Source organism: Convolutriloba macropyga, chromosome 10, assembly GCF_964194025.1.
Source record: "Convolutriloba macropyga chromosome 10, txConMacr16.3, whole genome shotgun sequence".
Taxonomy (NCBI): Eukaryota; Metazoa; Xenacoelomorpha; order Acoela; family Convolutidae; genus Convolutriloba; species Convolutriloba macropyga.
The window spans coordinates 25,038,778-25,327,135 of record NC_134477.1 but is presented as its reverse complement, the minus strand read 5'-3'; the positions used below and the strand labels follow the sequence as shown (position 1 = coordinate 25,327,135).

The 288,358-nt window shown below is 34.7% G+C and overlaps 2 protein-coding genes across 4 annotated transcripts; both read left to right on the top strand.

Annotated features, from left to right (window-relative positions):
- Positions 1–67,122: 67,122 nt before the first annotated feature.
- LOC142348836 (uncharacterized) lies at positions 67,123–80,863 on the top strand. Of its 2 annotated transcripts, none has more exons than XM_075400370.1 (2): positions 67,123–68,082; positions 77,551–80,863. In XM_075400370.1, exon 2 carries the CDS (start codon positions 77,970–77,972, stop codon positions 80,334–80,336), a length of 2,367 nt encoding a protein of 788 aa, XP_075256485.1. In that variant the 5' UTR covers positions 67,123–68,082; positions 77,551–77,969; the 3' UTR covers positions 80,337–80,863. The 2 variants fall into 2 exon arrangements, with proteins under 2 accessions (XP_075256485.1, XP_075256486.1); XM_075400371.1 differs by having other exon boundaries at positions 67,124–68,082; positions 77,970–80,863.
- A 2,709-nt stretch (positions 80,864–83,572) lies between these two features.
- Positions 83,573–282,711, top strand: LOC142348835 (uncharacterized). Of its 2 annotated transcripts, XM_075400368.1 has the most exons (30): positions 83,573–83,753; positions 89,706–89,885; positions 92,922–93,127; positions 121,566–121,654; positions 157,716–157,817; positions 162,547–162,713; positions 183,470–183,609; positions 183,889–184,013; positions 194,997–195,151; positions 221,493–221,687; positions 223,929–224,118; positions 230,537–230,649; positions 230,881–231,042; positions 255,824–256,060; positions 256,336–256,466; positions 256,906–257,072; positions 258,591–258,745; positions 259,012–259,193; positions 259,702–259,855; positions 269,882–270,079; positions 270,630–270,811; positions 271,578–271,691; positions 272,409–272,633; positions 275,860–275,901; positions 276,215–276,411; positions 276,809–276,936; positions 277,153–277,275; positions 277,625–277,705; positions 277,941–278,070; positions 282,245–282,711. In XM_075400368.1, exons 1-30 carry the CDS (start codon positions 83,603–83,605, stop codon positions 282,414–282,416), a joined length of 4,593 nt encoding a protein of 1,530 aa, XP_075256483.1. In that variant the 5' UTR covers positions 83,573–83,602; the 3' UTR covers positions 282,417–282,711. The 2 variants fall into 2 exon arrangements, with proteins under 2 accessions (XP_075256483.1, XP_075256484.1); XM_075400369.1 differs by lacking the exon at positions 275,860–275,901.
- Positions 282,712–288,358: the final 5,647 nt, after the last annotated feature.

Genomic DNA, 288,358 nt, shown 5'->3' with positions numbered 1-288,358 from the left:
CGAAACCACAAATTTTACATACAGTCTGAACAATTACTATACATCCAAATCTACAAGAAATTATTGAATGTGAACTGATTAACCCAGAAAGTTTATGAATACGCTTCAGGACTGATAAAACGTTCAATTCATTTTGAAAGTAAGTCAGGCATTTTCATAATGCCTTCTATTAGTAAACTGGATGGAAATTGCCGAACTCACATTGGAATCCTGAATCTCAATCCAAACAAAATCACAATTACAGCAAAAACAAGAGTAGAGAAATTTGAAGTTTTAACATCAAAACAAGCGTCATTTATCAAGCCAATTCACCCCTCACTTTGTAGTCTGATTAAAAATCATGAACACGATAAAAGCTATCCTAAATCAACACAATACTTGCGTCAACAAGCATTTCACGAAAGATCTGATGGCTTTTGGTTTCCAACACCCGAAAATTGCAAAGACGCCTCGAAGCTTATCGGAGTAGGAAAGAAAGTTTATGAGTCTCTAATAAAATTTAAGGAAGAAGAAAAGCTTGATCCATCCCTTAATGACACCAAGCAAAAACAATTTCTAAGCAAATTTAATTGGGATAATTCAATATTCTATACCACTCAAAAGAAAAATATGCTAGAACTGTTGGTGCGCTTTCATAAAATTTTTGCTCGACATCGATTAGATTTAGGGCAAAATACCGACAGTCCAGTTAGTTTGACACCTGAGCATAACCGTCCGGTATATTCTCCAAATGCGATAACTCCGATACACTTACGTGACGAACTAATATTGACCTCGCACTTATGCAGTATTATGATATCATAACAACGTTACCTTTTTCGAAGTATTCGTCACCGATCTTCGACTAACGAAAGTCAAGTGGAAAACTACGAACTCTGATTGACCTTAGAAAAAAACCACTTACTTAGACATGAGTACTCGAATCATAATTTTTCTGTTCCGACAATGGCTGATGCCAGTGCTCACTTAGCAGGTAAATCAATTTTTGCAAAAATTTGATTGCAGCCAAGCGTACTTTTTGATGCAAATGGCGGATGAGCTGAGTATTCAACTACTCGCATTTAATTTTGGAGGGCGTACAATCGCTTTCAAGCGACTTGCGCAAGGCTTAAACAGATCGCCTACGGCCTTCAGTGCTGGTGTAAAAAAACACCTTCATACATGCGTTGAAAGCGATAGATGCTTTGATTATTTCGATGACTTAGGATCAGGAGCAATTGATGGAAATGCACTTATTGAAAATTTGCAACACATTTTTGTTAAAATAGAAAGACTGGGATTCAAATAGTCAATAGAAAAATGCGAATTCTGAGTACCTGAAATTAATTTTCTTGGTCATACAATTACAGGAGACGGTATCAAACCTAATGAAGATTAGCTAGAAAAATTTCTGAGAACAGTAAAATTTCCAAAATCTGTAAAACAAACAAGATTTTTGGATTTCTTCAGTACTTTCAGAAATTTATTCCAAACTTGGCTGAAAAACTGCAACCATTCTTTAAGCTACTACGAAAAGAAAGCACATTCATTTTAATTTCTGAACATCACATAAGTCTTGAAAAGCTGAAAGATGACCTAGAAAAAGCATGTTCATTGTCACTAAAGATGGCAAAACCAAACTGCCATTTCTTCATCATGTGTGATGCAAGTTTCTATGCAGCAGGCTTTGTATTACTCCTTGAAGATTACTCTATTCCGAATAATACCACCTCAAAATCTTACGCACCAGGAGCCTTTGGTTCTCATTTACTCTCTCCAGCACAGTTGAAACACTCAATCTATGTCAAGGAATTTCTTAGTGCACAATATGCCTTTGAAACATTTGAACATTACATATGGGGAGTGTCAAACAAACCAATTATTGTGTTAACAGACAACAAAAGTGTAACACGTTTCTTTCAAGCAAAACGTCTACCGGGCAAATTTTGGAACGCTGTTGATTACGTACTCTCATTCAATTTTGTGTTAGGCCATATTCCAGGCAAAGAAATTGCAGCTGCGGATTACTTGTCTCGAGTACATATTAATTCGGCAACAAAAATGAAAATGAAGTTAGAAGACCAAATACCACTACATAAAATCCAAATTGACGTTTTATCAAATACACCAGATAATTCAATAATGTCAGTATATGCTACCAAAGAAATTGCCTCACAAGTTACTCACCGCAAAAATCCAGAAATCATAGTTACAAATGCGGATAATGAAATAGAAGCAGAAATTACATAGCTGAGTTCACTGCATTATAATCAAATATGTGCAGTTTTGGAAGAAAACCCGCCGGATAAACTAGATTTGAAAGAAAGCCTGTTACCACTGAATGTTGAGAAAGAACAACGCAATGACCCAGACATAGTGAAAGTAAACGGAACCTGATACTCAACGTTTCACTTGAAGAAATACCATAAGCACCTTAGCCGACTAACAATAGAACATGGTATACTGTATAGAAAGTTCTTTGATCATACAGGACAAATTTAACATAACTTGTTGGTTGTTCATAAACGTTTACGAACAGAGTTACTGTACCGTATTCACAACAGTAAAATGAAGGGACATTTGGGAATACAAAAAACAGTACGTGAATTCCGCAGAAAGTACTATTTTACTGGTTTCATTGATTTTCTAGTAGTATATATTAATAATTGTTTAACGCGCTCACAAGCAAAATCTCCACAGCACAAATACTTAACACCTCCACTAAATCCAGTCACTTCCAACACCAGCCTATCCGCTCACATGCTCCAAATAGACATTGTAGGAAAATTACCCCATAGTGGTGGGTATTCCTATATATTGACCGGAATGGACGTTTTTACACTGAAGTTACATAAATATTGTGTCATGAAAATACATGGCGCCACTGAAATTACATGAATTTTGTGTCATGTTGAGACCAAAACTGTCTAACGAGCGCGAGAAAATTAGCAACCTACAATGTAAGTGGATTGGGCTATATCGAATTGAGAAAGTTCCCTCCAGAAGCAATTACGGAGTCAGAAAATTTAATACAATCCATACTCAAGTAGTCCACAGAGTTCGATTAAAACCCATCATACCACAGTAAACAATTCACTCCAGATCCTTTAGTGCCTGAAGCTCTACGAGGACCCGAAATTTTCGACAGTAGTTTAGCAGAAATGCTTTACAATCCATGGGATTTAAATAGAGTAACAAAAGTAGAAACAAGAATAACAAAACCGAAACCGAATGATCAACCAACAGACACTACTCCGGAAAGGAAAACGGCGGATTCAAGCTTCTCTAATAGCCAAACACAATCAAGTGCTGACTCATCAAATTCGATCTTTAAAACTCCGGAATCAATTAGAAATGATCCAGTACATTCCACATCAAGTTCAGAAGTTTTAAGTCCAAAACCCGCCAATACCAGAAAAGCGACCCCACCACCTGAACCAAAAGCACCAGTATGAAATTTAGCAGAAATATTAGCAGATAGAAAGGCTGAAAGAGCGGCACAATCAAGTAGTAATAATTCAATTTCACTTTCATTGGCTCAAAAACCAGTTCAACAAACTCCAACAGTGCCAGCAAAACAACAATCTCCACAAGTTTCCAACACGGTTTCACGATATGGTCGAGGTAGGAAGCACTTCCAATCTTGTTAGAGATTTTTTTGCCGAAAAATTAATCTATGTTAATTACCACAACATTATTTTTTCTATAAAACAACGCATTGATATTAGAGTGTGTTTATGTTCATATAGATTACTTTCCTAACTTAATTGCATTACACGCTGAATGAACACCAACCACTCAAAACTTGCCTCTGGCAAAACTGTAAAATGCACAAATTGAAAGAGAAGAAATGAAAATCTTTATCCCAGATTATTTATGTGTATAACAAAATAATGATTAGAAAAACCCACAAAAATGCAATTATTTCAAGTTACAAAAAAAAAATGAAAAATCCGTCTGCATACGATTGTAGCTTAGGTTCTTGTGCATTGAATGAACCCATAATCATTATCAAAACTCTTATGTGCTAGCAGCGTAAATTACAATACTTCATAAAAACGTTCTTTTTTTGGGCAATTTGGACTTTTGGCCGCCGTTGAATTTCAACTCCAGCCCGATATGTTTGATACGCATTCCAGAGAATGGTTATGCTGTAGAAATTAATTGAATGCAGTTCATTCACTGCTGTACACTCTCTGCCAACATCACAGCGCAATCTCAGCTGAAGGCTTTCTAAATAATACAAACGAATTCTTTAATTATATTCCTATAATCCCTAACTTAATTCCCTAAAATATTTATAGCTATATCCTTATTTCGCTTTTCCTCATATTTTGCTTTCTGGCCAGGCAAAAAGAAACTCTACTTGGACCAGCAGGGCGAGCGCGTTTACTTGTACTAGTGGTAATAACTATATTTTTCCCAGAAGAAGCAAAATATTGTAAATGCTCCGTTATTCCACTGACTCTTCCAAGTTCATTATCATGAAAACTACCCCATTCAGCAGCTCCCTTTATGCCATGAATGTTAATCAGACTTTTGAACGCATTGTTTTGTAAACCATTGCCATAGTTGCTGAGTGTTTTTTGTGCGCGACTAATATCATTTATTTTATTCGCTTCCCAAACCAAGACAAGTGACGGACCGGTAGTGAAGGTTAAAACTGAACGCGCGCACAAAGCAGGCCGGCGGAGGAAATGAGATTTGTTTGGAATGTATTAGTACATGGAATGTTTGTATTTACCCGGGCCATTCTTTGCAAATTGAATGAAATTTTTAACACTTCTAAGTTGCCTTTCCAGTAAAAACTCAAATAGAGTATATGAAATTGAATCTTTACCACCAGTTTCAACGTGTCCATCTGTATAATATGGATTAAATTGAAATAAAGCATCAAAATTAGTAAAAGTTAACGACTCAGGTATAGAAAACGTAAATAAATTTAACAAAGAAAAACTTGCAGAAAATGAAAATTCGTTTAAATCAGAATCAGGACAGGAATGAGTTTGGTAAATTCGTGATTCACGACAATTGCTTGTTACAGTTGAAGGCAGGGTAAAATAATTATCAACAATTTCACTAAACTGATTCGAATTACTAATATTTTCAACATCGTTTAAAAAGCTATTATCACTTTTGAACAAATTATGGTTTATTTTTGCAACGGGTACCTTCATCCAGCTGTTATTTAATATATAAATAAAACTTTGATTGTTGAACTCCGCCATAACATCAGCCCAATTTGAAGCGCCTTGAACATTGATAATTAGCACAGGTTTGCAGCCAATGGATTTTAAAGTCGAGTCATTACAGAAGCTGTTCTTAAATAATTCAATTTCTTCATATAATGATAACGAAAAATTTCGTGTATTTGGCATGTTTTATCTTAAATAAAAATTACCTCTTATTACATTACGAATAAAGAATGTTTTACTTGTTTACCTTTGAATCTTTAAAAATTGGGTTAAACTGAAAGATTAAATTTCAGAGGTACTTAGCAAAAGTAAAACAAAAGAGCAGCAATTAAACACTGCCAGCAGCATACACACAATACACAGGCCAGAGAGAACAACCACCAATACTGAATAACAGAAGACACCGCATCCTCTGAAACGCAGGGATACTCCACACTATCCGAGGTGAAGACAACCACCCCAGACCTCAAGAATATCTTTGCAACACAAGACTATACTATTGTTTCAAAGTCTACATTGATCTCATTACAGGCCGAAGCCAACATAAAGAGAAACACAAAGAAGCGAAACATGTTTCAACTGAAAACATACTTACCATTAGTGATGAGTTAAATTGTTTCATAAATTAAGTTACAACAGAAGACACTGAAGACAAACATTTCACTTCAGTTATCAGAACATTGCTAAAATTATGACAAATTTAAATAAAAACTGCATGTTGAAAGGTGAGGTCTATTCTAGACCCCCATTATTTTTAGAAATTTGCAAAAACAAATGATGAAAATCAGCTATCATACATTTACGACGAAACAGCAAAATTACACGCTACAGTTAAACAAGACGGCTTTCGGCATGAGAAATGCAACAAATCAATGCTAGAGTTATTTTGAAAACAAAATTATTACTGCAGGATATTTTGTTGAATAACCTAGTTACCTATAAACGCTCTTAGCAGAGCCTGCAGATAATTTCTTGTGAGTCTCAATGCTTGAAGTTACTATATTTAATTACGATGGCTTGATGAAAACTCAGTAGGTACAAATAATTCATAGCTTGGCCACCTAAGGATAAAAATCAAATCGTACCAAAAATCTGTCATATTCTAACAAAATAGTTTTTCTACCATATCTGAGTCCAATGGTTACAGTAACTATTTCATCAAGTTATTGTGAATATTAAAACAATGGCATAGAATCTGTTTACCAATCTGTTTACCATAGAATCTGTTTACCAGGTATGCTGAAAAATTTATCAACGTGCAATTTTGGTTCCTTTACCAAAACTTAATGAAACAATTGACGAGCAAATCAAACATCTGACAACTATGTTATCAACAGCATGGAGGAAATACGAGTTCGGTTGCGACTTGTCAAACATGTCAACGAATGAAACATCGCTGAATTTAAAATTGATTTCAAAACACGTTGAAAAACAACTACAAATAGCCAAAATCGACATAAGAGAACTTCAAGAAGAACTTATTGAAACAATGTGATCAAAAACATCAGTGAGTAATTACTCATCTTATAGAAGCAAAATAGGAGCTGGCTGAATAGCGTTTGGAGCAAATACGAGTTTGGTTGCGACTTGTCAAACATGTCAACGGATGAATCATCGCTGAATTTTGAATTGATTTCAAAACACTTTGAAAAACAACTACAAATAGCCAAAATCGACATAAGAGAACTTCAAGAAGAACTTACTGAAACAATGTGATCAAAAACATCAGTGAGTAATTACTCATCTTATAGAAGCAAAATAGGAGCTGGCTTAATAGCGTTCGGAGCATTAACTGCTTTATCAGTAGGGGCACGCAAACTGCGGAGGACCAAGTCACAGTCAAGAGGACATTGACTATGCATTACAAGAACTAGAAGAAAATAAATATCGCTGGACCGATGTCAACTCGAAACTGAACGAAAAATTTTTCATAATTGCATCGAAAATGAAAGATATTCAAAAAACGCAATCACTTCTCACTGAAACGCCGAAAAACCACAGTATAATTTTAAAGAATGCTATTAAATTGCTAAATGAAAATACGAGACGCTTAATGGCATGTAATCAGTACTTCTACGCACGAGACGAGCTGCTACAAGTGCAAACATACCTAGCAGCTTCACTGCTCGCATTTAATAATGAGATTAAAGCCTACAGAGTTGCTGTTTACTCCTACAAACTCAATTTTCTGAATTCTGTCATGTCAATGGTTAACAAAGTGATACCGATGTCTCTACTACCGCAATCAATGCTATTTGAAATTCTTCAAAAAGTAGCCATAACTCAAGTTCACCAGACAGATAGATTAACACTTGCTATCGCAACGAACCAAATTCTTACATATTACGAGACAAAGACAAATGTAGTTGTAGTCAATTGAGGAATGACTTTCACCCTGGCAGTGCCCTTTGCATCTGAATCAACAGCTCTCAATTTATATAGAGCAACTCGAGTACCAATGCCAAATGAAGGAGAAGATGGTTACGCCTCTCAATATGAATTGGAATCAATTTATATTGCAATAGCTGAATCTACAAACCGCATATTATTACTCACTATCACAAATTGACAACTCTGTGGGCTCCAGTAGCTTTTCTCTATGCATAAATGGATTCTCATTGGAAACTGCAGAAAATACGTGTCTTGGTTCACTACTAATTGGTAATCAGTTCTCAGCATTACAGAATTGTAATATCTTGACATTCAAACTTGCGATTAAGGAAAAAGCGAAAAATCTTGGTAATGGTAAATGGCTGATAACATCATCCAGAAAAAATTTTGATCTTTTTCTCAGTGATTGGAAAAATACGGACCATCTTAAACGAACAAAACTTCCTGGGTGTCAGGTATGTGTATTAGAATTAAAAAGCGGAACGAAATTAGAGACTAGCTCAATGGAATTGAGAGCGGCATTGTTTTCTTGCAAAAATGACAGCGCAATAAAGATCGACAACAAACTAGTTTATCCATTACAGCATCTCTTTAGTAAGCTACCAGATTAAGCTACCAGATTTAACTACCACACATCTCATCAATGTCTGAAGCTCGCAGAAAAATTGTCAAAAAACCAGTTGAAAATGTTAACGGTGCCTGAATTTCACAGAAAATCACTCGATAAATTAGACGAGATTGCAGAATCTATTATTCTCAACATGAAAAACTTGAGACCAATCATTCAGAACAAATTTCGAGAAGCTGGAACTTGAAAAATGTCAGTAACGATTGGATTTAGTTCTTTCTGTATTTCCTTATTATTGGATTCTGGACTAACATATGTTCTCCAATGTTGTCGTCAACGATATGCTAGGGTTATTACATCAGTGGTTGGTGAAAAAAGAATTAAATCAAAGCCGATGCTGGTTGTGTCCGCAACAGGTTATCAGTATCTACAACTACATCCTATTGGTAAACTTGCAAACAATAATATTGTTTTGAGTGAGCAACAGTTGATACAACACGTCAACCTGACGAATCAAGAGAGTGCACCAGCAGATATAGACAACATGCAACTTGTTTGCAAACAAATTGCGCGAAACCTGAACACCCCATTTTAATTTATTTATATCTTAAAATTAGATACTCATTGCATGCAAAACTGCAGTATGCCAACTATAACACCAAAAGCCGTCCTGGTGATGTGGTTTTTAAAAGCTTCAAAGAATCAATGCTTTATGAATGAATGCTAAGCAGTATAATATTTAATATTAACGAAGCGCAGAGTAATGTCTAAACTTTGATTGGATTTAAAGTTAAGCCGTTTCTATTTAGATTTAGTTAAATATTTTTGGTGGAAAAAATGCATAAATTGTTGAATGAATTAGTTGTAGATAACATGCGATTAGAAGGAATTGAAGGATAACATGGATTTAGAAGGAATGAAGAAGAGAATTGATTGTTAGAATTAATATTGTTTAGGGATAACTGCTAGACCCACATCCGAAGACCTAGAATATATTTTAATTATCATCAGATACTCGATAAAACAACCAGAGATAATCAATATGAGTCAGGAGGAGTTCTCTGCTTTCGAAAGAAGTAAAGTCCTGGAAGAACTCTCAGAAACTCGTGATACATTGGATAAGCTTTATCTTTTTTATCTCCTCTAAATTTTTTTCAAAATGCCAAAATTGCTCTACTTTCTCACAACAGCCCTTGTATCTTGAATCAAGATATGTGTGACGAATAAAAGATGACTTTGAAATCATGATTGACTACGTTAACAAATGTGAATTTGGATGAAAATGCGATTCTCAAAGCAGTCTTGTCACCCTTAAGGGATGATTTTGTTGTCTCATCTGCCCAAATACTAGTTCTTCCAGCTTCTTTTTCGCTAAAGCAGTGGTCCCACACGGGACACTAGCTTGCTTTTTCAGCAAGGAAGTCAGTTCGGAACAATAGAAGGAAAGCTTTTTTACATATAATTTTACAAAAATTTCTGGGAGAAGATTCGTTTGAGGTCCCAGTAGCCTCTTTTACCTCAAAAGCTGGATTTGAGAACTAATAGCCTTTTTGTGAAAATTCTCTACATTTCTGTATTTTAGTTTTTGGCTTTTGCGGCTGTTGCGCCTGGGTTGGCGACCAATCCAATCTCAAGACAATTCGGGCAAGTGTGTCAACTACAAAAAGAAAAGCTGCTTAACCGTCTTACAGGGTACAAGTGTAAGACCAATGGTTCTCTTGTTGTCTGTTCTGTAGAGTTTTTGGATCTATTGGTTATATGAACTGAAGCCATTGTTTGCTGAATCAAAGAATATCTTTGCAACTCAAGACTATTGTTTCAAAGTCTACATTGATCTCATTACAGGCCGAAGCCAACATAAAGAGAAACACAAAGAAGCGAAACATGTTTCAACTGAAAACATACTTACCATTAGTGATGAGTTAAATTGTTTCATAAATTAAATTACAAAAGAAGACACTGAAGACAAACATTTCACTTCAGTTATCAGAACATTGCTAAAATTATGACAAATTTAAATAAAAACTACATGTTGAAAGGTGAGGTCTATTCTAGACCCCCATTATTTTTAGAAAATTGCAAAAACAAATGATAAAAATCAGCTATCATACATTTACGACGAAACAGCAAAATTACACGCTACAGTTAAACAAGACGGCTTTCGGCATGAGAAATGCAACAAATCAATCCTAGAGTTATTTTGAAAACAAAATTATTACTGCAGGATATTTTTTTGAAAAACCTAGTTACCTAAAAACGCTCTTAGCAGAGCCCGCAGATAATTTCTTGTGAGTCTCAATGCGTGAAGTTATTATTTTTAATTACGATGGCTTGATGAAAACTCAGTAGGTACAAATAATTCTTAGCTTGGCCACCTAAGGATAAAAATCAAATCGTACCAAAAATCTGTCATATTCTAACAAAATAGTTTTGCTACCATATCTGAGTCCAATGGTTACAGTAACGATTTCATCAAGTTATTGCGAATATCAAAACAATGGCATAGAATCTGTTTATCAACAAAAATTTTGTTAGCTGAAAAACTTATCAACGTTCAATTTTGGTTCCTTTACCAAAACTTAATGAAACAATTGACGAGCAAATCAAACATCTGACAACTATGTTATCAACAGCATGGAGCAAATACGAGTTCGGTTGCGACTTGTCAAACATGTCAACGAATGAATCATCGCTGAATTTAAAATTGATTTCAAAACACGTTGAAAAACAACTACAAATAGTCAAAATCGACATAAGAGAACTTCAAGAAGAACTTATTGAAACAATGTGATCAAAAACATCAGTGAGTAATTACTCATCTTATAGAAGCAAAATAGGAGCTGGCTGAATAGCGTTTGGAGCAAATACGAGTTTGGTTGCGACTTGTCAAACATGTCAACGAATGAATCATCGCTGAATTTTGAATTGATTTCAAAACACTTTGAAAAACAACTACAAATAGCCAAAATCGACATAAGAGAACTTCAAGAAGAACTTACTGAAACAATGTGATCAAAAACATTAGTGAGTAATTACTCATCTTATAGAAGCAAAATATGAGCTGGCTTAATAGCGTTCGGAGCTTTAACTGCTTTATCAGTAGGGGCACGCAAACTGCGGAGGACCAAGTCACAGTCAAGAGGACATTGACTATGCATTGCAAGAACTAGAAGAAAATAAATATCGCTGGACCGAAGTCAACTCGAAACTGAACGAAAAATTTTTCATAATTGCATCGCAAATGAAAGATATACAAAAAACGCAATCACTTCTCACTGAAACGCCGAAAAACCACAGTATAATTTTAAAGAATGCTATTAAATTGCTAAATGAAAATACGAGACGCTTAATGGCATGTAATCAGTACTTCTACGCACGAGACAAGCTGCTACAAGTGCAAACATACCTAGCAGCTTCACTGCTCGCAATTAATAATGAGATTAAAGCCTACAGAGTTGCTGTTTACTCCTACAAACTCAATTTACTGAATTCTGTCATGTCAATGGTTAACAAAGTGATACCGATGTATCTACTACCGCAATCAATGCTATTTGAAATTCTTCAAAGGTAGCCATAACTCAAGTTCACCAGACAGATAGATTAACACTTGCTATCGCAACGAACCAAATTCTTACATATTACGAGACAAAGACAAATGTAGTTGTAGTCAATTGAGGAATGATTTTCACCCTGGCAGGTTACGCCCTTTGCATCTGAATCAACAACTCTCAATTTATACAGAGCAACTCGAGTACCAATGCCAAATGAAGGAGAAGATGGTTACGCCTCTCAATATGAATTGGAATCAATTTATATTGCAATAGCTGAATCTACAAACCGCATAGCATTACTCTCACTATCACAAATTGACAACTGTGTGGGCTCCAGTAGCTTTTCTCTATGCATAAATGGATTCTCATTGGAAACTGCAGAAAATACGTGTCTTGGTTCACTACTAATTGGTAATCAGTCCTCAGCATTACAGAATTGTAATATCTTGACATTCAAACTTGCGATTAAGGAAAAAGCGAAAAATCTTGGTAATGGTAAATGGCTGATAACATCATCCAGAAAAAAATTTTGATCTTTTTCTCAGTGATTTGAAAAATACGGACCATCTTAAACGAACAAAACTTCCTGGGTGTCAGGTATGTGTATTAGAATTAAAAAGCGGACCGAAATTAGAGACTAGCTCAATGGAATTGAGAGCGGCATTGTTTTCTTGCAAAAATGACAGCGCAATAAAGATCGACCACAAACTAGTTGATCCATTACAGCATCTCTTTAGTAAGCTACCAGATTAAGCTACTAGATTTAACTCCCACACATCTCATCAATGTCTGAAGCTCGCAGAAAAATTGTCAAAAAACCAATTGAAAATGTTAACGGTGCCTGAATTTCACAGAAAATCACTCGATAAATTAGACGAGATTGCAGAATCTATTATTCTCAACAAGAAAAACTTGAGACCAAGCATTCAGAACAAATTTCGAGAGGCTGGAACTTGGAAAATGTCAGTAACGATTGGATTTTTTTCTTTCTGTATTTCCTTATTATTGCATTCTGGACTAACATATGTTCTCCAATGTTGTCGTCAACGATATGCTAGGGTTATTACATCAGTGGTTGGTGAAAAAAGAATTAAATCAAAGCCGATGCTGGTTGTGTCCGCAACAGGTTATCAGTATCTACAACTACATCCTATTGGTAAACTTGCAAACAATAATATTGTTTTGAGTGAGCAACAGTTGATACAACGCGTCAACCTGACGAATCAAGAGAGTGCACCAGCAGATATAGACAACATGCAACTTGTTTGCAAACAAATTGCGCGAAACCTGAACACCCCATTTTAATTAATTTATATCTTAAAATTAGATACTCATTGCATGCAAAACTGCAGTATGTCAACTATAACACCAAAAGCCGTCCTGTTGATGTGGTTTTTAAAAGCTTCAAAGAATCAATGCTTTATGAATGAATGCTAAGTAGTATAATTTTTAATATTAACGAAGCGCAGAGTAATGTCTAAACTTTGATTGGATTTATAGTTAAGCCGTTTCTATTTAGATTTATTTAACTCTTTTTGGTGGAAAAAATGCATGAATTGTTGAATGAATTAGTTGTAGATAACATGCCATCAGAAGGATTGGATTTGTATAACTGAAGCAGTAGAAAGATGTTGAATAGTTGAAGGAGAAGATTTAGAAGGAATGAAGAAGAGAATTGATTGTTAGAATTAATATTGTTTAGGGATAATTGCTAGACCCACATCCGAAGACCTAGAATATATTTTAATTATCATCAGATACTCGATAAAACAACCAGAGATAATCAATATGAGTCAGGAGGAGTTCTCTGCTTTCGAAAGAAGTAAAGTCCTGGAAGAACTCTCAGAAACTTGTGATACATTGGATAAGCTTTATCTTTTTTATCTCCTCTAGATTTTTTTCAAAATGCCAAAATTGCTCTACTTTCTCACAACAGCCCTTGTATCTTGAATCAAGATATGTGTGACGAATAAAAGATGACTTTGAAATCATGATTGACTACGTTAACAAATGTGAATTTGGATGAAAATGCGATTCTCAAAGCAGTCTTGTCACCCTTAAGGGATGATTTTGTTGTCTCATCTGCCCAAATACTAGTTCTTCCAGCTTCTTTTTCGCTAAAGCAGTGGTCCCACACGGGACACTAGCTTGCTTTTTTAGCAAGGAAGTCAGTTCGGAACAATAGAAGGAAAGCTTTTTTACATATAATTTTACAAAAATTTCTGGGAGAAGATTCGTTTGAGGTCCCAGTAGCCTCTTTTACCTCAAAAGCTGTATTTGAGAACTAATAGCCTTTCTGTGCAAATTCTCTACATTTCTGTATTTTAGTTTTTGGCTTTTGCGGCTGTTGCGCCTGGGTTGGCGACCAATCCAATCTCAAGACGATTCGGGCAAGTGTGTCAACTACAAAAAGAAAAGCTGCTTAACCGTCTTACAGGGTACAAGTGTAAGACCAATGGTTCTCTTGTTGTCTGTTCTGTAGAGTTTTTGGATCTATTGGTTATATGAGCTGAAGCCATTGTTTGCTGAATGAAAGGGATGATATTAGGAAGGCCGGAGAAATTTATTGCGCTCCTGTGACACGAAAAACCGTGCCAGGTTTCCGAAAGTACCATTTCTTACATACACAGTTGTTAAGCTCACAGACCCTGGCTTCCAGGCAAAGACCTGTTAAAATTCTTAGTTGTCGTTTATTCGAGCGTCGCATTTTGGTTTTGGAAGGTATTGCATTAAACTATTGGTCAGCAAATATTTCCTGATTGTAATTAAACCGTTTGACTCCAAAAGGACAAGTTCTGAAATTGAGGTCAAGGACGAGTTTCTCTTAAATTGATTTGACCGATCTTTTTGATGTGATGTCCTTATTGTGACTGAGCCTTACCATACCAGCTGTCTAAGTTACGTTTGAATGTCAAATCCCCGACTTCCTGGCTAAATAAGCAAGCTAGTGTCCCGTGTGGGACCACTGCTTTAGCGAAAAAGAAGCTGGAGGAACTAATATTTGGGCAGATGAGACAACACATTCATCCCTTAAGGGTGACAAGACTGCTTTGAGAGTCGCATTTTCATCCGAATTCACATTTGTTAACGTAGTCAGTCATGACTTCAAAGTCATCTTTCATTCGTCAAACATATCTTGATTCAAGATACAAGGGCTGTTGTGAGAAAGTAGAGCAATTTTGGCATTTTGAAATAAATCTGGAGGAGATAAAAACATAAAGCTTATCCAGTGTATCACGATTTTCTGATAGTTCTTCCAGGACTTTACTTCTTTCGAAAGCTGAGAACTCCTCCTGACTCATATTGATTATCTCTCTTTATATTATCGAGTATCTGATGATAATTAAAATATATTCTAGGTCTTCGGATGTGGGTCTAGCAGTTGTCCCTAAACAATCTTAATTCTAACAATCAATTCTCTTCTTCATTCCTTCTAAATCTTCTCCTTCAACTATTCAAAATCTTTCTACTTCTTCAGTTCTACAAATCCAATCCTTCTAATGGCAAGTTATCTACAACTAAGTCATTCAACAATTCATGCATTTTTTCCACCAAAAAGATTTAACTAAATCTAAATAGAAACGGCTTAACTTTCAATTCAATCAAAGTTTAGACATTACTCTGCGCTTCGTTAATATTAAATATTATACTACTTAGCATTCATTCATAAAGCATTGATTCTTTGAAGCTTTTAAAAACCACATCAACAGGACGGCTTTTGGTGTTATAGTTGGCATACTGCAGTTTTGCATGCAATGAGTATCTAATTTTAAGATTTAAATTAATTAAAATGGGGTGTTCAGGTTTCGCGCAATTTGTTTGCAAACAAGTTGCATGTTGTCTATATCTGCTGGTGCGCTCTCTTGATTCGTCAGTTTGACGTGTTGTATCAACTGTTGCTCACTCAAAACAATATTATTGTTTGCAAGTTTACCAATAGGATGTAGTTGTAGATACTGAAAACCTGCTGCGGACACAAGCAGCATCGGCTTTTATTTTATTCATTTTTCAACAACCACTGATGTAATAACTCTAGCATATCGGTGACGACAACATTGGAGAACAAATGTTAGTCCAAAATGAAAAAATAAGGAAATACAGAAAGAACAAAATCCAATCGTTACTGATATTTTCCAGGTTCCAGCTTCTCGAAATTTGTTCTGAATGCTTGGTCTCAAGTTTTTCAAGTTGAGAATAATAGGTTCTGCAATCTCGTCTAATTTATCGAGTGATTTTCTGTGAAATTCAGGCACCGTTAACATTTTTAACTGTTTTTTTGACTATTTGTCTGCGAGCTTCAGACATTGATGAGATGTGTGGGAGTTAAATCTGGTAGCTTAATCTGGTAGCTTACTAAAGAGATGCTGTAATGGATCAACTAGTTTGTTGTCGATCTTTATTGCGCTGTCATTTTTGCAAGAAAACAATGCCGCTCTCAATTCCATTGAGCTAGTCTCTAATTTCGGTCCGCTTTTTAATTCTAATACACATACCTGACACCCAGGAAGTTTTGTTCGTTTAAGATGGTCCGTATTTTTCAAATCACTGAGAAAAAGATCAAAATTTTTTTCTGGATGATGTTATCAGCCATTTACCATTACCAAGATTTTTCGCTTTTTCCTTAATCGGAAGTTTGACCGTCAAGATATTACAATTCTGTAATGCTGAGAACTGATTACCAATTAGTAGTGAACCAAGACACGTATTTTCTGCAGTTTCCAATGAGAATTCATTTATGCATAGAGAAAAGCTACTGGAGCCCACACAGTTGTCAATATGTGATGGTGAGAGTAATGCTATGCGGCTATTGCAATATAAATTGCAATGTAGATTCAGCTATTGCAATATAAATTGATTCCAATTCATATTGAGAGGCGTAACCATCTTCTCCTTCATTTGGCATTGGTACTCGAGTTGCTCTATGTAAATTGAGAGCTGTTGACTCAGATGCAAAGGGCACTTCCAGGGAGAAAATTATTCCTCAGTTGACTACAGCTACATTTGTCAAGATCTTTGTCTCGTAAAATGTAAGAATTTGCGTCTTAATAAACGAAGAATAGCAAGTGTTAATCTATCTGTCTGGTGAACTTGAGTTATGGCTACCTTTGAAGAATTTCAAATAGCATTGATTGCGGTAATAGATACATCGGTATCACTTTGTTAACCATTGACATGACAGAATTCAGTAAATTGAGTTTGTAGGAGTAAACAGCAACTCTGTAGGCTTTAATCTCATTATTAATTGCGAGCAGTGAAGCTGCTAGGTATGTTTGCACTTGTAGCAGCTCGTCTCGTGCGTAGAAGTACTGATTACATGCCATTAAGCGTCTCGTATTTTCATTTAGCAATTTAATAGCATTCTTTAAAATTATACTGTGGTTTTTCTGCGTTTCAGTGAGAAGTGATTGCGTTTTTTGTATATATTTCATTTGCGATGCAATTATGAAAAATTTTTCGTTCAACTTCGAGTTGACTTCGGTCCAGCGATGTTTATTTTCTTCCAGTTCTTGCAAGGCATAGTCAATGTCCTCTTCACTGTGACTTGATCCTCCGCAATTTCCAAATATTGACCCTAACGTACATGCAATGCCTGCCCCTACTGATAAAGCAGTTAATGCTGCCCCTATTAAGCCAGCTCCTATTTTTCTTCTATAGGATGAGTAATTACTCACTGATGTTTTTGATCACATTGTTTCAATAAGTTCGCCTTGAAGTTCTCGTATGTCGATTTTGGCTATTTGTAGTTGTTTTTCAACGTGTTTTGAAATCAATTTAAAATTCAGCGATGATTCATTCGTTGACATGTTTGACAAGTCGCAACCGAGCTCGTATTTGCTCCATGCTGTTGATACCATAGTTGTCAGATGTTTGATTTGCTTGTCAATTGTTTCATTAAGTTTTGGTAAAGGAACCAAAATTGAACGTTGATAAATTTTTCAGCAAAAATTTTTGTTGGTATACAAATTCTATAGCGTTGTTTTGATATTCGCAATAACTTGATGAAATAGTTACTGTAACCATTTGACTCAGATATTGTAGCAAAACCATTCTGTTAGAATATGACAGATTTTTGGTAGGATTTGATTTTTATCCTTAGGTGGCCAAGCTAAGAATTATTTGTACCTACTGTGTTTTCATCAAGCCATCGTATATAAAAATATCAACTTCAAGCATTGAGACTCTCAAGAAAATATCTGCGGGCTCTGCTAAGAGCGTTTTTAGGTAACTAGGTTCTTCAAAAAAATATCCTGCAGTAATAATATTGTTTTCAAAACCACTCTAGGATTGATTTGTTGCATTTCTCATGCCGAAAGCCGTCTTGTTTAACTGTAGCGTGTAATTTTGCTGTTTCGTCGTAAATGTTTGATAGCTGATTTTAATTATTTGTTTTTGCAAATTTCTATAAATAATGGTAGTCTAGAATAGACCTCACCTTTCAACATGTAACTTTTTATTTAAATTTTTCATAATTTTGGCAATGTTCTGATAACTGAAGTGAAATGTTTGTCTTCAGTGTCTTCTGTTGTAACTTAATTTATGGAACAATTTAACTCATCACTAATGGTAAGTATGTTTTCAGTTGAAACATGTTTCGCTTCTTTGTGTTTCTCTTTATGTTGGCTTCGGCCTGTAATGAGATCAATGTAGACTTTGAAACAATAGTCTTGTGTTGCAAAGATATTCTTGAGGTCTGGGGTGGTTGTCTTCACCTCGGATAGTGTGGAGTATCCCTGCGTTTCAGAGGATGCGGTGTCTTCTGTTATTCAGTATTGGTGGTTGTTCTCTCTGGCCTGTGTATGCTGCTGGCAGTGTTTAATTGCTGCTCTTTTGTTTTACTTTTGCTAAGTACCTCTGAAATTTAATCTTTTGTTGAAATTTTATTCGTAATGTAATCAGAGGTAATTTTTTTTTCAGATAAAATATGCCAAATACACGAAAATTTTCGTTACCATTATATGAGGAAATTGAATTATTTAAGAACAGCTTCTGTAATGACTCGACTTTAAAATCCATTGGCTGCAAACCTGTGCTAATTATCAATGTTCAAGGCGCTTCAAATTGGGCTGATGTTATGGCGGAGTTCAACAATCAAAATTTTGTTTATATATTAAATAACATCTGGATGAAGGTACCCGTTGCAATAATAAACCATAATTTGTTCAAAAGTGGTAATAGCTTTTTAGACGATGTTGAAAATATTAGTAATTCGAATCAGTTTAATCCATATTATACAGATGGACACGTTGAAACTGGTGGGAAAGATTCAATTTCATATACTCCTGTTATTCATAACTTGTAACCGTGGCAAACAAGGGGTTTTTACTGGAAAGGCAACTTAGAAGTGTTAAAAATTTCATTCAATTTGCAAAGAATGGCCCGGGTAAATACAAACATTCCATGTACTAAAATATTCCAAACAAATCTCAGTTCCTCTGCCAGCCTGCTTTATGCGCGCGTTCAGTTTTAACCTTCACTACCGGTCCGTCACTTGTCTTGGTTTGGGAAGCGAATAAAATAAATGATATTAGTCGCGCACAAGGAACACTCAGCAACTATGGCAATGGTTTACAAAACAATGCGTTCAAAAGTCTGATTAACACTCATGGCATAAAGGGAGCTGCTGAATGGGGTAGTTTTCATGATAATGAACTTGGAAGAGTCAGTGGAATAACGGAGCATTTTCAATCTTTTGCTTCTGGGAAAATTATAGTTATTACCACTAGTAAAAGTAAACGCGCTCGCCCTGATGGTCCAAGTAGAGTTTCTTTTTGCCTGGCCAGAAAGCAAAATATGAAGAAAACCGAAATAAGGATATAGCTATAACTGTTTTAGAGAAATAAGTTAGGGAATATAGAAATAAAATTATAAGAATTCGTTTGTATTATTTAGAAAGCCTTCAGCTGAGATTGCACTGTGGTGTTGGCAGAGACTGTACAGCAGTGAAAGAACTGCATCCAATTAATTTCTACAGCATAACCATTCTCTGGAATGCGTATAAAACATGTCGGGCTGGAGTTGAAATTCAACGGCGGCCAAAAGACCAAATTGCCCAATAGAAGAACGTTTTTATAAAGTGTTGTAATTTACGCTGCTAGCACATAAAAGTTTTGATAATGATTATGGGTTCATTCAATGCACAAGAACCTAAGCTACAATCGTATGCAGACGGATTTTTCAATTTTTTTGTAACCCGAAATAATTGCATTTTTGTGGGTTTTTCTAATCATAATTTTGTTATACACATGAACAATCTGGGATAAAAATTTTAATTTCTTCTCTTTCGATTTGTGCAATTTACAGTTTTGCCAGAGGCAAGTTTTGAGTGGTTGTTGTTGATTCAGCGTGCAATGCAATTAAGTTAGGAAAGTAATCTATATGAACATAAACACACTCTAATATCAATGCGTTGTTTTATAGAAAAAATAATGTTGTGGTAATTAACATAGATTAAGTTTTCGGCAAAAAAAATCTCTAACTAGATTGAAAGTGCTGAGTCTGCTTCCTAACTCGACCATATCGTGAAACCGTGTTGGAAACTTGTGGAGATTGTTGTTTTGCTGGCACTGTTGGAGTTTGTTGAACTGGTTTTTGAGCCGTTGAAAGTGAAATTGAATTATTACTACTTGATTGTGCCGCTCTTTCAGCCTTTCTATCTGCTAATATTTCTGCTAAATTTCATACTGGTGCTTTTGGTTCAGGTGGTGGGGTCGCTTTTCTGGTATTGACGGGTTTTGGACTTAAAACTTCTGAACTTGATGTGGAATGTACTGGATCATTTCTAATTGATTCCGGAGTTTTAAAGATCAAATTTGTTGAGTCAGCACTTGATTGTGTTTGGCTATTAGAGAAGCTTGAATCAGCCGTTCTCTTTTCCGGAGTAGTGTCTGTTGGTTGATCCTTCGGTTTCGATTTTGATATTCGTGTTTCTACTTTTGTTACTCTATTTAAATCCCATGGAATGTAAAGCATTTCTTCTAAACTACTGTCGAAAATTTCGGGTTCTCGTCGAGATTCAGGCACTAAAGGATCTGGAGTGAATTGCTTACTGTGGTATGATAGGTTTTAATCGAACTCTGTGGACTACTTGAGTATGGATTGTATTAACTTTTCTGACTACGTAATTGCTTCTGGAGGGAACCTTCTCAATTCGATATAGCCCATTCCATTTACATTGTAGGTTGCTAATTTTCTCGCGCTCGTTAGGCAGTTTTGGGCTCAACATGACACAATATTCATGTAATTTCAGTGGCGCCATGTATTTTCATGACACTATTCATGTAATTTCAGTGTAAAAACGTCCATTCCGGTCAATATATAGGAATACCCGCCACTATGGTGTAATTTTCCTACAATGTCTATTTGGAGCATGTGAGTGGATAAGCTGTTGTTGGAACTGACTGGATTTAGTGGAGGTGTTAAGTATTTGTGCTGTGGAGATTTTGCTTGTGCGCGCGTTAAACAATTATTACTATATACTACTACAAAATCAATGAAACCAGTAAAATAATACTTTCTGAGGAATTCACGTACTCTTTTTTGTATTCCCAAATGTCCCTTCAATTTACTGTTGTGAATACGGTACAGTAACTTTGTTCGTAAGTGTTTAGGAACAACCAACTGTTTATGATAATTTTGTCCTGTATGATCAAAGAACTTTCTATACATTATACCATGTTCTATTGTTAGTCGGCTAAAGTGCTGATGGTATTTCTTCAAGTCATACGTTGAATACGTCGTATCAGGTTCTGTTTTTTTTCACTATGTCTGGGTCATTGCATTGTTCTTTCTCAACATTCAGTGGTAACAGGCTTTCTTTGAAGTCTAGTTTATCCAGCGGGTTTTCTTCCAAAACTGCACAAATTTGATTATAATGCAGTGAACTGCGCTCTGTAATTTCTGCTTCTATTTCATTATCCTCATTTGTAACTACGATTCCTGGATTTTTGTGGTGAGTAACTTGTGAGGCAATTTGTTTGGTTGCATATTCTGACATTATTGAATTATCTGGTGTATTTGATAAAACGTCAATTTGGATTTTATGTAGTTGTATTTGGTCTTCTAACTTCATTTTCATTTTTGTTGCCGAATTAATATGTACTCGAGACAAGTAATCCGCAGCTGCATTTTCTTTGCCTGGAATTTGGCCTCACACAAAGTTGAATGAGAGTACGTAATCAACAGCGTTCCAAAATTTGCCCGGTAGACGTATTGCTTGAAAGAAACGTGTTACACTTTTGTTGTCTGTTAACACAATAATTGGTTTGTTTGAGACTCGCCATATGAAATGTTCAAATGTTTCAAAGGCATATTGTGCACTAAGAAATTCTTTGACATAGATTGAGTGTTTCAACTGTGCTGGAGAGAATAAATGGGAACCAAAGGCTCCTGGTGCGTAAGGTTTTGAAGTGGTATTATTGGGAATAGAGAAATCTTCAAAGAGTAATACAAAGCCTGCTGCATAGAAACTTGCATCACACATGAGGACGAATTGGCAGTTTGGTTTTGCCATCTTTAGTGACAATGAACATGCTTTTTCTAGGTCATCTTTCAGCTTTTCAAGACTTATGTGATGTTCAGAAATTAAAATGAATGTGCATTCTTATCGTAGTAGCATAACGAATGATTGCAGTTTTTCAGCCAAGTTTGGAATAAATTTCTAAAAGTACTGAAGAAATCCAAAAATCTTGTTTGTTTTACAGATTTTGGTAGTTTTACTGTTCTCAGAAATTTTTCTACCTTATCTTTATTAGGTTTGATACCATCTCCTGTAATTGTATGGCCAAGAAAATTAATTTCAGGTACTCCCAATTTGCATTTTTTATATTGACAGTTTGAATCCCAGTCTTTCTATTTTAACAAAAATGTGTTCCAAATTATCAATAAGAGCATTTCCATCGATTGCTCCTGATCCTAAGTCATCGAAATAAACAAAGCATCTATCGTTTTCAACGCATGCATGAAGGTGTTTGTTTACACAAGCACTGAAGGCCGTAGGCGATCTGTTTAAGCCTTGCGCAAGTCGCTTGAAATCGAATGTACGCTCTCCAAAATTAAAAGCGAGTAATTGAATACTCAGCTCATCCGCCATTTGCATCAAAAAGTACGCTTGGCTGCAATCAAATTTTTGCAAAAATTGATTTACCTGCTAAGTGAGCACTGGCATCAGCCATTGTCGGAATAGGAAAATTATGATTCGAGTACTCATGTCTAAGTAAGTGGTTTTTTTCTAAGGTCAATCAGAATTCGTAGTTTTCCACTTGACTTTCGTTGGTCGAAGATCGGTGACGAATACTTCGAAAAAGGTAACGTTGTTATGATATCATAATACCGCATAAGTGCGAGGTCAATATTAGTTGGTCACGTAAGTGTATCGGAGTTATCGCATTTGGAGAATATTGCGAACGGTTATGCTCAGGTGTCAATTTAACTGGACTGTCGGTATTTTGCCCTATATCTAATCGATGTCGAGCAAAAATTTTATGAAAGCACACCAACAGTTCTTCCATTTATTCTTTTGACTGGTATTGAATATTGAATTATCCCAATTAAATTTGCTGAGAAATTGTTTTTGCTTGGTGTCATTAATGGATGGATCAAGCTTTTCTTCTTCCTTAAATTTTATTAGAGACTCATAATTTTTCTTTTCTTCTCCGATAAGCTTCGAGGCGTCTTTGCAATTTTCAGGTGTTGGAAACCAAAAGCCATCAGATCTTTCGTGAAATGCTTGTTGAGGCAAGTATTAAGCTGATTTAGGATAGCTATCATCGTGTTCATGATTTTTAATCAGACTACAAAGTGAGGGGTGAATTGGCTTGATAAATGACGCTTGTTTTGATGTTAAAACTTCAAATTTCTCTACTCTTGTTTTTGCTGTAATAGTGATTTTGTTTGGATTGAGATTCAGGATTCCAATGTGAGTTCGGCAATTTCCATCCAATTTACTATTAGAAGACATTGTGAAAAGGCTTGACTTACTTTCAAATTGAGTTAAACGTTCTATCAATCCTGAAGCGTATTCATAAGCTTTCTGGGTTAATCAGTTCACATTCAATAATTTCTTGTTGATTCGGATGTATAGTAATTGTTGAGACTGTATGTAAAATTTGTGATTTCGATAATTTTCTATCGTAATTTGTTGATACGGCCAATGAGATAGTCAGTTCCGGTAAACAAAAAAGACCTTTAAAAGGATGTATTACAACATTGTTTTTGCGAAAGAATGGAAGGCCGAGTAACGTTGAAGTCATATTTCTTAAAATTAAGAAATCTTCTGTAAATTGACATTTCCTGATGGTTATTTGAATTTGAACGCACTTTTCAACACCGATAACTCTACCATCTGCCATTTTTACGGATTCGGGAAATACTTCTGGCGATTTGAGGATCTTGCTTGGCTCCTTGTTCAGTATCAAGTTGAAGAGTTTGATTGGCAGTGCGCTTGAAAATGCGCCCGTATTTAATCAAACGTTAATGTGGAAAATATCAAAAATAAGCGGTACATGGAAAAGATTCTCTCCTAAAAAAGAAATTTTCCTAGTTCTACAGGCTGGGACAATAACCATTAGATAATGTGGTTTTTTTCAGTTTTTTGAAGGGTCATATCTGTTGAATGGGATGTTTGTCCCACGTTCTGGTAGCGGTGGAAACCAGCAGTCACTTGTTTTTTGTCCTAGTTGTCCACAGCAGTGGTAAAACAGGGTACCTCTTCCTCGGTAGGAATTTTGAAAGCGTTGTGACGGTTGTCCGCAATTAGTCCAACTTCCTCTATTCTGGTGCGGTCGGTTAGCAACTGAGTTTTGTCCTCGATAGTTGTTGTTGTTGGGATTTCCCCTTAAACGCATGAAGCCCCTATATGGCCTTCTTTAGTTAATGCCCCTCGAGAGTCTCTGCTTATTATTTTCGAGTTCTTTCTGCGTTTTTAATTATTCGCGATTGGTAGCAGCAATCGAATTAAGTGCTTCCGTCATGTCGGGCTGGAGTTGAAATTCAACGGCGGCCAAAAGACCAAATTGCCCAATAAAAGAACGTTTTTATAAAGTATTGTAATTTACGCTGCTAGCACATAAAAGTTTTGATAATGATTATGGGTTCATTCAATGCACAAGAACCTAAGCTACAATCGTATGCAGACGGATTTTTCAATTTTTTTGTAACCCGAAATAATTGCATTTTTGTGGGTTTTTCTAATCATAATTTTGTTATACACATGAATAATCTGGGATAAAAATTTTCATTTCTTCTCTTTCGATTTGTGCAATTTACAGTTTTGCCAGAGGCAAGTTTTGAGTGGTTGTTGTTGATTCAGCGTGCAATGCAATTAAGTTAGGAAAGTAATCTATATGAGCATAAACACACTCTAATATCAATGCGTTGTTTTATAGAAAAAATAATGTTGTGGTAATTAACATAGATTAAATTTTCGGCAAAAAAAATCTCTAACTAGATTGAAAGTGCTGAGTCTGCTTCCTAACTCGACCATATCGTGAAACGGTGTTGGAAACTTGTGGAGATTGTTGTTTTGCTGGCACTGTTGGAGTTTGTTGAACTGGTTTTTGAGCCGTTGAAAGTGAAATTGAATTATTACTACTTGATTGTGCCGCTCTTTCAGCCTTTCTATCTGCTAATATTTCTGCTAAATTTCATACTGGTGCTTTTCGTTCAGGTGGTGGGGTCGCTTTTCTGGTATTGACGGGTTTTGGACTTAAAACTTCTGAACTTGATGTGGAATGGACTGGATCATTTCTAATTGATTCCGGAGTTTTAAAGATCAAATTTGTTGAGTCAGCACTTGATTGTGTTTGGCTATTAGAGAAGCTTGAATCAGCCGTTCTCTTTTCCGGAGTAGTGTCTGTTGGTTGATCCTTCGGTTTCGATTTTGATATTCGTGTTTCTACTTTTGTTACTCTATTTAAATCCCATGGAATGTAAAGCATTTCTTCTAAACTACTTTCGAAAATTTCGGGTTCTCGTAGAGCTTCAGGCACTAAAGGATCTGGAGTGAATTGCTTACTGTGGTATGATAGGTTTTAATCGAACTCTGTGGACTACTTGAGTATGGATTGTATTAACTTTTCTGACTACGTAATTGCTTCTGGAGGGAACCTTCTCAATTCGATATAGCCCATTCCATTTACATTGTAGGTTGCTAATTTTCTCGCGCTCGTTAGACAGTTTTGGGCTCAACATGACACAATATTCATGTAATTTCAGTGGCGCCATGTATTTTCATGACACAATATTCATGTAATTTCAGTGTAAAAACGTCCATTCCGGTCAATATATAGGAATACCCGCCACTATGGTGTAATTTTCCTACAATGTCTATTTGGAGCATGTGAGTGGATAGGCTGTTGTTGGAACTGACTGGATTTAGTGGAGGTGTTAAGTATTTGTGCTGTGGAGATTTTGATTGTGCGCGCGTTAAACAAATTTTAATATATACTACTAGAAAATCAATGAAACCAGTAAAATAATACTTTCTGAGGAATTCACGTACTCTTTTTTGTATTCCCAAATGTCTCTTTATTTTACTGTTGTGAATACGGTACAGTAACTCTGTTCGTAAGTGTTTAGGAACAACCAACTGTTTATGATAATTTTGTCCTGTATGATCAAAGAACTTTCTATACAGTATACCATGTTCTATTGTTAGTCGGCTAAAGTGCTTATGGTAATTCTTCAAGTCATACGTTGAATACGTCGTATCAGGTTCTGTTTTTTTTCACTATGTCTGGGTCATTGCATTGTTCTTTCTCAACATTCAGTGGTAACAGGCTTTCTTTGAAGTCTAGTTTATCCAGCGGGTTTTCTTCCAAAACTGCACAAATTTGATTATAATGCAGTGAACTGCTCTCTGTAATTTCTGCTTCTATTTCATTATCCTCATTTGTAACTACGATTTCTGGATTTTTGTGGTGAGTAACTTGTGAGGCAATTTGTTTGGTTGCATATTCTGACATTATTGAATTATCTGGTGTATTTGATAAAACGTCAATTTGGATTTTATGTAGTGGTATTTGGTCTTCTAACTTCATTTTCATTTTTGTTGCCGAATTAATATGTACTCGAGACAAGTAATCCGCAGCTGCATTTTCTTTGCCTGGAATATGGCCTCACACAAAGTTGAATGAGAGTACGTAATCAACAGCGTTCCAAAATTTGCCCGGTAGACGTATTGCTTGAAAGAAACGTGTTACACTTTTGTTGTCTGTTAACACAATAATTGGTTTGTTTGAGACTCGCCATAAGAAATGTTCAAATGTTTCAAAGGCATATTGTGCACTAAGAAATTCTTTGACATAGATTGAGTGTTTCAACTGTGCTGGAGAGAATAAATGGGAACCAAAGGCTCCTGGTGCGTAAGATTTTGAAGTGGTATTATTGGGAATAGAGAAATCTTCAAAGAGTAATACAAAGCCTGCTGCATAGAAACTTGCATCACACATGAGGACGAATTGGCAGTTTGGTTTTGCCATCTTTAGTGACAATGAACATGCTTTTTCTAGGTCATTTTTCAGCTTTTCAAGACTTATGTGATGTTCAGAAATTAAAATGAATGTGCTTTTTTATCGTAGTAGCATAAAGAATGATTGCAGTTTTTCAGCCAAGTTTGGAATAAATTTCTAAAAGTACTGAAGAAATCCAAAAATCTTGTTTGTTTTACAGATTTTGGTAATTTTACTGTTCTCAGAAATTTTCCTACCTTATCTTTATTAGGTTTGATACCACCTCCTGTAATTGTATGGCCGAGAAATTTAATTTCAGGTACTCCCAATTTGCATTTTTTATATTGACAGTTTGAATCCCAGTCTTTCTATTTTAACAAAAATGTGTTCCAAATTATCAATAAGAGCATTTCTATCGATTGCTCCTGATCCTAAGTCATCGAAATAAACAAAGCATCTATCGTTTTCAACGCATGCATGAAGGTGTTTGTTTACACAAGCACTGAAGGCCGTAGGCGATCTGTTTAAGCCTTGCGCAAGTCGCTTGAAAGCGATTGTACGCCCTCCAAAATTAAATGCGAGTAGTTGAATACTCAGCTCATCCGCCATTTGCATCAAAAAGTACGCTTGGCTGCAATCAAATTTTTGCAAAAATTGATTTACCTGCTAAGTGAGCACTGGCATCAGCCATTGTCGGAACAGAAAAATTATGATTCGAGTACTCATGTCTAAGTAAGTGGTTTTTTTCTAAGGTCAATCAGAGTTCGTAGTTTTCCACTTGACTTTCGTTAGTCGAAGATCGGTGACGAATACTTCGAAAAAGGTAACGTTGTTATGATATCATAATACTGCATAAGTGCGAGGTCAATATTAGTTCGTCAGGTAAGTGTATCGGAGTTATCGCATTTGGAGAATATACCGGACGGTTATGCTCAGGTGTCAAACTAACTGGACTGTCGGTATTTTGCCCTAAATCTAATCGATGTCGAGCAAAAATTTTATGAAAGCGCACCAACAGTTCTAGCATATTTTTCTTTTGAGTGGTATAGAATATTGAATTATCCCAATTAAATTTGCTTAGAAATTGTTTTTGCTTGGTGTCATTAAGGGATGGATCAAGCTTTTCTTCTTCCTTAAATTTTATTAGAGACTCATAAACTTTCTTTCCTACTCCGATAAGCTTCGAGGCGTCTTTGCAATTTTCGGGTGTTGGAAACCAAAAGCCATCAGATCTTTCGTGAAATGCTTGTTGACGCAAGTATTGTGTTGATTTAGGATAGCTTTTATCGTGTTCATGATTTTTAATCAGACTACAAAGTGAGGGGTGAATTGGCTTGATAAATGACGCTTGTTTTGATGTTAAAACTTCAAATTTCTCTACTCTTGTTTTTGCTGTAATTGTGATTTTGTTTGGATTGAGATTCAGGATTCCAATGTGAGTTCGGCAATTTCCATCCAGTTTACTAATAGAAGGCATTATGAAAATGCCTGACTTACTTTCAAATTGAGTTGAACGTTCTATCAATCCTGAAGCGTAATCATAAGCTTTCTGAGTTAATCAGTTCACATTCAATAATTTCTTGTTGATTCGGATGTATAGTAATTGTTGAGACTGTATGTAAAATTTGTGATTTCGATAATTTTCTATCGTAATTTGTTGATACGGCCAATGAGATAGTCAGTTCCGGTAATAAAAGAAGACCTTTAAAAGGATGTATTACAACATTGGTTTTGCGAAAGAATGGAAGGCCGAGTAACGTTGAAGTCATATTTCTTAAAATTAAGAAATCTTCTGTAAATTGACATTTCCTGATGGTTATTTGAACTTGAACGCACTTTTCAACACCGATAACTCTACCATCTGCCACTTTTACTGATTCGGGAAATACTTCTGGCGATTTGAGGATCTTGCTTGGCTCCTTGTTCAGTATCAAGTTGAAGAGTTTGATTGGCAGTGCGCTTGAAAATGCGCCCGTATCTAATCAAGCGTTAATGTGGAAAATATCAAAAATAAGCGGTACATGGAAAAGATTCTCTCCTAAAAAAGAAATTTTCCTAGTTATACAGGCTGGGACAATAACCGTTAGATAATGTGGTTTTTTTCAGTTTTTTGAAGGGTCATATCTGTTGAATGGGATGTTTGTCCCACGTTCTGGTAGCGGTGGAAACCAGCAGTCACTTGTTTTGTGTCCTAGTTGTCCACAGCAGTGGTAAAACAGGTTACCTCTTCCTCGGTAGGAATTTTGAAAGCGTTGTGACGGTTGTCCGCAATTAGTCCAACTTCCTCTATTCTGGTGCGGTCGGTTAGCAACTGAGTTTTGTCCTCGATAGTTGTTGTTGTTGGGATTTCCCCTTAAACGCATGAAGCCCCTATATGGCCTTCTTTAGTTAATGCCCCTCGAGAATCTCTGTTTATTTTTTTCGAGTTCTTTAAGCGTTTTTAATTATTCGCGATTGGTAGCAGCAATCGAATTAAGTGCTTTCGTCATGTCGGGCTGGAGTTGAAATTCAACGGCGGCCAAAAGACCAAATTGCCCAATAAAAGAACGTTTTTATAAAGTATTGTAATTTACGCTGCTAGCACATAAAAGTTTTGATAATGATTATGGGTTCATTCAATGCACAAGAACCTAAGCTACAATCGTATGCAGACGGATTTTTCAATTTTTTTGTAACCCGAAATAATTGCATTTTTGTGGGTTTTTCTAATCATAATTTTGTTATACACATGAATAATCTGGGATAAAAATTTTCATTTCTTCTCTTTCGATTTGTGCAATTTACAGTTTTGCCAGAGGCAAGTTTTGAGTGGTTGTTGTTGATTCAGCGTGCAATGCAATTAAGTTAGGAAAGTAATCTATATGAACATAAACACACTCTAATATCAATGCGTTGTTTTATAGAAAAAATAATGTTGTGGTAATTAACATAGATTAAGTTTTCGGCAAAAAAAATCTCTAACTAGATTGAAAGTGCTGAGTCTGCTTCCTAACTCGACCATATCGTGAAACCGTGTTGGAAACTTGTGGAGATTGTTGTTTTGCTGGCACTGTTGGAGTTTGTTGAACTGGTTTTTGAGCCGTTGAAAGTGAAATTGAATTATTACTACTTGATTGTGCCGCTCTTTCAGCCTTTCTATCTGCTAATATTTCTGCTAAATTTCATACTGGTGCTTTTGGTTCAGGTGGTGGGGTCGCTTTTCTGGTATTGACGGGTTTTGGACTTAAAACTTCTGAACTTGATGTGGAATGTACTGGATCATTTCTAATTGATTCCGGAGTTTTAAAGATCAAATTTGTTGAGTCAGCACTTGATTGTGTTTGGCTATTAGAGAAGCTTGAATCAGCCGTTCTCTTTTCCGGAGTAGTGTCTGTTGGTTGATCCTTCGGTTTCGATTTTGATATTCGTGTTTCTACTTTTGTTACTCTATTTAAATCCCATGGAATGTAAAGCATTTCTTCTAAACTACTTTCGAAAATTTCGGGTTCTCGTAGAGCTTCAGGCACTAAAGGATCTGGAGTGAATTGCTTACTGTGGTATGATAGGTTTTAATCGAACTCTGTGGACTACTTGAGTATGGATTGTATTAACTTTTCTGACTACGTAATTGCTTCTGGAGGGAACCTTCTCAATTCGATATAGCCCATTCCATTTACATTGTAGGTTGCTAATTTTCTCGCGCTCGTTAGACAGTTTTGGGCTCAACATGACACAATATTCATGTAATTTCAGTGGCGCCATGTATTTTCATGACACAATATTCATGTAATTTCAGTGTAAAAACGTCCATTCCGGTCAATATATAGGAATACCCGCCACTATGGTGTAATTTTCCTACAATGTCTATTTGGAGCATGTGAGTGGATAGGCTGTTGTTGGAACTGACTGGATTTAGTGGAGGTGTTAAGTATTTGTGCTGTGGAGATTTTGATTGTGCGCGCGTTAAACAAATTTTAATATATACTACTAGAAAATCAATGAAACCAGTAAAATAATACTTTCTGAGGAATTCACGTACTCTTTTTTGTATTCCCAAATGTCTCTTTATTTTACTGTTGTGAATACGGTACAGTAACTCTGTTCGTAAGTGTTTAGGAACAACCAACTGTTTATGATAATTTTGTCCTGTATGATCAAAGAACTTTCTATACAGTATACCATGTTCTATTGTTAGTCGGCTAAAGTGCTTATGGTATTTCTTCAAGTCATACGTTGAATACGTCGTATCAGGTTCTGTTTTTTTTTCACTATGTCTGGGTCATTGCATTGTTTTTTCTCAACATTCAGTGGTAACAGGCTTTCTTTGAGGTCTAGTTTATCCAGCGGGTTTTCTTCCAAAACTGCACAAATTTGATTATAATGCAGTGAACTGCGCTCTGTAATTTCTGCTTCTATTTCATTATCCTCATTTGTAACTACGATTTCTGGATTTTTGTGGTGAGTAACTTGTGAGGCAATTTGTTTGGTTGCATATTCTGACATTATTGAATTATCTGGTGTATTTGATAAAACGTCAATTTGGATTTTATGTAGTGGTATTTGGTCTTCTAACTTCATTTTCATTTTTGTTGCCGAATTAATATGTACTCGAGACAAGTAATCCGCAGCTGCATTTTCTTTGCCTGGAATATGGCCTCACACAAAGTTGAATGAGAGTACGTAATCAACAGCGTTCCAAAATTTGCCCGGTAGACGTATTACTTGAAAGAAACGTGTTACACTTTTGTTGTCTGTTAACACAATAATTGGTTTGTTTGAGACTCGCCATATGAAATGTTCAAATGTTTCAAAGGCATATTGTGCACTAAGAAGTTCTTTGACATAGATTGAGTGTTTCAACTGTGCTGGAGAGAATAAATGGGAACCAAAGGCTCCTGGTGCGTAAAATTTTGAAGTGGTATTATTGGGAATAGAGAAATCTTCAAAGAGTAATACAAAGCCTGCTGCATAGAAACTTGCATCACACATGAGGACGAATTGGCAGTTTGGTTTTGCCATCTTTAGTGACAATGAACATGCTTTTTCTAGGTCATCTTTCAGCTTTTCAAGACTTATGTGATGTTCAGAAATTAAAATGAATGTGCTTTCTTATCGTAGTAGCATAAGGAATGATTGCAGTTTTTCAGCCAAGTTTGGAATAAATTTCTAAAAGTACTGAAGAAATCCAAAAATCTTGTTTGTTTTACAGATTTTGGTAATTTTACTGTTCTCAGAAATTTTCCTACCTTATCTTTATTAGGTTTGATACCATCTCCTGTAATTGTATGGCCAAGAAAATTAATTTCAAGTACTCCCAATTTGCATTTTTTATATTGACAGTTTGAATCCCAGTCTTTCTATTTTAACAAAAATGTGTTCCAAATTATCAATAAGAGCATTTCCATCGATTGCTCCTGATCCTAAGTCATCGAAATAAACAAAGCATCTATCGTTTTCAACGCATGCATGGAGGTGTTTGTTTACACAAGCACTGAAGGCCGTAGGCGATCTGTTTAAGCCTTGCGCAAGTCGCTTGAAATCGAATGTACGCTCTCCAAAATTAAAAGCGAGTAATTGAATACTCAGCTCATCCGCCATTTGCATCAAAAAGTACGCTTGGCTGCAATCAATTTTTTGCAAAAATTGATTTACCTGCTAAGTGAGCACTGGCATCAGCCATTGTCGGAATAGGAAAATTATGATTCGAGTACTCATGTCTAAGTAAGTGGTTTTTTTTCTAAGGTCAATCAGAATTCGTAGTTTTCCACTTGACTTTCGTTGTTCGAAGATCGGTGACGAATACTTCGAAAAAGGTAACGTTGTTATGATATCATAATACCGCATAAGTGCGAGGTCAATATTAGTTGGTCACGTAAGTGTATCGGAGTTATCGCATTTGGAGAATATTGCGGACGGTTATGCTCAGGTGTCAATTTAACTGGACTGTCGGTATTTTGCCCTATATCTAATCGATGTCGAGCAAAAATTTTATGAAAGCACAGCAACAGTTCTTCCATTTATTCTTTTGACTGGTATTGAATATTGAATTATCCCAATTAAATTTGCTGAGAAATTGTTTTTGCTTGGTGTCATTAATGGATGGATCAAGCTTTTCTTCTTCCTTAAATTTTATTAGAGACTCATAATTTTTCTTTTCTTCTCCGATAAGCTTCGAGGCGTCTTTGCAATTTTCAGGTGTTGGAAACCAAAAGCCATCAGATCTTTCGTGAAATGCTTGTTGATGCAAGTATTAAGCTGATTTAGGATAGCTATCATCGTGTTCATGATTTTTAATCAGACTACAAAGTGAGGGGTGAATTGGCTTGATAAATGACGCTTGTTTTGATGTTAAAACTTCAAATTTCTCTACTCTTGTTTTTGCTGTAATAGTGATTTTGTTTGGATTGAGATTCAGGATTCCAATGTGAGTTCGGCAATTTCCATCCAATTTACTATTAGAAGACATTATGAAAAGGCTTGACTTACTTTCAAATTGAGTTGAACGTTCTATCAATCCTGAAGCGTAATCATAAGCTTTCTGAGTTAATCAGTTCACATTCAATAATTTCTTGTTGATTCGGATGTATAGTAATTGTTGAGACTGTATGTAAAATTTGTGATTTCGATAATTTTCTATCGTAATTTGTTGATACGGCCAATGAGATAGTCAGTTCCGGTAATAAAAGAAGACCTTTAAAAGGATGTATTACAACATTGGTTTTGCGAAAGAATGGAAGGCCGAGTAACGTTGAAGTCATATTTCTTAAAATTAAGAAATCTTCTGTAAATTGACATTTCCTGATGGTTATTTGAACTTGAACGCACTTTTCAACACCGATAACTCTACCATCTGCCATTTTTACTGATTCGGGAAATACTTCTGGCGATTTGAGGATCTTGCTTGGCTCCTTGTTCAGTATCAAGTTGAAGAGTTTGATTGGCAGTGCGCTTGAAAATGCGCCCGTATCTAATCAAGCGTTAATGTGGAAAATATCAAAAATAAGCGGTACATGGAAAAGATTCTCTCCTAAAAAAGAAATTTTCCTAGTTATACAGGCTGGGACAATAACCGTTAGATAATGTGGTTTTTTTCAGTTTTTTGAAGGGTCATATCTGTTGAATGGGATGTTTGTCCCACGTTCTGGTAGCGGTGGAAACCAGCAGTCACTTGTTTTTTGTCCTAGTTGTCCACAGCAGTGGTAAAACAGGGTACCTCTTCCTCGGTAGGAATTTTGAAAGCGTTGTGACGGTTGTCCGCAATTAGTCCAACTTCCTCTATTCTGGTGCGGTCGGTTAGCAACTGAGTTTTGTCCTCGATAGTTGTTGTTGTTGGGATTTCCCCTTAAACGCATGAAGCCCCTATATGGCCTTCTTTAGTTAATGCCCCTCGAGAGTCTCTGCTTATTATTTTCGAGTTCTTTCTGCGTTTTTAATTATTCGCGATTGGTAGCAGCAATCGAATTAAGTGCTTCCGTCATGTCGGGCTGGAGTTGAAATTCAACGGCGGCCAAAAGACCAAATTGCCCAATAAAAGAACGTTTTTATAAAGTATTGTAATTTACGCTGCTAGCACATAAAAGTTTTGATAATGATTATGGGTTCATTCAATGCACAAGAACCTAAGCTACAATCGTATGCAGACGGATTTTTCAATTTTTTTGTAACCCGAAATAATTGCATTTTTGTGGGTTTTTCTAATCATAATTTTGTTATACACATGAATAATCTGGGATAAAAATTTTCATTTCTTCTCTTTCGATTTGTGCAATTTACAGTTTTGCCAGAGGCAAGTTTTGAGTGGTTGTTGTTGATTCAGCGTGCAATGCAATTAAGTTAGGAAAGTAATCTATATGAACATAAACACACTCTAATATCAATGCGTTGTTTTATAGAAAAAATAATGTTGTGGTAATTAACATAGATTAAATTTTCGGCAAAAAAAATCTCTAATTAGATTGAAAGTGCTGAGTCTGCTTCCTAACTCGACCATATCGTGAAACCGTGTTGGAAACTTGTGGAGATTGTTGTTTTGCTGGCACTGTTGGAGTTTGTTGAACTGGTTTTTGAGCCGTTGAAAGTGAAATTGAATTATTACTACTTGATTGTGCCGCTCTTTCAGCCTTTCTATCTGCTAATATTTCTGCTAAATTTCATACTGGTGCTTTTGGTTCAGGTGGTGGGGTCGCTTTTCTGGTATTGACGGGTGTTGCTGGGATTTCCCCTTAAACGCATGAAGCCCCTATATGGCCTTCTTTAGTAAATGCCCCTCGAGAATCTCTGCTTATTATTTTCGAGTTCTTTCTGCGTTTTTAATTATTCGCGATTGGCAGCAGCAATCGAATTAAGTGCTTCCGTCATTGAATTTGTCTCATTAAAAGAAAGTGCGTTAAAGGCTGTACTCGTTGCTTCTTCATCTGGTAGAATGCTTTTCAACGCTAACCTCTTGGAGACAAATGTGCAAACTTCTTGAACTGGTTTTGTTTCTGCCTCCATCAACAATTTAAGCCGTAGTTGGAAAAGCATGCCATTTATGAATGCACCACGTATCCGTCTGGTTCTCTCCCGTGCTCTATTTCCACCTGTTGTATTTGGAAATGCTGCATTCGCCAAATTTATCAGATCTGTTAAATAATCTTCTGGGGTCTCTCTTGATAAATTGAATTTTCGTTCTTGAAGTTTCTGCCTGAACAATTCTATTCTGTTTGCACTTAGATATCTGTTTTCGAGAGCTTGGATTGTTCTGTCAAATGTGTCTCTGTGTGCTGTTGGAATTTCCAAGAAGAAAGCTAGTGCGCCGCCTGTCAAATGCAGTTTTGAGGTAATCCAATTTAGCGTTATTCGGTACTTGCGCAAGTGACACTGAGCTTGTGATCTGTTCCTTGAAAGTTCGAAAATCTTCTGTTTCGCCACCGGAAATTGGGTTGAGAACGACAGTTTGTCCTGAACTTCTTCCTGTGATGTCTGTTTGAATAGCAGTCGCAATGGCTGTAGCTATTGCTGTAACGTCTGTCATTTTGCCATTTGAGTAGCATCAAATTTGTTCAATAATGTCTAAAAGGCAAAATTCATTTGAGTTCGGGGGTGCAAATCAATTATGCAGTTTGAGTTGGTGATGACATTTGATTTAATTTCATTAAAGTCCTTCTCAATTTCAGTAGTGTAAAATATATGAATACCAGGTGGACTGTCGATTTGGTAAAATATGAAAATTGCTGTTTCGAAATTATTTATAGAGTAAGATAAAATGGGACCAGTGTCGTTGTGAACTCCAACTTTGATATTTTTATCAAGAACGTTGAAAATATTGAAATTCGAAGTGTCAAACATGGTTAGATTTCCATCGAAATTTTAGAAGATAAAGAATGTTTTGAGTTCGAAAAATGCAACTTTTATCAATATATCTGACTGCTTTTTCTCCTGTCACCAACTTATTTTGATTATCTCTGGTTATATTCTCGAGTATCTGATGATAAATAAAATATATTGTAGGTCTTCGGATGTGGGCCTAGCAGTTATCCCTAAACAATATTAATTCTATCAATCAGTTCTCTTCTTCATTCCTTCTAAATCTTCTCCTTCTAAATCTTCTCCTTCAACTACTCAAAATCTTTCTTCTACGTCAGTTCTACAAATCCAATCCTTCTAATGACAAGTTATCTACAACTTATTCATTCAACAATTCATACGTTTTTTCCATCAATAGGATGTGACTAAATCTAAATAGAAATGGCTTAACTTTAAATCCAATCCAAGTTTAGACATGACTTCTTGTTCTTTTTTATGGCGTCTCCTAAGGTTACAAGACCGACCTTTGATATAACTTCTTTTGCTTGGCACATTTGCACTTTTGTGATGTATGTTTTTTTCCCAGAGCCTGACTCAAATTTTGCAAAATTAGAGCCGAAGCCGAATTTGTCCTCAGAATATGAACTTTGTTTTTAATCTCAGCACAATTTTATTGTCATGTGCCAGATTGCCATCTTTGAAGTTCAATGTGTTGGTTTTTGACTTCATTTGGTCAAAGAGTACCAGCATTGTTTGGAGTTGCTTCTGGGTCAAACAGTGGAGTTGCTTCTGGGTCTCACTTAAATTTTAACGATGTAGTATCTCCATTTTATAGAAAACTGAATTGACTATAGGCAGCGTTTGTTTAATTGTTTTTTGTCTGGCGTTGCGTGCATGTTTTGTTTTTTTTGCCCTATATAAGGAGTTCATGATTTTTTAAAACCTAGTTGAAATAAAACTTCAGTCAGGGCATTGTAGTGCCATTAAATTTGAAAACATGAGCTGATATTTTGCTAAATTTCTCAAAAGAAAACTGAAACAAAACTTTTGTTAGATTTACAGAAATTAGCTTTTAGGAACTGGGAGCTAGACATTGAGTTCCGGCTCCGATTTGTTGGCAAAACACTATATGTTTTTAAAACATCGTGATTGCTTGTGGTCAAGGAGTCAGGAGATGGAGCCTTAAAATTTGACAACTTTGGTAGATTTTCCTGCAGCTTCTCGTATTTGCTTGGGTTGTACGGTGCACATCTGTCGCCAGAGCATGCAAGATGGATTGCGACTCGTATGCTGCCCTCAAATAGCTTTGCTGAAATCCTTACAACACGTTGTTCGATTTGCTTGATTTGTTGTCGACAATAAATTGGCTACGATTAACCTTCGGGAGAGTGAACTCTTTTCCTCTGATTTAAGACAGAGCTCAAGCTATCCCTTTTATTCCCAGCACTTAGGTTGGCTCTGAAAACCCATAACTGACGCAAAGAAAAAAATCCTTTCCTGATCGGTGAAGGGTTGCAATAAAATAAATCTCCGTGATTCTGTCCGTGAGACAATTCACAAGCTGAACAAGTGTTTTTTGAGAACACGCTCGAGGAAAACGAGCATTGGAAAGCTTAACATTTTTTGAGGCTAAAACTGTTATCTGAGAGATTGGATTGGATTTGCCGACAAGCCTGTGATTTTTTCTTTTTGGAAATTCAAACCATTCACGTTTTTCACAATTGCTTTGATCTAGCTCAACGCGCATAATAAATATACCAGAACTGACAATAAATACAAATGTCTCTGAGTTTGAACTCAAGTGGTGGTAGTTCCTTGGAAAAATTTAACTGAAGATGGCGCCAAACTTGATGTAAACATCTTCCTTTTGGATTTTGATAATGGTTATAGTAGTATAAAATAAAACTAATCACGTCAGTTAAATTCACTGCGACTGTATTTAGTTACCCCTACTTCGACTGATGCCTGAAGCGGACTAATTTGCAATAGATTCGAGCTGCCGCTGGCTAATTGAGAGTAGTTTTTCTGACGGTCGTCGATGATTTTTCAAGTCATGCTAAAAAGCTATGTGTTTTTACAATAGTTTTGAATCATTTCACAGGAGACTTTCTTATACTTGTGCTGAGACTTTTTAAAAGCAACTTCCTATCTGATCAGGTCCACAGAAGTTGTTTGCTTATAGCTGAAAAATTTCTTTTTTTATTTTTCATTAAGTATTTTTAATAGCCGCCCTCATCTTCTCAGCCGGCTATTATAGCGCTCCTATTTTTTTTTTACTTCGTCGAATAAAAAAATGTTTCGCTTTACCTCATTTTGCCGCCTTTTCAACATTTTGCGTGAAATCTTTTTGACTTCTCTAGGCTAGTTTCTCTCTTCTCTCATTCTGCTAAAAGTGATTTTGAACATCAGTTGCTCAGCAAAGCAATTCAAAATGAACAGAGTTAGTACAAAAATGGATGTCAGAAATAGAAACGGGATAAACCCATAAAGCCCAATTTTAGATGCCCGCTATTTGAACGTCGTTCCTATAAGTCTTATTCACCATCTCTAATGCTTGTTGTTATTGATAGGAGCCCCTGTAGCCTCTCTCTAAGAAACAGAAGTATGCTCAACTAAGAAATGCCATCAAAATAAATCGGAATTAAAAAAAATGTTTTTGTACAAAAATCTTTTTTTTTCAATATCTTCTGTTATTTCAATCACAATCATGCTTATTGGAATCAACGGCGGCTATTTTCCGGCAATCTGCCGGGTATGTTTTATTTTTGGTAATATATGTATTGACGTTTATTTTGGACTTTTTCTGTTTGTGCCCCCACCTCGTTATGCATCCCTCAGGCACAGAACACGTGCTTTTACATAGTAATTCATTATGTAAAATTATGGCATGTGCGGGGGATGCAAATAATATGCACTAATCTGGGGGTCACAAACTAAACAAATCTTTTTTTTTGTGTCTGTTTCGTTAACAAGACTAGGGAATAAAAAATCTGCTTGCAATAATCCTAACCAATAGGGACAGAAAGACCTTATTCTCAAAAGGAAATCAATGTTTGGAATATATTTTTTATCAAAACACAATTTCAACAAGTACAGATAAAAAAAGGTACAGATCAAGTCAACATCTATAAAGTTTTTAACGGCAAAATTTTTTAACTGCATGTATAAAATGGCACTCTTACTCTTTTTCAAATCGAAAGGAACAATTGACCGTAATCTTGCTCCGCGTGACGAAAGGCTTTGAGTTATTTGATTGGGGTCAATTTTAAAGCTGCAAAGAGAGGATTTTAGGAATTCAGATTTTAAAAAAACGAACTTTTGAAATTGTTTACAGTTAGAATTTTATCTACATCAATTTTTTCACATTAAGAAACCCAATAAAATATTAGTTTTAGACCTGAATTTTTGCAATCCTCAGATATTTTTGTTTTCATTTCCCGAAAAGGATTTATTATTCTCAGCCCTATCCTTTATTATCCTTCAATTGTTGGGGTTGACGAAATTTAGAATTAATATGTATCAGGATGTTTCTGAATTGCATGAGTCAAATGTGGATAGCATCAACTCATTAGTTTTTTCAAGACCTCAACATGCATAAACTATGTCCCATTCAATATTATGCGCTGTACCACAATATTGAACGAGGCCTTGTCCCACATGAGAATATTTTTTTTCGATGTTCCGGAATTCTTGTGGTAACTTGCCCGCTGGTTTGGCCAACATAGATGGGATTACATCTAGTAAATCTTACTTTATATACTACAAGTGAGTTCAGTATTCTACCAAAATATGAGTTCATGGTGGGCGAGCAGTTTCCTAATTTTTCCGTTGTAAAAATGAGTTGAGTATTTTAGTGTTTTTCCAATCTACTCCCAAAATTTTGAGTGATGTCTCCTCTGTATTAAAAGATTTCCCATCTCTGGTTGCATTAAAAACGCTTAAGTATAGTCCCTTGAATTGCGTTTGCCTATGTTGTAAGGGAGCACGGCTACGGAAATGTGATGCCGGTATCAGTAGACTTTTGATACCAATGATAGCTAATTTGTCGGTCGTCGTTTACGTTGGCCGGGTTCCCATTCCCGTCGGGTACCTGAAGAGTAAATTGGCTTTTTATGAAGAGGTTTTTTGTAGAGATTTCGCAAGCTCAAGGTACTTTTGAACTTTTGAGGATGCACCTTAACATTACACACTATGTCATCCACATACCTCTTGAACAATTTTAATTCCTGTGTGTCCTCTGTTGCGCCTTTTTCCGCAGTATGGGAACCGATCCATACAATTTTCTGCTCGTTCTTATACTCCACGTTAGTAGCACCTTGATTTTTTTGCATGAGACCAGTCTTTACATGGCTCGCACTCCTGTCACTCTGAAAAAGACGCGTCGGTTTTAATCAATGCAGCATCCCTTGGTGTCAGAAGATTTGCTCTTCCCACGCTCATCGGGTTTGTGCAAGGGTTTCTCAAAAGATTTCATTCATTTGCATGTACCACGTTTTGAACATGTTGGAGGAGCAGACACGTTTCTACTGTTTATGTAAAATGTGATAAAATTGTTGTAGTTGAGTTGGTATTTGTCGTTCATATGCTGTGCTGGAAACATAGAGGTTCTTAATTCAATAAGTTGGAATAATGGTAATCTGGAATGATTTTTGAGGAGTTTTTGTTATGGTGGTTTTGAGCCAACAATTTATTTGAAGCATTAATAGGAGTTCGTTAAAACGTTTGCAATTCACCATTTTTCAAAATTCGAATTATCATTTTGTCTACATATCCGTGGTTTCATTTTGTTGTGAGCAGTTCAGTTTTTTCAGATGTGATTTAAACAAAGTGTAAATTAAGTGACAATTTCAGTTGACGTTTGGCATAGCATTAAAACGCGCTAGCTATCGATGGCTGCTTGTAGTATTTGCCTGACAACATTTAAAGCGAACAGAACTGCAGTCGTGCTGGTAAAGTGTGGGCACGTTTTTGACCGTGCTTGCCTTAATGAGTGGTTCAGCTATGTGCCGGGAGCTACTACTTTCAATGGAAGAAAATGTCCAATTTGTCGCGAGGCGACTACTGGAAAATCACAGAGGGTTCTTTATTTGCATTACGATTCAGATGAAACTAGAAATGTCCGCAACAAGATCATGATGGAGCTGCCGGCACAGCCTAAAAATAAGTTTGATGAGAACACGTCTGACGAACGTAGTCAAGTATATGAATGGAATTTCCCGAGAAATTGAAACAATTATTATCATTATTTGTTGATAGCTTATTGGTTTATCATTGGAATTGTTTAAATGTTTATTAAGTAAACAAGCCTCATCATCACAAAAACAGATTGTTGAGTTACAGTTGAGTTGTTAATTTGAATGTATTAGAACTACTTACTTTTATATCTTTAAGTTGCGCCGAGAGAGAGAAAAAACTTGAAGATTGTCGACCCAGCTCCGATTGTTTCATCCGCTTGGAAATCCTGAAACAACTTAGAAAAACTGAGCATGCAAAAGGGACAATACATCTAGTTAAAACAACTTGATTAATTACTACCAAAAAATAAACTATTTTTATACGTTAGTTGGTGACAGAAAGGAAAGACAATCTCACCTCTCTCGAAGCGAAGAAGACGACAGCTGAGACACAAAGGCCTCGTGACCCAACTTCCAGCCGAAATCCTGAAAAAGAATATCGCCGGCAGTATCTGGTTTTTCGAGTCAGCAAGACAAGCAACTTATTCCTAAGACAATGCCAAGCCAGAAGTTCAGTCATCAGGGTCTTGTAAGTTAACGCATTGATTTATTCTGCAGTGAATTAATAAGATGTCTTAAATCTTGATCGATGAACGCTCAATCAAATGAAAGTGTTGACAACCATTGAAATTCATTTCAAAATCTTGATATCATTGTTAAAATGGAGCGCTAAATAGCATATTTGTTGAATTACTCTCTCATCTTTGATTGAAACCATTCCAATTAAATGAAATAGAGAACTTACAAAGATAATAACAACAATACCAAAAAAAAAAAACGAAATTCATGGCTCAACCAAACATTACACTTAGATCATTTGCAGGCACAGAAAATGATAATTTTCGTGAGTTTGAGCGCTTACTCAGAAGTATTATAGGAGTAGCAGCAATTGCAAATAATCAAAGGGCAAACTTTTTACAACTACACCTTAAGGATGCAGCATTACGTTATTTTCAAACTTTGCCAGAGGCAACAAGGGCAGATTTTGAGCTTAGTCTTACTTCCTTGAGAAATCATTTCAATAATCCTCAGTTAGTAGAGCTACACATAATAAAGTTAGAAAGCATTCGATTTGATCCCAAAATAGACACTCCGGAGAATTTTCTAGTAACATTGCAAAATATGGCACAGAAAGCTTACCCTGACCCCACACCAGAAGTCATACCACCAGCTGACCCAGCTCTAGACGCGGACAATGAACGTAATCGTATAGAAGCAGCGGAAGCTCGCAATGAGGAGGCATTAAGATTTGCTCAACAAGAGAGGAATCATCAAATAAAACGATTTTTCAAGAAATGCATGCCAAGCTGGCTTCGAGCAAAACTGCTTGAGCAACCGGATACAGCAACAGTTGATGACTTGTGCTTGCTCGCACGCAGGCAACTGACAATTCACAACTTATGTAAAATTGATGATTTTGGAGAAAATGCTTTCAACGAAGTGTCCGCCACTGTTTCGGATAATTTGGTTAATGCACTGACAAAAATTAACCAATCCCAGGAGAATATGGAGAGTAGAATTAATGAGTTATCAAAGAAAGTTGACAGTCAATTGAGTCCGCAAAATGCTGATCTTAATAGCGGAAACTCTTACAGAGGAAGAGGTGGTCGATATAATTACAGAGGTTTTAGAGGAGGTCAAGGTTTTAGAGGATTTCGAGGACGAGGTAGAGGTAACTACCAAAACTACAACCCTTTCTCTGCTCAGAATTACGCGTTAACTCAAAATATGCGCCAGTAGCACAAGATCCCACCAACGCTACGCCAGATCAAGCTCAAAGCACTGATTTAGCTAACAACACAAATGTTCAAGTCTTCCAACCTCAAAATCACATTCCAGTAACTCAATACGCCCAAATAACATGCCATTTTTGCGGTTATCCAAATCACTTAGCCTCACAGTGCACTTTGAACAAGAATAGACGCAAAGGTGGTGGTAAGTTCCCGTTCAATCGAGCAGGAAAAAACTAGTTGAGCCACAAGTTCCAATAAAGTCCAATTATCATCCTAATCTTAGTTTAGAAAAATTAGAAGATAAAGATATAGAAATTGTTTCATCAAGTTCGAATGACTCCGAATCAGACGTTGAAACGGATATTTGCGCTATTATTCCCTTAGACGGAGAAATCTTGAATTATATTAAACTGAATTTTGGCAAAAACTTCAAAAGAAGAGCCTTAATAGACACAGGTTCATGCGCTAATGCAATTCCCAAAAACTTACTAACTGAATTTGAAAACAGGCAGATAAAAGTTGAATTTGAAACTCCTGATTACAAAGTAGTAAAATTAGCTTCAGGCTCACCAGTTCAAATTAGTCAACAAGCTAAAATAGAGTTCATGTTGGGCAATTTCAAGTTCACAGATTCATTTTTAGTTCTCCCCAAGATGAATAACATTATTTTGGGAAACCAATTCTTCAAAAAACATTCTATTGACATCAGCCCGTCAAATAATCTTCTTAAATTACCAGAAATGACTTATCATTTAAATGAGATAAAACCAAAAAATTCTCCTAGAAAAATTTTGAAAAAAACTGAAAAAGTTCCCAATTTTTCTCAATAAAAAACATACTTTGAAACCTTCATCCCAAACAGTTTTAGAAGGACATCTCCCCAAAAGCGCCAAAAACTTAGAAAACTGTAGCGGAGTAGTTATTCCGAATCAAAGTTTTGAGGACAGTACTGATATCGCCCTAACCTCATCTTTAAGTACAAGTGATGAAAATGGAAAGATTTTCATTTCAGCTATTAACCTAACTGATCATCCAATTACAATTCCTTATAACACAATAATAGCAAATTTTGAAATTCTAAACACTGCACAAGCTGAAAAACTCATAAATATCGATCCACAGCTCATTGCTCTCGCAAAAATGAGAAACCACGAAAATCTTGAAGCCGAAATTAATCAGTTGGTGCAGACCGAAATTATTGGAGGCTCAAAAACTCGCCCCAAACCAGAGTATGATAAACTATGGTTTCCTACCCCAGAGACTTGTTCAGACCCGGAAAATTTATCACCGCTAGAGCGCGAAATCTATGAGCAAATTTCACATTTCAAATCATTAGAAAAAGTTGATCCCAAAATTGATCCGAGTCAAACACAGAAATTTTTAGAAAAATTTAATTGGGAAAATTCTGTCCTTGAACCTAACGAGCGTAAACAAGTAGAAGAATTGCTTTTGGAATTTTCTGACATTTTTGCCAAACATCGTTTTGATGTTGGTTTTAATACTGAGCTAAAGGTCAAGCTCACACCAGAACACGAACTTCCTGTTTACGTACAAAGTCCAATAACTCCCATACATCTGAGAGATGAGCTTCTTGTTGAATTAGCCTTGATGCACTATTATAACTTGATCACAACACTCCCACATTCCAAATACAGTAGTCCAGTGTTTGCACAACGCAAAGAATCAGGCAAACTAAGAATTTTGATTGACCTTAGGCGCATAAACCACCTACTCAGAAACGACTACTTGAATAGTAATTTTCCAATATCAAACATGAGCGATGCCTCTAACCATTTTGCTGGTAAAACATTGATTATCAAATTCGATTGCTCTCAAGCTTATCATTGTGTACAAATGGCGGATGAAAAGTCAATACAACTTTTGGCATTTAATTTTGCATCACGAACTTACGCCTATAAATGCCTTGCTCAAGGACTAAGTAAATCAGTCACAGGTTTTAGCTCATTTATAAGACATTACTTAGATCCCTGCCTAGCAGCAAATATTTGTACACAATATATGGATGATATTGGTAGTGCAGTGAAAAATTTTGATGAACTCATTCCCAATTTGAGAAAAATTTTTGAATGCATTAGAAAATCTGGACTAAAATTGTCCCCCAACAAATGCGAAATTGGAACACAAAAAATAAAATTTTTGGGAAAATATATAACCCCAGCAGGAGTTTCAACTGAGAACTCGAAAATTGAAAAATTTCTGAAGAACTTCAAGATGCCCCAAACCGTGAAACAGGTGAAAAGATTGGTTGATTTTTTGCAATTCTGGAGAGATTTCATTCCAAACCTTGCTCAAAAATTGATGCCGATCTATGAGTTGCTGAAGAAAAATGTTCACCATGTAATAACTGAAAAGCACGAAGAAAACTAAAAAATTTTAAAAAGTGACCTGATCAAAGCAACGAATTTGACGCTCCGATTGGCAAAACCAGGTCTACAGTACGTTCTTTTATGCGATGCAAGTTATTATGGTACAGGATTTGTCCTCATGATAGAAGATTACGTCAAAACACCTAACAAAAAAGATAGAAAAACTTACGCTCCAGTTGCTTTTGGCTCACGATTATTCAGTTTGTCGCAACTGAAGTTTTCAACGTATTACAAAGAGTTCTTAGGCTTGTATTTTGCTCTAGATCACTTTTCCCACTTCATTTGGGGAACTGAAAAACCTGTTATTGTACTAACAGATAATAAAAGCCTGACACAATTTTTTCAAGCCAAGACAATTCCTCCGTCCCTATGGAATTGCCTTGACCGATTGCTCTCGTACAATTTAGTAATTGCTCACATACCAGGCAGAGCAAACTATGCTGCTGATTTTCTATCACGAGTTCAAAATGATCTGTCAACAACTATTGAGCTAAAACTAACAGATAGAATTCCAGTGCGTGAGATAGAAGTTCAAACTATTGCAAAAACACCGGGTGCATCACTAAGTTCAATTGACAGCATTCATAGAATGTTTGATCAACAAACAACAAACAAAAATGACATTTTGATTCATCAGCTGAGAGAAAAAGGCATTAGTGATGATCTTCTAGAACAAATAAAACATCAAACTAAAGTAACACAGGATGTTGATGAAGTTCAAGGCTACATTAAATTCTTAGCCAGAACACAAATAAATGCAGTTTTGATGCCTGATCCGAATGATTACCTGAGTGGTCTTGTAGAGCGAAATGAGCCTTTAGATCTCAAGACAGAACAGGAAAAAGATGAACTTCTTAAAATAGTTGTAAAATGGAAAAAGGAGGATAATGTAGAAGACTTAACTTATGCCTCAAATGAGTTGAAAAAATACGGAAAACAGTTTCGCAGGCTAGTGCTGAGAGATAGCGTACTCTATAGACAATTCTTTGATCACACAGGCAGAGTACAGTACTACCAATACTGCTTACCCAAACATTTATGGAAGAAAGTAGTTTACAGACTCCATAACTCTAGATTAGCAGGACATGTAGGAATTATCAAAACAGCTGAAGAGTTTCGAAAACGTTTCTATTTTCCGAACTTCACGGAATATTTAATATCTGTTAAAAAAAACTGCCTAACATGCCTTCAAACAAAATCAATTTTAAACAGTTCACTCAAACCACTTTTACAACCCATTTCATCACTTCAGTCTTTTCCAGGAGACATGATGCAAATTGACCTTGTAGGGCCATTCAAATCACCTGTCTTTAAATACGTATTAACCGGCATAGATGTGTTTTCAAAGTACTTATTTGCAAAACCATTAACAAGTGTAAACGCACAAAAATTTGCTACTGAATTAGCGGCAATTTTCTTCTCACAAAGTTACATACCTCACACAATTTCAGATTTAGGCTCAATTTTTGTCTCAGACCTAATGCATGAACTGTGCACATTACTCGAAATAAAACTAAAGCACGCCACTCTTAAGCATCCACAAACTGTAGGAGTTGTTGAAAGATCTCACTCAGCATTAAAAAGAATTCTCAAACTTAACACCAATGAGCTATGGTCAAAATGGCATCTTTACGTACCCCTTGCAACTTACATTCATAACACTAGCTACTATTCATCCATAGGATGCACACCAACATCAATATTTCACGGTCGAGAACCTATTAAGCCACTTGATATACGTTTTAATAGAAAAAATAGTCAGAAATTTGATCCAAAATCAGATTTCGTAACAGAACTACAAGATGCAATGCAGGTAAAATTTGCAGAGAACAAAGAGAAAATCATTGAAGCTTATCATAAGTATAGAAAATACTATGACGCAAAAGCAAATGCAGACCCACTCGAAACTCAGAATTTTTGTCTTTTGTTGAACCCTAAACTAACTCACCAAACAAGTTTTGGATTCAAATCAATGCAGGTTTGGCTTCCACTGTATAAAGTAGAAAAAGTCCTCACTAACTCAAATTATTTAGTAAGGAAAGTTGGTACGAACTATACACAATGTGTTCACAGAATTAGACTGCGAAAGTATGAGCCATTGGAGCCGCCAGTAGATTTAGAAAATTTGCACCCAAATAGTTTCACGCCAGATCCTTTTCTTAGCAAGTACAGACAGGAACCAGAATTATTCGACAGCGAAATTCCCAAAGTGCTTAGTCATGCGTTTGCTGATGAAGCAAGCGCCGACAAAACACAACCGACGAATAAAGATGCAGTGAATATCTCTTACAGATACCCGTTGATGAGAGCTGCACCACCATTTGCAGCCCAACCAGTGCCCGAAAGACCGGACGTAGTTCTACCACACGTAATACAGGAACGAATGGAGGAACCAGAGTTCCCTTTCAACGAGTTTCCGATCCTAGATGACGGTGTAATAGAAGAGCAAGCACACCAAGAACAGTTAATTGTGGATTTACTACAAAATGAGCAGCCGGACAACAAACAGGAAAATACACCGGAAAACGCAGATTTATCCAATCAAACAGAAGTTCAAGGCAGAAGCAGTATGAATACAAGCTCACCCGTTTCTGCAAACAGGCAGCAGTCACAGAAAACAGTTCGGTTCAGTCCAGGTACACAAATTCCAAAACCGAGAACAAACGTGAAAGCAAAAGAACGACAGTTTCTAACAACTATTGATGGCAAAGTTTTAGTTCCAATATCCGCCTATACAACAAGACCAGAAGTCAAGAAGCAGAAAATTGTTGAATCATACAGGAAAAACATGGAGCAAGCAATATTCCACCCACAAGCAGGACCTTCACGAGCAACAAAATTGGATTTAAAAAGAAGTGAAGAGCAGCGAGCACAAGGACTTCAAACATCAAAGAAAACTGATAAAAACCAAAAGTAAAGCAGCAAGGTGCTCAGCAGCAGACAACACCAATAACAAGAGAAGTCAAATAAACGCAATTGAAAAACCGAAATTGAGAATTTACTTTAGCCAATCAGATATTGAGAAATCATCATATTCGGTAGTGAAAACAATCTCCTCAAAATCAAAACTAACTGAGTCCGGAAAAACAATTGACATTGGAAACTTAAGCGAGGGAGCAGTGGTTGCCATATTTGATGCACACAGGAATCTGTTTATGTACAATCTAATGCATGAAAACTCATCAAAAGCTCCGAACTTAATTGTCTTGAGGAAAAGTCTTGAAACTCTGAAGTCAATTGTGCTTAAAAATTTTGTTCAAAAGCTAGCATTCTCAAAGTTTGATTGGTCATCACCAACCTGCTTACCTTGGCCAATAATTCAAAGAACTATTTCCAGTGTTTTCTCCAATAGTAATATCGAAATATGCTTTTTTGTTTAAAAAAAATCAAAAAAAAATCTGTACAAAAAAAAACCGCATCTGCTTCGAAATGCGATGCCATCTCTTTGGACAAAGTTTGCTAACCTGAAAGTGATTAGAAAAAAAGTTATGAAAATTTTTTAAAATCCACCATGTTTTAAGATAGGCAATAAACAAAAAAATGGGGACCGCTCAGAGATTATGAAATTTAGTTCAAAAAACGACCCGCCGTGTGAAATGTTAGGCCCAGCTGAGTCCCATATCAATTTTTGCTAACCTGACATTTATTAGTTGTTGAGATGTATTAGTTGTCACCCCATGTATTAAGATTAGGTATAGATATGTAAATTGGGACCGCTCTTATACTATTAACAACAGAAGAAAAATAGTATTGCCAATCAATTCAGTTCGCCAATAGCTTTCTATAGAGGTATTACTCGAACCTAATAACCGCGACATTTCACTAAAAAAAAGTAGTAATTTATTGGTTTAAGCAACTTACCGGTCCCTTCTTTTTTATCTTCTCTGCTACCTTCAACAGTAATAGCAGATGTCATTACTTTCCAAACATCCTCTCTTCTCTTCTTCGGAATCTTGAATCCAACAGATAGAAGAGAGGCACACACGCTATGTATATTTACTGTTATAACACAATGAAGCCATCCGTAGGGCAAATAAACTGTATCCCCAACACACTGTCTACAATAGAGTATCTTATCGCCATATTTTTGTAGACAACCAATAAAGTCATTTTTTCGAGTGTAGCATCTTTCTAGTACACCACACATTTTTGAAGGAGGAAAGAAAAACCAATGTTTCTCCCCCGAACCATAGAGAGTTATGAGGCAGTCGATTGCCTCCATGTAGTCGCTGTGCCAGCGAGTAAAATTTGGTTTATCTACAGTTAACAGATATCCCTTTGAGAGATCAGACACCGCCGAATTCTTTGGTGAATCAAACTCGACAAAATCAGTCCTCTCTAATTCGTCTTTTGGAAAAACACCCAAATAAACGTTTGCTCCACAGTTAGTCACTCTTGTTTCCGTGATATTGAGTCGGTTTTTCAAGTTTCTTATTTGAAGCAACTGATCCACACAATGCTAAATAGAGACCGAAATTTTAGAAGGAATTTTTAAATCAGTATTTGGATGATGATGATTTGAGTGAGTGAAACTTACTTTGTCATTTTTATTAGTGTACCGCACAGACTTCACACCTTTCAGAATGCTTGGAGTAGTCCGTTCTATATCAGTTTCTGCTTCCAACTCTGTGACATAACTAACATACTCCTCAGCAACAGCACAAATATTTAATAAATCATCTCTCCCAGAAACATTACCGTTACGAAACGATCTTTTCATGTTTTGATCTGAAAAAAAAACCGTTTTCACCATTTTTGATTGAGCGTCCATCAGTTAACCAAAAAACAAAACAAACAGTAAGAATTCAATTAAAGAAAGTCACAAAAAAAGCTATTGTTCTAAAACAACAAGTAACCTTTCTAAAACCTACAAGTTAAGTTTCAGTTCAAGTTTCACACTAAATTCTATTTACTCAACTTGTATACAATGTAAGCAGTACAGAATTGCAGCTGTTTTACACAGCAGCAGATACTGACAAGTATCAATATCAATGCAGGCCAGTCAAACCCGTCCTCTGACGGAACAGCAGGACACACAGATGGCCTTGACGAAGACCACACACGTTGATCTTTGATTTGAATATATGTGCCATTTCGGCAACAAAACAGCTCATGGCCGCGCCACGAGAAACTCTCGCAGCACAAAGCCACGGCACACAGAGAAACAAAGATAACAAGTTTCAACATTTTGAACTGAAAACATTATGTTTGCCAATTATATGAACCCAACATTAATTTTATCTGAGTACTCACAAAAGACAAGGCTAAATATTAAATCTGAAAACACAGACAACATACTACTGTTAATTTTAGAGCAACCGAAGCGATGATGAGGCTTATTTTATTCCTAACCCTATTCTCTTCCCCACTGGTCCTTACAACTTTTTACGGAGAACAGAAATACGACGATATCTTAAAAAGGAATTATTTTCAACGAAGAGACAAAAATTTTGCTCGCTGAAAAATTTGTTCCGGTACAGTTTCTTATACCTTTTCCATCATTCAATTTCTCAATGAAAGCTGTTATCGAAAAACTCCTTAACAATCTGAACCAAAAATGGAATCTCGAGTCATCAAATTGTCCACTCGATTTTACATCTCACTTCAATACTAACTCATCTCACTATAATATCAATTGGATCATGAACCAGCTGGAAATTGAAGTAGAGAAATCACGAGCAGAGGTAGAAAAAATGCGAAACGAGACAGCAACATTTCTACATACCGAAAGCGAAAAAGGCAACAGGATCAGAAGAGGAGCGCATGTTGGTGCTCTCGCTATGGCCGGAATTGGATTATTCGGCAGCGGAATAATGATGGGAAATGCAGGAGGATGTGGAGTGACAGGAATTTTTGGAAGCTGTCAAGATCAAGCCAAAGCGAACGCACATAACATTGAACAGCTGACAATGTATACAGAAGCAATTACTCAATATGTTAACCAAATTAAAGAAAAAACCAACGACAAATTTTTCATGGTCAGCAACGAGCTTGCAGAAATTAGAGAAATACAGAGACAAATGAGCGAAACCCAAAATAAAAATTGGGCAGTCGTCGAGGAACAATTTGACATTCTGGAATATAATATTCACATATTACGAGACTGTGACCAAATGCTCTACTCGAACCAGCAAATCAATTTTAATTTCGATAGCGCGGCAGCTCTTCTTACCCTACTCTATTCAGATGTCAAAAGCTATAGAGCAGCACTCTACAGCTACAGACTCAATTTGCTGAATTCTATCCCGACTCTTCTACAGAAACACCTACCGATGTCGCTAGTCCCAAGAGAATCACTGATGGCAATCATGGATCATGTAGGACGTGAACAATACAAAGCTGCTGATAGACTTTCTTTGGCAATACCTACCAGAGACTTGATGTCATATTATGACGCAAAGTTGCTCCGGGACGTGATCACGGTTGAAGAAGGACTTATTGTGACCTTGGCTATACCTTTAGCATCGCGTCAAACCGTTTTTTCAGTATACAGTGCAGAAACAGTTCCAATGCCACAACCTGAACCTCAGATGGCAATTAAATGGAGCATCGAGGCACCATATCTTGCGATATCTGAGGATCAGATGGAGTCGATACCACTATCTGCGGACCAGTTTGAGCAACGTCTGGGATCGTCAAGATACCGAATTTGCCATCAAGCAGTAGCTACGCAGCCAAGCCATGGATCTTGTCTTGACACATTGTTCTTCAAGACAACAATTGAAGCTATCCGAGAATGTGAGACTGAAGTGATCTTTCTACCAAATCAAGTTCAAGCACGAAACTTAGGGTATGGTATATGGCTGATAACTTCAGCAACAGAAGACTATAGTCTTCGAAAAACTTCTATAGATACAGTCGTTCCATCACAAAGCCAAATTGTCCCAGGATGCAAGATTTGCATTATGACCATCGAATGCGGTTACCAACTTTTAGGTCATATGATAAAAATCCGAGCCGATCTCTCAAGCTGCGACCGAATACCAGCAAAAAGAGTCCAAGTGAAACTAGCTGATCCATTAGAATTTCTACTAAGCGAACTACCACCAATTGACAGCTTGCCGTACTTTGAAACGAGAACAACCGCCGGTGTCAATCTATTGAGAAAAGTCAGAGAAAAAATGTTATTGAACCCTGTGGTCACAAAATCAGAACATCTCTCTAATATTGATAAACCTATATCCCATGAAATGACTATGTTCAAACCATCTCTGATGAAAGAATTCAGTTCCTATGTTCCTATTAAACTATCACTCAGCCTGACTGTCATTGTCTTTATCTTAAACTTGATACTTCATGCCCTCTTCCTTTGGCTATATCACAGATTTCGCATAATCCGACAGCTTGTTCCTTCATTCCTAAAGCATGATGATAACACCAAAATTGGTGTCAAACCAGTTATTTGCGTGAAAGACCAATTCAAAGACGACATCAATCCTAAATGGAAACGGAAGTTTCATATTTTATCTGAACAAATCCAATCATTTCGATCCAGTCGAGCATCAAATCTCAACCTGAATGCTGATAACATCGATCCCAATGCCCTCAATCCATCAATGACAAAATCAAGGCAATCGCTTGCCACTTCCCCTTCCATGCATCATATATCAACTGCTGACATCGGTGCAGATGTATTGTAAAATACTAATGCTTTATCCAACGCGTTTTATAAGACCCAAAATATTCCGGATCATCATCTTTTCGATATTCATATGGACTATATTTCGACGTCAATCAATTGGATTGGAACTATGTGGCAGATTTCAAATCAAGTAACAGATCTCAAATCAATTTTCTACTTCAACTACCTGACAGAATGATGGACGAAAACAAAAAGAGTCCGGAAAGTTTTCCCAAAAGAAGGGGAGAGTCAAGTATATGAATGGAATTTCCCGAGAAATTGAAACAATTATTATCATTATTTGTTGATAGCTTATTGGTTTATCATTGGAATTGTTTAAATGTTTATTAAGTAAACAAGCCTCATCATCACAAAAACAGATTGTTGAGTTACAGTTGAGTTGTTAATTTGAATGTATTAAAACTACTTACTTTTATATCTTTAAGTTGCGCCGAGAGAGAGAAAAAACTTGAAGATTGTCGACCCAGCTCCGATTGTTTCATCCGCTTGGAAATCCTGAAACAACTTAGAAAAACTGAGCATGCAAAAGGGACAGTACATCTAGTTAAAACAACTTGATTAATTACTACCAAAAAATAAACTATTTGTATACGTTAGTAACGTCCTCTTAGTGACTTTCAATTTGCATTATTGAAAGCAAAGATAGCGTCTGTTAATAGTGCTCTTCTGGAGTTATCAAATGAGAAAAATAATTTGGAGTCGTTAAACAACGAGCTCAAAAAGCAGTTAACCGATAAAGAATTGGAAAAGCAGAGTGTGCTGAAATCCAAGCAAGAATCAATTCGTCACATTCAGCGACTGGAAACTGTCAATGCTCTTCTGAAACCGGTATCTAGAGCAGATTATACTGCTATGTTAAATGATTTGACTTCAAATCGAGAGAAGTCGAAGGATGAGATAATTGGTGATCTAGTAGCTACCTTAGTTTGTCGTGAAGAGGAGCGAAAACAATTGATTGACTTTGTCGATCAAATGAGCAGCATGAGCAGTAACATGGCTGTGTTGAAAGCTCAACTTATAGAATCTATGAAGAAAATGAATTCCGGTCTTTCACTTGTTGAAAACATTCCCAGAGAGTTTAAAGTGTCTCGCTCATCTGAAGGTGATGAGCCAATAATAAAGCGTCGTCAAACTATCTCATTGGAGTCTGCAAATAATTGTTGTATCTCGCCAATTTCACCCAGACCATCAGATATTACTTTAAATGGTGGTTGTCGTCAAGATTTCGGTATTGGAAGCCGGGCTCAGCAGACTGAGCGAAGCTATAAAATTGCACAAGATGTTAGTACACATGTTTCCAAAAAACGGGCATATAATGCTTGAGGCCAACTATCTTCAGCAATGCATACTAAACTGGAAACGCGAAATTATTGTGGCTGTTCTGTTAAAGCCTCTGAGAGGAGTTTTGATATATTGATGAATGGTATTCAACAGGCAGACGCTTAATTACTTGTAAACATTCATGAATGTATCTTTTCTCACCTAAAGGTTGCCTTGTTTTTTGAGCTCCTTGTTTATGATACAATTGGTATTCTCTAATACAATCTTTGATAGCTTTTTTATTGAGTTAGTAGATAACTTAATGGAAAATTTGAGTAGGTGTAGTGGAATAGGATTTGAAGTTCGTTCTTCAACGTTTAGCACGCGTTCAGTTGCTCAAGTTTGTTAGTGTCTGATTGCTATTGCAGTTTTCTTGTTTGCATATAATGCGCCAGGTGCATATATTTTGCTCTGTGTAGAGATTACAGAAATAATGCCAAAAAATTTAGACACTGTATTTCTACATAAACATTTCCCATATTTTGAATACGCTTTAAGTACTAAGTTCTACTGATTTTTTGTTCGGTGAAATAAAATTTTCGCCAGTCCCGACTAGTCCATCTTTGCTAATGTGTAGTTCTCCTCGGCTATGTTGACGGGTAGTACTTTCTAGAACACATTCTAGTTTCGATAGTTTGACGTCATATGTACCGTCTTTCAAAGCAATAAGGTACAATAAGTCGTGTATTTATAATAATAATAACAGAAGCTTTAGATTTTCGGTCCAATCGGAGCCATTCTCCGATACCAAAATGACAGTCTGTGAATTTATCAAGTTCGGTTTCTTTATAGTTTTACAGTTTGTGCATCCGCAAAGTATTTGCCATTTGCACGGGTCCATTTCGTGGTATTTTAATTCCTTAAAAGTATTTTGCATAGAGTGACAGATGTCTGCTCTTATGATGCTCGTCAAGCAGTATATCCGATTTGAATTGGTCATTACACAAGTTTGTTACCTGGCAAGCGCGTGACCAAAAGTCGGAATCGCATTTTTTAAGGCGACAGTTGACACAGACATAAATCCGGATGCTTTGGCGCTCCGTGTTACCGCTATCAGATGTCGCGACAAAGCTTTGCCAATTTATGAAAAGGCTTGACTTACTTTCAAATTGAGTTGAACGTTCTATCAATCCTGAAGCGTATTCATAAACTTTCTGGGTTAATCAGTTCACATTCAATAATTTCTTGTTGATTCGGATGTATAGTAATTGTTGAGACTGTATGTAAAATTTGTGATTTCGATAATTTTCTATCGTAATTTGTTGATACGGCCAATGAGATAGTCAGTTCCGGTAAAAAAGAAGACCTTTAAAAGGATGTATTACAACATTGTTTTTGCGAAAGAATGGAAGGCCGAGTAACGTTGAAGTCATATTTCTTAAAATTATGAAATCTTCTGTAAATTGACATTTCCTGATGGTTATTTGAATTTGAACGCACTTTTCAACACCGATAACTCTACCATCTGCCACTTTTACTGATTCGGGAAATACTTCTGGCGATTTGAGGATCTTGCTTGGCTCCTTGTTCAGTATCAAGTTGAAGAGTTTGATTGGCAGTGCGCTTGAAAATGCGCCCGTATCTAATCAAGCGTTAGTGTGGAAAATATCAAAAATAAGCGGTACATGGAAAAGATTCTCTCCTAAAAAAGAAATTTTCCTAGTTCTACAGGCTGGGACAATAACCGTTAGATAATGTGATTTTTTTCAGTTTTTTGAAGGGTCATATCTGTTGAATGGGATGTTTGTCCCACGTTCTGGTAGCGGTGGAAACCAGCAGTCACTTGTTTTGTGTCCTAGTTGTCCACAGCAGTGGTAAAACAGGTTACCTCTTCCTCGGTAGGAATTTTGAAAGCGTTGTGACGGTTGTCCGCAATTAGTCCAACTTCCTCTATTCTGGTGCGGTCGGTTAGCAACTGAGTTTTGTCCTCGATAGTTGTTGTTGTTGGGATTTCCCCTTAAATATCAGATGTCGCGACAAAGCTTTGCCAATTTATGTCCACGTTCACTGCTAAGATTTTTGCAAATCTTGTGAATCTCTTGTTAGAGTAGAATCTCGTGAAGCTCTTGGTAAAGTTGATCCAGCTCACGGTGAACTGCAAAGGTAAGGTCTGTAATATTCGCCCAATGTTGGAGAGGGGTGTTTTTTTTTAATTTAACGTTTTTTTTGTAGATGAACGTGCATTTTCTGGATATCTTGTCATTCTCTATTCTTAACTTGCTATGTGCTGTTATTGGGTTTCGACATTGGACGATTGACGTTTTTTGATCCAAGTAACTTAGTTGCTAGCTGTCTGTTCGACTCGTCATTAAAGCCCGGTAGCGCGAAATCTTTTTCTTTGTAATTTTAGATTTCAAGATGCTCGTTTTTAATTCAGTAATAGTCATCATTCTCAATCAGTGATAGTTATCATTCTATTTTTAATTCTTGCATTGTCTAGGAGAGAAGCAAATTGGTATTTCTGAGTTGTCTAGAGAACGTGTAACAGGTGAATGTTAATTGCTTGTGAACCATATTGGAAGCAATAATTGTAAAATTGTGTCTTTTTATGCTATATTTCTGCTTGACAGTTTTCTTTTAGAACGGTTTTTCGATTTCACGTCTCGAAGGATTGAGAGCTTGATTTCTGAGTTAATGCATGATCTAAATCGCCTTTATTCAGAAATAAAGGGCGTTGCTAAAAAATAAAAGCGATGGTAAGATGAGCTTGGAGAAGGGACTGATAGCCGAGTTGTTTATGCTTAACTGTAATGCGCTGGCGGTCAGTGAATCGAAACCCTCCTTCGAAATTTTTTGCACCTATAAAGAATCGAAATTTTTTGCACCTATAAAGAATGATCTCGGCTGCAGCCCCTCTAAATTAAATCGCCCCGCAGGTTGTTCAAGAGCAATTTGTTCAACGTGAGAAGGTTTATGTTCTCAATATGGAAGTTCACTCGTTTAGTACAAGTTCACTCGAATTTCTTACCTTCTCATGAAAACAAGACAAGATACCAAAAGAAACAATTTTTCGATTGGTAATTATCATATTCCCAAGTATATTGCGTAACGGTGTATATCTTGATTGCTTTTTCAAGAAGAATTGAAACACTTTCTATGAAAAATTGTGGCGGGTATAAAAACATTTAAACGTAGCTCTGGCCCGTTCCCTGAGCGGACGAGAGTACTACTTCTGAACGTCTTTGATGATTTACGCTACTCAGGTCTTTTACTGGCCAGTTCCAAAACGGATGCTTCATTACTTTGGAGAAACAAATAAGCTGGGCTGTAAAGACGTGCTTCAACGCAAAAAATAAAGCAGTTTTTCTGATTTGAAACTGCAGCTCCAAATTCTCCCAATAAAGTTTTACTTGGAGTGCAAACTAAATTATATGAAATTTACCAGATACCAACTTCCACTTGCCAACGTGAAATCACACACACTTCACACTTATCAACACCTACCAACATCAAATCTGCCCAAATTACACTACCAACATCAAATCTGCTCTACAGCCAGCGAACCAATTGACACTGCTTCAATCAGAAAATTAAACTCATATCTACTGGAAAACTATACTGAAGATCTATTCTGTTTTAGGAATCTATAACGAGTTGCTTTTAATAAATTTTTTCAAAAAACAATCGAAATCGATACAAAACCATTAGATTTTAAGTAGTTATTCTTTCATTTGTATAAACAAAACTTGAATAATGCGTCGTACGGCAAGTTATCCTGGAAAAACCTTAAGTAGTCGTAGAACTCTAGTCAATTTGATAATAAATTATTCTTCTTTGCTCTGACCTTCGCTGCCTATTAAAGTTGCTTCTGTCAATAACTTGATAGGAAATCATTTTTTTCTGTTTTTGGTTCTAGGCTGTTGGGCAAACATCGTTCAAGTTTTCAATTTCTTTTGAAATGAGAGTAGTATCCTTCGGAATGAAGAATGTATACCGCGACTTTGCGGTTTTTGCAATCTCTATTTTTCTAATTTTGTCAGTGTTTCTGTTTTCTGATGAGCTCACCTTATTGCCCTAAACTACATGGGTAAAATCAATGTCTGTACTTTTTTTAGTTCCTGTTGTAAACTGCATTTGGGCAATGATGTTCAGTTTTAATCCTCTTAAATAGAAATTGGTGCCCTTCGGAAAAAAGTTAGCACCGGGAATCAGTTTTCGAAAATATTTCCCTATTTTTCCAGTCTTCTGTTTTGATATATTAGATATTCTTCTAATTTTTATATTGTTGTCTTAGCAGATTTTCCAGAAAGGTCCATATATAGTTGTCATTGCTAATCTTTTTGTAACGTCATAAAATTCTGTAGTTTTTTACTATAAAAAAATTTCGATGGTAGAAACTCATTTATATAGAGACCATTGCCATTATTTATGGAGAGGAGTTTTGAGTGCGTTTGTCCTTTTTTCTCACCCTTTCGCCTTTTTGAGCTGGGTGTCATTTGTTGCACTCGGTAATCGGTGACTTCAATTGATTTTTATCAGCGATTTTGAATTAACTCTGGTAACTCTAACCTTTTAAGGTTAAGGATAGCTAAGTAGCAGTTGCTGCTCAATAAGCAAACTTATTGAAAAAGTATCGGCCATAATATTAAAACATAGTGTATATTGTATCAAGGTTTCCGTATTAACGTGTTGTGGATTATAATCATGCTTTGGTGTGGATCGAAAGTCTTTTCATGATGTATCTTCATATGCTTTATTGAAATAACGGGAATGTTTTTTTAGTTATGACTAATTAAGTTCTTACAAACTTAAGAATTTTTGGCCAGGATCGACATTGAAATCACAAAAAGCTTTCCCAGATTTTGCCGATCTAGAGGGAGAGCAGTTTCTGACATAGCAGAGCTTATATTTAATGCAAAAATTTTTTTTGCTGTTATTTTACGTGTTTTGATATTGTAGGTGGAACAATTCGAAACATCGGATGGCTGGTAAATTTTAGTTTTAATTGATGTTGTGAATTTAGTAAGGATTGGTTTAGTTTTCTTTATTGTCAGTCCTATGAGCGGAGATTTTGATGCTATTTTTGCTTTCATTCTAGAAGTAATTTTCCTCTAAATCTTTTTGACTTCGTTTTTAATAGCCGCGCAGCGATAGCTGGGGCTATTATTGGCCTTGGTTTGAATTTGAAATGTATTAGGGCGCTTTCTTTTAAGAAAAATTTTAAAGATCTGTTCACACATTTTCATTATTTTTGAAGTGAAATTGGAGTAGTGATTTTGGTCACGCCGAAACAGGAAGTGGAGCGAAAAAGCGAGTAGTTTTGCGTCGTGAAATTTTTCCACACAAAAATTCGCTTTCTCGCTAGTGGTTTTTTATTCACATGTGGCAATTTCACATTGATTTTTACTGTTTTTTTAATTTTTCGGATCAGATTTTTTTCTAAATGGTTTTCCAAATCCATTCAAAAATCATTCTAGGCCAACTTTTTAGTTTGAACTAAATTTTCTTGCCTCGCTTACTGTTTTTTGTTCTAATGCGGCATTTAAACATTGATTTCCTGTTTTTTTTTTATTATCAGTATTAGCAGTAGTAAAAGACTTCAATTACCAAAATAAGAGGTTTCAACGTCTCGTTTAATGAAATTCTTGAATATGGTATTGTAACAAAATAACGTATATTTTACAAAATAAGATCGGCAGAACGTACATCGGCATTTAAAGGACTAAGTGCATGTGCAGTTAAAATCAAACTTAGAGTCACGCAGGTATATGAAGAACTCTCTCAGGAGGCGTTTGTTGTCTGCTGGTGGTTTTAAAATACTGAAAGGACTCGTCTCATTAAAATCATTTACATTGAACCTGTATCTTTTTAAATAGGACTTCGATGTTTTAGTTGCTTTGTTGTGTGACTGATGACAAGTTGATGAGCGTGTTCACTTTGTAGAATCCTGGAATTGATCTTCAGCGTGAAAAATCTTCAAGTTTATAACAAGTTTTCCCATACCTAATAGAAATGAAAAATAGAAGATCTCGCTCAATAAGCTGAAAGCAGATCGGTATGTCTGAATATTGCAGTGCTGGAATGTAATTGCGTTTTCCATAACACGAGCACAATGCTCTCAGTAGTGATTTTCTAATAATCTTGAGTGAGCAATATCGGGAAACTGCGCTACTGAGGCGTAATGGAGAATTGATAAAATGCAGGCTGAGTACAAATTTTGCTTGAATTTTGTTTGGTAGGCTATATGGAACATTGTTTCTGAGACAAATGAAGCTTTCTGAGCTTTCGTTAGCTTATTGTTGATGCGCCTACTCCGTTTTAATTTGTTGCAAATTTCAACGCCTAAATCGGTTGTATTGTAAAGACTTTCTGTAAAGAGTTGTGGTCTATCTTGGAATTGCACTTGTGTGCTTCAGAGATATAAATATAAACACATTTCTCTGCGTTAAATTTCAAAGAGTTTTCTGAATACGAGTCTACAATTTTATTGAGCGAAATTTCGCTTTCTCTGATTGTTCACATGGGGCAATTTCACTTTGAGTTTTACTGTTTTTTCGATTTTTTAGATCTGGTTTTTTATGGTTTCCCCCATCCGTGCATAGTTCATTCTGTGCCTAGTTTTTCGTTTGAACCAAATTTCCATAGCTCGCTAGTGGTTTTTTGTTCATATGCGGCATTTTGACATTGATTTTGTTTTTTTTTTTTCAATTTTTTGACATGATTTTTTCAGAAATGGTTTTACCAATTCACTCATAGCCGTTCTAGGTCAAGAGTTTGGTTAAGTCAATGAAAATTCCTTGAATTGTACGCCAGGACTTGTCCGTCTACGGTTTTTATTTCGTCGTCAAGATTTGTTACGACCATATGACGTCATAGCGACTTCAAATCTGCTTTTTGTTCATTTGTTCAGTCAATTTCAACTGAAGTATGTGCGTGACGTCCTTTCTCACTCTCAGTGGAGTGAGTTTTTTTTTTCATTCGCGTTATTAATTTCTGGTCAGTTGTGACTTACCTCACTCACAAAAATGACTTCCTCACTCTGAAATTGGCTGTTCTTGACTTTAATTCAAAGAGATAAGGTCAAGTGAACGTGTGTAACTCTAAATGAAGGTTATTTGAGGGCAGCTAATAGAGGCAGCTGTAACTAATACCTTATAATCAAAATATAACATCTCAGCGTTTAATGAAAAGGCATTTTTTTGGTCGTGTCTTTTTTTACTGTTTTTTTGGACTGCAGATCTACGAAGCTATTGCGGCTATCTTCTGGCAATCTGCCAGCTGTGTTTCTAGTTGGCGTCATGAACAACTAGCAGTTCCTAATAAATTGGTTAATAACAATTCTTACCTGACCAAAGTGGGGAGAATATAGACGAACATTTCACGCGTGCAAATTTGAAATGGACAGTTGAATTTAGAATTATTGAACTGCTGATCTGTTGAATTAATTACCATAGTTATGATAACCAAGTTAATTATAATTCAAATATACCATTAAAAATATAACAATGCTGTTGCCGACATCAGTGGTCATTTTGGTGGTGGCAAGAATTGATCAGAACTTGCGAAATTCAGTCTCCACTCAATTGAGTAGTTGAGGAGTTTGTCCATGATTGATCTGAGATGAACGTTGAATTGTTTTCTTTAATTCCGGTCCTGAACACAAGAAGTCTGTTTCATAGTAAGACTTAAGATGCATGATTGGTCACGTCTCGATTTAAAACGGTGTGATTATTGTCAAGTATTTTCCATTTTTTCAATCTGCTAACTTCAGATAGATAACTTGAGCGAGGATTCATTGCAAAAGGCAAATGTGTCTTCTGATTTCTCTGGAACAATGAATGACCGAAAAAGGGCCAAAATCTGTTTAAAAATTGGTGGATTGCTGGCGATTAGTCGTGTTAAAATCGCGCGCCTCAAAAATAAGGCAATGGAGTTAGCAAGCATACGACTTAAAACTTCAGGTGGTGGAAAAAGTGAATGAAGGGCTCATGAGTCTCTCTTTTTTTTTCTCTCTCTCTCTCTCTCTCTCTCTCTCTTTCACCAACTGTTTGACATCTTTGTTATTAGACATAACTGGCGTCGAGAGGGGGTTCATTAGACATATATTGCACGCCGAGAGCACAAATGCAGTGTGTGATATTTTGTGACATCGGGCGTGACGATTGCAGTATTATTGCCGAGTATTATAGAGATCTTAGTCACATGGCAATGATAGCATTTTTGTCCTCCAACGCGTTGATTACTGTCTTCCAAGAAAGTCATCAGGTGATTGATTGCTCACAGACAGATGAGCTTTTCTATTGAACAGTTGATCTCTTCTCAGCTATAATGAACTTCTAATTTCATCGTTTTTACTGCATTCATACTCTGACTAAAACATAGCTTATCTCTGATTTATTCTCAAATTCTACCATCGTTTGTTCTATCCATAATCAAATTTAAATCCCATCAAAAATGAAACTCCCTCAAGAAGCCTTCATGAAGCTCAATTGAGAGCAAATGTATGACTTCTACAAGCAAGTTTATGAAAAATTAGAACAGAAAGAAAAGTATATAGAAGATTACATTACTTCTGTCCACCAAAATTTATCCAGCCTCGGGAGTAACGAGGCAAATGGTAAGAACGTTCCAAATAATAGAAACCCCCCGGAGGCAAAAAATATTATTCTAGGGAGTAGCATTATCGGGAAATTAGAAACCGACAAAACTATTCCAACCGATATAATAGTTCATGCATATAGGGGCTCGACAATTGAAAAATTGGAAATGCTGAAAAAATACCCATAGACAAAAATGAAAACATTAATATTGCAAAATGGGACAAACAGCTTTCTCAAATTCGAACGCAAACCCAGAGATGTATTTGAACAATACAAACAGCTGGTCAAATTATGTCGGGAAAAATTCTATCCAGACCAATTTTACCTGATGACAGTAAACCCGATGAAAAATACAAGCGCGAATATGGCACAAAATAAGATGTATGATGAGTTCAATGACCTTATCAAAATTTAATACAAAAATAATCCTGATATCAATATTTTGGATTTCAAGAAATTGGTTCGAGAGATCGGGGCAAAAACAGATAACATTGGTCGTGAAATAGATTTAACGGTCTACGAGAACAGCGAGTACAATGAACTGTATCACGACAATGTTCACCTATTTTTATCGAAGTGGGATTCCTTTTCTAAAAAACCATCTAATGCGAATTCTATTGGACACTTCCGATGGTCTGATCTCGAAAACCCCAGAGGCACATCCTACTTATGCCAATACGACAAACACTTTCATCTCTAACAATTCGAGCTTTAAAAAATGTCGTCGTGAAACCCTCTTGTAAACAGACAGTACTCTAGCACCTCATATGCATATCCATACAACAACAATGCTTTCTATTGATTTTGACCTTACTAACGTGAGCTATGTTGAGGTCAGAAATGAGTAGAAAAGCTTGAAACCCTCCTTATGATAAACAATATTTGTTTATTTTGGTTTCCTTGCTGCTGTTTGAGGCCTTTCGTCCCGCGTCTCTGACAGTAGCGGGGTGACCACTGTGGGCATATCTGAATTGTAAAAAGTTTTTCTATTCATTGAAATTTTACTGCCTTGCTCTACGTCGCAGCGCTTTGATAACGTTTAAGAAATTTTTGAGTATTTATATTCTATTTGGATTATTTGTTTACCTGTTAAATTGTGATGTTGAACGTAATCCTGGGCCACCGCTAACCTATGTAAATTTTCTTTCCGAAAATAAAAAACTTAAAGATCCATTATGCTTCTATCAATTAAATTGCCGGAGTTTAGTCAATAAAAGAGAACAACTGAAAAAGATGCTAAGAGAATGCTCAAACAATACTCTTTTTGCTTTTACGGAAACATGGTTGACCAATGAAGATAATATTAATCTATGGTGCATAGACAGCGATTACTATTCTTGCTTCAGATGTGACCGAATATCTAAAATCTCAAAGTGGGGTGGCGTAATGCTGCTAATCCCTAAAATTTTTAATCCGAAAACCGTAATGATTTTCCAAAAATTAGCAAAGACTTCGACTCTTTGGATTGAGCTCACTCTACCCTACAAAAAGTTTTCTCCACTGCTTGTGAATGTTTCATATAATCCTGAAAAATCTAAAACCGACATCTTTCTCGAAGAATTAGCATTGCAAATAGATTATGAAATAACAAAAAAGCAAAAAAAAAATTATTACTTGGCGATTTCAATATAAATTACCTCAACCCCAACGAAAGAAACAAATGGACACAATTCATGTACCTTGTGGTCTACCAGTGGTCAACAAAACACCTACAAGGGGAAAAATCTAATTGGTTATGTAATCAAAGATGATGAGCTGCCTAATTCTAATGTTTTTACTTTTGAATCGCCCATCACATCGGATCACAAAGCTATTGCAATGATAACGAATGTAAATTAATAATCGCAGCCTCCAAGAGGCAAAATAATCTTCGACAAATCAAAATTTTGTAAACATTTATACCTACAAGACCTGAAACAAATTGATAAGGATGTTCTTTACACGGCATCTGACGCTGAAGACATGTATCGTATCTTTAAGAAAATTTTGAAGTTATCCGCTATCACGCCACTCTAAAAACGGTCTTCATACGGACTGAGAAATCCAAAATTAAACTAGAGAGTAATGATCTCATAAAGAGCATCTTTAAAAAAGGAGATTCGGAAAAAAAACAAAATTGAATATTATAAACGACTCAAGAAACCCTGCTAAGTTCTCTCACAATATCTTTTGCCTCAAAAGCTGTTTTGATGATGTTATTACTGACAACTACAAAATGGCCCAATTGCTCAATTATAAATTATTTAAATTAGGTGATTACATTGGAAGCGCTTGCAACTTTTTTCTCACCATCCATAGGACATCTAAAAAGTTGAGTTTAGATTCGTAACCGCAAAAGAAATCTTACTGACTCTAAAAAATTTAAACTCAAACAAATCATCAGGTCCTTCAGATATCCCATCATGAGCTCTTGAAGATGGGTTTTTCTTTTTAGCCGATCCAATTAAATTGCTTTTTAACCGATTTTTAGCTGAAGGAGAATTTTCTGAAGATCTTAAAAAGGCTGTTGTTACTCCAATTTTTAAAAAAGGAGAAAACTCTTTGCCTGAGATTTACAGACCAATATCAATTACAAGCTAACTAGCAAAAGTTTTTGAGCGTTTGCTTCGTGAGCAAACCTTAGAATATCTTGAAAAATTTGCGCTGCTTTCCAATACTCAATTTGGTTTTCGTAACAAAGTCTCAACGATGGACGCCCTCGTTTACTGTACTGAAACGGCTCAACGGCTATCCTGAATATCGGCTCAACCCTTCAGAATAAGTTTCTTAACGTGATTTTTTAAAAAAAACAATTGAAATGGATGCAAGACCAATAGTTCTAAAGACGCATCTTAAAATGTTTTTCTTCAATTTATTTAAACAAAACTCGAATAATGCGTCCTACGGCAAGGCATCAGGGAACAATTTAAAGTTTTCATAGTACAACTGTCTCAATATAAACCGTAATATATTAATTTATTTCACTTATACTCCGAGCTACACTGCCCATTTAGTTGTTTGCTGTTAATAACTTAATTTCAATTCAATGTGTTTTTATTCGGTGTCGCTTCCATTTCTCAAATTGTTAACTGTTAGAGCAAATCTTATCATTCGCTGGGAAGAGGGAGCAATTCACTTCTGTTTGTGTCAATGTTTTTTAGGGATGTGCGTTTTTTGTCCGTGGATTATCGACAAGTGCACATGATGTAGCTCTCAGAAGTCTCAGAGACGTTTCAAAACCTTTCAATGTTGTGAAATGTTATGATGTACGACATACTGCTGTGATGGCTTCTGCTGAGAGATGACCCTTTGTGCAGCCAAAGATGGCAGTACTGTCACTTCAGAAGGCTTTTCTTCGATTAGCACAAATAATTGATGCGAAACTAATTGACAAAGACAACACAGTAAAACAACGAGATATGGCTCTAAGTTCTGAATGCTTAGCTATGCTTACTTCACCTCAGCTTTTTGTCCTACGTTTGCTGAGGTGGTACATTAGGTCGTCACTTTTGGCACATTTATGGGACCTTTTCTCTTTTCTGACATTCATATATGCACAACGGCAATACGCAGAGCGGCAAGCGTCACAGAAAACGTGAAGTTGAATTTCTGGCTACTTGATGACAACTTTCAGCTGCCGCAGCAATTTTCAATTTTTTGTAAACAAGATATCGAACCGCTCCTGGACAGATTGACGCCTTGAATCGAAAAGCAGGTCATCCAATGCCAAGCCTTCCTCCCGTCCTGGCGCAAAATCCCGAGCAGTTGTTTTTAGACGGCTGATGTCGTGGGATAATAACAAGCCCGCTAGTGTGCTGGACTTTTCTGAACGTTTTCGTTTTGCCTTTGTATCTTCCTTACACACCGACAGGCCTTGCCCTTTAAGTAAATTAGACTCCAGTTAGGTTATTCCGGCGCTCTGGACTCGATAAGAGGTTGCTGTTGGATGATTGACCTTTTAAAATTGAGGCGATATTTTCTATCCGTTTGACCTTGTAGTTTTATAGTTTCCAGAGATGGGAATGGTACCACTTCGTGGCTGCGCTGTCTCAAATAATGTTCAAGGGATTTCAGCTTAGTCGCTGCAAAATTCGAGAGTGAATTGCTGAATAAACTGATATTGAAAAATTGGATTTCTAATTAGGAGTTCGAGCAGTTCTGGTTTACCTCCTCGAGTGTTTTTTGTACGGTTTTTAATATACAATAGCTCATTTATTGGGACTCAAATGCTGAAAACAAATTCATTACTCATAGACACCCGAGTTACCTTTGGCTACTCCTTGTTTGGTGAATAGTATTGTGACGGTCCTTAAAATTTCGAATCAATTAAACTGATTTAAACATGTACACATTATCAGATAGAATATTCTAGATTGATGCAAGCTGTAACTAATATTTGCTTAGTAAATAGAGAGAGCTAATTTGGTAGTAGCAGAAAGTTAACTATTTTGAAACCTCAAATTTTGCTAATTTTGAGAGAATATACTTACTCAATAAGAATATATAGAAGTTGTCGATCCACAGCATCAGAAGACAAACCGCTCAGCTGAAAACCTAAATAATCAAAACCCATTTTGGAAATTGTGCATGCACACACGCAAACAACTTGATTAGTACATTCATGCAGTAAATCTAACTACCTCGTGCAACAAGAAGATAAGAATTCAGCACACCACATGGTGACAGGAAGGAAGACAACTCCAACAGCAGACGATTGGCTAAAAAACAGATCACGGCAGTATCTGGTCAACAAGTCAGCACCTAGAGCAACTTAACCTACTACACCACCCGTGCTAGAGAAAGACGAAAAGGCCGAAATTTCACAGGTGCCATCAAGAAGCAGCTCTCCAAGGGTTCGTTACAAAATTCAGATTTTGCAGTGAATTTTAAAATGCTCTAAACTTGATGAACGCTCAATCACTTTCAATTGTTTGAAATCATCAGTCTGATACCAAACAGTATGATAACAATCACAAATTGGAGCGTGATAACTGATAACTTATAATGATGTTTTTCATATTTCTCCAAAAATATCAAGCTTTTGATTGACCACATTAACCTTAAGTCGGAATCAGAGGCATAAAACATAGTTCTAAGTCAACAACGAACTTGAGTCTGAGATAAGATGTAACTAAGTGCAAGATAGTATAGAAGGCTATGAGTTTGAGAACCTAAGGTACGCAAAAATCTACTAACACAAAAATCAGGTTGATCAAAATTGACATAAAAATCTTAGGAAATTATTCCACTATTTGCCTAAAGTTATGGCAGCTAACCCAAACATTACGTTGAAAGCCTATGGAGGGAAAGAAAACGAAAGTTTTAATGAGTTTGAAAGACTTCTACGGAGCATAATAGGTGTAGCAGCAATTCCAGGTGCACAACAGGCAAACTTTCTCTCTATACACTTGAAAGACGACGCTTTGCGTTACTTTAACAATTCACTAGACGACGCTACAAGAGCTAACTTAGATCTGAGTTTAGCAGCACTTAGAAATAATTTCTGCAACCCTCAACTACAGGAGCTTCATAAAATAAAGTTAGAAGGAATTAGGTTTGACCCGAAGAAAGACACACCAGAAAATTTCTTAGTAACACTGAGAGACATGGCGCTCAGAGCATACCCAGATCCAGAGCCAACGCCAGTGCCACCAGCAAACCCAGCATTAGACGCAGGTGCAGAAGCCGCGCGCATCGCGGCCGCTGACGCACAAAACGCTCAGAATTTGCTTTTTACTCAAACTGAACGGGCAAATCAAATTAAAAGATATTTTAAAAAATGCATGCCAAGTTGGTTAAGAGCAAAATTTTTAGAGCAGCCTGATAATAACACAGTTGACGACTTATGTTTGTTAGCGAGACGACAGCTGACAATTCATAATCTATGCCGAATGGACGACTATACTGAAGGTGCGTTCAATGAGATGAGTAGCACAATCTCAGAAAATTTAGTCAATGCACTCTCCAAACTGACACAATCACAGGAAGCAATGGACAATAAGGTCAGTGAACTGTCCAAACAGTTTGAGGAGCAATCGCAAATAAATCAGCAGAATTTCCGAAGTTCAAACCAAAACTCCGGTAATAGTTATCGTGGTTTTTCAAGGGGGAGAGGACGAGTCAGAGGTAGCGAACGCGGCTATCGTGGCAGAAATAACTACAGAGGAAACAATTACCGAGGCCGTGGTTATTATAGAAATAACTACAGTCTGCCGGTTCATCAACAACACTTTCCAGTACAAGTGAATCAACAACCCTTGCAAGAACAGGCAGTAGACCAGACAGTAGTTCAAGTTACTCAACCTGACCCACAGAACCATATAGAGACTACGCAATACGCTAGTGTTTTCTGCTATAAATGCGGATATCCGAATCACTTAGCTAATCAGTGTTCACTCAATAGTCGTGGAAAGCGTAGAGGTGCCGGAAATTTCCCATTTCAACGATCAACAAAAAACTACTAAAGCCACAAGTTCCACTAGAGTCCAACAATAGTTTAGACAAAACTCACTAATGAATCATTAGTAAACTGTTTAGAAAGTGATGATAGCGTAAACTTAGAAAAAGAGCTTTGCGCAGTAATACCCCTAGAGGGTGAATTCTTATCGTACGTCCATTTGAATTTTGACAATAAACTTGAAAGAAAAGCACTGATAGACACGGGATCGTGTGCTAATGCGATTCCAGAAAAACTCTTAGGTGAGATGCAAATTAGAAAGGTCAAATTATCATTTGTAGAACCTCGTTATAAAAGTGTAAAAATGGCGTCCGGTTCACCAGTCGTAGTTGATAAAGCCTTGAGATTGACACTTTATATAGCAAATTACCAATTCACAGACGATTTCCTTGTATTGCCCACAATGAACCTTGTCATACTTGGCAACCCCTTTTTTAAGAAAAACTCAATTTGGATTTGCCCTTCGAACAATTTACTGAAACTACCAGATATGACAGTTCAGCTTAATGAAATTCGACCCAAAAACGAAAAACCCAAATTCCTAAAAAAGCTGAAGAAAATTCCAATTTTCCTTAACAAAAAACATGCCATACCACCTTATTCACACGCAGTTCTTGAATGCACACTGAAAGAAAATTCCGATAGTTTTTCAGGATGTAGTGGGGTAGTAATCCCTAATGACGAGTTTGAAAATTCTACTGAAATTGCACTGACATCCTCACTCAGCTCAATTGATGAGCACGGAAAAATAATGATTTCTGCTGTCAACATAACAGAACATTATGTTCACGTTAAGGCGAACACAATGGTCGCCTCCTTTGAGATTTTGAGCCAGTCCCAGGCAGACCAACTTATCCAAATTGATCCGCAATTGATAGCTTTGGCTAAAGTGCAAGACCCAAATAATCTCGAAAACGGAATTAACCAGTTAGTTCAAATGAATTGCTCCGAAAAAATGTCTTCCAGGCCTCCTCCTGAATATGGAAAATTGTGGTTTCCAACACCTGAAACATGCTTTAACCCTGAATCATTACCGCCACTACAGCGTGAGATTTTTGATCAAATAAAACATTTTCAGACACTTGAAAGCATAAACCCTAAATCGAGTCACGATGATCGTGAAAAATTTCTCGAAAATTTTAAGTGGGAACAGTCAATTTTAACACGTGAACAGAAGTCCGAAGTTGAAAACCTCTTGGTGGAATTTTCTGATATATTTGCTAAACACCGTTTTGACGTTGGTTACAATACCGAGCTTAAGATAAAGTTGACTCCGGAACATAATTTACCAGTTTACGTACAAAGTCCACTCACGCCCATACATTTGCGAGATGAACTAGTAGTTGAACTTGCTCTCATGCACTATTACAATCTGATAACAACCTTATCGCATTCTAAATATAGCAGCCCTGTATTTGCACAACGAAAGTCATCCGGTCGCTTGAGAATCTTAATTGACTTGAGGCGTATCAATCACCTGCCAAGGAATGACTATATAAACAGCAATTTCCCGATATCAAATATGAGTGATGCAACAAACCATTTTGCAGGAAAGAAATTTCTGAACAAACTCGATTGCTCACAAGCCTATCATTGTGTGCAAATGGCTGATGACCTTTCAGTCCAACTGCTTTCATTCAACTTTGCATCCAGAACGTACGCCTACAAGTGCTTGGCCCAAGGTCTTAGCAAGTCAGTCACAGGGTTTAGTTCCTTTGTTAGACACTATCTTGATCAGTGTCTAGCCGCAAACATTTGCACACAATACATGGACGATATCGGAAGTGGAGTAGAAAAATTTGAGGAGCTGGTGCCAAACCTCAGGAAAATATTTGAATGTATTAGAAAATCAGGACTTAAGCTATCACCAAATAAATGCCAATTTGGAGTTCAACAAATTACGTTTTTAGGAAAAGTAATTACACCAGCAGGTATCCAACCAGAGCGGGAAAGAATTAAAAAATTTTTGAGTAAACTAACAATGCCAAAAACTGTTAAGCAAGTGAAAAGATTAGTTGGTTTCCTACAGTTTTGGAGAGACTTCATACCTAACCTAGGCGAAAAGCTTCTACCCTTCTATAAACTTTTGAGAAAAAACGTAGAACATCAAATTACCGAGGAGCAGGAAAAAGCATTAGAAATTTTGAAACAAGATCTACAGAAGGCAACTGATTTAACGCTCAGACTAGCAAAACCAGGACTTCAATACGTTCTTTTATGCGACGCAAGTTACTACGGAGCAGGATTTGTTTTAATGATAGAGGATTATATCAAAGATCAGAAAAACAGGCAGAAGAAAACATATGCTCCAGTTGCTTTCGGAACAAAATTGTTTAACGAAGCACAGTTGAAATTTATTATAAAGAGTTTCTTGGACTATACTTTGCCTTAGAGCACTTTTCTCATTTCATCTGGGGTACAGAAAAACCCGTTATTGTGTTAACCGACAACAAAAGTTTAACATCGTTTTTCCAATCAAAGTCAATACCGCCATCTTTATGGAACTTTCTTGATCGACTTTTATCATACAATCTTGTCATAGCACATATACCCGGAAGAGCAAACTATGCAGCTGACTTCTTATCACGTGTTCAAACAGACCCTGATCAAACAATACAATTGAAACTATCAGATCGTATTCCAGTTCAAGAAATTGAGGTCGAAACAATCGCAAAATCACCTGATGTGATGCTTTGCTCAATGGCTAATTTTAGCAACCTATTCGATAATAATCGTGAACAAACAGACCAGAATATCATATCCTGTTTAAAGCAAACTGGATTAGATGATGGATTGCTGTCCCAAGTTGAAAGTCACGTTAACAAGATAAACGATCAGGCGGAAATACCAACAACAGTTCGCATCATTAGTAAACCAACTCAAGTTAATGCAGTTTTGATGAATGACCCCAAGGACAGTTTAAAAAACATATCAGATAAATTAGAGCCGCTAAATTTAGAAGCCGAGCAACAAAAGGATCAAGTCATTAAAAAAGTTATTGAATGGATAAAGAAAAATAAAGTTGACGATTTGAAATATGCCTCCTTTGAACTAAAGAAGTACGGAAAGCAATTCAATCGGCTAAAAATTCAGAGTAACATCCTATACAGAGAATTCTATGATCATTCAGGAAAAGTAGCCTGCTTACAATATTGCCTACCAAAACAGCTGTGGAAAGAAGTGCTTTACCGCCTTCATAATTCAAGGACAGCGGGTCACATAGGCATCTTGCGAACAATCAGAGAATTTAGGGAGAGATTCTATTTCCCAGGTTTTACTGAGTACTTTATTCAAATGATCAAAAATTGCCTCACGTGCATTCAACAAAAAGCAATATCAAACAAATCGCTAAGAACATTTTTGCAGCCAGTCTCTTCTTTACAGTCGTTCCCAGGGGACATGATGCAAATAGATATTGCAGGCCCGTTTAGAGGATCATCACCCTACAAATTTGTCCTAACAGGAATTGACGTTTTTTCAAAGTACCTGTTTGCTACACCCTTAATTTCGGCTAACGCTCAGAAAATAGCACAGGAACTAACCTCAATCTTTTTCAAGCATAGCTACATTCCAAAAACAATAGTATCTGACCTTGGAACTAATTTAGTTGCAGAGTTGATGCATGAGCTCTCCAAACTCTTGGAGGTCAGAATCCGGCATGCCACACTGAAGCATGCGCAAAGTGTAGGCGTTGTTGAAAGATCACACGGAGCATTGAAGAGAATTCTGAAGCTAAACACAAATGAACAATGGTCAAATTGGCAGCTGTACGTACCGCTTGCAACGTATATCCACAACACTTCATATTATTCATCAATAGGGTGCTCACCGACATCAATTTTTCACGGCAGAGAACCAATTAAACCACTTGACGTACGATTCAATAAATCTATCAAAACTTTAGATCTGAAATCAGATTTTGTCACTGAGATACAGGACGCAATGCAAAAATTATTTTCTGAAACGAAAATCAACCTAATTCACAGGTATCATCAATATCGCAGATACTTTGATGAGAAAGCAGCAGCGCAACCGCTAAAATTATTTTCATTTTGCCTAATTCTAAACCCAAAACTTATGAACCAAAATGATTTTGGAAACAAATCAATGAATGTTTGGATACCCCTTTATAGAGTTGAAAAAGTTTTAACACATTCCAATTATCTAATTCGGAAAGTTGGAACGAATTACACGCAATGTTTACACAGAATTCGACTAAGACCATATGAGCCTCTTGAATCTCCTGTTGATTTACAACAAATTGACCCAAAGCTGTTTGTGCCAGAGCCAGCGTTAGGAAAATATAGACAGGAACCAGAGTTATTTGATGAACAAATACCAAACCTCTTAGATCAAACGTTTGCAGTGGATGCACCAGAACAGGAAGAGCAGGAGGATGATCAACCAGTTTCAACTACACTTAGCTACGAGATAGCAAGACCACCAGGACCACCTGATCAAGCACCAGGAGCAATAGCAATACCGCTTCCTGTACACCCACTTCCACCGCATTTAATTGAACCAGAAAATCGTGAAATCCTTGTTGAACGTCAGGTTGCTCCACAGGATGAAAACATAGAACCTCAGGAACAAGTGAATGTAGAAGGTGCACAAGGAAATGACGAAAGGGAAGCGCAAAATATAAACCTCGATCAGGAAAACGACCATTTAAGACTTCTACATGAGGAGGATTTTCCTTTCGCTAATTTCCCAGAACCATTTGAGATGGATGCAAACACAACAGCGCAATCGAACCAGAGGATTTCACCGAGAGTTAATTTACCAGTAACAACCAGAACTCAGGAAAAACAAAACAAAGGTCAAGTTACACCACTTGAGACACCGATATTAGCCAGAAACACAAAGAAGCGAGTTCAGTTTCTCCGAGATGTTGACAATCATGAAAAATCAGTGAAACCAAAAAACAGAAGTTTCAGAACGGTTGAAGTCCCTATGCTCGAAGAAAACTTCACAATACCAGGAGCCAGATTAACAAACACTGAAAAACGTAAAAACATCATAAAATCTTGTCGAGAAAGCACAGAGAGGTTAGCATATAATAGGGGCCCATCTCGAGCAACAAAACTGGATCTGAAAAGAAGTCAAACAGAATTTGACAGAAATCAAGAACAAGATCTGACGTCTTTGCCAAGTTCAAGCCAAATGTCTCCGAAACAGCCTTCTCCATTGCTAGATTTGGTAGTAGGCGCAACAAGGCGAACACGAGTGCAGAAAGAAAGGCAGAATACAGCTGGTCAAATGAAAGCAATCTTTGGACCCGATTTCAAACTCTTCTATAGTACAGACGATATTCAAAACACAAAACATTCTATCGTTCAATCAGTGTCGCGTGAATCACCACTGGAAGGCCTGGCGAACTTCAGTTGCAACCTATCTAGAAACTCAAAAAGTGAAGAAATTGGAGAAGGCTCTGTCGTTTCGATATTTGACAAAAACAACCAACGCTTTGTTTATAACCTAGTCACAAAATTAACAAAAACTGATAAAGCCTCGTATTCAACCCTGAAAACTTGCTTAGTAGGCCTTAGAAAGCATGTTCAGAACCATAACGTTCAACGAGTGTCAATTCCACAGCTTGAATGTGACAAAAACGGCCTAGATTGGCCAATGGTTTGCAAAATGATCATTGATGTTTTCAAAAATGACAAAATAGAAATCTATCTGCATGTAGGAAAAAGGTTATCTTACCAGAGAAACGTCCATGTAGATGCCGAATGCTCTCACAATTGAATTCTCCACAGAACGCAAGGGAGCAAAGTGAAATCAACAAAAAAGGAAGAAAAAACCGTATTGTGGTCAAAAATGGCACAAAAATTTTTGAGTATTTGTTGACATAACTTTAAAAATAAATGAAACAATCTAAAGGACATACTGTCTAAGAAGCCATTAAAGCAAACTAAAGTCAAGCCGTTTTAATCAGGTATCGTGTTGAGTACTAAACAACTGAATAAGTAAAAATTGGGAAAAATGCCAAAAAACAAGTCAAATTCCTGTCGGAAAAACCCAAATAACATGTAAAATATTGATTTCCGACCCCTAAAAGGGGGGGTTGGGAATCATTACTCACCAAACGGGATCAAATGGTACCACTCTCTATACCCAGTTTTTTCATTCATTTTGCGACTTGACCCTCCCCCTAGGGAGTAGCTAGTGTCAAGAAAAAATATCGAAAATCAAATTTTTGTTTGAGTAGATTGGTCACCAGAGACTTTAAAAGTACAGAAGCAAAAGTATAATGTCCTCAGTTACAGCTACTGTCTATCAAAAGACAATGACTCGATAGGAAAGTTCAACAATTAGCACAAATTTAGAACAACCTGCAAATGAAAGCAAAGTTTTAGTACGCAATTCTGAGTTTATTTCAATACCAGAAGTTTCAATCGCCTCGCAAAACTTTTGCAGCACGCGGGCAGATCTCACCATTAACTCCGAAAGAGTCAAATTCATTCTGTGAGCTAAACATTTCAAAAATTCAAACCATAAGAAAATGTTACGCGTAAAAGAGACAGAATTTCTCGTTAAGCTGCAAAAATAACAAAATGGAACACTCAAAACAGAACATTAGACTTACTGTTCGATAGGGATTTCAGTTATGGGCTCGCAGTGGTAGCCAATTCTATTGCCATTTCTCTTTATTTCGTTGTAAAGAAGCAATGCTCCACCACGATTTTGAGATGTAGCAGAATGATAATATCTCACCCAAACAGAATTCTCATTATGATACTCATAGTATACACACAAGTCCACACCAAGCAGATAAGCAAGGCCAAGACACTAGAACACGTTAACAATGAAAAGTTATTATATTGCAAAAAATTATAGTAAAAAAAACAGAAAATAACCCACCCAGTGGTCACCAACGGAGTTGGCACTGTCCCTCGATTTACATATTTCAAAAGGAGAACACAGATATTTCAGTTGCTTCAAGCATAGTTTTATGAACTCAGGTTCAAGCATCTTTTCACCACACCTTCTGCGAATAACCTGACAAGGTGATTTTGTCAATTTTCCACCTTAAAACAAGAGTAATGAAACTCATTGTACAAGTTGTTAACCAGAAAGTCACCAAAAACTACCTGATTTTTTTCCAGTAAGAAGGTAGTAAATGCTTGAAAACAAGCATTGCCCAAAATCCTCAGACCTTGGCAAAGGTTTTTCAGGTTTCCCGAGCTCAGTAGATCCCAATACAAAATCTACGGGATCCCTTTCGAAATCAATCCCAAGCTCAGAACATAATTTCCTTTTCACTCCTTCTCTTATTCCATCGATAAAAAAGCGATCATTTTTATGATCTTGCTTATAACAGTAGGGACAGGAGCGACAAAACCTAAACACACAAACCACAATCAGTTTTGATGAAAACAGTTAAAGCACAAACACAAAAAACTTACTCGTCAACTACACGTGTGAGACCTCCTAAGTAACTTGGCATCCGAAAGCCAGCATTCATCAAGGCTTTTCTCAAATAACGTTTTCCCCGTCTATGACGATCAAATTTATAGTGGACTTTGTCAAGTTCACGCTGCACCTGCTCCATCGTAGGCACAACTCCACCAGAAAATAACAAGTCCTTTCCATCAAATTTGAATTCGGAAAACCGTTTAATAAATAACTCTCGTTCATCGTCGAGAAAGTCAATGTTTTTGTCCCAATCATGATGATTATTGAAGGCAATTATTGCCGCCATCAACTTAGGCTCCATTGTATCTTAAAAAAAATTCTTACTTAATATGAGCGTTCACCAAGATTCTTAGAAAAACAAAACGCAGAAAGTAAAGAAGTCAAATTAAGTAGTTGTCAAAGGTAGTTGAGTCTAAGTAGAGTCTTGAGTTTATTCTTCAAGCAATGAGTTTGTAAACTCCATAACAGAAGGAGAAGAGAGAGCACTTGCAACAGCAAAGAAAGGAAATGACAGCCAGCGCTATCATTAGCCAATCAACCTCTGATCCCTCTGAGGAAGCACAGGAGAAGGGAGACGACTCACTCCACACTTTGTTGCCTCCAACGACAACAAAACTGCCATTTTGGCAACAGTTCACGATGTGGCCACGCCACTCAATTTGCTGACAGCCGAAGCTGACAGCGAACAAAAGAAAGCAAAGTACAACTTTCAACATTTCAACTGAAAACAGCCTTCAGCTAACTTACCTGCAAAACAGACTTAGTTTACCTGAACCTTTCTCAGCAAAAGAGAAAAGTGATGAAAATTAAATCTAAAACAAATCAGAAGGTTAAATAGTTCAAAAATCCATTAATGTTTAGATGAGGCTTGCATCAACCTTGAATATCCTACTAACGAGTATTTTATCAATCAAAGCAGACGACCCGAAGAAAACTTACGACGACGTATTACAAAAAGGAATCTTATTTAATGAAGAATCAAAAATATTATTGGCAGAAAAATTTGTCCCAGTCCAGTTTTTGGTTCCTTTCCCAAAGTACAACTTCAGCGTGAAGCCAGAACTGAAAGCACTTTTACGAAACTTGAATGAGAAATGGAATCTACCATCAGCATCTTGCCCACTGGATTTTTCAACAAACTTTCAGGCCAATACCTCGTCTTTTAATGTAGATTGGCTACTAAGAAAAGTCGAAAATGAAGTAAAAAAATCACAAACAGACGTTGATCTTATTAGAAATGAAACAGCTACATTCCTTAAAAATGAAGACAAACGACCATCAAGAAAAAGAAGGGGAGCCCACGTAGGAGCCCTTGCAATGGCTGGAATTGGGCTCTTTGGATCAGGGATGATGGTCGGAGGATCAGCCAATTGTGGACTGACAGGTATCTTTGGTTCATGCCAAGATCAGGCAAAAGAAAATGCAGCAAACATTGAACATTTGGGCACAGTTACTACAATTCTAGTCGACCACGTATCGAAAATGAAAACAGACAACGACGCAAAATTCTTCATTGTAAGCAATAAATTAGCGGAAATAGAGGAAGCACGAAAACAGATGACAGAAACTTTAAATAAGAACTGGCAAGTTGTACAAGAACAATTGAAGGCCATTGAAAATAATTTTCATATATTGAGAGATTGCACCCAATTGTTGTTTTCAAATCAACAACTGAATTTCAATTTTGACACCACAGCATCACTTCTGTCACTGTTGTACGCTGATGTTAAAAGCTATAGAGCCGCGGTGTACACTTATCGAACAAACATCCTAAATTCGATCTCGACTTTACTTGAACAGCATCTTCCAATGTCGATCGTACCAAAAGCTTCTTTAATGGCTATTTTACAGTCTGTCGCCGACGAGTTAATTCTTTCTGGAAGCAGACTATCTTTAGCCATACCTCCAAATTCCGACATACTCTCCTATTATGACTCCAAACTTCTGCGTGATGTTATTACAGTCAAAGAAGGGTTGCTGTTAACCCTTGCGATTCCGTTAGCTTCACGACAGACAGTTTTTACTACTTATAGCGCAAAAGTTATTCCAATGCCTCAGGACGAACCGAGAATGTCAATTAAATGGGTTATTGAGGACCCATATCTTGCTATCTCGGAGGATCAAATGGAGTCAATGACACTGTCGCAAGTCCAATTTGATAGTTGCTTAGGCTCATCGCGGTATCGCATTTGCCAGGAGCCTTTGGCATCTCAAGCAAATCATCCCTCATGCCTAGCAACGCTATTTTTGAGCTCACCACTGAAAGCTGCCGAAACATGTGACACGGAAGTTCATTACCTACCGACTCAAGTACAGGCAGACAATCTTGGATACGGCATATGGCTCATTACCTCAGCGACAGATGCGTACGAAATGAGAGAATACAGTCTCGCCTCGAAGCACAAGTCATGGAATCGTCTAATTCCAGGTTGTAAGATCTGTATTATGACAGTGGATTGTGACTTTCAAGTAATAATAGGCGACAATATAAAAATTCGATCAGACTTGGAATGCTGTGACAAGATTACAGCTAAGTTTATAGATGTTCAACTACCAGACCCGCTTGCACATCTGATGGCATCCATTCCAGACGTTGAACAGCTACCATATTTCGAGTCACGCACCGTAGCAGGCGTAGACTTACTCAGAAAAGTTAGAGCAGAATTATTGTTCAGCCCAAAAGTAAAAAATAGTGAAGACCTAGTCACCGTTGCAAAACCTTTCACTTCTGATATGCTTATGTTAAAGCCCACATTAAAATCTCACTTGAGCGAATATGTTCCCATAAAGATATCCTTGTCCTTGACTGTCATTGTGTTCATTCTCAACCTGGCCTTACATGTGCTGTTCATCTGGTTCTATCATAAATTTAAATTTGTTCGTAAATACTTGCCTAAGTTCTTGACTGCTGATCAACAAATTGAAGTGGTTCATAAACCTATCGCCATCATACACAGTAATGACCCAAATGAGATAGAAGCAGTACATAATATACTGAAAGAGAACAATCATGTTTTTTCATGCGCTTTTAACCGATTAAAAGAGTTGAAAAGTCTTGACGAGGACGAACTAGGACCAAGCTCAAATAAGTCTATGACCAGATCCCAAAAAAGTCTATACCCCAGTGCACCAAATGTCACTGCAGAGTCTATTAACAATCTTGATCGATCATATTCTGTTCAAACTGTTAATCATCCGATAAACCCCTATTCAACCGGTGCAGTTTAAAATTTGTAAAATACTCTTGCAGTACAATATACCGCAGAAACGATGGACTAACAATTGGCAATCAATTGACAAATCAGGTGGAACCAACTATGATACGATCAACTTTCTATGGCCGTAGGAACAGCATCATCAATAAATTCTCAATTATTTATTCTTGGACTTGAATATTCAAATTTGGATCTCGGATACAATATTTTTTACTCGGAATTCTATTGGCCCTTTTGGCTCTTCTTTTCTATTTCGACTGATAACAACTGGACTGGAACAAAGTGGCAAAACTCGTAAAGAAAACTCAATTTTGACCGTCAAAGAAAAATTGTAGTAAGAAAACTTTTGTGCCCGGAAGTTTCCTGAAGTGGGGGAGTGTGACGGTCCTTAAAATTTCGAATCAATTAAACTGATTTAAACATGTACACATTATCAGATAGAATATTCTAGATTGATGCAAGCTGTAACTAATATTTGCTTAGTAAATAGAGAGAGCTAATTTGGTAGTAGCAGAAAGTTAACTATTTTGAAACCTCAAATTTTGCTAATTTTGAGAGAATATACTTACTCAATAAGAATATATAGAAGTTGTCGATCCACAGCATCAGAAGACAAACCGCTCAGCTGAAAACCTAAATAATCAAAACCCATTTTGGAAATTGTGCATGCACACACGCAAACAACTTGATTAGTACATTCATGCAGTAAATCTAACTACCTCGTGCAACAAGAAGATAAGAATTCAGCACACCACAAGTATATAGTGGGCCCTCTGGTCAAGCGCAAATGTTGCTGACGTTGTTTCCGTTAGTGTCCTTATAACAAACGTTAGCAGTGTTTTTGGAGAATTGCGGTGTTGATTTTACAGGACCCTTTGATTATAATGGTTACACAAACGAGACAGTTGGTCTTAAAATTCTCCCAGTATGGCGGAATTTATTTTTGTTCGTGCTCATCTTTGAGTTTAAAAATGGATATATTTGCTATTTATTTGATCCATTAAGTTTTTTCTGCCGCCATCGGCTGTGATTCATTTGCATTGTAGACTAGTTTACAAATCTGTTGGAGAGCATCTCAAGCGTGAAAGTGTTTGTTCATCAACACAACTCCGATATTCCTGGATGCTGCAGATCTGATTGTATGCTCACTAATTCTTTCTAAGGAGTTGGAGTTCATAACCGCCTTAATAAGTCTTTAATAAGTATAGCTCTAATGTCGGGGAACGTGGCAGTGAGCTAAGAATTTGTGAATAACATAAAAGGACAAGTCAAAAGAGCAAAAAACGGTTGGTAAATGCAAATTGCTAAGTAAAACATAGAACCAAAGTTTTGATTGAAAATGCCTCAACAAACAAAGGCCGAAATAAGCAACGAGCTGTCAAAACTGACAAATACTATAGATAATTTGAAAAAAGAATTGAGGCAGAAGATCGAAACAGTGCAAGAACAAAAGCGAATTATCAAAAAGAAGGCGGAAACGATTAATGCAGAATCAGATTATTCAAACACAGAAGCAGGAAATTGAATTAAAAGACATTGCGAAAAATTATCAAAGTCGACTGATGGATCAATTTCCTGAAAATGGATACCTACGCTATCAGAACTTTTCTTATTGGTTAAAATTTTAATTGGGCAATTCTAAAAATATACGCTGTTTTTCGGAACCAAGAAGGTGTTCCGAAATTTGTTCACAGAAAAAGTAACCACCTTACTTCGGACAGCACAAACAAAAAAATACGGTTATCTGATGTTTCAGTTGATACTGGTATTCATTCATACCCCTCAGCAACAATTTCTAATTGAACAAACAATTGAACAATGTTCTTCCGGCAAAAAATGCAAATCTTCATTCATTCATGCAGGTTACAACATTGATATTGAAATATCAGGAATAGTTGCAGCAAGTTAGTTATGTGAAACTGTGGCAAAAGCAATAAATAACTTAAGCCTCACAGAGTGTTAGTTTCTGAAATATTACATGGTTATTATGGGCACCGGTCAAATGTTTTTGAGTTTGAACCGCTCGATAACTTACTAGGCAATATTGCAACAGAAGTTAAGGGGACATTCAAATGGCAGAAGTTCTGACATGCAACATTTCTGCATGAGATCTATCAAATGATAATGTTCGTTTAGATCTAAATAGAATACAAAGAGTTGTCAAAAAATTGAAGCATTTTTACAAACAACAGCAATTTCTCACAAAACAGTTATGAAATTACAGTCATAAAATTTTGCACACTAAAGACTTTAACTTTCTGCTATTGTCCAGAAAAGACATTATACTATAGTATTCTCAAACGCAAATTGATTTTAATTGTAACGAAATAAGGTTCCATTGTTCTCGAGCAAATCTCTCCGACGATCTATGCGTTTGAGAGATCCTGGCCCTCGTTTTGCATGCATACAAGAATCAGAGGTTGTGTAGACAATGGACAAAAAGATAGGAATTTTAAACATATATCTCTTGAATGGGAGATACTCCCGAAAATTGTTTGAGGTCCAGAGATAGCTCTTTTTTGAAGACGTGCTCATCAAAAGCAGGAGTTAGTCGTGAAGGAGACGTTGCTATGTAGATTCCTAAAACAATGGCGTCGATAAGAGAGGGTATTAATCTATTTAATGGGAGTTCTTCCGAGTCTTAATGGTTTGATTTATTTCAACCACGAGGAAAATCAGTTTTGATCAATCATAAAGATAATAGGTCCGATTGGCTGCCTATGGAGTTGCATGTAAATCTATTTTTTTTCCAGAGGAAAGCTTACGGTTGTTATGACTGTAGAAATTCAAAAAATTCAATTCTTTTGAACGTTTCCTTTTTGTCCTTGTCGACCTGTTACCTAGTCTTGTTACGGAAAGGCACATTCTGTTTCAATAGTGAAGTACAATTTATTATGTTTTGTTAAGGTTTAATGTGATGCTCATTTCATCTTGTTACTATGTGATTTTTAACAAAAATAGATACTGTTTTTTGCCGTTAAGATTTAATTGTATGTCTTTGTCCACTAGTCGATAATGCCGCTTCTCATCGACCCTCTATTGTGAAATTATCCTATTCATCTAGTGGTTTGGGTTGATAATGATTCTTTTTACTCGTACAACAGTTATTGGTAAACAATGAACTCAAATTGTTGATGCGCAGGGTCGTCGGAACATTGTTATTTGCGAGCGCACAATACCGAGCCTCCATGTTTCCTTGCTATTGAGCATTTTTATCGTTTTGTATTGCGGGACCCATATATCACATGCGTCTGTAAAATAATATGCTTTTCAGAGACAATGGGCTCTTCAGCAAGAGCAGGTAGTAATAATAGCATCAAATCAGGCTCAACCTCTGGAAATATGAGTAAGAGAGGTTCGGTAATTGGGAAGGGATCCGCCGCTCCATCTGGCACTCATTTGGACGTAGAGTCGTTTGGAGATTACAGAAGTGAGTTTGCATTGTTTTCAAACTACTGAACAGATTGTAGGAAGGAATGTGGAATTTTACAATGTAGATTTCTGTAGCATTTAAGTTTTATACAAGAAGCGTGAACAAAATATAGATCATAATCATGACCATAACCATTACTTCATGGAGCTGAAAGGCTTCGCCGGTAATTATTCGTAAAGTTTCCTAATTATAGCTGCAAAGCTTTGAGCTGAGCGTAGCTTCATTGCTGTATTCAAAGCTATAATGCGGTATGATCCAAACAATTTTTTTTAAAAAGGGTGTTTTCTTAGCTCATTTCATTCTTTAAACCAAAATAGTTCCTTTAGACTACACCACAAGTATTCAAGGTGGATTTTTGGCGTTTTGACCTTTTGTGTAGTAATGGGGCGTTCTGATCATTAAGTACATGGTAGTTTTGATGAATTTGTATAAGTTTTTAGCAAGAGTTTATTATCTTTTAAGTGGAATGTAATGAAGGTTGTAGCAATTATATTAGTCATGTTGGTCTTTTTTACAACTCGAAGAGGAGTATTGAGATTCTACAGGTTTTTTTTAGCTGAAGTCATGACTTGAAATTTGACTTTTGTTTTCGAACATTGACTTCTGATTGACTTCTGTTCTCGAACAATGGACTTTTGAAATTAGCTAAGTGTGTAATGTATAGTAATTAAGGACAGGCAATATTCAAGGTTAAAAAGTCATTTCGAGAAAGTTTGAGCCCATATAAATCCCTCCAACCTATCTAAACTATCCCCTCACCCCGACTACCCCCACACCAGACCACCTATCCCCGTCACCTACACCCGCGCACCTACCCACATTTCTCACTAATATAGTTCTTTCACACTGTATATTGCTTTTTTTCTTTATTCATAATTCTGAAATAGGTAGGGTTAGATAATAGTTTTACTGAACGCCTCACCAATTCGTTTCCTGTATCCTATCGGCTATGTTTTTAATGCGATTTTTTGTCTGACCCATTTGATTTTTCGTCCTCAGAAACGGGATAAACAGGTAGTGCCCAGAGCCCTTCAGCTTACTAGTCTCCAAGTATGCGATTCATAGACTATTTTGGAAACCTATACTTTGGTGTGACGGGCGGTTCTTAAGAGGTTGACCCCCCCCCCCACATCAGCTCCTCACTCCCACCCAGCTAATCCACACCCCTCCACATTCTTCAGGAGTGCAACCAAAGACAGCGAAGCACTAAAACTAAAGAAACAAAAAAGGCCAACAAATGTCTACCACGCTGAAAAGAGCTTAAGGGAAGCCATAAACGCAGCGGCTGGCAGGCATATCACACAAGGAAGAATTAAAAAAGTGGCTGCAAATTTTCCCAGCGAATCAGTAAAGCTTTCCGAAAAGAGATAAAATTCAAAGAGAACATCCATGGTACCTGGAAATAACGCAAACAAACCTTTAAATAAATCAAATTGTTCGAGGTCATAAGCGCAAAAAAACACTCTCACAGATGGAACTGCTCTACGCTCTGGAAGAGTGAAAAGACTTTCGTCAACTAACGCTAAACCACCTGCAAATAGAGCCAGACTTTGAAGCTAAGAAAACTACGCCTCGTCATGATCCAAGGAAATGCGCCAACAAGTTTAACCAACAATACACTCCTCACCCCCAAGAAAAATGAAAAACAGAAAAGAAATACTCTAAGACTAATAAGAAAACTGGTAGTAGAGGGCTGAATGTTTTGAGTGTAACACAGTGAAAGAAGCTATACGAGACACAAAGAAAAGTGAGGCGCTGGGCCCAGATAGAATAGCGCCAATCCACTTACACCATCTAAGCCCCATAGCACTGAGATATCTCACTGACACCATAAACCTTTCTGTAAACAGTGCAAAAATCCCGAACGTCTTGAAAGTTGGCCGGGTTATACCCCTACACAAGCCGGGAAATCCCATAGACGAATCTAAAAGCTTCAGACCGATTGCACTCCTCTCCCCCATTGCAAAACTAACAGAAAAACTCATACTGAGTGTCTTTATAGAATATCCACTGAAAGAACATTAGCATGGCTTTAGACCTGAGCTCTCAACAACAATAGCTCTCAACATTGTCACCAACAACATACAAAAAGACCCTAATCAAAGGAAATCTTTCAACCGTACTCTACTAGTAGCCTTAGACCTCATCGCCGCTTTCGACACAATTGATCACAACTTACTACTAAGAGACATACTCGGAGCACCACTACCGAACAGCGCTAAAAGATGGGTCGCTTCATACTTACAAGGCAGGTTTTCTTACGTAGAATATAATAATGAAAATGAAAGTGGAGAAAAGTCGAACAAGTTGTCCCCCAAGGTGGTGTATTATCGCCAATGCTTAACAACTACATGAGCAAGCTTCCTCTACCCCCGAAAGATAAATATGACATCTTACGCTGATGATACAACTTTAACTTCATCTCACCCACAGGTTGAAAAATTACGTGACAATAACTCCATACCTGAATACCTTACACGACTGGCTAGAATCAAGAAAACTTAATTTATCTGCTGAAAATGTGTTTGGTGTTCACAACCTGGAGCAAGGAGCCCAATATTGACCCAGACTTCACTATCAACAATTCACCAATACCAGTTAAGTCCAAAGTCAAAGTACTGGGTGTTAGCTTCCGTAGTATGCTCAATTTTGGAGAACATGTCAGAAGCACCAAAGAGAAATTACAAAAGCGCAATAGCATAGTGAAAACGACTTCTGGTAACGACTGGGGATGCACAAAAGAGACACTCTCGGTGACTTACAAAGCTATTGGTCTGAGCATCCTGAACTACGGGGCTTCCATGATCTTCCTTAGTTAGTAATACAAACTGGAACTATCTGCAAACGCAACAAAACATTGCTCTTCGCAAAATTACTGGCTGTGTAAAATTGTCTGACAACAATGACTTGTGAAATGACACAAGGAGGGTGAAATGCTGCCTGTCAAAGCTCACGCTGAAGTGTTAGCAGAGCAAATCCTAGCTGGCAGTTATCAGAGCCACCGTGCTGATCATGAAACAACCTCTTCAACCATTCTTCGTCCCATGAGACCGACTCTTATTGATACCTATAGGGACCGCGTGAAGCAACAAACAGACAATAAATAGCAATTAAATCGCAAAGAATACAAAAATAAGCTCAAAGTATCCACCGACACACGGTTCATACTCAGTTGAACAAAGACAGCAAGCAACTAGGTATTGGTCTTTCCCAGAGATCAATTAATTTCAGGTCGTGGTATTCTTACTGCAGCTTAAAATATTGTTTACATGTGCTACATCAAATTTGGGCCAGCGGTTATCAACCTTGTTACAGATCCTACTCAAGTAAGAGTTTAGCAGGGGACAGTATCCAGTTCTCAGTTGCGCGAGTCGGATAAGTGCTATTCGTGGCAACGTTTGTTCTTCTGCTATCTCTGGGAGAGGTGTACCTAGTTGCTTGCTGTCTTTGTTCAACTGAGTATGAACCATGTGTCGGTGGTTATTTTTGTGGTGCTACATCACATTTGGGACAGCGGTTATCAACTTTGTTACAGATCCTAATCAAGTAAGAGTTTAGCTGGGGACAGTATCCAGTTCTCAGTTGCGCTAGTCGGATAAAAGCAATTCGTGGCAACGTTTGTTCTTCTGCTTTCTTTGGGGGAGGTGTAGAGGTAGCCAAATGGCTGGACTTAATTCCTTCAGTCCTACGCGACCGCATTCCACAGAATAATCCGCCTTCCTTGTCCTTTTACCCTGATGTTGACGATGCCCCTCCTGATCCCCTAACCCGGGGACCGCATGTCATTCACCACGGCGTAGATTCAGAAAGGTCGCCGCACCACAAGCAAGTTGTGGATAGGCAGTCGCACACTACTATACATTATTATTATGATACAAATGCAATCTGAGGTACCCGTTAAAAACGGCAATAGGCGCCTCTTTCCCCGCAAAAATTACCTGCAAATTGCAGCTCTGTGCGACAGCTACAACAACAACCAAAGACACCCTCTACCGTAGCCCTCCCCCACCGTTTCCCGTCCCCATCACAACCACCCCCCCCCCCCCCCGCTGCGGTCACATCACGCCCCTTTATTTAAGCTAGAGCTAGCCTCAGTAAAACGTAGTTAGCTGCTGACAAATCCATCAGCTTGACGGTTGTTTGAGAACAATTCGCCCGACGTTAGTCGGTTTTGTTTTCGTATTTCGTAATCACAAATGTATTGCGAGATTGACGGGGTTTGTAATTTTCCTCTAATGGTCTTTTTCTTCAATGCCAAGTTGAGGATATTTAAGAACTTATTTTGGTATTAAGCGTTGAGACGGGATAGGTTTTCAGGTTCCTTAATAAGAAGTATTTGTGATTTACACTAGAGATTTCGAAATAAATTTTTTAAGGCATTTTTCTCTTTGCTGTTATTTATTCATCAGAATCAGATCTTGGCTCTGGATCGCTGAATGAAAATTTAATGCAGACCAGAATTGGTTTCTTCTGTTGAATGTATTCTGTCTGGAGTGCTGTGCTATCATTTGTTTTGTTGCTTTTGATCTAAAACTTTGATGCTTTTTTTGTCCGAGTGCCTTTGCCGCTGGTTTCCTCAACTTTTGCGAGCACTGACGGTTAATTTTGTTTTTATATCAATGTTTTTTAAAACGATTGCTTTTGGGGAGTGAAGTTTTTTCTAAATTTAAAGTTTAGTGAGAAAACGGTATTAAAAAATCGAATTCCCGATTTTGTTCGCTTGCGGCAAATTGATCTTCATTCATTTTTTAAAATTTGTTATCGGATTGTTTAATGATTTTCCCAATCCATTCCTAGTCCAATCTTTGTCTAGTTTTTGTTCAGTCATTGAAATCTATTTCTATTGTTGGTTGCGATTTGTCCTGCTGTTTTTTCTTAAAAACTTTTTCACGACCAGATTAAATCACGATCAGTTCAAATCTGATTTTGCTTTCACTTATGCCATTTGGATGGAATTGCGTCCGGGACGTCATTTTGCAATCTTAGTAAAGCGTATTTTTGTTCGTTCGCGTGATTCAGTTTTCGATCACGCTTGACTTACCTCTTTCACAAATGACTTTCTCACTGTCAGAATGACTTTTTTTAATTGCCGCAAGCGATAGCTGGAGCTACTATTGGCCTTCCCTTAGTTTTTTTATTTCATCGAAAAGGATGTTGTTACCCCCATTTGAAGTCACAATCAATTCAAATCTGCTTTTTGTTTATTCGTTCACGCAGTTTCAACTGAATTGCGTGCGTGACGTCGTGTTTCACTCTAAGTGGAGAGAATTTTTTGTGCATTCGCGTAGTTAATTATTTGATCAAACGTGGTCTCAATCTCAAAAATGACTGCCTCACTCTGAAATTGGTTTTTCTGTAGTATAGTTCGAAGAAATAATGTCACTCTAATTGAATGTTTGTCAATAATTTTGTCATATTCTTAATCAGAATATAACATCTCAGCATTTTATGAGTATGTTTCTCTTTTCGTCGGCTGACGCTCTTTTGTCGTTTTTTATTGGCTGAAAAAATTTAAACTGCATTTGAGCGCGTGGCGTCTTTTCTTCCTCTCGTTTTCTCTCTCGCTTTCTCTCTCTCTCTCTCTATCTATCTCTATCTATCTCTCTCTCTCTTTCGAGTTTTTAGGTCGTTTGCGTCATAACGTTTTGATACATGACTTACCTCTCTACAAAATGACGCAACCAATTTAAAATCTTTTGTAGTAATATTTGCATAATGAAAGCGGTGGGTGCTATGGATGATGTTCAACTGGTAGTATGTATTTTATGCTTCACTTTTTTAAATTGTTTTTCAAGCGGCATCGATAATTTCAACTCATTTCTCTATGTTCCTATCTGAATTCTACGACAGGCAAGTCCGTTCCGGCTATATTAAATAGACTTTTGGCAGCGTTTATATCAACCCAAATTTTTCTCAATTTTTCTGCAACGATATATTTTTATTTTGTAGCTGATTCAAACTTCAGTGCAGATTCGCCAGAGAAAGGAAGTACAGTGTTGGGAATAGGATCCATATTCAACATTCGGAGGAAGAAGAAGCGCGTTCCTCCAAATGCTGCAGCTCAAGCCGAGGATCCCACATCACATGAAGTCACCTTTACTATCACTGTCAGCCAAGCGGTTCCAACTGGTAAGTAAACTTATGCAAAAAATTTGCGCAAAAGATTAATGATTAAAATATTAGGAATAATCGTTGTTAAGTAGTTTATTGCTTCGCGGTTTACTCAATTTGATTTTTTGTGTTTTTTTTATGAAACGAGAATATCGATGTGTTAAACTGACGCCTTATCACATTTTTCGATAGATATTGGAACAAAAATGTCTCTCGTGCTAAAAATTATTGGTTTATACTTAGTTTTCTGTAAAATTCATTAGCTGTTTTAGCAGAATTGGAAGTTATTGAAGACTCATAATTGGTAGTTGAGATCGTAGTAATGCTATGTTGTCTGTATATCTGTAGCTCTTCTATTGAAACTGGAGCAAAGACCGATAGAAACAAGTCTATCGTCACGACTGTCACTTTATGGTTTGTATGGCACTAAAAATGTTGATTAATCGCCGCGAAGCGATAGCGGCTATTATTGGGAACATCGTGGTTTTTTACCATTTAAAGAATTTGAATTGTATTGGGGCGCTGTCTTTTTCTCTTTTTTTAAAGATTTGCTCGCAAATTTTCATATTTGAAGTCAAATTGGAGTAGTGATTTTGGTCACGCCGAAACCGGAAGTGGAGCGATAAAGCGCGTGGTTTTGCGGGGTGAAATTTTTTCGCTCTAATTTTCAAGTGGTGGGAAAACAGTATTTGAACAAAAATTCGCTTTCTCGCTTGTGGGTTTTTGTTCACATGCGGCAATTTCACTTTGATTTTAACTGTTTTTTTTTCAATTTTTGTGATTGGATTTTTTCAAAATGGTTTTCCCTATCCATTCATCGTTCATTCTAGACCTAGTCTTTTGTTTGAACCAAATTTCAATTTATCGCTATTGATTTTTTTGTTCACATGCGGCATTTTGACATTGATTTTCTGGTTTTTTAATAGCCGCCCTTATCTTCTCAGCCGGCTATTATAGCACTCCTATTTTTTTTACTTCGTGGAACTTTTTTTCGCTTTACCCATTTTGCCGCTTTTTCGACATTTTGCGTGAAATCTTTTTGACTTCTCTAGGCTAGTTTCACTCTTCTGTCATTCTGCTCAAAGTCCTTTTAAACAGCAGCTGCCCAGGAAAGCAATTCAAAATGAAGAGAGTCAGTATAAAAAAATCAAAGTCAGAAATAGAAACGGGATAAACCCATAAAGCCCATTTTTAGATGCCCGGTACTTGAACTTTCTCATAAGTTTTAGTTACTATCTATAATGCTTATTGGTATTGATACTAGACCCTATAGCCTCACTGAGAGACAGTAGTATGTTCAATTGCAAAATGACATCAAAATAATTTGCACTTAAAAATGTTTTTATACAAGAATCAATTTTTGTTGATATTTTCTTTTCCTTCAATCCCAATAGAGTTATGGGAATCAACGGCGGCTATTTTCCGGCAATCTGCCGGGTATGTTCTATTTTTTCGATCTGATTTTTTAGAGATGGTTTTCCCAATTCACTCATAGTCCGTTATAGATCTATTTTTTGTGCAGTCAATGAAAATTCTTTGAATTGTACGTCAGGACTTGTCCTGCTATGTTTTTTTTATTTCGTCTCCATCGATGGTTCTTACGACCTCACTACTTGGAATTGACTTTTTCAATGATTGCAGTGACTTCTACTGCTTTGTAGTTAAAATTTGTGTGCGTGACGTCATTTTTGCTTTTATGTCATTTGCGTGATTTACCTCACTTAAAAAAAGACTTCTGAACTCACTTATGGAACTTTAAATTTTATGAACATTTAGTCGATAAAGATCAATAGTGTGCATCTAAGTAGTGCCCAAAGTATATGCCCTAATTCTTGAGTATTAGTGTATTGAGTTTTTGATTTCAAATATTATTTTTGAAAAATTTCTTTAGGGCTTTTTCTTTATAGACCGCATGTGTCATAAAATTGACAGTCCAAATCTAACCCAAAAAGTCTCTTGGTCTATTAAAGGACTGGTGGTCGATCTTTATATCTTATTTTTTACTTGTTTCATTTCATGGAAGACCACAAGCGTCTATCGTGGCTATTTTCCGGCAATATGCCGGCTATTTTTGGTTTCCTGCTGCTGTGTGAATGTTTTACCTCTGATTCCACGCTTCAAATGCACTCTTAATTTTTGTTGCTATTGTTATGACGTCTTCAAACTAGAATGAAGTACCTAAATGTCGACACCGAATGGAAGGAGTTGTTTCTAAATGATGAGAAATTGCATAACAAAGCTGTCCTTATTGCAGCTGTTTTCTAAAGTTTGTATCTTTGTATAGAAATACACGCACCAATACCAGTACTGTTGCTATATCAGTCATTTAAAATGGAATAATCGTGCATTGATATGTGAACTCGCTACCTTTGTGCACAGGATTGTGAGAGTTGAAATCAATATGTGAATAGCTAACTGAATAGCTAACTGAGTATTAGTGTATTGAGTTTTTGATTTCAAATATTTTTTTGAAAAATTTCTTTAGGGCTTTTTCTTTATAGACCGCATGTGTCATAAAATTGACAGTCCCAATCTAACCCAAAAAGTCTCGTGGTCTATTAAAGGACTGGTGGTCGATCTTTATATCTTATTTTTTACTTGTTTCAATTCATGGAAGACCACAAGCGTCTATCGTGGCTATTTTCCGGCAATATGCCGGCTATGTTTGGTTTCCTGCTGCTGTGTGAATGTTTTATCTCTGATTCCACGCTTCAAATGCACTCTTAATTTTTGTTGCTATTGTTATGACGTCTTCAAACTAGAATGAAGTACCTAAATGTCGACACCGAATGGAAGGAGTTGTTTCTAAATGATGAGAAATTGCATAACAAAGCTGTCCTTATTGCAGCTGTTTTCTAAAGTTTGTATCTTTGTATAGAAATACACGCACCAATACCAGTACTGTTGCTATATCAGTCATTTAAAATGGAATAATCGTGCATTGATATGTGAACTCGCTACCTTTCTGCACAGGATTGTGAGAGTTGAAATCAATATGTGAATAGCTAGCTGAATACTATAACGAAACTTTCACCTTGTGTGTGATATTTGCAGATGAATCTGAGAAAGTGAACCCTGCTTTGGCTGCAACTGGCGGAGTTGACCGGGAGGCAACCGATTCTTCCTTGAGCAAGCGGAAGAAGCCTTCAGAGGCTCCGAAGCCATTGCAATACTTCCACTACGCATACCATCTTATTCCACCAGAGGAGGGTGATGAAGAGACGCAGGCGGATGTAGTCACATTTCCCACGGCAGCTAAAGTAAGGTTTCGAAAAGCTTTGAATTTGAATGTTCCTATTAGAAATCTGTTGACTATTATGCACCCTGGTAAAGCTTGTAATATATATCGTGTTTTTATCAAGTTTATTGATCTAGTACCTTTTTAATAGCTCCGATAGTCTTAATATTATTGGCCTGCTCTTGTTTTTTACAATTCACAGAATTTGAATTGTATTGGTCATGGGGTTGACATATGTTGTTGGTGACGGTGTTGTTGGGTTGAAGTATAAAAACGTATAAGCGCGTTTTTTAAATTTGCGACAAAATTTGAATTTACTTTCTGTTTAATAAATAAAAATAAGTAATTTGTAAATATTTACACTTCGGGATTATTATCAGTTGTTTAAAGGTTGATATGGCTCAGAATTCCTTGTTCCTTTTCCTATATTTTTTACGACTGAAAGAGGTGTTATAGTTTTCTGTTTGCTTGATAAATGAGAGGAAAAAAACGGAAAAGAAATAAAACTTGAAAAATTGTTTCCGAGAACAGATTCGAAGCGCGGAGAAAAGGGAGAATGTTTATTTTGCTCATATCTTTCGAAACAGAGCTAGAAGTATCGGCACAGAAAAATTTTGCTAAACCAACTAATTTCTTTTGTTCACGTGCCTCTTTTTCAAGCTGTTTTTTTGTTTCATATTTTTATGTCTGAAAGGTTGTAGGCTAAAATAATACTAATCAGTGTTTTGACTGCGGTTTGAAGCTTTTTGGTTTTTAAAAGATTTTTAGGCTAATTTAAAGGTTTTCAACTATTTTTAATAGCCGCGTCCCCAATTCCAGGCGGCTATTATAGCGCTCCTAAGTTTTTTTTACAATTCAAAGAATTTGAATTGTATTGGTGCGCTGTGTTTTTTTTTAAGATGTGTTCACACATTTTTCAATGACTTTGATCTTTCAAAACGGGATAAACAGGTAAAGCCCAGCGGGCTTTAAGTTTCATTAGAGGCCAAAAGTGGGCTTTAGTAGTCCTTCAAGTGCTTATAGTGGTGCAGCTGCTGGGATGGCCTTAATTTAAGGTTAAAATGTCATTTTTAGGAGTTTTTGGGCTCAAAATGGTGCAATTTTTCATGTTTTTTTTGTGATTTTTTGTTTTGATTAGTCTTAGGTTGAAGTTTTTAAAACTGATGAAGGCCTTTTGCGAGAAAAAATTGCTTGATATGACCATTTTATGAGCTATATGTTTTGGTGCTACAAACACGCAAAATGATACTAATTTTTGCAATTTTTTTCAGGTTTTTTGAAAATTTTGTCATTATTTGAGTTTTTAGCCCTAGGTGTCAAAAAACCTCCTCTAGGGTTTGATAAAGGGCTTGATGATAGATTACGGCATAGTTTCTAGTGGCAATGGAATGGGTTTCAGCTTCTTGCCATCATGAATTTAAGCATTTTTTGACAAAACTTGCAATTTTTTTCATATTTTTTGACGTTTATTGGCATTATTCAAGTCCCATGGGCCAGAAAACCTCATCAGGTGTTGGATAAAAGGTTACTGAAAATTTTTTAGTTGTCATGGAATAGGTTTCACCCTTTGAATATCACAAATTTTAGCGAATTTTTTGACAAAGTTTGCATTTCAGGTTTTTGAAAGTTTTCTATTTTTCTTCAGGGACCAGGTAATATCCTTTGAGGTTTGTTAATAGGGCACTGCATAGTTTCTAGTAACATTGAAATGGTTTTTAACTGTTTAATATCTTGAATTTTAGCATTTTTTGGATAAAATCTGCAATTTTTTAAGGCCTCCTAAAGTTTTTGTCAGTTTTTGATATTCGCCCATTCTCAAGTGCGAGAAAACATGTTCACGTTCTGATAAATTGTCACTGCATGGTTTTAAGTTTCAATGGATTTGTTTTCAACAATTTAACCTTTCGACTTATATCTTTAAAGTTTTTCCAAAACATTTGTTTCATTCATTTTTTTCTTGCCTCAGTAGCCAGGTAACCTCATCCAGGGGTTGATAGTGTGTTATTAAATAGTTGCTAGCGAGCAATTGAATGGCTTTCAACATTTTAGTGGAACGAATTTCTTTTTTTTTGAAATTTGAAATTTTTCAAAAATTATTTCCCATCGATCTATGAGTTTTTTAAAGCTTCTAATTGGGTTAATGGATAGCCTCTTGAGACACAGAAATGATTCTGAAGAAATTTGTATCACGATTTTCATCAACATTTTTTAAAAATTTGCAGTTGATTTCCTTTCAATTTTTTTTTCTTTTTCGAGTTAATCGATCTTCATGGGCCAATGAATATTTTTCAGGTCTTGCGGATATAATAATCGACCGATTTCAAAAATCAAATTGGTTTTAAACATAATTTGAAATAGGTATTTTTAAAGGGAAAAAATTTTGTCTTAGGTTTAAGAGCTTCAAGAGTTTTAGCAATGAGTATATTTTTGTTTAGTTTTGGTTCTTTTAGTTTCTCAATTTTTTGAGATCTTTTTGTTTGTGTTCTGGCTGGCATTGTTCGATCGACCTGCTGGTCAAATAGAGTACGTCTGAATTTTCCATTCAATTCTTTGAATTGTATTTCAGGACTTGTCCTGCTATGTTTTTTTTACTTCGTCTAACAGATTTGTTTCGTCTTACCCTGACTTCTTGGAATTGACTTTTTCAATGATTTACCTCACTCAAAAAAATGACTTCTGAACTAATTTATGGAACTTTAAATTTTATGAACATTTACTTGTTAAAGGTCAATAGTGTGCATCTAAGTAGTGTCAAACATATATGCCCTAATTCTTGATTAATAGAGTTTTTGATTTCGAATATTAATTTTGGTACCTTCTCCATTTGTGCCCCCAGTACGTTATGCGCCCCCGAATACAGCACGTGCCATTACATGGTCAGCCCTTATGTAAAAAATTTTGCACGTGCATCTGAAATAATATGCGCCCACTAAGCTGAGGGGGCACAAACGGAAAAGATCCTAATTTTGAAAAGCCCTATCAGGGCTTTCTCCTTATAGAGGTTATGTGTCTCATAAAAATGACAGACCAAAGCTAACCCAAAAAGTCTAGTGGTCTATTAAAGGACTGGTGGTCAATCTGTCGATCTAATCTCTTAAGTTGTTTCAATTCATGGAAGGCCCCAAGCGTCCATCGCGGCCATTTTCCGGCAATCTGCCGGCTATGTATATGGCTGCGAAGCTGTAAGCTGAGCGAGCTATATTGCGTTGCTCTTGGTTTCTTACATTTCAAAGATTTTGAAATGTATTGGGGAGCTGTCTTTTTTTTTCATGATCTGTTCACACATTTGCATGATTTTTGAAGTCAAATTGGAGTAATGATTTTGGTCACGCCGAAACAGAACTTGGAGCGAAAAATCGAGTGGTTTTGCGGCGTGAAATTTTTTGGCTCTAATTTTAAAGTAGTGAGAGTACGGTGTTTGAACAAAAATTCGCTTTCTCGGTAGTGGTTTTTTGTTCACATGCGGCATTTTCACTTTTGACTTTGATTTTTTTTTACTTTTTTTTCGATGTTTTGGATCAATTTTTTTCTAATTGTTTTTTCGAATCCATTCATAGTTCATTCTAGACCTAGTTTTTTGTTTGAACCAAACTTTCATTTCTCGCTAAATGTTTTTTGTTTTCATGCGGCTTTTTTACATTGATTTTTTTTAAAAATTTTTTTACCTGATTTTTTTAGAAGTGGTGTTCCCAATTCACTGTTAGTTCGTTCTAGGACTAGTTTTTTTAGTCAATGAAAATTTTTTGAATTGTACGTCAGGACTTGTCCTGGTATGTTTTTTGTTTCGTCGTGTTACGCTCTTTTTCGTGTTACATTTGTTCACACTTCAAAGCTGAAGTCACATTTTCGGAGTGACTTTTTACTCTCACTAACAGCGTTTGCGCGCCTGACGTCATTTCTCTCTCTCTCTCTTTCTCTCTCTCTTTAAAAAGTATTTAAGGCATTTGCGTGATTAGATTTTGATCATACGTGACTTACCTCACTCAATAAAATGACATTTACACTTGAAAACTTAAGTTTAATTTGAATTAGTTCAAGGTCAAAGGAACTCATATGTGCATTAAAGGTCCCTGATAAAAGATTTCTGCAGAATGGATTTCAACAAGCTTTATTCATTTATCGGTGAAAGTTTTTTACTAGCTTTTACCGAGCTGCGTCAATTTTTTTTCAATTTAGATCTGTATCTGTTTCTATCTGTATTATACGGCGCGCGAGTCTATACTTCCGCAGCTATTCCTTCGCGAGTCTAATCCTCCGCAGCTATTTGAAAAGTTAAAAAAATGTTCACAATTTTATTATCTCACAATTTTTTAAGTTTTAAAATAAGCAATGATTGGGAGCTTTTTTATGGCTTGCCTAATATGGTGTGAGAAATATATGGTTCCAACTGTATGAAGCAGAGTTGGATGTTTGCCTGTATATGTGCTCTATATGGAAAACTATTTGATTTCTCAGATTAGTTTACTTTTTGGGCAAATTGTTTTTATTATTCGACTTAATATTATTATTTGCCCTGCTTTGCGTTCTGACAGTTATTGTTATTTGCAACGCTAGTTTTCCACGAGTACGACTTCCCTGTATATTTTTTGGTATTTCAACGTGAAAATAAACTGGTTCTGGGAGTAAATGAAGTTTGAAAAAGTTGTTTCAATATACAAATTCGAAGAGCGGAGAAAAGAAAGAGGTTTTACCTGCTTTTGAAACAGAGTGAGAATTGAAGGTGTGATAAAATCTTCGCAAAGCAATCAAATTCTTTTTGTCCATGTGTGGTGGTTTTTGCAACCTGTTTTTTTGCTGTGATAATGATTTACGAAGAGCAGAGAAAAGAATAATCTGTTGTTCATGCTTTTTGAAACGTAGCGAAAAATGGCGTGAAAGCATTTTCGCAAAGCAAGTGAATCTTTTTGTTCACGTGTGGTTTTCTCAAGCTTTTTTTTAGTTTTAAACTTTCCATTTTGAAAAATCTATTGTAGACTAAAGTAATAATATTTGGGTTGTTTTGATAGATTTTTGGTAAATAACGAGAGTTACTCTAATTTGGAGCTTTTCCATCTATTTTGCGGGATTTTTAGGTTACTTTAACGATGTTTTAACCATTGCATTATCTTAGTATTTATTTATAAATGAATTAAAGTCTAACGCTCGTAGGCATTTTCTATTACAAATTGAATGAGGTTACTTGGGGGAAGGATGTTTTTTTAAGTGAAAAATTTATTTACATTAAAAAAAATTGAATGTTAGTTTTTTTAAAATCTTTTGATTTCAATCCAAGACTTCTCCCGCTGTTTTGTTACTTCGTAATCTCCATCAATGATTCTTGCGACCATTTCTGCTCTTCAGTTTCAATGACTGCTACTGCTGTGACGTTTTTGTGTACCTTATTTTGTGTTTTGTTAAGTTTTCAGGTGAATTTTGTGATAATTATTCCTCGCACAACGATACTTACCTCACACAACTGCATGACTGCTGCTCTAACTTAATGAAATTTGAATTTCTAAAACATTTACTAAAAGATCAACAGTGCATTTAAAAGGTGCTACTAACTTTAGGTCTCCAAATGTTTTGAATTTTTTTTTTGGGAACAATCAATTTTAGCAGAGCTCTCTTCTTCTTTTTACTCCCAGTCTAACCCTGAATTCTAGAAAATACCGTTGATCAGTTTATCTATCTGCTCTTTGCTGTTTTCAATTTCACTATAGTTCAAGACGGTCCATCATTGATTTTTTTTGCACAGTCTGCTGGCTCTTTCGTTTTTCAGCCTGCTTTTGTTCATTGTAATTTTTTTCTATAGAATTTGTTAAAATGGCGGATATATGACTAATTTGCTGTATATGGTACCTGGAAGAAACATTTCAGCGTCTGATTTCCGAATGTTTATGAATATTGGTTCGCTTTTACTGGTATTTCTTGGTTTACCTTGTTTTTTTTAAGCCGTTTTTTTGTTGATCAAAAACGGTGCCAATAGTTCTTGCTAAAACTATTGTTGGGTAACTGCAACTTCCAACAGTCTTCATTGAAAAGTGGTTTTCTTCATTGAAAATAGAAAATGCAGCAAAGTTAGTTTTATGTTTTGAGTTATCAATAGATACCCTGCCCTCCTCCTCTTCTCAGCTGGCTATAATTGCGCTCATAATTTTACAATCTATTGGTATTTGGATTATATTTCTCACAATTTTACAATCTACAAAGTATTGGGATTGTATTTATGTGCTTGCGTTTTTTAGTCAAATTAAAGTGCGGATTTTAGTCACGCTTAAATAATAAAGGGAGCAAAAAATCAAGTAGTTATGGGAAATTTTTTAAACGACCTTTAAAGTGGAGTGAGAAGTTGGTGTTTGAACAAAATTTCTGCTTTTGAGGGCGTCAATCTGACGTCTGTTTCCAGTGTTTTTTCTCTTGAGTGCTTGTAACATGATACACATGTGTTCTAATTGCGCCTTTCTCCAACTGCGTGAATTTATCAACGGGTAGTTAATGCTAGTTACCACTTTGACACAGTTTTTGGTCATAAAATTTTAGCGAATATTTGATTTTTACCCAGTTTTTTTAAATTTCTCTCAAGCGCAATTTGTAGCAATCATATTAGTCTTGTGGTCGTTTAAGCGGTTTTCCGCTCAGCCAAATTTTTGTCTGACCCATTTGACTTGTCCTTTAAAACAGGATAAACAGGTAACGCTTATTGGGCATTAAGGGCTCTTAGAGCCTTACCAGTCTCTTAAGAATGCAATTCAAGCAAAACTTCTTCGAGAAAACAACTTCATGGTGTGAAGGGTGGTTCACAATGTTGTCTTCTTCCCACTATGTTTTTTAAGATCTGTTCGAGGGGCGATTTTACACTTAGTGGAGTAGTAAAACAAGCAAAAATTGATCTTTTTTAAAAAACAAATTTGTCTTGCGTTTTTTTTTACGGTTTTTGTCTAGATTTTTTGGCAGGAAGTTTTTTCGAAAGGTGACAAATTTTGTTGATTTTGTTGTTCATTCTTTTGATTATCTGGAGGGACAGCTAATGGCATATATGACAGACATTTTTTGTTTTCATATAATATTAGGGAGTTTTTGAGTCATCCTGTCGTCCTTTCAGTTTATCTTTTAAATGACTGGTCGCATTGTACTTAGACTGACAGATTAGTGATACTCTCATTAATCAGTAGCCTCAATGGCACTCTAATAAAGCATGATTGAAGTTATTTAATGGTTTCATCTCATATATGTCGTATTTAACGGCTTTGACACAACTTTATTTCTATTCATATTGTTGATTAATTGCTCTGGAACGAAGTTGGAAGCATTTATTGCAAACGTGTTGGTCTTTTTATGCAAAACTTTTTGCGTAGCCATTTATGCACTTTTGCTCTAGAACTTTCTTTGACTTCTCAAGTGACTTTTTCATGCTTCTCTTTTCTTTTTTGAGGGATCTCAATTGCTCTCTCTCTCTCTCTCTCTCTCTCTCTCTCTCTCTCTCTCTCTCTCTCTCTCTCTCTCTCTCTCTCTCTCTCTCTCTCCAAAGTAAAGTTGGTTGCTAAAGTAAAAGCAATTGTTGCATCGGAAATAACAAGGGCCTGATAGCCGAGTGGTGAATACTTTTGTCGAGGACTCCGGAGGTCGGCTGCCAATTACACGATGGTGGGATGTTCTTGCCCCTATGAACAAAAGTTAATCTGGGCTTCGGCCCTTGAATTAATCTGGTCTACGCCTGTCGTCTGAGAGCACTTTTTCCGACGTTATTTGTTTTTTCATGTCCTTCTTTTATTTAATTTCATTTATATTTGGACTTTTGGGCTTTCTAATGGGGCTCAATTGAAGCTATTTACCGGTGTCACTTTTTTGAGAATTTGAGAAGTCTCGTCATAACCTAACTTCACTAGCAAAGATAGTGTTGCTTGCTTTAATTGACGGAGATTAGGTCAACTCTGTGTATGTCACCCTAAGGTTTTTTTGAGGTCAGCTTGTAGAAGCAGTGTGATTTTATATCCAAGCTTTTTAATAACTCAGATATTTGTGTTCAAGAATTATCTCAATTTTCCCTCTTTTTGAAACCATTTTTTACTATCTCCTACTGACGTTAAATTTGCTCTCTGTTGATGCATAAGTTAATCTATTCAACGGTTTGATGTAATATCTAACGTTATTAACAACTTCTACATACTCGTTTTTTGTTTTGTCTGTTTTTATAGGTGCTCATCTCATGTTGTCCTTTTTAAATAATAATTGTAGCCTTGCGAGTATTTGTTTCCTATTTCGAGTATATACTTGATTCATTTGATGTTACCGTTTTAGACATGTTCTAGCCGTGTTTGTGTTTTTTCTCAGTTTTTACATTCTTATGTAGAGACTTTGTTACAGCTATCGTTTATGTTGGTTTTGGTTTTTCATAGCTGGTATAACGATAACTGAGCTGAGTTTATATTTGCGTTTTCTTAGTTAATTTATTTCGTCAAAAACGCGCACTTCCAAACTGTTTTTGTTTATTCTTTATTGCAGCTTTGGTTGAATTACGTGCGTGGCCTCATATTTCACTCTAATTTGAGTTTTTTCCATTGGCATTATTATAATTTTGATCACACGCAACGAGAGTCTTGCTTGCTTTAATTGTTCAGATTTTTCAACTGAAGGTTTTTTGAGGTGAGCTAGTAGAAACAACACAAAGCACTTCTCTAAATATAAATTTAATATCTTGGCAAATAGAATTAAGAACTGGATTTTGCTCCTTGGTCTGTTAGACTATGTCTACAAAGTTATCTTAGATATTTTCTGGCAATCCGTCCTCAATACTATTTTCTCAAGATTTTTGTTACGATCTTATGACGTAACGGTTGCTTCAAGTCTGCTTTTTGCTCTTTCATGCATTTTGAAATCAATGCTTTTTGAAATCAATTGTATACCTGCCGTTGTTTATAAGTCTTATTTGAGCAAGTTTTTTGTTCATTCGAGTAATTATTTTTTTGGTCACACGTGACTTCATGATGACTCATCATGACTTTCGTAAAAATGACTTCCTCACTCTCAAACGGGTTTTTACTTAATTGAAGGAGATGGTCAACTGAGTGTGTTACTCTAAAATAATGTTGAGAAAAGTTATTAGAAGCAACAATAAGTTATGCAGACTCTTATTCAAAATATAACATCTGTGCACTTATTAGAAAGACAAAGTTCTCATTTTGGGTCTGCTTTTTATTATCTTCTTGAGACTGCAGATCTTTGAGGCTATGGCAGCTTCTTTTGAGATTCTGCCAGCTTTGTTGCATTATTCCTAAATAATAGAGCGAAAAAAAGACGTAAAAGATTTCTCTCTAAGGAGTTGCATTTTTGTTCACGTGTGGTTTCTCAACGCGGTTTCTAACTAGAATTGCATCAGTGTGCGGTGACCCTTTTGTTGCAGTTTTTACTCTTGTTTTGGATATAAATGTCGACAATAGCACTAGCCGAGTGGAGTTAACCTTGGCGTTCTCTTGTTTCTTTGTTTCGTCAAGTTTTTTGTTACAATAATATGACATCACTTGCACTCGAAATCATTTGTTAGTACTTGCAATTTTGACTGAATTGCGTGCGTGACATCTTTTTTTGGTCTATTTGCAGCGGGCGTTGTTCATTGGAGCGATTGTTTGTTTGCTTACCCCTTTCTTACCTCACTCAGAAATGACTTTCCTCACTTTCAAAATAACTTTTCCTTACTTTAGTTCGACCAGATGAGGTTTACTGTGTGTAATTGATATCAGTCAGTAAAAAAACTAATTTTTTTTAGTTTTGTTTCTTCATTTGTTTGAGAAAAATGTCAACAAAGTTATCGCAGCTTTTTTCTGTCAGCTATATGTTTATACTTCCTCGGTATTTTGGTTAAGACCATTTGACGTCACTTATTTCAAATCTTTTTTTATTCATCAAAACAATTTCGACTGAAGTGATTGAGTGAGGTCATTTATTTACTCTTTTCATAGTGAGGTGGTTTTGTTAATTCTAGTAATGAAGCTCTTCGTCACTCGTGACTATCTTCGCTCTAAAGAATGACTTCCTCACTCTCGAAGGGACTTTTACTTTAATTGAATGCGATGTGGTAAACTGAGTGTGCCATCTTCAATTAAGGTTATTAATTGCTCTCAAACGGCGTTTGTAACAATTTTATTAGTCCTGTAGATCTTTTTTATGCGCTTTTTCGCTTGACCGATTATTCATCTGACTCATTTGACTTTTCGTCCTCAAAAACGGGATAAACAGGTAGCGTTCTCAGAGGTTAACCCCCCCCCCCCACATAAGTCCCCCTCTTTTCAACCCCCACCCCATTCCCACCCTGCCATCTTATTGTTCAGGCCGTAAGGAGCGCCATACAGCCAAAGACCAAACCCCCCCCCCCCCCCCACTGGCCGCCCGCTGGTCGTTTGAGAGCAATTCGCCCGATGTTTGTCGGTTATGTTTTGAGAAAAGTTGATAGAAGTATACATATTATTTATCAGAATATAATATCTGAGCAATTATTAAAAAGAAGAGAAATTTCTCCTTTTGGGTTCTTTTTTGGTATCCTTTTTGGACTGCAGATTCACATTATAAATCATCATGAGAATGACGAGCGGCCATTAATCTGAGAGTTGCTGTGATTCCAAACTTGGATTATGACTTTGACCTGATAACTAATGGTATGACAAGGTCGTCTAAGATTATCTTACCAAGCCATATATTAATTTAAGCATATCAATCTGCCACATATCTCAAAAAGCCAATCTGCCACAAAAAGACGGAAGATTCATCGCTAAGGCGAATTTTTTTGCGTGCGGTTTCTTCAACGCGGTTTTTAAATAGAATTGCAACAACCCAAGTGTTTTTTTGCACATATATTAACCAGTAATTGTACCGTTGCAAGTATGTTTCTAATATTTTGAGAAAATATAACAACTGAGGTTTGAGTTGGACCTATTCCTGCCGTTTTTGGACATAATTGTGTCCTTTTTGTGTCTTCCAGTTTACAGTGCGCGGTGACTGATTATTTGTTGAAGTTATTGTTTATTTTGGACTCACTCTCAGAACAGAGTTCCCTCTTTTTCATAATGTTTGTTGGTTTTTTGGCTTTGTAAGTGATTCCATTTTTTCTAATTGTCTGATTAAGAAACGTTTTCCTCGCTCTCAATGCGACTTTTACTCACTTCAATTGAAGCTATGAAATTTTTAGAATCTCGCTGTTATGTAACCAGAGAGATTTAAAAAACTCAATTTTTGTTTTGGACAAAAGTTAAAGTCGAAATTGGTAAGAAATATTATGGTATTTTTCTAATTGTTTATGATTTCTGACGGTTTTCGCACTCTGCCTCTATTTGTGCCTAACATGTTAGGGAACGCTAAAGGCTGTCCTTAAAGGCTCTTAGTAGTAGTACTGGTGAAAATTTGTTATCAGTAATTTCTACCTTTTGGATTTTCAGCTTTCGTTGTTTTTTAAAGAATAGAAAATTACAATTTTTATAAGAACTGAAAAGTAAAAGTTTTCAAAAAATTACTTTTCTTGCGTGAGAATATTCACAATCAATAAACTATGTAGTTTCTCAGCTGGCAGAAAAGCCCACAGTATGGAAAAGATCAATGCAAACTTAATTTTTAATTAACAGAGAAGTGAAAATAGTTTTTTTCAATTTTCAGAAAAATTTAACATTTTTATTAAGTTCTCAATCTGGCGATCAATGAAACCTCAAACTCTTAAAGTCTTCTGTATACAAGAGGAGGTTTATTGGAACGATCTCTGACAACATAAGGAATACAGATAAAAAGGGTAGAAATGGTTTCAGTATTTACTTTTTAATACTGAATTTTGTTGTTTTGATGTTCATTCCATTAAACCGATTTTTTTACGTTTCCGTGGTAGTATTTAGAAGAGAATATATTGTGCTATAAATTGCCTGGCGTCTTCTATTTTCCAAAGCCTCTGCTTTATACAGACACTTTGGATCTCACAAAAGTTTTTCATCAGCAGAAGAGAGAGACGTAAAACATGTTTTGAACAAAATTTTAAAATATAATTTTTCGAAATTTTCGGTCAAATAGTTAAAATTGTTAAATTTTACGCTTGAAATAGTACATAATTACTCCTGACAATCAAGGCCCCCTTCAACATCACTAATTTAACTACCAATTTCAAATTCCTCTGTTTTTATGCTCAAATTCAACGCAATATGCCCACGAGTAGACCAAGAGTAATCAAAAAATTTTGTATACTGCATTTTGCTTTAATTTTGAACCGCATTATTTCGCTTATGCTTTTATGGCAATATACACCCCCAGCGATGTTTTTCATTTTCTTTTCGAAATTTTAAAGGGGGGAACGCTTTAAAATTTCGAAGGAAAATGAAAAAAAAAAACATTTAAAGCGTTCCCCCCTTTTCGCATTTCGGATAGTTTATATAAATCAAAACTGGATCCTGTGGACTACAAAATGGTGTTTTCTTTTTTTCTCAACAATGCGTAAACAAAAAGGGAAAATTTGACCAACAAAAAAGCCAGCCTCGCATATATATTCCCCCATTTTTGAAAGATGGAGCAACAATTTTTATACCTTCAAAGTGAATGGCGATGTTTGCCCATTTGGGCCATACAGAATTTTTATAAACCTATATTCACGGAAAATTGCATTTCTTAATGTAATTATTATAGAATAAATTACAGGAGGCCATTCATTTGAGATAGTGTGGCCCAAATTTTTTAAACTGTTCTTTAACTGTTTTCGTAATAGGTTATCAAAAATGAGAAGAAGCATTAAAGATTGTTGATAGACGAAATATTATGTTTGATAAAGACATAAAGACCAACGAGTAATCAGAAAATTTTTGTATACTGCATTTTGCTCTAATTTTTAATCGGGATTTTGTGGTGCTGCTTTCGTAGCAATATATTTACAGCAAGTAAATATATTTGCTCTTTTAATTAATGCCATGAAAACTGCCATTTCGTCTGATAATTCGTATGTTTTTATTGCTTCCCATTGAATAGGTTTTTTGAACGTCCTATGAATTATTTCACTCATAAATCACTGATTAAGTTGTTATTTTTGTAATTGTGTGGATGAAGTCACAATTACTCGATGAAAATGTCCACTTTTTCAGTCGAGAGCCTTTTTGTATTGACCAGTTGTAGTTTTGGTGGTCAATCGGGAATAAAACTAAATCAAACATTTCGCACTAGTGGGTGTTTGGCAATCTGACTCATAGATGCTTTAATTGGTATCGAGTAGACGAAACGATAAAATGTGAGTAGTGGATAAAACAAGGGATTCAACCACCAGTAAAATTTGTCCCTTTCTCCTAACGCTAATCGCGCATGTCGAATCGGGCCAAATTTTACTGATTTCTGGAAGCCCTGTTTTATCCACTACTATATATTAGCTCTAAATTTGATAAAAATTAAAATTAAAATCAAAAATAAAACAAAAAATCAAAGCAAAATTTATATTTCACTCTTTAAGAGTGATTCACTCTTATTCGGAGTGATCCCCAGTAGAAAAGATTGCTCTTTTTCGCTCTTAAAGAGTGAATCCCTCTTTTTTGATATTTTTTTATTTTATACTTTTTATTTCAAATTATCTATACTTTTCAATAAATTTATATTTTCTTTTATTTTTTCTATATTTATTCCATTATTAATAAGAAATGATACAAAATTATAGTATTTACATGAACAACTTTCTTCTGTTTGGTTAATAACTAAAGGACTTACAACTCTAGGACTTTGCCAACTAGGATTAATTGTTTTATCCACGAAGCGGTTACACCGATCAGTTATATCAGGGAACCTGCTTTGCAGATTTCTACTAAATCCTCTAGTCAATTCTATATCTGGATGTTGTTTCTTTACATGAGCCAGTATCCCATCATATCCCACAACAGAAGTACCATATGGACAATTAACTTTAGCTGAAGTACAACTTCTACATGTATACTTACCCTCATCAAAATTATTTAGTGGTTTTATATAATTACACTTATTACAACATCTAGTTAATACTTCTGAGCTGGGGTTAAGGTTAGGGTTAGGGTTGGGAATAAGGTTAGGGTTAGGGTTGGGGTTAGGATCTGAGTTAGAGTTATAATCATAGATAGAACCAGAACCAGAACTAGAGCTAGAACTGGGGTTAGAACCAGAACCAGAACTAGAACTAGAACTGGGGTTAGAACTAGAGTTAGAATTAGGGTTAGAACTAGAACTAGGGTTAGAACTAGAATTAGAATTAGAATTAGAACTAGGGTTAGAACTAGAATTAGAACTAGAACTAGATTCATTTTTTAAAGAACAACCCCATGGAGAAAAATCAATAGCACAAATACCACTTAATATTATATTACCTCACATACATTTATCAGTTTTATCTTTCTGAAATGATTCATAATGATAGTTTAAAACAGCAATGTTTTTACATTTATAGTTACACTCTCAACATTGTAAAAGCATTTATAATACGGTAAACTATAATATTTACCTAATCCTTCAAAGGGTAATATTTAGCCATGATTTCAATTAAATCTTTAGTATTATCTTTAGATGTGATACACTCTGCTAAATATTTATTTCCTAAAGTATTGCGTGTATTAGTTTTACATCTCTTATCTAAAATCAAATCAAGGTCTAATTCTTTTTTATCTTTAACAAAATTTATAATCTCTTCTCTAAATTCTTCATTATTTATATATAGTTTGTTTAAAAACCTTCCTCCCTTTCTATTCAAAATTCCCATCTCTTCATTGACGAAGTCATAGTTACACTGATCAGTATAACTGCTTCCCTGATCAGTATAACTGCTTCGTGTTTCACCTTCCAACTCTTCTCCATATCCAACATTAACTAATGTTTTTACTCTACTCAACATTGTACTTGCTCCAATTGCTACAGTTCCAGCATTTCTTGATATTGAATTAGGATAAAAACAATTAAATATAAATAAACCTGCGCCTATAATTCCACCAATATTTGATAAAATTTTCATACCCTTTCCCATAATCATTTCTTTAGTTAGAACATCATTCTGAATTTTAATATTATTTAAAGTAAGAAGTTTATTAAAATAAAACTGATAATTATCATGATTAATAACATTTCTATCTGTTGCATTAATCATTAGTGGTTTCATATATGCTATGAGTTTATTTATATCTTCTCTCTCTAAATCATCTTTTAAACTAAGCTTTTAAATCAAGGAAACCAACTCTTGAATCATATATCATTGTTCTATTACTACTAATAATAAAAGTATTTTCCTTTTTAGTATATTTAATTATACCATAACGAAGTTCATCTGACATTCCATCTGTATAATTATAATAGTTACTATTTAATTCACTAATTATTTTATTGAAGTCATGTTCACATTTATATATCTCATTAAAGTTTTTAAATAGGTCAGGTCCATTATAAGTTGTTAAATAAATAGTATCACAACTCATTCTTGCTGTTTTAATTACTTGAGCTGGTTTATGACACATTACAATAATTTCAATATTATAATGTCTACCTCAGTAAAATAATAAACTATATCCTTATTTAACCTATCGCCCATATCATCAAGTACTATTACACAATTTTGAAATTTATGCATATTATTTTTGTGATCATATTTATATCTCATTTATTAAACCCAGTATAAAACTTATTAGACTCAGGATCTATCCAGTCTCTGTCATCTTTACACACTATAACTATAATTTTAGCTTGATCTTGAACTTGATCTCGATCTTGATCTTGATCTTGATCTTGATTTTGGACTGAGTATAGTTTTAAATATTGTCTAATAAAATATGTTTTGCCTGTAACAGTTCCACCATAAACAATAGTATGTAATGGTGACTTTTCATATTCAAAGCTAACTAGACTCCTATTCATAAATCCACCAAAGCTTTCTTCTAGTTTTGTATATTTACTTGGTCTTGAATCATATATTATATAACAAATTCCAATAATAATAATCAAAATAAAAACTGCACTACCTGTTTCCATTTTTATATAATAAATATAGATTTGATTTAGATTTAGACTTAGACTTATAATTAGACTTAGATTTAATAAATTTATTATATAAAAATGCTCATCCTAACTTTTGAGGAATTCAATAATAAATTTAATATTGATAATAATGCTATGAGTGATATCAGAATAAAAGATATAGGTAAAGATATAAGTCTAACACCAATTGAGATTGTAATGAGAGATGATAAACCAGAAATGGTAAGTGAACCTAACTCTAACATTATTGTAAATCTACATCCAACTGAAGGTACACATTGGGTTTCAGTTATAAGAAGAGAAGATGGTCCTATGTATTACTTTGATAGTTTTGGTGTAGAAACTCCACCTTTGTTTTTAGAAGAATATGTTGATCTAGGCTCTAATGAGAGAATACAACAACATGATGAATCTTATTGTGGGGCATATTGTTTATATATGATCTATCTTATTGATAGAGGATTTAGAATTAAAAGCGCTTTGAATATTCTAGTTAATCAATGTAAATGTCCAGGAATACACAATGAGTGTTTTTGTTTAGGTTGTAGTAAAGATAATGATGAGGTTAATGTTAATGATAAAGATAATGTTAATGTTAATGATAAAGATAATGTTAATGATAAAGATAATGTTAATGTTAATGATAATGATAATTTTAATGATAAAGATAATGTTAATGTTAATGATAATGATAATGTCATTGATAATGATAATGATAATGCTAATGATAGTGGTAATGACATTGATAATGCTAATGATAATGATAATGATAATGATAATTTTTTATATATATATATATATATATATATATATTTATATATATTGGATGAAAAACACGGTGAAACATGGGTGAAGCCTCATCAAAAGTTTAAACCTAATAACAATAGTCCTACTAACAGTATCTCTATAAACATAAATAATGATCTATATTCATGGTTAAATGATGATGATGATGATATAATTACTGAAGCCGCATTCCCAGATAACTTTAGATGTATAATATCTGGTCCTAGTGAATGTGGTAAGACATTCTTATTAAAAAAAACTAATTCTAGCTAGTATATACTTTGATAAGCTATACATCATAAGTATCAGGGAACCTGCTTGGCTTACCACGAGCAGAGCTCGTTCGCAGATAAGTCTAAGTGTAAGTATAAGTCTAAGTCTAAGTCTAAATCAAATGTAAAGTAAAACTTAATACATCACCATTAAAGTCTATAGGTCTTCCATGCTCATCTTTAATATGAAATTCTATATATTCTATTCTATCTTTAGTTACATTTTGATACAAGATATTAGTTGGTATAATATTTATCAAGTAACCTGGTGGTTCAGTTAGATTGAAAGTATATAGTATGTCTGTATCTTTACCATTATCTTTAGCTCCAGATATCACATTACAATGAATGTTAATAGTACTAAAACCCATAATATCAATAATTTTCTGAGATTTATATCTACCTTTTTTATAAATTATTTTTCTAAATCCTAGTAATGAGGCTAGTGAGTTTTCTATATCAAAGCTGAGTGCTCCTTGTTTTTTTTCCATTAAACATTTCATCGTATTCTTATCAGTTTCTATTATAACATTACCATCAGTTTCTTTTTTTATTAATTCTGCTATATCAGTTAACTCATATGCTCCCGGTGTAATAGTTGAATATAGCAACGGGAATCCTTTATAATTATAATTAAGTATAGTTCTAATGTTTGGGCTTGAGGTAGAGATAAGGTTAAGGTTAGGGTCAGAGCTAAGAGCCCGAGGTAAAGCTTCATCATCTTCTATAACAGTACTAGCATATAGGAATTGATTATTTCTCCTATTCACATTAAACACTGAATTATAAACAGATATTCTAATTAAACCTAATTTTGTTGTATTAAGTATAGGTTCACTAAAGTTAAACTTTTCTGTTGGTTTTATCATTCTAAAGTTCTCTTAACATTAAACTATCGGTGAAACCGCTTCGTGAATCAGTCATTTTTTATCTAATAAAAATGGATTTTAATTTGGATACAACTTATGGTTATAATAATGATATACATAAAAGTAAGATTACAAAATATAAACCAAATAATCTGGCAACAATGAATACGGTTAATACTAACATTAATATCATACTCAATAGAGAAGAGAATCACTTAAATTTGCGTGATTCATATCTAGAGATAGAGTTTGTTGTATCAAATGATGCTGGTGGTGTATTTGCTAATGATGCTAATATCAGATTAGTTAATTATGGTATGATGGCATTGTTAAGTTCAATTAAGCTTGAAACTAGTGGTGGTAGGACTATTGAATATATAGATCATTGTCATCCTAATCTATTGATGTATAAGTTATTAACTAGTACCAATGATGAATATGAGAGTGGTTTTGTTAGAAATCAAGGAAATAGAGATAGTCAACTTAAAGGTGACCATATTGCCGCAGAACGAGGTCATATGTATATGATTATTAAGATGAGTGATCTATTTGGTTTCGTAAAGGATTTAGAAAAGATTATATATGGTTTAGGATTTAAACTAATATTGAAAAGAAATAATAATGATAGAGCTCTATTTAGAGTTAATGCTAATCCTGGTGCAGTTGCTAATGATGGTAATATAGAAATTAGAGATATATCATGGTGTGTGCCTAGTATTGATCCTAGTAATGATAATAGAATTATTGTGCAAAAGGGTTTAAGTAAAAAGAATAATGTAGACTTTAGTTATTATGAAAGAAAGACATTTTATAAGAATGTACCCAATGCTACTAACTTCTTGTTTGATCTAGGTATGGAAAGTGGTATGGAAAGACCACAATATATATTTGGTTTTGAAAAAAATAATGTTAATGAACAAACTCATGATGCAAGTACATTTCATATAATGAATGTTACTGAATGTTATTGTAAGATTGGTAGTGAGTTTTATCCTGAGGATAGAATGAATATTAATTATGGAACCAATAATTATAGTGATGCTTTTACAGAGATTGTTAGCTTTAATAAAGATTATAAGGGGCTACCACATAATATAAAACCATATATAAATCATAGAACATTCAAAAGTAGTTATAGAATATATGTATTTGATACTAGATATCAAAGTGATCATATAGGTCCACAACCAATACAACTTAATTTTAAATTTAGTGCTGCAGTTGCAGATGTTATATGTCATGCATTAGTATTAACTAGAAAGATTATTAGTGTGAATAGTGATGGTAATAAGATGGTAGATATAATTTAAGTCAAAGATATAATTATAATTTTAGACATAACTCTAGCGATAATTATAATTTTAGATATAACTCTAGCGATAATTTAAAATTATAGTATAATATAGTTATTGTTATAATTATATACTTTTACTTATACATAACCATATACTTATACTCATACTTATAGCTAGTCAGCTCTAATTGTTACTCTTGTTAATACCTAACTATTTCTTATTAGTATTAACAAAACCTTTAGCATAAATAATGTCTAATTTCTTTTTATTCTCTAGAGCCAAGCCTCTAGCTTCAAGCTTAACCTTGGGCTTGGGCTTAGGCTTAGGCTTAATAACAACAAAGGGATTATACTTTTTAACTTCCATTTTTTTTATATATAGAAATGAGTCTTTTAAATAAGTTCAAAACTAATTCATATTGTGTTGGAGGTAGACATTATAGTGGTACTAATAATATAAGTGGAGCTATTACTTCAAAAGGTACTAAGATGTTAAGAGGATCCTGCACTAAATTATGAAGGAATAAATCAATGACAGTATCTGATGCAACAATAGAAGCAGAAGGACTTAAAGATTTCTTTAAAAGTGTTGGTAAAGCTACGGTTAATTTTGGAAAGAAAGTTGCTAATAATCCAGTAAGAGCATTAGAAATAGCAAGTAAAATAGGAAGTGCAGCTGCATCTAGAAACCCTAAAGCAGCTCTAGCGGCTACACCTGATTTAATTATATTTGCAACTACTGGTGAAGGTATAAAAGTAGTACAAAAAGGTAGAGGGTTATACTTAGGTACAAAGAAAAGATAATTATTTGATTATGATTATGTTTATATTTATGTTTATGATTATGTTTATGATTATGATTATATCCATGATTATATCCATGATTATATTATGTTTATGATTATGATTATAGCTATGATTATGATTAAATATTTATCGATAAATATTAATACTAATTTTATTATTACTAAAAACATTGTTATTACTAAGCACTAATATCTTAATCTAAAAAATACTCAGCTTGTTTTTCTTATTCTTCTTATAATCCTCATATAACTTAACAAATTCATTATACTCATCATTATCTATTTTATTATCTTTCATTGATTTAGTATATAGTTTATTAAACTTATCACTAAACTGTTTACTTAAAATATACATTTGTGAATACTTTATAATTTTATTTCTAATTTTAGTACTAATTGTTTTTGATAATGAACCACAAACAGTTGCTGTAGCAAAAGCTGTTGCTATAGAATAAGCTAATCCTATACCTGTTAATGAAACTGATGTTGTTGCAGTTGTTGCTATTGATGATAATACTTTCTGTTATCTCAGCTACGTTAATATAATTTTTATTTCTACTTAATTTCTCATTATAGTTATTAGTTTCAGTTTCATAATAATTTCTAATATCTTTTATAATGTTAATATTGTTAAATTTATTATTAGCTTGAATCTTTTCGTTTATCAATCTTTCTGATACTGATGATAAATCTGGATATAGTAATCTCTCACTCGGTGCTGTTGGATTGGTCATTGCTTTGCTTATTTTCATTAGTAAAAATTCTTTCTATTTCTTTCATTATATCTTCTTGATTAAAACTATAATGCATCTCAAGTCTATCTTTCTCTTTATTATCAAGTAACTTACTTTGTAAAAGTATTGTTTATTGTATTCTTTCATTTCTCTCAGACCGTTAGTAAACATTTCATCTAAGTGTATGTTAGTTATATTCTGATTAAACTTATTATTATCAAATTCTTGCTTTAATTGATTATATTTAGAGATAGTATCTGCAGCAACTTTATTACAAAACTTAACAGTATTTCTGACTTCATTTGTTGATTCAATAAACTCATTAATTAGTTCATCATTAACTTGTGTTTCATTTAGTTGTAATGTTTGTTGTAACTTTATCAAAGTCACCCTTTCTTAGTTCAGTTATGTTTTTACTCAATATGTCTATTTTAATATTAGAAGATAATAAGTTATTGTCACAATACTCTTTATTAACAACATCTTTTCCATCTATCGGAGGATGAACATTTGTAATTTTATAGGTATCCTTCATATCAATATTATCATTATCTTCTAGGAATAACCCACGAGCCTTAATTACTGTTAAGTTGTTTGTTGATATTGATGTTGATTTATGTTTAGCTTGATTGAATCTATTTCTTGTCATTATTTATTTTAAGAAATATATTTAATGATTCTAAAACTTTATTATTAGATTCTAAATCAAACTCAGATTTTAATAATTCCTGTTCGTAATATTTACCTTCTATTATCTCACCATTAATATCTCCTATTTTATAAGTTGGTGGTTGTGTTTTTAGAACTTCATTAACTTTAAACAATTCTCTATTCCAATTAGAAGTGTAACCTTTAGAGAAGATATTACGTTTATCTGCACTTCTAACATAATCACCAACTTTAAATTTTGGTGTTGCTTTGGTAGAATTAACATAGTATTTAACTTTATCAGGATCATTAGAAGCGTCAACTGGTGTCATATTAATTGTTGAGTTGATGTTATTGTTATATGTTACAACAGCATCATTTAATATATTTACCCAATTACCATCACCGCTGATGAACATTGGTTTATTTATTATGTGTAATAATGTTCTATTAAATCTCTCTATAAACACAGCCTTTAAATTACTATAAGTAGAATATAGCTCTATCCCTGAAGCGGCTTTGCCGGTTCCATATTCTTTAAGTAAAGATTTAAATGTTTTATTGTAAAACTCACTACCTATCTACCCATAACTTTTCTGGTTTTCTAGGTTCAGAGCCACCTTGTGGATGTTTTGTGAATATATCTATAACTGTTAATATAAACTTATAATTATTATTGTATTTACTTAGAGATTACTTATATAATAAATCAGCTGACCATGTTTCATCTTTATATAGTGGTATTATTCTTTGTCTTTTAAACTTTGTTATTTGAGGACTGAATACTTCTTTAGCTAGTTGTTGTTGTTGTTTTTCTAACGTTTTATTTATGGACATAGTCATCTGCGAAGCAGGTTCCCTGATGGACGTAGTCATGGTTTCACCTATTCACCATAATTAAAAACAAAATTATCTAGTTGGTTTTGATTAATAATATTCATAGATAATAGTTGCTTAGATATATCTAGCATTTCATCATATAATCCATCATGACCGGCTTTTGTTTCTAGTATTAATAATTCTAGTCTTTCTACTAAGTTATTTGGGTTGCAATTTAATCCCCTGCCAAATATATCATCTCTTACCTCCATTATACGTTTTATTGTTCTATATCTAGCGCTTTTCTTATCCCCTTTTCCTAAATCATATCTCGTTATATAATATAATAGCAACTTCAATTAACTTTCTATCATCATTAATGGTTAGTTCTAGAATATTATTAACCAGTAGGTCTTTGTCTCCATCTAATGATGCTTGGTGGATCATTTTTATTAAATCTCTTTTGAATAGATATAGATTCTCATCATGAGGATAGCTTTTAATAATGTTTACATAAAATCTTTTATCATCAAATGTGTTTAGACTAATCTTACTTGTTTTTGTTGCTGTCATGTTATCACCAACTTTTTGTATTCTACATTCATCTGCTGTTCTCTGTGTATTATTCATTAATGCATAATAATAATCTATGTGCCTAGCATTATTATGCTTCTTTATTCCTTTTTCTTTAGTGTTTTTGGGATAATTTTTGAAGCTATATGTTTTGGGGGACAATGCTATAAATTCCTCAATAATCCTACTTCCCAGCTCGTGCTTAAACTTACCGGGGACTTTATTATTAGTTTTTATAGGTATGTCTAGATTACTTAAGTCCATATGCTCATCACTAACTTTACCTTCACTATAACTTAATACGAAACTGTCCTTATCCATATAGTGAAGTGTTAGATCTTTGAGGGATGGTTGTAGAATATTATATAATACATCATACATGTGTAATTTACTTAATTCTAAGATAGTAACACCTACATATACTGGAGAATCATATTCTATTTTTTTCTTTATATATTCTATTTGGCTATAATCTCTATATCTAGTTATATTCTTAAATGTTGGTTTACTTACACTTTTCATTATCTTTTCTTCATCATGCAAGAACTTGCTTTGAAAGAAGTGTAGAGGATTCAGGCACATTCTTCCATATAATGAGTTATTCGTTAATTTCCTTACATCCTTTTCTGCTTCAGTTTTAGCTGTTGCTCTTTTATTTGTATTGTTTTGTATATAATCGCTACATATATAATCTTGTTTAAATTTAATTACTCTATGTATTTTTGTTAATTTTACTCCCATCTTAACATAGAACTTTAACATCCTATAATGAAACATATATTCTGTTTTGTTGTTTTGATCTAAGATTAATTTCTCTGTTCTTGCTTTACTTTTCTCTCTTTCTCTGCATCCCAATTCATTATCATTTATCTTTCTTTTATTAGGCATTAGTGCTAACTTTTCTGTTCTCTCCTGTTACATTCATTAGTATAATCAATATCACAAACTATATAGTAACCATGATCACTATCATCTGGAGTATTCAATGTTACATCTAGAGTAGTAGTAGTAATAAACTCAAAATCCTTATAGGGTATTTTTTGCATCATTGCATAACCATATAGGTTGTTTGCGTCTATGTACCATATATTTCTATTAATAACTTTATCATTAGTATTAGTATTAGTACTAGTATTAGTTTTAGTATTAGTATTATCATTATTATTAGCATTAGTATTAGTATTACTATCTGCGAAGCAGGTTCCCTGATTATTTATATATCTATCACCCATTATTCCGCATATACCACCTCGCTTTGCTCCAACAAAATCATCTAGCATTTGTTTATCTTGTAATGTATCTAATGCTACACCGCTTGACGTTAACCAACAATCAAAACTATAACCCGGGAGACTAACGTAATGTAGTGGATTGAGCTTGAATTCTTTCATACATAGTTTAACATATTCATTCATGCAATAGTCTAATATTTCCACATCATTTTTTAAATACTCTATAGTTAGATCTTTACCAGTTTTATTACTGTTTTCATTATTAAAGTTATCTACTTCTTCTTGTGTTGGTAATTTATTATGTAGAGAGGATTTAAAGTCTTCTATTTTTAGATTACCTATAACTTCTTGGTAATCTTCCAAACCAAAGTATTCATATGAATATAATGTTTTAGTTTTACATCCGTATATCTTTGCCATTTGATCTAGAGGCATAGCTAAGAAGTTATAACTGTCTAAGAATTTGAGACAACCAATGCTAAACATCTTAGATTTACCAGCAGCTAGTGGTATGTTATCTACTTTTCTTTTATCATTATTCTGTTTAAAGAGTTCACTGTATAGTAGGTTGAAGTCATAGCCAGAGCCATTATGGAATAACTGGAATGAAGTTTTGTTGTTTGTATCTTAGATTACATATTTTACATGCTGGTCCTCTATATTTACCAGTTTCATGACAATGATCTCTTACTTTATTAATACATGTTTTGCTGCAGATATGACAAGTGTTATTAGTTTCATGATATAATTTATCTTCTTCTGTGAATATCATCTTTTCATTATGTTTGAAATTATTCACAGTTTCTATTTCATTAGCAAATCTCTAGCAAATCTTTTGATGCAGGCTAGACCGAAGTAGTGCTTGAAGTTACCTAGCCAGGTGTAACCCACAGCTATTGGAATATGTTCAGCTATTACATATTTTAAATCATTAGTTGAGACATCGGTGAAACCGCTTCGTGGATCAACAATGCAACATTCTATATCGGCAGTTATAATATTTTTTATATTCTGACGTTTGTGTTCATTTACAAAAGTAATATGTTTTTTCTTAGGACAAACAATCTCTGGTTTTGTTGCATTCGTGCTTATCATATTTAATTTGTGAGTTAAACCAATAGGTACATCTATCACAATAATAATATTTAATGTTGTTTTTATTTGGTCGTTCTAACAAGGTTTCTATATTTTTTATTAGGGCACAGTGTTCTATTTGACCTTTACTCCAAACTAGTATTCTTACATCTTTTCTATCTTTTTTAAAATCATCCACTTGTTTAAACAATTCTATTTTACCATTACCACAAGGTGTATACCCAAATATTAATATTATACAATTTCTGTATTCTTATTATATAAGCAAAATCATCTTCATGTTGTTGTCTTGGTTCAATTAGTTTATCTACATATTTACTTTCTCGAGTTGCATGGTGTGGGGCGGGATGTAGCCAAGCAGTTATAGTTAGTTGTAAGCAATTGTATTTGTAACTACGTATATTTAATATCGATTTAGAGTTTTGAGATCAGGAGGTAAATCTATATAACTACCAATAGACGCTTTAGTTGGTTCAATGTTTAACTGAATACTTCTTATTCCAAGAAACTCAAAATCATAACCATAACCTTCATATATTTCCTTTTCGAAATCTAGCCACCGATTGAAGTCACCGTTTTCATATATTGCATTATTATTAATATAATCAGTATTGAAGAATATTTTAGTAGTTTTAACTTCTTCTTTGGTTCTCTTCTTAAATTCACATTCAGCCGTGATCTTATATTTAAAACTCTTAACTTTTCTGAACTGGTAACAGTTTTTAATTTCTTCTAAAGAGTAATTAGTTGCTTCGTCTATATCTTCAATGTAATTCCCACCTTTATCAGTAATATAAAATTCTCTCATGTTCTGACTTGAGTTTATATCGAAGTCTTCTGTGTTTTCTAGATACATGCGAGTGTGACTATATGAATGAGTAGTTAGCTACTTTACTTCTAAATTCTTCATGACATTCTTTACATTCATACTTAATTCTGGTGTAGATATCCTCTTCAGTTTTAGTTTTAGGTTTGGTGGCTGGTTTAGTTTTAAAAATATAATCATCTTCATCCAAATTTTACACCCTCTCCGAGATTTCCTCTTCTTCAGACTCAAACATTTTCTCCAATAGTTCCTTATGTTTGAGATCGTATGATTGATGCCTGTATAAAGCCTTCTTTGATTCAAAGGATAGATTACAGACATCGCAGAAGTTTATGACACTAGTATTAGTTGATTGAGACATGTATTTTTTTAGGGAAATAATCAATTAATTTTTCGAAAAATGAAAATGAAATGCGATGAGTGTATAAATAAACCTTGGAAAGAATGTTGTAATAATTGTAAGGAAATAGAATATTCTTGTTATGTATGTAACAATATGGTTAAAGTGAAAGATTATATCGAACATTTGGGATATTATTATTCTGATCCTGATCAATATCTAACATGTAGTATGTGTAATGTTTATAAACATATATCATTATATAGATTTAGAAATAGGAAATGTAGACTATGTATTTATCTTCATAGATATAGATATGGTCACACTAGAAATCAATTCAGAGAGCATGTTTATAAGTATAATATTCAAGAAGACAGAGAAAAACACTAATCACTGTGTTTCCACCGATCTCAGTGTTTTTGACTGTATACCCATCACAGTGTGTCCCATATACAGTCTCACAGCAGGGATTATCCTTTTTAAGAACTGAGAATTTGGTTTTTTTTATCTCACTTAGTTTCATAGTATTTCATCAGAGTCGAGGGACGTTCACTGGAGTCAGTGAGGAAGGAACCCCAAACCTTCCGTTTGCTAAAGCAACTTAACTAGACTCGATGATTTAACCACTACACCAAGTGAGACAGAAAGTTTCATTTTTAAATTGATTAAATATTGATTAGGGGATATATGAAAATTTTTATTATTTTAATATTTCTTTCAATTTTTGTTCAAGTTTTTTCGCAAGTTGGTTTTACGTGCTTTTTACACGGTCTCATCTGCGAAGCAGTTTCACTGATTAGTTTTATACTAGTATCTGGGGACGTCCACCGGAGTCGGTGGGGATAGAACCCAAACTATCCGTCTGATAACAGTTAATTACCAGCTTAACTCTGTACTAGTGGTTTGCACTAAGTGAGACAAGAAATGATAGATTTAAAATATAAAAGAAGTGAATATAGAGCTAATATATAGTAGTGGATAAAACAAGGGATTCAACAAACAGTAAAATTTGGCCCGATTCGACATGCGCAATTAGCGTTAGGAGAAAGGGACAAATTTTACTGGTGGTTGAATCCCTTGTTTTATCCACTACTAATGTGTCAGATCTTTTTCGTAAACACGCATTGTTTTTGTTAAAGGTTATTGGTGCGTATGTTGCTATTTTCCGATAGACATTGGGTTATAGATGAAGTTTAAAAATTTGTTTCTTTTTTAATTTCTCTCGAACAAAGCTTGAAACAATTATTGTGAACGTGTGTGTTTTTATGCAAAACCTTTGCATGACCGTTTTCTTCTGGAACATTTTTTCAATTTCACTTCTCGAGTGACTTCTTCACGCTTGAATTTTCATTTTTTGTGTGATTTGAATTGCGCACGTTCAGAAATTAAATTTGTTGCTAAAATAAAACCGATTGTGAGCGGTTACCATACATTGGTGGTGTAGATTAGTGCTTACTGTCCTCGATTCCTAGCCGAGAGGGGGCAGGTTCGAACCCCTCCCTAGGTAGAAAATTTTGCAACGTAAACGTTTGTCTTGCCTATCCCCCCTTTTAAATTGTTTGCCTCGCCGGGCGTTCGATAGCAATTCGTCCGACGTTCATTGGTTTATGTTTGAGAAACTACCGTTTTGTTTAAGGTATTTTTAAAAATTGCTTTTTTATCAAAACGAAGCATGATTATCGAAAGTGTTTCCTTTGTTTTGATTTCAGTTCGACTTGAATGAACCGACTGAGGATAACTTTAATTTGCGATTTATTTTACAATCGATTTGATTGTTCGCTTGATTACCTGAAGCCTAAATTAATGTACAATTGTAATGAAATTATACTAAAGTCAGGCACATTGACTAAAGTAGGGCACAATTGATCTGCCGACTATCGTCAGTAATTCGACCGAACGTAGTCGGTTACGGTTTTGTTTTTGTTCCTCTGGTGTTTCGCGCTATTTTAAAGCTCAAAATTTTATCTGCCTTTTTTCTCTTGGACTCTCTAAATTAAAGTATTAAAATGTTGATATTCGGTTTAAGAGATTTGTTTTTTTTGTCGAATTTGTCTAAGATAGAAAGTTTTCTGAGATTAAATAAAATTGCCTGGAAAGACTTGCGAGGTATGTTGATGTTAAAGTGTTCTGTCTTCTAGTCTGGTTTATCATAAAAAATAATTTCAAAAATAAAATCGTTGTCTTTTAGCAAATGTGAATTTAGGTATATGGCAAAGGAGCCTTAGGAAGTGAGAATCCAGGAGTGAAAACGTGGAGAGAGGGCGACAAAACTTGGTTCGCCTTTCAACACAAGTAAGCAGATTTTCATACTCGAGCATTTGCTTGTGTTCATTATTAGTCGCAAGGCGATAGCTGAGGCTATTTTTGGCCTTCTCTTGGTTTTTACGACTCGAAGAGAAATATTGGTTTTCTTACGCTTTTTTTTAACCGGAACTACTATTCGTTGAGACGACATTTTGACCTAAAAGCGAAAGGATTCAATTGCCATGCGTTGGGTTTTTTTATCATGCTCTGCGTTCAGTGAATGACTTTTCGACTTTGAAAAGTGTATTTTGACAGAAAGCGGCATACAGGAAACCATTTTTTCTCGTCCAATTGGCCCAGTTGTTTGCTCATGGTTAAGTTTTTCCTAGAAATATTTTTTAATTGAAGCTGTATTAATGTGACCTCTGAGCTTGATACCACAGAGCCCGCATATTCATAGTGTTTTTGATAGTCTAATAATGCGTTTTAAACTCTAAGTTCTAAATTCATTTTCCCCATTTTTTAATTACATTTTTGGCTTTAAATTAATTTCTGCATTTTTGGTTCTTAAAGTGGATCTTTTCTTCGAAAATCAGTGCAAATGGCAATTTAAATTTGATATTTCATGCATTGAATGCCTCTTTATAACGTGAGGTATCTTTGTTCTATAGAATTTCACACATGCTTGCCTGATTTTGGCAGTGTTTCGTCCAACTTTACATTTTGTTTTTGTTTTTTGGATTTAATTTCTAAGAAGTTTTTTTGCGCACTGATAGGAATCCTAATTTTCTTTACTAATAATTGAATGATTTAGTTTCAGTATTTATATTTCTGCAATTTTTTGCATAAGCAATTTTCATATTTTTTGGATAATTTATTGTGAAGTATTTCATTGTTTGCAATCTGTGAACTATTTTTCTACCTCTTAATCTATATCGGAGGATAGCTACATAATTTTATGCTAAATACAGAATTGTAATTGTTTTTCTACTTCATTTTATTCAATTTGACTTTTTAACTTTCAAAGCTCAAGAACTAGTTTTTTCTTCTGTTTTTGTTTCTCTTTTTCTTCGCATTCTAGCATATAGCAGCCAACCATTCTCCAGAGACCTATAGTTCTTAGCAGCTTTGCTTTTATCATTTGTTTAAAAATAATGATTTGCTGTTTTCTGAGATTTTTCAATTGATTTGCAAATGATTTCATTGGACATAGTGTGGCACTGAGAATTAACCTGAAATGTCAATTAAATATTTAGAAAGATAGTTAATATCTACAAATATTATTGGGGTCTTATTTTTGGTTTTAAATGTGTTTTTCCTTTGAATTCCAATCATTTTCTTGTTAGGACAATATGACGTCATAATCACTTCAAATCTGCGTTTTGTGCATTCGTTCGTGCAATTTCAACTAAATTGTGCGTGTGACGTCATTTTTCACTGTTATTCGAGCGATTTTTTCTTTGATTTGCGTAATTAATTTTTTGATTCCAACTGACTTGTTTCTGTCAAAAGTTACTTTGACTCTCAAATAGATTGTTCATTACTTTAATTCAAGGAGATAAGGTCAACTGAATGTGAGTGACGCTAATTGAAGGTTATTTGAGGGTAGCTAATAGAAGCAGTTATAAGTTATACAAGTTCATAATGAAAATATAACGTCTCAGTATTTATATAAAAGAAATTTCTGTTTTTTTTTCTGTGCTTCTGTCTTTTTGAGACTGCAGATCTGCATATATATTTCGGTTATTTTCTGGAAGTCTGTCAGCTTTGTTTCTTAGTGATGAATTTGAATGAGAAAAAATGAAAAAGATACAGCATTTCGGCTCTAGATTAATTCCTTCACTTTTGGATCTTAAAGCGTTTTTAAAAAAAAATAGTGCATATGGTAATTTAAATTTGATATTTCATGCATTGAATAACTCTTTATAACTTGAGGTATCTTTGTTTATTAGAATGGCACACATGCTTGCCTGATTTTCACAGTGTTTCGTCCAATTTTTGCTTTTGTTTGTTTTTGAATTTAATTCCTAAGAAATTGTTTGCACTGTCAGGCATCTTAATTTTCTTTACTATTATTTGAATGATTTTGTGGCATTCATTTTTCAAAATTCTGCAAATTTATTTTGCATAAGCAATTTTGCTATTTTTTGGATAATTTTTCTGCAAAATGTTTTTTTGTTTCCAATCTTTGAACTATGTTTCTATTTTTTAAACTATAGAGGAGGATAGCTCTATAATTTTATGCTAAAAAAGAATTGTAATTGTTCTACTTTATTTTTATTTAATTTTATTTTTTAACTTTCAAAAATCCAGATTTAGTTTTTTGATATGTTTTTGTTGCTCTACTTTTTCTTCGCATTCTGGCCTGTAGCAGCCAATCATTTTCCTGATACCTATAAGTCTGAGCAGCTCTGTTTTTTTATCAGTTGTTTAAAAATAATGATTTTAGCTTTTTTGGGATTTTTCAATTGGTTTGCAAATGTTTTCATTGGACATAGTGCGGCACTTGACTGATAATTAAATTCTTCGAATTTCTTTTTTGGGTCTTAGTTTTGATTTCAAACGTTTTTTCCTCTGAATTATATTCTATTTGTTAGGACCATATGACGTCATAATCACTTCAAATCTGCTTATTGTTCATTTGTTCGTGCATTTTCAACTGAATTGTGTGACGTCATTTTTCTTTATTATTCGAGCAATTTTTTTTGTTGATAAGCGTAATTTATTTTTTGATTCCACCTGACATATTTCTCTCAAAAATTACTTTGACTGAGATGAACTTTTCTTTACTTTAATTCAAGGAGATAAGGCCAATTGAATGTGAGTGACGCTAATTGAAGGTTATCATAGGGCAGCTAATAGAAGCAGTATTAAATTATACAGGTTCATAGTCAAAATACAACATCTCAGCTTTTATTGAAAAGATTTTTTTTCTGATTTGCTTATATCTTTTGGAGACTGCAGATCTGCAAAATGTTTAGACTATTTTCTGACAATCTGTCAGCTATTTTTTTTAAAGATGAACTTGAATGAGAAAAATTAAAAAGGTACAGCATTTCGGCTCTAAATTAATTTCTTTGTTTAATAGATTTGCACATGTGTGCTTGATTTTGGCAGTGTCTCGTCCATTTTTTGCTTTTTGTTTGTTTTTTTGGGTTTATTTCCTAAGAATTGGTTTGCGCACTGTCAGCTTAATTGGCAGCTTAATTTTCTTTACTAATAATTGAATGATTTTGTTGCGTTCAGCATTTAAAATTCTGCAAATGCTTTTGCATAAGCAATTTTGATATATTTTGGACAATTTCTTTGCTAAATATTTCATTGTTTCCCATCTTTGAACTATGTTTCTATCTTTTAAACTATAGAGGAGGATAGCTCTATAATTTTATGCTAAATAAGTAACTTTAATTGTTCTACTTAATTTTTATTCAATTTTATTTTTTAACTTTCAAAAATCAAGATTTAGTTTTTTGGTATGTTTTTGTTTCTCTCCTTTTTCTTCGCATTCTAGTATGTAGCAGCCAGTCATTTTCCTGAGAGCTTTAGTTTTTTGCAGCTCTGCTTTTATCAGTTGTTTGATAATGATTTTAGCTTTTTCCTGAGGTTTTCAATTTGTTTGCAATGATTTCATTGGACATAGTGCGGGACTGAGAATTTGCTTGAAATGTCAATTAAATATTTTGACTGATAATTAATTTCTTCGAATATTTTTGGGGCCTTAGTTTTGATTTTAAACGTTTTTTCCTTTGAGTTATATTCTATTTCTTTTTAGGAACATATGACTTCATAATCACTTCAAATCTGCTTTTTGTTCATTATTTCGTGCAATTTCAACTGAATTGTGTGTGACGTCATTTTTCACTGTTATTTGAGCGATTTTCTTTGATTCGCGTAATTAATTTTTTGATTCCAACTGACTTGTTGCTCTCAAGAGTTACTTTGACTCTCAAATGGATTTTTCATGACTTTAATTCAAGGAGATAAGGTCAATTGAATGTGAGTGACGCTAATTGAAGGTTTTTTTGAGGGCAGCTAATAGAAGCAGTAATAAGTTGTACAGGTTCATAATCAAAATATAACGTCTCAGTTTTTATAGAAAAGAAATGTCTTGTTTTTTTGCTGTGCTTCTGTCTTTTTGAGACGGCAGATTTGCATAGATATTTCGGCTATTTTCTGGCAATCTGTCAGCTATGTTTCTTAGTGATGAACTTGAATGAGAAAAAATGAAAAAGATACAGCATTTCGGCTCAATTAAATTCTTCAAATTTGGATTTTAAAGGGTTTTTTTTCAAAAAATAGTGCATATGGCAATTTAACTTTGATATTTCATGCATCGAATAACTCTTTATAACATGAGGTATCTTTGTTTATTAGAATAGCACACACGCTTGCCTGATTTTGGCAGTTTTTGAACTATGTTTCTATCTTTTAAACTATAGAGGAGGATAGCTCTATAATTTTAAGCTAAATAAGGAATTTTAATTGTTCTACTTATTTTTTTATTCAATTTTATTTTTTATCTTTCAAAAATCAAGATTTAGTTTTTTGATATGTTTTCGTTTCTCTCCTTTTTCTTCGCATTCTAGAATTTAGCGACCAATCATTTTCCTGAGACCTATTAGTCTTAGCAGCTCTGCTTTTTTTATCAGTTGTTTAAAAATAATGATTTTAGCTTTTTTGAGATTTTTCAATTGGTTTTCAAATATTTTCATTTGACATAGTGCAGCACTGAGAGTATGGCTATAATGTAAATTAAACATTTCGACTGATAATTAATTTTAAATATTTTATTGGGGTCTTAGTTTTGATTTTAAACGTTTTTTTCCATTGAATGATGTTCTATTTCTTGTTAGAACATGTGACGTCATAATCACTTCAAATCTGCTTTTCGTTCATTCTTTCGTGCAGTTTCAATTGAATTGTGTGTGTGTGAGAGAGACGTCATTTTTCACTATGATTCGAGCGATTTTTTCTGTTGATTCCGCATGATTAATTTTTTTGATTCAACCTGACTTATTTCTCTCAAAAATGTTTTTGACTCTGAAGTGGATTTTTCATTACTTGATTTCAAGGAGATAAGGTCAATTGAGTGTGAGTGACGCTAATTGAAGGTTATCATAGGGCAGCTAATAGAAGCAGTATTAAATTATACAGGTTCATAGTCAAAATACAACATCTCAGCTTTTATTGAAAAGATTTTTTTTTCTTATTTGCTTCTATCTTTTGGAGACTGCAGATCTGCAAAGCTGTTTAGACTATTTTCTGACAATCTGTCAGCTATTTTGTTTAAAGATGAACTTGAATGACAAAAATTAAAAAGGTACAGCATTTCGGCTCTAAATTAATTTCTTTGTTTAATAGATTTGCACATGTGTGCTTGATTTTGGCAGTGTCTCGTCCATTTTTTGCTTTTTGTTTGTTTTTTTGGGTTTATTTCCTAAGAGTTGGTTTGCGCACTGTCAGCTTAATTGGCAGCTTAATTTTCTTTACTAATAATTGAATGATTTTGTTGCGTTCAGCATTTAAAATTCTGCAAATGCTTTTGCATAAGCAATTTTGATATATTTTGGACAATTTCTTTGCTAAATATTTCATTGTTTCCCATCTTTGAACTATGTTTCTATCTTTTAAACTATAGAGGAGGATAGCTCTATAATTTTATGCTAAATAAGTAACTTTAATTGTTCTACTTAATTTTTATTCAATTTTATTTTTTAACTTTCAAAAATCAAGATTTAGTTTTTTGGTATGTTTTTGTTTCTCTCCTTTTTCTTCGCATTCTAGTATGTAGCAGCCAGTCAGTTTCCTGAGAGCTTTAGTTTTTTGCAGCTCTGCTTTTATCAGTTGTTTGATAATGATTTTAGCTTTTTCCTGAGGTTTTCAATTTGTTTGCAATGATTTCATTGGACATAGTGCGGGACTGAGAATTTGCTTGAAATGTCAATTAAATATTTTGACTGATAATTAATTTCTTCGAATATTTTTGGGGCCTTAGTTTTGATTTTAAACGTTTTTTCCTTTGAGTTATATTCTATTTCTTTTTAGGAACATATGACTTCATAATCACTTCAAATCTGCTTTTTGTTCATTTTTTCGTGCAATTTCAACTGAATTGTGTGTGACGTCATTTTTCACTGTTATTTGAGCGATTTTCTTTGATTCGCGTAATTAATTTTTTGATTCCAACTGACTTGTTGCTCTCAAGAGTTACTTTGACTCTCAAATGGATTTTTCATGACTTTAATTCAAGGAGATAAGGTCAATTGAATGTGAGTGACGCTAATTGAAGGTTTTTTTGAGGGCAGCTAATAGAAGCAGTAATAAGTTGTACAGGTTCATAATCAAAATATAACGTCTCAGTTTTTATAGAAAAGAAATGTCTTGTTTTTTTGCTGTGCTTCTGTCTTTTTGAGACGGCAGATTTGCATAGATATTTCGGCTATTTTCTGGCAATCTGTCAGCTATGTTTCTTAGTGATGAACTTGAATGAGAAAAAATGAAAAAGATACAGCATTTCGGCTCAATTAAATTCTTCAAATTTGGATTTTAAAGGGTTTTTTTTTCAAAAAATAGTTCATATGGCAATTTAACTTTGATATTTCATGCATCGAATAACTCTTTATAACATGAGGTATCTTTGTTTATTAGAATAGCACACACGCTTGCCTGATTTTGGCAGTTTTTGAACTATGTTTCTATCTTTTAAACTATAGAGGAGGATAGCTCTATAATTTTAAGCTAAATAAGGAATTTTAATTGTTCTACTTATTTTTTTATTCAATTTTATTTTTTATCTTTCAAAAATCAAGATTTAGTTTTTTGATATGTTTTCGTTTCTCTCCTTTTTCTTCGCATTCTAGAATTTAGCGACCAATCATTTTCCTGAGACCTATTAGTCTTAGCAGCTCTGCTTTTTTTATCAGTTGTTTAAAAATAATGATTTTAGCTTTTTTGAGATTTTTCAATTGGTTTTCAAATATTTTCATTTGACATAGTGCAGCACTGAGAGTATGGCTATAATGTAAATTAAACATTTCGACTGATAATTAATTTTAAATATTTTATTGGGGTCTTAGTTTTGATTTTAAACGTTTTTTTCCATTGAATGATGTTCTATTTCTTGTTAGAACATGTGACGTCATAATCACTTCAAATCTGCTTTTCGTTCATTCTTTCGTGCAGTTTCAATTGAATTGTGTGTGTGTGAGAGAGACGTCATTTTTCACTATGATTCGAGCGATTTTTTCTGTTGATTCCGCATGATTAATTTTTTTGATTCAACCTGACTTATTTCTCTCAAAAATGTTTTTGACTCTGAAGTGGATTTTTCATTACTTGATTTCAAGGAGATAAGGTCAATTGAGTGTGAGTGACGCTAATTGAAGGTTATCATAGGGCAGCTAATAGAAGCAGTATTAAATTATACAGGTTCATAGTCAAAATACAACATCTCAGCTTTTATTGAAAAGATTTTTTTTTCTTATTTGCTTCTATCTTTTGGAGACTGCAGATCTGCAAAGCTGTTTAGACTATTTTCTGACAATCTGTCAGCTATTTTGTTTAAAGATGAACTTGAATGACAAAAATTAAAAAGGTACAGCATTTCGGCTCTAAATTAATTTCTTTGTTTAATAGATTTGCACATGTGTGCTTGATTTTGGCAGTGTCTCGTCCATTTTTTGCTTTTTGTTTGTTTGTGTTGTTGAGTTTAATTGCTAAGAAATTGTTCGCACTGTCAGGCATCATAAATTTCTTTACTAAAAATTGAATGATTTTGTGGCGTTCAGCATTCAAAATTCTGCAATTTTTTTTTGCATAAGCAATTTTGATATTTTTGGACAATTTTTTGCGAAATGTTTTATTGTTTCCAATCTTTGAACTATCTTTCTATCTTTTAAACTATAGAGGAGGATAGCTCTATAATTTTATGCTAAATAAGTAACTTTAATTGTTCTACTTATTTTTATTCAATTTTATTTTTTAACTTTTAAAAATCAAGATTTAGTCTTTTGATATGTGTTTGTTTCTCTCCTTTTTCTTCGCATTCTAGCATGTAGCGACCAATCTTTTTCCTGAGACGTATAAGTCTTAGCAGCTCTGCTTTTTTCAATCGGTTGTTTAAAAATAATGATTTTAGCTTTTTTGAGATTTTTCAATTGGTTTTGAAATGTTTTCATTGGACATAGTGCGGCACTGAGGGTATGGCTGAAATGTAAATTAAACATTTCGACTGATAATTAATTTTAAATATTTTATTGGGGTCTTAGTTTTGATTTTAAACGTTTTTTTTCCATTGAATGATATTCTATTTCTTGTTAGAACATGTGACGTCATAATCACTTCAAATCTGCTTTTCGTTCATTCTTTCGTGCAGTTTCAATTGAATTGTGTGTGTGTGAGAGAGACGTCATTTTTCACTATGATTCGAGCGATTTTTTCTGTTGATTCCGCATGATTAATTTTTTTGATTCAACCTGACTTATTTCTCTCAAAAATGTTTTTGACTCTGAAGTGGATTTTTCATTACTTGATTTCAAGGAGATAAGGTCAATTGAGTGTGAGTGACGCTAATTGAAGGTTATCATAGGGCAGCTAATAGAAGCAGTATTAAATTATACAGGTTCATAGTCAAAATACAACATCTCAGCTTTTATTGAAAAATTTTTTTTTCTTATTTGCTTCTATCTTTTGGAGACTGCAGATCTGCAAAGCTGTTTAGACTATTTTCTGACAATCTGTCAGCTATTTTGTTTAAAGATGAACTTGAATGACAAAAATTAAAAAGGTACAGCATTTCGGCTCTAAATTAATTTCTTTGTTTAATAGATTTGCACATGTGTGCTTGATTTTGGCAGTGTCTCGTCCATTTTTTGCTTTTTGTTTGTTTGTGTTGTTGAGTTTAATTGCTAAGAAATTGTTCGCACTGTCAGGCATCATAATTTTCTTTACTAAAAATTGAATGATTTTGTGGCGTTCAGCATTCAAAATTCTGCAATTTTTTTTTGCATAAGCAATTTTGATATTTTTGGACAATTTTTTGCGAAATGTTTTATTTTTTCCAATCTTTGAACTATGTTTCTATCTTTTAAACTATAGAGGAGGATAGCTCTATAATTTGTGCTAAATAAGTAACTTTAATTGTTCTACCTAATTTTTATTCATTTTTATTTTGAACTTTCAAAAATCAAGATTTAGTCTTTTGGTATGTTTTTGTTTCTCTCCTTTTTCTTCGCATTCTAGCATGTAGCGACCAATCATTTTCCTGAGACCTATAAGTCTTAGCAGCTCTGCTTTTTTTTATCAGTTGTTTAAAAATAATGATTTTAGCTTTTTTGAGATTTTTCAATTGGTTTTGAAATGTTTTCATTGGACATAGTGCGGCACTGAGGGTATGGCTGAAATGTAAATTAAACATTTCGACTGATAATTAATTTTAAATATTTTATTGGGGTCTTAGTTTTGATTTTAAACGTTTTTTTTCCATTGAATGATATTCTATTTCTTGTTAGGAACATATGACGTCATAATCACTTCAAATCTGCTTTTCGTTTATTCTTTCGTGCAGTTTCAACTGAATTGTGTGTGTGTGTGTGTGACGTCATTTTTCACTATTATCCGAGCGATTTTTTTGTTGATTCCGCATGATTAATTTTTTTGATTCGACCTGACTTATTTCTCTCTAAAATGTTTTCTGACTCTCAAGTGGATTTTTTATTACTTTAATTCAAGGAGATAAGGTCAATTGAGTGTGAGTGACGCTAATTGAAGGTTATCATAGGGCAGCTAATATAAGCAGTATTAAATTATACAGTTTCATAGTCAAAATACAACATCTCAGCATTTATTGAAAAGAAATTTCTTTTTCTTATTTGCTTCTATCTTTTGGAGACTGCAGATCTGCAAAGCTATTAAGGATATTTTCTGGCAATCTGTCTGCTATATTTTTTAAAGATGAACTTGAATGACAAAAATTAAAAAGGTACAGCATTTCGGCTCTAAATTAATTTCATTGTTTAATAGATTTGCACATGTGTGCTTGATTTTGGCAGTGTTTCGTCCAATTTTTGCTTTTTATTTGTTTTTTTTTTGGATTTAATTGCTAAGAAATTGATCGAACTGTCAGGCATCATAATTTTCTTTACTAATAATTGAATGATTTTGTGGCGTTCAGCATTCAAAATTCTGCAATTTTTATTGCATAAGCAATTTTGATATATTTTGGACAATTTTTTGCGAAATGTTTTATTGTTTCCAATCTTTGAACTATGTTTCTATCTTTTAAACTATAGAGGAGGATAGCTCTATAATTTTAAGCTAAATAAATAACTTTAATTGTTCTACTTAATTTTTATTCAATTTTATTTTTTAACTTTCAAAAATCAAGATTTAGTTTTTTGGTATGTTTTTGTTTCTCTCCTTTTTCTTCGCATTCTAGTATGTAGCAGCCAGTCATTTTCCTGAGAGCTTTAGTTTTTTGCAGCTCTGCTTTTATCAGTTGTTTGATAATGATTTTAGCTTTTTCCTGAGGTTTTCAATTTGTTTGCAATGATTTCATTGGACATAGTGCGGGACTGAGAATTTGCTTGAAATGTCAATTAAATATTTTGACTGATAATTAATTTCTTCGAATATTTTTGGGGCCTTAGTTTTGATTTTAAACGTTTTTTCCTTTGAGTTATATTCTATTTCTTTTTAGGAACATATGACTTCATAATCACTTCAAATCTGCTTTTTGTTCATTTTTTCGTGCAATTTCAACTGAATTGTGTGTGACGTCATTTTTCACTGTTATTTCAGCGATTTTCTTTGATTCGCGTAATTAATTTTTTGATTCCAACTGACTTGTTGCTCTCAAGAGTTACTTTGACTCTCAAATGGATTTTTCATGACTTTAATTCAAGGAGATAAGGTCAATTGAATGTGAGTGACGCTAATTGAAGGTTTTTTTGAGGGCAGCTAATAGAAGCAGTAATAAGTTGTACAGGTTCATAATCAAAATATAACGTCTCAGTTTTTATAGAAAAGAAATGTCTTGTTTTTTTGCTGTGCTTCTGTCTTTTTGAGACGGCAGATTTGCATAGATATTTCGGCTATTTTCTGGCAATCTGTCAGCTATGTTTCTTAGTGATGAACTTGAATGAGAAAAAATGAAAAAGATACAGCATTTCGGCTCAATTAAATTCTTCAAATTTGGATTTTAAAGGGTTTTTTTTCAAAAAATAGTGCATATGGCAATTTAACTTTGATATTTCATGCATCGAATAACTCTTTATAACATGAGGTATCTTTGTTTATTAGAGTAGCTTGCCTGATTTCGTCCAATGTTTTCTTTTTATTTGCTTGTTTTTTTGGATTTACTTGCTAAGAAATTGTTCGCACTGTCAGACATCATAATTTTTTTTACTAATAATTGAATGATTTTGTGGCGTTCAGCATTCAAAATTCTGCAATTTTTTTGAATAAGCAATTTTGATATTTTTTGGACAATTTTTTGCAAAATGTTTTATTGTTTCCAATCTTTGAACTATGTTTCTATCTTTTAAACTATAGAGGAGGATAGCTCTATAATTTTAAGCTAAATAAATAACTTTAATTTCTCTACTTAATTTTTATTCAATTTTATTTTTTAACTTTCAAAAATCAAGTTTTAGTTTTTTGGTATGTTTTTGTTTCGCTCCTTTTTCTTCGCATTCTAGTATGTAGCAGCCAGTCATTTTCCTGAGAGCTTTAGTTTTTTGCAGCTCTGCTTTTATCAGTTGTTTAATAATGATTTTAGCTTTTTTCTGAGGTTTTTCAATTTGTTTGCAATGATTTCATTCGACATAGTGCGGGACTGAGAATTTGCTTGAAATGTCAACTTAATATTTTGACTGATAATTAATTTCTTCGAATATTTTTGGGGCCTTAGTTTTGATTTTAAACGTTTTTTCCTTTGAGTTCTATTCTTTTTCTTTTTAGGAACATATGACTTCATAATCACTTAAAATCTGCTTTTTGTTCATTCGTTCGTGCAATTTCAACTGAATTGTGTGTGACGTCTTTTTTCACTGTTATTTGAGCGATTTTCTTTGATTCGCGTATTTAATTTTTTGATTCCAACTGACTTGTTACTCTCAAGATATACTTTGACTCTCAAATGGATTTTTCATGACTTTAATTCAAGGAGATAAGGTCAATTGAATGTGAGTGACGCTAATTGAAGGTTTTTTTGAGGGCAGCTAATAAGTAGCTGATTTTTAGAAGCAGTAATAAGTTATACAGGTTCATAATCAAAATATAACGTCTCAGTTTTTATAGAAAAGAAATGTCTTGTTTTTTTGCTGTGCTTCTGTCTTTTTGAGACGGCAGATTTGCATAGATATTTCGGCTATTTTCTGGCAATCTGTCAGCTATGTTTCTTAGTGATGAACTTGAATGAGAAAAAATGAAAAAGATACAGCATTTCGGCTCTAGATTAAATTCTTCAAATTTGGATTTTAAAGGTTTTTTTTTTAAAAAAATAGTGCATATGGCCATTTAACTTTGATATTTCATGCATCGAATAACTCTTTATAACATGAGGTATCTTTGTTTATTAGAGTAGCTTGCCTGATTTTGGCAGTGTTTCGTCCAATGTTTTCTTTTTATTTGCTTGTTTTTTTGGATTTAATTGCTAAGAAATTGTTCGCACTGTCAGACATCATAATTTTTTTTACTAATAATTGAATGATTTTGTGGCGTTCAGCATTCAAAATTCTGCAATTTTTTTGAATAAGCAATTTTGATATTTTTTGGACATTTTTTTGCGAAATGTTTTATTGTTTCCAATCTTTGAACTATGTTTCTATCTTTTAAACTATAGAGGAGGATAGCTCTATAATTTTAAGCTAAATAAATAACTTTAATTGTTCTACTTAATTTTTATTCAATTTTATTTTTTAACTTTCGTATGTTTTTGTTTCTCTCCTTTTTCTTCGCATTCTAGTATGTAGCAGCCAGTCATTTTCCTGAGAGCTTTAGTTTTTTGCAGCTCTGCTTTTATCAGTTGTTTAATAATGATTTTAGCTTTTTTTTCTGAGGTTTTTCAATTTGTTTGCAATGATTTCATTCGACATAGTGCGGGACTGAGAATTTGCTTGAAATGTCAATTTAATATTTTGACTGATAATTAATTTCTTCGAATATTTTTGTGGCCTTAGTTTTGATTTTAAACGTTTTTTCCTTTGAGTTATATTCTATTTCTTTTTAGGAACATATGGCTTCACAACCACTTCAAATCTACTTTTTGTTCATTCGTTCGTGCAATTTCAACTGAATTGTGTGTGACGTCTTTTTTCACTGTTATTTGAGCGATTTTCTTTGATTCGCGTAATTAATTTTTGATTCCAACTGACTTGTTACTCTCAAGATATACTTTGACTCTCAAATGGATTTTTCATGACTTTAATTCAAGGAGATAAGGTCAATTGAATGTGAGTGACGCTAATTGAAGGTTTTTTGAGGGCAGCTAATAAGTAGCTAATTTTTAGAAGCAGTAATAAGTTATACAGGTTCATAATCAAAATATAACGTCTCAGTTTTTATAGAAAAGAAATGTCTTGTTTTTTTGCTGTGCTTCTGTCTTTTCGAGACGGCAGATTTGCATAGATATTTCGGCTATTTTCTGGCAATCTGTCAGCTATGTTTCTTAGTGATGAACTTGAATGAGAAAAAATGAAAAAGATACAGCATTTCGGCTCTAGAATAAATTCTTCAAATTTGGATGTTAAAGGGTTGTTTTTCAAAAAACAGTGCATATGGCCATTTACCTTTGATATTTCTTGCATCGAATAACTCTTTATAACATGAGGTATCTTTGTTTATTAGAGTAGCTTGCCTGATTTTGGCAGTGTTTCGTCCAATGTTTTCTTTTTATTTGCTTGTTTTTTTGGATTTGATTGCTAAGAAATTGTCCGCACTGTCAGACGTCATAATTTTTTTTACTAATAATTGAATGATTTTGTGGCGTTCAGCATTCAAACCTCTGCAATTTTTTTGAATAAGCAATTTTGATATTTTTTGGACAATTTTTTTCGAAATTTTTTATTGTTTCCAATCTTTGAACTATGTTTCTATCTTTTAAACTATAGAGGAGGATAGCTCTATAATTTTAAGCTAAATAAATTACTTTAATTGTTCTACTTAATTTTTATTCAATTTTACTTTTTAACTTTCAAAAATCAAGATTTAGTTTTTTGGTATGTTTTTGTTTCTCTCCTTTTTCTTCGCATTCTAGTATGTAGCAGCCAGTCATTTTCCTGAGAGCTTTAGTTTTTTGCAGCTCTGCTTTTATCAGTTGTTTAATAATGATTTTAGCTTTTTTCTGAGGTTTTTCAATTTGTTTGCAATGATTTCATTCGACATAGTGCGGGACTGAGAATTTGCTTGAAATGTCAATTTAATATTTTGACTGATAATTAATTTCTTTGCATATTTTTGGGGCCTTAATTTTGATTTTAAACGTTTTTTCCTTTGAGTTATATTCTATTTCTTTTTAGGAACATATGACTTCATAATCACTTCAAATCTGCTTTTTGTTCATTCGTTCGTGCAATTTCAACTGAATTGTGTGTGACGTCTTTTTTCACTGTTATTTGAGCGATTTTCTTTGATTCGCGTAATTAATTTTTTGATTCCAACTGACTTGTTACTCTCAAGATATACTTTGACTCTCAAATGGATTTTTCATGACTTTAATTCAAGGAGATAAGGTCAATTGAATGTGAGTGACGCTAATTGAAGGTTTTTTTGAGGGCAGCTAATAGAAGCAGTAATAAGTTGTAAAGGTCCATAATCAAAATATAACGTCTCAGTTTTTATAGAAAAGAAATGTCTTGTTTTTTTTTGCTGTGCTTCTGTCTTTTTGAGACGGCAGATTTGCATAGATATTTCGGCTATTTTCTGGCAATCTGTCAGCTATGTTTCTTAGTGATGAACTTGAATGAGAAAAAATGAAAAAGATACAGCATTTCGGCTCTAGATTAAATTCTTCAAATTTGGATTTTAAAGGGTTTTTTTTTTCAAAAAATAGTGCATATGGCCAGTTAACTTTGATATTTCATGCATCGAATAACTCTTTATAACATGAGGTATCTTTGTTTATTAGAGTAGCTTGCCTGATTTTGGCAGTGTTTCGTCCAATGTTTTTTTTTATTTGCTTGTTTTTTTGGATTTAATTGCTAAGAAATTGTTCGCACTGTCAGACATCATAATTTTTTTAACTAATAATTGAATGATTTTGTGGCGTTCAGCATTCAAAATTCTGCAATTTTTTTGAATAAGCAATGTTGATATTTTTTGGACAATTTTTGCGAAAAGTTTTATTGTTTCCAATCTTTGAACTATGTTTCTATCTTTTAAACTATAGAGGAGGATAGCTCTATAATTTTAAGCTAAATAAATAACTTTAATTGTTCTACTTAATTTTTATTCAATTTTGTTTTTTAACTTTCAAAAATCAAGATTTAGTTTTTTGGTATGTTTTTGTTTCTCTCCTTTTTCTTCGCATTCTAGTATGTAGCAGCCAGTCATTTTCCTGAGAGCTTTAGTTTTTTGCAGCTCTGCTTTTATCAGTTGTTTAATAATGATTTTAGCTTTTTTTCTGAGGTTTTTCAATTTGTTTGCAATGATTTCATTCGACATAGTGCGGGACTGAGAATTTGCTTGAAATGTCAATTTAATATTTTTACTGATAATTAATTTCTTTGCATATTTTTGGGGCCTTAATTTTGATTTTAAACGTTTTTTCCTTTGAGTTATATTCTATTTCTTTTTAGGAACATATGACTTCATAATCACTTCAAATCTGCTTTTTGTTCATTCGTTCGTGCAATTTCAACTGAATTGTGTGTGACGTCATTTTTCACTGTTATTTGAGCGATTTTCTTTGATTCGCGTAATTAATTTTTTGATTCCAACTGACTTGTTACTCTCAAGATATACTTTGACTCTCAAATGGATTTTTCATGACTTTAATTCAAGGAGATAAGGTCAATTGAATGTGAGTGACGCTAATTGAAGGTTTTTTTGAGGGCAGCTAATAGAAGCAGTAATAAGTTGTAAAGGTCCATAATCAAAATATAACGTCTCAGTTTTTATAGAAAAGAAATGTCTTGTTTTTTTTTGCTGTGCTTCTGTCTTTTTGAGACGGCAGATTTGCATAGATATTTCGGCTATTTTCTGGCAATCTGTCAGCTATGTTTCTTAGTGATGAACTTGAATGAGAAAAAATGAAAAAGATACAGCATTTCGGCTCTAGATTAAATTCTTCAAATTTGGATTTTAAAGGGTTTTTTTTCAAAAAATAGTGCATATGGCCAGTTAACTTTGATATTTCATGCATCGAATAACTCTTTATAACATGAGGTATCTTTGTTTATTAGAGTAGCTTGCCTGATTTTGGCAGTGTTTCGTCCAATATTTTTTTTTATTTGCTTGTTTTTTTGGATTTAATTGCTAAGAAATTGTTCGCACTGTCAGACATCATAATTTTTTTAACTAATAATTGAATGATTTTGTGGCGTTCAGCATTCAAAATTCTGCAATTTTTTTGAATAAGCAATGTTGATATTTTTTGGACAATTTTTGCGAAAAGTTTTATTGTTTCCAATCTTTGAACTATGTTTCTATCTTTTAAACTATAGAGGAGGATAGCTCTATAATTTTAAGCTAAATAAATAACTTTAATTGTTCTACTTAATTTTTATTCAATTTTGTTTTTTAACTTTCAAAAATCAAGATTTAGTTTTTTGGTATGTTTTTGTTTCTCTCCTTTTTCTTCGCATTCTAGTATGTAGCAGCCAGTCATTTTCCTGAGAGCTTTAGTTTTTTGCAGCTCTGCTTTTATCAGTTGTTTGATAATGATTTTAGCTTTTTCCTGAGGTTTTCAATTTGTTTGCAATGATTTCATTGGACATAGTGCGGGACTGAGAATTTGCTTGAAATGTCAATTAAATATTTTGACTGATAATTAATTTCTTCGAATATTTTTGGGGCCTTAGTTTTGATTTTAAACGTTTTTTCCTTTGAGTTATATTCTATTTCTTTTTAGGAACATATGGCTTCACAACCACTTCAAATCTACTTTTTGTTCATTCGTTCGTGCAATTTCAACTGAATTGTGTGTGACGTCTTTTTTCACTGTTATTTGAGCGATTTTCTTTGATTCGCGTAATTAATTTTTGATTCCAACTGACTTGTTACTCTCAAGATATACTTTGACTCTCAAATGGATTTTTCATGACTTTAATTCAAGGAGATAAGGTCAATTGAATGTGAGTGACGCTAATTGAAGGTTTTTTGAGGGCAGCTAATAAGTAGCTAATTTTTAGAAGCAGTAATAAGTTATACAGGTTCATAATCAAAATATAACGTCTCAGTTTTTATAGAAAAGAAATGTCTTGTTTTTTTGCTGTGCTTCTGTCTTTTCGAGACGGCAGATTTGCATAGATATTTCGGCTATTTTCTGGCAATCTGTCAGCTATGTTTCTTAGTGATGAACTTGAATGAGAAAAAATGAAAAAGATACAGCATTTCGGCTCTAGAATAAATTCTTCAAATTTGGATGTTAAAGGGTTGTTTTTCAAAAAACAGTGCATATGGCCATTTACCTTTGATATTTCTTGCATCGAATAACTCTTTATAACATGAGGTATCTTTGTTTATTAGAGTAGCTTGCCTGATTTTGGCAGTGTTTCGTCCAATGTTTTCTTTTTATTTGCTTGTTTTTTTGGATTTGATTGCTAAGAAATTGTCCGCACTGTCAGACGTCATAATTTTTTTTACTAATAATTGAATGATTTTGTGGCGTTCAGCATTCAAACCTCTGCAATTTTTTTGAATAAGCAATTTTGATATTTTTTGGACAATTTTTTTCGAAATTTTTTATTGTTTCCAATCTTTGAACTATGTTTCTATCTTTTAAACTATAGAGGAGGATAGCTCTATAATTTTAAGCTAAATAAATTACTTTAATTGTTCTACTTAATTTTTATTCAATTTTACTTTTTAACTTTCAAAAATCAAGATTTAGTTTTTTGGTATGTTTTTGTTTCTCTCCTTTTTCTTCGCATTCTAGTATGTAGCAGCCAGTCATTTTCCTGAGAGCTTTAGTTTTTTGCAGCTCTGCTTTTATCAGTTGTTTAATAATGATTTTAGCTTTTTTCTGAGGTTTTTCAATTTGTTTGCAATGATTTCATTCGACATAGTGCGGGACTGAGAATTTGCTTGAAATGTCAATTTAATATTTTGACTGATAATTAATTTCTTTGCATATTTTTGGGGCCTTAATTTTGATTTTAAACGTTTTTTCCTTTGAGTTATATTCTATTTCTTTTTAGGAACATATGACTTCATAATCACTTCAAATCTGCTTTTTGTTCATTCGTTCGTGCAATTTCAACTGAATTGTGTGTGACGTCTTTTTTCACTGTTATTTGAGCGATTTTCTTTGATTCGCGTAATTAATTTTTTGATTCCAACTGACTTGTTACTCTCAAGATATACTTTGACTCTCAAATGGATTTTTCATGACTTTAATTCAAGGAGATAAGGTCAATTGAATGTGAGTGACGCTAATTGAAGGTTTTTTTGAGGGCAGCTAATAGAAGCAGTAATAAGTTGTAAAGGTCCATAATCAAAATATAACGTCTCAGTTTTTATAGAAAAGAAATGTCTTGTTTTTTTTTGCTGTGCTTCTGTCTTTTTGAGACGGCAGATTTGCATAGATATTTCGGCTATTTTCTGGCAATCTGTCAGCTATGTTTCTTAGTGATGAACTTGAATGAGAAAAAATGAAAAAGATACAGCATTTCGGCTCTAGATTAAATTCTTCAAATTTGGATTTTAAAGGGTTTTTTTTTTCAAAAAATAGTGCATATGGCCAGTTAACTTTGATATTTCATGCATCGAATAACTCTTTATAACATGAGGTATCTTTGTTTATTAGAGTAGCTTGCCTGATTTTGGCAGTGTTTCGTCCAATGTTTTTTTTTATTTGCTTGTTTTTTTGGATTTAATTGCTAAGAAATTGTTCGCACTGTCAGACATCATAATTTTTTTAACTAATAATTGAATGATTTTGTGGCGTTCAGCATTCAAAATTCTGCAATTTTTTTGAATAAGCAATGTTGATATTTTTTGGACAATTTTTGCGAAAAGTTTTATTGTTTCCAATCTTTGAACTATGTTTCTATCTTTTAAACTATAGAGGAGGATAGCTCTATAATTTTAAGCTAAATAAATAACTTTAATTGTTCTACTTAATTTTTATTCAATTTTGTTTTTTAACTTTCAAAAATCAAGATTTAGTTTTTTGGTATGTTTTTGTTTCTCTCCTTTTTCTTCGCATTCTAGTATGTAGCAGCCAGTCATTTTCCTGAGAGCTTTAGTTTTTTGCAGCTCTGCTTTTATCAGTTGTTTAATAATGATTTTAGCTTTTTTTCTGAGGTTTTTCAATTTGTTTGCAATGATTTCATTCGACATAGTGCGGGACTGAGAATTTGCTTGAAATGTCAATTTAATATTTTTACTGATAATTAATTTCTTTGCATATTTTTGGGGCCTTAATTTTGATTTTAAACGTTTTTTCCTTTGAGTTATATTCTATTTCTTTTTAGGAACATATGACTTCATAATCACTTCAAATCTGCTTTTTGTTCATTCGTTCGTGCAATTTCAACTGAATTGTGTGTGACGTCATTTTTCACTGTTATTTGAGCGATTTTCTTTGATTCGCGTAATTAATTTTTTGATTCCAACTGACTTGTTACTCTCAAGATATACTTTGACTCTCAAATGGATTTTTCATGACTTTAATTCAAGGAGATAAGGTCAATTGAATGTGAGTGACGCTAATTGAAGGTTTTTTGAGGGCAGCTAATAGAAGCAGTAATAAGTTGTAAAGGTCCATAATCAAAATATAACGTCTCAGTTTTTATAGAAAAGAAATGTCTTGTTTTTTTTTGCTGTGCTTCTGTCTTTTTGAGACGGCAGATTTGCATAGATATTTCGGCTATTTTCTGGCAATCTGTCAGCTATGTTTCTTAGTGATGAACTTGAATGAGAAAAAATGAAAAAGATACAGCATTTCGGCTCTAGATTAAATTCTTCAAATTTGGATTTTAAAGGGTTTTTTTTCAAAAAATAGTGCATATGGCCAGTTAACTTTGATATTTCATGCATCGAATAACTCTTTATAACATGAGGTATCTTTGTTTATTAGAGTAGCTTGCCTGATTTTGGCAGTGTTTCGTCCAATGTTTTTTTTTATTTGCTTGTTTTTTTGGATTTAATTGCTAAGAAATTGTTCGCACTGTCAGACATCATAATTTTTTTAACTAATAATTGAATGATTTTGTGGCGTTCAGCATTCAAAATTCTGCAATTTTTTTGAATAAGCAATGTTGATATTTTTTGGACAATTTTTGCGAAAAGTTTTATTGTTTCCAATCTTTGAACTATGTTTCTATCTTTTAAACTATAGAGGAGGATAGCTCTATAATTTTAAGCTAAATAAATAACTTTAATTGTTCTACTTAATTTTTATTCAATTTTGTTTTTTAACTTTCAAAAATCAAGATTTAGTTTTTTGGTATGTTTTTGTTTCTCTCCTTTTTCTTCGCATTCTAGTATGTAGCAGCCAGTCATTTTCCTGAGAGCTTTAGTTTTTTGCAGCTCTGCTTTTATCAGTTGTTTGATAATGATTTTAGCTTTTTCCTGAGGTTTTCAATTTGTTTGCAATGATTTCATTGGACATAGTGCGGGACTGAGAATTTGCTTGAAATGTCAATTAAATATTTTGACTGATAATTAATTTCTTCGAATATTTTTGGGGCCTTAGTTTTGATTTTAAACGTTTTTTCCTTTGAGTTATATTCTATTTCTTTTTAGGAACATATGACTTCATAATCACTTCAAATCTGCTTTTTGTTCATTCGTTCGTGCAATTTCAACTGAATTGTGTGTGACGTCATTTTTCACTGTTATTTGAGCGATTTTCTTTGATTCGCGTAATTAATTTTTTGATTCCAATTGACTTGTTGCTCTCAAGAGTTACTTTGACTCTCAAATGGATTTTTCATGACTTTAATTCAAGGAGATAAGGTCAGTTGAATGTGAGTGACGCTAATTGAAGGTTTTTTTGAGGGCAGCTAATAAGTAGCTAATTTTTAGAAGCAATAATAAGTTATACAGGTTCATAATCAAAATATAACGTCTCAGTTTTTATAGAAAAGAAATTTCTTGTTTTTTTGCTGTGCTTCTGTCTTTTTAAGACGGCAGATTTGCATAGATATTTCGGCTATTTTCTGGCAATCAGTCAGCTATGTTTCTTAGTGAATAACGTGAATGAGAAAAAATGAAAAAGATACAGCATTTCGGCTCTAGATTAAATTCTTCAAATTTGGACTTTAAAGGGTTTTTTTTCAAAAAATAGTGCATATGGCAATTTAACTTTGATATTTCATGCATTGATCAACTCTTTATAACATGAGGTATCTTTGTTTATTAGAGTAGCTTGCCTGATTTTGGCAGTGTTTCGTCCAATGTTTGCTTTTTTTTGTTTGTTTTTTTTGGATTTAATTGCTAAGAAATTGTTCGCGCTGTCAGACATCATAATTTTTTTACTAATAATTGAATGATTTTGTGGCGCTCAGCATTCAAAATTCTGCAATTTTTTTGCATATGCAATTTTGATATTTTTTGGACAATTTTGTTGCGAAATGTTTTATTGTTTCCAATCTTTGAACTATCTTTCTATCTTTTAAACTATAGAGGAGGATAGCTCTATAATTTTATGCTAAATAAGTAACTTTAATTGTTCTACTTATTTTTATTCAATTTTATTTTTTAACTTTTAAAAATCAAGATTTAGTCTTTTGATATGTGTTTGTTTCTCTCCTTTTTCTTCGCATTCTAGCATGTAGCGACCAATCTTTTTCCTGAGACGTATAAGTCTTAGCAGCTCTGCTTTTTTCAATCGGTTGTTTAAAAATAATGATTTTAGCTTTTTTGAGATTTTTCAATTGGTTTTGAAATGTTTTCATTGGACATAGTGCGGCACTGAGGGTATGGCTGAAATGTAAATTAAACATTTCGACTGATAATTAATTTTAAATATTTTATTGGGGTCTTAGTTTTGATTTTAAACGTTTTTTTTCCATTGAATGATATTCTATTTCTTGTTAGGAACATATGACGTCATAATCACTTCAAATCTGCTTTTCGTTCATTCTTTCGTGCAGTTTCAAGTGAATTGTGTGTGTGTGTGTGTGTGTGTGTGTGTGACGTCATTTTTCACTATTATTCGATTGATTTTTTTTTGTTGATTCCGCATGATTAATTTTTTTGATTCGACCTGACTTATTTCTCTCAAAAATGTTTTTTGACTCTCAAGTGGATTTTTCATTACTTTAATTCAAGGAGATAAGGTCAATTGAATGTGAGTGACGCTAATTGAAGGTTATCATAGGGCAGCTAATAGAAGCAGTATTAAATTATACAGGTTCATAGTCAGAATACAACATCTCAGCATTTATTGAAAAGAAATTTCTTTTTCTTTTTTGCTTCTATCTTTTGGAGACTGCAGATCTGCAAAGCTATTTAGGCTATTTTCTGGCAATCTGTCGGCTATATTTTTAAAGATGAACTTGAATGACAAAAATTAAAAAGGTACAGCATTTCGGCTCTAAATTAATTTCTTTTTTTAATAGATTTGCACATGTGTGCTTGATTTTGGCAGTGTCTCGTCCATTTTTTGCATCTTGTTTGTTTTTTTTTGGGTTTATTTCCTTAGAAGTTGTTTGCGCACTGTCAGGCAGCCTAATTTTCTTTACGAATAATTGAATGATTTTGTTGCGTTCAGCATTTAAAATTCTGCAAATGCTTTTGCATAAGCAATTTTGATATATTTGGACAATTTCTTTGCTAAGTATTTCATTGTTTCCAATCTTTGAACTATGTTTCTGTCTTTTAAACTTTAGAGGAGGATAGCTCTATAGTTTCTGCCAAATAAGTAAATTTAATTTTTCTTCTTAATTTTCATTCATTTTTATTTTTTAACTTTCAAAAATCAAGATTTTAGTATGTAGCAGCCAGGCATTTTCCTGAGAGCTTTAGTTTTTTGCAGCTCTGCTTTTATCAGTTGTTTAATAATGATTTTAGCTTTTTTCTGAGGTGTTTCAATTTGTTTGCAATGATTTCATGGGACATAGTGCGTAGCTGAGAATTTGCTTGAAATGTCAAACATTTTGACTGATACTTATTTTTTTCGAATATTTTTGGGGCCTTAGTTTTGATTCAAAACGTTTTTTCCTTGGAATTATATTCTATTTCTTTTTAGGAACATATGACGTCATAATCACTTCAAATCTGCTTTTTGTTCATTCGTTCGTGCAGTTTCAACTGAATTGTGTGTGTGACGTCATTTTTGACTGTTATTTGAGCGATTTTCTTTGATTCGCGTAATTAATTATTTGATCACAACTGACTTGTTTCTCTAAAAAGCTACTTTGACTCTCAAATGGATTTTTCATGACTTTAATTCAAGTAGATAAGGTCAATTGAATGTGAGTGACGCTAATTGAAGGTTTTTTTGAGGGCAGCTAATAGAAGCAGTAATAAGTTATACAGGTTCATAGTCAAAATACAACATCTTAGCATTTATTGAAAAGAAATTTCTTTCTTATTTGCTTCTATCTTTTGGAGACTGCAGATCTGCAAAGCTATTTAGGCTATTTTCTGGCAATCTGTCAGCTATATTTTTAAAGATGAACTTGAATGACAAAATTTAAAAAGGTACAGCATTTCGGCTCTAAATTAATTTCTTTGTTTAATAGAATTGCACATGTGTGCTTGATTTTGGCAGTGTTTCGTCCATTTTTTGCTTTTTGTTTGCTTTTATTGGGTTTATTTCCTAAGAAGTTGTTTGCGCACTGTCAGGCAGCCTAATTTTCTTCACTAATGATTCAATGATTTTGTTGCGTTCAGCAAATTCTGCAAATTCTTTTTTGCATAAGCATTTTTGATATTTTGGACAATTTCTTTGCTAAATGTTTCATCGTTTCCATTCTTTGAACTATGTTTCTATCTTTTAAACTATAGAGGAGGATAGCTCTATAATTTTGTGCTAAATAAGTAACTTTAATTGTTCTACTTAATTTTTATTCATTTTTATTTTTTAACTTTCAAAAATCAAGATTTTGTTTTTTGGTATGTTTTTGTTTCTCTCCTTTTTCTTCGCATTCTAGTATGTAGCAGCCAGTCATTTTCCTGAGAGCTTCAGTTTTTTGCAGCTGTGCTTCTATCATTTGTTTAATAATGATTTTAGCTTTTTTTCTTAGGTGTTTCAATTTGTTTGCAATGATTTCATTCGACATAGTGCGGGACTGAGAATTTGCTTGAAATGTCAATTAAACATTTTGACTGATACTTATTTTTTTCGAATATTTTTGGGGCCTTAGTTTTGATTCAAAACGTTTTTTCCTTGGAATTATATTCTATTTCTTTTTAGGAACATATGACGTCATAATCACTTCAAATCTGCTTTTTGTTCATTCGTTCGTGCAATTTCAACTGAATTGTGTGTGATGTCATTTTTGACTGTTATTTGAGCGATTTTCTTTGATTCGCGTAATTAATTATTTGATCACAACTGACTTGTTTCTCTCAAAAGTTACTTTGACTCTCAAATGGATTTTTCATGACTTTAATTCAAGGAGATAAGGTCAATTGAACGTGAGTGACGCTAATTGAAGGTTTTTTTGAGGGCAGCTAATAGAAGCAGTTATAAGTTATACAGGTTCATAATCAAAATATAACGTCTCAATTTTTATAGAAGAGAAGTTTCTATCTTGAGATCTGCAAAGCTATTTCGGCTATTTTCTGGCAATCTGGCAGCTATGTTTCCTAGTGATGAACTTGAATGAGAAAAAAATCAAAAAGACACAGCATTTCGGCTCTAGATTAATTTCTTCATTTTTGGATATTAAAGCGGATTGTGTTTCAAAAATCAGTGCAAATGGCAATTTAACTTTGATATTTCATGCATAGAGTAGCTCTTTATAACATGAGGTATCTTTGTTTTATAGAATTGCAAACATGCTTGCCTCATTTTGGCAGTGTTTCGTCCAATTTTTCCTTTTTGTTAGTTTGTTTTTTGGATTTAATTCCTAAGAAGTTGTTTGCGCACTGTCAGGCATCATACATTTCTTTACTAATAGTTGAATGATTTTGTTGTGTTCAGCATTTAAAATTGTGCATTTTTTTCCTTAAGCAATTTTGATATTTTTGATAATTTTTGCGAACTGAGAGTATGGCTGAAATGTAAATTAAACTTTTCGACTGATAATTATTTTTAAAATTTTATTGTGGTCTTAGTTTTGATTTTAAACGTTTTTTTCCTTTGAATGATATTTTATTTCTTGTTAGGAACATATGACATCATAATCACTTCAGATCTGCTTTTCGTTCATTCTTTCGTGCATTTTCAACTGAATTGTGTGTGTGTGTGTGTGTGTGTGTGTGTGTGTGTGTGTGACGTCATTTTTCACTATTATTCGAGCGATTTATTTTGGTTGATTCCGCATGATTAATTTTTTTTATTCGACCTGACTTATTCTCTCAAAAATGTTTTTTGACTCTCAAGTGGATTTTTCATTACTTTAATTCAAGGAGATAAGGTCAATTGAATGTGAGTGACGCTAATTGAAGGTTATCATAGGGCAGCTAATAGAAGCAGTATGAAATTATACAGGTTCATAGTCAAAATACAACATCTCAGCATTCATTGAAAAAATTTTTTTTTATTTGCTTCTATCTTTTGGAGACTGCAGATCTGCAAAGCTATTTAGGCTTTTTTCTGGCAATCTGTCAGCTATATTTTTTAAAGATGAACTTGAATGACAAAAATTAGAAAGATACAGCATTTCGGCTCTAAATTAATTTCTTTGTTTAATAGATTTGCAATTATGTGTGCTTGATTTTAGCAGTGTCTCGTCCATTTTTTGCTTTTTGTTTGTTTTTTTGGGATGATTTCCTATGAAGTTGTTTGCGCACTGTCAGGCAGTCTAATTTTCTTTACGAATAATTGAATGATTTTGTTGCGTTCAGCATTTAAAGTTCTGCAAATGCTTTTGCATAAGCAATTTTGATATATTTGGACAATTTCTTTGCTAAATATTTCATTGTTTCCCATCTTTGAACTATGTTTCTATCTTTTAAACTATAGAGGAGGATAGCTCTATAATTTTATGCTAAATAAGTAACTTTAATTGTTCTACTTATTTTTATTCAATTTTATTTTTTAACTTTTAAAAATCAAGATTTAGTCTTTTGATATGTGTTTGTTTCTCTCCTTTTTCTTCGCATTCTAGCATGTAGCGACCAATCATTTTCCTGAGACGTATAAGTCTTAGCAGCTCTGCTTTTTTCAATCGGTTGTTTAAAAATAATGATTTTAGCTTTTTTGAGATTTTTTAATTGGTTTTCAAATGTTTTCATTGGACATAGTGTGGCACTGAGAGTATGGCTGAAATGTCAAATAAACGTTTTGACTGATAATTACTACGAATATTATTGGGGTCTTAGTTTTGATTTTAAACGTTTTTTCCTTTGAGTTATATTCTATTTCTTTTTAGGAACATATGACGTCATAATCACTTCAAATCTGCTTTTTTTTCATTCGTTCGTGCAATTTCAACTGAATTTTTTTGTGTGACGTCATTTTTCACTATTATTCGAGCGATTTTTTTTGTTGATTACGCATAATTAATTTTTTTGATTCGACCTTACTTATTTCTCTCAAAAATGTTTTTTGACTCTCAAATGGATTTTTCATGACTTTAATTCAAGGAGATAAGGTCAATTGAATGTGAGTGACGCTAATTGAAGGTTTTTTTGAGGGCAGCTAATAGAAGCAGTAATAAGTTATACAGGTTCATAATCAAAATATAACGTCTCAGTTTTTATAGAAAAGAAATTTCTATCTTGAGATCTGCGAAGCTCGCGGCTATTTTTTGGCAATCTGGCAGCTATGTTTCCTAGTGATGAACTTGAATGAGAAAAAAATCAAAGAGATACAGCATTTTGGCTCTAGATTAAGTTCTTCTTTTTTGGATCTTAAAGCGGATTTTTTTTCAGAAATCAGTGCATATAGCAAATTAACTTTGATATTTCATGCATTGAATAACTCTTTATAACGTGAGGTTTTTTTATAGAATTGCTTACATGCTTGCCTGTTTTTGGCAGTGTTTCGTCCAATTTCTTCTTTTTGTTAGTTTGTTTTTTGGATTTAGCTCCTTAGAAGTTGTTTGCGCACTGTCAGGCATCATAATTTTTTTTACTAATAATTGAATGATTTTGTTGCGTTCAGTTCTAATTTTAAAGTTGCGTTCAGTTCAGTTGCATTTAAAATTTTGCAATTTTTTTGCATAAGCAATTTTGAGGTTTTTTGTCAATTTTTTGCGAAATATTTTATTGTTTCTTATCTTTGAACTATGTTTCTACCTCTGAAACTATAGAGGATGATAGCTCTATATTTTTTATGCTAAATAAGGAATTGTAATTTTTGTGCTTAATATTTATTGAATATGATTTTCATTTTTCAAAAATCAAGAATTATTTTTTATTGTGTTTTTGTTTCTCTCTTCTTTCTTCGCCTTCTAGCATATAGCAGCCGATCATTTTCCTGAGACCTATAATTCTCAGCAGCCCTGCTTTTATCAGTTGTTTAGAAATAAAGATTTTAGCTTTTTTCTGAGATTTCTCAATTGGTTTGCAAATTATTTCATTGGACATAGTGCGGCACTGAGAATTTGCCTGAAATGTCAATTAAACATTCTGACTGATATTTAATTTCGACGAATGTTTTGGGGGTCTTGTTTTTGATTTAAAATGTTTTTTTTCCTTTGAATTATATTTTGTTTCTTGTTAGGACCATATGACGTCATAATCACTTCAATACTGCTTTTTGTTCATTCGTTCGTGCAATTTCAATTGAATTGTGTGTGACGTCATTTTTCACTATTATTCGAGCAATTTTTTTTGCTGATAAGCATAATTTGTTTTTTGATTCCACCTGACTTACTTCTCTCAAAAATTACTTTGACTGAGATGAACTTTTCATTACTGTAATTCAAGTAGATAAGGTCAAATTAATGTGAGCCAGGCTAAATGAACGTTATTTTAGGGCAGCTAATAGAAGCAGTAATAAGTTATACAGGTTCATAATCAAAATATAACTTCTCAGCGTTTATAGAAAAGAAATTATTTTTGCTATGCTTCTATCTTGCTATGATTCTATGAGACTGTATATCTGCAAAGCTATTTCGGCTTTTTTCTGGCAATCTGTGAGCTATGTTTTTTCTGATGAACTTGAATGACAAAGATGAAAAAGGTAAAACATTTTTGGCTCTAAATTTTTTTCTTCATTTTTGGATCTTAAAGCTGTTTTTCATAAATTAGTGCATATGGCAATTTAACTTTGATGTTTCATGCATTGAAAAACTCTTAATAACTTGAGGTATCTTTGTTTTTATTGAATTGAACAAATGCTTGCCTGATTTTGGCAGTGTTCCGTCCATTTTTATTAATTTTTGTTAGTTTGTTTGTTTGGATTTAATTCCGAAGAAGTTGTTTGCGCACTGTCAGGCATCATAATTTTCTTTACTATTAATTGAATGACTTTGTTGCGTTCCGCATTTAAAATTCTGCACTTTTTTGCATAACCAATTTTGACATTTTTTGCGAAATGTTTCATAGATTCCAATCTTTGAACTATGTTTCTACCTCTAAATTTATAGAAGAGGATAGCTCTATAATTTTATGCTAAATAAGGAATTGTAATTTTTATTCTGCTTAATTTTTTATTCAATTTGATTTTTTGACTTTCAAAAATCAAGCTCTAATTTTTTCTCGTTTTTCATGTGTTTTTCTTTCTCTCCTTTTTCGCTTTCTAGCATGTAGCAGCCAATCATTTTCCTGAGACCTATAGTTCTTAGCAGCTCTGCTTTTATCAGTTGTTTAAGAATGATTTAACCTTTTTTTCTGAGATTTTTCAATATGTTTGCAATGACGTCATTGGACATAGTGCGGAACTGAGAATTTGCTTGAAATGTCAAATAAACATTTTGACTGATAATTACTACGAATATTATTGGGGTCTTAGTTTTGATTTTAAACGTTTTTTCCTTTGAATTATATTCTATTTCTTTTTAGGAACATATGACGTCATAATCACTTCAAATCTGCTTTTTCTTTCGTTCGTGCAATTTCAACTGAATTTTGTGTGTGACGTCATTTTTCACTATTATTCGAGCGATTTTTTTGTTGATTCCGCATAATTAACTATTTTGATTCGACCTGACTTATTTCTCTCAAAAATGTTTTTTGACTCTCAAATGGATTTTTCTTGACTTTAATTCAAGGAGATAAGGTCAATTGAACGTGAGTGACGCTAATTGAAGGTTTTTTTGAGGGCAGCTAATAGAAGCAGTTATAAGTTATACAGGTTCATAATCAAAATATAACGTCTCAGTTTTTATAGAAAAGAAATTTCTATCTTGAGATCTGCAAAGCTATTTCGGCTATTTTCGGCAATCTGGCAGCTATGGTTCCTAGTGATGAACTTGAATGAGAAAAAATCAACGAGATACAGCATTTCGGCTCTAAATTAAGTTCTTCGTTTTTGGATTTTAAAGCGGATTTTTTTCAGAAATCAGTGCATATGGCAATTTAACTTTGATATTTCATGCATTGAATAACTCTTTACAACGGTTTTGTTTTATAGAATTGCAAACATGCTTGCCTGTTTTTGGCAGTGTTTCGTCCAATTTCTTCGTTTTGTTAGTTTGTTTTTGGATTTAATTCCTAAAAAGCTGTTTGCGCACTGTCAGGCATCATAATTGTTTTAAAAATTGAATGATTTTGTTGCGTTCAGTTCAAATTTAAAAGTTGCGTTCAGTTCAGTTGCATTTAAAGTTTTGCAATTTTTTTTGCAAAAGCAATTTTGAGGTTTTTGACAATTTTTTGCGAAATTTTCATTGTTTTTTTTTTATTTTTGAACTATATTTCTACCTCTGAAACTATAGAGGACGATAGCTCTATATTTTTTATGCTAAATAAGGAATTGTATTTTTTTCTGCTTAATTTTTATTGAATATGATTTTCAACTTTCAAAAATCAAGAATTATTTCTTGTGTTTTTGCTTCTCTTTTTTTCGCATTCTAGCATGTAGCAGCCGATCATTTTCCTGAGACCTATAGTTCTCAGCAGCCTTGCGTTTATCAGTTGTTTTGAAATAAAGATGTAAGCTTTTTTCTGAGATTTTTCAATTGGTTTGCAAATTGCTTCATTGGACATAGTGCGGCTCTGAGAATTTGCCTGAAATGTCAATTAAACATTTTGACTGATATTTAATTTCTACGAATATTTTTGGGGTCTTGTTTTTGATTTAAAATGTTTTTTTCCTTTGAATTATATTTTGTTTCTTGTTAGGACCATATGACGTCATAATCACTTCAATACTGCTTTTTGTTCATTCGTTCGTGCAATTTCAACTGAATTGTGTGTGGCGTCATTTTTCACTATTATCCGGGCGATTTTTTTGTTGATTAGCGTGATTGAATTTTCGAGTCTACCTGACTTATTTCTCTCAAAAATTACTTTGACAATGAAATGAACTCTTCATTACTTTAATTCAAGGAGATAAGGTCAATTGAATGTGAACCAGGCTAAATGAACGATATCTTAGGGCAGCTATTAGAAGCAGTAAAAAGTTATACAGTTTCATAATCAAAATATAACTTCTCAGCGTTTATAGAAAGGAAATTATTTTTTGCTATGCTTCTATCTTTTTCAGACTGCATATCTGCAAAGCTATTTCGGCTATTTTCTGGGAATCTGTGAGCTATGTTTTTATTGATGAACTTGAATGACAAAGATGAAAAAGGTGAAACATTTTTGTCTCTAAATTATTTTCTTCATTTTTGGATCTTAAAGCGGTTTTTCATAAATTAGTGCATATGGCAATTCAACTTTGATGTTTCATGCATTGAAAAACTCTTTATAACTTGAGGTATCTTTGTTTTTGTCGAATTGAACCCATGCCTGCCTGATTTTGGCAGTGTTCCGTCCAATTTTTTTTTATTTGTTATTTTTTTTGTTTGGATTTAATTCCGAAGAAGTTGTTTGCGCACTGTCAGGCCTCATAATTTTCTTTACTAGTAATTGAATGACTTTTTTGCGTTCAGCATTTAAAATTCTGCACTTTTTTGCATAACCAATTTTGACATTTTTTGCGAAATGTTTCATTGATTCCAATCTTTGAACTATGTTTCTACCTCTTAATTTATAGAAGAGGATAGCTCTATAATTTTATGCTAAATAAGGAATTGTATTTTTTTCTGCTTAATTTTTATTGAATATGATTTTTAACTTTCAAAAATCAAGAATTATTTCTTGTGTTTTTGTTTCTCTCCTTTTTCTTCGCTTTCTAGCATGTAGCAGCCAATCATTTTCCTGAGACCTATAGTTCTTAGCAGCTCTGCTTTTATCAGTTGTTTAAAAATGATTTTAGCTTTTTTTCTGAGATTTTTCAATTTGTTTGCAATGACGTCATTGGACATAGTGCGGAACTGAGAATTTGCTTGAAATGTCAAATAAACGTTTTGACTGATATTTACTACGAATATTATTGGGGTCTTAGTTTTGATTTTAAACGTTTTTTCCTTTGAATTATATTCTGTTTCTTGTTAGGAACATATGACGTCACAATCACTACAAATCTGCTTTTCGTTCATTCTTTCCTGCAGTTTCAAATGAATTGTGTGTGTGTGTGTGTGTGTGTGTGACGTCATTTTTCACTATTATTCGAGCGATTTTTTTTTGTTGATTCCGCTTGATTAATTTTTTTGATTCGACCTGACTTATTTCTCTCAAAAATGTTTTTTGACTCTGAAGTGGATTTTTCATTACTTTAATTCAAGAAATAGGGTCAATTGAATGTCACCAACGTTCGTTTCCAACGGTACAAGTTTGAATTCTTGGAGCAGATGCTGTTTTAACATGCGTTTAAACCGTGAGCGTGATTTGATAATCCAGATTTCACGCGAAAGTTTATTCCATTTTTGGATGCATCTTTTTTGTAATTATCGACTGGCAGACTTTTGGAGAATTAGCTTTTCAGTTCTGTTGTTTTTTATTAAGACGTTACCTCAGAGAAAAAAAATTGAATGCCGTCTGATTTCAGTAATGAAATATCATTCCTAATTTTTGAAACTCATCTGGCTTATTAAATTTCTGCAGGCAAATTGTCAGATTTTTCAAAGAGATCTCTAGATCCCTCTAACTTTTTTTCATATAGCAAACTTTAATTCCCAATTAATTTGTCGATTAATTCGCTGCATTGCAGAGAAATTAAATTTCTGAAAAAATAGAGCACTGAAAGTAAAATGAGAAAGGACTGGGGATTTGAATAGCATCAACCGTGCTTTCAGAGGTAACTGGTAACGACTAAGTTGTATGGATCTAACCGCTGTGGCCATATTTGATAGGATTTTTTTTAGTTGTACATAAGATTTTAATTTAGAATCAATTATTATAACCAATTATCTACTGTGACTTTTTGGCTCAATTTCTTGTCCCCGAAAAACTATTGGATCAAAATTTTAATTTTCTTTGGAGATGCTGAGTTTAGTTTTAAGGGTACTCTTGGTTATTTTGTTTTTTGTTTTAGATAGTTATCTGTTTTCTCCAGTATTTCAGTTACACATTTTACGACATTTTTTCTGCTAAAATGGAAACTTGTGTCATCATCAAATTGAATTATAGCGATGTTTTCTTGTACCTTTTCTCGAAAATCACTATTGCTTTGCTGCCTTGATCGCCCAAGCATTAAAATGCCTGGACCCGGAGACTGCAATATCAAATTCTTTTAATACTTCTCTTTAACAATCGACTAGTTGGTCTATAAAAAGACACTCTCTTTCTTTCCTAATTTTTTTTCTTGATGAAACCCCATTATTCTTTACTTGTTGGTATTTCATTGAAAAATTGTTTGCAAAATTCGTTTTGGGCTGTTTTCAAACGCCTATTGACCAAATTTCTCGGATGTTTGAAACTTTTATGCGCTTGCTCCGATGGGTTTTATTCTCAGATATTAAAAAGTCTGTTTTTCTGTGATTTCTTCTCTCAGCTCATTTGTTAGCCAAGGTTCTTCGGCAATTTTTCTTTCTGGTTAAAAACTAGTTGGTTCTTTCAATTTTTCTTTCTGGTTGGTTCCTAAGTGGGGTGTGCAACTCTAGAATAGTACTGAAACATTTTACATGCTATTTCCATCTTCATATTGATATAAGTTACTCCAGTCCTGAATTGCAAGATAAAGACAAAATTTATTTGCATCGAACTTTCTTTTGTTTCTACTTATAAAACTTTGCTTCCTATTTTAAGCTTCAACAAGAAAATTAGTTGTGTAAAAATTAATCAAGTGATCCATTTCAACTGACTGGGAAAAATTTAAACTTCTTGAATTTGGCTTTTGCCGGAAAACTCATGATCATTTAGTGTTGCGCCTTGGCTAGTGGCTCGTGTCAAAGTGAGTCCAGAGTTACTCGCAAATTCATCCAATAAAGTAGATTCTCATTTTTTTTTCAAATAATTGATTATAATCGCCAAAAAGCAAAACTTCGTCATTGATTGACGACGCCAAGGAAGTTTCTGATGTTAATTCGTCAATGAAATAGATTCGCAAGTTTTTTTTGGACAGTGAAGAATTAATTACGATTTTGTTAACCGATAGCCCCGATATCTCTACGCATAAGGACTCAAAAAAGCTTTCATTTGAGTATATTTAGATCATTTCGCTGTTTTGAAGATATGTCCCTAGAAACCCATGGCAACACCACCACCCTTATTTACTCCTGTCTTTGATGACCTTAATTTTGAATAAAATTTTTGTTTCAGACTCAAATTCTCTGGATAAATATCTGTTTCATTCAATCAAGTTTCAGTTAGGGTCACTATTGTGTTAAATTTGTCAAAAATTCAGTGAATAAACCATACTTCATTTTTGCACTGCGTGCATTGAAGAGGAAAATGTTTAGATTTTTGCAGTCCTTTGTAGCTCTGTCTATCAGCATGTCCGATTCTTGAATGTGAGAGAAGCGAACCCGGTTCAGATTAGTGTCACCACTTAGGGGCAAGCGCACGAAGTGTAAAAAACAGTTTTGCAAACATTCAAAAAACGAAAAAACGGAAACTAAGTTACACATTATTATGATCATGATTTTGGTTGTGTGACATAACCGAATATATAAATTTTTCATTTGTAGTGCTAAGTAAAAAAGCAAAAACGATTAGTTTGGAAATGCTCATTTTTTGCTAACAAAAAAGATTAAGTCACACAACCAAAGTATTGATTAAAAACGCTGAATTTGTCCGTGCAATGTTGTTTTGTGAAACAGTAATATTGTTGTTGGTAATGGTTCGGAATACTCTGGACAATTTTTTGTACTCCAGTCAAATTTAAGTGAACACCATCATTAGATTTTTCCGATATTGTAATGTTGTATTTCAAAACCCCTACTTTTGTCCATTTAAATGTTCTGTTTAACTCCAAATCATTATTTCCCAGTTGCTTATTGAACTCCTCTTTTTCAATATTATTCGATTCACGCCCACAATGGCCCTTTTTAACTTGTGGAATTTCAGAAAGTATAACTCAGTGAGGTTTCAACTTTTTAATTTCTTCTGTAATAATTTCACATAATTGAGATGCTTCGGCCTCCCGCAAAACACTTATCAATACTATTATGACCTGCATGAAAAATGAGTGATTGGAATTTTGCTCCTGACGAATACTGTTCGATTGTTTGTCCCAAATCAATAATTGTTGCAGAGGGATAAGAATGAATTCCAGTATCATAAGAAATATCAGATTGCCGTGTTTTTTTATGTGCTGAAATTATAAGATGGTTAGTGTTTCTATTAACAAATTTTCGGAAAAATTTTTGGTTCCGACGGCTCAAAAAATTTAGTCCAATTTTGAATATTGTGACCCATTAAGCTTTTCAATAGCGAACTATTTTGGTCCCGTAAATATCAGACTTCCGATTGGAGTTGATCAGTCTTTCGACACTGTTACGTGTTTGCATTTTCTTTCAATGTTCTGCTTTTGTTTTTCAATAACATGGTTTTGTTCTGAGATCGTTTGAGCTTGTTTGTCGATTAATTGCTTCTGTTCTTGTACGGTTTCGTTTTTTTTTGCTTTAACTGTTTTCGCATGTCCTCGATGGTGTTTGTAAGTCTTGAAAGTTCATTACTCAATTCAGCTTTAGTCTGCTGAGGCATTTTTAATCATAACTTTGGTTGGATTTCGGTTTACGCAGCAAATTGCATTTACCAACTGTTCTGCTCTTTGACTTTTGCTCTTCTTCGACTATCTTTTTGAGACTGCAGATCTGCGAAGCTACTGCGGCTATTTTTTGGCAATCTGTCAGCTATTTTTCTTATTTTTAGTGATAAACTTGAATGACAAAAATGAAGAAGATACAGCAGTAATAGATCTATGGAATGAAACAAAAGGAGCCACTGGACTATAACTTGTGATCACATTTTCACCACCACGAGTTTTATGAACCACACGAATGAGTTTAATTTTTAAATTGCCATCTGATTAACCACACTTGTTTCGAGCGTTGGCGGCATAATCTAAAATTTTAAAACTTTTGTGTTCATGCTTTAGTTACTTTTTTGTGCTTCTGAAGAGGCGTTGAGCCGAATGAGAGAAATTGAGAATTCTAGCCGAATGCTTCAATTTATTAGACCAAACAATTTGATTAGTTAAATTAAATACAAAAAATAAAACAATCAGCAAAATAAATCAGTCATTGCCGCTGGATTATCTACGATGTAGCCTGATTGCGCTCACTTGGTATCTCCAATACTGGGCAATGCATTTATTACTGAGCAATGAGAAGAATCATTCGACTTCATATCTCTTTTCTCTTTCTGCTAGATGCCCATTCGGTTAGATCGGTGGCTTGGAGGTTTGGAATACTATTTATAACTTCGTTTACTAAAAGTTTGTATCTATTTTTAGCCACAAGATTCCCGTGACAAAGGAACTGCTGCATAAACTATTTGATCACACCTTGGACCTGAAAGTGTGGAACAGCAAGGACAAAGTCTCTTCCACTACTAGGTAAAACAATCTATATATCATAGGGAATTTTAATCGCTTGCTATCGAGCTTGCAGCTTTTGATTGGTTGGTAAATAAAGAAAATGGAACGATGACCTCCATTAATAATTTTTCGTACAATCACTTCTACGGTACTGCCGCTCAGTTTATTTTATTATTCTCACATCAGGTAAAGAGGGAAGGAACTAAATGCTATCCTGGCGTCTTCCTGCTGTCATTTTTGATCCACCTAATTATCGTAGAAAACAATGAGAAGTACCATTCGAAAGCTCCTACATAATAGAATATTTTCACAGCGTTTTTAAAGTTTAAAGTTCTTTTTTTGATGAAGATATGAGGTTTCAAAAATCTCGGGTTTCCCTGAAAATTTAAGGGAAAGTAAAACTAATTTCATATTTCTCCTATTTTCCTTTAATTTTAACGAAATTAATTATACATTAATAGTTTTGCTTGCTGCATAGAATAGTTGCTAAATCGGTTTTGCGAATTTCGTTTTTACTGGCGATATGAGGTTTAAAAAAGGTTGCGAAAAATTCACCGAAACGATGACAATCTATAAATTTGCGTTATAGGGCCAATTTGCCTTTTCAATCGAGAACGGTAAAGCAAAGATTGTTTGCTGTTTTCGTTTGTCTACATAAAAGTTTTAAAAATCTTGTTTGAAAAGACTAAAGAAATGATTTATTTTCAAATTTATCGGCTATTTTTATTGAACCTCTATTTCCACTTCTTCCACTAGTAATCATGGTAAAAATGCACTTCTTTAATGGCCACTAAACAAGACGTACAGTCATTCATTTTATGAATTCCTATGTAATAAAAAAATTGACTATTTTCTGCAAAATTTAATCCTATTTTTGAAAATGATTGAGATCAATATTGGTTCATTCGAATATGTAGGCTGTGTCAATCGTTTGACAATCCATAGATTTCAGGCTAGGTTTCTATCAAATAGGTTGTGATAGAAAAAGGCCATTGGATGTCAGACACTTGCTAAAAATTATTGTTTTAACCATTTACAGTAGTCGCCGTCAGCCTATTATTTAGGCGCTCACGTCAATGAAAAGTCAAATTAAATTAGAGTGGTTATTTTAGTCATGATGACGCAATAAAGGGAGCATAAAAATCGAGTAGGTCGGAGGCGTGAGTTTTTCCAAACTCGCTTTAAAGTGGAGTGAGAAATGGTGTTTGAACAAATTTTCAGTTTTTTAGAGGGATTTTTTTCACGTGCGTCTATTTGACTTGTTTTCAGCTAATAGTAGTGCTATTGAAATGATACATGTGTGCTTATTCTGCTTATTTGCATTTGCTTGAATACATCAATGGGCATCTATATTTTTAATGACTTCGACACTATGTGTAGTCATAAAATATTAATAAATATTTAAATTTTGCCCCCTTTTTTAAATATTACTCCTGTCCTATCCCCTTATATCATTAATGACAGGTCCTGATAGTTGCTAAAGAGACATAAATGAATCTAATTAATGGCGAAGTTAGCTGTTTTCATGACTTTGGAGCTATTTGTTCTCAAAAATAAAGTTTTTCGTGTATGTATTGAACTTTCTATTGTCTCCTCATTTAATCGCACTAAGGACATAGAGATTAATAGAGATTTATGTTATCATAAATAGAGATTTATGTTATCATTCCCTTTTTAATTGCTCTTGAACGCAGATCATAGCAATTATTGTAAACGTGTGTGTCTTTTTTATGCAAATTTTTTGCTTGACAATTTTGCGCTTTTCTTCTAGAACATTCTTTGACTTCCCAAGTGACTTTTTCACGCTTTCGTTAATCATTTTTGAGTGATCTTTAGTGCTCCGAAGTAAAGCTTGTTGTTAATATAAAATCGGTTGCAGCATAGGAAAGTCAAGTGACTCGTAATGCAGTGGTTAGTGCGGGTGGCCATGGATTAGGAGGTCAGTGGTTCGAATCTCGGTGGGGTCGAGGTTTTTTTGCATCCTTAAAGAAAAATTGATCTATACTAAAGACCATGAATTAAATTTCCTCGCCTGTCGTTCAAGAGCAATTCTTCCGATATTTGTCGGTTTATGTTTTTATTTTAGCCATTGGTTGCTCTGACTTTGACACTGATTGTTTTCAAGAATTTTGTCCATTTTTTAAATTTTTTGGTGCCACTTTGTTGTCTTCTCTTAGTTACATTAATGACAAGTCTCATCAGTTGATAAGTATGAATTAATGAATCGAGGTAATCGTTAGAGGTCATAACTATTACTTTCTATTAATTTTACGCTGATTGTTTTTAAAAATGTTGGTAATTTTCTGGCGTTTTGCATGTATTTGTTGTACTTGTTGCTGTCTAATCGCTTATTCTCAATAATGACAGGTCTCTGGTAGGTGTTGTTTGATAATGAAGATATGTTGAAATAAATAATTTCTTCCCGTCCGTAGCTAATGCTTTCGTTGACTTGTAGTCAAAAAGTGAAGCCAGTTCTTTTTTTATTGGTTGTATTTTTGTTGTCTTATTATTAGTTGTTATCAATATGTCAGGTTTTCTGTTTGCTATTGACGAAATAGTGCATCTGGTTAAATGCATGAGTTAATAGGAATACATTTTTACTTTTGACAATCATTTTTTAACATTGAAAGTTGATTTTTTAGTCTTGCATTCTTTGTTTTTTTTGTGGTCTTGTCGCTCACTCAAAAATTACATTTCTCATGGTCCTTTTAGTGCGGTGTGATAAATTTATCTGCTTCACGTTCTAGTCAACTTTTTTATTAACTGTGACTTTCCTGTTTCGAATTCTTCTGCACGAATTTGTATGAAATTTCTAATTTCCATTTTCCTTAGTTTTGCCTGAGTTTTGAGTTGTCTGCCGCTGATTCCTACTTGTTGTAGTTGTTGTAATTTGTACTCATTCTAAAGATTAATCGAATCAGTATTTTCATAAAGTGCTAAAATTGTTAATGTTTCGCAAAACACTATCTTAGAAAACTAATTTTTCTAATTTTTCGAAATTTTTTGCTATTTTTGCGCCTAAAGTGTCGTGGGTATTGTTGCCTGAAATAGTTTAATTTTGCTGTAAAAAGATGAATTATCAGGTCACTGGTTAATTCAGTTCTTTGGGTTGTAATTAAGGACCTGTCCTGCTGTTTTTCAATTCACTTTACCCTTTGGATCACGTTTTTCGTTTTACATAAGTCCCCCATTTTCAAGCTTGACTTCTGACTTACCTCACTCACTGGTTAAACTGAATGTATTTGGTTTTAAATGCTTTCACGCATTGAAATACGCAATGTAGTGAATACAGTGAAAGTCAAACGAGCAAAATAAAAAGAAACGGGATAAACCGATAAAGCCCGGTCATTAAGTCATAGTGCAATAGGTTATCAAGTTCATTAGAGCGATTGCTATCTGACATTAAGCCTAATAGCTTTCAGTTAAGAAGCTGAATTAAGTATAGTTTTGGAATCTGACTGGAGCTGCACATGGAATCAGAACAATTTTTGCAACTTAGGGAGAATTTCTGTCAATTGCTCTCTCGTCTTTTTTCTGTATCAATCCCGACGTGCGTCAACGGCGGGTGTTTTCCGGCCATCTGCTGGCTTGGTTTGTTCTTCTTTACCGTCGCACTCAGCGTTTAAAATATTATCAAGAAATCGTTTGGTGCAATTTCCAACTAAATGTTTCACAATTCAAAATCAGATTTTTAACAATTATTTAGACAATCGAGATGAAAAAGTTTTGAAACTCCGTATTTTTACAAAATAGGACAAATGAGCAGTCATGGAAATCTACTGGAAGAGTGCGTAGTTAAGTTAGGTATGAAAAGTTTGTGAAAAGAAACAACTGATAAAACTAAGGTTTTGGAGCTACAAGCTGACCAAAATGAGTTTATATTGACAGTGAATTTTTCATTACACTGTTTTTTTTTCGCAAAAGTGAGTTTCAACCTTTAAGTGCTAAAAAGATAACAACACCAGTCATCATCAACAGTTGTGATACATTCGAGATGTTTCTCAGTTGCAGATTATTTAAAATACGAGATCGTCTATTAATTAACGCTGGTGTATTTTTTAACGTTACATGTGCTTTATGTAATATTATTAATAGCCGCGAAACAGCGATAGCGCTTATTATTGGGGACCTAGTGTTTTTTTTAATTCGCCCTCCCCTTCGATCATTCTTGCGACCATTGACTTTTCTATTTCATTGACTTCTACTGTTTGCAGTTAAAATTTCTGTGCGTGACGTCATTATCTCACTCAAAAAATGACTTCTGAACTCAATTATGGAACTTTAAATTTTACGAACATTTACTAGTTAAAGATGAATAGTGCGCATCTAAGAAGTGTCAAACTTATATGCCCTGATTCTTGAGTATTAGTCTTGAGTTTTGGATTTCGAATATTAATTTTTAAAAAGCCCTTAGGGCTTTTTCCTTATAGAGGGTTTGTGTCTCATAAAAATGACAGTACAAATCTAACTCAAAAAGTCTAGTGGCCTATTAAAGGACTGGGTGGTCAATCTGTTTATCTTATTTCTTTAGTTTTATTTCCATGGAAGGCCACAAGCGTCTATCGCGGTTATTTTCCGGCAATCTGCCGGCTGTGTTTCTGGTTGAACTATTCAATCTGTTGAAGTGCTCGAGGCACCTTTAGCGAGATTGGAAGTTGTCCAAGCTACTGATAAATAAAAGTTGCAGTATGTAAGAGTTACCTAGAAAGCGCTATAACATTGTGCTTAAATTGCAATCCTTGTACAGGTTTGACCGGCCGAAAGGTTTTCGATTTCCTGGTCCCAAGCCGGGTGAGGAGCCGGAGGACGTGGGAGGAGTGAGGGCTACAGTGTTCAGTCAGTCCAAGGATTTCATGTCACTGCAGCCAAAGAGATACTTCCAATTTAGGGACGATGTCTATTACTCCAAACGAAGTAAGTTTAAATCAACATTTTTTAAACAGTAATTAAATTAAGAAACTTAGTTGGGCATGACTCGTAAATGATAAAACACATTCATTAAGTTCTCAATCAATTAACCAAGCTAGTTTTCTCCCCCTTTCATCAGGTAAGAATAATATTATCTCATAAATACAATCAAGCTAAATCACACTTTATTGTTAATTAAATCCTATCTTCTATCAGTATTTTGGCCTTGATCTAAAAAGCAAAGATTCGCCCCAAAAAGTTTTACCTCTAAATCGAAATTCATCCGATTATCGGGTGAGTCAATTGGATTCTCATTCATCGGATGACAAAACATCAGAAATTATTGGCGTTAAAATTTGTTGCCCCCACTGATCGAGTGACGAACAAAAAAGCATTTCTTGATACATGCAAATATCAATTACTTTTGGAACGACGATATGATTTTTCTCTTTCTCAGCGAATGAAAAGTTCCATATTCATAACGAAAAGATCTCCACTTAGATCTGATTCCTCTTATGCACAGATTTGATGCCCTGAAGGATTGCGTATCTCTGTTTGACCCAGTTCATGAGTGTCGCATATAGTAGCGAGCCTGTCCGCTGTTTTTCTGAGAAAACTATTGATTTCCGTGGTCATCTTACCTTCAACACTGACAATTAATGGAGTAAGAGTGATATGTTTCTCTTGGCAATCCAGAGTATTTTCTTCTTTTTCCGCAGCGAAGCTTTCCAATACATCCTCTGGTTTTGTGTCTGTAAGAATTTGCGTCAGTGTCTGTGACACGAATACCGAAGCAGGCAATTTCTTGCGGGCTTGAGAGAACTCTCATAAGAAGATCGGCTTGTAAAGCTATCTTTTTATCTGAATGTTCACGAATTACTGGTTCTTTTCGAGTGATCGAGTTCGAATTGAAGAGGGATCTTTTCTTGGACATTTCAAACTGCTCACTTGTTTTTACTACTAGATTTTGAATACCTAATCTCCCGTTATTAGCTGATAAAATTAACAGGCTTCGTTGGGGGTTGCTCACATTATATATGTTGGTTATGGATGAAGTGAATTTTTTTTATCGAGTCTTCGTGTGATTTCAAAAATTCATCGCAACCTGGGAAAACTCTTTAGAAATCTCCATTCGGCCTTAGCTTATTGTTACGCACTGATTTTTACGTGTTCCTCATGGTGTTTTCTGAGGTTAATATTAGAGGCAATTAACTTGAATAATCAGCATTTTACAAAGACTTATTTAGATGTTTCACAGTGCGATTTTTAGCAGATATATTTTCGGATAAATTTAGCTAGTGATAGCCTTTTTTGAGCGGTTCGGATGTGCGATATATCCACTAATTTGCCTTGTATCTTGAAGCTTTAATCGTTTGCGGTTTTATTTCTAAGGTAGCCTGATTTAACTTAGTAATTTATAGGGATTTTCCAGTTCAATCTTTAATTATTACAGCAAAGAATTAATCAATAATTATTAGCAAGAAGTTCGCAAGTTATATCAAGTTTTCAAAGATATTAATCAACTGATTGTCAGGCTGGTTCTCCGGTGTTCTGGTGATCGTAAGTTCCGCAGGGCTGTACCTTGAGTTGTATTGGTCCTTCGCAAATATTTACTGATCTACAAGTTGGGCAATTTCCGGCTTTTTTACGTCTCTTGATGTTTGTTAAGTACATATACAAGTTCCGTATTAGCACCTACTTTATCAGAATAAATACTTCACCAAGTACATAATCTCTCATGAAGTTGTTTACTAATTATGCGAATTTATCTTCAAGAAACTCAAAAAAGTAAATATTGAGGCTTTTAGGCACTTGATATGTTTATCAGTAAACTGTCAATCTGCAGTTGTTTTTCATAAACATAAACAAATTAGGGGTTACAGGCCTAGATGGAATTACTGGCTTTATATGGCCTTGAAACTAAATGAATATGAACTAGATTAAAGCACTTATCTATGGATATTTAAAGGAAAATAATCACGTAACTATGAGGGACGAAATAGGGGCGTGACACTTATTGTTTGAAAATCAAGGAATTTTCATGAGGAAATAAATCGGCTGCAGCACTCAAAAAGTAAATCGTCGCCAGCCACTTTTAGAATTTTTTCAGGAACAATTTTTCTCAAGGTACTTTCGTCGCCAATAAAGCCTCCAATATAACCTTCTCGAGTTACAATCATCAAACCTGTTTGCTGAAAATAACGCATGGCTTCAAATAAAGCACCATAATCTGGCTGAATAATAAGAGAGCTCTTTTTTGGCTCATGGTGGTAGCCAAACTTTGGTCTCTCCAACTTATTTGTATCTGTCATTTTTTTAAAGTAACCGAACATGGCGCAAGCCGCGGCGCCATTTGTATGGTTTGCTTCCTGTTACGCACTGATTTTTAATAGTGTTCCTCGAGGTGTTATTGTGGTTTATATGAGGAGTAATTAACTTGAATAATTGCCGTTTTACAAGGACTTATTTTGATGTTTCACAGTACGATTTTTAGCAGATATATTTTGAATAAAATTAGCTAGTAATAGCCTTTTATTGAGCGGTTCGGATGCGTGATATATCCACTAGTTTGCCTTGTATTTTGAGTCCCGTTAGCCTAAGTTTCTGCTTTAACAAAGTCTATCAAACTTGGAAGTTTTTCAAGAGAATTTCCAGTTCAATCTTTAATTAATTAGGCGAGAATTAATCAGTAACATTAGTAAGAAGTTTCTCAAGTTTTATCAGGTTTTTATAAGATGATAGGCAACTGATTGTCAGGCTGGTTCTCCGGTGTTCTGGTGATAGTTGGGTCCGCAGGACTGTGCCTTGAGTTGTATTGGTCCTTCGCAAATATTTACTGATTTTCAAGTTGGGCAATTTCCGGCTTTTGTACGTCTCTTGATGTTTGTTAAGTACATATACAAGTTCCGTATTAGCACCTACTTTATCAGAATAATTACTTCACCAAGTAGATAATCTCTCACAAAGTTATTTACTGATTATGTGAATTTATCATCAAGAAACTCAAAAAAGTAAATATTGAGGCTTTTAGGCACTTGAAGTGTTTGCTAGTAAAACTGTCAATCTGCGGTTGTTTTTCATAAACATAAACAAATTAGGGGTTACAGGCCTAGATGGAAGTACTGGCTATATATGGCCTTGAAACTAAATGAATATTTATTAATATAAAGCACTTAATTATGGATATTTTAAGGAATATCATCACGTAACTATGAGGGACGAAATAGGGGCGTGACACTACCGGACTTTATGAAATTTTTCCATGAAAATTTTGAGAAGGAACTGGGTTTTTACAGTTTTTCTATAAAACATATAATATGCACAAGTATGAGGGTATACATATGTTTTTGTTGGAGCCACCCAATTTATGTTTTCTTAGAAAAGAGTTTTGGAACGAAAGCATTTAAGTTAAAGATAATGAAAGAAATTAAAGAAATAACGTTTAAGTGAAGGCAAGGTTAAAATGAAGTAGGTTGAGACAAGGTTAAAGGTTTCAAAGAGACATTTAGAGGAGGTAAAGGTGCGCTAATTCAGAATAAAGGTTGAAGACATAAAGTATAATGAAAGTTAAAAGAATAGTGGGAATTAGCATTGGTAATAATCATGGTTATTTCTTTGAATAATGGCTCTAAACTTGGTGTTGGGAAAACAAATATGGTCGAACTGAATCGATGGTTTAAAGCACTGGTTTATGTTGTGGATTGGAGTACTAGTTTGAACTTATAAAGCACTGATTTTTAGAACTTATGAATGAAGGGATTTTTTAACTGTTAAAAGAATAATACTTGTCGAACTATATAAGACTTTCAAGAATTCAAAGAATACTCTCCTCTCGGGGTTGAGCTTGATGGTCCAGTTCGTCGTCTGTGTTAAAACGGTCCATGGTATTGAGTGATATGGTAGAAGTTGCAGGCATGGAATTTCGTCGTTGTCGTTTGAGGGTTCCAAGTTCTTCTGGGGAGATGACTGTTGGCGGTTGCTTTAATTGTTTTGCTAGAGTAGTGACTACATCTGCTTTCAGATGTTTGGGTACAGAAACTACTGGGTTTAGCGGTACATTGGTTCCGTTAAGCTTCATGAAATTTGGTACCATTCGTCGTACAAAAGCTACTTTATGGTATAAGAACATGAAGAGAATATGTAGGGCTAGATTTCCGATAAAGACAATGATTGTTAGCGAGAGAGAAAGTTTGATTGGAACGTAGGATTCAAGTTTGTCAATTAGTGCTGGCTTAAATGACTTCATTTGAGTGGTAATTGGCTTTGCTGTAGCATCTAGTGACTCTATTGATAACTTTCTATTCGAGTAAATAAATTCGGTTTTAACTTTCTTCAATAAATCGAGGTTTGCTTCAGTACTGGAATCATATTTCGGAAGGTCGTTTATGTTAGGCACTGAGTCAATTAAGTGTGCAAGTGGATCTGGTAATTTTACATTAATTCTCGTTGCTGGAAGGTACTGACAACTTTGTAAATCAGCTCGGATTTTAATGTGGTCACTGAACATTGTATGTCCACATTTTAATGTGATTAAACAGATGTTACAACCTTTATGAGGAACATTGATGTGTCGGCCATTTTCATCCGTACCAATCTCGCTAAGGGTATAATCACTTGAAGCTGATGTTAGGAGCCAAATTCCGTATCCAAGGTTCTGTGCTCGTTCTGGGTTGGGTAATACAACCTTCTCTGTATCACATACTTTCAATGCTGAGATCGTGTGGTGAAACTTGAGGGTTGCTAGACACGAGGCGAATCCAAGGTGGGTTTCCATTGTCTCATGACAGATTCGGTATCGTGGCGATCCAAGACAGTTGTCATACTGAGCTTTCGTCAGTACTGTGGTTTCCATCTGTCCTTCTGAGATTGCTAAGTATTCTCCCTCTATTACATATCTTAAGGCGTCTACGGAGTCCTTCTGAGGCATAGGGATTACTATTGCACGATAAACTTCGAACACTGTCTGGCTAGAGGCTAGGGGAATGGCTAGTGTCAGTAAAAGTCCGTCTTCATATGTCGAAATCTCTTGTACTAATTTCGCATCGTAGTACGAAAGTATGTCAGTCATGGGTATTGCCAAAGTTAGACGATCTGGGGCGTTCTTTTGGCTATCATGGACTGCATCAAGGATCTTTATCAAAGATTTACGAGGTACTAAAGAGATTGGAAGACGTTTGTCTAGTAACGTAGGAATGGCATTTATAACATTAATTCGAAAGGAATATAAGGCTGCTCTATAACTTTTGATATCTGCGTAAAGAGTAAGAAGTAATGATGCTGCTGTGTCAAAGTTAAAGTTCAATTGTTGTTGTGATAATTGAATTTCCATACAGGAGGCTAGTGCATTCAGATTATGATCTAAAATTGCAAACTGTTCCTCTACTAGTTTCCAGTTTCTGTTCTGGTTTTCTTGCATTTCGTTTTGAACTTTGTAAACTTATGCAACTTCGTCAGCAACTAGGAAGAATTTCTCATCGGTTTGTGCACTGATTTCCATGACATAGTCGTTGAGGCTATTGAAACTGTTAGCTAATCGATCGATATTTTCAGCGTTTTGAGACGTTTGCTGACAAGATCCGAAAATTCCTGTGATTCCATCGCATCCTCCGCTGCTCATTGCTATTCCTGGACCAAAAAGTCCAATTCCAGGACTTTTTCAGTCTCGTTGCGTAATTTAAGGACTTCAATTTCGGCTTCTATTGTTTCATTGAGTATCTTTGTGTAAAGCCAATCAACATTGAAGGCGTCTGTTTGATTCCGATATGTAGTGCTGTATGTCAGGTTGCAAAACTCTGATTGCGTGATCCACTTTTTGGAGAGTTCATTAAGTAGAGTCTCTACTTGTTGTCTGATCGTGAAATTATAACGAGGAAACGGTACTAAAAATTCCACATTAATGAACTTTTCGGTAATTAGGATCTTCCTTCCTTATGGAAGATGATTCCTTTATCCAGAGCTGCTGCTGTGTTAATCGGATTCTCAAAGGTGGGGCCGAAAAATACGAGATTTAACACAATTGTAAGTAACATTTTCGTATTTCAATAATAACAACTATGTTTCAGGACAATCTTCTGCTGATGTGGCTCTTCTGAGTGTTTCAACTGGTTCTCTTTGGTCTTCCGGTGTTTATTTGTTCATTTATTTACTGTAATCAGGCTTCTAGTTCTGGTTTTCTCAATATGGCACTTGTTTATGTGATGTTTGTTCATTTCAGGTGACTTTATTTTGTGATCATGTGTGTTGATGTGTATGTTTTTTGATATTACTACTAAATATGGTGTTTAAACATGTTGAAGTGTGGTTATTTGGTTGAATGATGGATGTGTGATGATGGGAATAGTGGTTGGGGGGGTCGAATTAAGTCTTTACATGTCTTTTCGAGTTTTTCAGATTATTTGTTGTCAATATGTGCTTTAATATTACTATCGGCCCGAATAATATCACTCTGGGGTGCTGCGGCAACGAGACCAGGTATGTATCAAGGAACTGGGTTCACTGGTCTCGTTTGCGGCACCCAGAGTGTAATATCAATAATAGTACAGTAGTAGTTAATAGCTTAGAAGATGGAGGAGATGGATGGGACTGGGACTCAATATTATTATTAGTACTCATATTATTCTTATTATTCGGGATTGTTGGGATGTGGAGAAAGAGGAGGAGAGGAAGATGTGTGGGAGGAAGGAGGGAGAGGGAAGAGATTGAAGATCAGGAAGATGAGGGAGGAGTTGAGTTGGAGGAGACGGCAGTTTAACTAGTTATTTTTATTTATTTATTTAACTTATTAACTGACTTGTAGTTGTATATGTTTAGTTGTAGTTTGATGTAATATATCCTAATATACTGACTAATATACATGGTGCTACTAATATTTTATAAGGTGCTACTAATATCATAGTAATTAGTATATATCAAGACTTGTTTTGTTGGGAAGAATTGAGGACATAGTAAGGGGAGAAATAGGCAGAATTAGTGAGGCGTAGTGAATGTTAGTGAAGGGTGTAAGTGTGGTCAGGGTGATAATGTGTGTTTTACGTCATGTGTTGTTAACTATTAGCGGTCATTATAGCAATGAGTATTTTAACTGTTGTTGTGCCAAATTAATCGAATTTTAGTGCTATTTTGAGGCAGTTTATTTTGATAGCATTTATTCAGTTTGGATGATGCTGAGCGGTACTTGACTCGTTCTACTAGGACAAGGGGTCAGTCCGGTCAGAGTACTAGTGGTGGTGGTACCGTGGCTGAGGTTAGCGCCGATGAGAAATGACTAGTGTCGGTGCAATTGTATTCATCATGTAGTTTAATGTCATTTATAAGTGAGTTTTTACTTGTTATTTGGCAATTGTAGCTTTGATAGTTGGTTTTTACTGTTGGAACTAGGAACTGTGGTGTGTGTGAGCATGTGGTAACATTTTAATTGCGGTGTGTGTCTTTATAATGACATATTGGTGAAAGTGAAATTCTGGTGACATAACGACTTTTTTGATTTTTGAGCATTAACTTTAATTTACTTGTAAATTATTGATCATGGACTGGTTCTAATGGTTCTAGATGCTTACTCTGGTTGTTAGCAGCACTTGTGTGTAATGTGAACTGGTTTAGAAGAGTATTTGGTACTAATTTTCACATGTAATTTCTTCGTAATTTCGGCCATTTTTCCGCATCAGGGCTGGTGTTGCATATATGTGAATTTTTCAATTTTTATTGAATTTTGGGCAAATTTTTTGGCTTAGCCCACTCAGTAGACATCGGTGGCGAATAACTATGCTATAAATTCAGGTTTTTGGGAACTTTTTGGTCAACTTTTTCACTAATGTATGAAAAACCGAAAAATGCGAAAAATTGAGGGCTACAGCGTCACTCAATTTTTAAATTGCTCCAATCGGGCTCAAAATTGGTAGGTCGCTTCAGTGGCGCAATTTAAGCGTTTTTTGCAAAGTTATGATTGTTTTCGTGATCTGAACCTGGCTATTTTTGAATCATGAAATTTCGGTCTGAATAAGTCGTCACTGTTCATACATTAACGGTATTGAATGGTTAAAATGGTACTGTCTGTGCTTGTTACTAATGTATATTAGTGCATTATAGGGTTTGAAACTATTCATCGGGTCAGAACATTGATTTTTGCGTCCAAAATGCTAATTTTCAGGCATGATTTTTCCACTAATTGAGCTTCGTTGAGACATGTGTCAGTCTGGTGATTCTCTGGTGGCCTAAATCAGGTGCTAACTGTTAGCACTGATATCTTTGGCTATCAGGGGTAGCATTTTGGTGGCTTTGAAGTTGAATAACTTGTGTTTTGGGCCGGTTTTTCTGTGAAATTTTCTAGATTTTTTCTTTTGAAGCATCATGTTTTGTGCATAAGTTGAAGTAGATGGGAGATAATTGATTTTTGACAGTAATTGTGGATCATACTAGTGAATACTATGTTGGTAGCAGCTATTGGTGCAGTTTGGTGCGTAGTTTGACTTTATTATGTGGAGTTTTTCAATTTGTGTTATTTTCGATTTTTTCACTTTTTTCAATATTTATGAATTTTTGAGCGATTTTTTGGGTTTATTGGGCTTTGACAACTACTAGGGAGACTGAATATTGGATATGGGCGCACAAATCGGCTATTTGATACTATTTTTCTGGTCTAAATCTGGCTCTATTTTGACTAATTTGAGAAGAGTTTGGTAGGCTTCAGTTTTTTGTTATTATTTCAACATTTTACTTAACAATTTTCAATTTTTTCGATATGAGCGTGTAGAGCTTGAGCATGCGGATGTTTTAAGTTATCGGATTTTTGATCTATATTTCGCATTTTATGAACATGTTCGTAAAATTTCAAAAAGTCTCCAAAATTGAGGGGCCCAGCGTCACTCAATTTTTAAAATGCTTCGATTGAGCTGAAAATTGGTGAATCGCTTTATCGGCTCAAAAAACCCTGCAGCGCAACAATTTGGGCAGTTTCAACAATTTTTTCACGAGTTATAACGTTTTTGCTGCAGTGAACCTGGGTTTTTTGAAAAGGCTCAGATAGGGGATAGGTTATTGGTTATGAGGCTATGAAAAACTTGTTCGAAATTATTGATATAGCTATGGTTGGACTGCTCATGAGTAGGGCTAACTGAATTATCAATAAAATTGGGCATGTTCAGGTATTAAGATGCATTTTTGATCACTTTTTCTGGTAATTTACACTTGTGATTTTCGTTATTTTGTGTTTTCTCAGCTTGTATTGGCACTAGGGGGCTGGGAGTGCATATTCTGAGAGCTATAGATGTGGGAGCGCTGATAGTGTGGTTAATTGCTGTCAGAAGTTAATAATATTGACTCTAGCTGGAAATAACTGAATTTTTCCTGACAAAATTGTGGCGATTTCAGAGCTTATTTAGGTTTGTCTTCATGGTTGATACTGGGATGAGCTGGGACTAGTTTTTATGGTACTAAAAAGCTAGTGGGGGGTTGCACTAGGGTTGTAGGGGGTATAGGTGGCTTTTATTGGTTCAGGTGGAGAATAAAATGACAAAATTTTTGAAGCTGAGGATTGAAGCAGAAGCGCAATTTTCGTTTTTTCGTTATTTTTCAACATATACTTGGCAATATTGGGTTTTTATGGTTGTTTGAGGTTGTACCATGTAGGTGGCAGCTGGAGGCATTTGGGACAGTTTTTGGCATATTTATGTGGTATAATTTACACTACATTTTAATCAATTTTAACGCACTTTGGTAGGGTTCGGAATTTTTCTTTTATTGATTTTTGACGGGATTTTTGGGTACTGGGATGTCAAGCGTGAGCAGTTGGATGGTCTAGGGCTATAAAATGGGTCAATTGGGGGTTTTTTGTGGGAGCTATCATTGAATTCGAGCGCATTCGAAAAGTGTCAAAAATTGAGGGCTCCAGCGTCACTCGATTTTTAAAGTTCTCCAAATCGCTTCAAAATTTGCATGTCGGTTCCACGGCTTGAAAAATGCTGCAGCGCAAAAGTTTGGGATGATCGGGGCATTTTTCACAATTTTATGACTAATTTTCTGAAGTGAACCTAGGATTTTCGGAAGGGTCAATTTTAGGCTAAGTTTTTGGTACTTAGAACGGGTTGAATGGGGTCAATTATAGCTGGAATCGCTTCTACTGGATGAGGGCTTTTCAGAACAATAGGTTAAATTAGGTTCAGACAAGTAGTTCTGGAGATATAACAAAATGACTAGGATTTGAGGTCAAAATTTTTTGAATTTTTAGCGATTTTTGGGCTTTAGGGCTAAGTTTCTCGGGCTTGTTGGGCTTTTGGGGCAAATGAAGGGTGCTGCTTGACTGTACTGGGTCTGTAAATGCTAATGGATATAGATGGTTATGGGTAGAGGGTCGAAGACTTGACATATAAGCTCAAAAATGATGTTAAAGTCCAATTTATCATAGCCACTGGCGAGTTTTGGGAGACTTAAGTGTGAAATTTCTGCATCTATTACTATTTCTCTCAGTTCAAAGAGACTTGCTAATACGGAGTCGTATGTGGGTTTGTTGTATTATCTGAATTTGGTAACTAAACTGAAGATATAACGTTCGGAAATGGAGTCGAAGTAGATTAAAACTGAGCCAATTTCTGGTGGGTATCTAAGTCTAATTGCACTTGGGGCTGCTGGGTACCAGCTTTTGACTTGTCGGGCTAATCCCTTTGCCATTGCAAGGTCTGCTGATATACAGTGTGCAAAAGAGTATGGTGAATATAAGATATCTGTTGGAGAACTTAGATATGTTGCATTTATTTCTTGACTAAAATGGTTTAAATTTTGATTAGATGAGCCTGGTGAAGATTTTTTCGATTGAGATCTAGTTACTGGTTTGTTTGCTGAACTGCTGGGCTTTTTCATTGAATATTTTGCTATACTTGCTCTAACTTGATCTAGTTTCGTTTCTCTACTTGGTGTATTTGACTGTTGTGCTGCTTGTGCTGATGCTTTTATTGCTTCGCGTTTTTCTTCTTGTTCCAGTCTGGCACGTGCGTTTTTTGGTCTAGGACTGCCTGATCTTCTGACTTGGTTGGTTAAGTAAGTGTTTGTTCTATCTTCTTTATGCAACATTATTTCTCTATCAAATTTAAATCCGCGTACATTTTTTCGCTGTTGGTAGTCCAGTGGTTTGAATGCACTTTTCTCTGGTTTTCGTTTAGGATTATAAGGTCGCGCTCTTATTTTTCTATCAGTTAAAGCATATTGTTCTTCGTGTGTTTCTGGAGATGATTCAATATCGAATGGTACTTTTGACGGTTGTGGCTGTTGAGCTGGTAGAAACATTTCGTCATCTGATGAGGATGATACTAGAGGGACACTAATTTCTGGTTCTTGCTGTCTGATTTCATCAGCAATTAACGGATTAACTGGTATTCGGGCAATTTGCTCTGCGTCCAGATTTAGGTCAGCTAAATTTTCGTCTGAACTACTGTTTTCGTCAAAAAGATTTAGAATTGCTTCATCTGAACTTGAGGAGTCAAATACTGGAAGATGAACTGGGGCAGTTCGTGGTCTAACTGCTGGTGCTACTACCCTTGGTGGGGCCGGTGGTGCTGCTACTGCTGGTCCTGCTAATGGTCCACCTAGGGGAACATTTATGGTCACTCTGACTGGATCTTGTTTCTCTTTTGTAGCTTGTTTTATCTCCTTTTCTTGTTCGTTTATCAGTTCTGGAATGTGTTTATCAAAAAGATCTGGCTCCATGTGTTGTCTTCTAGATGGATCAGGTTGAAAGTTTGCCGGGTTGATGACTTCAAGGTCTTCAGGAGTTTCACTTGGCTTAATTGGCTTCAATCTGATGCGATGAACACATTGGGTGTAGTTCGTGTTTACTTTTCGAATGATGTAATTAGAATCAGTAAGGACTTTTTCCACTTTATATAGCGGTAGCCATTTCTGAACTTGGGAAGCTATTACTGTTGATTGCTCTAATAGCTTAGGATTTAAAAGTAAACAGAATGATTTTTCTGGAATTGGTTTTGCTGATGCTTTTTGATCATAATACTTCTTGTACTTCAAGTATGCGGTCGTCAGTTTTTCTTTGTTTTCTCCAAAATTTTGCATCATGGCGTCTTGCAGTTCATTTACAAAGTCAGAGTTTACTGCTACTGCATCCATTACTTTTCTGGAGAACCTAATGTCGAGGGGTTTTGTGGGTTCTCTTCCGTGGAATAAAGTTGAAGGACAACAATTTGTCGCTGAATGGTATGACGTATTATGAATAAAAGTTGCTAGTGGAACATATTTATGCCAATCTTTCCATTCTTCAGTATTGAGCTTTAATATTCGTTTCAGTGGTCCGTGAGATCGTTCTACTGCTCCAATAGTTTGAGGGTGCTTTAGTGAGGCATGTTTTAACTTTATTTCTAATAAACTTGCTAATTCTGACATTAATTCAGAAGTAAAGTTTGTTCCTAAGTCACTAAGTATTGTTTGAGGAATGTAGCTGTGTTGGAAGAACACCTTTACTAGTTCTCTGGCTACTGTATCAGCATATCCATTTGTTAATGGGACTGCGAATAGGTACTTTGTGAAAACATCTATTCCACTCAGAACATACTTATATTGTGATGACTTCAGGGGGCCTACTAAATCAATCTGTAGCATATCTCCTGGATATGATTGTAGTGAACTGACTGGTTGTAACTTTGGTGTAGTATGGATTTTTGGTACTCTGTTTAATTGGAGACAAGTGAGGCAATTTTTGATGAAACTAATGAAATGTTCGGTGAAGCCTGGGTAATAGAATCGCTTTCTGAATTCTTGAATTGTTGCTTTAATGCCTAAATGACCTGCTGTTTGTGAATTATGGAGTCTATAGATAGTCTCTTTCCACAAATGCTTAGGTACGCAGAATTGTTTATGAAGTACTTTTCCAGTATCATCATAAAAATTCCGGTATAAGACATTCCCTTCATGAATTAATCTATTTAAATGTTTGTGATACTTTTTTAAGTTGGTTGTAGCATACTTTAAGTCTGGTTGTTGATTGTTTTGTTGAATGCAGCTTATTACTATTCTAATATCTGCATCTTTTTGCTGCTCATCTGCTAAGTTAAGGCTAATTAAGTTGTCTGTAAGGTCTGGGAACTCATCTAATGGATTTGGGTACTCAATTGAATTTATTTCGTGTTTTCGTTTAAGTTTTAATAGCCCTTGAATTTCTGTAATTGGAACATTATTTTGTCGGTTTCCTCATAAACTCCTAGTTTTTTAAGAAAGTTAACTTCATCTTCGTTTATTTCGTCACCGAGGCTTTCAGTATCAAATAACACATTTAGTTCTACATTAGGGTTTTGTGCTTCTGTATCAATTTCTATTTCTTTAACTGGAATTCTGTCTGTTAACTTTAAAGACATTGTTGCTGATTTGTCATTCTCCATTCGCGAGAGAAAATCCGCTGCGTAATTAGCGCGTCCAGGAATGTGGGCAATTACTATGTTAAATGCGAGTTTTCTGTCTAAACAATTCCAAAGAGATGGTGGTATTACTTTTGATTGAAAGAATTGTGTGAGGCTTTTGTTGTCAGTGAGTATAATTACTTGTTTGCTTGATCCCCAAATGTAGTGTGAAAAGTAGTCCAGCGCATAGTACAAAGCTAGGAACTCTTTGTAGTATATTGAGAACTTTAATTGTGTGGCATTAAACAAATGCGATCCAAACGAAACGGGAGCGTATGTTTTCTTTTCTTTCCTGTTTCATTTACGTAGTCTTCCACCATTAGTACAAAATCTGCACCGTGGTAACTAGCGTCGCAAAGAATTACATACTGTAGGCCTGGTTTTGGCAATCGCAATGTTACATTCGTTGCTTCCATTAAATCCTTCTTTATTACTTCTAATGCTTTTACATGTTCTTCTGTGTAATCTATTACTGCATCCTTCTTCAGGAGCTTGTAAAAGGACATTAGTTTTTCACCTAGATTAGGGATGTAATTTCGGAAGAATTACGTGAAGCCGATTAATCGTTTTACTTGTTTTGTTGTTTTCGGCATTTTGAATTTATCTAGGAATTTAGTTATTTTCGCTTTTTCTGGTGATATTCCTTCTGCACTGATATTATTTCCAAGGAATTTCATTGTATTTGTTGCTATTTCACACTTTTCAGGAGACAATTTCAGTCCCGATTGACGTATACATGTAAAGATTTCTCGTAAAGAAGGTACCAATTGTTCAAAATTTGTTACTGCATTTCCGATATCATCCATAAACTGGGTACAATTTCCTGATCACTCCAATCCATGCCGTGTATTTCCTGATCACTCCAATCCATGCCTTGTGGAAGCTGCACTCAGATAGGCAACAGCATAATGACCGAAGTCACTGTTTGATTCATTAACCTCCGGAGCTGGGCGGGGAAATAAATTATAATTGTTTTTTATTTTTGTTTAAACTTTTGTTTTGCCCTCTTTTTTAGTTAATAATTAAGTTATGGTTTCAGTAATTTATTATTCTGATGTTATCTGATAATCAGTAATGATATTGTCAAGGTTAATATCTCTGTCTGATTGAAGTTTGTTACGAATAAGGCCAAATTTGCGAGATTTCTGATTTAAACTTTTTGCTGTCCAATAAATTGCTACACGTTTATCATCTTTATCTAGCACATAAATAACGATGGATTTATAAGCTGAAGAGGAAAAAGCGCTTACTATCTGAGCTTGTGTTTTATTGCTGTTATGGGTGTAGTTGATGTTATTGCCTTCGATATGTTCAACAAAATTGGGGGAAGCGCGACAATTATTAATAGCGGGGAGATTTTGTTCTTTATAAATTGACATAAATAAAGCACCAAAATAATTTTACAAAATTATTTACTCACAATATCCTCGTTTGTAAATACCCTGTGTTGTTGTTGTCCGTTGTGGCGGCTGTGGTTGAGTTTTGTTCCAGTTAGTGTCCACTCAAACTTTTTTGAATTGTTACACTTAGACCACGTAGACACAAACACAGTTTCCACCCATTCTTTCCTTTGTTACTGCTTTGTGCGTTATCATTTTGGTCGAGAAGGAAGTGCTGGATGTGATTCTAGATGATTGGAGGATCTTAAGGTAATGAAGAAGAAGAGAAGAAAGAAAACAACAAAATAAAAGAAGAAAATATCAAATTTATCGAGGAATTTATCGAAATATCGGTTCGTTAAACTGGAAAACAGTTAATAACTCCTGTCACCATGTTACGCACTGACTTTTAATAGTGTTCCTCGAGGTGTTATTGTGGTTTATATGAGGAGTAATTAACTTGAATAATTGCCGTTTTACAAGGACTTATTTTGATGTTTCACAGTACGATTTTTAGCAGATATATTTTGAATAAAATTAGCTAGTAATAGCCTTTTATTGAGCGGTTCGGATGCGTGATATATCCACTAGTTTGCCTTGTATTTTGAGTCCCGTTAGCCTAAGTTTCTGCTTTAACAAAGTCTATCAAACTTGGAAGTTTTTCAAGAGAATTTCCAGTTCAACCTTTAATTAATTAGGCGAGAATTAATCAGTAACATTAGTAAGAAGTTTCTCAAGTTTTATCAGGTTTTTATAAGATGATAGGCAACTGATTGTCAGGCTGGTTCTCCGGTGTTCTGGTGATAGTTGGGTCCGCAGGACTGTGCCTTGAGTTGTATTGGTCCTTCGCAAATATTTACTGATTTTCAAGTTGGGCAATTTCCGGCTTTTGTACGTCTCTTGATGTTTGTTAAGTACATATACAAGTTCCGTATTAGCACCTACTTTATCAGAATAATTACTTCACCAAGTACATAATCTCTCACAAAGTTATTTACTGATTATGTGAATTTATCATCAAGAAACTCAAAAAAGTAAATATTGAGGCTTTTAGGCACTTGAAGTGTTTGCTAGTAAAACCGTCAATCTGCGGTTGTTTTTCATAAACATAAACAAATTAGTAATTCACCTACTACTGTTTTTTGTTCATCATTGAGGGCTGATTTTTCCCACGGAAACTTGCTCAAAAATGTTATTTTATTCTGATGATTACCCTTTGGATCTAATTTCTCCATTTCTTGCAGTTTTAGTAGTTGCTCATAGATATCTCTCTGCAAGGGCGACAAATTTGTCGGATCTGGGCACGTTTCAGGCATTGGGAACCATAGTTTTTCATATTCTGGCGCTGGTTTCGCTGGTTGAGATTTTCTTTTCGGGGTGTCTGTAACTTGAATTAATTGATTTATTTCTGTTAAGTAATTTTCGCTCATTTTTGCAACATTTATTAATTGAGGATCTACTTCTAACAACTTTTCTGCTTGGTCTGATGTTAAGAATGAGAATTTGGCTATTTCTTCGCCTTTGTTTATGGTAATTGGGTGGTCAGTATTGTTCAGGACATAGATGTAGAGAATGTTATTTTCAGCAACTTTACTTAAAGAGGATGTTAATATTACTTCACTGTCTTTTTCAAAGATTTCGTTTGGAATTCTTACTCCACAAAGGTCAGCGAATGATTCTAGTTTGTCATAAAGCTTGAATTCTAATACTGCTTGTTGATTTGGCTGTAAAACTTGCTTTTTCTGTGTATAAACTCCAAATTTTTTGCGTTTTACCACTCTTCTAGGTTGCTTTTCTGGCTTTATTTCATTTATTTGTAATGTTTGATCAGGGAATTTAATGTAGCTTTGTCCTGGGCAAATGCTAACTTTATGTTTAACAAAGAATGGGTTGCCTAATATTACAGGAGTTGTGACAATTAAAATACAGGAGTTGTGCTTTGTCAATTTTAACTATATTTCCGTTTGCCATTTTAACTTTATCTAGATCTGGCTTTTCTATTTCTGTTATTGAATTGATATTTGTGTTAATTAGCTCCTTGTAAAACTCACGACTTATCACGTTGGCAAATGCTCCTGTATCGATTAGTGCGCGTCTTTCTAATTCTCCATTAAATTTAACTTTAACATAGGACAATGTTCTGCCTAAAAGTGGGACAATGGTGAATAATTGCTGAACATGTGGTGTTGGCTTTGGTGCGGATTGAGGTACTTGTGTTGGGAGTTGCACAGAATTATTAACTTTACTTTTATTATTATTACTTTTGCGTTTTCTACGCTTTTTGTTACTTTTGTTTTAAACTTGCTCTATTACTTTATCTAAACTAGGACTAGACGTGCTTGCGTTATAATAGTTAACTGAGTTTTTATAATTTTTTTTGTTTTTTAAAGTTGGGTGGCTTTATTAGTTTTTTTGTTGATTAAATGGGTAATTCATACCTCTCATATTTCTATTTTGAGGGTTACTTGCACGATTAGACTGATTTAATTGTTGAGTATTATATCGGTTTTGTACTGGAGCTGGACTATCGTAAACTATACCCTGTCTAAGAAGGTTTTGAGGGGTATTTTTTATTGGGAACCGGTAAACTGGTCTATTAACATAAGCTGGGTGAACAAATGGGGGACTATCTGAAGGTTCGGTCCAATAATTACGAGTTTGTGGCTGTTCGTTATAATAAAACGGTCTAGGGGCATTAAATTGCGGTCTAAACTCTCGGTAATTATTACCACGAGGGGCATACTGTTGCTGGTGCCGATAGTTTTGCTGAAACTGACTATAATTGGGCTGATATTGACGGTAATTTGGTCGATAATTCTGATATTGGGGCCGGAAATTTTGTCTATAACTTTGTCTGTAGACTTGTTGAGGGTAATGTGGTGTGAATATGTTTACTGGGCCTTGTTCTGATGGCTCATTTTTAGGTGCTGATCTCTGCTCAAGTTTCTGCTCAAGTTCTTTCTGATTATTTGAAATAGTAGTTATTGCTTTTAACATTTTATCAGTATTTGTTTCCGTTATTTCATTCAAACCGTCGTCGAAGTACTCTTCTCTGTTGCACATCTCCCTAATTGCAATTTGTTGGCTAGCTTAGGTGCATAACTGATCTATTGTATCTGTTTCTGGCCTTTCTAAGAGCTTACGCTTAAGCCAGTTTGGCATAGACTTAATAAAGAAGCGCTTTATAAAGAATCGCTCAAGTCATCCTGCGTGAATCTATTTCTTAGAGCTGTTATACTGTCTTCAAAAACTAGTCTGGTAGCCTCTGGTAGGGTTAAGAAGTATCGTAAAGCGTCTCCTTTTAAATGTAAATGCAGAAAGTTCGCTTGTTGCGCGTTTGCGATTGCTGCAACTCCGATTGCACCTGTTATTAGTTGTTCAAACTCGTTAAAATTGTCCGTTTCTGATCCGGAAAAAGGCGTGATGTTGATCTGCGCGTGTGCCATTTTGCTTTTTTTTCCCGTTTAGATTATATACTTTTCGTTCTATCAGTCTTACTTTCGTTCTAAAGTATTAAATAGCACGCTTAACTTAACTTAATGGAGATTAAGGGGGTTTAAGAGAAAACAGTTAAATGAATAGCACAAGAATATCGAAAAAGAAACTACTAAAACCTTTCGTTCGGAAAATAATAAAGATGGGCTGCTTATAAACCTATTCCTAAAGCTCCGGTCGAATCGTCAGACTTATATCGTTGAAGCCGTATGGGCCGCCGAAGTCTCACCTCTAAAAGAGTGCCCCTTAGTCTAAGAAAATTCGGGGGGACCACGACCGCACATGCCTTGTGGAAGCTGCACTCAGATAGGCAACAGCATAATGACCGAAGTCACTGTTTGATTCATTAACCTCCGGAGCTGGGCGGGGAAATAAAATATAATTGTTTTTTTTTTGTTTAAACTTTTGTTTTGCCCTCTTTTTTAGTTAATAATTAAGTTATGGTTTCAGTAATTTATTATTCTGATGTTATCTGATAATCAGTAATGATATTGTCAAGGTTAATATCTCTGTCTGATTGAAGTTTGTTACGAATAAGGCCAACTTTGCGAGATTTCTGATTTAAACTTTTTGCTGTCCAATAAATTGCTACACGTTTATCATCTTTATCTAGCACATAAATAACGATGGATTTATAAGCTGAAGAGGAAAAAGCGCTTACTATCTGAGCTTGTGTTTTATTGCTGTTATGGGTGTAGTTGATGTTATTGCCTTCGATATGTTCAACAAAATTGGGGGAAGCGCGACAATTATTAATAGCGGGGAGAATTTGTTCTTTATAAATTGACATAAATAAAGCACCAAAATTAATTTTACAAAATTATTTACTCACAATATCCTCGTTTGTAAATACCCTGTGTTGTTTTTGTCCGTTGTGGCGGCTGTGGTTGAGTTTTGTTCCAGTTAGTGTCCACTCAAACACTTTTGAATTGTTGTTACACTTAGACCACGTAGACGCAAACACAGTTTCCACCCATTCTTTCCTTTGTTACTGCTTTGTGCGTTATCATTTTGGTCGAGAAGGAAGTGCTGGATGTGATTCTAGATGATTGGAGGATCTTAAGGTAATGAAGAAGAAGAGAAGAAAGAAAACAACAAAATAAAAGAAAATATCAAATTTATCGAGGAATTTATCGAAATATCGGTTCGTTAAACTGGAAAACAGTTAATAACTCCTGTCACCATGTTACGCACTGACTTTTAATAGTGTTCCTCGAGGTGTTATTGTGGTTTATATGAGGAGTAATTAACTTGAATAATTGCCGTTTTACAAGGACTTATTTTGATGTTTCACAGTACGATTTTTAGCAGATATATTTTGAATGAAATTAGCTAGTAATAGCCTTTTATTGAGCGGTTCGGATGCGTGATACATCCACTAGTTTGCCTTGTATTTTGAGTCCCGTTAGCCTAAGTTTCTGCTTTAACAAAGTCTGTCAAACTTGGAAGTTTTTCAAGAGAATTTCCAGTTCAATCTTTAATTAATTAGGCGAGAATTAATCAGTAACATTAGTAAGAAGTTTCTCAAGTTTTATCAGGTTTTTATAAGATGATAGGCAACTGATTGTCAGGCTGGTTCTCCGGTGTTCTGGTGATAGTTGGGTCCGCAGGACTGTGCCTTGAGTTGTATTGGTCCTTCGCAAATATTTACTGATTTTCAAGTTGGGCAATTTCCGGCTTTTGTACGTCTCTTGATGTTTGTTAAGTACATATACAAGTTCCGTATTAGCACCTACTTTATCAGAATAATTACTTCACCAAGTAGATAATCTCTCACAAAGTTATTTACTGATTATGTGAATTTATCATCAAGAAACTCAAAAAAGTAAATATTGAGGCTTTTAGGCACTTGAAGTGTTTGCTAGTAAAACTGTCAATCTGCGGTTGTTTTTCATAAACATAAACAAATTAGGGGTTACAGGCCTAGATGGAAGTACTGGCTATATATGGCCTTGAAACTAAATGAATATTTATTAATATAAAGCACTTAATTATGGATATTTTAAGGAATATCATCACGTAACTATGAGGGACGAAATAGGGGCGTGACACTTCCTCAAAACATTGTTTTCAAGAACAGATTGACTTGTAGCAGGGTGCTGCAGTCGTGAAAGTCAAGCCCAAGAAACTGAAGTCTATTGGCTTCGTAGTGTTGACGCCTGGTCATGGGTAGAATAGATTGAGATTAGAGATTCTGTCGCCTTTAAATTCCCACCTGTAGTGTGACAATTGTGTTTGCCACTTATGTACTCATTGCCTATTACTGATGAGCAAATTTTCATTAGCAGATTTCTGTTTTTTTTTCATTCAAGATCGAAGTGTTTGCTTGCTACTTGATAATTTTACAAGAGAACACCAATGCCAACAGAAATTATATTAGTCCTGCGGTTTTAATGCGATTTTTCGCTTGACCGATTTTTCGTCTCGAAAAAGAGTTTGACCTCGTTTCTTAGAGTTTGACCCCCCTTTTGTTAGTCGGTTATGTTTTGTGTTCCAGAGGATATTTACCGTATGCTCCCACATGAGAAGGTTGAGTTGGAACACAAGTTTGCCCAGTGGGCAGAGACTAACCCGGAGCTGATTCCCAAGCCACCCAAAGATCAGAAGGAAAAAGACTGGGGAGGCGACGAGCCCAAGGTGTGTGCAATCCAGTTGTCTTTTAGGCATTTAGTCCTTTGTAATAACAGAGCGCGGTAACCTTGTGTGTCCGCTAAAACAAAGACCAAATATCGAACAAAATAAATAAGGAAAAAGGATGTCTAATCAACTTAAAGTTTAAAGTCTATAAGTGAAGAGAGCCAGTTTTAGGATTTAGTCCATAAAATTTAGGATAGTTTTAATTTAAATTTGGCAGTTTTTGCATAAGTCCGTAGCTCTAAAAAATGCTGACAAGTAGTGAAATGTCGTACGTTGTAGGGTCTTGACGAGTCCGTATATAATCTGGGTGGTGGATCTAGAGAGGATAGTGCAATGGCGAAGATTCCTCACACAATTGTCGGATATCAGCAGGCCAATCCTCTGGAACTGGAGGAAAATCTAAGGTACCTCATTGCTTTTCAACAAAGCTTTTCAAACAAGAATTTGGATTGTATCGGAGCTCTGTCGTTTTACGACTCGAAGTGGAGTTTTGGTGGAGAGTCCTTTTTATCGATATTTTGGACTGCATTTAAAACAGTTAAAAGTCTGCTGCACGTGAAAACTAAGAGTTTAGGTCAAACCGCTGAATTAATTGAAGAGCAGAGAGAATATTGATTTTCTGATCATGCCAAATTTTGAGAGAACGAGAAAACTCAAAATGCGAGGCAAAATAACCTATGCGAGGAAAATTTTTGATCACCTGCGACTTGTTTTAAACAGTTTTTCTCTTTTTTTCATCTAGTTTTTTTTGGGTTAAGTGCCTTTTCTAAACCATAAGTAACTGTACGTTTGGAGCATTTTTCACCAATATCATTCTTCAGTCACAATACTTTCAGATGCATTGAGCTTTTTTTCTGATTTAGACGTCTCTTAGCACTTTCTGTATCCGTTTCCCAGTTTTTAATAGCCCCCCTCATCTTCTCAGCAGGCTATTATTGTGCTCCTTTTTTATAATTCACAATTTAAATTGTATTGGTGAGCTGTATTTTATCTGTTCACACTTATTTTGGTCTTTTGTCAGTGAGAAGTCAAATCGGAGAAGTGATTTTAGTCACACTGGAGTAATCAGAGGGGCGACATTTTTCAAAGTGCTGTCTAGAGTGATGTGAGGAATGGTGTTTAAGCAGATTCAGTTTTCGAGTGCAAATTTTTCACGCGCTGCAATTTGACTTCTGTTTTTGCTGCTTTCTTTTCATTTTCTTTACGAATAGTTTTGAAATGCAGTACCCCTTAAACCCCTTAAAAGGCAATTAATGGTTTTCAGACTTTTACTCTATTTGTTTTCGTGAATGAGTCATTTTTTGGATTTCGCCTGTTTTTGTGAAGTTCTTCTTGTTGGTTTATGTAGTCTTATCGATAATAGGTCGTATTGCTCTCTACTGAGACAAGTTTAAATTAATTTATTGATTTGAGCTGAAGTTAAAGACTTTAACGACTCCGACACAAAATGATATGAAAGAATGTTAGTATTTTTGGACATCTTCATCTTTTGTAGTTTTGTGTTCTGTCGCTAATTCTTATTATGGACAGCTCTAAGTGGCTACCTCATGAGTACAAGTTGGATCAATTCCAAAGTTTTCATTCATATCTAAAAGTTTTGGCTGCCTTGACACCACCAGCTTTCGAAAAATATTTTCTTCGCATTGCGCCGCTTATAGTTTCTTTTTTGTTGTTGTCAGCCAGCTTTCATTAGCTCTTTTGTTATGAATATTTTAGTTAATTTAGTTTTGTATTTAAGAACTGCAGGTATTGACGACTCTGACGTCGCTTGTTTTCAACATTTATTTGTGATTTTTTCGGATTTTGCGAGATCTTGTAGTTTTTGTTGTTCGTTCACTCAATCTCAACATTGACTGATCTCGCTTCAAAATGTGCCATATCGGAATCTTATTTAATAGTTTTCAATCATATCTAACAGATTTCACGACGTTGACATTACTTGTTTAAAAATATTTATGATTTTTTTCTTTTGTCTTTTTTGTAATTGTATTTTTGTTGTCCTCTCGGATAGTCTCATCACTGATAGGTCTTATTTGCTCTCCAATTACGCATAATTGTATCTATTTAAGAATTTTAGTTTGTGATTATTTTTTATCGTTGTCTGCATTTGTTGCTTCTTTATTTGCGGGGTCCCCAATTGTTTAAGCAATGTTGAGATATGCTTTTTAATAGATATTGCGATAGAAGTTGAAGAGTTCAAGTTATAATTGTGTGTTATATTGACTTTGATGCCACTAGTTTTCAATTGCATCCGTAATGTAAGTTTTCTTTTCCATATTTGTGTTGTGGGTGCGCTGTTTGCTTTACCTGCAGTGGTTTCTACAAAGTTTGTGTTTGCTGTCTAAACTCCTTTTGTGCTAATGTCTCCTAATGTGCTGAAGTTGAAGTTGCTGGGAATGGAAACTTTAGTAACACTATTTTTCCAAAGGATTTTTTTTCGACTTTTGTGTTCTGTTCATTTTCTGGTATATGACTTTCTGGTATGACGTTTTTGTATATGATTTAATTTTTATCGGAGACCATTTTTAAGGAGGCTGATATTGTTGTCTTCAGTTGCTTCATTTCTTTGATTTATAATTCAGGAGATGTCATGCTATGTTTTTTTTTACTTCAGCGAATAAAAATTTGTATCCCTTTGCCTCTTTCTGCCACTTTTTCGATATTTTGCATGAAATTTTTCAACTTTTCTGGGCCAGTTTCATTCTTCCAGTATTCTGCTCAAAGTGCTTCTAAACAGTAGTTGCTCAACAAAGAAATCTAAAATGAACAGAATAAGGAGAAAAGACAAAATCAATTTCAGATACGAGATAAACCTTTAGAGACCAATTTTAGATGCCCGCTACTTGAACTTTGTTCTTATATACTATCTCTAATACTTATTGGTATTGATAGTAGCCCCTGCATCCCCTCATTTAGAAGCAGTCGTTTGTCTAACAACGAAATGAAATCAAAATTGCTTACACGTTTGAAATATTTTTGTACATGAATCATTTTTTTCTATTTTATCAAAATCGGGGTTATTGGAATCAATGGTGGCTATTTTCCAGCAATCTGCCGTGTATCTTTATACTGTGTGGGGTAGTTTTTGTTAGAAAATAATTTTCTTATTTGTTTCAGCGACCCTTCGATTTGATTGATATCACTTGAGGTTTATTTTAGTGGAAGGAAATTGGTCTGGGGAATTTCTGTTAAATGAGAAAATTTAAAGCTTCGGTGGGCGACATTTTTGATGAATTTTGATTTTATTTTTTTCCCCAAATTTTTGGAAAATTATCATTTTGTTCCAAGATTCTTTATGAGCCAGTGAGTCTTTTTAAAGATTGAATTAGGGATACTGGATAGTCTCTTGAGAAAATTAATTGGTTTTGAAGATTTTATTATCTTGAATTCTAGCAAGATTTTGTTAAAATTAGCGATTGTTTTCAAACTTTTTAAATATTTTCGTCCTTTTCTGAGTTCAACGATCATTAGTCGCGAACAAAGTTTTTCAAGTCTTGCAGATAGGTAAGTTGACATAACTCCAGAGACCAAAAATAGTTCGGAACATTTTTACTGCGAAATCTGGAAGCTTTTCTTTTTAGTTTCGCAAAATTTTGCAAATTTTTAAAATATCAGTTTTACTTGATCTATTTGCTAACAAAGCTAGAAATTTAAAAGTTGCAGAGTCCAATCAGGCTAAAGTTAGGCTCACTAAACCAAACCGTGGCCAGCTACTGACGAAGCCAACCGCACGCCGGTCGTTTGAGAGCAGTTCGCCCCATGTTAGTCGGTTATGTTTTAATTTTCCAATCCTGCATCCTTCGTTTTCGGTTTCAATCTGAATGACTTAACGGAGTGGCTAGTTTTTGTTTTTTAGCCTAGAGGTGGGATAGGCTTAAATTACGCTTGGAGTCAGTTTTGGAGTCTTGCCGCTATGCTGTTTTTTTATGTTGTTTTTACACATTTTTCCATTTTGTGTTGAAAGCTGGATGAACAGGTAATTCAGCATTAAGTTTGATTAGAGGCCCTAAGCTGGTTTTGTAGTCTTTTTGGTGCTGAACCTGGTGATAACTCCTAAATTCAAAATGAAAAGTGCCTTTTTTAAGATTTTGAGCCCAAAATGGTCTAATTTGTCTTTTGTTTTTGTTATTTTGAAGTTTTTGTTGCAAGGTTATTATATTAACGTTTTTCAAATTTCATGATTTCTTTTGCGAGCCTTAATTTCCGGGCCACAAAATTGTCTGTTTTGGTGAAGATCTTAACTAACCAAAATTAGTAATTTTTGCGATTTTTTTTCAATTTTTTTGAAAATTTTCAGGCATATTCATCGATCCTAAAGGGTCATTGAAACTTTCCGAGGGCTTCACGAAGTTTTGGTGAATGTTTTATTGGAAAAAACAAAATAGTTTTGAACATTTTTATGTCACAATTTTTAGCGATTTTTCAAAGTTGCAATCTGAATTTTTCAAATTTGTTTGTTTTTAGTTCATCGATGTTAAAGATTCAGTAAATTTTTTTAGGATTTGCAGATGGGTTATTTGACAACGAAATAATTTTGAAGACATCAATATCACAAGTTTTAGCAGCTTTTAACTACATTTGCAATTTTCTTTTGAATTGTTAATAGCCGCCCTCATCTTCTCAGCCGGCTATTATAGCGCTCCTATTTTTTTTTTACTTCGTCGAATAAAAAAATGTTTCGCTTTACCTCATTTTGCCGCCTTTTCAACATTTTGCGTGAAATCTTTTTGACTTCTCTAGGCTAGTTTTTCTCTTCTCTCATTCTGCTAAAAGTGATTTTGAACATCAGTTGCTCAGCAAAGCAATTCAAAATGAACAGAGTCAGTATAAAAAATTGAAGTCAGAAATAGAAAAGGGATAAAGCCCTAAAGCCATAAACCCATAAAGCCCAATTTTAGATGCCCGCTATTTGAACGTCGTTCCTATTAATCTTATTTACCATCTCTAATGCTTATTGTTATTGATGGTAGCCCCTGTAGCCTCTCTCTAAAACAGAAGTATGTTCAACCACGAAATGCCATCAAAATAAATCGGACTTAAAAAAATGTTTTTGTACAAAATTCTTTTTTTTAATATCTTCTGTTATTTCAATCCCAATCATTTATTGGAATCAATGGCGGCTATTTTCCGGCAATCTGCCGGGTATGTTTTTTTTGAGTTTTTCGATATTTATCAGCCAATGCATTTTTAAAGGTTTTGCGTGGATTATTGAGTATTTTTAAAAGATAAAATTTGCCAGAATATTAGCTTAGATAATTTAAGCAATGCTAGTATTTCTATTTTTCTTTTAATTTATTGAGTTTGTTTGGTTGTCATTATTCAATTGGTCTACTGGTCGGGTACAGTAGTTATTGGTTTTTCATTCAATTCTTTGGTTTGTATTTCAGGACTTGTCCCGCTTTGCTTTTTTGGAATTTAAATTCAGATTATCGTTGTTTGTTGCAATTGTTCTTGATTAAAAATTATCGAACAGTTAAAATTCCAGTTCCACCGTTGTTGGGAGAGGTTAAAAGACGGAGTCTTTACCCCCCTCTTATTGGGCGAGTAATGTATTGGGTTATCTGTCCCGTCTCGTTGGCGATTTATAGAGATGCTCACCTCTATTTGGGTGAGCAATGGGAATTGCTCCTTCTTCATTGCTACTAAAATTTAACGCAAAAACGTGGCACAAATTGTCTGTCGTTGTTTTGAGCCAAACTTACTGTTGCAATAAAATCATTTATCGGTGTCAGACAATGTTATATAGTTTTTGCGTAAAAATACGATTCAAGCCTGTGACCAATTAGCCAACTAGATATTATATATTAACAACAAGGAGGCTCGGTAATGTGCGTTCGCACATAAAGTTCCGACCCCGATCATCTACATTTTTCACTTAATTGTCTACCAAATGCGGAAGAGATTAAAAAATTAACATATAAACAAATTGTTCAACAAAATACTAAATGAATAAAACAATCTACCTAAGAGGGCAGATGAGACCGGTAAATACCATAATATGCATACCAAAACAAAAGGCGATAAAAATCAAATAGTTACAAATATAAAGTATTTTTTTTTAATCTTGCCTTTTTGCTTTTTAATGTCAAACTGATTAGAAATTTATGCATGAATTGAAATCAATGAGAGTTTCTTTTATACATCTATAGAGCGCGATGGGTACCTGTCATTATCCAGGATATATCATGCGACTACAAAAAGAATGACTACAGGCAAAAAGAAAAAATTTGTACGAAATGTGCACGAAAAAACTTGCACGAAAACGATGTCCCAGCCAATTAAACATTAAGCTGTTTGCCAAAAAGCATTAAAAAGTCTGGCTGGCTTTTTTCAAATGATCAGAGGACCGCCCATTACTATGATACTTTGAAAAAAACAAAACCTACAAAAATTGTCGATATGCAAAAGTCACGAATGTTTTATTAATAGCCGCACAGCGATAGCTGGGGCTATTATTGGCCTTCTCTTGGTTTTTTTTATTTCGTCGTCATGATTTTTGTTACATATGACGTCACAGCCCTTTTTTGTTCATTCGTTCATGCAATTTCAACTGAATTGCATGTGTGACGTCATTTTTCGCTCTTAGTGGAGCAATTTTTTTGTTCATGCGCGTGATTAAATTTTTGGTCACCTTTGATTTACCTCACTCTCAAAAATGACTTCCTCTCTTTAAAATTGACTTTTATTTACTTTAATTCGAAGAGATAAGGTCAAATGGGTGTGTGCCACTCTAAATGAATGTTATTTGAGATCAGCTAATAGAGGCAGCAATAACTTATACAGATTTTTAATCAAAATAACAGATCAGCCTTCAATGAAAAGGCGAATTTTTTTGTCTATCTTTTTTACTGTTTTTTTTAGACTGCCGATCTACAAATCTATTGCGGCTATTTTCTGGCAGTCTGCCAGCTATGTTCAAAACTGGTCGTACCGAGAACAAAGACCAGTTGAGGACAATAAAACCGTTATAAAGAGCAAATTTTTGTTCAAAGGATAAGAGATGTGGCTTGTCTAATGAGATGCTTAGCTACAAGTTAGCAAAAATGAAATTGACCAATCTCAGAAATCCATTGTCTTTTTTAAAAAACAAATGACTTCAACAGTCATAGCCAACACAAACTTTCTACTAAAAGAGTAGACAGTTTATCTTGCAACTTCTTTGAAAACTAATTTGGCCTGTTATTAGTGAGACTAAGTCATAAGACTATAAAACAAGATAAATTACAAGCAGAACTAAAAAATTTAACAAACAATTTTACGAAACCACAGTGTTGAAGCCATTAAATTCAAAAAAAATATTAACTGCGAGAAAATTATATCTTAATTTGCGTCTCCTTTGAACATCATTTACTCTTTTTTGTAAAACGATCTCAAAATGGCAGCAAAAAGAGCCACAAATATTGAAATGTATCTAATAATCACAAAATTCTGAAAAATATTTTCTAAGCCCTGAAGACATCAGTCAAAACGTTCAACCTACAGAAAATATATTGTTTGGTTCAACAATATATTAAAGAAATCTCTCAATAATGAGGCTACGTGACGAAACTGATGCATCATTGTAAAATAAGAAAGAAAAAACAAACCAGGACAAAAACTTTTACTTTGTTTCGTAAAAATTTGATTTGAAAGTCAAAAAAATCATTAGCTAAATACTGATATCAGCTATTAAGTTCATTTATGTTTCAACCATTGACCACTGAGAACTTTAACTTCCCAATGTTTGGCATACGACAACAAAAGTTAACAACAAATACAGGGTAGACATATAAATCTCTACCTGATTCCGAAAGAGAACGGTGTCACAACGCTTAAATCCATTTTTTATGAACATAATAAATATGTTCGGTTACAAAACTGTTAGAGCTTGTTCAGTTAGATTGTTAAGTATTGTGACAATACTCAAATAAAACAAAAGCAATAGCAAAAATGGGCAATAATTTTTATTTTTTCTCGGAATGAAGTGTCAAAATGAAAACTACTGAAGTCAGAGGTGTAGGGACTCAGCAGAAACAAAAAGAAGAAAAATTAAAGAGAAAGAATGTTAAACAAACACAAATGCAAAAACTGCTAAAGTCGGAAGTGTAGGGACTAAGCAGTAATCTCAAAAGAAGAAAAATAAAATTGTGCAAAATTGAAGAAAACTAGAAAAAAGTAAAAAGGGGAACGACAGGCCTCATTCAATCTGAAACCCCAAATTGCCAAAGTCGGAAGTGTAGGAACTAGGCAGAATCCCAAGAACAACAATAAACAATCAACTGCGAACAATCCCAAAAAAATCAGGAAAAACAGCAAGTGGAAAGAGAACAAGGAGGATATCACAAGTGTAACCAACCGAGGCATGCCAAAGTGGATGATGTCCCAGCCATAAGACGCCTCCCAGAGCGGGTGGCATCCAAACTAAAATCAAAAATTTTGGTTTTTACTTACTTATCAGCCACACATTACGAAAAAATGGAACAATGAATATTGGAAATAGAAGACAACCAGACTACTTCAACAACATTTATCCCACGATAGAAACTCAACCCAAATGCTATGGAAAAAGAACTTTGGAAAAATTCAAAATTTAAATTTTTTTGAATTGAAAAGGTGAAATATTTCAAAAACATTATTTCAAAGCGATTTACAGCCCAGGAAACACCCAGAGGGACCAGGGAACGGATGACGAACCTAAATGTTAAATGCCATGGAACATGACGACGAACAGCACCGCAAAACTGAACAACAAGGAAACAAACGAAATTACACGCAAATGGGAGAAAAATCCAAAAAAAATGCATATAATACAATCAGAGATCGCAGAAAACGAAAGAACACATGACTAAACATCTCAACGACAGACTAATACCAGTCAAACTGACTAATTGAAATGAACTTTTTGATATAAATAGAACTGTAAATTTCGTAAATACTTAATTTGTGATTACCTTGATGAGTTCTTATGAACGAAAAGCATCGGTTATTTTAATTCAACATTCAATTTTTACACTCTTTTCGTTTCGTCAGGTTATTACAAGTGCAAGGTGTTTGAACGCTTCTAGTTAGTTGCCCTTGTCACTTAGGAAACCCTGTTGAGATCATTTTAAAATTTCAAAAATTTAGTGATTAATTTAGCAACTTTCTTAATCTTTTATACCTTAAGAATTTTGAAAACAAAATTACAAATTTTTACAGTTTTCTCAAAGAACCGCAGTCATAGAAGACCCTGAACATAATTTTAAACATTTACAACATCATTTTACAACAATAAAACAAGTTTTAAAACTTACAATTGAATCAGATTCCATAGAAATTTATTAGTCTTGACACATTTGAAGCCCAAATAATTTAATTTACCCAATAAATCACAGAACCAATAGATACAGTTCCAAACAACACAGCTAATTCCAAAGAGGCAGCATACAGAATATATTGATTTTTTAAAAATTTTTACAACGAATTTTTACAGCAAACCTTTTAAGAAATGGGTTACTTTACAACAAGAGTTTTCTCAAGAATTGGCAAACAAAATAACGATTGCAACCAACAACAAAGAAACGAGAAACCGGTGAATATCATAACAATTCAAAACACAATAGAGGACCATCTTGTTACTGAAACTTTAAAAACGATTAGAACAATGATAAAAGACAATTTTATCCTGGAAAAAGATGACAAAATTCTATTTAATAAACCAGAAAAACAACTAGCTGAAACACTCAAACATATGCAGGTTCGAGAAAACATCAGACCGCATATAGAAATGCTAGAATCAATCCATTACCATTGGCTGGAACGTATAAGAAAACTTACAAAAGATGATGCACAAAATAGACTGGAAGGGAACTTAGAAATTATTGAGAAAACACTAGATAACTTGGCAGAAAAACATCAAACCTCAAAGTAATGGCCTTAATAAGATTCACAGCACGAGAAGCCAAAATCGATATCTTGCAAATCAACTTGGAAAAATACAGCAACACGAACAAAAATGTGAACAAAAACGAAAGAAAATCATGGAGAGAATGCTTGGAATTCAAAAAACTTAAGAAATGAAACTGAGAGCTGTGAAGAAATGACTTGTGAGAACACAGACACGAACAATGTATTCGATGCGTGTGACCAACAACTAGGCTTGAATGAGGAATTATCAGATGAACAAAGAAAACCAAAACCTAGAAACCGATTTTTAAAAAATCCGTTTAGAATAAGCTTAAAGTTGACAGAAAAATATAAAGAGAAATTGACAAGCTCAAAAACCACTGAAATTTCCTTAAAAGAAACACATTCAAGGACATAAGAAACAGTCTAGCTAACAGTCGAATTCATTTTTCAGTTTTAATTACACCTTTTGAAGAAGCCATTTCAATTTTTGAATTGATAGACTGAGCAATCAGACTGCAAAAAAATGAAGGCAAAACACAAGAAATCAGTTGAAGTTTACTAAAACTCTCCCTCAAAGCCATAGAAACCCTTAAGTTTTTTAAAACAAAATATCATTTGGCCTCAGCTTTAAGTAAATGGCAGTTGTCATTAATAGAGCCTAGATTTAAAAAGTTTGTCAGGAACTAGCATTTGAAAAACGAAAGCAAAATATTTTGAAAAAAGGCGGTATCAAAATAAAAATTAAAAAAACTTCTGTTTGTAAGAATCCATGATATCAAACCTATCCCTAAGTTTGCTGCGCACCCAGCAAAAAACCCCCCAAGTGTTCCAAGTGTTTGCGAATTAGAACAATTGTTGATTGAAAGACTTCAAATAATTAAAAAAGCAAAGATAACTTTTGAATAATTATCGAACTAAATTTGCAAAGCAGCAACATTTTAATTCCAGAAGACCTTCATAGGTCCCCGAGTTTCAACTATCTTTGTTTTGGAGTTTAATGAGATTATGTCAGCGATATCTAGCTCTTCACTTTCGGCAAAAATAAACAAAGTGGACCAAGAAATCTTAATTTGTGCAAATTTTGATGAAAAAAGTCAGAATTTTGGAAATTTTATCAAAATTTTTAGCCAAAGAAACTCCAATCAAACATTTCAGCAATACTTTTCTATCTCTTACGGTAACAATAAAACTCGACTGTTAAAACTTAACTTAAGTTATTTTAGAAAAATTGTTCCAAATTTTAGCAAAAATTACTAAAAATTTGAATAAAAACTGTCGAATACTCATAAAACTTTAAACCTCGATAACTCCCTGTAAAAGAAGAAGTTCGAATAAATTTTTTCAATTCCATATTCTACGATTTACGTGCTTTTAATGATACCACTCACAACTCTCTACGATTAATATATCGATCAGCCAGAATTCATTGAAAAAAAATCCCATTTGAGTATATAGTTCCTCCCCCACAAGGGGGTCAGAACAATAAACTATTTGTTTATTGTTAATATATAATGTTACAGGACGTACAGTAGACTAGGAAGGCTGGCTGCTGCTAGTGACCGGATGGACAAACCAGTGGGCACTGCAGGGGGAGGCAGAAATATGTCGATTGCCTCCTCCAAAGGTGCACTTGGACAACAGGCTGCTGGAACCAGGCGAAGCTCGGCTGCAAGTCGTGAGTACTTTGTTGGTGAAATTACTAAAGAGCCAAAAGATGATAGATCTTGAGTTATCATTGAAATTTGTGGGTCAATTAGGTAAAATTGACAACTAATTGTTCAAGAAGTATGGCTAAAGACGTGGCTGAAGACGGTCTACGTGGTTTCCTACGGACTGTTTTGAAACATGCAAAAAAGCCAATTCCTACAATGGGTATTGCTTATCTCCGATTGGGTGATTAACGCGCGAATAAGCTAAGTTTGTTTTGATTTATGCCTTTTGTCGTCATTTGTGTTATTAATTGCTCTCAAACGAAGTTTAGCAATTATATTAGTCCTGCCGGTCTTTTTTATGCGATTTTTTGCTTGACCAATTTTCGTCTGACGCTTTTGACTTTTCGTCATCAAAAACGGATAAACAGGTAGTACTCACCGGGCATTAAGTGCTCTTAGAGCCTTTCAGCTCAAATTGTTTTGGAGACTTATACTTATGGTGTGAAGGGCGGTTCTTAGAGGTTGAAGAGCCCCCCACTCTTGACCCCCCCCCCCCACTATTGCCCGCACCCCATGCGCGCTGTTTCCCCTCACCACACTGTTGCTCCCATCAGCCCTCGCCCTCGATGCACCCCCCCCCGTTTCTAGGTACTGACGAACAACCGCTCGCTAAAAACACGCAAATTTATACTAGTTTGCACATTTTTTTTTCAAGCTTTTTGAAAAATTTTAATATTTTAAAATTTTTATTAGCCCTAGGTGTCAAGGAACCTCCTCTAGGTTTTAGTAATAGGGTAGGTTACTGCATAGTTTCTAGTGGTAATGGAATGGTTTCAACATTTTAACATCACGACTTTTAGCATTTTTTAAAAAACAAAATGGCATTTTTTTCAATTTTTTGTCATTTATTTTTCCTTACTCAGTTCCTCCAGACCCAGGTGCCAGAAAACTTCCTAAGGGGTTTGATAATAGTTTACTGACAAATTTTTAGTGGCCATTGAATGGTTTTTCAACCTTTTAATGTCACAAATTTGTTTTTCGTTTTTTTTTGTCTTTAAGGTTTTTTCAGCCTCAAGAGCCAAAAAAACTCCTCTAGGCTTTGAAAATAGGTTGCTGTATAATTTTTATATGTAATGGAATATCTTGCAAGATTGTAACATCACGAATTTTAACATTTTTTTGACAATTTTTCCCATTTTTCTCTTTTTTGACATCTATAGTCATTGTTCAGGCTTTTTGAGCCTCAAGGGTCAGAAAACCTCCGTTAGGGTTTGATAATAAATTACTGGAAAATTTTTGTTGGTAATGGATTAATTTTCAACTTTTTAATATCACAAGTTTTAGCAATTTTTTAAATGAAACTTGCAATTTTTTAAGTTTTTAATTTTTTGTCATTGTTTAGGCTTCTCTAGCCACGAGAGCCACGGAACTTCCTCCAGGGTTTGATAATACGTAACTGCATATTTTATAGATTTAATGGAATGTTTTTCAAGATTTTAATATCACGAATTTAACCAATTTTTATAAAATATTTGCAATTTTTTCATGTTTTTGAATTTTTTCCGGCATCAGGGGCCCTGGGACCTCCTCCAAGGTTTGATAATAAGCTGCTGCATAGTTTTTAGATTTGATGGAATGGTGGTCAAATTTTTTAATTCTAGTTTTAGTAAGTTTTCTATAAAATTTTCTTCAATTTTCGGAAAGTTTTTATGTTCCAAGTGTATGGATTTTTGAGCCAGTGAAACTTTCAGGCTTGAAACATGGATACTGGATAGTCTCTATAGACAATGAAGTGGTTCTTAAGATATTTATATCTTGAATTTTAGCAATATTTTGTTAAAATTTGCAATTGTTGTCAAAGTTTTTCAATATTTTTTGTCCTTTTCTGAGTTTAACGACCATTACTGGCCAACGAAATTTTTCAAGTCTTGGTGACGAGTTACTTGACAGAACTTTCAAAACATTGACTTTGAACTTTTTTTACTGCGAAGTTGAAATTTTTTGTTTTTTATTTTGCCTTTTTCAGTTTTTTGTCTACATGATTTATTTACTAACAAGGCTAGAAAACTAAAAGTTGTGGAGTCGAATCCCAACATGGAAAATATTCCTATCTCCCTTTCTCTCTTTCAGTTAGTTTTTCTTTCCTTCTCTATCTCCCGTTCACTTTTTATCTCTCTCTCACTATATCTCTCTATTTTTGTTGATCCCGCATTTCAGCTGCTGTTATGTGGCGTAATGTCATCATCTCTGATCCTCATTATCAATGAGCTATAATAGAAATGTTTTTGTTTTCATAATTGACTTTACACCCACTTTTTAGGAAATCATTGTTAATTGCTCTCAAAAGCAATTTGTAGCAAATATATTTATCCTCTTTGTCTCTTATGCAATTTTTTGCTTGGCCGATTTTTCGTCTGAATTTTCGCTTGGCCGATTTTTCGTCTGATTAACGCACTGAATTATGCAGTTTTCGCTTGGTCGATTCCTCGTCTGAATAACGCACTCAATTTTGCAATGTAGGTCAATGTCAAAAGAGCAATATCAAAAGAAACGGGATAAACCGATGAAGCCCAGTCATTATTAAATCATAGTGCATTAGGCTATCAAAGTTCTTAAATGGATTGCTGGCTGACAATATTATTAGGCATAATAGCTTTCAGTTAAGAAGCTGAAATAAGTTCAGTTTTAGAATCTAACTGAAACTGCACACCGATTTAGCAACTTTTTTAGGAGCAAAATGAGCAAAATCAAAAGAGACGGGATAAACCGATAGAGCCAAGTCATTAAGTCATTAAGAAATAGGTTATCAAAGTTCATTAGTGTTTGCTAGCTGGTATTAGTTGTATTAGCTTTCAGTTTTGAAGCTCACTTAAGTATAGTTTTGGAATCTTACTGAAACTACGCCAAATAAAAACACTTTTGACACTTTTACGGTCAATTTGTCTCCTTTTTTTCTACACAAATCGTTTGTACACAAATCGCTTTTTTTGTAACAATATATGGGACGCCGCAACTTGCAGAGAACATTCTAATCATTTGTGAGCAAGTTTTTGCTTGTTTTTGTTCTGTTTCTTTTGAATATTCGATGTCAGCCTATCGAGGGCTTTTATTTAGGAGCTCTCCTTTCCGCAATCCAAATAGTGGATTGTTTTGGTGCTCTGTTTTCAAGTAATGCCCATTGGGTATTAAGTTTCATTAGATATAATATATAATTAATTTATATTTTGTTTAGTTTTGAAAAATTTTTAAAGCATTTTCCAAGTTTTTGCAAATTAATATCTCAAATTTTAGCAACTGTTCAACAAAAATTGAATTTTTTTCAAGTTTGTTGTACATTATCATTTTTAGTTTTTCCTTTCTGCAGGGGTCAATTAAATTCTAAAGGGCATGACGATTGTTACTGGTGATTTCTTACGTTAACGAAATTAATTTTAAGATAATAATATCAAGATCTGCAGCAACTTGATAAAATTTGCTACTTTTAAGTGCTTGTCATTTTAACTTCTAGGCACCAACGGAATTTTCCAAAGTTTATGCATGGGTTAATGATTAACAGTTAATGCTCAACTGCAGTGCCAAGAACTTGCGCAACTTTTCTCTGGTTTTTCAAAATTTTTAACTTTAGTTCTTGCTTCTGTTTGTCGCTTATATTTGCAGCCTTATTTTAGCTAGCCTGCAAGATATTGTTCTGTAAATTTTTGCAAGAGGTGATTTTGAAGAGGTAAGTATGTAGAATTAGACGTAAGTAGAATTAGAAAGTATGTAGAGTTAAAATGGTCGTGATGAAGCTGTTTGTTTAAGTCTTGGAAATGTTTTTTTTGTCCTTTTCAATTTTTCTGAGCTGAAGTCGTCGAATAAACCTGGTGAGTTAGGTGCTGCTTTTGTGTGTAAATTTGTTTATTGCAATTCTCGTTTTAAAGATAGTGACTGGCGAATGTTTAATTTTTCTAATTTCTTTTTTTAGCTGTTTTGCCTTTCAGTTCTCCTATTATATATCAAGCAAGTATTTTCATACTGTCCAGTTCTCTGCTCTTTTTACATTTTTTAACGAAGACCATTGTATTCAACACTGTTATCCTAAAAAAATTTGGATTTCTTTTGTTTTTCGTTTTTCTCTAAATTTTTGTAAAATATTTTAGTTTCTATCTCATTGAATCGCATTGTACTACTGAAAAGTTTCTAAGTCAAGATGGCAAAATCAAAAGAAACGGGATAACTAATAATGCTTTTTCATAGTGCATTACTCTATCAAAGATTATTAGAGGGGTTGCTAGATAGCATTAATATTAAGCTTAATTATCGTTTAGATGCTGAACTAAGTAAAATTTTGTGTTGCATTTCTATGCTTCAAGCGGGTCAACGTTGGATAATTTTGGCAAATGGCCAAAATATGTTTCATTTTCCTTCTGTTTTCAACTCATGTTTTTTAATGGCAGCGTCATCCCTTTTCGGTTTAACTATTTGCTCTCATTATTGTTATTGATCGTTTTCCAATTTTCGCAATAGAAACTTTGAATGAATGCAGATTCAGTGCTTTCTGAGCACTCTTTTTGTTTATTTGCTCATTTTTTTATAGTCGCACAGCGATAATTGGGACTATTATTGGCCTTGCTTTTTTATTTTGATTTTTTACGACCATATGACGCCACAACCAATTCAAATCTGCTTTTTGTTCATTCGTTCACGCAATTTTAACTGAATTGCATGCCTGACGCCATTTTTCTCCCTTAGTAGATGGAATTTTTTTGTTAATTCGCGTTAACTTCCTCACTCTGATTGACTTCCGAGTGACTTCCTCACTCTGAAAAATGACTTCCTCTCTCTCAAATTTACTTTTTTTTACTTAAATTTAAAGAAATCAGCTCAAATGAGTTGGTACCAACCTAATTGAACGTTATTTGAGAGCAGCTATTAGATGCAGCAGTAAGTTTGACAGATTCCTAATAAAAATGTAACGTCTGACATTTAGTAAAAAGATTTTTTTGGTCTGTTTCTTTCACTAGCAGATCTACAAAGACTGCAGATCTACAAAGCTTTTGCGGCTATTTTCTGGCAATCTGCCAGCTATGTTTTTAATTGCTCTCATATGAAGTTTGTAGCAATCATATTAGTCCTGCGGTCCTTTTTATGCAATTTGTCGCTCGAGCGATCTTCTGTCTGACTCTTGAATTTTCACCTCAAAAACGGGATAAACAGGTAACGCTCGGAGGACATTAAGTTCTTTAGGAGCCTTTCGGCTCACCAGACTCTAAGTATGCGATTAACCGAAGCTTAATCTCTTCACCTCATTCCACCACTAGCCCAACACGCTCGCCTCCAATCGCGATGCGCTGACTCACCCCGGGGCCCCTCAATTAAGCTAAAACTAGCCTCACTAAACTGCAGCTACTGACAAGGCCAAAGTTATGGTAATATACGAGCTGTTCTTGGTTAGTAATGTGTATATGGGTACCTCCGCAACATAGAGCCGCGATACGGTACCCATATACACATTACTCTAATTCCCTTTATATATCCACTACTCTATATTCACTTCTTTTATATTTTAAATCTATCATTTCTTGTCTCACTTAGTGCAAGCCACTAGTACAGAGTTAAGCTGGTAATTAACCATTGTCAGACGGATAGTTCGGGTTCTATCCTCACTGACTCCAGTGAACGTATCCCAGATACTAGTATAAAACTAGTGAGACCGTGTAAAAAGCACGTAAAACCAACTTGCGAAAAACTTGAACAAAAATTGAAAGAAATATTAAAATAATATAAATTTTCATATATCCCCCCAAATCAATATTTAATCAATCTAAAACTAAAACTTCCTGTCTCACTTGGTGTAGTGGTTAAATCATCGAGTCTAGTTAAGTTGCTTTAGCAAACGGAAGGTTTGGGGTTCCTTCCTCACTGACTCCAGTGAACGTCCCCCGACTTTGATGAAATACTATGAAACTAAGTGAGATGAAAAAAAACCAAATTCACAGTTCTTAAAAAGGATGACCCCTGCTGTGAGACTGTATATGGGACACACTGTGATGGGTATACAGTCAAAAACACTGAGATCGGTGGAAACACAGTGGTCAGTGTTTTTTTTTCACTGATAGAACCTAAATTCACCATTACTATCTCTAATGCCCTTATCATCAAATGGATCTTTAGCTATCTTATACTGTTCCTTAGATTCTAAATGATGTCTTTTGCTATCAATAGTATAACTAGTTACATATTTACTGACACCACAATATATAGCATTTTTATAATCTTCCAAATTAATCTGTTTTTTAATAGTGGCTTTAGTTATACCTTCTAACTTTTTCTCTTCTTCTCTTTTAACAGTTTTGTAACAATATGCTTTAGCTTTAAGGAAACATGCTTCTATAATAGTATCATTAGGTAATTCATCCTTCATCTTACTTAACTCATTATTATGTAAAATATCTTTTATCTTATCCATTTCCTTTTCTATAGTACTATCTAATGGAATGTTTATAAATATACTATCTGTATCTGTGTAATGATAACTACAATCTAACTCTTTCTCAAAGTAATCATATATAGCTTTATACATGAATAGTTTAGCTTTTTCTAATATAACAAATCCAATATAATTAAACTTATCTAATTTAACATTACCTCTCGTTTTATGTACGGCTACTAAATCATCATCAAACTCTACAGAATATTTGAAACCAATGTTTTCTACTAAATTAATATATCTATATACATCATTAACTAACTCTACATCTTGTCTATTATATACATTCTCTATTGTTTTTCCATAGAAGGCATTATTCATTAACTTAAAGAATACATCCCCAAATTTATCACACTTAGCTTTAGCCTCCTTTCTTTTCTTAATATTAAACTCAATATAAGGCTTCAACCACTCTCTCTTACTATATTCTAACTTTTGCTTAATTGTAATATCTTCTAATTTCAAATCACTAACTAAATACCAATCTAACATCTCACCATCAATTACATAATCGTTTTTATCCGTTAACTTCAACATTAACTTGGGTTTATATCCTTTCTTTTTATTTTCATTTTGATACTCTGTAAACTGATTAATTATAGCTTTTGTCTTTTCAGGAAAGAATGGATATTTCTTTGTTTTCTGTTTCAACTCATCATTATACTTTATATCAATGGTATAGATATATCCAGTATTAGAGCTAGATCTAGTATATACTGTATCTGCTAAGCCAGTTTCTGGATCGAGAGTGTCACATACTTTGATCTCGCCAGTAGGTAAAGCTTGAACCATAGCAGAAGCATACAATGAGTTGAAGTCTAAATACTTTAAATAATTCTCTTTCCCTGTATACTCAGGATCTATTTCTTTATTTTTACATTTTATATGACAATCACCTAATACTGAAGCTAACCCACCTCTAATACCATGTTGTATTGTATCATAAATAGTAACTGTATTTTCTTTATAATACTTAAGTCTATCATTAGTATACTTCAACCCACACAACCAGGTTAACCCAGGAGTAGAATATGTGTAACATGGATCTATTTCATAATATTCTAAACACATAGCTCTAAATTTCTCAAATACATAAACTGATAACAATACATCTGTTTTAAGATATAACATTATATAATCCTTTATTGTCTCACATCCAGTATTATTCCAACAATCTATTGCTTGCTTATATTCTTTATCTGTAATACCACTTTGTTTCAACTTAGAATAGAATGCTTCCTTAGGTGGTAATGTTGTTTCATATAGTTTATCTATACTATCAAACCATTCATATGGGAATATACCTTTACGTTTTTCTAAGCCACATTTATTTAATGTTATACATTCTTCATTACTCAATGTTTTACTTATAGCATCTAAGCTAAGTGGATGGAAGAACCTAAACATATCTAATGCTTTAACATAACCCATATCAATACTAATATAATTCTCATCAGTTTTAGTTAATACTTTAATTCTAATGGGACTCTGTCCATGGTATTTCTCACCCATCTTCTTTGCTAGTTTAGTTATAAATAGATGATTATCATAATTAGAAGAATTAAATGCATATATTGGTACGATTGTATTGGCATTGCCACCGCTTCGCGGATTCTTAGCTTGGAGGTTACATTTATTTTGAGCATATCCTCTAAATTTACCATTCAGATGATCATGATCTCTAACGATGTCTTCACCCAAGTTCTCATTACAATAATAACATCTACTATATAACGGAGTAATATTCTCTTCTTTCAATGGAATATTTATACTAAATATATCTTTAAATAATTTATTATAATGATCTACTCTATCCACAAACCAATCAACTACTTTATCACCACAGTTACATTCATACTTATCTTCTAATATATCAGGATAGTCACTTTTTATATATAAACCACAAGCAATAGGTAAGTGCTTACCATCTTTTATTATACATTCAAAATCATAATACATAGCGAATGGTACTCTGTTTTTATAATGGAACTTATCAAACTTTAGGTAATCATCTTTATGGAATGTTCTTCTATTTAATGGAATGTTTCTGTGTATTACATAAATCCAAATGTTTATTTAATGCATCTTCTGTTCTAAATGATACACAACATTTTAGACATGGATAACATATATGTTTAGATGATCTCCTTAATAAGAATGATACATCTTTACATAGGAAGTAATGATTATCCCAGTATAATATATTACATCGTTTAGGATCATTATGATTAATTAATACAGGATTAATAGGTTTATTTTTTTTTAGATTAAACACATTGAATAATATTTTATCTTTATTTAGTTCTTGTATTTTCTTTAAGTGATAATAATCATATGGGGGTGTAACTCCTATTGGTACTTTTATCTCATTAATATATTCTGGTTTATTATAATTACTAACTCTACTGGGATTATGTGGCGCAGAATGTAGATAAGCAATTAGACACCATAGCAAACACTTATTATCAGTATTATGTATATTAAGTATATATCTAGATGTGAATGGTAACTCAGTTTCACATCCACCACTAGGATAAAACCTATGTATATACATTGTCCTTTAAACAAATCGTTGCATGCTCCATCCAGATTGATTCATTTCTTGTTCCTGCATTCTTGTCTCTAGTTCCCCATTCAATAAATCCAAGTCATGTGCACCATTATATTGCCTAGTCATTAACCTAAAGGTGAATTCGTTTTCTTCCAGCTTATCATCTGTAGGTTTTGTATACTTAACTACATCAAAGGTGTTAAGCTTAATATGGGGATGTATGTTATGCAATGACTCCAGTATATTCACGAATTTAGGATCTTCATTATTACTACTAGTTATTATTATTTGATTATGCTTCATGTTATGATCTAATCCTAACTCATTAACTTTATCTCGCCACTTCCCATCAACAAGTTTTTTCTGATTAACATTTTCCTTATTATCATCTGATTCATTGTGTTCATTTTTATTGTTATATCTATTATTACATATATTGCAATATCCTTCAGTTATATCCTTATCTATATCCTTATCCTTATCCTTTCCCTCTACATTATCTAGATGTATCTTTCTTTTTTGATGTTGATCCACCCTATATTGACTCAGACTTGTCTTACATATCACACAATCAAACTTACTTCCATTCTTTACTATTTCCCCAGTAACCAATCTTACATTATTCCTATGTTTTAATGTTGTTACATGTTTATTATAAGCAGTATTATTATCAAGATACATATCACAACTATCACAAAACTTTATTCCTTCTTCTATATACTGCTCATCCAATTTTTGTTCTATATCCTCATTAGTAACTTTTATTCCATCCTCATTAGCACACTCAATAATTTTATTTCTATTATACATTCGCTCATTCTTTTTATGTTTAAGTGATTGAATGTGTCTGTTATAATTCTTTCGAGTCATCTCTTCATCACATTCTTCACATCTAATCCTATTTGTTTTAGGCTTTTGAACATAGACAAAATCATCAAATGAGTCTAAATCTGAGTCCTTATCTTTGTCAGAATCTACATCTTTATCAGAATCTACATCTTTATCTTTATCCTTATCCTTATCATAACCACTTCGTGGATCTAAATCTGGAAATTATTTTGCTTCTGCCTTTCGCAATGGCTCACGCATATCTTCTTCTCTTTGTTTTAATTTTGCATCGTGTTTATCATATGTTTCTTTTATTTCTTCATTTATTTGATTAAACCTTCTGATTGATTCTAAAGATTTTTCTAATTCTATCTTTTGTCTTTCCTTATCAGTGAAACTGCTTCGCAGATCTACTGGTTTATTTTTATTTTTTAACATTTGGACCGCCATACTAGAAGCACTAGATTGGACTTGTCCATGGGATTGGACTTGTCCACTTCCAAATTGAGCTCGCTCACTTCCAGATTGGACTTGTCCATGAGATTGAGCTCGCTCACTCGTGGAATGAATGTAACCGGTATAATCTTGTTGATTCATTTTTATATGCCGAATTTTGAAATAATATTATTTATATAGCTTTTCAATACTATAAAAATGATTAGTACCAAATGTGATAAATGTAAAAATAAGGCTTGGTGTTGGAGTTGAAATAAATGTCAAAGTAAACCATTCCAATGTTTTGTATGTAATGAAATCATAACATATAGAGAAAAACATAATCATATGGTTGTTCATTTTAATAATCCCAATCAATATTTAGTATGCAGAATGTGTAAAGTAAAAAAACACATCTCTCAGTATAGATTTAAACATTTCTATTGTAGGTTATGCATATATCTCCATAGATATAGGTTTCATCATACAAAAGAAAGATTCTTAGAACTTGCAAAGAAATATAATATCCACGAAGTGGTTTCACCAATCAGCGAAGCTGGTTGCCAGATTGAAGTAAAGCTATAACTAATTATAATAAGTTTATTAAAGAATGAATTAACAATTAATGATGATAGAGAGTTTATTGAAGCCGCTATTAGATTATATAATGTTTGTGATAATTATTTTTATAAAAATGACTAAACTAGAAACACTTATAAAATTAAACAATCTAGAAAAACAAAACAGAAAGAATAGATTAGAAGATAAATTAAAACAACAAGAATATTATGGAGAAATAGAAGAGTTATTTGATCCTTTAACTAAAACTATCAGTGAAACTGCTTCGCAGATAAATGCAAACAAAGAACGCAATCTAGCATTAAGTGAACAAACATTAAGAGCAATAGATTGGCAAAATCAAGAGTTAGATAAACAAACTAAGATGATAGAGCAAACTAGAAACGGGGCATTAATGAAGCCAAATTTGTCCAATGAAGCCGTGGAGGAAACTCAAGATATGGCACCAGTTTATTTTGATACAAAAGCAGCCAAACTTCTTCATGACATGGGGGCTCAAACTAATCCTCAATTAAGGTTAGAACTCATAGATTTACCTACTAGGAGATATAATATGAATGGTGTTGATATAACCCTAGAACAGGGGGCATTTTTAGTTAGAGAAAATGTATGGAGTTTTCAGAAGGATTTACTGATTTTCTTACTAAGTCAAATATAACATATGATAATGTTGAGGAAGATGAAAACAAAATTGAAAGGTTTTTAAAGGATATTGGATATGATTTAGGAAAGGGGGATAAGAAAAGCGCTAGATATAGAACAATAAAACGTATAATGGAGGTAAAAGATGATGTATTTGGCAGGGGTTTAAATAGCAACCCAAACCCAAATAGTTTAATAGAAAGATTAGAATTATTAATACTAGAAACAAAAGCTGGTCATGATGGATTATATGATGAAATGCTAGATATATCTAAGCAACTATTATCTATGAATTTTATTAATCAAGACCAACTAGATGATTTTGTTTTTAACTATGGTAAATAGGTGAAATCATGACTACGTCCATGAGCAAGCTCACAACTTCGTTGATCAGGGAACCTGCTTTGCAGATAGGTGAAACCATCAGGGAACCTGCTTCGCAGATGACTTCATCCATAAAAAATGTGGAAAAACAACATCAACAACAACAATTAGCTAAAGAAGTATTCAGTCCTCGAATAACAAAGTTTAGAAGAGAAAGAATAATACCATTATATAAAGATGAAACATGGTAAGCTGATTTAAGTGATAAGTCATCTCTAAGTAAATACAATAATAATTATAAGTTTATATTAACAGTTATAGATATATTCACAAAATATGCATGGGCTATTCCATTAAAGAATAAATCTGGTTTATCTATAACTAATCGTTTTAAAACAATCCTATCAGAAGGACGAAAACCAGAAAAGTTATGGGTAGATAGAGGTAGTGAGTTTTACAATAAAACATTTAAATCTTTACTTAAAATATGAAACCGGCAAAGCCACTTCAGGGATAGAGCTATATTCTACTTATAGTGATTTAAAGGCTGTGTTTATAGAGAGATTCAATAGAACAATTTTACATATATTAAATAAACCAATGTTCATCAATGGTGATGGTAATTGGGTAAATATATTAAATGATGCGGTCATAACATATAACAATAACATTCATTCAACAATTAATATGACACCAGTTGATGCTTCTAATAATCCTGATAAAGTTAAATACTATATCAGTGAAACTGCTTCGCAGACTAAATCTACCAAAGCAACACCCAAACTTAAAGTTGGTGATTATGTTAGAAATGCAGATAAACGTAATATCTTCTCTAAAGGTTACACTTCTAATTGGAATAGGGAATTGTTTAAAGTTAATGAAGTTCTAAAAACACAACCACTAACATATAAAATAGAAGATATTAATGGTGAGATAATAGAAGGTAAATACTATGAACAGGAACTATTAAAGTCCGAGTTTGACTTTGAATCTAATAATAAAGTTTTAGAATCATTAGACATAATTCTTACTGTAAATAAATACATGACAAAAATTAGATTCAATCAAGCTAAACAATCAATATCAACATCAACAAACAACTTAACACTAAGTAAGGCTCGTGGGTTATTCCTAGAAGATAATGATAATATTGATATGAAGGATAACTGTAAAATTACGAATATACATCCTCCGATAGATGAAAAAGATGTTGTTAATAAAGAGTATTGTGACAATAACTTATTATCTTCCAATACTAAAATAGACATTTTGAGTAAAAACATAACTGAACTAAGAAAGGGTGACTTTGATAAAGTTACAACTAAATGAAACACAAGTTAATGATGAACTAATTAATGAGTTTATTGAATCAACAAATGAAGTCAGAAATACTGTTAAGTTTTGTAATAAAGTTGCTGCTGATACTATCTCTAAGTATATTCAATTAAAAAGAGAATTTGATAATAATAAGTTCAATCAGAATATCACTAACGTACAACTAGATGAAATGTTTACTACTGGGCTAAAACAATTTAAAGAAGTTAACAAAAAGACTAATTCTTTTATAGATGAAGCCCTTTTAAAGAATAAAACGACAATAGTACAATATATAATTGCTATACTTTTACGAAGTACGTTACTTGATAATAAAGAGAAAAACAGACTTGAGATGCATTATGCTTTTAAACAAGAAGATATAACGAAAGACATAGAAAGTTATTTTACTACTGAAAATGAGTCAACCAACAGCACCGATTGAGAGATTACTATATCCAGATTTGTCATCAGTATCAGCAAGATTGATCCGCGAAGCGGCTGAGAAACAGATCAGCAATGCTGCAACTGCCAATGAACAGTTGATAAACGAAAAAATCCAAGCTAATAATAAATTTAACAATATTAACATTATAAAAGATATTAGAAATTATTATGAAACTGAAACTAATAACTATAATGAGAAATTAAGTAGATATAAAAATTATATTAACGTAGCTGAGATAACAGAAATAGTATTATCATCTATAGCAACAACTGCAACAACAACATCAGTTGCATTAACAGGTATAGGATTACCTTATTCTATACCAACAGCCTTTGCTACAGCAACTGTTTGTGGTTCATTATCGAAAACAATTAATACTAAAATCAGAAATAAAATTATAAAGTATTCACAAATGTATATTTTAAGTAAACAGTTTAGTGATAAGTTTAATAAACTATATACTAAATCAATGAATAATAATAAAATAGATAATGATGAGTATAATGAATTTGTTAAGTTATATGAAGAATATAAGAACAAGAAAAATAAGTTGAGTATTTTGTTAGATTAAAGATATTAGTGTTTAGTAATAATATTATTCGTATTAATATTTATCCGCGAAGCGGTTACACCGATCAGGGAACCTGCTTCGCAGATCGATAATCATAAATATAATATAATCATAATCATAAATATAATATAATCATAATCATAAACATAAATATAAACATAATCATAATCAAATAATTATCTTTTCTTTGTACCTAAGTATAACCCTCTACCTTTCTGTACTACTTTTATACCTTCACCAGTAGTTGCAAATTTAATTAAATCGGGTGTGGCTGATAAAGCAGCTCTAGGGTTTCTAGATGCAGCTGCACTTCCTATTTTACTTGCTATTTCTAATGCTCTTACTGGATTATTGGCAACCTTCTTTCCAAAGTTAACTGTAGCCCTACCAACACTTTTAAAGAAATCTTTCAATCCCTCTGCTTCTATTGTTGCATCAGATACTGTCATTGATTTATTCCTTCTACATTTAGTGCAGGATCCTCTTAACATCTTAGTACCTTTTGAAGTAATAGCTCGACTTATATTATTAGTACCACTATAATGTCTACCTCCAACACAATATGAATTAGTTTTGAACTTATTTAAAAGACTCATTTCTATATATAAAAAATAATGGAAGTTAGGAAGTATAATCCTTTTGTTGTTATTAAACCCAAGCCTAAGCCCAAACCCAAGGTTAGGTCTAAATCTAAACCAAAGCTTGAAGCTGGAGGTTTATCCAGGATGGATGGAGTCCTATCTCTAGAGAATAAAAAAGAAATTAGATATTATTTATGCTAAAGGTTTTTTTAATACTAATAAGAAATAGTTAGGTATTAACAAGAGTAACAATTAGAGCTGACTAGCTATAAGTATGAGTATAAGTATATGGTTATGTATAAGTAAAAGTATATAATTATAACAATAACTATATTATACTATAATTTTAAATTATCGCTAGAGTTATATCTAAAATTATAATTATCGCTAGAGTTATGTCTAAAATTATAATTATATCTTTGACTTAAATTATATCTACCATCTTATTACCATCACTATTCACACTAATAATCTTTCTAGTTAATACTAATGCATGACATATAACATCTGCAACTGCAGCACTAAATTTAAAATTAAGTTGTATTGGTTGTGGACCTATATGATCACTTTGATATCTAGTATCAAATACATATATTCTATAACTACTTTTGAATGTTCTATGATTTATATATGGTTTTATATTATGTGGTAGCCCCTTATAATCTTTATTAAAGCTAACAATCTCTGTAAAAGCATCACTATAATTATTGGTTCCATAATTAATATTCATTCTATCCTCAGGATAAAACTCACTACCAATCTTACAATAACATTCAGTAACATTCATTATATGAAATGTACTTGCATCATGAGTTTGTTCATTAACATTATTTTTTTCAAAACCAAATATTATATATTGTGGTCTTTCCATACCACTTTCCATACCTAGATCAAACAAGAAGTTAGTAGCATTGGGTACATTCTTATAAAATGTCTTTCTTTCATAATAACTAAAGTCTACATTATTCTTTTTACTTAAACCCTTTTGCACAATAATTCTATTATCATTACTAGGATCAATACTAGGCACACACCATGATATATCTCTAATTTCTATATTACCATCATTAGCAACTGCACCAGGATTAGCATTAACTCTAAATAGAGCTCTATCATTATTATTTCTTTTCAATATTAGTTTAAATCCTAAACCATATATAATCTTTTCTAAATCCTTTACGAAACCAAATAGATCACTCATCTTAATAATCATATACATATGACCTCGTTCTGCGGCAATATGGTCACCTTTAAGTTGACTATCTCTATTTCCTTGATTTCTAACAAAACCACTCTCATATTCATCATTGGTACTAGTTAATAACTTATACATCAATAGATTAGGATGACAATGATCTATATATTCAATAGTCCTACCACCACTAGTTTCAAGCTTAATTGAACTAAACAATGCCATCATACCATAATTAACTAATCTGATATTACCATCATTAGGAAATATACCACCAACATCATCTGATACAACAAACTCTATCTCTAGATATGAATCACGTAAATTTAAATGATTCTCATCTCTATTGAGAATGATATTAATATTAGTATTAACCGTATTCATTGTTGCTAGATTATTAGGTTTATATTTTATAATCTTACTTTTATGTATATCATTTTTATAACCATAAGTTGTATCCAAATTAAAATCCATTTTTATTAGTTAAAAAAATGACAGACAATTTAATCTTAAGAGAACTACAAAATATACACGAAGCTTTAACTAAAACTAAAGAAGAGCATACACTTAACTTTAGAATGATAAAACCAACAGAAAAGTTTAACTTTCGTGAACCTATACTTAATACAACAAAATTAGGTTTAATTAGATTATCTGTTTATAATTCAGTGTTTAATGTGAATAGGAGAAATAATCAATTCCTATATGCTAGTACTGTTATAGAAGATGATGAAGCTTTACCTCGGGCTCTTAGCTCTGACCCTAACCTTAACCCTATCTCTACCTCAAGCCCAAACATTAAATCTATACTTAATTATAATTATAAAGGAATCCCGTTGCTATATTCAACTATTGCACCGGGAGCATATGAGTTAACTGATATAGCAGACTGACATTCATTGCAATATTACACTGGAGCTAAAGATAATGGTAAAGATACAGACATACTATATACTTTTAATCTAACCGAACCACCAGGCTATTTGAGAAGTATTATACCAACTAATATCTTATATCAAAATGTAACTAAAGATAGAATAGATTATATTGAATTTCATATTAAAGATGAGCATGGAAGACCTATAGACTTTAATGGTGATGTATTAAGTTTTACTTTACATCTGACGTAGTCAGCAACTTCGTTGATCTGACGTAGTCAGCTGGGCGAAGCCCCATCAGTGAAGCTGCTTCGTTGATCTAGTGTAACTAGCAGACCGGGGGTCCATTTGATTTAGATACAAACTTAACTACAAAACTCTCCGATCCCTTTTAATTCTTAATTTACCATTAATATTTTTATTTTTAGTTATATCAATGACAACAAATTATAAGGCTATTTCCATACCTTATTACATATATTAGCAAAATAATTATTACTAAGTTCAACATTATTAAAGAAATCTTGATATATAGATATGAGGACTTTACCTCTTTGTTCAAATAAAATAAATAGATTACAGTTCTCTCTAACACTCTGCCTATCCAGAGAGAACAAGTTTTGATTAAGATATATCATATTGCAATTATTATGTCTACCTCTTCAAAAGTATTCATTAATAACTGGTTCTTTGGCTCTAACATCATCGAATATCATTAGTTTCTTTAAGTCTTTGGGTAGTTTATCGGGAGATGGTAAATCTTTTATATCTTTAATAAATTCAACATCTGCTCTTGGGTTTATTCTTTCTATACCATGGTACTGATCACCAGTAGGTCCAATGATGTATAGCTTATCAAAGTATATACTAGGTAGAATTAGTTTTTTTTAATAAGAATGTCTTACCATATTCACTAGGACCAGATATTATACATCTAAAGTTATCTGGGATGTGGCTTTAGTAATTATATCATCATCATTTAACCATGAATATAGATCATCATTTATATTAAGAGATTGGTGAATTTGCAAACGAGCTTCGATCGTGGTTAACCAAACAACTCTGTTGAACCGCTTCGCGGATTGGTGAAACCACTTCGTGGATACTGTTAGTAGGACTATTACTATTGTATTTACTCCTTTGATTTTTTTCAAATAGATCTGCGAAGCAGGTTCCCTGATATATAAAATTATCTCTATCATTATCATTATCATTATTAGCAAAGCTACTTCGTAGATCATTATCATTATCATTATTAGCAAAGCTACTTCGTAGATCATAATCATTATCATTAACTTTATCCTTATCTTTATCACCACCTCTACTACAACTTAAACAAAAACACGCATTATATATTCCTGGATATTTACATTGATTAACTAGAATATTCAAAGCACTTTTAATTCTAAATCCTCTATCAATAAGATAGATCATATATAAACAATAATCCCCACAATAAGATTCATCATATTGTTGTATTCTTTCATTAGAGCCTAGATCAACATATTCTTCTAGGAATAATGGTGGAGTTTCTACACCAAAACTATCAAAGTAATACACAGGACCATCTTCTCATAACTAAAACCCAATGTGTACCTTCAGTTGGATGTAGATTTACAATAATGTTAGAGTTAGGTTCACTTACCATTTCTGGTTTATCATCTCATTACAATTTTAATTGGTGTTAGACTTATATCTTTGCCTATATCTTTTATTCTGATATCACTCATAGCATTATTATCAATATTAAATTTATTATTGAATTCCTCAAAAGTTAGGATAAGCATTTTTATTTATATAAATTTTATATATAAAAATGGATAAAGGCGGTATACTTTTTTTTCTTATTATTATAATTGGAATTTGTTATATAATATATGATTCAATACCAAGTAAATATACAAAACTAGAAGAAAGCTTTGGTGGTTATATGAATAGGAGTCTAGTTAGATTTGAATATGAAAAGTCACCATTACATACTATTGTTTATGGTGGAACTGGTACAGGCAAAACATATTTTATTAGACAATATTTAAAATTATACTCAGTTCAAAATCAAGAACAAGACCAAAACCAAGACCAAGCTAAAAATATAGTTATAGTGTGTAAAGATGACAGAGACTGGATAGATCCTGAGTCTAATAAGTTTTATACTGGGTTTAATAAATGTGATATAAATATGATCACAAAAAATAATATGCATAAATTTCAAAATTGTGTAATAGTACTTGATGATATGGGTGATAGGTTAAATAAGGATATAGCTGATTATTTTACTGAAGGTAGACATTATAAAGTTCAAATGATTGTAATGTGTCATAAACCAGCTCAAATAATTAATACAGCAAGAATGAGTTGTGATACTATTTATTTAACAACTTATAATGGACCTGATCTATTTAAAAACTTTAATGAGATATATAAATGTGAACATGACTTTAGTAAAAATAATTAGTGAGTTAAATAGTAACCATTATAATCGTACAGATGGAATGTCAGATGAACTTCGTTATGGTATAATTAAATATAATAAAAAGTAAAATACTTTTATTATTATTAATAGCAATAGAACAATGATATATGATTCAAGAGTTGGTTTCCTTGATTTAAAAGCTCTTAGTTTAAAATATAAGTTAGAAAGATAAGATATAAAAAAACTTATAGCATATATGAAACCACTCATGATAAATGCAACAGATAGAAATGTTATTAATCACGATAACTATATGTTCTCTTTTAATAAACTTCTTAAATTAAATAATATTAAAATACAGAATGATGTTTTAACTAAAGAAATGATTATGGGAAAGGGTATAAAAAGTTTATCAACTATTGGTGGAATTATAAGCTCGGGTTTATTTATATTTAGTTATATTTATCCTGATATAATATCAAGAAATGCTGGGAGTGTAGCAATGGGAGCAAGCACAATGTTGAGTAGAGTAAATGCATTAGTTAACGTTGGATATGGAGAAGAGTTGGATGGAGAAACACGGACAAAGTCCGATCCACGAAGTGGTTACACCAATAATGATCTGCGAAGTAGTTTGGTAAACCACGAACAAAGTTCGTTCACTGATCTGCGAAATACAATACAAGAAGAATATATAAATGAAGAGATGGGAATTTTGAATAGAAAGGGAGGAAGGTTTTTAACCAGACTATATGGAAATAATGAAGAATTTAGAGAAAAGATTATAAATTTTGTTAGAGATAAAAAAGAATTAGACCATGAATTGATTTTGGATAAGAGATGTAAAACTAATACACTCAATACGTTAGGAAATAATTATTTAATAGAGTGTATCACATCTAAAGATAATACTAAAGATTTAATTGAAATCATGGCTAAATATTATCAGAGAATTGATTAGATAAACATTAGTTTACCCTTATATAAATGCTTTTAAAATGTTTAGAGTGTAACTATAAATATGGAAACATTGCTGTTTTAAAATATCATTATGAATCATGTCATAAAGATAAAACTGCTAAATGTATGTGTGGTAATATAATACTAAGTGGTATTTGTGCTAATAATTTTTCTCCATGGGGTTTTTCTTTAAAAAATGAATCTAGTTCTAGCTCTAGTTCTGGTTCTGGTTCTAGTTCTATCTATGACTCTAACTCTAACTCAGACCCTAACCCTAACATTAACCCTAACCTTAACTCAGATCCTAACCCCAACCCTACCCCTAACCTTAACCCAAGCTCAAAAGTATTAAATAGATGTTGTAATAAGTGTAACTTTATAAAAAACACTAAATAATTTTGATGAGGGTAAGTATACTTGTAGAAATTGTACTTCAGCTAAAGTTAGTTGTCCATATTGTGCTTCTGTTGTGAGATATGATGGGATAAGGGCTCATTTAAAGAAACAACATCCAAAAGTAGAATTAACTAGAGGATTTAGTAGAAATCTGGGAAGCAGTTACACTGATCTGGGTGAGAAAACAATTAATACTAGAGCTGTAAGTCCATTAGTTATTAGCCAAACTGGGGATCTTCGAAGCAGTTATACTGATAGCTGTTCATGTAAATACCATAATTTTGTATCATTTCTTATTAATAATGGAATAAATATAGAAAAAGTAAAAGAAAATATAAATTTATTGAAGAGTATAGATAATTTGAAATAAAAACTATAAAAAAAATTTAAAAAAATATCAAAAAGAGGGATCACTCTTTAAGAGCGAAAAAGAGCGATCTTTTCTACTGGGGGATCACTCCGAATAAGAGTGAATCACTCTTTAAGAGTGAAATGTAAATTTTGCTTTGATTTTTTGATTTTTTTTGTTTTATTTTTTGATTTTAATTGATTTTTTTATTGAATTTAGAGCTAATATATAGTAGTGGATAAAACAAGGGATTCAGCCAATAGCAAAATTTGAAGTTAAAAGGTATAACTAAAGCCACTATTAAAAAACAGATTAATTTGGAAGATTATAAAAATGCTATATATGGGGGTGTAAGTAAATATGTAACTAATTATACTATTGATAGCAAATGGCATAATTTAGAAACTAAGGAACAGTATAAGATAGCTATAGATCCATTTGATGATAAAGGCATTAGAAATAGTAATGGTGAATTTAGGTTCTATCAGTGAAAAAAAAACACTTATCACTGTGTTTCCACCGATCTCAGTGTTTTTTGACTGTATACCCATCACAGTGTGTCCCATATACAGTCTCACAGCAGGGGTCATCCTTTTTAAGAACTGTGAATTTGGTTTTTTTTCATCTCACTTAGTTTCATAGTATTTCATCAAAGTCGGGGGACGTTCACTGGAGTCAGTGAGGAAGGAACCCCAAACCTTCCGTTTGCTAAAGCAACTTAACTAGACTCGATGATTTAACCACTACACCAAGTGAGACAGGAAGTTTTAGTTTTAGATCGATTAAATATTGATTTGGGGGGATATACGAAAATTTTTATTATTTTAATATTTCTTTCAATTTTTGTTCAAGTTTTTCGCAAGTTGGTTTTACGTGCTTTTTACACGGTCTCACTAGTTTTATACTAGTATCTGGGATACGTTCACTGGAGTCAGTGAGGATAGAACCCGAACTATCCGTCTGATAATGGTTAATTACCAGCTTAACTCTGTACTAGTGGCTTGCACTAAGTGAGACAAGAAATGATAGATTTAAAATATAAAAGAAGTGAATATAGAGTAGTGGATATATAAAGGGAATTAGAGTAATGTGTATATGGGTACCGTATCGCGGCTCTATGTTGCGGAGGTACCCATATACACATTACTTTGGTTGATGTGCCAGTGGACATGAAGAAAGTTTACATTAAAAAAGTATATTTCCATGTAAAGATTTGCTTTATTTATATAGGGTTTTGCAAAAAATATTGCGGGCTTGCTAGTTTTTCAATGAACTCGCCAGGTAATTTTATTCCTGGTCAATTTAAGTGATCTAATTTTTTTTACTGGAGTGCTTGTTCAAAATTGTTATTGTTCCGACCCACTCGTTGGGGAAGAACTATATACTCAAATGGGTTCTTTTTTCAAACAATTTTGGCCGATCAATATATTCGTCGTAGAGAATTGAGATTGGTAACATTAGAAAGCTCCACCAGCGCTGAGCATGGAATTGAAAAGATTTTAGATTTTCGTTTTGACAGGATGTTATGAGCTTTTGGGAAAAGTAGAGTGAGTTCCGTTGTTTTTATTCACATTTTTCGTCATTTTTGACCAAATTTCCTTCAATTTGCTAAAACTTGTTTATTAAGTAAGTTAGATTGAAATTGATACCCTGCCCTTGTATGCCATAGTAAACTCGGAATAATACACACCTTTTTGTTCCGACCCCCACCTTAGTGGGGAGGGAGGAATATATACTCAAATGGGTTTTTTTTCAATGATTTCTGGCTGATCGATATATTAATCGTAGAGAGTTGTGAGACGTATCATTAAAAAGCACGTAAATCGTAGAAAATGGAATTGAAAAAAATTATTCTAACTTTTTCTTTTACAGGGAGTTATCGAGGTTTAAAGTTTTATGAGTATTCGACAGTTTTTATTCAAATTTTTAGTAATTTTTGCTAAAATTTGGAACAATTTTTCTAAAATAACTTATATTAAACTTTAACTGATTTCTTGTGTTTTGCCTTCATTTTTTTGCAGTCTGATTGCTAAGTCTATCAATTCAAAAATTGAAGTGGCTTCTTCAAAAGGTTTAAATAAACTTGAATAATGCATTCGGCTGTTAGCTAGCTAAGGTCTCATGTCCTTGAATGTGTTTCTTTCAAGGAAATTTCTGTGATTTTTGAATTTGTTAATTTCTTTTTATTTTCTTCTGTCAACTTTAAGCTTATTCTCAGTGAAAACAGATGAAACTTTCTTTCATTTTAGATACAAGATAATTTTTGTGACGGACTTTTTAAAATCGGCTTCTAGGTTTTGGTTCTACGAGTTTTCATCCAAAAAAATTTTTGTGATTTTTGTGCATCATTGCCCATTTTTGCTGTTGTTTTCGTTTCATTTGAGTATTGTCACATTACTTAGGAATCTAACTGAAGAAGCTCTAACAGTTTTGTAATCGAACATATTTATTATTTTCATAACATATGGATTTAAGCGTTGTGACACCGTTCTCTTTCGGAATGCGGCAGAGATTTATATGTCTGCTCTATACTTTTTTGGTCGTATGCCAAATATTGGGAAATTAAAGTTCTCAGTGGTCAATGGTAGAGACATATATGAATTTAATAGCTGATATCGGTATTTAGCTAATAATTTTTTTGCCTTTCAAATTTAATTTTTACAAAACACAAACTTTTTGTCCTGGTTTGAGTTTTCTTTCTTATTTTACAATGTAGCATCAGTTTCCTCAAGTAGCCTCATTATTGAGAGATTTCTTTGATATTTTGTTGAACCAAAAATGTTTTTTCTGTAGTTTGAACGTTTTGACTGATGTCTTCGGATCTTAGAAAATATTTTTCAGTAGAATTTTTTGATTTTTAGATACATTTCAATATTTGTGGTTCTTTTTGCTGTCATTTTGAGGTAGTTGTTTTACTAAAAAAGACTCAATGATGTTCAAAATAGACGCATATTAAGATTTAATTTTTCGCGGTCGATATTTTTATTAAATTTAATGGCTTCAACACTGTGGTTTCGTAAATTTGTTCGTGACGTTTTTTAGTTCTGCTTGTAATTTATGTTGTTTTATAGTCTTAAGACTTAGTCTCACTAGTCTCACTAATAACAGGCGAAATTAGTTTTCGAAGAAGTTGCAAGGCAAACTGTCTACTCTTTTAGTAGAAAGCTTGTGTTGGCTATGACTGTTGAAGTCATTTGTTTTTAAAAAAAACTGCCTATCTCATTTTTGTTAACTTGTAGCTAAGCATCTCTTTAGACAAGTCACATCTCTTATCCACTGAACAAAAATTTGCTCCTTATAACGGTGTTATTGTCCTCAACCGGTCTTTGTTCTTGGTACAACCAGTTTTGTTAAAATATTCGTGTATTTTGCATATCCCTCCATTTTTGTAGGTTATGGTTTTCTTTTCAAAGTATCATAGTAATGGGCGGCCCTCTGATCATTTGAAAAAAGCGAGCCAGATTTTTTAATGGTTTTTGGCGAAGAGCTTAAGGTTTAATTGCCCGGGAAATCGTTTTCGTGCAAATCTTTTTGTGCACATATTGTGCAAATTTTTTCTTTTTGCCTATAGTCAATCTTTTTGTAGTCTCCTGACATATCCTGGATAAAGACAGGTACCCATCGCGCTCTATAGATGTATAAAGAAACTCTCATTGATTTCAATTCCTGCATAATTTTCTAATCAGTTTGACATTAAGAAGCAATAAGGCAAGATTTAAAAAAAATGAATACTTAATATTCGTAATTATTTGATTTTAATCGCCTTTTGGTTTGGTATTCATATTATGGTAGTTACAGGTCTCATCAGCCCGCTTAGGTAGATTGTTTTATTCATTTAGTAGTTTGTTGAACAATTTGTTTATATGTTAATTTTTTAATCTCTTCCTCATTTGGTAGACAATTAAATGAAGAATGTAGATGATCGGGGTCGGAACTTTATGTGCGAACGCACATTACCGAGCCTCCTTGTTGTTAAAATATAATATCTAGTTGGCTAATTGGTCACAGGCTTGAATCGTAATTGTTTTATCGTACACATTTTTTTGTTCATATGACTCAACCTCAACAATAAGAATTTTCAACGATTTGTTTCTAGGTAATGTTACGAAATTTCCTAATTGGTTTCTGACTCTTATATATTTGTTGATTTTGTAGAATTTCTGGTTTCTTTTTAATTTATTGCAATAATGGTAGAACTCAGTGGCTTCGAAGGAAAGCGCAATTGAATATTGTTTAGATTTTAATGTCAAACTTATGATTTTAACGGCTTCACGGCCATTTTCGCGCAAGTTTGAATTGAATATTTTTGTTTTTGCTGGTATTTGTTCTTCGTTTTGTTGTCGTATGACGTACACTGGATAATAACAGGTCTCAATTGCTTCCTATGATTGTATAAATGAACATTTTAGTGACATAAATTCATAACTGATAATTTTAATTACTTTGAAACTAAATGTTTTCAAAAATAGATTGTTTTCTGCTCTTCTTTGCTCTTTTCTGCTCGTTTTTTGTCGAACTGTTACACAGTCGCATTGAGGACAGATCCCATACATTTTCTAATGAAGTATAGCTTAAATTATTTTGTATATGTTTTATTTGATGCGAGTTTGATTTCAATAATCAAATTTTTTTAATATAGACATCGAGTTTTGGTCGTAATTATTGTTTATTTGATTTTTATGATAGTCTTTTCTAGCATTCCTATTAACAACAAGTTCCGTCGGCCCTCTAACATGGCATTTTTTATTCCATTAGTCGTTTGTTGAACGATATGTATGTTTTGAACGTTTTTTATCTCTTCCTAATTTGGTAGACAATTAAGTGAAAAACGTAGATGATCGGGGTCGGAACTTTATGTGCGAACGCACATTACCGAGCCTCCTTTTTTTGGTACCGAATCGAAGAGCTTTTCGATTGATTGTTTTCGTAGATCCCGTTTGACATCTTTATGGTCGAGTTTCAAATATTGACTTTTCTGGTTTTCAAATTAATTTTCAATCTCTCTGAAATTTTGTCTCTGTTCTTGAACAATGTTATATAAGACAATATGTTTTCTGTTCCGTTTTTTTAAATCTGGGTAATATGTCCCTGGGTTTTATTGGCACGAGGGTATTATACCGTTAGTGTTTTTCATCTATTCTGCTCCCTCCCTCCCCCCTCAGCTTAGTGCACATATAACCTTTGCGCTTCCCAGGCGAACGCGTTATTTTTACATAGCAACCTGCTCTATAACCCAAAATTTGTAAGTGGGGGCATGAGAAACTGAGGCTGAGGCCAGAACCCCTCAGCTTGAGTTATCTACAACCAAAGCCAATACCTCGTTCGAGAGCAATTTTCGGACGGTAGAATTTAAATGTTAGTAATCGCTATCGTTTATATCAACGAAGCGTATTTTTTCAATCAGATAATGACATTTCCTAATATATTCCTTCAGGAGTTTCGAGAAAGAGCATGAGCGTTGCCCCTGGGGGCGGTGGTGGAACGGGAGCTGGTGGAAGACGCCAAACAGGTGGCGGAGGAGGTGGAATAGGAGCCACTTCTATGGACAGAGCCATGGATGAGAAGGAGGCTCAGTATAATAAATATGGACTGACTTCTGTGTCCGTCAGACTGTCCATGCTATTCGCAGGTAGAGAGAATTTTGTAAATTATTGGTATGAAAGCATATATTGGTTTAAAATTCCTTTCTCCGTAGCCTTTGTTAAAATCAGTATAATAATTAATAGCAGTAATATTAATTAATCTTTGAATTAATTATAATCAGTATAATAATTAATTCAAAGAATATGAATTGTATCGGTGCGCTGTCTTTTTTATTATTACGACTCGAAGAGGAGTATTGGAGAAGTCCTTTTTTTAATCAATTTTATTGGAGTGATTTTGAAGCGGGAAATGAAATGCGTGAAAAAATTTGGGAGTGATTTTGGTGCTGAACAAAAGTGAAGAGCGGAGTGGAAAAAGAGTGTTTTGTTTTTGTTCATACCGCTGTTTTTGAGAGAGCGAGAAATTGATGTGTAAAAAAATTTTCTCTAAGCGAGCAAAATTTTTCTGTTCACGTGCGGCTTTTAAAAGCAGTTTTTTGCAACTTTTGATGGTTATGAGGTTTGATTATGATTTTGTATTAGTTTTAGGCTTGTTTTGATGGGAATTGAAGGTTTCAAGTAGTAAATTTGAGTTTAATGCTAATTTGGAGGTTTTTGGTCAGTTTTGCTTAATTTTTAGATTAAATTTAATGATTTTTAGCCTATTCTTTGTTTTAATGCTTTAAGTGGGATTTGAATAGAAGTTTGGTACATAAGGAATATTCAGATACCAATTGACTAAAGTTTTCTTGGTATAAATCATTTTTTTCTTCTGAAAATTGACAGTAAAATTGAGAAACTTTAAACCATTTTTGTTTTTTTTTTGCAGTTTTTATTTTTTTTAATCTTAGACAAGTTTCTTTGCCTATTATGACTTGCCCATTGATTTGCGCGCTTTTCATTGCTCTAATTGCATAGGAGCTTCACTCGGCTTTATGTTTCCTTGTGCTATTTAAAAAATTGGGGCAATTTTCCTCTTCGAGTTGTTTCCGGAATTCTTCCGGCTATGTTTTAGAGTGAGAAAACGGTGTTTGAATAAAAATTCGCTTTCTCGATAATGAGTTTTCGTTCACATGCGGAAATTTCACTTTGATTTTTACTGTTTTTTTTTATTTTTTGGATCGGATTTTTTTTCTTAATGGTTATCCCAATCCATTCATTACTCATGCTAGACCTAGTTTACTTGTTTAAACCAAATTTCACTTTTTCTATAATTGTTTTTTGTTCACATGCTGCAGTTTAACTTTGTTTTTTTAAACTGTTTTTTTTCTGATTTTTTTAATAATGGTTTTCCCATTTCACTACTAGGTCTAGTCTTTTGTTTAGTCATTGAAAACTCTTTGAATTGTACGTCAGGACTTGTCCTGCTATGTTTTTTTATCGTCTAATAGATTTTTGTTTCGTCTTATCCTGACTTCTTGGAATTGACTTTTTCAATGACTTCAGTGACTTCTACTGCTTTGCAGTTAAAATTTTGTTCGTGACGTCATTGCGTGACTTCCTCACTCAATAAATGACTTCTGAACTCACTTATGGAACTTAAAATGTTATGAACATTTACTAATTAAAGGTCAATAGTATGCATCTAAGTAGTGCCAAACTTATATGCCCTAATTCCTGAGTAATAGATCCTTGAGTTTTGGATTTCGAATATTAATTTTGAAAAAGCCCTTAGGGCTTTTTCCTTATAGAGCGTTTGTGTCTCATAAAAATGACAGTACAAATCTAACCCAAAAAGTCTAGTGGTCTATTAAAGGACTGGTTGGTCAATCTGTTTATCTTTGTTCTTTAGTTTTATTTCCATGGAAGGCCACAAGCGTCTATCGCGGTTATTTTCTGGCAATCTGCCGGCTGTGTTTCCGGTTGAACTATTCAATCTGTTGAAGTGCTCGAGGCACCTTTAACGAGATCGATAGAGCAAATGTGTCTCATAAAAATGACAGTCCGATTCTAACCCATAAAGTATAGTGGTCTATTAAAAAGCTGGTAGTCGATCTGTCAATCTTATTTCTTAAGTTGTTTCAATTCATGGTAGGCCACATGCGTCTATCGTGGCTATTTTCAGGCAATCTGCCGGCTATGTTTGCAGTAGAGAGCAGGGGCCAAAATTAATTTCCTCAATCTTTTTTATTATACTGATAACGTTCCTCGAAAGCTTTTACCAAAGTGAACAATTACAGCTTTGATTTCTTTAATTGAAAATTTTGAAATTAATAATTTCTTCAGAAATAAGGATTTTTGTCCTGTCACTGAAGAATGGCTCTTTCATCGGTTTTTTGGGTGTTTAGGTCTCCGATCGGTTACGAATCGTCTGGACAGTGGAATGGACGATGTGAGTGATATGTTTGTTACCATCTCAGTGGACGAAGATCTCCTCAATGAGCAGCAGAGACAAGCACTCAACCCTATGAGCATCAAAATTGAGTCCACAAGTTCCATGCCCTACACACCTCTCAACTATTCCCAGCTGCGCAAAAGGTAGAATTTTCAATTTCACAGCTCTGGAAGAAATATCTTGAATTGAACACGGCAGTGCCTTCATAATAGAACTATGTGATGCTACAGGAAATATAACGAGTGAAAAAAATGCAACTGATAGCCATGGAAAAAGAAACTGGAAAAAGATATTTTTTCACTACTACTAAAAATAAAATTTTACAGTTTAAATAGGTATGTATTTTTGTATCTTTTCTTCTTTCCGGCTTTCGTGTTGCCAAATTGACGTCAATAAAGTTAATCGCGACTGTTTTCCGACAATTTCTGCAATATTTTGCATTTGTGCGTTTCTTGAGTAGTTTTTTGTTGAAGCTAATTTTTATCGTGGTAAAATGGTTTTGCAATTATCAATTTTAAATAGATTTTGTATCAGAAATTGGCTTAAAAATTTGGGCGATTTTGTTAACAGCCGCAAAGCGATAGTGAGGCTATTATTAATCTAATCGTAGCTTTACTATTCCAAAAGTTTCAGTGGTACTCGGGGCTGTCGTTTTTGAGATCTGTTCAGTTTTTTTCAACTTTTTGCTGTGAATAAGAAGTCAAATTAGAGTAGTGAAGCTGCAATAGTGAAAGGAGTGAAAATTCGTTTTTGCTCCTTTTATTACTCCATCGTTTCTAAAATTACTACTCTAATTTGACTTATCGTTGACAATAATAAGTCGAAAAAGTGAACAGATCTTTGATAGACAGCGCCCCACTGCAATGAGACGTGAAGTTTTGGGGCGTAAATTTTTTCTGGCTGGTTTTAAATGGAGCGAAAAAAAGTGTTCGAACAATTTTTAGGTTTTTTGAGAAAGGATTTAATTCAAACGGGCTGATTTGATTTCTTCACTTTTCCATCTGCTCGAATTCTTTTTAAAGGTGGCGCATGCAATCTAATGGTGCATTTTTAAAAATACATTTAAGGATTTTCAACGTTTTGTATGTCTTAGCCACTAATTGTTTTCATGGAATATTGGAGATTTTTTAGTTTCGCCAGTTTTTGTAGTTCTTGTCGTCCTGTCTCTTAGCTTTTTCAATGACTTGGGTTACGATTGGCGTTATTGGAATCACAATAATATAAGGTCGCATGGGAACCAATAAGGCATAACCTAATTAAAGAGATTTAAAGTTTTATCGATTTTTTTTCTTCTCTTTATGTTCTATCGCTCAATATAACGACATCTCAATGGCTTATCTAATGAGGTCTATTTGAAGGTGTTAGCTGTTTCAGTTCTAATCTAAAATTTTTATGGAACAATTTTGTTCAATAATTATCGCTGATTTTTGGAATTTTGCATGTGTTCATTTTATAGTCCATTGAGTCTTACCAGTTAATGTTATTAATGGAAGATCATAATGACTCTGTTATTCAGCATAATAGAAGCTCTTTGATGCTTTGCATTTATATGAAACGTTTAATTGCTCTCGAAGAGAGGCAATTATTGTAGATTGTGTCTTTTTTATGAAAATTTTTTGCTCGACCTTTTTTTTCGAGTGACTTTTACACCCTTGACTTTTCGCGTATTATGTGATCTAAAGTTCTCTCACAATTTCAAGCAGCTAAAATCGATTGGCGGCAATTTAATATTTAAAGGCAAATGATAAGTGCGCCGAAGTTGGTGTCATTTTTCACTTTAGATCTTATATATATATATAATATATATATATATATATATATATATATATATATATATATATATATATATATATATATATATTATATATATAGACCTCTATTGAGGTTTTTCGAAGCCCCTCTGGTGAATTTCTGAGTCCCATTTAAGCTACCCCCCCCCCCCCCCCCCCCGATAGTGAAAGGAGTGAAAATTCGTTTTTGCTCCTTTTATTACTCCATCGTTTCTAAAATTACTACTCTAATTTGACTTATCGTTGACAATAATAAGTCGAAAAAAGTGAACAGATCTTTGATAGACAGCGCCCCACTGCAATGAGACGTGAAGTTTTGGGGCGTAAATTTTTTTCTGGCTGGTTTTAAATGGAGCGAAAAAAAGTGTTTGAACAATTTTTAGGTTTTTGAGAAAGGATTTAATTCACACGGGCTGATTTGATTTCTTCACTTTTCCATCTGCTCGAATTCTTTTTAAAGGTGGCGCATGAAATTTAATGGTGCATTTTTTAAAATACATTTAAGGGTTTTCAACGTTTTGTATGTCTTAGCCACTAATTGTTTTCATGGAATATTGGAGATTTTTTAGTTTCGCCCGTTTTTGTAGTTCTTGTCGTCCTGTCTTAGTTTTTTCAATGACTTGGGTTACGATTGGCGTATCTTGGAATCACAATAATATAAGGTCGCATGGGAACTAATAAGGGAACTAACCTAATTAAAGAGATTTAAATTTTTATCGATTTTTATTCTTCTCTTTATGTTCTATCGCTCAATATAACGACATCTCAATGGCTTATCTAATGAGGTCTATTTGAAGGTGTTAGTTGTTTCAGTTCTAATCTAATATTTTTGTGGAACAATTTTGTTCAATAATTATCACTGATTTTTGGAATTTTGCATGTGTTCATTTTATAGTCCATTGAGTCTTACCAGTAATTCCCTTTACCTTTTGATCACGTTTTACATAAGTCACGATTTTCACGTTTGACCCGCGACTTTTCTCACTCAATGTTTCAACTAAATGGACTTTAAATTTTTTTACTCATGGAATTACGCAATGTAGTCAATACGGTCATTGTCAGATGAGCATAATCAAAATAAACGGGATAAAGTGATAAAGCCCGGTCATTAAGTCAGAGTGCAATGGGTTATCAAAGTTTATTAGAGCGATTGCTAGCTGACATTAATATTACGCTAAGTTTTCAGTTTAGAAGCTGAATTAAATATAGGTTCAGAATCTACCTGAAATTGCGCACTGAATTCAAAACAATTAGCAAAAGAAATTCTGTCAATTTTTATCTCCCGATTTTTTTTTCTGTTTCAATCCCGATGTGCATCGTCCTGCGGCTATTTTCCGGCAATCTGCCGGCTATGTTTAGAACTTCGATTGACACTACTTGTTATCAGTAATTATCATTAATTAATAGCCGCCCTCATCTTCTCAGCCCGCTATTATTGCGCTCGTATTTTTTTACTTCGTCAAACTTTTTTTCGCTTTACCATTTTGCCGCTTTTTTGACATTTTGCGTGAAATCTTTTTGACTTCTCTAGGCTAGTTTCTCTCTTCTCTCATTCTGCTTAAAGTGTATTTGAACATCAGTTGCTCAGCAAAGCAATTCAAAATGAGTCGGTATAAAAAATTGAAGTCAGAAATAGAAACGGGATAAACCCATAAAGCCCAATTTTAGATGCCCGCTATTTGAACGTCGTTCCTATAAGTCTTAGTTACCACCTCTAATGGTTATTGGTGTTGATAGTAGCCCCTGTAGCCTCTCTCTAAGAAACAGAAGTATGTTCAACTACGAAATGCCATCAAATTAATTCGGACTTAAAAAATGTTTTTGTACAAAAATATTTTTTTTTCAATATATTCTATTCGTTCAATCCCAATCATGCTTATTGGAATCAACGGCGGCTATTTTCCGGCAATCTGCCGGGTATGTTTTTTTTAGTTTTATCCGTTTTTCTAAATTTTGTGTTTTCCTATTTCATAGTTTTATTGATAACTTTGAATATCTCTTTAGTCAGACATGAATAATTTATTTAATGTGTTCAAATAAGGTATAATAGTTTCAACGAATTTGATAGCATTTGTTCTAGATTTGAGTTTTTTTCAATTTTTGCGTTCTTGTACTTGTTGGTCTTATTTCTTTATCTCATTAATAAAAGGTCTGATGGATTTTATTTATCGAACAACGTTGACCGCCTCAATTAGTAGCTAATACTTTTCTTTGCTTTCGAAAATTCTTTGCTTTCGTCAATTTTCGGCCGTGCATGTTCCTCGTCTTTTAGTGTCAGTTATGACAGGTCTCACTGCCATTCTATTGTGAACTTTCTAAGGTTTAACCTTTTTAATTTTTCCAGTTTGTAGTTCTTTTAATAGCCGCCCTCATCTTCTCAGCCGGCTATTATAGCGCTCCTATTTTTTTTACTTCGTCGAAGAAAAAAAATATTTTGCTTTACCTCATTTTGCCGCCTTTTCAACATTTTGCGTGAAATCTTTTTGACTTCTCTAGGCTAGTTTCTCTCTTCTCTCATTCTGCTAAAAGTGATTTTGAACATCAGTTGCTCAGCAAAGCAATTCAAAATGAACAGAGTTAGTACAAAAATGGATGTCAGTAATAGAAACGGGATAAACCCATAAAGCCCAATTTTAGATGCCCGCTATTTGAACGTTGTTCCTATAAGTCTTAGTTACCACCTCTAATGCTTATTGGTGTTGATAGTAGCCCCTGTAGCCTCTCTCTAAGAAACAGAAGTATGTTCAACTACGAAATGCCATCAAAATAATTCGGACTTAAAAAATGTTTTTGTACAAAAATCTTTTTTTCTTCAATATCTTCTGTTATTTCAATCCCAATCATGCTTATTGGAATCAACGGCGGCTATTTTCCGGCAATCTGCCGGGTATGTTTCAACATTTTACATGAAGTCTTTTTGACTTCTCTAGGCTGAATTAATTATTCACTCATTCTGCTCAAAGTGCTTTTAAACAGCAGATGCTCCCCAAAACAGTCTGATATGAACGGAGCTTAGTTGCTATCCATACTGCTGTAGCGCTTCTATTTTTACAATTCAAAGAATTTGAATTGTATTGGAGCGCTGTCTTTTTTTTAAGATCTGTTCAAACGTTTTCATGATTTTTGAAGTCAAATTGGAGTAGTGATTTTGGTCACGCCGAAACAGGAAGTGGAGCAAAAAAGCGAGTGTTTTCTGAGGCGTGAAATTGTTTCGCTCTAATTTTAAAGTAGTGAGAAAACAGTATTTGAACAAAAATTCGCTTTCTCGCTAGTGGTTTTTTATTCACATGCGGCAATTTCACTGATTTTTACTCTTTTTTTGCATTTTTTTGGATTGCATTTTTTTCTAAATGGTTTTCCCAATCCATTTCTTGTTATTCTAAATCTAGTTTTTTTTGTTTGAACCAAATTTCAATTTATCGCTAATGGTTTTTTGTTCACATGATGCATTTTGACATTGGTTTTCTGATTTTTATTTCGATCTGATTTTTTTAGAAATGGTTTTCCCAATCCACTCATAGTCCGTTCTAGGTCTAATTTTTTGTGTAGTTAATGATAAATCTTTGTTTTGTACGGCAGGACTTGTCCTGCTAGGTTTTTTACTTCGTCGAATAAAAATTTTTCGCTTTACCTTAGTTCACAGCTTGTTCAACATTTTGCGTGAAGTCTTTTTGACTCCTGAAGGCTAGTTTTACTCTTCTGTCATTCTTCTAAAAGTGTTTTCAGACAGTGGTTGCTTAGGAAAGCGATTCAAAATGAACAGATTCAGTATCAAAAAACGAAAGCAGAGATAGAAACGGAATAAGCCCATGAAGCCCAATTTTAGATGCCCGTAACTCGAAATTTGTTCTTCTAAGTCTTAGTTACCATCTCTAATGCTTATTGGTATTTATACCAGCCCCTCTGTCGTCGCAGTAAGTAACAGGAGTATGTTCAGCTCCAAAATGACATCAAAATATTTCGCACTTTAAAATTGTTTGTACAAAAAACATTTGTTCACTAGTTTTTCTTCTTTCAATCCCCATCTTGGTTATGAGAATCAAAGACAGCTATTTTCCGGCAATCTGCCGGGTATGTTTATTGGAAGAAAATGGTATGGCATAGTTTACGTAGATAGGTTTGGTTTTTGCATTGTAAATTAGAGCCTTTTCGTTTCTGAGTTGTTTTGAAGTTCTTGCTCTCTGTGGATTTTGAAATGACTTTTGTTTTTGGAAAAACAGATCACGGGTGTTCCATGGTACGGTTCGAAAATTATGATCTATACTAAAAATCTAGCATGGGCAAATAGTTCTGGTTTTGGTTTGATTTATCACTATGTTCATTTAATTGTTTTTCTTTTGTCTCGGCGACTGTTTCGTAATGGCAGATAAGTATGAGAAAAGCGGGAATGTTTCGCTGGTGCACTGCTTCTTTTTGTACCAATATTGACTAAAAGTAATTCCTTGGCGGATTCGTTCGCGGAATTTTTTTGGCCTATGGAAAGTAGTCTGAAATTTACTCTTTAGCGTTTAGAAAAAATGTAATGTTTTCCAATTTTCAAATACAGGGGTATAGTATCTTTGGCGTTGATTTTCTAAATAGATTAGAACAGAAGCACCCTCATGTCATTGCACTCGGGCTGCCAAGAGGTATGCTGTTTGGCTAATACCTATTGCCCGAAGGCTACTTCAATTCCTTTTTCTATGCTTTTAAAGCTGGATTTCGAGAGAAATTGTGGAATTGTTGTGGTCTCAGCCGTTCCTTTGTTTGCAAGACGACTGTAACGTTATAGATGCCATCCTGCCTACTGCCGCTACAAATTTGGAAACCTGGACTGGTACAAAACTCCTCCAAAAGTACAAGACAGAGACATATACTGGAATGATACCAATGTTGTCCTTCTTGGTAAGACTAATATTGAATGCAATTCATATAAGAAACAAAAGTCTTAGTTCTACGCAAGAGTTATACGGAAAGCAGCCCATTATCAGTTTCTGGAACTGCTTACTTTTGGTAGACCATAAACCTTCATGAGGGATATTATTTAAACTTTTTTTAATGATGCATAAGTTGTAATGCAAACTCTTAAGCTATACAATCCGTTATCAGTGCTCGAACCAGCGTGTTTTTGTTCAGGCATGCTGGACGTGGCAGAGGTGCGTGAGATGCTGAGAGGGGCTCTGTTCCAGATAGAAATCCATGACCGAGATGGCAGGAAGGTCAAGCAGGAGAAACCGCCAGCTCTGTTCGGAGAAGAACCGGACGATGAGAAAATATCCAGCATCGCTTTAGTTGCAAGTTAGTGCAATATTAGTGCTCCAACTTTTTTTCAAAATGGAAAAATTTGAGAGGCCGGCTCTTTTTTCAGTATCAAAAAAAGAAACATCATTTTGTAGCCCTAGGAGGATTTTCCATGAAAAACTACAAATTTTCTGTATAGAAAAGGAAGGTGACATTTGAAGAAGTACAGGGAAAACAGGAAAAGGAAAAAAGTAAAAATTTGTACGGGGTTGGGTATTAAATTATTAATAGCCGCCGTCAGCCTCTCAACGGCTATTATTTAGGCGCTCTCCTTTTTACAATCCAAAGAATTTGGATTGTATTCGTGCGCTGTGTTTTTTTAAGATGTTTTCACACATTTTTCAGTGACTTTTGGTCTTTCAAAACGGGATAAACAGCTAAAGCCCAGCAGACATTAAGTTTCATTAGAGGCCCAAAGTGGGTTTTAGTAGCCCTTCAAGTTCAAGTGCTTACAGTGATGCAGCTGCTGGGATGGCCTTAATTTAAGGTTAAAAGGTCATTTTTAGGAGTTTTGCGATACAAAATTACTCGCTATGACCGTTTTTTGAGCAATATGCGTTGGTACAATTACAAACACGCAAAATGATACTATTTTTGCAATTATTTTCATGTTTTTTAATTGCTCTCAAACGAAGTTTGTAGCAATTATATTGGTCCTGTCGGTCTTTTTATATGCGATTTTTTGCTTGACCGATTTTTCATCTGACGTTTTTGAGTTTTCGTCCTCAAAAACTGGATAAAAGGTAGCGCCCACCGGGCATTAAGTGCTCTTAGAACCTTTCGGCTCTTTTTCAGCTCAAACATTTGGAGACTTATACTTATGGTGTGAAGGGCGGTTCTTAGAGGTTGAAGACACCCCCACTGTTGACCCCCCCCCCCACTATTGCCCCCCGGCACCGAGATTTTGCCCCCCCCCAACAAACCACTGTTGCCCCCCCGTGCTACTTTCGAACAACCGATCGCTAATAACACGCATTTTTATACTAATTTTCACATTTTTCAAGCTTTTTGAAAATGTTTGTCATTTTTTGAGTTCTTTCAGCCCTTGGTATCAAGAGTGGTTTCTTTCCAACGCCCCCCCCCCCCCCACTCCACTCACCCCACCGCCGAAGAATACTATGTTGCTCGAGAACAAAAACAATGATTTTCTTGTGCTTTTTGCAAAATTTAACATTTAAAACTAATTTGTTTGCCCTGGTTTTCAGTACTCTAGGTTTTAAGAAATATCAGTGGTTTAACGAAAGCAAGATGAAACGGCAACAAGCTTTATAAGTCTCGTGAGCAAAAATTTGTTTCTCACAACCCAAAGGATTTAGATTGTAATGGTGCGTTGTCGTTTTCTGACTCTAATATGAGTTATGGTGGTCTGTATTTTCCAGTCCAAGAGATGTGTTGTTGGAGCATTTTTGATAGACAATTGCTGAAGTGTATCAAAAGGAACCCCCTTTTTCAACCAAGTGTTTTTTCTCTATAAAAGGCCATATTTGAACGTCAGCAAATTTTTGACTATCGAAATTGAATGTTTTAGATGCATTTTTTCGTTTTAGCGGTTCAGGCACTTTTTAGACCCCGTTATTTTTTCTATCTTCTTTTGGTTGCCTTTATGTTTGAGTTGTTTTTGGTAGAGAAATTTAATTAAAATTTGATAGCTTTTTTGGTTTTAAAGTTTTTTCTGCCTAATTCTTTGGTCATTGTGCTTTTTATATTCATTTTTCAGTTAAGTTCTTTTTTTGTTTAATTAGAATATTTAAATGCTCTGTCTTACTGAGAAGATATTTGAAAGATTAATCAATCAATTTCAACTGAAAAAATTGATTTCATGAAAATTATGGAAATTGATTTTTTTAAAAGATGTGGAAACTTTTCACTATTTAGTGGATAATGGGTTTTATTAGTAATAACTGGTTAAACACCTGCGGTATGTTTGAAGAAAGAAATAAAGGATCTTTGTGGACGTGTGTTTTGGAGTGTTCTGGCTATATTTTAGTTGCTCAAACGAAGTTTGTAGCAATTATATTAGTCCTGCAAGTCTTTTGTATGCGATTTTTCGATTGACTGAATTTTTGTCTGACGCTTTTGACTTTTCGTCCTCAAAACGGGTTTAAAAGGTAGTGCCCACCGGCAGTAAGTGCTCTTAGAACCTTTCAGCTCTATTTCAGCTCAAACTGTTTTGGGACTTATACTTATGGTTCGAAGGGCGGTTCTTAGAGTTTGAAGACACCCCCACTGTTGACCCCCACTATTGCCCCCGGCACCGAGACTTTGCCCCCCCCCCCAACAAACCGCTGTTGCCCCCCCCGTGCTACTTTCGAACAACCGATCGCTAAAAACACGCATTTTTATACTAATTTTCACATTTTTCAAGCTTTTTGAAAATGTTTGTCATTTTTTGATTTCTTTCAGCCCTTGGTGTCAAGAGTGGTTTCTTTCCAACGCCCCTCCTCCCCCCACTCCACCCACCCCACCGCCGAAACATACTATGTTGCTCGAGAACAAAAATGATTTTCTTGTATTTTTTGCAAAATTTAACTTTTAAAACTGATTTGTTTGCCCAGGTTTTCAGTACTCTAGTTTTTAAGAAATATCAGTGGTTTAACAGAAGCAAGAGAAAACGTCAACAAGTTTTATAAATCTCGTGAGCAAAAATTTTTTTCTTACAACCCAAAGGATTTAGTTTGTAATGGTGCATTGTCGTTTTCTGACTCTAATATGAGTTGTGGTGGTCTATATTTTCCAGTCCAAGAGATGTGTTGTTGGAGCATTTTTGATAGATAATTGCTGAAGTGTATTTAGGACGACGAAACTGTCATTGCTGCTCTTGAAAACGTGCTTTGGTCTCAGAGGTGTGAGTTAATTGAAGAGCAGAGAAAAGAGTAATTTTCCTTCCATAATGCTTTTGAGAGAGTGTGCGTAAAGTGGTGTAAAAAGGGTGGGCGAGGAAACTTGTTTTTTTCCCTGATGTTTTTTCTGTTGCTCCAAATTGAATGGTATAAAGAAATTAGTATCTTTATCAGTAAGTTGTTGGTTAGGGTGTATGCTTATTTGATACTTCGAGTCGACTCCGGATTTCTGCGGCAACGTTTCTTTTAATCGATAGAGTTGTTCCGGAAGATGACGATAAAGTCAATGCCACACGTGTTAATGCTTTGATTTTTGGTATTTTTCAACATATTAGAGACAAGAGAGAACACAGAATTCTGGTTTTGTTTCGAGGGACGAGGAATTTTCATACCCTTTTTCAAAAGATAAGCGAGCAAAGTGGCTATAAACATTGTTGATCAAAAGGAACCCCTTTTTTTCAACCCAGTATTTTTTCTCTATAAAAGGCCATATTTGAACGTCAGCAAACTTTTGACCGTCGAAATTGAATGTTTTAGATGCATTTTTTTGTTTTAGCGTTTCAGGCACTTTTTAGACCCCGTTATTTTTTCTATCTTCTTTTGGTTGCCTTTATGTTTGAGTTGTTTTTGGTAGAGAAATTTAATTAAAATTTGATAGTTTTTTTGGTTTTAAAGTTTTTTCTGCCGAATTCTTTGGTCATTGTGCTTTTTATATTCATTTTCAGTTTTTTGGTTTTAAAGTTTTTTCTGCCTAATTCTTTGGCCATTGTGCTTTTTATATTCATTTTTAAGTTCATATTCTTTGTTTAATTAGAATTTCTAAATGCTCTGTCTTACTGAGAAGATATTTGAAAGATTAATCAATCAATTTCAACTGAAAAAATTGATTTCATGAAAATTACGGAAATTGAATTTTTTAAAAGATGTGGAAACTTTTTACCGTTTAGTGGATAATGGGTTTTGTTAGTAATAACTGGTTAAACACCTGCGGTATGTTTGAAGAAAGGAATAACAGATCTTTGTGGACGTGTGTTTTGGAGTGTTCTGGCTATGTTTTAGTTGCTCTCAAACGAAGTTTGTAGCAATTATATTAGTCCTGTGAGTCTTTTGTATGCGATTTTTCGCTTGACCAAATTTTTGTCTGACGCTTTTGACTTTTCGTCCTCAAAACGGGTTTAAAAGGTAGCGCCCACCGGCAGTAAGTGCTCTTAGAACCTTTCAGCTCTATTTCAGCTCAAACTGTTTTGGAGACTTATACTTATGGTTTGAAGGGCGGTTCTTAGAGTTTGAAGACACCCCCACTGTTGACCCCCCCCACTATTGCCCCCCGGCACCGAGTTTTTGCCCCCCCCCCAACAAACCGCTGTTGCCCCCCCCGTGATACTTTCGAACAACCGATCGCTAATAACACGCAATTTTACACGAGTTTTCACATTTTTAAGCTTTTTGAGAATGTTTGTCTTTTTTGAGTTCTTTCAGCGTTTGGTGTCAAGAGTGGTTTCTTTCCAACGCCCCCCTCCCCCCACTCCACCCACGCCACCGCCGAAACATACTATGTTGCTCGAGAACAAATTTGATTTTCTTGTATTTTTTGCAAGATTTAACATTTAAAACTGATTTGTTTGCCCAGGTTTTCAGTACTCTAGGTTTTAAGAAATATCAGTGGTTTAACAAAAGCAAGAGAAAACGGCAACAAGCTTTATAAATCTCGGGAGCAAAAATTTGTTTCTTACAACCCAAAGGATTTAGATTGTAATGGTGCGTTGTCGTGTTCTGACTCTAATATGAGTTATGGTGGTCTATTTTTTCCAGTCCAAGATATTTGTTGTTGGAGCATTTTTGATAGATAATTGCTGAAGTATTTAGAACGACGTAAATGTCATTGCCGCTCTTCAAAACGGTGTTTAGGTCAGAGGTTTGAGTCGATTGAAGAGCAGAGAAAAGAGTGAAATTCCTTCCATACTGATTTTGAGAGAGTGTGTGCGAAAAGTGGTGTAAAAAAGGTGGGTGAGGAAACTTGTTTTTTCCCTGATGTTTTTTGTTGCTCCAAATTGAATGGTATAAAAAAGTTAGTATTTTTATCAGTACGTTGTTGGTTAGAGTGTATGCTTATTTGATACTTCGAGTCGACTCAGGATTTCTGCGGCTACGTTTCTTTTAATTGATAGAGTTGTTCCTGAACATGACGATAAAATCAATGCCACACGTGTTAATGCTTTGATTTTTGGTATTTTTCAACATATTAGAGACAAAAGAAAACAAAGAGTTCTGGTTTTATTTCGATAGAAGAGGGCTTTTTCATGCCCTTTTTCAAAAGATAAGCGAGCAAAGTGGCTATGAACATTGTTGATCAAAAGGAACCCCTTTTTTCAACCAAGTGTTTTTTCTCTATAAAAGGCCATATTTGAACCTCAGCAAATTTTTGACTGTCGAAATTGAATGTTTTAGATGCTTTTTATCGTTTTAGCGGTTCAGGCACTTTTTAGACCCCGTTATCTTTTCTATCTTCTTTTGGTTGCCTTTATGTTTGAATTGTTTTGGTAAAGAAATTTAATTAAAATTTGATAGTTTTTTGGTTTTTAAGTTTTCTCTGCCTAATTCTTCGGTCATTGTGCTTTTTATATTTATTTTTCATATAAGTTAATTTTCTTTGTTTAATTAGAATATTTAAATGCTCTGTCTTACTGAGAAGATATTCGAAAGATTAATCAATCAATTTCAACTGAAAAAATTGATTTCATGAAAATTATGGAAATTGAATTTTTTAAAAGCTGTGGAATCTTTTTACTGTTTAGTGGATAATGGGTTTTATTAGTAATAACTGGTTAAACACCTGCGGTATATTTGAAGAAAAAAATAAAGGATCTTTGTGGACGTGTGTTTTGGAGTGTTCAGGCTATGTTTTAGTTGCTCTCAAAAGAAGTTTTTAGCAATTATATTAGTCCTGTGAGTTTTGTATGCGATTTTTCGCTTGACCGAATTTTTGTCTGACGCTTTTGACTTTTTGTCCTCAAAACGGGTTTAAGAGGTAGCGCCCACCGGTAGTAAGTGCTCTTAGAACCTTTCAGCTCTACTTCAGCTCAAACTGTTTTGTAGACTTATACTTATGGTTTGAAGGGCGGTTCTTAGAGTTTGAAGACTCCCACTGATGACCCCCCCACTATTGCCCCCCGGCACCGAGACTTGGCCGCCCCCCAACAAACCGCTGTTGCCCCCCCCCGTGCTACTTTCGAACAATTGATCGCCAATAACACGCAATTTTATACTAATTTTCACATTTTTTAAGCTTTTTGAAAACGCTTGTCATTTTTTGTTCTTTCAGCGCTTGGTGTCAAAAGTGGTTTCTTTCCAACGCACCCCCCCTCCCCCCCCTCCTCCACCCACCCCACCGCCGAAGCATACTTTGTTGCTCGAGAACAAAAACAATGATTTTCTTGTCCTTTTTGCGAAATTTAACATTTAAAACTGATTTGTTTGCCCTGGTTTTCAGTACTCTAGGTTTTAAGAAATATCAGTGGTTTAACGAAAGCAGAAGAAAACGGCAACAAGCTTTATGAATCTCGTGAGCAAAAATTTGTTTTTTACAACCCAAAGGATTTAGATTGTAATGGTGCGTTGTCGGGTTCTGACTCTAATATAAGTTATGGTGGTCTATTTTTTCCAGTCCAAGAGATTTGTTGTTGGAGCATTTTTGATAGATAATTGCTGAAGTATTTAGGACGACGTAAATGTCATTGCCGCTCTTGAAAACGGTGTTTAGGTCAGAGGTTTGAGTTGATTGATGAGCAGAGAAAAGAGAGTGAATTTCCTTCCATACTGCTTTTGAGAGAGTGTGTGCGAAAAGTGGTGTAAAAAAGGTGGGTGAGGAAACTTGTTTTTTCCCTGATGTTTTTTGTTGCTCCAAATTGAATGGTAAAAAAAGTTAGTATTTTTATCAGTAAGTTGTTGGTTAGGGTGTATGCTTATTTGATACTTCGAGTCGACTCCGGATTTCTGCGGCTACGTTTCTTTTAATTGATAGAGTTGTTCCTGGACATGACGATAAAATCAATGCCACACGTGTTAATGCTTTGATTTTTGGTATTTTTCAACATATTAGAGACAAGAGAGAACACAGAATTCTGGTTTTGTTTCGAGGTACGAGGATTTTTCATGCCCTTTTTCAAAAGATAAGCGAGCAAAGTAACTATGAACATTGTTGATCAAAAGGAACCCCTTTTTTCAACCAAGTGTTTTTCCTCTATAAAAGGCCATGTTTGAACCTCAGCAAACTTCTGACAGTCGAAATTAAATGTGTTAGATGCATTTTTTTTCGTATTAGCGGTTCGGGCACTTTTTAGACCCCGATATTTTTGCTATCTTTTGGTTCCCTTTATATTTGAATTGTTTTGGTAGAGAAACTTAATTAAAATTTGATAGTTTTTTGGTTTTTAAGTTTTCTCTGCCTAATTCTTCGGTCATTGTGCTTTTTATATTTATTTTTCAGTTAAGTTAATTTTCTTTGTTTAATTAGAATATTTAAATGCTCTGTCTTACTGAGAAGATATTTGAAAGATTAATAAATCAATTTCAACTGAAAAAATTGATTTCGTGGAAATTGAAATTTTTAAAAGCTGTGGAATCTTTTTGCTGTTTAGTGGATAATGGGTTTTATTAGTAATAACTGGTTAAACACCTGCGGTATGTTTGAAGAAAGAAATAGAGGATCTTTGTGGACGTGTATTTTGGAGTGTTCAGGCTATGTTTTAGTTGCTCTCAAACGAAGTTTGTAGCAATTATATTAGTCCTGTGGGTCTTTTTTTATGCGATTTTTCGCTTGACCGAATTTTTGTCTGACGCTTTTGACTTTTCCTCCTCAATAACAGGATAACAGGTAGCGCCCACCGGGCATTAAGTGCTCTTAGAGCCTTTCAGCTCTGTCTCAGCTCACACTGTTTTGGAGCCTTTTATTTATGGTTTGAAGGGCGGTTCTTAGAGTTTGAAGACACTACCACTGTTGACCCCCCTCTATTGCTCCCCGGCACCGAGACTTTGCCCCCCCCCAACAGACCGCTGTTGCCCCCCCCGTGCGACTTTCGAACAGCCGATCGCCAAAAACACGCAATTTTATACTAATTTTCACATTTTTTAAGCTTTTTGAAAATGCTTGTCATTTTTTGAGTTCTTTCAGCGCTTGATGTCAAGGGTGGTTTCTTTCTAACGCACCCCCCTCCCCCCTCCACCCACCCCACCGCCGAAGCATACTATGTTGCTCGAGAACAAGAACAATGATTTTCTTGTCCTTTTTGCAAAATTTAACATTTAAAACTAATTTGTTTGCCCTGGTTTTCAGTACTCTAGCTTTTAAGATATATCAGTGGTTTAACGAAAGCAGGAGAAAACGGCAACAAGCTTTATAAATCTCGTGAGAAAAAATTTGTTTCATACAACCCAAAGGATTTAGATTGTAACGGTGCGTTGTCCTGTTCTGACTCTAATATAGAGTTATGGTGGTCTATTTTTTCCAGTCCAAGAGATTTGTTGTTGGAGCATTTTTGATAGATAATTGCTGAAGTATTTAGGACGACGTAAATGTCATTCGCGCTCTTGAAAACGGTGTTTAGGTCAGAGGTTTGAGTTAATTGAAGAGCAGAGAAAACAGAGTTGGGCGATGAAACTTGTTTTTTTCCCTGATGTTTTTTCTGTTGCTCCAAATTGAATGGTATAAAGAAATTAGTATCTTTATCAGTAAGTTGTTGGTTAGGGTGTATGCTAATTTGATACTTCGAGTCGACTCAGGATTTCTGCGGCGACGTTTCTTTTAATCGATAGAGTTGTTCTGGAAGATGACGATAAACTCAATGCCACACGTGTTAATGCTTTGATTTTTGGTATTTTTCAACATATTAGAGACAAGAGAGAACACAGAATTCTGGTTTTGTTTCGAGGGACGAGGAATTTTCATGCCCTTTTTTCAAAAGATAAGCGAGTAAAGTGGCTATGAACATTGTTGATCAAAAGGAACCCCTTTTTTCAACCAAGTGTTTTTCCTCTATAAAAGGCCATATTTGAACCTCAGCAAACTTTTGACCGTCGAAATTAATTGTTTTAGATGCATTGTTTCGTATTAGTGGTTGAAGCACTTTTTAGACCCCGTTATTTTTGCTATCTTCTTTTGGTTGCCTTTATATTTGAATTGTTTTGGTAGAGAAATTTAATTAAAATTTGATAGTTTTTTGGCTTTTAGGTTTTTTCTGCCCAATTCTTTGGTCATTGTGCTTTTTATATTCATTTTTCAGTTAAGTTATTTTTTTGTTTAATTAGAATATTTAAATGCTCTGTCTTACTGAGAAGATATTTGAAAGATTAATAAATCAATTTCAACTGAAAAAATTGATTTCGTGGAAATTGAATTTTGTAAAAGCTGTGGAATCTTTTTGCTGTTTAGTGGATAATAGGTTTTATTAGTAATAACTGGTTAAACACCTGCGGTATGTTTGAAGAAAGAAATAAAGGATCTTTGTGGACGTGTGTTTTGGAGTGTTCAGGCTATGTTTTAGTTGCTCTCAAACGAAGTTTGTTGCAATTATATTAGTCCTGTGGGTCTTTTATGCGATTTTTCGCTTGACCGAATTTTTGTCTGACGCTTTTGACTTTTCCTCCTCAATAACAGGATAAACAGGTAGCGCCCACCGGGCATTAAGTGCTCTTGGAGCCTTTCAGCTCTGTTTCAGCTCACACTGTTTTGGAGCCTTATATTTATGGGTTGAAGGGTTGTTCTTAGAGGTTGAAGACGCCCCCCCCCTTTTGACCCCCCCCCCCCCACACACACACACACTACTATCCCCCCACCGCGCTGTTGCCACCTCCACCCCACTATTGCTCGCCCCCTCTTCATCAACCCTAGGTGTCATGGAACATCCTGTAGGGTTTTATAATAGGTTACTGCATAGTTTCTAGTGGAAGTGGAATCGTTTCAACATTTAAACATAACAAATTTCAGCATTTTTTTGACAACGTGCGTTTTTTTTTTCAATTTTTTGTGACATTTATTTTTCATTATTCACGTCTTTCCAGATGCTGGAGCTGGAAAAGGTCCTTAGGGTATTGATAATAAGATACTAAAAATTTTTTGTTTGCAATGGAATTACTTTAAATTTTTTAATATCACAAATTTTATCAATTTTTTGATAAAACTTTCGTTTCTTTCAAGTTTTTTGACAATTTTTCTTGGTTTTAAGGTTTCTTTAGCCTCAAGAGCCGATGAATTTCCTCTAGGGTTTCACAATGTTTTCTGTATGGTTTCTAAATGTAATGGAATGTTTTTCAATAATTCAATACCACGAATATAAGCAGTTTTTTTGCAAAACTTACAATACCAATTTTTTGACATTTATTGTTATTATTCAGGTTTTTCAGCCTAACAAAAAATTTCCGTTGAGGTTTGATAATTGCTGGAAGACATTTTTGAAATTTTCTTCAGTCTCAAGAGCCGCATAACCTCTTCTAGTTTTTGATTATAGGTTACTGCATAGCTTCAAGATGTAGTGGAGTGTTTTACCTGATTTAAATATCAGCAATTAAAAGTATTTGCTTTTTTTAGTATTTTTTAAATTTTTCTTATTTTTTTCCTGCACCAGGGTTCTGGGGACCTCCTCCAAGGTTTGTCGGCAAGCTTTCGCATAGTTTCTAGAGTTAATGGAATGGTAATCAATATTTTAATAATTCCAGCTTGAGCATTCTTTTGATAAAATTTGATTTTTTTTCAAATTATTGAAAATTATTATCATGTTTCAAGTTTATGGATTTTTATGAGCCAGTGAAATTGTTTAAAGCTTGAAATAGTTTTTCTGGATAGTCTCTTGAGACAATAAAATGGTTTTGAGGATTTTATTGTCTTAAATTCTAGCAAGGTTTTGTTAAAATTAGCGATTGTTTTCAAACTTTTAAAATATTTTTGTCCTTTTCTGAGTTAAGCGATCATTACCGGCCAAGGAAGCTTTTCAAGGCCTGCAGATGGGTTACTTGACATAACTCAAGGTACAAAAAATTAGTTTTGGAACATTTTTACTGCGAAATCTGGAAGCTCTTCTTTTAAATTTTGCAAATTTTTAAAATATCAGTTTTTTATTTGATTCATTGAATAACAAGGCTGGTAAACAAAAAGTTGCTGAGTTGAATCAAGCTAAAGCTAGTCTCACTAAATCGTGGCTAGCTACTGACGAAGCCAACCGGTCGTTTGAGAGCAATTTGCGCGACGGTAGTCGGTTATGTTTGAAAATTTTTGTCATTTTCCAGCCCCACGGGCCGGGAAAACTCCTTTATTGTTTAATATTTGTGCATTTTATAGTTTCTAGTAACAATGGAATGCTTTTCAACATTTTAATGCCTGAATTTTTTTTCAAGTTTTCGTCAAGTTGATTTTATCCATTCTCAAGTGCCAGAAAACCTATTCGACGGTCTGATATAAAGCTACTCTTGCAATTTTCAAGTTTTTTGAAAACATTTGTTTTTATTGTTTTTCTAGCCTCATAAGCCAGGTAACCTCCTCCAGGGTCTGATAGTATGTTATTACATAGTTGTTAGAGGCAATAGAATGGTGTTCAACATTCAAATAGACCTAATTTCTTTTTTTTGAAATTTGAAAATATTGCCTATTGATCTTTGAGCCGATTTTTTTTAAGGCTCGGAATTGTGTTACTGGATGTCCACTAAAGACACAAATCCTCTCCAGCATCAAAGACGCCCATATACTTGGCTTCCAAACGCCAAACTAGTGCTCTTCCTGTGTCTGCATCAGGCATTGGGATGGGAATTGCATATAGGACGTTTATCACTGATTTTTGAGGCCATGGGGATAGCCAGAGTTAAAGTAATCCCCGAGTCCATTGCCTCAACTTGAGTTACTAACTTAATTTAATAGTATGAGAGGATCCCCCGAAGCGGCAATGCGAGAGATTATCGGTTCTCTAGTCTATTTTGCTGCAGATGAACAATAGTCAGAATTTTGTTGAGCTGAGCGCGTGGTACCAGTGACATTGGTTGTGTTTGGTTCATAAGTGGAGTTAACGCATTGAGGATATTAATCCGAAACGTGTATAAGGCTGCACGGTATGTTTTTATGTTTGCCAAAATGGTTTGGAAAATATTTTTGAGCACTAAGCTGTGTTAGTTGATTTGCTCTCGAAGATACAAATATTGTACGCAGTTGCTCATGTGATGTATGTTCTGTCGCAGAGCCTTATATTGGCTCTCTGCAAATTCCCAATTACGGTTTTGTGTTTCTATTCGTATTGCGCTTTCTTAATCGCTTGTAGTTCACTGGACATGACAAAGTTTCTCATTATTTTGTACAGTGAACTCCTCCACGTGATCGGTCAAGTATTGGAGGTAGTTCATTGCTAGTTTTATATTCTTGATTACGTGCAATTCTCTTATCACATCCACCAAAGACAGATTTTATGAAGCAAAGCAGTTTATCACCAGCGCCAATTCCTAGAACTGCGGCTGCTAGAGCTGCGTCTGTGGTTCCTCTCGGTTGTCGTAAGTTTGAACTCATTCGACTGTTTGCCTTTGGTAAGGTGTTCATTTCAAGACGGAGGTTTTCAATGTCTTCTTGCGCTCGTTTGTTTTCCATCATTGTCTGCTGGGCTATCCAGTACAGTCCAGTTGTTGAATCAGTCGTGTTGGTAAAGTTTAATGGGCACCCATAATTTTCGGAAGTCCACATTTTTTTAATTGCCCTTGTCAGGTTTACAAGTTACTCTTCGCCTCTTTTGTATTTGGGGTACGGGACGAGAATTTACTGTTTAGTGGATAATGGGTTTTATTAGTAATAACTGGTTAAACACCTGCGGTATGTTTGAAGAAAGAAATAAAGGATCTTTGTGGACGTGTGTTTTGGAGTGTTCAGGCTAATTGCGAATTTTGTAGCAATTATATTAGTCCTGTGGGTCTTTTTTTATGCGATTTTTCGCTTGACCGAATTTTTGTCTGACGCTTTTGACTTTTCCTCCTCAATAACAGGATGAACAGGTAGCGCCCACCGGACATTAAGAGCTCTTAGAGCCTTTCAGCTCTGTCTCAGCTCACACTGTTTGGGAGCCTTATATTTATAGTTTGAAGGGCGGTTGTTAGAGTTTGAAGACACTACCACTGTTGACCCCCCTCTATTGCCCCCCGGCACCGAGACTTTGCCCCCCCCCAACAGACCGCTGTTGCCCCCCCCCCCGTGCTACTTTCGAACAACCGATCGCCAATAACACGCAATTTTATACTAATTTTCACATTTTTTAAGCTTTTTGAAAATGCTTGTCATTTTTTGAGTTCTTTCAGCGCTTGGTGTCAAGAGTGGTTTCTTTCCAACGTCCCCCCCTCCCCCCTCCACCCACCCCACCGCCGAAGCATACTATAAAACAATAATTTTCTTGTCCTTTTTGCAAAATTTAACATTTAAAACTAATTTGTTTGCCCTGGTTTTCAGTACTCTAGGTTTTAAGAAATATCAGTGGTTTAACGAAAGCAGGAGAAAACGGCAACAAGCTTTATAAATCTCGTGAGCAAAAATTTGTTTCTTACAAACCAAAGGATTTAGATTGTAATGGTGCGTTGTCGTGTTCTGACTCTAATATGAGTTATGGTGGTCTATTTTTTCCAGTCCAAGATATTTGTTGTTGGAGCATTTTTGATAGATAATTGCTGAAGTATTTAGGACGACGTAAATGTCATTGGCGCTCTTGAAAACGGTGTTTAGGTCAGAGGTTTGAGTTAATTGAAGAGCAGAGAAAACAGAGTTGGGTGAGGAAACTTGTTTTTTCGCTGATGTTTTTTATGTTGCTCCAAATTGAATGGTATAAAAAAGTTAGTATTTTTATCAGTAAGTTGTTGGTTAGGGTGTATGCTTATTTGATACTTCGAGTCGACTCCGGATTCCTGCGGCTACGTTTCTTTTAATTGATAGAGTTGTTCCTGAACATGACGATAAAGTCAATGCCACACGTGTTAATGCTTTGATTTTTGGTATTTTTCAACATATTAGAGACAAAAGAAAAAGATATCTGGTTTTATTTCGATAGAAGAGGGCTTTTTCATGCCCTTTTTTAAAAGATAAGCGAGCAAAGTGGCTATGAACATTGTTGATCAAAAGGAACCCCTTTTTTCAACCAAGTGTTTTTCCTCTATAAAAGGCCATATTTGAACCTCAGCAAACTTTTGACCGTCGAAATTAAATGTTTCAGATGCATTTTTTCGTATCAGCGGTTCAAGCACTTTTTAGACCCCGTTGTTTTTGCTATCTTCTTTTGGTTGCTTTTATATTTGAATTGTTTTGGTAGAGAAATATAATTAAAATTTGATAGTTTTTTGGTTTTTAAGTTTTTTCTGCCCAATTCTTTGGTCATTGTGCTTTTTATATTCATTTTTCAGTTAAGTTAGTTTTCTTTGTTTATTTAGAATATTTAAATGCTCTGTCTTACTGAGAAGATATTTGAAAGATTAATCAATCAATTTCAACTGAAAAAATTGATTTCATGGAAATTGAATTTTTTAAAAGCTGTGGAATCTTTTTACTGTTTAGTGGATAATGGGTTTTATTAGTAATAACTGGTTAAACACCTGCGATATAATTGAAGAAAGAAATAAAGGATCTTTGTGGACGTGTGTTTTGGAGTGTTCAGGCTATGTTTTAGTTGCTCTCAAACGAAGTTTGTTGCAATTATATTAGTCCTGTGGGTCTTTTTTTATGCGATTTTTCGCTTGACCGAATTTTTGTCTGACGCTTTTGACTTTTCCTCCTCAATAACAGGATAACAGGTAGCGCCCACCGGGCATTAAGTGCTCTTAGAGCCTTTCAGCTCTGTCTCAGCTCAAACTGTTTTGGAGCCTTATATTTATGGGTTGAAGGGTTGTTCTTAGAGGTTGAAGACGCCCCCCTTTTGACCCCCCCCCCACACACACACACACACACACACACACTACTATCCCCCACCGCGCTGTTGCCACCTCCACCCCACTATTGCTCGCCCCCTCTTCATCAACCCTAGGTGTCATGGAACATCCTGTAGGGTTTTATAATAGGTTACTGCATAGTTTCTAGTGAAAGTGGAATCGTTTCAACTTTTAAACATCACAAATTTCAGCATTTTTTTGACAAAACGTGCGTTTTTTTCAATTTTTTGTGACATTTTTCATTATTCACGTCCTTCCAGATGCTGGAGCTGGAAAAGGTCCTTAGAGTATTGATAATAAGGTACTAAAATTTTTTTGTTTGCAATGGAATAACTTTAAATTTTTTAATATCACAAATTTTATCAATTGTTTGATAAAACTTTCGTTTCTTTCAAGTTTTTTGACATTTTTTCTTGGTTTTTAGGTTTCTTTAGTCTCAAGAGCCGATGAATGTCCTCTAGGGTTTCACAATGTTTTCTGTATGGTTTCTAAATGTAATGGAATGTTTTTCAATATTTCAATACCACGAATATTGGCAGTTTTTTTTGCAAAACTTACAATTTCAATTTTTTTGACATTTATTGTTATTATTCAGGTTTTTCAGCCTAACAAAAAGTTTCCGTTGAGGTTTGATAATTGCTGGAAAACATTTTTTAAATGTTCTTCAGTCTCAAGAGCCGCATAACCTCCTCTAGTTTTTGATTATAGGTTACTGCATATCTTCAAGATGTAGTGGAGTGTGTTACCTGATTTAAATATCAGCAATTAAAAGTTTTTGCGTTTTTTAGTTTTTTCAATTTTTCTTATTTTTTTCCTGCACCAGGGTTCTGGGGACCTCCTCCAAGGTTTGTCGACAAGCTTTCGCATAGTTTCTACAGTTAATGGAATGTTATCATTATTATCATGTTTCAAGTTTATTATCATGTTTCAAGTTTATGGATTTTTATGAGCCAGTGAAATTGTTTAAAGCTTGAAATAGTTTTTCTGGATAGTCTCTTGAGACAATAAAATGGTTTTGAGGATTTTATTATCTTAAATTCTAGCAAGGTTTTGTTAAAATTAGCGATTGTTTTCAAACTTTTAAAATATTTTTGTCCTTTTCTGAGTTAAGCGATCATTACCAGCCAAGGAAGCTTTTCAAGGCCTGCAGATGGGTTACTTGACATAACTCCAAGTACAAAAAATTAGTTTTGGAACCTTTTCACTGCGAAATCTGGAAGCTCTTCTTTTAAATTTTGCAAATTTTTATAATATCAGTTTTTTATTTGATTCATTTAATAACAAGGCTGGAAAACAAAAAGTTGCTGAGTTGAATCAAGCTAAAGCTAGTCTCACTAAATCGTGGCTAGCTACTGACGAAGCCAACCGGTCGTTTGAGAGCAATTTGCGCGACGGTAGTCGGGTATGTTTGAAAGTTTTTGTCATTTTTCCAGCCCCACGGGCCGGGAAAACTCCTTTATTGTTTAATATTTGTGCATTTTATAGTTTCTAGTAACAATGGAATGCTTTTCAACATTTTAATGCCTAAAATTTTTTCAAGTTTTTGTCAAGTTGATTTTATCCATTCTCAAGTGCCAGAAAACCTATTCGACGGTCTGGTATAAAGCTACTCTATGGTTTTTTGTGTCGATTTCGATTTTTCGAAAGTTTCTAAAGTTTGCAATTTTCAAGTTTTTTGAAAACATTTGTTTTTATTGTTTTTCTAGCCTCAGTAGCCAGGTAACCTCCTCCAGGGTCTGATAGTATGTTATTACATAGTTGCTAGAGGCAATAGAATGGTTTTCAACATTCAAATAGACCTAATTTCTTTTTTTTTTGAAATTTGAAAATATTGCCTATTGATCTTTGAGCCGATTTTTTTAAGGCTCGGAATTGTGTTACTGGATGTCCACTAGAGACACATAAATCCTCTCCATCATCAATGACGCCCATATACTTGGCTTCCAAACGCCAAACTAGTGCTCTTCCTGTGTCTGCATCAGGCATTGGCATGGGAATTGCATATAGGACGTTCATCACTGTGCTTTTTGAGGCCATGGGGATAGCCAGTGTTACAGTAAGCCCCGAGTCCGTTGCCTCAATTTGAGTTACTAACTTGATTTCATAGTATGAGAGGATCCCCTGAAGCGGCACTGCGAGAGATGATCGGTTCTCTAGTCCATTTTACTGCAGATGAACAGTAGTCAGAATTTTGTTGAGCAGAGCGCGTGTTACCAGTGACATTGGTAATGTTTGGTTCATAAGTGGAGTTAACGCATTGAGGATATTAATCCGAAACGTGTATAAGGCTGCACTGTATGTTTTTATGTTTGCCAAAATATTTGGAAAATATTTTTGAGGACTAAGCTGTGTTAGTTGATTTGCTCTCAAAGATACAAATATTGTACGCAGTTGCTCATGTGATGTACATTCTGTCGCAGAGCCTTATATTGGCTCTCTGCAAATTCCCAATTACGGTTTTGTGTTTCTATTCGTATTGCGCTTTCTTAATCGCTTGTAGTCCACTGGACATGACAAAGTTTCTCATTATTTTGTACAGTGAACTCCTGCACGTGATCGGTCAAGTATTGGAGGTAGTTCATTGCTAGGTTTATATATTTTTGATTACGTGCAATTCTCTTATCACACCCGTCAAAGACAGATTTTATGAAGCAAAGCAGTTTATCACCAGCGCCAATTCCAATTCCTAGAACTGCGGCTGCTACAGCTGCGGCTGTGGTTCCTCTCGGTTGTCGTAAGTTTGAACTCATTCGACTGTTTGCCTTTGGTAAGGTGTTCATTTCAAGAAGGTTTTCAATGTCTTCTTGCGCTCGTTTGTTTTCCATCATTGTCTGCTGGGCTATCCAGTACAGTCCAGTTGTTGAATCAGTCGTGTTGGTAAAGTTGAATGGGCGTCCATAATTTTCGAAAGTCCACATTTTTTTATATTCCCTTGTCAGGTTTACAAGTTACTCTTTGCCTCTTTCGTATTTGGGGTACGGGACGAGAATTTCTGTTTTGACACTTCCGTTAGAATTTTTTGATGAAGGTTTAAGAGAGCTATCTTTTTTTAGCCACTGTGGGTTAATTTGGAGTAGCTTTGTGGAAACTCAGGTGTATCGCAAAAATTATGCAAAGTTCCATTTTTTGTCTGGGTAGTTGATTTGAATTGTTACAAATTGTGGGGGCAAAAAAGAAGGGTTAAACTTTTTGGTTGATTTGAGGCAACTTATTTTGAATAGCATAAATTGTAAAGATGAATTTGTTGGGATTGTTTTTTTGAGCCAATCACAGGGTGTTTTTTGCTAATTTTAGTTTTGACTCGAATGCAAGTGTTTGATGAAGATTTCCGTTAATCTTTCGACGGTGAAGGGTTAGTGGTACTACTCGCCTTCGTTTATTTATAATTGGTCCGAGGTCATGGGGTTCTCTTTGACAAAATCTTTTGAATGAGTGACGAGTTTCTCGGGAAATGGGTGTATTCTAGTACAGTGAGTTCAAGCTCGTCGGTCGAATAGCTGGTATTTGGTTTCTGTGTCTGATTTTGGTTAAAACAATGACTGTACCTTTGTTAGTCGTCAAGTGTAAAGTTTTCTGGTGGATTTGGTTCGTCATTTGTGAAATCTGTTGTGTAATCTCCGTATTCTTAACGGGAGTAGTATGTGCTGTACACTGTAGGTGTGCAGTTGGGGTAAAATGAGATGTCCCAGTCCTGCCACAAATCATGGTTATTTATAATTGTATCATGGAGGCTGTGTGTCTGTGTGTGATTTATTTTCATCTGAGTCGTCGTTTTCCGCGTCAATTTGAAGTTCAGGTTCTACGTAATGCTCTATTGGAGAATAGGTGATCCCCGTAACCGCTGGCTCTTCCTCCTGTTTTGGTTGTAGTGTGTTATAGACTGAGTTCTCGCGTGCTAGCGCTAGGTGGTCTCCTCTGCGTAGGTTGTACGGACGGTTTGCTCCAAATCGTACGTCTGTTTGAGGGAGATTGCTTTGTCCTAGGAAAATGTAGTTTTCGGTGTCAATTGATTCTGGGGTCTCACTATGTGCAAGCGGAATGGATCCTTCAACGAAAGATGCTTCCTGGTCAGAGATTGGTTCTTGTTTCATATGTTCAGACGATTTGGAGCTTCTTTTGGAAAAATTTGTTGTTTGAACATTAGAGTTAAAGGGAACTTCGAATTCGCATTATGGCTCAATCGGTCTGAGTCTCATTCGATGCACCCATTGAGTGAACTTTGTGTTGACTTCTCTGACAATGTAATTGGTGTTTGTGAGCTTTTTTCTACTCTGTATAGAGGTATCCATCTCGTCTGTTGTTTTTTTCATTATGGCAATTTGCGTGATGCACTTAGGGTCTAGTATTAGACAGTGCTGAAGAAGCTGAAGTGGAGTCGCGTTTGCTTTTCTGTCGTAGTACTTCTTATATTTGAGATATGAGGCTATGAGTTTCTCTTTAACGCTAGCAAAGAGTTCTGTAGTTTTGTCTTGTAATTCTTTGACACTGTCATGCTTGGGGTTATTCTCCCATTGTTTTGTTCTGGAGTCTTAGATCAAGGGGGTTTACTGGGGTTTTTCCTTGAAACTTATCAGAAGGTGTGCATCCTAGCACGGGAGCATACGTTGTGTTGTGCACAAAAATTGCTATGTCGAGGTAGCGATGTCATTCTGTTGAGCTTTGGTTTTCGTTTTTTCCTAGTATTTGTTTCAAAGGCGCATGGTTCCTTTCTAGTAGCCCTATTTTTTGTGCTTGTTTGAGTGTACAGTGTTTCAGTTGTTTTTCCAGCAGGTTTGCCAAATCACTCATTAGTTCAGATATGAATGCGGCCACGTCACAAATTATTGTGAGGTTATATATATGAGTGTCGTAGGAATTATGATGTCAGTGCTCTTGCTACAAAGGCGGTGTCGCCTTTCGTTAGGGGAACAGCAAACAGATATTTCGAGAACACCCCAATGCCAGATAAAATAAAAGTATAGGGTGATGGGTGCATTTTGCCTACAAGGTCTATCAACATTACGTCTGCTGGAAAGTTTTGCTTTGACGACAATGGTTGGAGAGGTGGTTTGAGCGATGCTGTTGGCAATGGTTTGCTCTGCAGGCAGGTTATGCAGTTTTGAATGTACTCTGTAAGTGTTTCTGTAAATTTGGAAAAAAGCGCTTCGGGAACTCGAAAATTGTAAGTTTTATTCTTTGTGACCTCCCCATGGGCTCTTATGTACTCGGTATAGTACTTCTTTTCGTAGCTGCTTGGGGACACAGTATTTTTTGGATAAGTTATTCCCCGTGTGTTCAAAAAAATTCTGTATAGTACGTCGTCAAACATGCTTAGTCTGAGGTATTGCTTTAGGTACTTTTTAAGTTCTGTTGAGATATTGGCTTGAAGTGGGTCGTCCGCGTTAAAACCAGTTGATTTCCCTTTTGATATCCTGGTCATTCTGTTGCTCTGAGCTTAGTGTCCGTGCGTTGTGGCCGTGCGTTGTGAAATCGTCTATTGGGTTATGCATTTGCAATGATGCAATATGATTTGAGAGGAGTTGCATTTGTACGTCAGCTTCAATGGTTTGCTTTTCTGCGCTGCTTGGTTATGTTGTTAGAAAGTAGTCTTTTGTTTTTTTTAGGAAGCTGAAGTTTTTCCTCCAGAATTGTATTTAGAGAATTATCTGGAGTGTCTGATGCAATGTAAACCTCAATCTCATGCATTTTGAGTTTTGATTTTATTCGTAGCTTAAGTTTCTCTTTGGGGTTTATGTGTATTCGTGAGAGATAGTCGGCTGCAAAGTTTGCTTTTCCGGGTATGTGTCCCTGAATTATGTCAAAACTGAGAACGTGGTCCAAGGCGATCCAGAGGGTGGGTCGTATTATTTTCGTTTGAGAATTTCTGTTGAGATCTTTTGTCGGTTAGAATGAGGACAGAGTTTTTGCATCCCCAAATTGTGTTTCCAAATGTGTCAGGGGCACAATGAACGGCTAAGAATTCTTTCGCATAGAGTGAAAGCATAACTTGATTTGGTTGAAATATTTTCGATTCGAACGTAACTGGTGCGTAAATTTTCGTTTCGTCATTCGTCTCATTTGCTGTATAGTCACTGTAGTCTGTACTAGGACATACCCAGCGGCGTAAAAGGATGCATCCGCCATAATGAAAAATTGTTGGTCCGTTTTTGGCAATCGGAGTGACATGTTTTATGCATTTTTAAGGTCATTTGTTAGTTTGTGAAGCATTAATTTGTGTTCTTCCTCGATTTCAAACTTGGCTTCTTTCTTTAGAATTTTGTTGAAAGGTGGCAACTTTTTAGATAGCTCGGGTATGAAGGCTTTGTAGAATTGAAAGAACTCAATTATTCTTTTACCTGTTTGATTGTTTTCGGCCTCTTGAAGTTTTTCAAGAAATTTTTGACTTTTTGTGATATGGGTGTGAAGCCCTCTTGAGGTTATTGTGTTCCCTAGAAACTGTATTTTGCGCAGTCCGAACTGACATTTTTTGGTCGAGAGTTTCATTCCTGATTCACGAATGCATGAGAAAACGGCTCTCAGTTTTTCTATCATGTCTGTCTTATGCACCAATGCCAATATCATCTACATATTGAAAGCATTTGTCAGCGGTAATTAGTGGGTCTAACTTTCGGCGCACGAAGGAGCTGAAGATGCTCAAACTTCTGCTTAGCCCCTGGGCAAGTCGGTGAAATGTGTATGTTCTTGAGGCAAAGTTGTATGCGAGTAGTTGGACTGATTTTTTGTCTTACCATTTTATTGCGACCTAAAAGTATTCGTGGCTTCCGTCCATTTTACAGAAGAGTATCTTTCCTGAGAGATGAGAGCCAGCATCTGCTAGTGTTGCTATTGGGAAAGTGTTGTCGTTGGAATTTCTTATCAAATGGTTTATTTTCCTGAGGTCGACAAGTATCCGTAAGTTCACGTTTGGCTTTCGCTTTGCGAAAATAGGCGATGAGTAGCGACTGAATGGTAATGTGGTGATCACTCCGTAGTATTGTAGCAGTGCTAGCTCTAGCAGCAAGGCGTCCTGCAAGTGTATGGAGATTCTTTGTGTTTTCAAGTATTCTGGTCTGTCAGTGTCTGTAGTCAGTTTCACAGAAAACTTGTACGTATACCCAATGTCAGTCGGTGTCGGGTGAAGATGTCATTGAATTCCACGAGAAGTGATTCGATACGTTTCTTATCGGCTTCAGTGAGTACGCTGTCCTCCCACTTTTGGTTTTCCGAGGGCCGTATTGCTTCGAGTTGTTTGAATTTGATTGGTTCGTCGTAAATACGTTTTTCGACTCCCATTAGTTGTGAGCTGCTGTGGGTTTCTGGATTGGGAAACCACAATTGATTATCGTGCGTTGTTGCTTTGTGATTGGTCTTTCCTCTGATAGCTTCATTTATCGACTTTGCTATTTGTTTTAATCTCTTGTTCTCGTTTTAAGTTTGAAATAGTTCTGGTGCTAGTGGTACTAGATATCGTGCCTGATCCGGTGTAATAATTTCAAATGTTGCAACGATTGAACCGTCTCTTGACTTTTATTGGAACTTCTGTTGTGTTTTTAGCAAGCTGGGTTAGTCTTTTGTTGTTTTTTAGTTTGTCCAAATGGCTAGTGAGAGCGATACCAAGTTGTTCAAACTTTGGAGTTGGCTCAATGACGCCGATTTGTTCTGTTGTATTAATTTGCTCTGATTGCAATTGTAATTGCTACTGTTGTCCAGGATGAAAGATGTATTCTTTTGTTGTCTTCAGGGCTATTTTTTCCTAGCATTCAGTCGTTTTTGTTTTCCTCTTCCCTTGATTTTCATTGTTTTCAACTTAAATGTGAGTTCCGGGAAATCCAGTCGTCGGTTGTGGGGGTCGAGGATAATTTTTTGTCTCTGGAAAAACGGTAAACCGAGTAGTGTGGAAGATAGATTTTCAAAAATTAAAAACTCTTCATCCAGTGTTGTATGTCCAATTTTGATTTTGAGTTTAGCAATGAAGAGTATCATCGATTGTTGTAAGAATGCTGTAGAAACACTAATATCAGGTGGAGCTTTTTTGTTTATTTTTCCATGCTGGTTATACATTTTATTTTGTTAAATTGTTTTTGTGACATCGCTTTGCTGAACGCTCCTGTATCAGCGATGGCTTTGATAAAAATGCATTCGAATTGCAAAGGTACAAGAAAAACGTTCACTCTGAAAGTTGATGTGAGTTTGTCTAGGTTTTGTAGAAAAGCATGCAGGTTATTTCGTTTTTTGGCTGTTGGTTGAGGGCATGTTTCCATCTCGGTATGCTGGTTGTCGCTGAGGACAATCTCGGGCAGTGTGCTGATTGCTGGCACATGTCCGACAGAATGTTCGGAATGGCGTTGGGGATCTTTCTCGGTTATTGTTATACAGTCTTTGTTCGTTTCTATTATAAAAGCTCCTGCTTCTTGAGAGGCTTCCTCGGTTTTGTCCTATATACGCTCCTCAGCGGCCTCTTTGGTATAGGTTACAGCTAACATTCAGTTTTTTGTCGGTTTTCAAAGTTAAGTTGTCGTGGCCTGTTTTGCGTACTGAGAGTTCGTTGTCTACCGTAGTTGTTGAAGTTTGGCTGGCTTGAGAATGCCGGAAATTTTTAGTTTTGTGATTGTGATACTTGCATTGATGCGATTCCTGCAGCCATTATGTTTTCTACAGCTTGGACTGCTGCTGCGTTGCTTGATGCATCAAGTGCGTTGAATGCTGTGGTGTGCGATAATTCTGGGTGTATTTGGTCGATTCAAACTCGTCTTTTGATTATTGCGCACAGCTCGTTGACTGCAATATTGTCGTTTTCTTTCAGAAAAACTTTCTTGTTTTTGAATGTCATGCCTTGTATAAATTGCTCCCTGTTTCTTCGTTGCCTTTCGTCTGCGATCTATGCCTGCCTCGTCATTGTCTACTACTGCAAGATTTGCGAGCCGTTGTTTGTCGGTGATAAAGTTGTCTGACTGTTCTTCTATGGGGTCAAATTTTCGTGACTGTAGGTCAAGCTCGAATTTTCTTCTTTGGTCTGCACCTGCATAGCGGTTGCGTAGTTCTTGTAGTGAGTTGTCCAGGTCGTTTCGCGTGGCTTCTGGCAGCCGGAGATAAAGTTAATTGCATTTCCATCAAGATGTAGGTGAATGTATCGTGCTCGTTGGTGATGGGCTTCAGTTATTCTTGATACGGCAATGCTGACTCGAAGCAGGCCTTCAAATTGGTCTCAATCTTCATGTGGTAATCCAGGGAAGCGTCGCAGGTGGACATGCGGAGGGCTGGGTTCTGCCATTGGTTTTTTGTTTGATTTCTTGTTTTTGTGTGAGAAAAGTTAAATCAAGAAATGTAGTAAGAAATTATTCTGTGTAGGCTGTTTTCAGAAAGCATTGAGCGGTTTGATTGTGCACTTAAAGGACGTTACTGTTGTTTTGTTTACTTTTTGATGCATGCTGTTATAGAATCCAGGTGAATTCCATGTAAAGATTGCTAAGTTGTACAGTGGATGTATTCCGGAGTAAATGAATTTAACTTGTTCTGAATTGTCGTCGAATGTGACGTTATTTTGAATGCCGGCGGGTGATGGCCATATAGTTTCAACTCTTGCAATGTGCAATGTGGCTATTTATTACTAGTAGCATTGCAGTATGAATGTCAGAATTTTAATTGAATCAAAGAGAGGGTTTTTGTTGTGTAGAATTATGTTAGAAGTATGTTTCGAAGTGCGGGATACGAGGTAAAAACGTTCTGATTTCTGCTAAATTAATTTCTAAGTTACTATGATGCTTAATACAGGCGACTGAACGGAGGTGTGGTAGTGGTAAGAACCGAAATTATACAATTATACTGCGTGTAATATTTTTCTATTTTTTATTTTTATAAACCAATCAAAAGCTAAAGCGTGATACGGGTCAATGGCAGCTATTTTCTGGCAATCTGCCAGCTATCTTTTAATTGTCTCAACAGTCATTTTCGCGGCTATTATCCTGCCATCTGCAAGCTGTTTAGTGGGAAGTCTCACTTTATGAACTCATGATTTTTGTTTTTTTTTAATTCAGACAAGCGTACAGTCCATAACGCTTTCGAGTCCAAATCAACCTGGGATCCTTTTGGTGTGGCCAATTTCGACCTGTGTGAGCTTCTACGGGGAACCAGACGCCTCTGTCTCAAATCCCAGATCCAGCAGGGACCCCTTCCTGAGTTGTTAGGGCTACAGAGCCATAATGTGGACGGGGGAGGGGCACAACCAACTGGTCAACAAGTGGTGGGCAATCCAAATGCGGTAGACGGACCAGGTATGAATTGACTACTGAATTTGCCTTGAATGAAAAAGCTAACAAAGCCGATGAGTTGCTGTATCGGGTTTCAAAATACCCGAGGCTGCTATTCCAAAAGCTTTGCGTCTATTTGTCATTTGCATCTTTCTATCAGTTCTTGATTTGAGTTCCAGTCTCTCCGTGGTCAATTGTGATAATAGGAAAGTTCAAAAAGTCTCGTATTATACCTTTGAAATGTTAATTAATATTTTTTGGGTTGCTGTGCGCCAAATTATACGCCAATTGCGTTTTAGTGGAGCTTCCGTTGCCAGCTGGTAACTACTTGGAGTGTGGTTCCATGATGAAGCTGACAGTTGAAGTCACCCATGCTTTGGCCACTCCTTCAGAAGTCGCCCTCAATCCACTACTGCCACCGTCTCTCAAGGTCAGACATACATGGTTTCTTGAAATGAAAAAAAATATATATGTGCGAGAGATTAAATAGCATGCTGATAGATACGGCTGTTCTGAGAGTTTACAAAATCTAATCATTAACGTAATTCTTAGGCCTCACACAAATCTACTGAATTGTCGGCCAAAAGTGGGAAGACTCATCGTTTAACGTGTTTTTGTCGGCGATTGACTAGGATTTTAATGACTACTGTCGCTATCCGGTCAATGCTGCCGTAGCTAACTGCTGAGAAAAGTAGTTCTGGGACGTTTGAATTATGTAAAGTTGGCTTTGTGTTGATGCACGAAGTACGGCTTTCCATTGGCATGGAACTACAATACTAAGCAAAACATCTTGCCGATGACAGCCATATGTCATCTAAGGAGGCACCGGACTCAATTTTAGATGCAATTTGGTTTTGTTTTTGTTTTAGTGTCCCTTCTCGCGTATGGTTTTGTGGTGTGAACAAAGTGACCAACAGACAGCTGGTCTGCCCAAAGTGCTCTCCAAAGTGAGAGAGATCAACTGTGATGGTCTCCAATTGAACTACCTCCCGCAGCACAGTCTCCCTGCTGCTCTCAAGACATACAGACTATCCGAGTGAGTTGACAACTTCTTAGACAGAACAGCTAGATTGTAGTGTCATCGATGCTGGTGACTTTGAGTCGGTTAAATCTTTCCGGAAAGGAGACTATCCTTTGTTAATAGCCGCACAGCGATAGCTGGGGCTATTATTGGCCTTCTCTTGGTTTTTTACAATTCAAAGAATTTGAATTGTATTGGGGCGCTGTCTTTTTTTTAAGATCTGTTCACACGTTTTCATGATTTTTGAAGTCAAATTGGAGTGGTGATTTTGGTCACGCCGAAACAGGAAATGGAGCGAAAAAGCGAGTGGTTTTGCGGCGTTAATTTTTTTCGCTCTAATTTTAAAGTAGAGTGAGAAAATGGTGTTTGAACAAAAATTCGATTTCTCGGTAGTGGTTTTTTGTTCACATGCGGCAATTCCACTCTGATTTTTACTGTTTTTTCGATTTTTTGGATCGGATTTTTTTTCTAAATGGTTTTCCCAATCCATTCACAGCTCATTCTAGGCCTAGTTTTTTGTTTGAATTGAATTTTCATTTCTCGCTAGTGGTTTTTTGTTCACATGCGGCATTTTGACATTGATTTTCTGTTTTTTTTTCCTATTTTTTTATCTTATTTTTTTAAAAATGGTTTTCTCAATTCACTCATAGTCCATTCTTGGTCTAGTTTTTCTGTTTAGTCAATGAAAATTCTTTGAATTGTACGTCAGGACTTGTCCTGCTATGTTTTTTTATTTCGTCTTCATGATTTTTGTTACGACCATATGACGTCACAGCCACTTTTTGTTCATTCGTTCATGCAATTTCAACTACATGTGTGACGTCATTCTTCGCTCTTAGTGGAGCGATTTTTTTTGTTCATGCGCGTGATTAAATTTTTGGTCACACTTGACTTACCTCACTCTCGAAAATGACTTCCTCACTTTGAATTTGACTTTTATTTAATTTAATTCAAAGAGATAAGGTCAAATCGGTGTGTGTCACTCTAAATGAAGGTTATTAGAGAGCAGCTAATAGAGGCAGCAATAACTTAACCTTCATTAATAGAGGCAGCAATAACTTAACCTTCACTTTCATTAACCTTCAATGAAAAGACTAATTTTTTTGGTCTGTCTTTTTTACTGTTTTTTTTTAGACTGCCGATCTAGGAATCTATTGCGGCTATTTTCTGGCAATCTGCCAGCTATGTTTTCGTTTGCTTTTCAGGTGGCTTCATTTCACACTTCAATTCAAGAATATTGCTGAGCGTAAATCACTTTCATTTAGTTTTTAAGTTGCTACAATCGGTGGCAGATGATTACTGAGAGTCAAATAAGAAATTCACCATCAAAAGTGGTTTCATAACTAATTGGGGGTGTTCCCATTATAGCTCCCCCAAGCTTAGTAATAATATAACACCCCCCCCCCCCCCCCCCCCCGTTACTGTAAACCTAAATATTTTCTGGGAGGGCTATAGTGAGAAAGACCCCTAAATGGTGTTTAACAACTCTAATACTTTCATTTAGCGTTTCCTAATTCTAAACTTGTGTTTTAGAGAGCAGAAAACGAGTGGAGAGTGTGACGTAATCACTGGTGTTCACGTGCTGGATGGGAAGTTCCATCTGCTTTTGCTGGAGGGACTAAGGGAGGGCGGAATCTCCTCTCTGTTCCACCATGTTCAAGACAATCTAAGAGGCGGAAAGAACACCGGTGAGATTGATCATACACCTGCCTAGTTTTTGTGCCTTGTTTTCTTGATTGTCGAGAGCGGCTGCGATATAGTTTGAAAACAATTGTAATTTTGAGAGTTTAGTTACTGAGATAGTATGTTGAGTTACATTTGAACAGCCACTAAAATTAACATCTGTAGTACACTTTAACAATTCAAATCACTTCTTTTTGACAATGGTATAACCTTAACAATACGCAGGGAAAGTTGTCAAGCTGTGGGAGAGTGATGTCTTTCTCTCTATTAGGACTGCAAGTGCTGTTCGACAGTGACCTGATGTTTTCGACGAGGGAGTACAGTTCTCTAGGCGTGTCTCTGTTCAGAGTGAGGATGCATGAGCCGCTGGCCTCCATTTTGGTACAACCCCTCTTGTACGTCAGAGACATGGTCCCCAAACTGTCCTTCGAATGCCTAACTAAAATAGCTCAGGTAAATATTTGAACAATTTTGTGTACCCATCTTGTGAAATTAATAGTCACAGTCCCAACTACTGCAACGGATGTCTTAGGTACTCTGATACTTCATTTGAAAAGTGTTCGTACTTTCTATAATTTCTAAAACCCCTTCTTGCTTCGACTAAATTACACTTCAGTTACCTCTTATATAGCACGACAAAACATTTTCCACCGTACCTCGCTCTTGGAAAAACTTGACAAAAAATCCTGACGAAATTGTGATTGAAGGAATGTCGGTTTGACTAAAGAAGCCGCCAGTAAGCCACTAGTACCAGGATATGCCAGAACTACTTTTGTTTGACCTTTTGAGATTTGTGTTGTTCTCGGAATTGTTGTGTCAACTATGTGCTCACGTTGTTGCAGTTATTTCAACCAGTTGAGTCCTCATCATGGTCGAGGTTCAATGGTTTAAGTTTTCAATTGAATCTGTATTTCCTGTTAGGAGTATTTAGTAGTGTTATCCGTTGGCCTGCTTGTTTCAGATGATGAAGAGTGGTAGTCTTAAAGACATAGTGCGTAACAAGCTCTTCCCCTCAGTGAACATGATCAAATCTATGAGCAAGGAGTTCGGAATTGCTTACTTCCAGGAGACAAACACCAATGCAGTCTCCCCCTCAAAGAGCAAAAGCAAAGGAGGTTGGGCACATTTTGTTACGTTTCCTTAAAATGCAATATGCTTTGATATGAAGCTAGAAGTATTTTTAATTGCTCTCGAACAAAATTGGAAGAAATTATTGTAAACGTGTTGGTCTTTTTATAGCTGCGAAGCTGTAAGCTGAGCGAAGCTATATTGCGGTGCTCTTGGTTTTTTTACAAATCAAAGAATTTGAATTGTATTGGGGCGCTGTCTTTTTTTTAAGATCTGTTCACACATTTTCATGATTTCTGAAGTCAAATTGGAGTAGTGATTTTGGTCACGCCGAAACAGGAAATGGAGCGAAAAAGCGAGTGGTTTTGCGGCGTGAAATTTTTTCGCTCTAAATTTAAAGTAGAGTGAGAAAACGGTGTTTGAACAAAAGTTAGCTTTCTCGCTAGTGGTTTTTTTGTTCACATGCGGCAATTTCACTTTGATTTTTACTGTTTTTTCGATTTTTGGATCGGAGTTTTTTCTAAATGGTTTTCACAATCCATTCATAGTCCGTTCTAGGTCTAGTTTTCTGTTTAGTCAATGAAAATTCTTTGAATTGTACGTCAGGACTTGTCCTGCTATGTTTTTTTGTTTCGTCGTCTGACGCTTTTTTTTCGTTTTACATTTGTTCACACAGCGAAGCTGAAAAAGTCAAATTTTCTGAATAACTTCTTCCTCTCACTAACGGCATTTGCGCGTGTGTCGTAATTTCTCACTCGCTTTAGCAAAAGTTTTTAGGTTATTTGCGTGATTAGATTTTGATCATACGTGACTTACCTCACTCAATAAAATGACTTTTGCACTTTAAAACTTGAATTTAAATTTGAATTTGTTTAAGGTCAAAGGAACTCATATGTGCAGTAATGGTCCCTAATAAGAGGCTTCTTCTGTGGAAGGAATTTTAACAAGCGTTATTAATTTTTCGCTGAATGTTTTGTACCTAGTTTTTTTTAGCGGCGTCGATTTTTCAATTTAGATCTGTATCTGTTTCTATCTCTATTATATGGCACGCAGGTCTATTCTTTCGCAGCTATTCCGGCAATCTTTCGGCTATGTTTGCAATTTTTTGTCATTTTTGACGTTTCGAGTGACTTTTACGCCTTTTGTAGTGACTTTTTCGTTTTGCGTGATCTCTCATTCGCAAATGTCAGTAGCTGAACTCAAGTGGCGGCAGTTTACTACTAAAAGTCAAATAGAAAGTGTGCAGAACTTGGTGTAATTAATAGCCGCCGTCAACGGAAATTGTTTAGGTGCTCTCCTTTTAACCTTCCAAGAATTGGATTGTATTGGTGCTGTGTCTTGTTACAATCCAAATTATTTGGCTTGTATTGGTGTGCTGTTTTTAATAACCGCCGTCAGCCTCAACGGCTATTGTTTAGGCGCTCTACTTTTTTTCAAATTTGCTTTACCTTTTGATCACGTTTTTCGTTTAACATAAAGTCACTATTTTCACGTGAGACTGCTGACTTACCTCACTCACTCTTTCAACTGAAAGGATTTTAAATTCTTCTGCGCATTGAATTACGCAATGTAGTGAATACGGTCAAAGTCAAAAAGCAAAATTAAAAGATCAAAAGAAACAGGATAACCATATAAAGCCGGATCTTTAAGTCATAGTTAATTAGGTTATCAAAGTTCATTAAGGCGATTGCTAACTGGCTTTATTATTATGCTTAATAGCGTTCAGTTTAGAAGCTGATTAAGTGTATTTTTAGAAGCTAATCGATTATGCAGAATTTGACACTTTGGTTCTGTCAATTTTTATCACTTATTTTTTTCTGTTTCAATCCCATTGTGCGTCAAGTGGGTCTACGGCCGCTATTTTCCGACAATTTGCCGGCTATATTTATTAAATCTGTTCACACTTTTTTCGGCTTTTTAACGTCAGTGAGAAGTCAAATTAGAGTGAGGATTTAAATCACTCTGGAGTAATAAAGGGAGCGCGAAAGAGAGTAAGTGTGATGCGTGATTGTTTTCAAAGTACCTGTAAAGTTGAGTGAGGAGTTGGTGTTCGAACAAATTTTAGGTTTTCGCAAGCGAATTTTTTTTACGTGCGGCCATTTGACTGCTGTTGCTCGTGTTTCTTCTCTTGAGTTCTAATAATATGATACATATGGTTTCGAATGGCGCTTATTTGAAATTGATCGAACTCATTGCACCCAGCTAATCCTTTTCCTAACTTTGACACTATTTGTCATAAAATGTTATTGAAAATTCGTGGTTTGCCCCTTTTTAATGTTTTCTCTGTTGTCTTATCACCTAGTATAAATAATGACAGGTTCTTTTGTTGCTAATGAGGCATAAATGATGCTTATTAGGTGTTTCAGTCTATTGCTAGTGGTTTTCAAGGCTTTGACACTATTTGTTCTGAACATATTTTAATGATTTTCTGAGAGTTCTGAGAGTTTGTTGTAACTTTTGTTCTCTTATCGTTTCATCTCATTAATGACAAGTCTCTTAAGTTTCCCAAAGCAATTATTTTAATCGATATCATTGTTTCAGTTCAAAGCTGTTTCTTTCTTTTACTTTGATTTTCATTCTTTTCAAGAAATATATTGAATTTTGAGGTTCTGCGAGTTTTCATCGCTTAACTTGTTTTCTTACATCTTAGTCTCCTTATTGACAAACACCATCGGTTGCTAACGATGCGTAAATTATCTGGGTTAAATTTTTCACTTACCTGTTGTCTCTGACTTTTTACGCTTTTCATTTTCAAAAGGTCGTTCCTGAAATTATTAGTTTTAGTATGCGCTTAATTAGTATTTGTCGTGCTTATTACTGCTTTGTCGCTTAATCTCCTTAATGTTATTGGCCATCGGTTGCTAATGAGGAAAAATTTAATATGATTAGTGGTTAGAGTTAATGGTAAGTTTTTTAAGATTATGACACTTGCTTTTTGGAAAATGGAAGTTAGAGTGTTTTTGTTGTAGTTTTTCACTTAGTCTCAAGAACAGCAATAAATTTTTATTGACCTTCGAGTGTGGCGTAATTTAATCCCATTGAAAACAATTTTCTCACTTTTGGAGTTTCATTGTATGCTTTGGTTAAGTATGTTTGGTTGCAGTTATGAGAATCACATAGTTTGCGCCACTGGCTTCAAGAGTTTAATTTTTGCCAGGTGTCTATAGTTTTTGACTTTTTATTGTACCATTGATTTCCACAATTTTATCGTAAAATTCAATCGTTCTTGCGACACATTACGTCATTTTATATGAATTTTTTGTTTTATGGGGATTCTTAAAGCAGTAAATATTGGAATGTTGTCTAATTGTTTTTCTGTTTTCTTGTTCATTTTTGCGCTTAATGGTCAGGGGCTTTGATGACTACCTTAGAGTGATGTTGTTGTAAATTATCTGTGTTAAATTTTTCACATACCTGTTGTCTCTGACTTTTTACGCTTTTCATTTTCAAAAGGTCGTTCCTGAAATTATTAGTTTTAGTATGCGCCTAATTAGTATTTGTCGTGCTTATTACTGCTTTGTCGCTTAATCTCCTTAATGTTATTGGCCATCGGTTGCTAATGAGGAAAAAATTAATATGATTAGTGGTTAGAGTTAATGGTAAGTTTTTTAAGATTATGACACTTGCTTTTTGGAAAATGGAAGTTAGAGTGTTTTTGTTGTAGTTTTTCACTTAGTCTCAAGAACAGCAATAAATTTTTATTGACCTTCGAGTGTGGCGTAATTTAATCCCATTGAAAACAATTTTCTCACTTTTGGAGTTTCATGGTATGCTTTGGTTAAGTATGTTTGGTTGCAGTTATGAGGTTCACATAGTTTGCGCCACTGGCTTCAAGAGTTTAATTTTTCCCAGGTTTCTATAGTTTTTTACTTTTTATTGTACCATTGATTTCCACAATTTTATCGTAAAATTCAATCGTTCTTGCGACACATTACGTCATTTTATATGAATTTTTTGTTTTTTGTGGGGATTCTTAAAGCCGTAAACATTGGAATGTTGTCTAATTGTTTTTCTGTTTTCTTGTTCATTTTTGCGCTTAATGGTCAGGGGCTTTGTTGACTACCTTAGAGTGATGTTGTTGTTAAGTTTTCATTTATAAGTCAATAGTTAAGTTGATTCTTCTTATTGTTATTGAGGACTTGTACTGTTATGGTTTTTCGTCAGATTTTTTCACACTTTCCGCAACATGACTTTCAGCCCTCGAAACTAGATAAACAAGTAACGCTCAGCGGGCATCAAGTTTCTTCCAAGGCCGTTAGCTGGTGTTAGTAGTCCTCCAACTGAGAGTGGTGCAGCTGCTGGGACGGCCTTACTTTAAGGTCAATTGGTCTTTTTCAGAAGTTTTTGAGAAAATGTTACAATTTTTAAAGTTTTTTTTGTTGTTTTTGAGTTTTTTGTTTGATCAGTCCTAAATTGACATTTGTGAAATTGTGATTGAGGTTTTTTGCAAAGCGTATATGCGGTTTATGACCATTTTTTGAAATATATTATCTCGTACTGCAAACAAACACGCAAAATGAAACTATTTTTTTGCAATTTTCACTTTTTCTCGAAATTTGAAAACTCCCAGGGACGAGAAAAACTCCAGTTTAACTCTAAGTTTTCCCAATAGCTTACTAAATAGTTTCCAGTTGAATTTTAATGGTTTTCAACATTTTTTTCACCAATTTTAGTAGTAGTAGTAGTATAAGACTTCAATTACCTTCTGAGGGTATAAACAAGGATGATGATACAAATGGTATAACAAAGATAAAAATGATATAAATTATGTAACAGCTAGAAAAACATTAATTAAACAGAGAGTCATGCTATACAGAAACTACATCTACACCTAAGGTGCCACGTGCAAGAAGATAAGTCAAAATCATATTTATCATTTCTCATTGCCATTAGTAGATTTTGAGTTGCGGTTTTGGATTTGCAAGTATCCTTGAAAAAATTGATGCTGACATTAAGTAGATCCGCGGCGTCATTTATAATACGTTCAACTCGGAAGAAAAACGATTTTTCTGTACATCTTTTCTTAGCTCGTGTGAGCGCCAGACGTTCACGATCAAGTGTTCGTAGGTTTATATCCTTTGAGTCCAACTTGAAAAATTTGTCAAAAGATATGCAATTCTCGTTGCCGTAAAAACACGTATGTCACGCTCGATGAGTTGATAGCATATTGGCAGAGAGTTGGATAATTTTAGCAGGGAGGAATAGTCATTGTAACCAAAGCACCAACGCAGGCCATGGATATTGAGCTGTTCTAACTTCCGTAGATCAGAAATTTCAGGAAACCAAGCAGGGTATCCATATAGAAGAACCGATAAAACACATGCCTTGAATAAATTGAATTTAACTCCAGATGGGAGGTTGAACGGAACACTGTGCTTCAAGTAATTGAACGGTCGAGGAGCTTTTACTATTTTTGTTTGAATATGAAGACTCCATTTCAACGTTTTGGATACCTCAATTCCCAGATCCGTAATATTATCAAGCGAATGAATCTCGACATCACCAAGAAGTATATCCAATGACATTCTACTAATATGTAAATAACCGCTTTTAGCTGAATTAAAAGACAAATAGTTACAATAAGCCCATAACCGCAACGAGCATAGATCATTTTGAGCACTATTCAAGCAGAATTCGCCATGGCAGAGCAATTTCGTGTCGTCAGCGTAGCAGAAAACTTTTGATACTTCGGGTACGTCAATCATATCAACAAACATTAAAAAGAAAAGCGGTCCCAACACGCTTCCTTGAGGAACACCACTAGTAACTGGGAGGCTCTCTTATAAAACACCATCTAATTTAACACATTGACGTCTAGATGATAAATAAGAATTAACAAGTTTCACAAAATTTTCGTCAAAACCAAATTGAATAATTTTCGAAAGCAGCGTCGAGTGGTCCACAGAATCAAAAGTTTTGCTGAAATCTAAATAAACAACAATTTGTTCCACGTTTCCGTCAAAATTCAGATATAACTCATGCAGAAATGTGAGCAATTGCGTAACTGTCGAATGTTTTGCACGAAATCCATGTTGTCTAGGATTCAGCCGATCTTTAATCTTTGGATAAATAAACAGAAATAGAATTTTCTCTAAAACTAAAGATAACCTCGGGAGTATTGAGATAGGCCGGTAATTTTCAACATCCGCTCGAGGTCCTTTTTTTGTGAATAGGGGTAACATAGGCACATTTCCAAATCTCGGGCCAAAATTGTGAATGAATAATATATGTGAAAACAAGATGGACGAATGGTGCTAATGTATGTGCCGCTTTACTTAAAATAGTTGGCGGTATACCATCAAAAGCAGGAGTCGCGCTACTGGGGACCCTTAAAAGATCATTTTGAATTTCGTCAAGGCTAAACTGAACATCAGATAACTTGATCTCATTGCCGCACACAAGGTCATTCAATCGCATTTCAGTTTTCGGTTGAAAAACTGACTGAAAAAATTTGTTGAAAAGATTTGCTTTCACTGAGCCTTCAAAAGACACCTCTTTTTTGTAGAACATTTGTTTAGGGAAGAAACTTCTACCATTTAAACTTTTCAACATAGCAAACGCTTCATTTGTATTAAACGTCTGTACACTGTTCAACAAGACCTGCTTGTCCAAGTCAATAAGAATCATTAGCTCCTTTTCGAGGCATTCAATTGTATTTTTCTGATATTTTCGAGCTGTATTTAGTTTATTTAAACAATGCATTGTCTGCGATGAATAATAGAATGGAGCTTCGAAGCGCGTTCTCCGTTTTCTGTTAAGACTTTGATTGAGAGCGCAAAATACTTTACGATAGAACGTTGATAGGAAATCAAGATTCAAGTTGTGGCATTCCTGAGCGAAAGATCCTGAGAGTGTTAGATGCGAAGAAAATTTAGCCTCGTTAAAAGAGCTGATCGTATAAGCGTGCCCACTTGCATATTGGTATTCTAGGTCAACATTTGTTAAAAGAATAGGATAGTGATCTGAGCACAATCGCTCTACAATATTGAAGTCCCATTTGTCGGGATGGGAGCAAAAAATTAGATCCAAAATACTTCCAAGCTTATGAGTAGGCAAATCAATAATTTGTGTAAGCAATAAATCGTTGCATAAAAATTCTAACAATTTTTGCTCGTCAGAATGAGGCGAGGAGATCGACTCCCAACGTACTTTGTGGAAAGTTAAAATCACCGAGTAGAATCCACTGGACAGCTTTGCGTTGATCACACCTTAGGCTTGCCTCCACATCGGCAAAAACACTTCGCAATTTGTCTTCTGTAACACCAGGTTTGACATAAAACACCGATCCTCGAGGAGGTAGATATGCAAGTATAATGCAGCGAGTAAGAGTCTGGTTTCTTAAGACAAGAACACAAAATTGCTCACTTTTTGAATAATAAATTAAGCTAATAGTACCCAAGAAAGCGTTACTCATTGCTACTAGGATTCCACCATGATGGCCGGCCGTTAGATCTGATCGCAGAATGACTGTATAAGGGTGACCTGCGAAAACTCCATTATCACTGACCGAATCATCAAGCCATGTTTCTGTCAGACAGACAACAGTAGGTGAAAATAAGCTTAAGAGCTGGCAAAAGTTTAGTCTTCTCTCAATCGATAGAATGCTCTGAACGTTAAGGAGGATCGAAATTCGAGAGGAGCATTTTGTCTGTAGTCAATTCTGTTGTTGTATTTTAGATTTTTTTAAAATAAATTTTGCAATCTTCTTCAACTTTAACAGTTGGCAATTTGTGAGTGTTACAGCCTTGTCTCCCACTGTTTCGTTCTCATTCGTTCCCACGGTCTTGTTCTTAATTTGTCTCTTTGCTCAGTTTGGAGCTAAACTTTGTCTCTCTAAATTGATATATATTTTTTTCATTAATGCAGTCTCAAAAATTTAACATTTTTTGCAAACTGTATTAATGTCTCGTATGTTTCAATTCTGCTTTTCCTTTTTTCTACCGTTCAAAAGTAGTTTTTGCCTCTTTCTACCGCGTTGTAGTTTTGTTTCATAAAATTGTACATATTCTAATCCTATTTTGGTAGTGTCCCAATTTTTCTGTTTTTTGTTTGTATTTTGGTTTTAATTACTAGAAATAGACTTTTGTGCCGCATGGGGGACTTTATTTTTGTTTCGATAACAATTCAACAGTTTTTGGCGTTAAGTTTTTGAAAAACATTTGATATTTTTTTCATAAATGCAGTCTCGAAAATTAAAACATTTTTTGCAAATTATTTTTATCTTTTGTATGTTTGAATTCTGTTCTTTCTTTTTTTCCTGTTTATGAGGATTGATCTTTCTCCCGCATTAATCGTTGTTTTTTGTATGTCTCGAATGCTCAATAATGAAATGTAATCGTTTTTCTTGATTTCTAAATTTGATTTTAACTTTCAAAGGTCCTTTGTTACGGTTTTCCTTAAATTGTGTACATATTTTTTTACATTCTAGTTTGTATTATTCTAGTTTTGTCCTAGCACCTAAATTTTTGCTCGTTACATTGATTTTTTCAGTTGTTAAAATTTTGAACGATTTCAGCTTTTTCTTAGATTTTCGTCATTTCTTTGGTTTGCAATTGGTTTCGTTCAGCATAAGGCTTCATTCAGCATAAGGCAGTCCTGAGAGTGTGCTAGAAAACCTGACCCAAAGTTTCCACTTATTACTAATAGTTGCATTTTTCTTCAGGCCTTGGTATTGTTTTTAAACGATTTTTTGCCTTTGATTATTATTCTGTTGCTTATGTCTTTTCTATGATTAATTTAATTTTTGAATTACTATGAAATCATGTTGTCTAGAATATATACATCAAGGAAGAAAATTGACCTAGTTTCTATCATTATTATCTTTAAGCCGTTTGCTTTCCCAATCTTTTTGGAATCATGAATTATTGGAATCATGAATTATTTGAGGGCAATTGATAGCCCTGTCATGAATTATTTGAGGGCAATTGATAGCCCTGTCAGTTTTTTCAGCCTATCTGTTTTTCGACCATCCTAATTATTTCGGTCTTTTTCATCGTTACCAAACGTTTTCAATAATATAAAATATTGCAGCATTTTGTTTCTCTTGGTGACCTTGGTTTAAAATTCACCACCAATTTTAAGATCAGACCTTGGGAGGTAAGGAGTTAATGGTTTAATACAAAAGGTAATGGCCTCAGCTGCAATTGCTGTTTTTTGTGAAGTTTTGATGCTTCGAGTCGCTTCCGGAATTCTTTCGGCTATGTTTTTGGCAGAGAGGCCCCTAGATGATCAGAGGGCCGAGGAGATCAATAGCTTTGTTAGAATAGCTTTTCTGCTCTAGAATTACTGAACTATCAGATAATGCTTGCCTGAGTTCCAAGAAATGTCATCAGAAATACATTAAATTGCAGTTGTCTTTAAAATGATTATAATGCATTGTTCCTCTTTAATGGCCGCTCCAGCAATTTGTCATTTATTATAGTGCTCCTATATTTACCTCGTTAATCAAATTTCGCCTACTTTCAAATCAGGTATCTTTTACCTTTTATCTCATTTTTAATAGCCGCACAGCGATAGCTGGGGCTATTATTGGCCTTCTCTTAGTTTTTTTTTATAGCTGCGAAGCTGAGCAAAGCTGTATTGCGGTGCTCTTGGTTTTTTTGTTTAGTCGTCTGACGCTCTTTTTCGTTTTACCTTTATTCACACAGCAAAGCGGAAAAAGTCAAATTTTCTGAATTACTTCCTCTCACTATAAGGGCGTTTTCGCGCGTGACGTCTGTTCGCGTTGGCTCTCTAGCAAAGGCTTTAAGATCATTTGCGTGATTAGATTTTGATCATAAATGACCTACCTCACTCAATAAATGATTTTTGAACTTTGAAACTTAAGCTTAAATTGAATTAGTTTAAGGTCAAAGGAACTCATATGAGCAGTAAAGGTCCCTAATAAAAGGCTTCCGTGGAATGAATTTCAACAAGCTTTATTATTATATTGCTGAAAGTTTTTTAGCTAGCTTTTTGAGCGGAGTCGATTTCCTTTTCAATTGAGATCTGTATTTGTTTCTATCTCTATTATACGGCACGCAAGTCTATTCTTTCGCAGCTATGATTTTTACGGTCCTGCTATTATGTTTAAGATGCGAGTACAAAGTATGGACAAAGTAGCAAGCACAAGTCTACAATAGTGCCCACTTCCACCACTACTCACGGTGCTAAGACTCTGGAGGGCAAGAGGAGTTACAAGTCATCCCAGAGAGGAAAGGCTACCTCCCAGAATCCAGAGGCTGGACTAGATCTAGATGACACTATGGAGTCTCAAAGCGCTGATATTGATGGTCGGTTAAAGTGACACGATAGCTAGTAATGCTTTTTGATTAGTGATTGAGATTAATAACTTCATTTGCCCTGCTCTCTAGGCATATTATGGCGTGTCACTGCGATTAAAATAGCCACTTAGTATGCGGGTATAGTACAGAATAATTGATCGTATAGCTGAAAAGCAGTGTAAAGACCGGATAAAAACTACAGTTACCCCTGCTCAACCAATAATTTGGGCAATTTGACTCCCAAAGCTTTAGGTCTTGTTCGTTTCTTGAAAAGCTGGAAAGGTTGCTAAAAAAGATGAAAAGGCGGTATCTTAATTGCAACTAGGAGATAGCTGCTAGTCAATATCAATATTAAATCTCGATAAGTGTCGATATTTAATCTATGACTCAGTTGTTATTGGTCAGTATTGAGACTGTTCAGGTCAGAATTGAGACGCGCTAAGAACGATTCAATTGAAGATGAGCAAGTCAAACGGTGTCAAGACAGTCTGGATTTAGCTTTATAAGCTTTTATTGCAAGAAAATTAGGCGTTTATAAAATTTACAAGATTTGTTTCAGGCAAGCATCTGTACGGCTCCCGACCGTGGACACCGCTGGCAATGAGTAACCCAGAGTACGAAGAGTTACTTCGCCAGCGAGCGGCCAATGTGCTGCCTGTGAGACAGTACTTAGATGAGAACAAACATCATTTAGCTGAGGTATCCAATCAGAACAGAGTTAACAATCCCAAGCCACGACAGGTGATTACGTTTAACATCTTTCTCCTTCAAAAAGAAATTTTTGTTATATTGGTCAAGCGTTGTTTAATAGCGAAAATGTTCGAACAAGAGGTATATTCCACTTTCTCCGATAGCTGTTTCGGAATCAAAATAACCAGAAGCCCATACTTTTTCATATACAAGGAAAAGGCAACTTTCGAATAATGCTTATACAACATGAGGTGATGTGATGGAAACATAAAATTCCTCTTCACCTGTATGACGATGCTAAATTTTGATTGGTTGAAAAAGACTTTTGCAAATTCATACAGCACGCATTTATTATCTTGAAATTCATACAGACGATTCTGCTCAGTACAGTTCAGTTGCTTAATAAATTACTTGAATTGAAAACTTGTAGCAGAAAAAGAGCGTTTTTACCGAATCCGCGCTCCGAATAGCACTTAGCAAAAACTTGCAATTAAAAGCCTTTATTAGAAAGGATATTGCAACGATAACTCGTCTCCATACAATATAGCACTTGGCACTAGCACCTACACAGCCGCCTCTAAAAAGATAGAAAAGGTAGAAGCAAACTAAGAAGAGAGTTATCATAACCTGTTATCATCAGACCCTCTAAAATGAATAATTGTTCTCCTTTATAATAGTATAAATTTTGAAATAAAGTGCGACCTCTCATTGTGCTTTACAAACAACAATTAGTGCAAAAATATATACTAGTTTGCTCATGGTGTAACGAAAACAAAACGTGGTTTTGATGGGAAATGATTGGAATTGGATGTTTCAGTTCTCAGCTCCACTGAGGACCAATGAGGAATCCGGAGTGCACAACTACAGCTCACAGACACTCAACACCACTGAGATATCATTGGACGAGCTAAGACAAGTCCTACAACACAGAGTAAGAATCTATTTGAAATAAGCTGTTGAGTGTGTTGATTGACAGAGGAGAAAATCATCTGGTAGATATGATGAACATTGATTACGTCTGACTATTGTTCAAAAGTACTTGATTTCCTTCAAGTATTATACCACTGCCGGCAGGAAAATTCGACTGACACTTTTTAGACGGTGTTTGTTTTTATAGCTGCGAAGCTGTAAGCTGAGCGTAGCTATATTGCGGTGCTCTTGGTTTTTTTTTGTTTCGTCGTCTGACGCTTCATTTTCGTTTTACATTTGTTCTAGAACATTCTGTCTCGTCACTGCTTAAATGGCTTTTTCGCGCTTGATTTCACGCTTTCTGCGTGACCTAAATTGCGGTTATTCAGAAACAGAATCTGTTCCTAAAACAAAGTTGATTGTAAGGAAACCGATTGTATGGTCCGACAGCCGAGTGGTTAAGGCGACTGGCTGTTAATCCCGAGATCGCCGGTTCGAGACGCGACAGGGAGACTTTTTTTGCACCCAAAAACAACCTCCTTTGAAATAAACTTGTAAGTTTTATAGGCGGCGGCGATAACTATTATCAACTCACTTCTGTATTTTTTCCATCTGTATTTTACGGCACGCAAGTCTATTTCGCAGCTATTCCGGCAATCTGCCGGCTATGTTTCAAAAAATTGTTAATGTTACATATAAACAGTGCGAGGTTCTTATCAATGCAAACTTGGTGCTTTAGTACCCTGGACGTCTGTTCACATTTATGCAACGAGACCCCTTCTGGAATTCAGGAGTGATAGTGCCTCACAATATCAAACAGACACAGTTAGAGGCACAACTGGCAGAAAGGGAGAAGTGGCTGACGAAAGAGGGATTTGTGTACCCTGGAATGAGGAGTGCATTGGGGGATAATGAGGCAGAAAGGCCCCTAGATGATCAGAGGGCTGAGGAGATCAATAGCTTTGTTAGAATAGCTTTTCTGCTCTAGAATTACTGAACTATCAGATAATGCTTGCCTGAGTTCCAAGAAATGTCATCAGAAATACATTAAATTGTAGTTTTCTTAAAAATTGATTATAATGCATTTTTCCTCTTTAATGGCCGCTCCAGCAATTCGTTGGTTATTATAGTGCTCCTATCTTTACCTCGTTAATCAAATTCCGTCTACTTTCAAATCAGGTATCTTTTACCTTTTATCTCATTTTTACGCTTTACATTACATCTTTTTAATTGCTCTCAAACGAAGTTCGTAGCAATTATATTAGTTGTGCTAGTTTTTTTTGTATGCTTAAATTTGCCTGCGAGCCTTAAATTTGCCTTACTCTAACCTCTGAGTATGCGGTTTACCGAAACCGTGAATTCCGTATGACGTGAAATTAACGGTGTGAATGGCGGTTCTCAAATTTTGAAACCCTCCCACTTAACAAATCAGTCACTGTCAGTCACGCTTATGTTATAATTTTACCAAATGAAAAACGATTACGTCAAATATTGTGAAATTTAAAGTTCTTAAAGAACGCCGAATGCTTTTGTTGAGGAAGCAATAGAAATCAGAAATTAAATTCGATCATGTCAATTTTTGTCTCTTCTTAAAGATGTTGGTTTCAAGTTATATTACTTTATACTGTCCTACGTTTGCACAGTTTGAATTTTTGTACCATTCAAATAAAAAGCAGAGATTCTTTCCCTCGTTTCAGTGTTTACGTTACAAATCGGCGAAGTGTTGTTTTTTATCTTGCTTACTGAAAGTTGGCGTCTTTGTTTTTCAATTACGCTGGAGGATTCTAAAGGTACCCTGTTTGCACAATTTTGTTCTCACGTTCCAAATCGAAAAGTATGAAGCTTTTTAAAATCATTTGAGAAGAACAGAGCGGGGTGGAAAGCAAAATTGCTTTCTCAGTTTTTTTCCAAATGAGTTTTTCTAATGTTGAATTTTTTGAGAAACTTTTTTGAATTAAAGGTCTACTATGGAATTTCTGTTAGATCCGATATGAGACCAATTGGATTACTAATCAATGTGAGATCTACTGGTGACTTCAGTTAGCAAAGTGAATTCAGTTCTATCTGATCAGAAAATGAAACAAAATGAATTCTTTTCCTCAGCTGCTTGTTTTTCTCATGTTTTTGAATGACCATTAAACAACGACTTCAGTTTTGATGTCAATTCGAACCTCCTAAACACTCAGATGAGGGTTACAAGGTATAGCGTGAACCTTCGCAGTTTTTTAAAGACAATTTAAAATTTCACTTTTCCGAAAAAGAAATTGTTTTGTTATAGCTGTAAGCTGAGCGTAGCTATATTGCGGTGCTCTTGGTTTTTTGTTTCCTCGTCTGACGCTCTTTTTCCGTTTTACATTTGTTCACACAGCAAAGCTGAAAAAATCAAATTTTCTGAATGACTTCTTCCTCTCACTAACGGCATTTGCGCGCGTGACGTCATTTCTCACTCGCTTAAGCAAAAGTTTTTAGGTTATTTGCGTGATTAGATTTTGATCATACGTGACTTACCTCACTCAATAAAATGACTTTTGCACTTTGAAACTTAAGTTTAATTTGAATTGGTTTAAGGTCAAAGGAACTCATATGTGCAGTAACGGTCCCTAATAAGAGGCTTCTGCGGAATGAATTTTAACAAGCTTTATTGATTTATCGCTGAACGTTTTTTTACCTAGTTTTTTGAACGGCGTCGATTTTTTTTGTTTAGATCTGTATCTGTTTCTATCTCTATTAAATGGCACGCAGGTCTTCTTTCGCAGCTATTCCGGCAATCTGCCGGCTATGTTTTCTTAATGAAAGCGAAAATGACTTGTGACCACTTCATGTTTTCACTAATTTGAGATAGAGTAGACCGTAAGCAAGCTGAGAGCTAAAACTAGAATGTCAGTTGAATAGTCATCTGGAATAGTCAACAGAACAAAAACCAGCTGTTTCCTTTCTCAAAAATTTGGATTTTTTGTTGTCTTATTCTCATGTATCCGAAATTTCGTCAACCATGCGAGTTCTCAATTAAATGATTTTTCCAATGAGCTAAAGTTCTAAAATTTGTTTCTGTATTGTTCGTGTACATCAGATCAGGAGTATCATAGTTTTCAATTGGATTCAGTCTCGAGCTAACAAAAACACAGAAAACAAACTATAGTACTATAAATTTAAAATAATGGTTCAAGATTTTAAAGAATAAAGGAAGAAACTAAAAATTTTTTTTCCCTTTTTATAGCTGCGAAGCTGTAAGCTGAGCGTAGCTATATTGCGGTGCGCTTGGTTTTTTTTGTTTCGTCGTCTGACGCTTCACTTTCGTTTTACATTTGTTCTAGAACATTCTGTCTCGTCACTGCTTAAATGGCTTTTTCGCGCTTGATTTCACGCTTTCTGCGTGACCTAAATTGCGGTTATTCAGAAACAGAATCTGTTCCTAAAACAAAGTTGATTGTAAGGAAACCGATTGTATGGTCCGACAGCCGAGTGGTTAAGGCGACTGGCTGTTAATCCGGAGATCGCCGGTTCGAGACGCGACAAGGAAAAATTTTTTGCACCCAAAAACAACCTCCTTTGAAATAAACTTGTAAGTTTTATAGGCGGCGGCGATAACTATTATCAGCTCACTTCTGTATCTTTTTCCATCTGTATTTTACGGCACGCAAGTCTATTTCGCAGCTATTCCGGCAATCTGCCGGCTATGTTAATAAATTTTGGAGTCTTCAGTTTAAATTTTCTTGTTTGCCTCGTTTTTTTGAGATTTATGTTTTGGTTGTGTCGGAAACTTAAAGAAACTTTAAAAACTAAAAGTAGTTACTTAGAGGATGAGAACGAACCCATGAATTTTTTTTCTTACTTGTTTTTTCAATGTTTCGCAGTTTTGAACAAATTTATGTAATCCAATATAAAATTTAAGTATGATGAATTAAGAATTTTATCAGAATTAAATAAAATCCCCCATTTAACTCAAGAAAAAGGCCGGCCTCGCATGTATATTTCCACATTTTGAAAAATGTTGGAACAATAAATCTAATAACATCATTTTACGCACTTGTGTGAAATTGTCCCCCACCCCGTTTCGAGTTCAGGCATGCTATAATGAAGGGTAGTTTGAGGGCAATTCGTCCGGCATTAGTAGTTTGCTTAAAGTTTTCCCATCGAAATGTTAATCTTCCCTTTAAACGTACACTATCAGGATGTTTTTTTACTGATAGGCAACGCAGTTAGTGACTATTAACCAATCGAAAGATAAAAAGGTGAGCGTTTGAATGGTCTGAAAACACAATTATATTGCTTTTCTGAAGCACAGAAATTGGAAACGAAATGCTAACTTCACCTTTTCCTACATTGAATTGCACTGTTATTGAAAGCAATTTTTAAATATAATAAGGCAAATTCGATTGCAACAAGTTTTCCTATATTGACTCGGTCTATTCGAAATATTTGTACTCATTTCAAATGAGAGATTTCACAATAACAATAACCAGTTTGCACATTTGGATTAGCGTTTGATCAATGATTGTTCAATTACTCCCTGTCTCAAACAGTTGATGATGTTACCTGTTCAAGGTCTGGCGAGAGAACACACTGCATGAGGGAGAGTTAAAGCCTGCATTACCTTTCCGAGATGTGTTCCAATGGGAGTACAGGAAACGGGACCTGGATCTGAGGAGTAAGCCAGTGGCACACTTCGGAGAAGTCATGCCGCAGTCAATAATGTTGGCTGGAGACACAAAATTGGGAGAGGAAAGGGAGAATTATGATCGGTGGGTTTTTTTTCCCAGTCATCCCTTTATGCCGTTAAAAAATATTTTGTTTCAAAAATGTATGGACCAACTGATGCGTTTTAGATTACTCTCAACGACGTTTGCAGCAATTTTTGTAGTCGTGTGCCTTTCTTACGCTTACTTTCATTGGTCGATTTGAGTTTTTGATTCACTTTTTGTCCTTCACATTTCGGATTTTGTGTGCTCAGCCATGCTCTCTCGTGCACAATTTTAAGCAGCCGAGCTCATTTGGTGGTGGAGAGCATAGTAATGACAGTCTAAGTAGTGCTAACATACTAGTGATTAAAACTTCTTGATAATCACTTTCTTTTTTCGTAAATATAACGCTGTTCTGAACCACTGTGAAAGTGAAGTGAATTAGTGTGATGGATTGTAGGTTGATGAAAGCGTGGCGTGTGAAGCTGGGAGGACGTGATCCTGTGTTGAGGTTCCACCGTGTCAATCCCCAGACTGAGGCCATTGAAAGAGGTCCCAAAGCTAGCAACCAGCAGGACAGAACAAAAGGTGCGTTCCTTCTTTGTATCCTAATCATGATGCATTCTTCACATTTTACTAACATAAAGTATAAACGTCCTCTAAGTTCAATGGCTGCACCGTTTTAAATTCAGAGAGCTTATGGAAAAGGACGAAATTGTTTAGATGAATAATTTGTCAAAAACCATTAATTTAAGCTAAGTCTTTTATTAATGTTCTTGAGTAAATTTGGACATATGATTTCAGGTCTGCTGAAGGACAAAAGCAAGCGAGTAGACGGAGGAGTGGGGATTGGGGAGGTGCCTGCTCTGGGAGTAGTACACTACCCTTCTGTCGACACTTATGCCAGAGAGGCCGGCTTCTCTCCGCGTAAGTATCCTTATTAGCAGAATTCTGACTCATGTTTCATTTCACTGAGAGAAAACTAAAGAGTGATGACATAATGTTCCACTTACGTGTAGACTAAATATGAGGTGAGATGTAACTACTCAGATTGTGTGAAAGGCTCTGGATTTTCAATTCTTTTTAGCCCTCAAAAAATTTTATCGGGTCTCTTGGTTGAATTTTAATTTGCCGCAATTTTTTTCAGTTGGTCTTATGGCTAATAGGATTCAGGCCCATTATTATCTCGTACACTTGCAACTCGTACCCTCATGTTTTAGGATGTGTTTAACATTCAATTTTCCCCAGAAATTCTGAAATTGATACCTTATTTCAGCTCCTGGTTTGGCTCAATGGGATGGGGACGGATCTTTTGGGGGTGTGGCAACCACCAGCAACAAAGGACCATTCACTCTCGGTAACTTTCATTTGCTTCCATTGCTTCGTCACATGAACAATCGTGATGTCTTCGAGTATTATAAATATATCGTATAGTGGCGGTGCTAAGTTTCATAACATTGTGATGTTTCGTATATTGAGAGCAGAAATCCAAGTAAAAATTCATTGTGGAATAATTCACTCATGTTTGGCCTTCAATTAAAATCATCAACTGAAATGTTTCGAGATATCAATATGAAGAATGCTGTTGCTAGGTGATGATGAGGAGAAACATGTGGGCAACAACCTGGTGTCTCTGAGGCCTCAGAGGTCTGCCAGGAAGCCAAGAGGGGGCGACTTTAGTGCTGATGGTATCGATGACAGTGACGACTTGCCTCAATTCAGGTGATTGCCTTTTGCAGCTTTGATTTGTACTTCAAGGCAATTTGCTATAGCAACTTAAAATTGTTTTTATAGCTGCGAAGCTGTAAGCTGAGCGAAGCTATATTGCGGTGCTCTTGGTTTTTTACAATTCAAAGAATTTGAATTGTATTGGGGCGCTGTCTTTTTACGACTCGAAGAGGAGTATTGGAGAAGTCCTTTTTTTTAATCAATTTTATTGGAGTGATTTTTGAAGCGGGAAATGAAACGCGTGAAAAAATTGGGAGTGATTTTGGCGCTGAACAAAAGTGAAGAGCGGAGCGAAAAGAGAGTGGTTTTTGTTCATACCGCTGTTTTTGAGAGAGCGAGAAATTGATGTGTGAAAAAATTTTCTCTAAGCGAGCGAAATTTTTTTGTTCACGTGCGGCATTTTAAAGCAGTTTTTTTTCATTTCTTTTGATTATAGCTGCGAAGCTGTAAGCTGAGCGTAGCTATATTGCGGTGCTCTTGGTTTTTTTTGTTTCGTCGTCTGACGCTTCATTTTCGTTTTACATTTGTTCACACAGCAAAGCTGAAAAGTCAAGTGTTCTGAATGACTTCTTCCTCTCACTAACGGCATTTGCGCACGTGACGTCATTTCTCACTCGCTTTAGCGAAAGTTTTCAACTTATTTGCGTGATTAGATTTTGATCATACGTGACTTACCTCACTCAATAAAATGACTTCTGCACTTTAAAACTTAAGTTTAATTTGAATTTGTTTAAGGTCTAAGGAACTCATTTGTGCAGTAACGGTCCCTAATAAGAGGCCTCTGTGGAATGAATTTTAGCAGGATTTATTAATTTATCGCTGAATGTTTTTCACCTAGTTTTTTGAGCGGCGTCGATTTTTCGATTTAGATCTGTATTTGTTTCTATCTCTATTAAATGGCACGCAGGTCTTCTTTCGCAGCTATTCCGGCAATCTGCCGGCTATGTTTTCTTAATGAAAGCGAAAATGACTTGTGACCACTTCATGTTTTCACTAATTTGAGATAGAGTAGACCGTAAGCAAGCTGAGAGCTAAAACTAGAATGTCAGTTGAATAGTCATCTGGAATAGTCAACAGAACAAAAACCAGCTGTTTCCTTTCTCAAAAATTTGGATTTTTTGTTGTCTTGTTCTCATGTATCCGAAATTTCGTCAATCATGCGAGTTCTCAATTAAATGATTTTTCCAATGAGCTAAAGTTCTAAAATTTGTTTCTGTATTGTTCGTGTACATCAGATCAGGAGTATCATAGTTTTCAATTGGATTCAGTCTCGAGCTAACAAAAACACAGAAAACAAACTATAGTACTATAAATTTAAAATAATGGTTCAAGATTTTAAAGAATAAAGGAAGAAACTAAAAATTTTTTTTCCTTTTCCCTTTTTATAGCTGCGAAGCTGTAAGCTGAGCGTAGCTATATTGCGGTGCGCTTGGTTTTTTTTTGTTTCGTCGTCTGACGCTTCATTTTCGTTTTACATTTGTTCTAGAACATTCTGTCTCGTCACTGATTAAATGGCTTTTTCGCGCTTGATTTCACGCTTTCTGCGTGACCTAAATTGCGGTTATTCAGAAACAGAATCTGTTCCTAAAACAAAGTTGATTGTAAGGAAACCGATTGTATGGTCCGACAGCCGAGTGGTTAAGGCGACTGGCTGTTAATCCGGAGATCGCCGGTTCGAGACGCGACAAGGAAAAATTTTTTGCACCCAAAAACAACCTCCTTTGAAATAAACTTGTAAGTTTTATAGGCGGCGGCGATAACTATTATCAGCTCACTTCTGTATCTTTTTCCATCTGTATTTTACGGCACGCAAGTCTATTTCGCAGCTATTCCGGCAATCTGCCGGCTATGTTTAAGAGGTTTGGTTATGGTTTTGTTTTAATTTTAGGCTGGTTTTGGTTGTGGTTTTATAGGTTTCTGGAAGTTCATATGAATTTTATGATAATTCTGAGGTTTTTAATGTATTTTGCTGATTTTCGGGCTAATTTTTGCGTTTTTTTGACGATTAGTTTGTTTTACTGGCTCAAATGGGTATTGATGAAACCCTTTCTACTTGAGCAATTTTATGATAACAATTAGTTACAGTTTTGTGGGTAAGAATCATTTTTTTGTTGAGAAATATGACAAAAAAAATGGCAAAAATTGGAATTATTTTTCCTAATTTTTGGAATTTTTCGTTTTTTAATAGCCGCACAGCGATAGCTGGGGCTATTATTGGCCTTCTCTTGGTTTTTTTTTTATTTCGTCGTCATGATTTTTGTTACGACCATATGACGTCACAGCCACTTTTTGTTCATTCGTTCATGCAATTTCAACTGAATTGCATGTGTGACGTCATTTTTCGCTCTTAGTGGAGCGAGTTTTTTGTTCATGCGCGTGATTAAATTTTTGTTCACACTTGACTTACCTCACTCTCAAAAATGACTTCCTCACTTTGAAATTGACTTTTATTTACTTTAATTCAAAGAGATAAGGTCAAATAGATGTGTCACTCTAAATGAAGGTTATTTGAGATCAGCTAATAGAGGCAGCAATAACTTATATTTAATATAACAGATCAGCCTTCAATGAAAAGACGAATTTTTTTGGTCTGTCCTTTTTACTGTTTTTTTAGACTGTCGATCTACGAATCTATTGCGGCTATTTCCTGGCAATCTGCCAGCTATATTTTTCTGTTTTTAGCTAAATTTCTTTGCCTATTATGACTTGTCTATTGTTTTGCGAGCATCTGGATACCATATTGGCTGAAGGGGATTTTTCTTTGGATTTATATGTTTTTGAAATATTAAAAAATTTAGTAACTTTTCCAGTCTTTCAGTGAAAGTTGTTTTTGAGAGCTTTTTTTCATAATTGTAGCCTAAAGTATTTTTTCAAAATTCACATAAGTGGTTTTTGAAAGTACTAGTTGTTTTGATGAAGTTATTTTGGCGGAGATAGTTTTTTCGGGATCTCAATTTATAACAAAATTTGATCAGATTTTTAATCGTATTTTAACGGATTTGATTTTATTGTTTTTACTTTTTTGTTTCATGACTTTGTTTCAAGGTAATCATAATTTAGTGAAGGCACGTTTTGTTTGATAAGTAGTTGGATGGCGTTTAAATGGATTTTCACTTCGAGTCGTTTCCGGATTTCTTCCGGCTATGTTTTTTTTTAAGATCTGTTCACACATTTTCACGATTTTTGAAGTCAAATTCGAGTAGTGATTTTGGTCACGCCGAAACAGGAAATGGAGCGAAAAAGCGAGTGATTTTGCGGCGTGAATTTTTTTCGCTCTAATTTTAAAGTAGAGTGCGAAAATGGTGTTTGAACAAAAATTCGGTTTCTCGGTAGTGGTTTTTTGTTCACATGCGGCAATTTGACTTTGATTTTTACTGTTTTTTCGATTTTTTTGGATCAGATTTTTTTCTAAATGGTTTTTCCAATCCATTCTTAGTCCGTTCTAGGTCTAGTTTTCTGTTTAGTCAATGAAAATTTTTTGAATTGTACGTCAGGACTTGTCCTGCTATGTTTTTTTGTTTCGTCGTCTGACGCTCTTTTTTCGTTTTACATTTGTTCACACAGCAAAGCTGAAAAAGTCAAATTTTATGAATGACTTCTTGCTCTCAGTAACATCATTTGCGCGCGTGACGTCATTTCTCACTCGCGTTAGCAAAAGTTTTCAGGTTATTTACGTGATTAGATTTTGATCTTACGTGACTTACCTCACTCAATAAAATGACTTTTGCACTTTAAAACTTAAGTTTAGTTTGAATTTGTTTAAGGTCAAAGGAACTCATTTGCTCAGTAAAGGTCCCTAATAAGAGTCTTCTGTGGAATGAATTTTAACAAGCTTTATTAATTTATCGCTGAATGTTTTTTACCTAGTTTTTTGAGCGGCGTCGATTTTTTTTTCAATTTAGGATCTGTAGCTGTTTCTATCTATTATATGGCACGCAGGTCTATTCTTTCGCAGCTATTCCGGCAATCTGCCGGCTATGTTCTAACAGTTTTCTCAGGCTGAAGTAAAAAGATCTGTAAAAGCAGAAAAATGAATTAAAATGGGTTTTACGTAAAATTTAAGTGAAATGTTAAGTTAAGCTCAATTAATATTACACAGGATCTATATGATACGTGTAGGAGAGTAACTGGTGGCAATGGTATAAAGTAACTTTTCGAATATTTACAGGCTGGTGAATCCGGTAAGGCACCGGCTGTGGAACAGGACTATAGATCCCTTAAAAGAAGCCGAGAAGGAGAACTACCTGTTCGGGCCAATCGCTACCATTGATACAACTGGAGTAGAAGGATGCCAAACTGTTGAGAGAGAACGCCAAATGCCTCTACTTGTCGCTAACTAAACCTCAAAGATCTCTGAAGATCCTGAAAATTCCGTCTATGATTTTCTAGCTATAATTTTAGAAACTAGCAAATTTTTGAGCATTCCTGCGTACATTGCTATCGATCAACTAGCCAAATCTGTATTTCTGTCTAACTGACTTTGATATCTAACCACGAACTACTAAATTCAATGTAAATCGATGAGTTCTAAATTTGCTGTACAAAGTGTTCATATAATGTAGAAATGTTTGTTTTTACAGACAACTAATTGTAAATTGATTGAATTGAATTTAAACCATTACATCCCCATTTAAACCATTACATTTTATTTGGTGCCTAGTAGTTTACGAGTGAGGCATTAGGTCCTGATGATGAGTTACTACGTGAAATACTTTAATTTGTTGCTAGCCAATTATCTTAACACCTGAGCGGAGATCTTATTAGCCTCCTAATGGTTAAATGCTCTAGAACTCAAACTCAAAGTATGTGCCTGACCGTGGAAACTTTTCGATTGTTTGCTCCACTACTTTTTCAATATCTAATTCGCTTACTCGTCCAGAATTTTGAGCAGCTAAACTTAACACTGTACTACTAGGAGATAAATGAAAGTGTCTAAATTGGTTTTATGATTGCAAATTAAATCATAGTGATCTATATCACTCTGTAGTGCTCTAATAGCATCAGTTCATTTGAAAGTTTTGTTATTGCACCAGCAAAAGCAGGTGCTCACTCAGCTATAGCAGATAATAATTGACGCGAGTCCGCCTCTGGTTCAAGAGCAATGCGTCATATTTTAGTCAGTTACTTTCTCAACTCTCAAAGTAATTAATTGCTGTCAAACGAATTCTTGCAACCACATTGGCCCTGCCTCTCTTTTTAATAGCCGCACAGCGATAGCTGGGGCTATTATTGGCCTTCTCTTGTTTTCGAAAGAGGTCCCAAAGCTAGCAACCAGCAGGACGGAACAAAAGGTGCGTTCCTTCTTGGTATCCTACTCATGATGCATACTTCACTTTTCACTAATCTAGAGTAGAAATGTCTTCTAAGTTCATTGGCTGCACCTTTTTTAATGCACAGAGCTTATGGAAAAGGACAAATTGTTTAGATGAATTATTTCTCAAAATGGTGATTGTACCAGAAGTAACATCCCAAAGATAATTTAAGCTTAGTTTTTTATTAATATTCTTGAGTTAATTTGTACATATGATTTCAGATCTGCTGAAGGACAAAAGCAAGCGAGTAGACGGAGGAGTAGAGATTGGGGAGGTGCCTGCTCTGGGAGTAGTTCACTACCCTTCTGTCGACACTTATGCCAGAGAGGCTGACTTCTCTCCGCGTAAGTATTCTTATTAACAGAATTCTGATTCATCATGTTTCATTTCACTGAGAAAAAAATTAACAAGTCATGGCACAATTTTCCTGTTATATGTAGACTGAATTTGAGATGAGATTTAACTACTCAGGTTGTGTAAAAGGCTCTGGATTTTCGTCATTCATTTTAGACTAGAATTTTTATCTGATCTCTTTTGCTTCAATTTTATTTTGTCGCATTGTTTTCAGTTGCTCTCATGGCTAATAGGGTTTAGGCCTATTATTATTTCGTACACTTGCGATACGTCCCTTTATTTTTTTCAGGGTGTTCAAAATTCAAATTTCCCCAGAAATTGAATTGATATCTTATTTCAGCTCCTGGTTTGGCTCAATGCGATGGGGATGGATCTTTTGGGGGTGTGGCAACCACCAGCAACAAATGGCCATTCACTCTTGGTAATTTTCATTTGTTTTTATTGCTGCGTCACATGAACAATCGTGATGTCTACGAGTATTGTAAATATATCGTATAGTGGCGGTGCAAATTTTCAGAACATTGTAATGTTTCGTATATCGAGAGGAAAAATACAAGTAAAAATTGGTTGTGGAATAATTCAGTCCATGCGTTTGGCTTTCAATGATACAAAGCACCGGCTGTGGAACCGGACTATAGAGCCCTTAAAAGCCGAGGAGAACTATCTGTGTGGGCCAATCGATATCGGCCATTGAAACAACTGGAGAAGGATGCCAAATTGTTGAGAGAGAACGCAAAATGCCTCTACTTGTCGCTAACTAAACCTGAAAGATCTCTGATGATCCTGAAAATTAGGTCTATTCTGGCTATTTTTTTAGAAACTAGCAAATTTTTGCGAGCATTTCTGCGTACATCGCTATCGATCAACTAGCCAAATCTGTATTTCTGTCTAACTGACTTTGATATCTAACCACGAACTACTAAATTCAATGTAAATCGATGAGTTCTAAATTTGCTGTACAAAGTGTTCATATAATGTAGAAATGTTTGTTTTTACAGACAACTAATTGTAAATTGATTGAATTGAATTTAAACCATTACATCCCCATTTAAACCATTACATTTTATTTGGTGCCTAGTAGTTTACGAGTGAGGCATTAGGTCCTGATGATGAGTTACCACGTGAAATACTTTAATTTGTTGCTAGCCAATTATCTTAACAGCTGAGCGGAGATCTTATTAGCCTCCACATGGTTAAATGCTTTAGAACTCAAACTCAAAGTATGTGCCTGACCGTCGAAAATTTTCGATTGTTTGCTCCACTACTTTTTCAATATCTAATTCGCTTACTCGTCCAGAATTTTGAGCAGCTAAACTTAACACTGTACTACTAGGAGATAAATGAAAGTGTCTAAATTGGTTTTATGATTGCAAATTAAATCATAGTGATCTATATCACTCTGTAGTGCTCTAATAGCATCAGTTCATTTGAAAGTTTTGTTATTGCACCAGCAAAAGCAGGTGCTCACTCAGCTATAGCAGATAATAATTGACGCGAGTCCGCCTCTGGTTCAAGAGCAATGCGTCATATTTTAGTCAGTTACTTTCTCAACTCTCAAAGTAATTAATTGCTGTCAAACGAATTCTTGCAACCACATTGGCCCTGCCTCTCTTTTTAATAGCCGCACAGCGGTAGCTGGGGCTGTTATTGGCCTTCTCTTGGTTCCTCTACGACTCGATGTAGAGTATTGGTTTTTTTAACCAGAAGTACTAGTCGTTCAGACGTTGTTTTGACCTAAAAGCGAAAGTGAGTAAAATTGCCGTGTAAATTTTTTTCTGAGCGAGAGAATTTTTTTATCATGCGCTGGGTTTAGCGAAAGACTTTTTGACTTTGAAAAGTAGTTTTTGACTGAATGGCACATATTTATAACCGTTTTTAGCCGTTTTTCGTCTAAGTGGCCCATTTCATTTGCTTGTAATTTGGTTTTTGAAGAAACAGTTTTATTCAATGCTATGTAGAAATTTCAACCTCGGAAATTCATGCCAGTGTTTTGCAGAGCCTGACAATGCGTTTCAGGTTCAAAATTGGCACATATTTCTTGGTTTTTTAGTTTTTTTGGCTTTTTTTCTTAATTTCCTCATTTTTGGATCTTCTAACAGTTTTTTGCCAAAAAAACAAGTTAATGTAGTAACTTCCTTTTGATAATTCATACACTCAACGCCTCTTTCTACCTTGATATAATTTTGTTCTCTATAATTGTACATATTCTAATCCGATTTGGGTAGTTTCTTCAGATTTTGTCAGCTTTTTGATTGTATTTTGGTTTAATTAACAGAAAGAGTCTTTTTCTGCAACATGAGGGACTTTCATGATTTCGCTTCAAAAAAAATTCAATCATTTTTCTGCGTTAAGATTTTGAAAAACAGCTAAGAATTTTTAGAAGGAGGATAGATCTAGTATCGGATAACTACTTATCTTTTCAGTCTTTCGAATGCTGAACAATGAAGTGTATTCCTTTATCTTGATTTTTTAAATTCGCTTTTTAACTTTCAAGAATCAAGTTTTATTTTTTTTACGGTGTTACTTACATTGTGCCCACATTCTTCGCATTCTAGTTTTTACCATTATAGCTTTGTCCTAGCACCTACCTTCATTTTCCGTATATTGATTTTTCAGTTGATAAAAAATTTAAAGATTTCAGCTTGTTCTAAGAATTTTGTCATTTCTTTGGATGGCAATTGATTTCATTCAACCTATGGCAGTACTGAAAGTTAGCCAGCAGGCCTTTTCCAAAATTTTCATTGACTACTAATTGCTGCAACTATCCTCCAGCCTCGGTTTTCTTTTAAACGATTTTTTGCCTTCGAATATTCTTCTGCTGCTTGTCTTTTCTACTATTAATTTAGTTAGTGAGAAATCTTGTTTTCTAGCATTTGTACAACAAGGAAGTTGCTTTTTGTCTTAATTGCAGTGATTACAAGTGTAAATATAGTGGTTCTCTGATTCTTATATTTGAGCAATCTTTTTTGTAAAGATTTAGCTTAGTTTCTAAGATCATTATCTACCGTCTGCTTTCGCGATCTTTTTATTAGAATCATGAATTATTTGAGTGCAATTGAAAGCCCTGTCAGCTTTTTCAGCCTATCAACATTTTGACCATCTTAATCATTTCGGCTTTTTTAACGTTCACAAACGTCTTTTATAATAATAAAATGTTGCTGCATTTTGTTTTTCTTGGTGACAGTGGTTAAAATTTCGCGAATTTTTAGATCAGCCCTGGGGAGGTAATAAATTAATGGAAAAATACAAATGGCAATGGCTTCCGCTGGAATTTGGTTTTTTGTGGAGTTTTGACGATTCGAGTTGCTTCCGGAATTATTCCGGCTATGTTTTTTTTATTTCGTCGTCGCGATTTTTGTGACGACCACATGACGTCACAACCACTTTAAAACTGCTTTGTGTTCATTTGTTCATGCAATTTCGACTGAAGTGCGTGCGTGACGTCCTTTCTCACTCTCAGTGGATTGGTTTTTTTTGCTCATTCGCGTTATTAAGTTTCTAGCCACTTGTGACTTGCCTCACAAAAATGATTTCCTCAATCTGAAATTGGCTGTTCTTGACTTGAATTCAAAGAGATAAGGTCAAAGAGTGTGTGTCACTCTACATAAAGGTTATTAAAGACCAGCCAAGAGAAGCAGCAAAAACTTATACAAGTTGTTAATCAAAATCTATCAAATCAACTTTCAATGTGAAGACGAGTTTTTTTGTCTCTTTTCAACTGTTTTTTTTGAGACTGCATATCTACGAAGGTATTGCGGCTATTATCTGGCAGTCTGCCAGCTATGTTTTGGGATTTTTTTATTAGTTACTTTTCGGCTGACCATTCGAACTTTTCAGTCTCGATAAATATACAGCAGGCGATTCACATAAACTGGAAAAGACTAATCCATGGTATGGAGTGAGTTTTTTAAGTTTGACCTCTCCACCCCTCGCCCACCCCTTAAAAGATACTATGTTGCTCGAGAACAGAAAAGTATTGATATTCTTGTTCGTTTTGCAAAATTTATTAGTTTTCCAAACCAATCTTTTTGCACATGTTTTTAGTGCTCCAGGTTTTAAGAAATATCAGTGGTTTAATGAAAGCAAGAGAAAATGGCAACAAGCTTTATAAATCTTTTCGTTTTCTGTCTCGAATATGATTTAAGGTGGTCTATATTTGCGACTCCAAGAGACGTGTTGGTGGAGTTTTTTGATCAATAATTACTGGAGTGTATTTGAGACAACGTAGAAGTCTTTACCGCACTTGCGATCAGGTCAGAGGTTTGATTTAGTTGAAGAGAAGAGAGAGAAGAAAGATTGAATTTCTTTCCATACTGCTTTTTAGGGAGAATTCGAAAAGGGTTGTTTTTCTCTCTATAGGCCCTTAATTGAACGTCAGTAAAATTTGACTATCGAAGGCAAATGTTTTGGATGCATTTTTTCTTTGTACCAATTTTGTTGTTTCTGGTAAAGACATTAAATTAAAGTTCGATATTTTTTTCGGTTTTTAAAAGTTTTTCTGCCTAATGCATTTGTTATTGTGCTTTATAAACATTGTTTCAGTAATTCATTTTCTTTTCTTTAATTATCTTGTGTACAGAGATGCCAAACTGTTGACAGAGAACGCAAAATGGCTC

Bases quoted from the DNA above. Each gene is read 5' to 3' on its own strand.
- LOC142348835 (XM_075400368.1), top strand. From the start codon at position 83,603: ATGGGCTCTTCAGCAAGAGCAGGTAGTAATAATAGCATCAAATCAGGC. The intron at 230,650-230,880 runs GTAAGACTAATA...GTTTTTGTTCAG, and splicing joins TACCAATGTTGTCCTTCTTG to GCATGCTGGACGTGGCAGAG. The intron at 257,073-258,590 runs GTGAGTTGACAA...CTTGTGTTTTAG, and splicing joins AAGACATACAGACTATCCGA to AGAGCAGAAAACGAGTGGAG.
- LOC142348836 (XM_075400370.1), top strand. From the start codon at position 77,970: ATGAGGCTTGCATCAACCTTGAATATCCTACTAACGAGTATTTTATCA.